Source organism: Engystomops pustulosus, chromosome 1 (genome assembly GCF_040894005.1).
Source record: "Engystomops pustulosus chromosome 1, aEngPut4.maternal, whole genome shotgun sequence".
Classification (NCBI taxonomy): domain Eukaryota; kingdom Metazoa; phylum Chordata; class Amphibia; order Anura; family Leptodactylidae; genus Engystomops; species Engystomops pustulosus.
Window position 1 is genome coordinate 242,949,936 of NC_092411.1, and position 288,358 is coordinate 243,238,293.

Consider the following 288,358-nt stretch of genomic DNA (forward strand, 5'->3'; position numbering starts at 1 on the left):
TCACTAGGCACAGTCTGAGAAGAGCCTTAGCGTCCACATGTACACCACCTTAAAGATACAATGCTGACCCCTAGTGGTCACTGAGCAATCACTACAAATATGAAGATTACATTATAAAGCACGAGTCACATATAACGTCCAGGATCCTGGAAACAAGTGTATTTCACAGAAAGGAGGAAGACAGCGATAAGGTGTTGTGTCATTACATTGTACTGTATGGCTCCCGCATACAGTCTTGAAGCCTATCTGTTATATATAATATATAATAATATAATATAATAAGATAATAAAGGTGCTGAGATGTTACCTCACTCCTTACTAGCAGCACATGTAGTGGCAGTGACGTCACTGGAGTGAGCGCGCAGCGCTCCGCACCCAGCTGATGGGAGTGGGAGGAGCCGTTAGCGGCCAGCCATGGCGGAGCCTCCTGCTGCTGCAGGTATACTGTGTGTGAGTATCGGCTCTAGTACAGGAGCACTGTCTTCTAATAACTTGATGTTGCTGACGTCTCCTGCCAGTATGTTTATGTGCTGAATACTGACTAATATGATCTTCTCAGCCTCACAGTAATAGGATCGATATACACACAGAAAGAGATCTTCCCATTACAGGCACGTGTATCATATAAACACTGCAGCAGCATCAATGTGTGACAGATGCTGATACATTAGTATATAGGCTGTGAGAGAACAGCCACATGGCAAGGAGGGGCCAGAAATAGAAAAAATCTTACATTGAAGGTGTATTATATATCCACATGTTTAGGGGTATAGTAATGATCAGGAGGAAGGAGCTTCCTGAGCCTGTGTGTATGCAGTGGCAAAAAAGGACTGATAAAGCACTGACCTTATTTAGGTTTTTATGTTGTGTTTATTTTGCTTTTATCGGGATTTTGTACTGATTGTTACTTAAAAGGCTTATATAAGGACATTTTATTTTAAAAAAGCAACATTAACACCTTTATGCCACATTGCATTGTTTTTCCATTTTTTACTCCTATCTTTACAAAAGTCAGAATTTTTTTATATTTCTGTGTAAGAGATGAATGGGACGTGTTATCTGTTGTACTTCCTGGTGCACCTTCTAATATTCCATACAATCGAATAGTGGGAAGCAGGAATAAAGGCAATTGTGTAATTTTGTTTCAGGCTTGGGTTTTTATATCTTTTACCGTGCGATTCAAATACCGCACCATGTTCACCATATCAGAATTATTTTTTCATTTTGCAGTGGACAACTTTCATTGGGTGAGCACAGTGCCAGGGATCCTTCTTTAGCGCAAAAAGATAGCGCTGGACTGTAATCATGATTCATAGATGCTTTATAAATGCTGTCCTCTGCACTGCGGTTGGTCCACGAAATCCGGTTGGTGCATAGTCCATTTTTGACTGTTTGAGCACATTTGTGTGCCACCACCATTTTTCTATAATAGGCCCCTTTCACTCTTCCGTTTTTCACGCGTGTGTTCTGCTTGTACTTATGATGCACGGAACTTGCATTGCACTCTGACCCATTGTAATCAATGGGTTTTTTCAGACCTGCTTTATTTTTCATGCACACACGCTCATGAAAAACGCATACATGTCTATGGAGATGCATCAAAAATGCATTGCACTCTGAGACACATGAAGGTCCAATGCAAGTGCAATGCGTTTTTCACTGATCAATTGCCATAGAAAAGATAGACCACAGTCCTGAGTCTTTTTCACACGCGTTATCTGCACATGAAAAACGCGTTGAAAATGCATTGGAAACGCCAAAAAACGTGCCTGAAAAACTGAGACACTGAACAAATTCTGTAAACTGATTGAACTCTGATGAAAAATGTGCGTTTTTCACTGACCAAACCCTGATCGCACCCTGATCAAACTCTGACGTGATCTGCAACGCAAGTGTGAAAGGGACCTAACACTCTACAGTCATTGGCAAAAGTTTTGAGAATGACACAAATATTATATTTTCACATGATCTGTTGCCCTCTGGTTTTTATGTGTGTTTGTCAGATGTTTTTATTACATACAGAAATACAAGTGCAATCATATTATGAGTAAGAAAGCTTTTATTGACAGAATGAGTTAATGCAGCAAGTCAATATTTGCAGTGTTGATCCTTCTTCTTCAGGACCTTTGCAATTCTCCCTGGCAGCTCTCAATCACCTTCTGGACCAAATCCTGACTGATAGCCGTCCATTCTTGCACAATCAATGCTTGTATTTTGTCACAATTTGTTGGTTTTTGTTTGTCCACCCGTCTCTTGAGGATTGACCACAAGTTCTCAATGGGATTACGATCTGGGGAGTTTCCAGGCCATGGACCCAAAATCTCTAGGTTTTGTTCCCTGAGCCATTTAGTTATCACCTTTGCTTTATGGCAAGGTGCTCCATCATGCTTGATAAGGCATTGTTGATCACCAAACTGCTTTTGGACGGTTGGGAGAAGTTGCTCTTGGAGGACATTCTGGTCCATTCTTTATTCATGGATGTGTTTTTGGGCAAGACTATGAGAGAGACGATTCCCTTGGCTGAGAAGCCGCCCCACACATGAATGGATGCAGGATGCTTTACAGTTGGCATGAGACAAGACTGGTGGTAGTATCGCTCACCTTGTCTTCTCCCAACAAGCTGTTTTCCAGATGTTCCGAACAATCGGAAAGGGGATTCATCAGAGAAAATGACTTTACCCCAGTCCTGAGCAGTTCACTCCCTGTACCTTTTGCAGAATATCAGTCTGTCCCTGATGTTATTTCTGGAGAGAAGTGGCTTCTTTGCTGCCCTCCTTGACACCAGGCCTTGCTCCAAGAGTCTCCGCAGTCTCAAAGTGCGGGCAGATGCACTCACACCTGCCTGCTGCCATTCCTGAGCAAGCTCGGCACTGCTGGTAGCCCGATCCCAAAGCTGAAACACTTTGAATGGATGGTCCTGGCGCTGGCTGGTCCTTCTTGGGCGCCCTGGAGCCTTTTTGGAAACAATGGAACCTCTCTCCTTGAATTCCTTGATGATGTGATAGATTAGTGACTGAGGTGCAATCTTTCGAGCTGCGATACTCTTCCCTGTTAGGCCAGTTTTTTGCAGTGCAATGATGACTGCACATGTTTCTTTAGAGATTACCATGGCTAACAGAAGTGAAACAATGATTCCAAGCACCAGCCTCCTTTTAACCCCTTAAGGACGCAGGGTTTTTCAGCTCATTTCTCGCTTTCCAACTTCAAAAATCCATAACTTTTTCATTTTTACGTGTACAGACCTGTGTGAGGGCTTATTTTGTGCTTAACAAATTTTACTTTCCCATGATGTTATTTATTTTAACATGCCGTGTACTGCGAAGCTGAAAAAAAATTCCAAATGTGGAAACATTGAAAATAAACCGCACGTGCGTCATGTTCTTTGTGGGCTCAGTTTTTAAGACTTTCACTCTTCGCTTCAAATAACACACCTACTTTATTCTTTGGTTCGGTGCGATCGCGGTGATGCTAAATTTATATAGGTTTTATTGTGTTTTAATACATTTTCAAAAATTAAACAAATGTGTACAAAAAAGAAAAAAAAAATTTTGCCATCTTCTGACGCTAATAACTTTTTCATACTTTGGTACACGGAGATGTGTGAGGGGTCATTTTTTGCGAAATGAGGCAATGTTTTCATTGCTACCATTTTGAGGTCTGTGCGACATTTTGATCATTTTTTATTTCATTTTTTATGTTATGTAAAAAGGTGTAAAAGTCGCATTTCAGACATTTGGGCGCCATTTCCCGCCTCGGAGGTCACCGCCGCCCGTAACCGTTTTTATATTTTGATAGATCGGGCATTTTGGGACGCGGCGATACCTAATATGTTTGGAATTTTTACTGTTTATTATGTTTTATATCCGTTCTAGGGAAAGGGGGTGATTTGAACTTTTAATATTTTATTCATTTTTTTTATTTTTTAAACTTTTTTTTTTATTTTTTTTTTCACTATTTTTTAGACCATCTAGGGTACATTAACCCTAGATAGTCAGATCGCTCCTACCATATACTGCAATACTTCTGTATTGCAATATATGGCATTTTTGCAGCACATTCATTACAATGAGCCACTGGCTCATTGTAACGAATCTGCAGATGCCAGATAGTCTCGGGTCAAACGAAGACCCGAGGCTACCATGGCCCGCGTGCCGCCGTCTTTTAAACGCCGCCGGCGACTTTGCGACCTGTATTAATGGAGCAATCACTGAAACGATGTTAGCTGCTCCTTTTAAGGCAGGCCTGCAATGAAGTTGAAATGTGTTTAGGGGGAAAAAGTTCATTTTCTAGGCAAATATTGACTTTGCAATTAATTGCTGTAAAGCTGATCACTCTTTATAACATTCTGGAGTATATGCAAATTGCCATTATAAAACCTGATGCAGTAGACTTTGTAATAATTAACATTTATATCATTCTCAAAACTTTTGGCCATGACTGTACCTATTGTATTACACCCTGTATTGGTGGCCCTCTCCCTATAGCAGTGGTGGCGAACCTATGGCACAGGTGCCAGAGGTGGCACTCAGAGCCCTTTTTGTGGGCACCCGGGCCATCGCCCCAGCACACTAGATAGGATTTAAAGAATCTTCCTGGAGTTCCAAGCAACTTAAAAGATGCTGCTTTCAGTCATATTTTGATACTTACTTCTCTACTTGGGACTGCAGGAAGAGGGAGAATTAGACAGGGCCGAATTATTTTTGGAGGACCTTCTGCTGGCCCCAGGATTCTCTGTGTACAGAGGGGAACTGGAAAGAAGCTAAAATTATGAAACTTTTCCATCTTTCTACTGTGTTTCTGTCCTCAGGAGGCCAATATGATTGAAAGTTGTGGAACAGGGAGCAATAAGTTACTGCTTTAATTTTTGGTTGGCACCTCGCGATAAATAAGCAGGGTTTTGGGTTGCAGTTTGGGCACTCGGCCGCTAAAAGGTTCGCCAACACTGCCCTATAGGCTTAAGGTCCAGAGTCTTACATGTATGGCACATGCTGTTTAGTAGTTAAATAACCTGTTCTTCAAGGGAATCATTTATGTACTTTATTCTACCCTTATGAAGGACAAGATAAAATATGTCATCAGGTTTTTTTTCGCATTCACAAAAAAATAGTACAGTTGTCTAAAAAGAAAAATGCATCCCCAGCATAAACTGAGAATAAAAGACTGCAGGGAGGACATCCATGTGCTGTCAGTTTATTTTGTGGATCCACTGACTATGGAAGTCTGTGGTTCACAATCATGAGTGAAATAATGCAGCCTATAAAAACAAATAAACATATTAAAAGCCATGTAAAATACAATGGTTCAGTGTGCTAGCCGTAAAAATCACAGATAGCGTACAGATGAAAAATGCTCATCTGAATGAGCCCTAACACAAAGAATCTTTTATTTTGTTTATGTTTTTTTTTTCTTCTCAGCAATAATAAAGTAATAAAATAAACTTGACTTTTATTTTTCAGGAAAATCTTTTGACATAGATGAAGAGCTTAACAGCAGTGCACAGTCCGTATTAGAGGTACTAAAGTTTATATTGTCTCCATGTGCATTATTCATCAATTGTTTTAACTGTTCAAACCTTAAAGGGGTTGGCCACTAATACAAAACTTTGCTTTGTGTACAGTAAACCATCGACAGGTTTCCCAACCAAAACATTTCTATGACTAACAATAGGATTATCGCTGCAATATAAGCAAGCGGCCAAATTGCAGAAATAAAGCAAGAAAGTTTCATGCCGTGATCTAAGATTTAACAATGTATTAAAGGGGTTGGCCAGTTCAGTAACTAATTGATATTATTTGTGTAATGAAAAGTTATACATTTTTTCAATATACTTTATGTATCAATTCCTCATGGTTTTTCTTCCAGTGGATATAACCTGTCCATGATGTGTGATGGACATGCAGGTGCAAGAGCCGTTATTATCACTGAGAGTAATAAGAGTTGTGTGATAATAATGGCTCCTGCACCTCCATCACATCACATGGACAGATTGGGGGTCATTTACTAAGGGCCCGATTCTCGTTTTCCCGACGTGTTACCCGAATATTTCCGATTTGCGCTGATTTTCCCAGAATTGCCTGGGGTTTTTGGCGCACGCGATCGGATTGTGGCGCATTGGCGCCGGCATGCATGCCATGGAAATCGGGGGCGTAGCCAAACGAAAACCCGACAGATTCGGAGAAACCGCCGCATTTTTTTTAAAAAAAGTGTTGCTGGACACGCGCTTACCTTCACCAGGAATAGGATCGTGAACTCTGGTGGGCCTCGGCGGACTTCAGCGCAGCAGCGACACCTGGTGGACGTCGGAGGAACTGCCTTAGTGAATCGCCGGAAGACCCACCGCAGAGAACAGTGATGGCAAACCTTTTAGTGCCCGAGTGCCCAAACTGAAACCCAAACCCCCCTTATTTATCGCGAGGTGCCAACCAAAAATTAAAGCAGTAAGTTATTGCTACTTGTTCTTCAACAACTTTCAATCAGATTGGCCTCCTGAGGACAGCAACACAGTAGAAAGAGGCAACATTTGCATAAATTTAGCTTTTTTCAAGTGTCCCTCTGTACACAGAGAATCCTCCAAAGATAATTAGTCCCTGTCTACTCATTCTCCCTCTTCCTACAGTTTGAAGTAGAGAAGCAAGTATAAAAATATGTCTGAAAGCAGCATCTTTTAAGTGGCTTGCAACTGCAAGAAGATTTTTTTGAGTTCTGTCTGGTGTGCTGGGGCGATGTCCCGGGTGCCCATAGAAAGGGCTCTGAGTGCCACCTCTGGCACCCGTGCCATAGGTTCGCCACTACTGCCCTATAACAATCATTAGATATGATGAATGTTACAAAAATACTGTCTGCAAAGCCCTGATTGCCAATGATAGATTAGCACTGCATTCGATGTAGGGAGCAGCAACATTTATCTGTCCTTCTTCTGCTCCATTTTTATGGAAGAAACATGGCTCTCACAGATCAAACACCTATCCAGTGATAAACTTAAAGGGGTTGTCCACTTTCAGCAAATAATTGATATTGTTTGTGTAAGGAAAAGTTTTCCAATTTGCCAATACACATTCTTTATATATTCCTCACAGTTTTCTAGATCTCTGCTTGCTGTCCTCCTATAGGAAGCTTCTATGTTTACTCATGTGAAAAGAAAACTGTCCATGGTGATATGATGGACATGCAGGTGCATGAGCCGTTGGTATCACAGAGAGTAATAGGAGCTGTATGATACTAACGATTCATACAACCATCACATCACCATGGACTGATTTCTATTCACATGAGTAAACATAGAAACTTCCTATAGGAGGACAGCGAGCAGAGATCTAGAAAACCGTGAGGAATTGATACACAAATATATTGAAAAATCTTATAACTTTTCATTACACAAACAATATCAAATATTTGCTGAAAGTGGACAACCCCTTTAAATTATACTGCTGTCTCTGAATATTTTGGTGATAACTAAGGTTATTTTTTATGTTACAGGTCTTTTCAGAAATGAAAGATACTCTAAGTGAAAGTATTAAGAAAATGGATAGTACACACAGTACATCTCTGCCATTTCAAATGACCAGTACACCAAAAAGCAAAGATGTGGTAAGTTTTGTATTAAAACATTGATAATACGGGAACACGGGATGTATAAGCAGAACACATTTAAGTGCATTTTGATACATACATCTTCACTATTTAGGCCTGGCTCACACTGTGTTTTTGGGTTGGATTTTGAGGTGGTTGCATGCATTTTCACATGTAAATCATCCTTTTACAATGAGGCTGTACCATGTGCCATCATCAGTGATTCCTCTACCTACACCATTCAATAGAACTGTATGTAGATGGCTGTAAGGGGATTTGAGCAAAAACTGCACCATGCTGGTTTCTGTTCAAACAGTCATTTAGGAAAGCGTTTAGGAAAGTGGTCTTGGTGCAGGTATAGTAAATACATTTCTAATGAATGATTTATTTAAACTAGCAGCAATATTTTTTTGTGTTGGGGGAGGGTTCCCTTACTGAACCGCCTAAACCCCCCCCTTTTTTCAATAAAGCCTAATAACCCCCCCCCTTTTTTCAATAAAGCCTAATAACCCCCTCCCCTTGGTGGCCTCCATGCCAAATAATGCCCCTTTTATTTAGCTGTTTCCTTATAATGCCCCCTTTTTTGTAGTAATTACATTTTCTTTGTAGCCTCTTTCTTATAATGTGATCATTTCTGTAGCCCATTTTCTTTAGCCCCCTTCTTTTAATTCCTACTTTTTTGTGACCTTATTCTTATAATGCCCCCTTTTCTGTAGCCCCTTCTTATAGATACTTCTTTTCAGAAGTTTCCACATTATAATTCCCGTCTCTTCAACCCTTCCTTACAGTCCCCCCTTTTCTGTGTTTATCCTTATAACTAGGGGGCTACCCAAAAGGGGGTGTTGTTAGGAGGGGCTATAGAAAAGCGGGGAGATATAATGTTCTCATGTCTATAACCCTTCCTTGAAGATGCAGTCCTCTTATCTGCAGGGACCGTATGACTCCTCCCACCGTATTCGGGGCAGTGTATGGGCGCTGCACCAAGTTATTTGGCAGCGGCCCTGAGCCAGTTGTTCCATTGAATGACAATTGGACCCCACTGCTATAAACCATTATGTGAAATACGTACATGTGCTTGCATCCAACTATTAATAATATAAAATTGCATCTTTAATTACAGGGTCGTTTCTCTCATCTGCGGCAATTTACAGACAGATCGTTTATACCATTTCCTAACACAGATCAGATAAGTGATTCAGAGAAAAATGACAAAGAGAAATGTGATAAAAGACGCGATAATTCGACCAATAAGTCATCTGAAGTTTCCTCTATGGCACATAAAAAATATCGTAGTTCAGACGATGAATTCTCCTCAGTTAAAAAACCATCTTTGACTATAAAAGATGATGATGAACAACCCAAAAGCAGCAAAAACTCCTCTACCTATCATATATCCCAACCAAAAGACTCCTTTGTTTCATTTGAAATTCATGATGACCAGGTCTTTCAAGATCAAACGTTGTCTCTTAGTGAACTGATGGGAAACAAGTCTGAAACTGAAGCAGTGGAATCTGGACAATTAGAAATTTCCGATATTTCTTGGCGTCTAAGTGAGGGCACCTTGGTAGATCCAGTTACTAATGTCAGTCAGCTCATTGCCTATGATGTCCATTTAACAAAGGAAGTGCCATCTTTACATGAAAGCAGCGTCTTGCTTCATACACGAGAGGCCCGGATCAGTGATAACTCGGTGGATAGGTCGTTTTCATCCTACAGGAACACAAGTCATCTGAAACATGTTATCTCTAGTAACAGTTGTCAGGAACATACTGCAAGTGAAGAAAAAGGACTACATCTTCAGAAGCTGGACCAGAGAGATATATCAGCGATCAAGGGTGATGGCTATGTTTTTAGGATTCAAGAGTTAGAGAGTTACTTAACTGAATCAGATCAACTTTACATGCAGGAGAAGAGGCTGAAGAGTAAAGCTGCTGGTGTCCATTTGGCATTAAAACATCTACGTGTCCACGAACAGTGCCTTAAGGACGAAAATCTCCGCTGCCGAGAACAAATCAGCCGGTTAAAGTCAGAGAAAAACTTTCTTAAGTTAAGCCTATCCAAAGCAGAGCAGGACGGTGAAGACTCTATCCATGAAATATCGACCATCACAGACAAATGTGAAGAGCTTCTTAAGCAAAGGAAGCAATTGCAAGACGAGAGAAGCCGTTTATCCGTCGAGAAACTATTTTTATTAAAAGATATGGAAGACTTAAAAAGAGAACAGAAAAGAAGTGCTGAACAACTGGCCCTTATCACTGCCGAGAAGGAAAAACTTGTCAAATTGTTGAATTCCACCAAGAAATTGCTGTTCACGCATGCCAAGGAGAAAGAAGAGCTACTATCCAGGTATAAGGAGGTGCTGGAAGAAAACGCTGATCTAAGAAGGAAAATAAATGTCAAGAAAATCCAGGAGGTAAAAGAATAAAAGTCTTTAAAAAATCCCAAAGGTTTCCAATTGTCCTTCATCAAACAAATGACAAAGGCAGCTTTGGAGAGTGACATAGTAGGTATTTTGGGTATTCTTCTCTCATCTTGTTCTGGTGACTGGGGGCTATTTCTGGTGTGATGTAAGAGCCGAGCCGGGTAACAATGTCAATAAATGTCCAGCGCCCCACATGGGTTCTCAGCACACACTAAGGGGCATATTTACTAAGGGTCCGCGGATCGCAGTTTTGTCAGATTTTGGAAGTTTACAGGATTTGCGCCTCCGTGACAGGTATTGAGAATGGAATTGTGTGGCACGCATTCAGGTTTTGGCGCAGCAGCGCCGGCTTTCATGCAACAGAAATTAGGGGGCGGGCCATCGGACAATCCAACTGATTCAGACTGAGCGCGGGATTTAACTTTCAAATTGTGTCGCATCTAATAAACTTACATACACCACGAAGAAGATGGTGAACTCCAGTGGACCTGAGCGGGGAAGCGACAGATGCAGGAAATCGGGCGCACAATCTTTGTGAATCGCGGCATTGTGCATTGTCGTCAGACAATGCACTTTGTGTGAATTCTATAGGCCGGTTAAGTAAATGTGCCCCCAAGTGACAAACTGAACCTTCCTCCTTTGTTTTCTGTTTACATGTAGGATTTGTTTGGTCGAAACAATTTTGTTTTAAAAGCCATAATAACCGATTCACCGACGTGAAATTGAATGTTAAAAAGGTATTTCAGTCTGCAGGCAGCATGTTATAGAATGGAAGGAGTCGACGGGTGCCACAAAGTGTCATGCTTGCAGGCAGCATGTTATAGAACAGAAAAGGCTGAGTAGATTGTACATAGTGTCCCATCTACAGGTGCCAGGTTATAGAGCAGGAAAAGTGCAGCAGATTGCACAAAGTGTATTATCTATAGGGAGCATGTTATATAACCAAAGGAGCGGAGAAGTTTGTACATAGTGTCCTTTCTGCAGGCAGCATGTTATAGATTAGGAGAAGCTGAGTTGATTGTACATTGAGTCATATTTCCATAAAATGTGTTATAGAGGAGGAGTAGCTGAGGAGATTGTAGAAAGTGTCCTATCTGAAGGCAGAATTTTTTAGAGCAGGAGGAGCTGAACCGATTCTACACGATTTCCTATCTTCAGACAGTATGTTATAGATTAGGAGAAACTGAGCAGATTATGAATATAGTCCTATCTACAGGAAGGGTGTTACAGAACAGATTACAAATAGTGTCCTAACTGCAGGAAGCATGTTCTAGATTACTGTATACATTTAACACAAAAAACTGGGAAAACCTATTGACTTGAGTATAAGCCTAGGGTGGGAAATGCATTGGTCATCGCCTCCAGCCAGTCCCCTTCCCCTCCCGGTATATAGCCTGCCAGCCCCCTTCACCCTAGTATATAGGCAGCCCATGCCCTCTAGTATATAGCTAGCCAGTCCCCTTCTCCCCCAGTATATAGCTAGCCAGTCCCCCTGCTCTTGTATATAGCTAGCTAGTCCCCTTCCCTCAGCATATAGCTAGCCAGCGCATGCCCCCTAGTATATAGCCAGCCCATTCCTTCTAGTATATAGCTAGCAAGCCCATACCTCCCAGTATGTATCTAGCCAGCCTATGCCCCCTAGTATATAGGCTGCCAGCCAATGCCCCTTAGTATATAGTTAGCCAGACCCTTGGCTCCTAGTATATAGCCTGCCAGCCAGTGCTCCTTAATATATAGCCAGTCAGCTCAAGCCCCCTAGTATATAGCCAGCTCATGCCCACCATTATATAGCCAGCCAGTCCATGCCCACTAATATATAGCGAGCAGCCCATGCCCCCTAGTATATCGCCAGCAGACACTGCACCCTAGTATGTAGCCGGAAGACACTTCATCTTAGTATATAGCCAGTTCCATGCCCCCAGTATATATCCAGCCAGCCAATGCCCACTACTATATAGCCAGCCAATGCCCACTAGTATATAGCCTGCCAGACCAAACCCCCAATGCCCACTAGTATATAGCCTGCCAGACCAAACCCCAGTATATACCCAGCACTTGGCTTATACTCGTGTATATACAGTATGAGAAGTTGAGCAGATTATACATAGTGTCCTATTTGTAGGTAGCATGTGTTCTATCTAAATACAGTAAAATAAAGAAATAAAAATGTAAAGAATCTATAAAGTTACATTAGAAACAGCAGTAAACTTGTGAAGAGCTTATATTTGATTTTATTTAGAAAAAATATAAACTGTACAGGTGCATTATATTACGATATTCTTCATGTAGTCACATGCACATTAGCATTAAACAGAGCTACACTGGGATCAGCCATCAGTATGACATCAGAGCTATTGTCTTGTAGTTTGTGGGGTTCACTGACCTGCAATGAAATAGACATAAATAAAAATTATAGAGTTAAATACTTTTAAAACCCATCATGATAAACCAAGGGGACTTACTTATAGACCCAGGCACCGTGATTTTCTTATATTTGTTATTCATGGCCTTCTTCCATCCAAAATTAACGTATAAAATTATGCTAATGAGCCATAACACCTCTGATGGGCATTCCCAGAGCCCCTCCTTGCTTTAGCTTCACAGGCTGTTACAGTGTGCAGAAGCACTTCCCTCTCCCACTGTGTGCTGAAACTTCTTTTGCAGCAGTGAGATTACATCTGGCAGAGGGGCGAAGGGAGAAAGTGTGACAGTCTGTGAAGCTGCAGCACAGTGGGACTCTTGTAATGTCCCCCAGAGCCCTTCATTGGCTTCATTAGCATAATTTTAAAAGTTGAAGGAAGGAGGCCATGGATAACAAATATAAGAAGATATCAGTCTGGATCTATGAGTAAGTGTCCCTGCTTTATAATTCTTTAATTTGATGGAAGATTTCCTTTAAATGTATACAAAATTCGAAGTTTGCCAAACTATAAAATGTCTAATTTTTAGTGCCTGCACTAAATACATAGGGGCAGGTTTATCAAGCTGTCTGAAAGTCAAAATATTCCTAGTTGCCCATAGCAACCAATCACAGCTCCCCTTTAAAATATTCATGAGCACTGATAAAATGAAAGCTGAGCTTTGATTGGTTGCCATGGGCAACTAGGAATATTCAGACTTTCAGACAGCTTGATAAATCTGCCTCATAGTATTAAATTGATTATTAGATTCACTTACTTTATAACATGTGATTCCAAAATGCTCCTCATTGGAAATGATTTGGGCCCTGCCGGGGGCTGGAATTTCTTCCCTCCTTTGACAACACTTGCACTCTTTGAAGATCGTTTTGCGTAAGGATCATTGGAGTGAGATGGATATGGGTCAAATGTTCCAGCCTTCATCCCACCGGGCTGGTAACAGAAATAGCAAGAAAATAATGTAATATTATTGGACAATGTAGATAAAGTGGTGGTAACCTGTTTGTGTGTCCTGGGCTACAGATACGGCACATGATTGATCATAGCAGATACCTAAGGATATGTTCTGCGCACACACATCACATTTCTAGCGTCTGCATGCTATTCTGATTTTCTACACTTTCACATGTCCTTGGCTGTGGTTGTAGGTAATGTTAGTCATTAGGTGAGGTTTTGCTTTATTTGTCCATATTCAGTTACTTTTTAAGGAAATCTGTCAGCAGTTTTGACCATAGAAAGCTGAAGACTGTGTTAGGAATTGGCTCTGGAGAACTGTGTAATCATACCTTTGTGTATTTAGTTGGTAGCAGCAGGACTGTGAAAAATATATTCATAGTCCAGGATTGTAGCTGGATTCATAGCACTCTAGTAAACTGGTGTGCGAAATCTATTCACTGATAATTGATAATTGTAATTGGCTTCTGTTTGAATTCTACAGCAGTACATAGAAGAGATATCACACACCAGGGCACCAGATTGCTTCAAATCCAGTTATAACGCTGGAGTATGAATTCATTTTTCACAGTCCTGCTGCCTTTCAGCCCACCGGTACGTCCTCTTCATCGTCATCGTTGCGGCCGGCACATCTTCCCTCCCATGCGCCTGCCGGCACGTTCCAACTTCCTCCCACCTGCCGCCCGACACGTCCTCCTTCTGACTGGCACTTTCTCCCACCTGCTGTCCGACACGTCCACCTGCGGGCCGGAAATTCCATCCATCGCCACCTGGCACCATCTCCTCCCCTTTCTCCCACCCGGGCCTCTTGCCGGCCGGCACTTCCTCCCACCTGCTGGCCAACACGTCCTCTTGCCGGCCTGCACTTCCAGCCGCCAACCGGCCGGCCGACGTGTATTCCCATCCCTACACAGCCTGCTGATTTTGAGGCAAGACCAACTCACCAGGACCATGCAAGTAATGTTATCTGTATTTGTTTATGTATAGATGTGTATATGGTGTGTGTGTGTATATATGTGTATATGGTGTGTGTGTGTGTATATATGTGTATATGGTGTGTGTATATGGTGTGTGTGTGTGTATATATGTGTATATGATGTGTGTGTGTGTGTATATATGTGTATATGGTGTGTGTGTATATATGTGTATATGGTGTGTGTGTGTGTATATATGTGTATATGATGTGTGTGTGTGTGTATATATGTGTATATGGTGTGTGTGTGTGTATATATGTGTATATGGTGTGTGTGTATATATGTGTATATGGTGTGTGTGTATATATGTGTATATGGTGTGTGTGTGTGTGTGTATATATGTGTATATATGTGTATATGGTGTGTGTGTGTATATATTTGTATATGGTGTGTGTATGTATATATTTGTATATGGTGTGTGTGTATATATGTGTATATGGTGTGTGTATATATGTGTATATGGTGTGTGTGTGTGTGTGTATATATGTGTATATGGTGTGTGTGTGTATATATATGTGTGTATATGATGTGTGTGTGTGTGTGTATATATGTGTATATGGTGTGTGTGTGTGTGTATATATTTGTATATGGTGTGTGTGTGTGTATATATTTGTATATGGTGTGTGTGTGTGTGTGTGTGTGTATATTGTGTATATGGTGTGTGTGTGTATATGGTGTATGTGTATATATGTGCACCAGCATATGATAAATGGCCCTCTGTGTGTGTATATAGTGTGTTTTATACTGCATGTATGTGTATAAAAGGTGAGTGTATACTATATATACCTAGATCAGGCTCAATAACCATCACAGGCTCCCCAACTTCCATCATCCAGGGACTCCCCTATATACCTCAGGGGTTGCCCCAGGGAAAAATCTATGGTATCAGCTTCTCCCTCCATATTTCTTGCACACACCACCTGCTGGAGACCTACAAGACTGTGGGACAGCCTCCGGTCCCCATACCAAGCACCATGACCATAGTGAGCCCAAGGCCGCATAAGCCAGCCACTCCGGTATCCTGGGCCCCGGCTGTCTACAGCCACCAAAGAAAGGCTAGGCCCCGGTGGGGAATGTTGCTAAAGGCTTTTAAAATTATGCAAATGAGACTGAGGGGCATCTGTTTGTACATGATGTACACCTCTGTGCAGGCTTACTGGTCCCCTTCTCTCACTCTGGCTTGAGAGTGATTGACAGCTCCCCCTGTCTAAATACTCATACAGATATACAGAAGACATATCAATAGACCCCTGAATCCGGCTCTATAAACTGTACGTTATGTTATGTATAACAGATTACAAAGTTTCTAAAGGGCATCCACTATGTGCTTGTCCCATCACAATCTTATACCTACCGATTTTGCCGGTGAGCTCGGCTTAAATGGCTTCACAGTTACTTTTTTCTCTGTCTTGTTCTTCAGTGGAGGTAAAGGTTTGTCAGAGTGGTAAGGATTTATGTCAAAGTAGTCCTTCGGATAAAGGTTTAACCTGAAAGCACCCCCTTTAAGTTTTGATCTGTGACTATCCATTTCTTTCTATGAAGGAAACATAAAATATGTAGTAAGTGCAAATGGCATGAAGATATTTTGTGATAAATCACAGCCAGGGGCAATGAGAGCAGTGGATTAAAGGAGTTTTAAAAAAAATCCTAAATAACACAACAATTGGCTGCCCATACTGTTATATTTTGGCAGAATTCCATGATTATCTTAAAGAGTAACTGTAAATATACATTTTTTTGCAATAGATAACAGTAAACTTTGTAATATACTCCACTAAGTAAAGCCACTTATTCAGTGTTTTTTTGGCTTCTTTCTCCTGTGGCGAGCAGTGTATCTGAAAATCTTTTGAGATACCATCCAACTCAGATACTGATGATGGGGCTAATGATTAACTCATTCCACATCTAAAGGAAATGATTCATCTCTCTAATGAGGGAAATATGCTAAGTGTTTTCCAGGGTGGGAAATGGAAAGCAATGCCTGTTTTAGCTACCTTGAAAGGCAGCCCCCTTAACACCAAGCATGCCTTACAAGAAGCCTTACAGGAAGTCATGGTGTTAAGGGGGTTGCCTTTCAAGATAGCTAAAAGAGGAATTGTTTTCCTTTTTCCACCCAGGAAAACATATCTGCATATTTTCCAGAATCCCTTAGTGGAGCATCAATGGCTATAAGTCAGAACTCTAAGAACTCTTTGACCGCTTTCTAAAAAGATGAGACTATCCAGGGACTGACTGTAGAGTTAAGTCTTTAGACACTTTATCAGGATCCTTATCTTTCAGCTGTCAGGGGAGGACAGGACAGAAAGCTGATTTACAAAACTGATTAAATAAGGAAGAAAGACTGGGGAAAAAGAAAGGCACAGGAACATATTTGTTTAATAAAGTTTATTACATAGTTTACTATCATCAGCTGCATTATTGAGTTATAAATTGTGTTGAAAGTTTAATAACACTTTCAGTTTATCTCCTCCAATAAAAGATGTTGAGTAAAATGAAGGATCAGACAAGTTGGATTTCAATAAGGTGCCAGGAAAGGGCTTATTTCTCTGCAATGTATATTAATCTGACATTTTCTTGTAATGTAAAATATTGATATTAAAGGAAATCTACCATTTGTTTTTATGCATTGTGAACCAAACATACCTTGAGAATGCTGTAGCGACACTGATGAACACTTTTTTAATCATTGATCCAATTGGTTTTGCTCAAAATACAATTTGCTCAAAATACAATTATAAAATTCAGGACCTTGGGAAAACTGGATAAACACATTACTTCCACATACACAGGAGCTGCCTGAACTGTACAGACAAGACTAATCAACCTGAGCTGGATGACTCACACACAGCAGCTGGGGAATGGTGCAGCGATTGATTACTTCTGCCTGTCAGGGACAATACATTGATGAGTATTCTCGGCTTATGTTGGGCAGGACAAGGCTGAGGCCACATGAGCGTCAGAGCCTCAAAATCATAATGTTATAATTGTATTTTCATCAAAACCTCTCAGTTCAGGGATTAAACAAGATATGTTTCTGCATCAGTGTAGCCACAGCATTCTCAAGGTAGGTTTGGTTCATAATGCATAAAAGCAAATGGTAGATTTCCTTTAAAACTCAAGTTTCTTGTGAAAAATACAGGGATGGAATTATCAGTATATTATCAATATTTTTATCAATATACACAACCAGCACTTTTGTATGTGGCATTTTCACACCGTGCCATAATAATCTGTCTGTAGTAGTCCTTAGTAATCTACCACCAGGATCAAGTATTGTAATCCAAGCACTGCATCATATACAGAGAAAACTGTTCTGCTCTTCTGACATCTAGTGGACAATATGACAATTGCAATATTTTAGAAATTATTTTTGTGCCTTCTGTTGGCTTTTACTACAAAGCATAATGCAGATGACTGCTTTAATGGTCTGTCCCTGAATAATGCAGGTGAAGATAAAAAAAAACTTTGTCTTCTTTTATCACTCTCTGCATTCACTGACCTGTCTGTACACATTGGCCCAGATTTATCCATAGTGCAGATCGCATGTGCAAGGTGCAATTATATGGCGCGCCCTGCACTGCTCAGGAAGTGTGCACCATCCTTTTTTAGGGACACCTTTAACATACAGGTTAGCAGATTAGGTATCAGCGCGTCCCAAAATCTCCAATCTCTCAGAATACAATAATGGTTGTTCCCGGCGTTTAACCCTTAACAGAAAATAGCACCCAAAGTCAAAAATGTCATTTTTTCTGCAACAAAAGGCCATACAGTCATCAAAATGGGAGCCTCATCTCACAAAAAATGACGCCACACAGAGCTCTGTGCACTGAAGTATGAAAACATTATAAAAACCTATATAAATGTAGTATTCCCGCGATCGTACCGACCCAAAGAATGAAGTAGACATGTCAATGGGGCTCACAGTTAAGCAAAAAAAAACAAGCCCACAAGAAAACAACGCAAATGTTTTTTTTCACCAACTTCACTGCATTTGGAATTTTTTTCCCGCTTTCCAGTACACGGCATGGAATATTAAATACTATCACTATGAAGCAGGGGCAGATGAAGACTACCATGGGCCCTGGGCTGTATGAATACTACACTTCTTCGAGAATGGAGGGTGTGTCCTTTCTGTCTGCTTTTAATCTGCAATTTCAGGACCTTTGTAGGACCTTCAAAGGTCCCCAAATGACTCCTGTGTACATGTGTATTGAGAGCAGGAACAAATGTATGAGGATTTCATGGCCCTTCTCAGTCTAAAATTTGGGGGGTGGTTTGGGTGGCCACAGGCCCCTTAAAAGGCATGGGCCCCGGGCTACCACCCAGACTGTCTATTTTATAATCCAATTCTGCTATGAAGTGCAATTTGTTACACAGAAAACAAGCCCTCACAAGGCTCTTTACGTGGAAAAATAAAAAAGTTTTTGATAGTGGGGAGTGAAAAATGGAAATGAAAAAACAAAAAAGGGGTTTAACAAATTTATCATCCAGCACCAGACTCTTATATGAGTCTTGGGCAGAATACGACTGTCTAGTGTAACTCTGCTCTGTCTAACCTTAGGACACTTTTTATAAATCTGTCCCACAATAAAATTATTTCGAGTAACTGTATTAAATACATGTCCCAGCTCCAAAGACGTTCTTTTCAGTGCAAAGTATGACAGTAAACTGGCGCAGACATTTTAATAGATCTGGGCCATGTAAGTCCATATACAGACTAATCAGCTAACAATGAAGTCTATGGAGAAAGGAGAAGGATAAGGAAGACCCGAGAACAACTACAACATATAATGAGTGATTTCTCTTAAAGGGAACTTGTCATTAAGTTTTGACCTCTATAATTGTGGTTTAAAAAATTCTCAAGCGTTGTTGAACAGAAGATTGACTTTGAAAGTGTACCTGGCTATCCGCCAATCAAGCAGCCGAGTCATGTGGGCGTTTCACATGTCACATAATTATCATAACACCTACTCGGGATGTAAAACATGAGTGAAGATGACCCCATATAATTTTACCTTCATTAGCTCTTTGGATATGTCATAATTGTCAGAGGAGTAATTGAAGTCTTTGCCAATGGTGAGGTTGGGATATCTGTAGAGAAGAAGCCGATCCAGTAATGAGGCAGCGCACAATAGCCATGACATCTACAGTCTGCAATACATTACCCAAATCCTGTGCCCTTCTTGGGGGGACTCGTGAAGAAGTTTTTCCCTGGTGCAGTATACGCTTTTCTTGGTTTCACTTGTGCACTGAAAGCCTGGACTGGACCACTTAGAGTCCCGTAAAAGTTGCCCACTCCAGATCTAACAGATCCAACAAGAAGGGAAAAACATACATTTAAGTAACATATATACCTTCATTCAGGTTATTTCTACCATTACTCAGAGCTGTTTCCATATATATATGTCATGAGAACCGCTGCAATCTATAGTTTTACATATGAGGGAATCATTCAAGAAGCATCTGGTTCTTACAAGATCTTAAAATTAGGTACAATGTTAAATGTAGTACACACTACACAGTGACCCTTTTCTGTATCACTTCATCACATTATCCTTGGTGAATTTTGCCCACCCTTTATTACCACCTTGCTTTAGTTTATTGGGATACATGAACACTCATTATATACAGGTCTACAGAGGATTTCCTATACAGACATATTTATATAGGAACCTTCAATAAGATAATTCAAAATAGATGATAGATGTGGGTTTCTCTGAGACCTAGCCTTCCCGCAGTCAGGCTGAAAACAGTGTTCCAGTTACTCTCTATTTTAGGGCCCATGCACATGAACGTATGGGAGACGTATATACGGACACAAATTTATGGGCGCATATACGTACCCCATTGTTGTCTATGGCGCCTGGGCTCGGGGGAGTGAGCTCACCGTAACAATCTGTGGCCACATAAAAGCTTATCTTTGGCTGTAACCACGGCCGTGGACCAGTATTCTCTATGGAGAGGGGAGGGGCGAGCAGTGCTTGGTTCCCCTCCTCACCAGCATGCCCAAAGTGTGCCCGCCCGGCTGTAGCCATGTGGGCACATGTTCGTGTCCATGCACCCTAACTCAATAGGAATGACAAAAATAGCCAAGACTGGGCATGCCTGTGTGGCCAACTCTTCAGTCAGCCCTGCTACAGGATAAGATTCGGTGGACCCCTATTCACGAGATAGGTGCAGGACCCAGATATGGGTAAACCCATTAAAGGTCCCACCGTAGCATTTCATCACAATACCTCAAAGGACAATTACCATCGGTTGTACTGGTGGTAGACCAGTCCTACTTACAAAGTCCTGCTGAATTGTTCTTCTTCAAAGGCTATGATTCTACAACTAATGGTACAGTGCACATGACCTTAAGACTGTGCAAGTAGCAAAGTATTTTTACTTACGGCTTTTTTTCCCCATTGGGTGGGAGGAATGCTTTGCCCAAATTCTTCTTGGCCTGCTGCATACGATACTGTCGCCTTTGTTTCAATGGATCAGAGTACGCTTCTCCTTCAAAGGTTCTCTTAAACTGTGTATCAAAATATCCACCTAATGTATTTGCCATGGATTTGGCTCCTCCAGGGAGCATCTGTCTGTTCTTACTTGCAGCTTCATTAAATGGTTCTGAAAGAGTAAAGTCACAATGGAACGATATATATATCATAGTATCATAGTTTATACGGTTGAAAAAGACACATGTCCATTAAGTTCAACCAAGGAAGGGAAGGGATTTTATATATATACACTCACCGGCCACTTTATTAGGTACACCATGCTAGTAACGGGTTGCACCCCCTTTTGCCTTCAGAACTGCCTCAATTCTTCGTGGCATAGATTCAACAAGGTGCTGGAAGCATTCCTCAGAGATTTTGGTCCATATTGACATGATGGCATCACACAGTTGCCACAGATTTGTCGGCTGCACATCCATGATGCGAATCTCCCGTTCCACCACATCCCAAAGATGCTCTATTGGATTGAGATCTGGTGACTGTGGAGGCCATTTGAGTCCAGTGAACTCATTGTCATGTTCAAGAAACCAGTCTGAGATGATTCCAGCTTTATGACATGGCCCATTCTCCTCTGACCTCTGGCATCAACAAGGCATTTCCGCCCACAGAACTGCCGCTCACTGTATGTTTTTTCTTTTTCGGACCATTCTCTGTAAACCCTAGAGATGGTTGTGCGTGAAAACCCCAGTAGATCAGCAGTTTCTGAAATACTCAGACCAGCCCTTCTGGCACCAACAACCATGCCACGTTCAAAGGCACTCAAATCACCTTTCTTCCCCATACTGATGCTCGGTTTGAACTGCAGGAGATTGTCTTGACCATGTCTACATGCCTAAATGCACTGAGTTGCCACCATGTGATGGGCTGATTAGAAATTAAGTGTTAACGAGCAGTTGGACAGGTGTACCTAATAAAGTGGCCGGTGAGTGTATATATATATATATATATATATATATAGAGAGAGAGAGAGAGAGAGAGAGATAGATATAGATATAAGACACATATAACAGAGGACACACCACAACACAGCCTTTACTATGCACAAGACGAGTGCTGAATCTGTGAAACATATTTAGTACATATTTACACAGCTATTAGAAAATCTTTCTTACAAATACCTGAGCTTCGTACATGTTAAAATTCACTGATGCTTACTTACTAGAAAAGGGGGTGACATATTTGTCTCCTATACTAATGTAGCCCATCTCCCTGAACAGGCCGATCCGATCCATATCCGATTTTCCTTCGATAGGCATTGTTATAAAGCTCAGATATAATAGGTCTGGATGTTATCTAAGAGAAAAAAATGACACAATTTAATTTTTTCTGTGTCACTTGATTAGTAAATTTCTTACATTATGCCTTTTTTTTACTCCACTCTGACCACCGAGCTTCATATTAAGCTATCAGTGTGTATTCTCATTACCACAATGTAATGTTCCTCCATTATAACGCTGATAACAGGATCCACCACTGACAATAGGTTATGGATGCAGCCAGTGTTGGATTTGGGTTCCTTGACCCGATAAAAGTGCTCACAATTATCATACATTTGGAAATACAGTAGACCATAGTAAGCTGCATATTAGTTTGCCTTCTGCTCTAACTGAGGGGTCCAGTATTAGTTTTTAGTGCGGGCCCACCGGGGGATCCTCTGATGCTCAGGTGGGCCAGTCCAACACTGGATGTTGCTCGCTCTTCTCATTAAACACGTCTGCATGTGGTGTAGACTATCCACAACAACAGGATGTATAATGAATCTATTTTCTTACCAGGTATTATCTTTACCCCACTGATAAGCAAATCTCTAGAACTGTTTTGTAGCATGTATTGTTAAAAAAAAAATTGTTACCAAATAAAATATATTTATATATTCTAATAAAAAAAAATGTATTACAACCAAAGAATATATTGCGGTAAAATCTTTAATTAATTAGGGACCAAAAATAAGGAAAAACCAACGATAACAGATATCGTGGATAAAGGGACCACACTACTGGGGTAAGGGCAGTGCATCTTAATTGTTACCATGGGTCCATGGGGCAGATTTGGTATTTTGTGGCCTCCTAATACATTGCCCCCTGCTCTGCCATATCTTTCAACAACACATATGAGAGTGTCTAATCTGTCCCACATCCGTCGGACCTCTATAACCCTGGTCAGGATGACTTACCCTAAGTATAATTGTAAAACTGCTACATTTTTTTAATCTATGTAATAAGGATTTTAAAAAAAATCTTATGGGTTTAGGAATTTTAACTACAAAAGGTGCAGAATCTGGGATGTATTCAAAGACTCCAGACATAGAGGTTGAAGTGTCCCTTTCATAGGTGTCATTGAGGCTGACATACATGGAAGAACGTCTACTGTTCTGGATATTATCCTCCTTGTTTTCACAAATGAGTGAAACTAGAAAGTGTCAAAGCAGAGGAATTATTTATCAGCACATGTGCGGGAAGCATCCATTATTAACAGAGGCTAAGTAGCGGAGCTTTCCATCTGAATGATTCATACAACAGACAACAAAATTACATTATTTCTTTACTTTGTGATCAAAAACTCAGAGACCAGCGGGAGATACATTACAAAACATTTGTTTTGCCAGCATAACATCATAAAGCCTAATCTGTAAAATACAACCAAAGTTTGGTCTAGAAAATATTTTGTCCATGTATGTGCTGCTGATATATTGATCCTTGTACTTACCAGCTGTATTACCAGGGATAAGAGTAATATGGCACAAGAAGGCTACATGGGGTGATTTTTTTGGTGTTTTTACTACATTTTGAAGAGGTAATACGTTTTTCTATACTTTGTTTACCCCATAACAACTAAATGTTTGCAATTTTTCCAATGTTTTATTTCCTTGAATCCTTTTACCAATAAATTGTGTCCTGAAGTGCAAGATGGATCCTCTGATTCCTGCCTGGTAGATGCCGAAACTTGTTCTACCCAATCTGTAAAGGCCCAGTCACCAGGTGCTTTGCTGGGCGTAAACACATGACACTGCTGGAGGATTCAGAGGTACATTAGCCTATATACCACAGTCATCACTGGACACTATATCTAACAGGTTAAAGACTAACCACCAGTTGAGTTTTCTATAGGCAACATTTTCTTAGATTTTCTTAGATAAAGATCTTAGCAATCTTTGCTCAGGCCTTCTTTTCTTATAGAGATCAAAGTGAAAGGAAGAGACCGGGAGAGAAACAATTCTTTGAAAGTAATGGCCATAGAAGAATATATCCAGGGAGGGAACAGAAAGGGTTAACACTCTGTACTCAAAGTTGTATAACACAGTTGAGAACAACAATAAATGGTAGTCTGGCTGGACCTTCCTTATCAAAGCTGCTACTAGGGGTGCAGTTTGTAGTATGACTGTATGGGAGACGTATATACGGCCAACGTATATATGCCGTATATACGCCCCCCATAGATGGCAATATGCGCACGGCGCCGTACAGGAGGTGGTGCACACGTGTGGCACCATACAGTTCTGTAGCCAGGAGAAAGATAGGACATGTCCTATTTTTCCCTGTAATACGGCGCCGTGTGTCTTATATTGCTCCTCTCCCAGGCGCCCACATGTGCCCGCTGTTCTACGGTAGGGTGGGCACATCGTTGTGTGAATGTAGCCTAATCAAAATTATTTTATAAAGTAAATTAGCAAAATGTTGCACTATGACAGAACTGTACTTCAAGGTTTCCTAGACTACTGCCTACTTTGACATATTGTTAAAAGGAAGCAGTAACCAGAATTGTCACAGCTAAACAAACAGCATCTTTTTTTTTTTTTGCCCGAGATGAGTCAGACTAAGGCCCCATTCACACTTGCGCGCTTTTGACGTGCAGAACTTGCATTGCACTCTGACCCATTGTATTCAATGGGCTTTTTCAGACTTGCATTCTTTTCCACACACGAGCCTTTTTTTTTTTTACTGCGTGTTTAAATCTCAGCATGCCCTGCCTTTGCAAGTCGTGCATGCGGAAAACACACCATACAAGTCTATGGAGATGCATCAAAAACGCATCGCACTGATCAATTGCCATAAAAAAGATAAACCACAGTCCTGAGTCTTTGTCACGCGTTATCTGCACATGAAAAACGCATTGAAAAAGCATTGGAAACACCAAAAAAACGTGGATGAAAAACTGAGACACTGAACAAACTCTGACTGAAAACTGATCGAACTCTGAGTGTAAAAGAGGGCGCAACATTCATGACTTCTGGCGCACGTTCTTCAAGAATCTGGCGCCCCTTGCACTGCTCCAACAGAGTGCTCCATTATTTTTTGGTTCACCTTTACCAATGGGTGTGCGACACAATTCTGTTGGACATGTCTGCATGTTATACATGGTACACGGTCCAACTGAGCACCGGAACGCCCATTACAAAGCAGAATTTTGTGTCACGTGGGGTATAGGGCTGAAGTAAATCTGGGCGTATGTACTGTTACCCTGTTTCTCTAAGGGGAACCAACAAGTCTCCTGAGAGAACTCATCAAAACTTCTGACACTACAGTAACAAATGTGATGCTCTCATGACACCTATTACAACAACTAATATGATGTTCAAGTAGCATGTTATAAAGCCGTAGGAGCTAAGAAGATGTACGTAGTCCTATTTGCTGGCAATATGTTATAGAGCAGGAGGAGCTGAGCAGATTGTATATAGTGTCTTATCTGCAGGCAGCATGTTATAGAGCAGGAGGAGCTGAGCAGATTGTACATAGAGTCCTGTCTGTAGGTAGCATGTTATAGAGCAGGAGAAGCTGAGCAGATTGTATATAGTGTCCTATCTGCAGGCAGCATGTTATAGAGCAGGAGGAGCTGAGCAGATTGTACATAGTGTTCTATTTGCATGCAGCAACCTAAAAAAACTACATACAACCTAAAAAACATTGGAAATGCTGCATTCACTTTAAATCCAAGCCTTTTATTGGAGCTATGTATTTCCTCCTGTACCCCTAGTGACAGGTATACAGCCCTGGAGCAATTCTACGATGCCATCGGGTTGATGAGATCTATGGATATGATTTGAGTATTGACACCTGATGATAAGACCAGTAATACAGAAAGCTATGCCAGACATTGTATAATGTGATATCACACAGCACAATCCTACTTTCTTGTTACTTCTCCTCCTTTATGAGCTGATGACATCATTGCTGTAAGCAGTGACGTCATATCCCTGATACCAGTATGTGATGAGGGGATCCCCATAATAAGCCGTGCACCCACACAATCGCTCTACCTGCTCCTCTGTCCTCTGGCTCCCTCCTCAGGTCTATTCCTCTCTACTGACAGTTTGTTACCAGTGGTTTCCCTGGAAATGGAATATCTCAACACACGATGGGGGTGTCTAAGTTCTTATTTTATTGATACAATGCAACACATTATATTTTATCGTTATTTGTTTATGTGTTAAGTAAAATGCGGCTTTTATAGAGACATTTTTTAGCTTTCAGTATTTCAATGTCTTCGATGCTCCCCCGTGCAGTAAATGGATCCGCTGGATGTTTCCGTGCAGTAGCAATGCATTGTGGTAGATGTAGTTTGTATGGCTGAGTGGAGGCGCCACGCATGCGCGTGAGTGGCTAATGGGACACGTGGTAATTGATTGACAACTGGCAGACGGAAGAGGTGACGCAGAGCAGCGCGTAGCATCAGTGTACAGTCAGCACAGAGCGGAGGGGACATGGTGAGAGCCGTCATTCATACACATCAGGCATGAAGACAAGTGACCTTAGTGACAGTACTCTGCCCCTGCTCCGTGTGGGATCTGTGCACCCAGGCCTGGCAAATTATCATGGGGACCTGTAAGCTCAGGAGACATGGATGACATCCTCAGATAGATAAGTGTCTCATCACTGGGACCTCCACTAATGGGGGTCCTCCCCGACTGATAGGGAGAACAGGAGACGCCCCCCCCCCCCCACCACCACCACTGTGGGGAGAACAGGGGATACACCTACTAATAGTGACAACCGGAGGATACCCCCACTAATAGGGAGAACAGGGGGATCCCCCCCACTGATAGTGAGAATGGAGCGCTCACAGCACCCCAACTACTTCAAGGCGTAATAACCTGAAACGCCCTCACTGTTTAGATTCATTGTGCAGGGTCCAGGCATATAAATGAGTGTTGGCTTCTGCCTGATGACGTGTACAGTGACCTACCTGTTATATGTGTAGGTTCTCTCCGAGGCTCCAGAAGTTCTATTCAGGATCCGTGGTGGGCTGAGTCTGTCATTTTCACTGGCCTCAGCAGATGGTAGGTATATTATATTTATTATAATTGTAAGAAATAATTGGCTATTAGGCCTCATGCACACAAGCGTATGGGGAAATGTAATTCAATCATAGATGTCAGTGGCACCCAGTAGGGGTGCGATGAGCTCACACTAACCTCACTGCACCGTGACTGAGCATGGGAAAATATTGGACATGTCATATATGTTACCGTGTTACAGCGCCAGTCGCTTTCACTAGAGAGGGGTGAGGAGAACTCCCCCTTCCGCTCCTGCACCCGGCTGGATGCTCACCCAGACAAACATATTTTCTTGTACATGAGGCCTTAGAAGGCATTTGGCAGAATATTCCAAACATTAAAAAAATGATAATTTTTCTAAATTTTTGATACATTTTTTTATATCACATATTGATCAAAATGTACAACTATAATAAAGAACAATATGTAACGAAAATGAACTCTCAAAATCACTTGAAACGTTCAAAAGTTATTACCACATAAAGTGTTAAACATAATTGGAAGCTTTGTCCGTACAGTAAGCTGAAAAAGACCCCTGTCCTTAAGAAGTTAGAGGACATAAACCATTAGTTTAGTGATGGTAGATGAGTCCTAGTAAGAAGTTTCTGTGGGCTTCTTTTTTTTATAACTCTACAGTATATGATGCGATCACATAAATATAAAGTTATGAAAGTGGTGCAAATTAGTCTGCGGTGCTCAGGCTACGTCACCCGAGCGCCACAGGGAGACTAGTATTTTGATGTATGAACACCTCCCTAGCACCAAGTCGCGCTGGTGCCCCAGGGGGGGCATATGATGACACATTTGCTGCTTGAAAACCCATGCGCTGTAGCTCAGCTCCAGGTATTGATCCCAGTGAAGTACATCTGCCTATAGCCAGCAATGATAATAGTACAGAACATACACACTAATACTAACTTGTTGGGCTCTGATTGGTTGCCATGGGCCCTTCTCAGACACTTCTGGTAAATCTCTGCTATATGTATGGTTTTTATGGGGGTGAAATTCATAAAACTGTAATGTATGTTTCTTAATGTAGAATCCTCCTGTAAGAAGACCTTGGTGAAGGAGCTTGGTAATCTATCCTCCAGGCTTCTGTCGGACTCCTTGGTTCTTCATGTCAGCCGCACCCCGTTGTACATATGGCCCAACACCGGTGCCAACACTTCACGCAACATACTGACGGACGATTCCCCCTGCAGTGATGTCTTCAGCTTTATTCCGTGAGCACAATGTCAGTTCTTCAATCACTACAATGTAGCGCTGACAGCTGCCACAATTCACTTATGGTTTTTAATTTTTTTAGAACTGATGATGATGATTCTAGACGCAAATCTTCTAAGAAGAAGGAGAAAAAGTTGCAGGAAACGGTATGAGGCTGTAATATAGACAGATTTATGATTATTACTTTATTGAGTACAATGTTCCTTTGTGTAGCAAACTTTTTCCTTATAAACTTTTTAAGGATAGGTCCGTAAGTGAGATGGGTGCACCATCACTAGTGTGGGGGTTACATGATTTATAATGGGTGTTGGTGGGGAGATAATCAGTGACAGGTATCTAAGAAGGTATTTGAAACCATTCATACATGTGTGTTGCACATAATGTATTGGTGCAAATTATACAAGAATCCAGACATATATTTTACCCCAATATATGAGAGAGTATATTTCATATTTCAATATTTGAGAGCGAGAGGGAACCTGCCATTCAAATCAACCCTCCCAAAATAAGTACTTTGTAAAAAACTATGATTAAAAAGCATTTGCCTTTTCCCTAAATGGTTCCTGTATATGGCCGAATGTTAAAAAATAAAATTAACTTTTCTACTAACTCAGTGAGGCTGAAGAGAATTCCTGATGGAGGGGTGAGGGAGGACGTTGTGTTTGATTCTGCTCTGCTATAGCATTAACCACTCCCTCAGGAAGCAGGGGGTTGAGAGTGATGCTAGTTATGGTCAATAATAATCTCAGACAATAATTCTGATGTCAGTGTCTGTGGTGAGGGCAGGGTAGCTTGGCTGTATAGCTGTATACTGCAGCTCCAAGCTATGGTGGGACAGAGGACAATGAAAAAAAAAAAAGCATTTTTTTTAGAAGAATGGTGGCTCCTATCCCCAGGATTGAGGCATCAGTGGACATGTGGACATCTTAAAGGTTTGTTTTGGGGGGGGGGGGGGGGAGTGGGTGTCGCTAATCTTCTCTTTGAACTTAACATTTTATCAGATGACCCATTGAAATCCATTGTCTCCTTTGCCAGCAGCAGGTGGTGAACCTCAGCCCCATGTTTGAAATGACGACGTCTTCCAAAGCCGTGACCCCGACCATTAAATACAACACACACAGTCATCATCTTGTGAACATCACCCTGCCCATGGATGCGGTTGTGTCTATATCTGCGGAAGAGAAATGGGGCAGGTCGGTACATATTTCTGGAATATTTTATGTTCAGTTCTGTGATTCAAATCCTGTCTTTTATGATAGACATACCCGACTACACATACAATGGGCAGGTTTGGGGACTGTTTGTAAGCTACATCAGCATCCTGGTGACCCATCAGCATCCTGGTGACCCATCAGCTGTGTTCTTCAGAAGTGTAGATTTATATTACTATTTTTCTGAACAGGGTGCAGAAGATCCTTGTGAAGAAGCTCACAGAGCAGCTGGCGGACATGGAGAAGTGCCTCCTAAAATATATGAAGGGGACGGCCATACGTGTGGCAGAACCATATCACTTTATGCTACCAGGGAGGGGAGAACTTGTCACTGTCATTTATCCTGCCGGAGTCCCAGAGTCTCAACTAGAAGATTGTAGGAAGGTTTGTAGCGGGGAAGTTACATTGCTGGACTTGTGCGTCAAATATTACAGTAATAAATGGCAGTTTGGAAAATTCTTTTATGTAATGTTAAATAGATCTGTCTCCAGAATATGCTGCCAGCTATAGCCGCCCATTATACCGCTAGAAATTGTGCACCTGAAAGGAATCAGCTTTGCTCCTCTGTATTCATAGATTGGAAACCGGCATCTAAATGCTAATAAAGAGGGGGGATAAAGGAAGACACAACTTAAAGGGTTTACTCACGAAGAAAAGTTAGGCCCTATCCCGTGCTGATCAGTGGGGGTTTCACGGAAATGAGGGGTCCCTGAGACTAATGGAGAAGACGGCCGCACTCACCAATCTCCATCGGCTTCGTGATCTGTGGGAGTTTCATCACTGAGACCCCCACTGATCAGCAAGTAAGGCCCTATCCCGTGGATAGAGCCTAACTTTTCTTTGTGGGAAAACCCCTTTTATGAGAAATGCATTGTCAGTGTGCCTATGCTTTGTGACTCTTTGCTTCCTTTTTGTTGTTTAGGTATTACATGGTGAATTTAACCTATCGCTTGACAGACCATATTTCAAAAGAGCCAATGCCTATCATTTCCCGGATGAGCCGTACAAAGACGGATATCTTAGAAACCCACATATACATCTAAACCATCCATCTCTAGAGGGAGGGACTGTAAGTACTACTATAAGTTTTTCAAGGATTGCCTGGTCTAAAGATGAACTCTTTCCATACGTAGAGCATATTTGCCTTGATGATTCAGCTGTCTGAGTCTGTAGGGTGATAAGTCATTAGACACTTTATCAGGTTCCTTATCTCTCAGCTGTGAGTGGGTGCAGGACAGAAGGCTGATTTATACAAACTGCTTAATACAGGAAGAAAGGCACAGGAACACATTTCTTTGATAAAATATCTTGCGAAGTTTACTATTATCATCTACACTATTTATTACATTTTGTTGTAAACCATCATCATAAACACTTACAATTACACTTGTTGTAAACCAACATGACACTTACTCATAGATCCAGGCACCATGACTCTGGTAATATTGTTATTTGAGTTATCCATGGTCTCCAAACAAACATTTTAAATAATGAGCCTCGGGGGCTCTAGGAGGTGTTAGCAGAGCCTCTCTGTGCTGTAGCTTCACAGGCTGTAAAATTACAGCAACCTGCTATCCTCTGCTCTATCAGCACTACACCTATCCCTCTGCCGAATGTAATCACACTGCAGCAGAGGATGTTTCGGCACAGTGTAACAGCCTGTGAATCTGCAGCATGGAAGGGCTCTTGTAAGTCTGCAAGGAGCCCTTCAGGATTATTAGCATAATTTTAAAAGTTGATTTTAGAAAGAAGGATGCCCTGAATAACAAATATAAGATAATTATCACCCGCAGTAACTGGATCTATGAGTAGCTAGTTCCTTTAATAGTTTAGTTTTCACTTTAAGCAGCTGCTTGCTGAGGTTGTTTACCATTGCGGGTGGAAATTTGCTGGGTCAGCATTTTTTTTCTGTGTTGAGTAGCACCTGGAAGCAGAGAGCAATGTGGACCCTTCAAGTATCAGAATCAGTGTAGGAAGTCTGTGTGACTTTTTAAAATAATTTTAACTATACCGTTTCACAGAACCCTACCATCAAAATAAAGTATGATGAACCAGGGACACTTACTCGTAGATCCAGGCACTATGACTGTGGTAATTTTCTTATATTTGTCATGGCCTCCTTGGTTCTAAAATCAACTTTTAAAATTATGCTGATGAGCCTTAATTTTATAATGAATAAATAATAAAATTTAACAGATTACCATTCTCTCCCTGTATAGTTTCTCTTATGTGTAAAGTTATTAATACTCTACTGTATGAATAAAGACTTAAATGATGTCTCCTCTCCCTCTAGGTCTCCCTGGTCCAGGGCATCTACAGCTACCATCACTACATGCAGGACCGGATGGACGACAGCGGCTGGGGCTGTGCCTATCGCTCCCTCCAGACCATCTGTTCCTGGTTTAAATATCAAGGTTACAGCGACAGATCTATTCCGACACATCGGGAGATTCAGCAGGTAAATGCTCCATTACTGTCCACAAGAGCGAGGACACTCGCTGCAGCCCATGATGATCTGTGCAGGAAAGAAACCTTGCTGGTAATGGACTACAGTGGATTGTATACACAGTATACACCCATACACATGCACTGGTCAGCCATAATATTCAATTGAAGAGAACAGATTTTTACTCTTCCTACTACATGTTTTAAAGGGTCATAAATAAATGAGTGGAAGGATCTGATTAACTTTGGTAGTGCTCTGCATTTTTAAGTAATTTTAGACGGTTCCCTACTTAAGAAAAATCTGACTTACATATGACCCCTAGTTACAAACGGACCTCGGGTAATTTACTGTACTTTAGCCCTAGGCTACAATAGTCAGCTGTAACAGTTATCAATGGTGTCTGCAATGAAGCTTTATTGTTGATCCTGGTTCTGATGACAGCCCAACATTTTTAAAATCCAATTGTCACAGAGACCAAAAAATTTGTCTGCAGTTACAATTATAAAATATACAGTTTCGACTTGCATACAAATTCAACTTAAGAACAAACCTACAGAACCTATCTTGTACGTAACCCGGGGACTGCCTGTATACCAAAAAAAACAAACTGGATAAACCAGGGGGACTTGGTCATAGATCCAGGCACCATAACTGTGGTAATCCTCCAATATATGTTATCCATTGTCTCCTTCCTTCTAAAAATCAACTTTTAAAATGATTCTAATGTGACAGGAGGGCTCTGGGGGTGTTACCAGAGCCTTTCTCTGCTGCAGATTCATAGGATGTTAAAAACAAGCAGAAGACCTCTCACCCCAACCCCCTTTTCTCTCCTTCCTTCCTTCCTTCCTCTGCTTGTTTAGTAACAGTGGGATGTACAGGGGGAGACCCGCTCTGCTCATTTTAACAGCCTGTAAAGATACAGCACTGAGGGGCTCTGGTAACTACTGGCTCATCATAATAATTATAAAAGTTGATATTAGAAGGAAGGAGGCCATGCATAACAATTATAAGAAGATTACCACAGTCGCGGGCCTGGATCTACGAGTAAGTGCCCCTGGTTTATCAGGATGGATTTTGATGAAAGGTGTCCTTTAATACAAAATGTAGCTTTATAATGTAATGTTTAATGATTCATCACTTGGTATATCTTTAAAAGACAAACTACCCATCCCTGTTATCAACCATTTTCAAAGTCCAATTCCAGGACGTATGTGACCCATATCTCCTTATTATCAGCCTCAGCTATTTGTGTGCTAGGAAATGGAGACATTGTTGTCTGGATTCTGAAGATTAAAAATCTATCCACATCTTTGCTGTTGCTTCTGTTTATGACACAGCAGTAAGACTTCTAAAAGGATCTGTCCAGATTCAAGGATCCTGTCATTTTCAAGTCAGGAACCTTGACTGATCAGATGGTTATTCCCCTTTCGTGTTAATAGTGATAAAAATCAAAGTTCATACAACCCTTTTAATTTGGCCATTAACTAACACACATGAACCACATTGTGCAGACTGCTGTGCTATATTTTATGTATTTGTTTTAATGTATACAGTTTTTATTACCAGGCCCTGGCAGATGTTGGAGACAAACCCGCAAGTTTTGTAGGATCCCGGCAGTGGATTGGCTCTATAGAGGTACAGCTGGTACTGGACCAGCTGCTCGGGGTCACATCGAAAATCATGTTTGTAAAGTAAGTGTCAAAAACTCAGGCTTAGGTTTAGTGAAAAATTTAGCATAGAATTTGCCAATAGTGGGGTAATTAAGGGGGTAGGATAGTGAACAGTGATTTTAAATTGCATAATTTTTCTGGTAAATTGTAAAATCTTTATATCAAACCAGGGCCACAAATTCATAAAGGTTAAGTAATTCTTAGACCTAAAATTTTAGTCACTGCAGTCACCGTTATTCGGCCCTAACAGTGACATCTTGTTGGTATGTGGCTGCTGCAGCCAGTCATTAGTATAAATGAGACATTACCACTTTCACAGATTCAGGTACAGCTGAGGGGACTGTATTTTTAGTATACTTGTACACTGTCACCCCATCCACTCTGCAGTCCCTTCAGATTGCAATAATTTATGATAATTGACACCTAGAACCAATGTTACTTGAGAAATCTTCTATTTAATATTGAAGGTGCCACGGAACTGGAGTCGATTAAAGATACTGTATAGATCTCACCCCTAACTGTAACTTTAAAGACGATTTACAACTCTGTGACATCTAAAAAAAAAAATACAATCCTCTACCTCTCTTTAAAGCTACACCAGAACTCTGTTTATAGGTGCTACCAATTAAAACTTATGGTTCTTAGAAGCCAGGATGTATTTGAATATGTCCTTGCCTACTGAAGAGCCACCCGTCAGGATGACAGGGAAAGGGTTAATAATTTTATTTTGTGTGTGTTATTTGACTGTAACATTTCAGATTACTGCTGTACATTTAAATAAATGGCCATAGAAGAAATGTACCTCTACAGTGTTTATCTGATAATATGGATATGAATGCCCCGTGACCATATTTTCTGCCTCCACAGTCAGGGTACGGAACTGGCATCCAGAGGAAGGGACCTTGTTACTCATTTTCAGACGGAAGGAACCCCAGTGATGATAGGTAAGCTAGAGGGAATTATCCGACCATAATCGGAAGATTTACGGTCAGATCCGGGCACAACCAGTTTGATAACACCAGGACTGATAGAGACAGGTTGGAATTATATCTGTGAAATGCTGCATTTTTGTTAATAACAGTGAATTATAGAATGTGTTATTTTATTATCCTGAGTGTATTTAAGAAACTTGTCTTCATGTGAATTCCCCCTTTAAATACTCATAGAATCTCAAAGTTTCTACCCTGATCACTGAGCCTTTTTATAAGCTGACACTTCCTGTTTTGTAGAGATCACTCACTTTACCTCCAGTCATCTCTGTCATAGAGGAAAACTTTAATAGTAAGCGCTATAATAATAAATTGTCACTTCAATGTGTAGATAACACAGGAGCCACATGGGACCATATGTAATGGCTCCCTCACTGCACAGATAAGGCTCAGTTCACATCTCTCATTTCATCAGATATTTCTAGCAGTTATTGTGTGTTAACACCATGAATGCACTGATCTCTTCAGACTGGAAGGTTGCTTTACTTGGTACAGGAATGAAACATGTAGTCTGAAAAATAGTTAACAGAATGTCCATATGTTTAAAGGGAAACTGTCAGCAGAAATAAACGTGTGTGTGTATATATATATATATATATATATATATGTGTGTATGTGTGTATATATAATATTTCTTTGGCCTGGCGTGGTGTCATCATCCAAAAAATCAACTTTGAAGTTATTGTAAATTTGTTGTATGAGGTCAAGTAGGCGGAGAGAACACTGAAGTCTAGCTTTCCTTGTCTCAGAATTCCCCCTTAACTAGAAAGTGATGGTCCTGCACCCAGAGACCTCACTAACCAGATCTCCTGGCGCATGATGTAAATCATGGGAGGAGGTGTTCAGAGGCAGGGAGAGCTTGACTTCACTGCTAAACTCTCCGCCTCCTTGACTTTATACAACCAATTTACATTTCACTTCAAAGTTGCTTTTGTGGATGATGGAACCATGCAGGGCCATGAAAGAAATATGATCTTTAAGGTGTAAAGCTGCTAGATAACATACTGCTAGTAGTTCATTAGACCACTTTCTGATGACAGGTTCCTTTTAATGTTCTGCATCCTCCTTTTTCCTGTTTTGATTTCTTTCTCCACCTGTGACTGTAGGGGGAGGTGTACTGGCACATACAATTCTTGGAGTAAATTGGAGTGAGACGACAGGAGAAATTAAATTCTTAATCTTAGATCCACATTACAAAGGAGCTGAAGATCTGCAAACCATTGTGGAAAAGGTATCATTGTATATACTAAACATTATGCAAACTATGTTTTTAGGAAATAGATTCCGGAACTCCTGCCTAATGTCGACAATATTTATAGAGTAGCTGTCATTCAGCATATCGGTCCATTCTCTCCTATTCTGTCTTTATCCTGCCTGCTAACCTGCTCAGATCACTCCTTAGTGAGGAGCATAAAACCTGCTACTAGTTTGCTTTAAAACCATGAGATATCTGCTCAATGTCTACTATTCTCTGATGCACTGTGTGTATTTCCTAATGGGCGTCTTAGCCTTTTTTTTCTCTATAAACATATTAAAGGGAACTTGTCACCAGGAGACCCATATTTAGCACTCCCCCAGTCCCCACAGAGCATAGTACATACACTGCCAAAGTGTTTTTGTATAAAAAATTGGTTTTACAGAAAAAAAGAGATGTTATATTGTACCTTTCATTAGCATCTGCTGTGTGACTAGGCAGTTGCCTATTGGGAGGGTCTGGAAAGGAGCAGTTCCCCCCACCCTTGGGAAACATGTGACCTTTTCAAATATATGAATAATTCCCCACACTCGGGATTGGCTGTAGAGGAACAGGTGGCGTCGCTAAGCCCAGTGATGGGTGTTTTCATATATTTGAAAAGGTCACATGGAGGAGCTGTTCCCCAAGGGTGGGGGGGAACTGCTCTTTTCCAGCCCCTCCCATTTGGCAACTGCCTAGTCACACAGCACATGCTAATGAAAGGTACAATATAACATATCTTTTTTTCTGCAGCGTATGTACTATGCTCTGTAGGGACTGGGGGAGTGCTAAAAATGGGTCTCCTGGTGACCGGTTCCCTTTAAGTACTGTCTGCTTTCACCAATGACAGATCTGAGCATTGATGTCAGCAGTTTAGCAGGCCGGATAGGGCTAATATGAGGGTATAGAGAGAATCTCCTTTGATAAAGTATATTTAAATTTTCTTTATATTAAGTTGATTACAGTATATACTCGTGTATAAGCCGAGTTTTTCAGCACAAAAAATGTGCTGAAAAACCTTATACGCGAGTCAAAAAAAAAAATTATATACTCACCCTCCACCGGCCCAGATGTCCGCGCGGCTCCTCTTCTGTATTCCGCCTTCAATAAAAGCCTGGAGGGTGCAGCCACGACATCTCCCGGCCGGCAGGCGCATACTATGACGTCATCAGCGGCCGCGTCATAGTATGCGCCTGCCGTCCGGAAGGAGGCTTGGCCGCGCGGACATCGGGGGAGCCACCTTGTGTAGTAGAGGTGACATATTTGCTAACTTAATCACAAATTATTTCCCTACACAAGAATTTGCGATTCTTTCACTGCTTCTGACTTGGAAATCTCCCCCTATTCGTGTATGTGATTTTATTCTGCAAAACTAGCAAGGCATTAAAAAGCCATACAGTTGGTAGCCACATTACTGTACTGGAGCCGAGAAAAAAAAAGTTTTCTAGTTAAAACATGAATAACAATCTGACAGGTTCCCTTTAATAAAAATTCATGAACTACCTGTATGTACCTTTAATTAGTGGGTGCAAAAAAAACAGGTTGATTTAGCAAAGCCAATAGAGAATAATAGAACGTTTTTGGCCCTTGGAATGTGTAAATGCAAAAACACTAATGTGACATAAAGTCCCAGACTGACTGTGGTGCTAAGGGAGAGGCGATTCCAAATCCAGATATGCAAGGCTACATATTTAGGAAAATCAGATTATGCAGAATAACCCAAAGATGTAAACGCACGTCAACATGAAACACATCTATTTAAATGCGTTAATTCTATATTATTATTTATAGACAACAAAGGTTGGATAGTCATAGTTGACTAATGCTGTCACATTATGTGCTAAAAGTAGTCATCAAGACTGTTCTGTTTTCAGCAATATATGGCACAAATACACTAGTTACTGTGTCTGCAGGGATAACACTGCATGGCATTTCAATTTCAGGTTTTTTTTTATTGTCGATTACACCCCCTTAGGGTTCCCCGCAAAAATATATTAAAGGACATCTACCACCAGGATAAGGGATTGTAAACCAAGCACACTGACATACTGGTGTGTTACCCCTCTGGCAGGATCTGTTCTTATTTAAGCTTTCAATGCCTTTTGTTTTTAAGAAAAAAAGGTTTTAAAAATATATGCAAATGAGGGACTCCGATAGCTCCTTAGGATCATTTGCATAATTTTAAAAGCCTTTAAAAAAAAATGGGACACAAGAACCTAAAAGAAGAGCAGATCCTGCCAGAGGGGATAGACGCCAGTATGTCAGTGTGTTTGGTTTACAATCATTCATCCTGCTGCTGGATGTCCTTTAAAGGGGACCTACCACCACGATTCTACCTATAAAGGTAGAACGGGTGGTAGGTGGATAAATGGGACGTAAGGATAGCCCTTTTGTAAACTTTAATCAGTTGATATGCTAATTTAATTAAGCGGCTACTGGGGCGTGGAGTAGCCGGACATGAGGCTACTAGTCGCGGCTACTCCACGCCCCAGTAGCCTTGTTCCTCCGCCTACCGGGTAATCTTCGGCGCGCAGCACCGAGCTACGGCCGCGCACCCGTAGGCCTGCGTCCTGCGCAGAACGCAGGATATTCGCACGAGGGCGCGCAGCTACGAGGAGCTGCGCGCCGAAGATTACCCGGTAGGCGGAGGAACAAGGCTACTGGGGCGTGGAGTAGCCGCGACTAGTAGCCTCATGTCCGGCTACTCCACGCCCCAGTAGCCGCTTAATTAAATTAGCATATCAACTGATTAAAGTTTACAAAAGGGCTATCCTTACGTCCCATTTATCCACCTACCACCCGTTCTACCTTTTATAGGTAGAATCGTGGTGGTAGGTCCCCTTTAAGGGTTGGTAAAGAGGTATACCTCTGGAGCCTGTGCAGGGGTTAACATAAAAAAAAAAAAAAGAAAAAAAAAATCATACTTGCCCTGCTTTGGTGTTGTAGCTGGCACTCCTTTGGTGTTGGCAGAGAATGTTGGAACAATGCAAAAAGCAGAGAAGGGACAATTATTTTCTTTTATTTTTTTTTTGCAAACCACTTACAAAGGAAATCTACCACTAAAATCCATCATATTAAACCAGGGACACTTACTCATAGATCCATGCACCTAGACTGTGGTAATCTTCTATTTGTTATCCATTGCCTCCTTCCTTCTAAAAATCATCTTTTGAAATTATGCTAATGAGCCTGAGGGGGGCGGCATTACTAGACCACCTCCAAGCTGTAGCTTCACAGGCTGTCACACTCTGCATGAGCCTCCCTCCCTGTTGTAATCTCATGGTAGCAGCACAGGGGGAGGACACAAGTGCACAGATTTCTGCATCAAATCTGCTGTAGCAGCTGATAAGTTTGTTTTTCTCCCCAGGGATGGTGTGGATGGAAAGGAGAGGATTTCTGGACTGCAGATGCTTACTATAATCTCTGCTTACCTCAACGACCTGTAATATTTTAATATGTAACAATTGTTAGAGTAACATCTGAATAAAAACTTTTATTGTCTTGACATTTTTCCTCTTGCATCTCAGATAAAAACTTATAAGGAATGTGTCATGAAAAAAAATACCTATTATTCAAATAACAGTTTTATATTTGTTCAGGATGTTCGTTAAAGGGGTGGTTTCCTAATTTTACTCCACCACAGGAAGGGGATAAATGTAAAATGGTAGTAATCTTGACCATTACCCCATACACACAAACCATTCACATCTCTGCCATTAATCTGTAAGGATTTCCTACGTTGTCCTGTTCAGCACTTCCCTTGTGAAAGCAGGCAGGTGTCTCTAACTTGAGTAGTTACATCACTGCAGACCTCCCATAGTGTACGCTCAGTGGATCCTGGGGAGGGTACCCGCCCGCCGTAGCCTCTAAATTAAATTAACTTTTTAGTGGAAGGAAATTCTACACTTTTTCATGGCTGCTGCTGGATGTCTGCCAGTCTATGAATACTGCATCTGTAGACATATTCCACGTATAAACCAGGAGATTTTCTAGCATGTGCTAGACATGCTCACAACTGGAATGTAACCTCACAGCTGTCCTGTTATCTAACCCAAAGATGAGTACAGGATGGAGCGCTCTTCTATGGGACTTCCAAAAGGCTGAAACCCAGATGTATGTGTTAGAGTAGATCAGTTGGACTTGCTATCCCCAGTTCTTCTTCTTAGGATGGGTGGTCCCACTGACAGTTGTATTAAGATTTTTTGTTTCTTATAATATTTTTAAAAATATAATCTATCCTGCAGTTGTAGTCCAGCAAGTTTAAGATGTCTGTTCCTTCCTACCCCATCAGCTGTGCGGTTCCCATTGATTTTTACAGGTGTTTTCTGTACATGCTCAGTAACCCCTGCAGGATGGGGAGTAGATGAGCTGTGACATCCTTTGTTGCAGCTGGTGGATCCCTGTCTTATCTACCTAAACATAATCACCATCATTGTATTGGATTGCTGATAAATAAGGTAATGTACACACAGGAAGGACGGTCTTACTGTGTGGCTAATGGATAGAATATGGGAAAGAGAAATCTGAAATGTGTTTAACTTAAAAATTTGATTAAAAAATGGTTTTAGTAAATAACACAATATACAATATATATATTTTTTTTTTATTTAAAAAACATGCAGTATTGAAAAATGATATAAACTCCCCCGTCCCCTATAACCAAGTCCTGAACAAATCCTCTTCCTTCCAGCAGAGAGGTGGTGGTGTAATCCAGCTTAGTGTAAGCCAGTAGGTTTGAGCTCCTCACAGAAGCATAAAACATGCCAAGAACATATAGAAATCTTCATGTGTCCATCAGCAAGAAGCCTGTAAAGAAAAGACATGTTATGGGTCTTGTGTAAATATATTCGCTTTATATCAGTAATTAACATTCCAGAAGCAGGGATCACCCCATGTGCCAGAATTGGGTACAGAGACATAACTTTATCAGACGCCCCAGACTAATCGTGACTTCAGGAATACGCACCATCTGAGCGTCTCCTCTTCCCATAAGCAGCCGCCATGTTGCACTGTTCCCTCTTCATACCAGCTGTCGTCTCCTTCAGCTCCTGCATGGAGGACCTCGCTCTGGAGAATGTGTCCTGCGTGCGTTTCACAGTCGCCAGATATTTTGCACATTCCTCAAACCCATTAGACAAGGCCAAAGCTTCCGGTGTGAGCCCTTCCTTATTACAGACACTGTGGAGGCAAACAATTTATAGATTGTTACTATATAAATACGATTAGAAAATTACAAAATACTATTTAGCCTGAGATCTACCAGAAACTGATCAAGCAGCACATAGACTTACTCTAGTCTGGCTTCATGAGCTACAAGCACACTCAGGCACTCCAGACTCCCAGAACGGGCCGCTTTGTGAATCAGGGTCTCTCCAAAAAGGTCCTAGAAGGAAACACAAAAGGTATATATTAACTAAAATATATCTATATTCCCAGTGCACTGTGTATAGCAAGACAAGAACTTTACATTGTAGCCCAAAAAGGTCAAAGACATAAACCTGTGTGTGAGCTCAGCCTGTAATCCTATAGAAGTCTGATCCAGCAATAACAAAGGCTGATCTTGTGGGCTGCATAGGAAACATTGCTCGCACGCACTCCCTGTATGGAGAGGAAATGTATCCCATCCATAGGGAGGGTAAACAAAGTACTCCAGGATTTCTACTGAAGGCGTATTAACAAGATAGGGAATGGAAACCGCACTAATACTACTGGAAACTGAAGCAAGATCAGCTACAGTAGTGAGAGGTGTTCTGTATTGTATGGAACAAAGTAATATTAATTTTCTAAGAGAACATCAACAATTTTCACATGGGAGCTATGATTTTATCATCCCTTAGAGCTTATACACTATGCATTATTAAGAGCGGGGCGATATATATAGAACAGTTTGACTGCCAAAGTTCTTCCATACAGAGGTCCCCATCCCTGATAAATGGGCTCTGCTTCTCTATTCTTCTCCAAGGAATCTCCTCTGCCACTCCTTTTACATGGGGACAGAGGACCCCCATCATCTCATGATTACGGGCAGACCACACACCAGGCCTATCTAGGTTAAAGTTTTTTTTACCAAGTTATGATCAGCAAAGGTTTGACTGGTGAGACTCAATGATCACAAAAATGGCTACCCAAGCAATCCGGAGAATAGTGGGCTCATTGATCTAGTGATGAGGCGAGGCTGCATCATTCCATTCCATAGTATGGCAGTGTTGGGAATTACTGAGCAGAGTGTTCTCTGGTACTCATGTAGTAACATACTCATAGTATTACAGCATCTCTGGTGCTCCTATTTTATTGAGTGGAGAAGCAGGACATATACCGATTCCACTGCACCACCCATTGGCGATAACAGGACCCCCATACTCAAGGTTTGGGAGGATCCCAGCATTTGGACCCACTAGTCAGCTAGTTAGTGCAGATCTGTTGCTGATGATGGAAACCACTAACAAGAATGTGGTGCTTGACCCATCAGCATATCCTGTGACCAAATTCTATGGAGAATGTGGTGGAACAGCTCCCAAATGTAAGGATCTGGGGGCTATGACAGGAGTACAGAGCACCACTGCCCCCAATGTTACAGATCTGGTCAATAATGACTCCCTTGTATACAGCAACATAATAGAGTACCTGAAGCTCTGGGCTCTGTTCACACTATGCCATAACTTCTCTATACTGACATAACAGGTAATAGCGCAATAGACTAGAAGAAAGGTGTGAATAATCCCCTAGAAGAGGAGAGAGATGGTCCAATACCTGCTGGTTAATGTCCACTCCAGTCTGCAGCTGCCAGAGAAGGAAGAACGCGTGCCCGCCGTGTGCTGCCAGGTGTGCGGGCGTCTGCCCCAGGGCATCTCCGGGAGAGTTCACAGCTGCTCCCGGCTGCATCAGCTGGCTCAGGCTGAACAACTACAATGAGAGGGTTCAGTTAGTGACATGTCCCACATAGATGTCATAGACATGACAGTGCAGCGGTATCTCCCGCTCACCTCCTCCTCGTCCTCCCTGTGCTGCAGCATCCTCTCCTCCTGACACCGCTCCGCGATCTGAGGACACAGCCCGCGCCTCCCACTTCTTCTAATTCTGGAGCTCAGCGAGGCCCCGCCCCCCGTCACGTACTCAAACATCCCACACGTGGCCCCTCTGCGGCATGCGGCCCCGCCCACAGCTCAGCGGATTGGATTATGTCATCAAAGGCCCGCCCAAAGCTGCGGCTGATTGGTAGTGTGGTTGTGGGCGGTCTTCCTGCCTTCTGCCTCTGTGTTGTGGTCACGTAACCTGCCTGGCTGACATGTGGGCTGTAGTGAGCCGGCACGTAGGCTGAGGGGGAAGGGAGCGGGAGGCCAAGCAGTGCACGTATGGCGAGGAGGAAGCAGCCGGGGCTCTCTATTATCTCCTCACATATACGTGCTGGGATGAAGCACCGGCCGGCTGTCACTGCAGACAATGGGGGAATGGGCAGCAGGTTCCAAAATGGTGACATCTGATGATTTGCCCCAGATTTGTGACTAGTTGTGAGATGGAACAGAACCCCACATTACACTTTTCACATCTATCCTGTGACTGCGGGTGTAGGAGAGGCATTTATCAGGGGCAACTTCTCCAAAAGTCCCAAATTGTGGCAAAATCCCTCCAGTCCCCTCCTGTTGTAAGAAAAACAAGAACTAAAGTGGGGATTTCTCTCTTTCCAGGGCCGCGTTCACACGATGACCTGCATTTTTGACACATTTGAAAGACTTGAATGGTGATCACATGCTGAGGTCACATTGCGTTTTAGCAAATGCAGAGGAGATACAATGTAAGCTTAGCATGTGATTAAGGCGGCAACACACGTGGAGTTTTGAACTCGTTTCTGAGCCGTTTTTTAAGCAGTCCGTTAAAAAACGCATGTGATTTTGACCGGTTTTACCAATTATCTCAATTTAAAAGTTTCAAAAACTGATGCATTTTCAAAAAATGGATGTTTTTTAACGTTCTGCTTAGTGGTGCCATTGTGAAAGGAAACAGATGAGGGCTATGCCTCCTCTCCTCATGGGTCCCATAGCAGTGACATTACACACCTCTATAGTAGATATACCACTACCCTCGCTTCCACCTACTGGGCCCATTTATCTATAGAGCTTCTCCATAGGAAAGATTATTACACATTGTACATTTATCACATAGATCAGGGGTCTCAAACTCAATTTACCTGGGGGCCGCTGGAGGTAGATTCTGGGTAAGGCTGAGCCGCATCAAGTTTTCCACACAAAATGCGCTTACAAAATATCATTATTCAGATTCAAATGTCATGGCGTCTCCCAGCGCAAGGAAAGCCCCGAGCGGGGAGACGTGTTCTCTCTATGAACGCGTCCTGTGCACCGAGGGGTCCCAAGCTCCTACCGCACTGAGCCCAGTCAGGGACACTCCATCCCCCCCGGTACTTGCCTCCCCGTGTCCCTCCCATCGAAGAAGATGAAGTCGCCGCTCTGACCTTCACCAAGTGGGTTCAGAGCGGCGACTTCATCTTCTTCAAGTACCGGAGGGAAGGGGATTAACCGGTTACGGGCCCTTTCCTGTTTTTTCATGTCCATTTTTCACTCCCCACCTTCAAAAATCTATAACTTTTTTATTTTTACACGTAAAGAGCTGTGTGACGGCTTGTTTTCTGCGTAACAAATTGCACTTCATAGTGATGGTATTAAATATTACATGCCATGTACTCGGAAGCGGGAAAAAAATTTCAAATGCAATGAAAATGCATTTGCGCCATTTTCTTGTGGGCTTGGATATTACGTCTTTCACTGAGCGCCCCAAATGACATGTCTACTTTATTCTTTGGGTCGGTACGATTAAGGGGATACCAAATTTGTATAGGTTTTATAATGTTTTCATACATTTACAAAAATTAAAACCTGTACAAAAATTATTTTTTTGATTTTGCCAACTTCTGGCGCTAATAACTTTTTTATACTTTGGTGTACGGAGCTGTGGGTGGTGTCATTTTTTGCGAAATATGACAATATTTTCAATTATATCATTTTTAGGACTGTACGACCTTTTGATCACTTTTTATAGATTTTTTAATATTTTTCAAAATGGCAAAAAAGTGCCATTTTCGACTTTGGGCGCTATTTTCCGTAACGGGGTTAAACGCATTGTAAAAAACGTTATCATATTTTGATAGATCGGGCATTTTCGGACGCGTCGATACCTGATGTGTTTATGATTTTTACTGTTTATTTATATTTATGTCAGTTCTAGGGAAAGGGGGGTGATTTGAAATTTAATGTTTTTTTATTATAATTTTTTTTTAAAAAACTTTTTTTTATTTTTATTTATACTATTTTTCAGACTCCCTAGGGTACTTTAACCCTAGGTTGTCTGATCGATCCTATCATATATTGCCATACTACAGTATGGCAGTATATGGGGATTTTCCTCCTCATTCATTACAATGTGCTATCAGCACATTGTAATGAAGGGGTTAAAACGAAATAGCCTCGGGTCTACGGAAGACCCGAGGCTACCATGGAGACGGATCGCTGCCCCCGGGGGAGCGGCGATCCCAGGTAAGATGGAGGCGCCCATGCGCCGCTATCTTTTTGAGGCTGCCGGCAGCCATCGCTGTGAAAGCACCCGCGATCGGTGCTAGCACCGATCGTGGGTGTTACCGGTAAGCCTTTGCTGCAATATGCAGCAAAGACTTACCGGCTATGGAGAGGGCTCAGCCCGTGAGCCCTCTCCATGCAGCGCGACCTGACCGACCGTATTCACGGCGGGCGGTGCTTTTCCAGGTGGGGGCCGCAAAATGTTGGCCCGCGGGCCGCGAGTTTGAGACCCCGGACATAGATGGACTTACTGCAAAAATCACTCAAAACCACCAGCGCCAACTAAAGCACGTCTCCCAACTTTTGTACGAGAGAAAGAGGCACAAAATGTCTATCCCCCTTTTTTCTAAACCACACCCATTGCCCCACCTGCAAACATAGTACAATATCGACCTTAATGGCCCCCACATAGTATAATGCCCCTTCCTGTCGCCAATCCCACTTCGGAGCCATAATGCAACTCAGCAACATATATGTATATTTATCTCCCCAAACTTATAATGCCCCCGCTTTCGGAACAACTACCCCCATCCCACCTCACATATTGTGGCCCCTGTCCTCCACCTTCCTCATATTGTGGCCTCCTGTCCTCCATCCTACCTCATATCGTGGCCTCCTGTCCTCCAACCCCCTAATATTGTAGCCTCCTGTCCACTATCCCCTTCATATTGTGGCCCCCACTCCTCCATCCTCCTCAAATTGTGGCCCCCTGTCCTCCATATTCCTCATATTGTGGTCCCTGTCCTTCATCCTCATCATACTGTGGTCCCTGTCCCTCATAATGTGGCCCCTCTCTTCCTTCATCCTCTGCATACTGTGGTTCCTCTCCTCCATGATCCTCATACTGTGGCTACCTGTCTTTCATCCCCCTCCTACTGTTCTTCATTCTCCTCATATTGTGGCCTCATGTCCTCCATCTCCCTCATATTGTGGCCCCTGTCCTCCATCCTCCTCATTTTATGGCCTTTGTCCTCTACCCCCTCATATTGTGGCAGCCTGTCCTCCATTTCCCTCATATTGTGGCCCCGTCCTCCATCCTTCTCTTCCTGTGGCCCGTAGTACTCCATCCTTTTATTCCTGTGGCCCCTAGTACTCCATCCTTTTCTTCCTGTGGCCCCGTCCTCCACCCTGCTCTTCCTGTGGCCCCCTATTCTCCATCCTGCTTTCCTGTGGCCCCTGTCCTCTATTTTGCTCTTACAGTGGCCCTTCTCCCTTGTTTCTGGGTATTAGAAAAAGAAAAACTGTTGCTTACCTTCCTTAGATCCCTCGCAGCAGTCTCTTTTCTCTCGGACTCTGACTATGATTTGTAGGAAGGGAGGCCAGTTGAGGTGGAGGAGCAACCTCCTCACATGACTCCTTCATACACCTGAGGAGGTAGCAGGGAGCTGATCCCACCTCCTCTTGGCCTTGCTGCTTTGGCTGCTCTGCAGATGTAGTGTATGGGACCAGGAGGAGGCGGGGCAGTGAGGGTCAGCCTGGGGCCTTCTACCAACCACCTGGGATGGTGGGAAATCGGTGGTAAACCACGACTGTCCCGCCAAATCTGGGAGGCTTGGGAGCTATGTTATAGACAAGGAAGGATAACCATTCCCTCTATCACTGATTGATGAAACTCCCCACTTCTGTATCTGGAATTGCGTTCCTAGATGTAATTCTAGTGCGAAGTGTGAACACATCCGGAGGCCGCAGTCTCATGGTGCCCTGGCAAATGCTTTGGGTAAAATGCATGAAACACGTGTGTCCTGGAAGTAACAACATGTGTCTTGTCTTTTATTATTAATAGTGATTACTAACAATTTCACACACTATATGCGTGTTCCTGCTGCTAAGAAAATGTATTTACATGTGATGAAGTTTTTTGCCCAATGCATTACAAAACACAAGGCAAATGCATCATGTGAACACAGCCTGAAGCAGCTTAGGAATCTAATGTTTACAGTGGATCATTGGACTCCATGCTGGGGGTTATGGGCAGAGGCGTTAGCTTGGTGGCTCCGATAGGGGTGTAAGTCCTGAGAGTGCCTAGGGCAGGACCAACACTATGAATGGCGATGGATGACGACAGCTGTGCAAGTACCAGCCAATAGTGTGTGCAGCGCTGTACAGAGACAGATGATAGAAAAGTATCCAGGGAGACATTTGTTTTTCTCATTTGTATCCACATGTACTTAGCCCACAATACTGCATGTATGATAGCAGCCTGCAGGGGATAGTGAGATTAATAATGTTTTCTTTTAGCTTCTGCCACTGAACTCTGCACTTAATGGGAAACCTGTCTCCACGTTTTCACATATGCAGCTAGTGACAGGTTCCTATAGAGCCCTTTTAACTGCTTACATCCACATAAATCACCTTTTATCTTCTATTACCTACCATCAGAGAAGGCGTGTCCTTCTCGATCGGCCCCTCCCATCTACTCCTCCTCATGCCTTATGCCTCCTTACTATTCAGCAGTTCATGTCATGTGACCAGGGTGACATCATCTCAGGTCCTTTAGCCTCTTAACAATAGCAAACTGTACCTGTTCTGTACTGAATGGGACTACATGAAATCACAGCAGCCTCCATGGACTTCTACTCCTCCTCATCCTCCATGGAGGCTGCTGTGATCACATACATGGGGGCACATTTACTAAGGGCTTCGTGTTGCACTTTTGTCGGACCATGCATGTTCTTCTAGGCTAAAACCTTGCACAGGTATTTAAGAAGTGTCTGCGCCGCTATTGTGTCGCACGCAACCCTTTTGTGGCGCAGCTGCGCTGGCTTCCATGCGACACAAATTATGGGCGTGCCGACTGATTCGGACCAAGTGGTGTATTTAACTCACAAATTGTGTTGCGCGCCCTATGCTATAGTGCACCACAAAAAAGTTGGTAAACTCTGTCGGGCCATTTCGAGAAAGCGACAGATTCATGATTTCTTCTTAATGAATCGGTCGTACCCAGCATTATACACTTATGTATAGCAAGTAAATGAGCCCCATGGTGTACAGTAGAAGGGGCTTTACTGAACCATTATTTTCAATGAACCTTTTCACACTTTAGTTTTTTCCACTGATCAACTGTTATCAGTGAACAGGTTCTAAACTGACCACCGATCAGTGAAAAAACCACCCTGGGGTGGTCTACAGAATTGTAAAGAAAACTAAAAGTTCAAATCACCCCCCCCCCCCTCTTTTCCCTAGAACTGATATAAATAAACAATAAAAATCCTAAACATACAATCGGGTTAAAAGAGGTGTGGAGTGGGGTGACTGCCTGGACTGCAGCTCCCCATTAATAATCCCTGTAATAGGGAGCGGCTCTTCTTAGTAAGCGGAGGCTAATGATCTCCTAATGACTTCCCATCACTACAGACAGCACAAGCTTCCACATATTTACTGAGGGATCCCAGCAGACATGTTAGCTGGGAGACCCTACGCCTTCCTCACTGCCTAGACTTCAGAGGGAGAGGCACAGCTGAAGCAGGTCTCTCTTCTCTGTCCTGCTACACCCGGCTTGTGCTCAAAGGTGAGCAAAAGACCCCCATCCCCCTTATGTCAGGGGGAATGGTCTGACAGCAGATTGTGGCACTCAGACTTCAATAGAAAAAACATGTGCCCCATACGCTCTTTTCTTCCTGTAGTGGCACAGGGCACATGCTCTTATATTGAATTGTGAGAGCTGTGGGCCCTGCTCTAACTAGGGGCCCGGTCGCGGTCACACACCCTGGGACCATGATTGTTACGCCCCGGGCTAGATGCACTGCTTACATTGTCCCTATTTCTTTCCTCCTAGAGCTTCTATGGAATCTTACTGAGATATATCTGTCATGTTCATATTTAAAGGAAACCTATCACTTAAAAAGTGCGCCGTGCCGTACTCTGGTGCGCCAAAAGGGATTTTAATATAAAGTTTAAATCAACAATCGGGGGTTTCTTGTATTAATGAAAATATGCTCCGGCACCAGCTGGCCCTCAGTATATAGCCTACCAGACCCTGCCCCCCTCCACTATATAGCAAGCCAGCCCCTGCCCCCACCCTCCCTGTCTTGAGCATGCCAAGCCTATTTTTTTTAAAAAAATGATACTCTACTTACCTTTCCGACGCCCCTTCAAGCTTCGCCTCCTCTTCGGGTCGTGGACGGAACACACAATGACGTCCGCCGCCGTCGTGTATGGACCTGAAGAGGAGCCAGAGGACCCACTGCTATATGTTAATATTACATGTACACAGTTAGGGTGAAGACAAACGTGGCGTTTTTAGGCCGTTTTTCCAAATTTGCGCAATTAAAAACGGCCCAAAAACGCCACGTGTGTCTTCACCCTTAGGGCTCATGTGATGCATTTGCAATGTGTTTTAAAACGGAGTGTTTTCACAGTGGGAAAACACATCCAAAATCCTATATAATGATGGTAAAAACCGCAGCTGTGAAACGCATTAGTGGGCCTGTCTGCGCCTACTGACCACTACCATGTAACGTACACACTGATAATGTGAATACTGCGCTACCTATCCCATAGCGATATACATGTTCTGTTTTAGAAATGTAACTTTTAACTCTTTTTGTGTCTTTCACTTGTAGCAGATTTTAATCGGTAATACTATAATGTAGTACTGGTCTTATTTTTTTCAGTGTAGCCCTGTAGCAGGCGGACATAGCGCCCTCCTGTGGTGGCGGGAGGAGTCGCAATGACTAAGCAGCGCACTCTGTGCCTCTAGTCATAATAGAGGGAGCGCGCGATCCCGGGTTATATAGCGTGACGTCTCCCGCCGTCTAGCCGTAGCCCCGCCCCTTCATTCCGCAGCACGGGATGCTTATTATACCCGGCTGCGGTTACTATGCGATAGTTACCAGTGCGACCAAACAAAGTGGTCACGTGATATTCGCTTTACCAGACCCGAGGGTGACAGTGTGACCCGCGCCCGGGGTCCCGAATACGTCACCTGGATGATGAGAACCTGTGGATAGAGGTGTGTATTACTCACCATACGTGTAGCTAGGGCCGTGTACAGACCGTAGCCGCAATTGTCACGTGATAATGTGAGACATTGATGATTAAACTTGTTTCTATTTTTTTTGTTTTTTTTAAAGTATATAAAGAGAATGTCCTGCCCTCCTTATAGTAATAGACTCTAAATAGATCTGAAAAATCTTAATATAAGCAGAATGCATGGAAAAAAATACAGGTGACCCATTCCTCCCGTCATCTACAGGATGAAGAAACTCAACTCAGAGACATTGCCAAAAAGAAGGGAGAATGAGATCTTGCGCAGCGTCAGCCAGATGCCTGGTTTTCCTCAGGATACACAAGGTGAGAATATTCCCAATACCTCCGCTACCTCCTCTACTCAAAGCCGTCACTCTTACACCTGATCCCCCAATATATGGGACATGTTGTACAATGTCTGCGACAGACGGGAACTCAATCATCACACAAATGGAGGTCCCTATGTAGAAGCACACAAATATGGTGCTCCATGTGTAATGTCCCGAAGTTCGGGGTCATTACTAAATTCTATATCTGGTAATCTCCCTACAATAACTGTATCTATGGTAGAGGCTCCTCCCCCTTTATAGGTTTTTATAGGGGGGGGGGGGCTGTATACTTGACGTTATTTTTTGTGCTTATCCCTAAGGAAAAAGTGTTCAATACAGTACGAAATTCTATACCTATAGTGGTATATACATTTTGTACAGTCTACATATGCAACATCTTATATCCCCTAATCCCATTTTCTGGGTTATTCACACGTTTGTGTTTTGTATTTTTTTTTTCTCCATTTTTCATGTTTTTTCTTCTTCATGGATCTCATTATTCTGTAACTGCTTGTGAGAGTTGGTCTGAGATTACAGAAAAAGCGGCGATTCTTTTCCCTCTATGAACAGTGCCCCCCCTGTGCATGGCCGTGTCTGGTATTACACTTCACCCCCATCCCACTGATGCATCATCACTCGTAGAGAATTTAGGCCTTTATTTTTTGTAATCCTGGATAATCCCCTTTTAGCTTGGGGAAAAAAATGTTTAACAGATAAGAAAAAAAAAGGGATAAAATAGGTAAAACAAGAAGAATATTTTGCATCTGACATTTCCAGGCCGCGCTCCTGCTGACTTACTAGACGCTGCTGAACAATATCTGAAAGAGAGAATTGAAAGAGGAGACAAACAGGCGCGCTTCCTTCTGGGACAACTCTGCTTCGAGGAGGTAAATATAGATGGTGGTCCTTCTAGGCGTTTTCTAGTAAGTCCTTGTACCTTAATACTTATAGGGGACATGTATCACTCCTATGGCTTCCTTTTTATTTGTGCAACTTTTTGTGCGACTTTTAGGGCGAGTGCTTACTTGCCGTTTTGAACCTGTTTTTAGTCCGTTTTTAAGCAGTCCATCTAAAAACGCATGTGGTATAAACCGCATGCATTTTTGGCAAACGCATCCATTTTTGGCCAGTTTTAATTAAGATAATTGGTAAAACCTGTCAAAAACGCATGCGTTTTTTGGACGGACAAAGCGGACCAAAAACGGGTTCAAAACGTCATGTGTGGCATCACCCTTAGCTGTTTGCAACTTTTTAGGTGCAGAATCAAGCAGCGTGGCACAGTTAGCTGCCTCAAGGATTTAGTGCAGTATTTATCTTTGTAGCCCAGATGTTTGTTCCACTTTTTGCGACTTTTGGGCTTGGAATTGTCACATTCTGAGCCTAATAAGTAAAAAAAACAGAGCATGATAGACCCAGAGTTACTTTTGGTAAACTGCTATTTGGGACTAAAAAGTTGCACACCACAAAAAGTCTCAAAAGTGAGACTAAACGGGCAACTCATCACATGTTCACAAAGGGGGGAAACATAAGGTACATTGTACAATGTAGTAGGAGAACTTCAGGAAACTTGGAAAAGTGACAGCCGAAAACCTATGATACATGTGCCCCATAGTATAACTATTCTAATCTTCTAGGGGTTCCTCAGTAATTGTTCCTGGAAATGTATTAACAGACTGAAAACCAAATGTCACAACTACTAGTTTTCCAGGGTTGTGTCACATTCCAGGGTTGTGTCACATTGTAACACTTTCTAATCCAGGATCTCGGAGACCCTCCAGCATCCGTGTTTCATGGAAAATACAAATATACACTAAAAGGTAACCGGTCCTGGTGTTCCTTTGGTTATTTTTCCAAGGGGGCAAAGGGTTTTAGTGTTTTGTCCTATTTGTCACTCTTTCCCCCCCTTTAAGGGGGCGAATCCTGACGAACATATGCCAGGTGGGCAGTCACGTCCAGTGCGCTGGAGAGGAGGAGCAGTGCCCCCCCCCCTCCTCTCTCCATAGAGATGCATAGCGCTTTATGACAAGCCTGGTCTTTCTGTTCTTTTTAGGGCTGGTATGAAGATGCTCTATTCCACTTTGAGAAAGTCAAGGATGAGGATTATCAGGCTTTATACCAAGCGGGAGTCATGTATTATGATGGTCTAGGGACTCGTGAAGATCAAGTACGTATTACGGGAATGCTGCCTCCTATGTGTTTTATTGAAACCTATCACACAGAATGATTGTACTTACCTTCCATAGTATTACCCATAAGTACAGAGGTGGGTTGGCATAATTTGATTTGTGAAGAAAGGGGCTGCCCACGCCGTGCACCATCACCACACTACTACTATAAATGTGCAAATGACTTGTTATAAACACCTTCTCACCTATATGTAATTGACTCTTAGGGTGATGTCACATAGTGCGTTTTCAGATCGTAAAAAACTCATGCGTTTTGTCCATTTTTAATTGCGCAAATTTGGAAAACCAGACAAAAATGAATGCGTTTAATTTTCCTAAATGGGAATACCCCTTTAAGTTTTGAGGTTGCAGGGGTAGTGTTACTGCAGACACCCCTATCTTCGAGTCTAGAAATATGTTGTCATATTAAAGATAAAAACCTCATCTTTGAGATAGAACCAGATTCTTGATGCGGTGAGCTAAAGAACCAGGGATACAGGCAGTTAAAAATAACTTACCTGTAATATGACACTAAAAGCATGTTTCTAGATTCTATTGAAGACTAAGGACAGACGTGTCTGAAACAACACTCCCCCTAAAGCTCCTAAACTTGACTCATCTCAAGCAAATTATGACTCTTTTCTGCTCATATTCACATGACTTTGTTGGAGAATTTTTATAGATAAATGGGCAAGATCTAAGACTGCCCTAAAAGGGAGGTTAAACTGTATATCCTAGTTAACCACATTGGTATCCCTGTCATTGAGAGGTATAATTCCATAGCTGTGATCTTAATCAGCACTGTATATACACTAGCTTCTACCTCAACTTTTATTAGTTCAAATAAAATAAAAGTGTTAGTTGATGGTAAATGGGCAAATATTTGCTGAATAGGTCATTGGAATTTGTTTGGATTATATTGCCCAATCATCGTCTGAGGCCATGAATATGATAAGGGACAACATAGTTGGGACCACCCCTTTAACTTGAAAAGCTGACTCATGAAATAGCAACCCTGACTCCAATAAAAGACCACCTACCCAGACAGCCTACATACACTGCTGTCCATGCACCTTGGTATATTATTCAGAATTCATCAGTAATAGAACTGATACTCGGGGCTTCCTAGCTCTTCCTTCTAGATCATAAAGGCGTAAAGTGTAGGTTGTATTTCTGGATGTATCTATGATATACAAGTAATAAAGAATGCATCAGTCAGTATCCTATACACAGCAAGCAGAGGTCTACATCATGTATTGTCTGTAGACTTAGACAATTATACCAGAATGTGGAACAAAGACAATCCCTTAGCAATGGGATATACGACACTTAGTACCTGTCTCCTCCAGTAGTCATATCATAGCCCGGCTCCTATAACATAAGTCTATGACTCGTATGTCTTGGATTATTTTTGTAGCTTGTACACACATGCATTACCAAATAGCAATGTAAACACATTGTTAACGCATGTGTTAACATTGCATTTACAAAGCATTTTGTAAACGCAAATGTTAACAGTAATGTAATTTGGCAAATCACCTGATCTCAGCTGTAGTAATGCAATTCAAAACGCAATGAAAACTCAACCAAAACGCACCGTGTGACCAGGCCCTGACCATTTCTGACTGGCTCAGCCAGAGCCCTGACCTAAACCCAATTGAGCATCTCTGGAGAGACTTGAAAATGGATTCCACCAACGTTCACCATCCAACCTGAGGGAACTGGAGCGGATCTGCAAGGAGTGGCAGGGGATCCCCAAATCCAAGTGTGAAAATGCCATGAAGACTCATTGCTGTACTAGCTCAAAAGCTGCATCTACTCACTACTGAGCAAAGGGGCTGAATACTTATCACCATGTGATATTTCAGTTTTCCTTGTTTAATAAGTAAAGAGTGAACATAAATGAACAGAAAAAGAACTTGTAAAGGGTTCTGAATAGTTTCTGTACCCTCTGTACGGCTGTGACGTGGTGTATAGGGGTAATCCTCATACATCAGATGACTGGTCTCTACCTCCATCCATATCTTCCAGCGGAGAGGGGTGGAGTACATGAAGACCATTATCAGCTCCGGCGACCATCGAGCCAGACACCTGAAATATGCAGCAGCCTACAACGTGGGGCGAGCGTGCTACGAAGGCTGCGGGATGCGTCACTCTGACCAAGAAGCAGAGAGGTCATTATCGTTTTTGAGGCAATCCAGGAGTACACAATCCTGTGTATTTCTCATGTACGTTTCCTTTTCTTGTAGATGGTGGCTGATAGCTGCAGATAATGGAAACCCTAAAGCCAGTGTGAAAGCCCAGAGCGTGCTAGGAATGTTCTACTCCCGACCTCCCAACAAGAATCTGCAGAAGGTACCTCACATTGTCACGTAGTATTGTCCCTACTACATGGTGCAGCAGCTGCCAGCAGGGGGCGCAGGACTCTCACTGTCAACAGATGACAGGCTGTAACATAATTATCACAATGCACAAAACATACATCTTTATCTACTGCTTTCTTTTATATATAAATTCCATAATAACACAATCCAGCAAAAACAGATGCAGTCACCAGTGTCTTAAGAGGGTTGTTATAGGAGTACACATTTTGTAGCATGCAGTACCAGATGCAGACACTAGTGGGTGCAGGGCACATACAGATATATGTACACCTGTATAAGATATACTGTACATTGGGGCTGACTTTTTGTAGAACTAATTCTTACGTGTTTTCTACACCAGGAGTAGACTGGAGTGGATTTGCGCCTAAATTTGCCACTTTTAGACAAATCTGTGCACATCTGGATTCACTTGATAAATCTGGATGATGTACATCAAAGTGGGAAGCAGTATAGGTGGGCAAATGTCACCCAAAAAAGTTGGCAGTCGAGACAATTGTGGGACATTTTTACGCAGGAAAACTCCCGTAACTACAATGGTAAATATTCCCCTAGTGTTGTGTCTAGGGGCTCTATGGAGGTCTTTGGCACATATAGGGGGATTTATCCAGAGGTAGTGCAGTGTGCACCAGCCCTGTAGGTTTCTCCTGCTCCGCACATCACAATGGATATACTAAGAGGCTCCGTCCTCTTACTATATACGGCACATGACAGAGCACCATGTGTGCTATACACTAGTACAAGCCTTGATAAATCCTTCCCCAAGAATTATTATAAAAGCTCAGGCAGCGGAGGATGTATTATTGCAGTTACATCAGTGTTTAAAATCTCATAATTGTCACATCCCCCATTGACAACTTTTCACTTCAGACTTGTGAATCCAGATGTGCCAGACAGCTTTACAAAGGGACTATAAAAAAAATTTAAAATTCAGATGCAAACTCCAGGCTGCTCCGTTCACATTTTAATGGCCACTTTTATCTTTCAAAAGTGGAGTAAGATTTTGCTTTATAATAAATCTCCCCTGGGACACAACTACACATTTTGTTCTACACCACAGAGGGACTCAAGGGACTTCATAATTTTGTCTACCACATATGGCATAAAATGATAAATCTGAAAGCGAGTAGTCTGGGATGACAGTGGAGCAGGCTTTGGGTGTACACCTGCCGGGATATCATATAATAATAATAATAATAATAATGGATTGACATTTTCAGGCTTTCTTGTGGCACTCGGAGGCTTGTGGTAATGGCAGCGTGGAGTCGCAGGGAGCTCTGGGTGTGATGTATCTGTATGGACTGGGTATACGGAGGAATCTGCACTGTGCACTCGAGTGCCTGAAGGAGGCAGCAGAACGTGGAAATGTTTATGCACAGGGGCACCTGGTCAGCTACTACTACAACCACAAGCTGTACACAAAGGCAGCAGAGCTAGCCAAGAGGTGAGAGCACATGTAGTTATTGGACCATGGTCCATCAGCTTATCAAGACTGCATGCTGTAGTCGCACCATTTAAAAGAAATCTATCATCAGAATCCATCTTGATAACCCAGGGGCACTTACTCATAGATCTAGGCGCTGTGATTGTGGTAATCTTATATTTGTTACCGAAGGCCTCTTTTTTAAAATAATGCCAATGAGCATGAAGGGCTCTAGGAGATGTTATCAGAGTACATCCGTGCTGTAACTTCACAGACTGTTACAATGTCTCCCCCTTTGCATCCCCCCTTTTTCTGCCTTCTGTAATCTCACACTGTCAGAGTGGTGGATGTGTAACAACCTATGAATCTGCAGCACAGAGTTCTGGTTATGTACTTCTGCCTTATTAGCATAAAGTTAAAAGATGATTTTAAAAGGAAAGAGGCCATGGATAACACACAGAAGATCACCACAGTAAGTAAAGGAAATCATTCAGCAAAATGAAGCATGATAAACCAGGGCCACTTACTCATAGATAGAATTATGTAGAATTCCTTTAACAGCTTAACATAAAAGAAACGTTTATAAATGGTTTGAAATATTGCAGAGTAAAACTCAATTTCCATAATAAAAAAACAAAACTAATACTGTATTGTGCCACTTCCTGACTTTTTCCCCTTTACCATCTAGTGACGCAGCACAGCTCAAATTAGATGAAGAATCTGGCCTCTTTATTCACCCATCATGCAACTTTTTGACCACCAAAGCAGTCTTTATCTAGCATGATAAACCAGGGACACTTACTCATAGATCCACCATGATAAGTCTGCTTTGGTGATCGAAACGTTAAATGAGTGAATAAAGATACCGGATTGTTCATCTAATCTTGAGCTGTGCTGCAGTCATCACACATTTTTTACAGACCTCCAAAAGGGTTGTTCACTTTCAGCAAATAATTGATATGCAATTTTCCAATATACTTTTATCAATTCCTGAGTGTTTTCTAGATGTCGTTGTATAGAAAGCTTTACTTTCAGTGGAAAGAAACCTGGCCCTGGTCATGTGATGTCACACAGGTGCATGGCTCGTCATATCACATGACTGATTACTCTATATGATAATAACGGCTCCTGCACCTGTGTGTCCATTACATGACCAGGGACAGTTTTCTTTCCACTTGAAGTAAACGTAGAAGCTTTCTATAGCAGGACAGCAAGCAGAGATGTAGAAAACAGTCAAGAATTGATATGGTTTGTGCAATGAAAACTTACACAATTTTACAATACACCCTCTGTATCAATTATTTGCTGAAAGTAGACAACCCCTTTAACTCCTCAAATGTATCAAGATGCAAAATCCACTAAAATACATCTGACCTGTAGAAAGGGCAGGCACACAATTCCAGGATTGTGGCTCATTCACACTATCTACGGCCGCAAATTTGTGGCCGCATATACGTCCCCATAGACGGGAATGGCCGCCCCGGCGGCGGTACGGTGCCGGACGTGTGTGGTACCGTTCCGCGCCGTACACCGGGTAAAGATAGAGCATGCTCTATCTTTTCCCTAGTGTGCAGCCGTGCATCCGCTGTTTCCTATGTAGGGAGGAGGGGCCACCTCCTCCCCAGCGCTTGGCGGGCATACCGCATGTGAATGAACCCTTAAAGGGGTAGTCCCATTTCAGCAAATGTAAACACAGCTTCCGGGTTTACTTTAACTGGACATGTGCACGGCTCGTTATATCATATAGAGCAATCAGAGCAATGTATTATAACGAGACATGCACCTTTGTGACATCGCATGACGAGGGACAATTTCTATCCACTGATAGTAAACACAGAAGCTTCCTATAGAATGACAGCAAGCAGAGATCTAGGAAACCATGAGTAATTGATACAGAAAGTATATTTGAAAATGGTATTACTTTTAATTATACACACAATAATATTTATTTGCTGAAATGGGGACACCCCTTTAAGATACATGTGCCTTAGTCTCCCAAAATTATAGCCAGCACCATATCCATTTTACAGGCTTAGTCTCCCTACTCAGTTCTTTTTAGAAGTTAAGCAGAAGTGAATAGAAAATTCTGGTGGAACAGTGGGTCCCTGTTCTTCATGTAGATTAAAATCCCAGATATGAGATGTTATACGGCTGATTCTTAATGTGCGTTTAATGTACTTTCTCTGTTATAGGGTTGTACAATATGACAACATTGACCTCTTACCAAATGCAGAAGCTTGTCTTCCTATATACACAGCCAAGGGAATTGCTATGGCCAACTTCTTCCTAGCTAGATGTCTCCATCTTGGTTTGGGCACAAAGCCAGATGCAGCAGCCGCAAAACAACATTACAGAAAGGTAAACTGTGATAAGGTTTTGCCCCAGAAATTCTACATTGGTGTAATAGTAGTAACCCCATACTGGTCCCCAACTATCAAGAGTGACCCAATAAATGGAGGCTCTGAATTCTGGGTTCTGTTATTCTGTGCAGTGATCCACAAGTCTCTCCTACCCTACAGTATAGTACAGGCAGTCCCCGGGTTACATACAATATAGGGTCTGTAGGTTTGTTCTTAAGTTGAATTTGTATGCAAGTCGGAACTGTATATTTTATCATTGTAATCCCAGTCAGAACTTTTTTGGTCTCTGTGACAATTGGATTTTAAAAATGTTGGGTTGTCATAAGAATCAGGATTAACACTAAAGCTTCATTACAGACACATTTGATAACTGTTCCAGCGGATCATTGTAGCCTAGGACTAAAGTACAATAAATTACCAATATTCAGAGGTCCGTTTGTAACTAGGGGTTGTATGTAAGTCGAGTGTTCTTAAGTAGGGGACCGCCTGTAGCGCCATGACTAGTGCAGTCTTCCAGAAACTTATTCTACCAAATTCTCTCTTCCAGGCTTTCTGCACTGATGCAGATGTGACCAGCGATCTCCAGTGTGACGTCATATATGGGAAGATATAGCAGTCACTGTCAGTAGTGTCGCACCATTAGTAACACAAACCTGGACATCACATCCTGCAAAGTAAAGAAAAGATGGCATACTACATCCAGACATGGTCATTTTTATCATTTTATATGTTCACATTTTACACACAAAACATCTCTCCATGTTTGCATTCAAAATTGTTAAGGTTTTACCTTGGGGAAGACCAGGGCTATTAAAGGGGTCGTCCAAGACGAAAAAAAAAAAAAATGTATGTGTCCGGGAGGAGCTGCACACAAAAAATTAAACATTAACTTACAATCAGGAGGTCCCTCCCGATGTCCCGTGCTGGCATCTTTGCGTTCCGTGAACCTGTTTGTTTACAGGGGCACAGAAACTCTGCCGATTTCGGCTTCCAGCTGGCCACACCCATTCGCTGAGATATGTGGACGGGTGGCCAATTAGTGGGGAGCAGAACAGAAGTTGCTTGTAACCCTAAATGAATGAAGTGGCTGGTCCTGCACATGGAACTGCTCCATTTACTTCTAGGAGACTAGTGGGAAGATGGCATTTGCCCAAATATAAGAACTACCCCAAAAAATAAGAGCTAGCATGATTTTTTTTCAGCCTTATCTGAGTAGAATGAAATAAAAACCATTGTCCCAGTAGGGACACTTCAGAGGGCTATATCTTCTGTCTGGTGTCATTTTGAAGAGGAGAATTTACCTTTAAATTTTGCACAAAGATTGTGTTTCTAAGTACTGCAGACATGGAGATATCGACTGTTACAGTTGAAAGTGTGATTTTCTTATACCACTCTTACTTTCATTTACTTAAACAGAGGATCGCTCTGTGTCTGTGGCACCTAGAAGCACAACCCTATACAACCCATGTCTCCTGCGACCTCAGTCATGTTGGCCGTTCAGAAATATTTATCAGTCATGCATGAAGAGTGGGGCAACCCTGCACCACTGGGTCGACAGCAGCCAGGACAAGGGGAAAGGTGAGTATTATCTCTTTTTTTTTTTTTTTTTTTAAACCTGTCCTGTCATAAGGGGAGGAAAGAATAGGAGGTGTAAGTGAAGGGAGCACTATAAATGTGGCATTAGGTTTTAGAGAGACAGATCAGACAGGGTAGATTCTCATCTGTAAAACGACAACAGAACTAGGTCCCAATTTACAAAAGTTATATGTTTGAGGGGGCACACTATCAGCTGGCGGCTGCATGGAGAAAGAGGAGGGGGGAACTGCAGGGAAGTGGGAGCTGACGGATGCAGTGTGCTATAAGCATCTATAGACGGACAGGAGGGGCACATTTAAAGAAAATGTCATTGGAATTCAAGGTTTAGACATTCTGATGATGTTCCTGAACACGATGAAATGGTTATTCTTAAATAAAAATTCAGAGTAGCAGAGTACAGCGCTAGACCATCTCTGTAGTCCCATAGAGAATGACTAAAGTGGCTATGCATGCACAAATGGAAGTCCATTCATTTGGAGGGTACAAGGGACCTTTGTTCCGACACCCACTGAATTATCTATAGCCAAATACCCCTTTAATTTCTCAACAATCAGAAATAACCAGAAAGGAGTTCAGTTTTTTATTTATTGCTTACAAATAGTTTAAATAATGGGCAGTCTTTGGTAAAAATAAAAGCAATAGAGAATAAAATATTCACAATAACATTACATAAAGTATTGCACAAAACATTCTTCAATACACCGGAAAAAAAAATAATGTTCTAGATCCTCAATGAGGAAATGATCTGTACAACATTCAGTTTTGTCACACCACTATCTTACATAACAACAACCCTCCTTGAATGTCGTGTACGTCCAGCGCCCATCGCGGCACCGAACAGGTTAAAAGATACCTCCGAAACTTACAGTATAGTAACATCAGGGGTCGTAATCTAGAGAGAATGGTATTAAATAAAACCGATATCAATGCAGCATTATCTTCTACAAGTACTACAGCCTCCCCTGGTCACATAAAATATAGGAACAAAAGAAATCCCCCCACAGGAGAATAAGTAGTCCTCACTCGGCCCTCTATGGAAAAGAGGAAAGTAATAGCATGTCTAGTGTTAGACATTACAAGTAGTGGTTCACTTTGTGCCATCACACACTGGAGCCGCTCGCATTTGCTCTAAATGAGTCCTTAATTCTGGACACAACTCTACTAAAAAGACTTCGAGCAGCACCTAAGAGGAAGGAGACAAGAAGCGCATCAGTCATGAGATCATTGCGGACTCAGTTTATACAGAACAATATGGGTCCTGTGCCCCTCTTATCTGAGTGCAATAAGTTGGACGTCAATGCACGAGAAGCTAAATAGTGTAAAGTCACAACTAGCAATGAGCAGAACCGGACTTCAGTCAGAACTTCAGGTTCAGACGGCTGGCGGTGGCATTTAAAATCAATGTAGTAAACTCCACATAGATCATAATGCTGCCAGCGGTTTTGATGACTGCATTTAAACAGTTAACATCCCGATCGGTTCTGGTGTTATTAGGAAGGGGGAGGGCAGATTAGAGACTTTATCGGGTCCCCTCATGACTAGTTACAACTAGATAACTATATAGGTTATATACGTGTGGCTTTTAGGCGGATTTGTGTTGTGTGTTTATGACGCATGTGTTTTTTTCTCACCTGATCTGAAGTCATTTCAAGCTACACTCTGCAGAAAATTTGCATCATGTTGGGGATAGGATGCAGATTTGATACAGATTTTCACAAGCCCGTTCTTTGACCTCACACACTTGCATGTGAAACCATGTTTGGAAATGTTTCTAGAGTCAAAATTTTTTTTAATTGCACCAGATTTATGGCACATTTTTCTTAGTGACACATCTTAGTTATACCGGAGCAGGTCACATTGGATGGTGGTGGAGGGGATGTGTGTGCTGGCTGTGTCAAATACATATAATGGCTTTGGGTACTGAATGAAAACAATGAAGGTAATGGAAACAGGATGAAACATATCTTACATATAGCAGATGCTTATTGGCCCGGTTTTCTTGGAGTGCATTGAATACTTTTATTATCCCATGACGGGCGTTCTGCTGTCCTACCAGGTTCTGTAGTGCATCTGTAAGAGGAGGAATACGCATTACATAACATGATCATCCTCTCTGTCTGGGTCACAGCTTCGTAGTCTGACTTACAAGGACACTGGTTACTGGAAATAATAGCTGTTCTCATTACCCACAGGAGGTGGAAGTGAAATTAATCTGTTTCTAATTCATGTTAAACCCATCAGCAGGCCCTGAGAAGTATATATAGCGATGCGGATCATCACACTTATTTATACCCTACTAAGTCTGCAGAGAAGGCACTTTTATCTAGAAGATCACACTCCCTAATGTCAATTTATGAATACAATGAACCAGAGTGTGGACAGCTTCCTATAAATTCAGCCCATGTAAAGTACTGGCATTCTTTAAGGATAACAGAGGTGGGTCCACACACTCATAAAGGCCATAAGGGCATTAAGAGTTAATTTGGCCGAGGTACTGCAATTTGGCTCTCATCCACAAATATACAGTTGCAGCACACCAGCATCACTACCAAAAAAAGGATGGAGCCTTAAGCCTCAATACAGAAACTGATTGATATAAGATACTATAGTGGGACCTCCATGATCTAGTAGAGACCTATCATGCAGAGCTCTTCATTATTATAAATGGCCCCAAGCTTGGGAAACCCATTTATTGTTGGCATAAAATTATAATAGCCCCTGCTGACCTCTGTATTTCACGAACCTCTTATTATGATATGCTTGACCCCTTTACACATAGGTCATCTGTAATGACGTTGTCCAAGGTTACAACAACATGTCTCCTTTCCACCACTAAGAGTTTCACAAAGATGTACAACAGTTTTTTGAAGAAAGCAACCACGTTTTTCTAGCCCTAGGTAATATTTTTGAAGAAATATTTTTTAGCAAAATGCTCCCTGACCAGAGCTGTGCCAGAAGAGACAATACGTAAGAGAACCACCACAGACGTGTCCTCACCGGGGATATTTTCAAGTAGTTTTTGCTGTGCTTTATGTTTGGTTTCCTGACACTGCAGTTCCGTTCTTGAGGTTTTTGGAGGAGCCAATTTTCCATTAGGCCAGAATGCATCTCTGAACACATTGATATAGTACACCAGCATCTGCTCACTGAAAATCCAATTCACTGTGTCTCGGATCTGTCTGCATGAAATAAGATGTATAAATCAACCACTTATATTACAGCAGAAGCACCAGGCAATAACAATTTCCAGACTGATTATTCACAACTTCCTGGGGAATAACAGCAGTTAAAGAGAATAATCACAAATCCTCCTCACATCAGGAGAGAAAAAAACAATATACCGTATATACTCGAGTATAAGCCAAGGCAGCTAATTTTACCAAAAAACCTGGGAAATGTATTGACTCGAGTATAAGCCTCGGGTGGGAAATGCAGCCGCTACTCTCTAATCAAATGTCCAGTAGTCTCCCCTCATCAATAAAAATGTCCAGCAACGTGCGCCTCTGATTAATAAAATGTCCTCCATTAGTATAATGCCCAACAGAGTGCCCACATTAAAAAATAAAGTTAGTACTGACCCCCGGGGTCCTCTTCTCCCCGCAGCACCACTTCAGGTTCCCAACCGGGCTGGCAGATACACATCTATACAATCTGCCGGCACAGAAGCTGCTGCGTCATGGTCTCTGTGTCAGCATATCATATAGAAGCGCATCTGCCGACCCAAAGTGGTGCGGCGGGGAAAAGAGGACGCCAGGGGTCAACCTAACTTTATTTTTTTGTATACTAGAGTACAAGCCGCGTGGGGTTTTTTTCCCAGCAGTATCTACTGTAGTATTTACAGTACACTTACCATATATATATTCCGAACGAGGAATGACTTATTAAAAAGGGTCTGTTGCACCAAAGTAACTTATTATTATTATTCATGGGGAAAAAATGCAGACGACTGGGCCATTGTTGGAGAAAAATTGAAAAATGAACATATAGTTATCAGGCTCTGGCTCTGGTTGCTGTTTCGCTTTGGTACTTCCGGTAATTGGACGTTTGGTGGGTCACAGGACCCACATCATCTAATGAATGGCCTTGGATAAGGGGAAAACAGGGAAGTCCCCTGAAAAATGGAAGGGACATCTCTAGTCAGAGGATGCCTGTGGTCCGGTTGGTCGCACGGCCAAAATCAGAAGTACTGGAGTGAAATGGGGGCCTCAGCCTTCGTCCTCTGGGGGTTTTCCACATTCATGAAAAAACCACTTTAATTACTCCTCCTTATTGTATACTTTTAATGGGTCGTCTCATCAAAGAACAAGTTAAAGATTACAGTGGGAACGAAAAGCCTTCATGTGAGTGAAGTGTCAGTGTATATAAAGATACATTGCACGTGACCCAACATGGTGCCTATAGAAATATAATCTGCTCAATACTCCACAGAGCCACATCCTTACAGGGTTAATCAGCCAGTCCATTACGGTATAACTCCACTTACTTGTTTATGGTCCTTCCAAATGTAATTTGTACCAAGGCAATCAGCGTTTTTCTCACCCACTTAAACACTGCAATAAAACAAAAAGGAGCTGCAGAACACCATAGGCGCTTTCACTACATAAACAGCATGAAATTGCCTTGTAATACAGCAAATAACTCAAAATGCGAGAGACTCTGCAAAATGAATCCTCCACGCTTCCACAAGGTCATGAGCAGTGCAGAAATTCAGTAGACGCTCTACTATGTGTATGGGTACACTGCTCCCTTATTACTCCAGTATTCCTGACCTGCTGTGACACAATGTGCATAACGGCCACACAGATGCCATCAACAGTAATAAAACTTCTAAAGTAAGGCTTCTTTAACATAAAACGTAAGATACGCCCAGCCCGGGACCCAAGTGTGGCATACTTTTGGCTGGAGAGGAGGAGGCGTGAATGCTCACCTCTCTCCATAGGGTCGTCTGGTGCCCTGTTGTACATACAAGGAAAGATAGAACATGCTCTACCTTTTTCCCGGTAGCGGTAAATTGACATGCGTTGTGCTCACCATACAGCGGACGAGTGCCGTAGACATCTATGCGAAATAGAAGGCTATTTTATGAAAATACATTTTCACTAAATAAAACAAGAAGAGATTAATTTACGCGTGTGCCATGTTCTTCTAAATGGATACGTTTGGATTGAGGATCCATTATTGAGCACCACTAACCCAGAGTGTGCGGTTTCTATTGCCCTACTTGAATGGCGTCTATGGGGGCAGATATCCAGACGCGATATCTGTCCCCGAACATCCGTGTAAAATGGGCCCAAGTACGTCAGTTACACAGAAATCGTGATACAATGGCATTAGCATAATTTTAAAAGTTGATGTTAGAAGAAAGGAGGCCATAGATAAATATAAGAAGATCACTACAGTCACGGTGCCTGGATCTATGAGTGTCTCTGCTTTATCATGATGGATTTTGATGGTAGATTTCCTGTAATCAACAACTCACTTCCTCGCAACTCAAAAATCTCCACAATCAGCATGAAGCACGGCTCCGCCAAGGCATCTCTTTTCCCATCCACATCGTCCCCATAGTCAGATAGGTCACTGTCTTCTTCAGTTTCATCCTGTGGAGAGGAAAGTTAGGTCAGCATTGATAGAATAAGCACAAAACTGGGCACCAGCCCCAGACACAGCCATGAAAGCTGCTAATCCAACAAATCATGGAAGGAGTATGGAAACCAGGGAGAAGTAGAACATACATTTCCAATTTTATTACCAGAAAACTTTAGTTTTATTGTGTTCAACTAAACGGGAATAACAATGTACAAATCTAACATGCCTCATAAATGTCATGGAGTATTGGGATAATGCAGTACACATTATAATTATCTGCTCCCACCAAATCAGTTTAGCTCATCCTGCCACAGAATAAGCGATAACAATCAGTGAGGGTCTGAGCGCTGGGACCCACACTAACCGGACCCCCAGCAGTCCGGAGAACAAGGGTCCTGTTCTCACCAACAGGTGGAGCAGCAGGCTAAGTATATGTCCTGCCACTTCATTCAATTGTATGAGAGAGTGCCAGAGATGGCCTAGCACAGCGCTCAGGTATCTCCTGTACACTCATAGACAATGAATGGGAGTGCTGGAAATAGCTCATCATTGTGTTCTACGCAATTTCTGGCACTCCAATACAATTCAATGGAGTGTGAGGATCAATGCTCAACCAGAGTGTCCACCCATAAGTGAGAACGAGACCACGACCTCCGGATTGTTGAGGGTCCCTTTCTTGTGGATAAGCATGCAAGATTATAAAACGATGACACTGCCAAATACACAGTAACTGGCCATAGCCTTTCCAGATATTGGTGTGAATATCTGCTGATTCATTATTTACATGATTAAGACCATATGAAATGCAGGTGTTTAAAGGGTTAGTCCAATGAAACAAGTTAAGCCCTGGACACGGGATAGGGCCTAACTAGCTGATTGGTGGGGGTTCAGTGATGAGAACTACACAGATTATAAGAACAGGGGGTCCTATGTACTCCCATCGGACCCCTCGTCACTCCCAGAGATGATTGGAGCAGCTGGTCACACATGGCCGGGCTGCCCCGTTCATCTCTATGGAGCTGATTGAGATTGCTGAGCGCCGCACTCAGCAATCTCCGTTAGCACCATAGAGATTAATAGGGCTATCCGGAAATGCCTGACAGCTGTTCCGGTCATCTTAGAGAGAAATGAGGCATCCAATAGGGATGATCAGCAAGTCAGGGCCCAACTTGTTTTGTGGGAAAACGCCTATAATATCCTAAGGTGACCGGCTCATTCAGCATTGTGTATATTCCAACACAAGGGATCGTACACACAATATTGTGTCGCTCCCCAAATTCCACTTGGGATAAACTCTTATAGACAGAAATGTCTTTTTTTATCTTTTTTCATCATTTGCAATTTCACTTCTCCTTTTCTTTCTACACTGTAGTACATGGAGATCATGGCACTCGAAATGAGGATTATCTATAATGATATCATTATTGTAAAAAACTCTCCTACCCTGTTTCCCCGAAAATAAGACAGTGTCTTATATAAATTTTTGCTCCTACAGAGGCACTAGGTCTTATTTTCAGGGGATTTCTTATATATCCATGAAAAATAATTCACATTTAACGTTGAACAAAAAAATATACTTCTCTAACCTCCTTATGACTCTCCAAACTTTGAATTTCATGGTGTATTTCTTGTGACTCCATTTCTATTAGAATCATTGCCCCCAGTCTCCCATGTTTAGTAAAAGCACTTTCCATAAATGACCCTTCTTATCCTGGTAGCTGCTGGGATCACATTTGCAGCACAACAGCCGGTGATATAATTTCATGAATTCTTCCCCATGTCACAACCTTCTGCAGCATCTAAAAGATTTCCTAATACTCATGTACGGCGTGGAGGGAGCTGCTGCAATGACTGCCACTAGGTCTTATTTTCAGGGGAGGCCTTATATTTCTAAGCCTGAACAAAATTGTACTAGGTCTTATTTTCGGGGGATGTCTTATTTTAGGGGAAACAGGGTATTATAATGACCCTGCTCATCGTATTATTAAGCCACAATAACAGATCTTAGTCACACAATGTTTATCTCGCAGAGCCTGTATAAAAAAAAATTATATTATATATATCTCCATCTATATCTATATCCACACACAAATGCAAATAACTAGAAGCCATGATTCACCAAGACTGAACCCAGATCATCATGAGTCACAATGATGGATCTACACATCAGGGCAATTACAAGCCAGGCATCACTATGACACAGGGCCGTGTGCTGTGACGTGAAGACATTACATACAGCACAGAGGAAGGAATAGGCTTCTGGAATTGAATCTATAAATCACGTCTTGAGAGGAAGCTGCTGCGCTAAAAGGGGAATTGTCAGCGTTAATTTTATCTGCTTCTTATAACGGAGCTTCACACAAAATAGAATAGAAGTTTCATTATCCTCCGAGGGAATCATTTCTCAGCAGAAGTAGCAAAGAACATACAACATTAAGCGGATTTTAACAAATCTGACACATTGATGACCCATCCTAGAGAGTGGTGGTGGTCCAGCACCTAACCCCACACCGTTCCGCTACAAAGTAGAGTTTATAGAGGGGATTCAATGCTTAGGATTACAGGTTCTTGACCACAGTAATGGAGTGCTAGCAAGGAGCCACGCTTGCCCTAGAGAGGGTGGCAAACTCATTTTTGCCAGGGGCCACATCGGCCTTGTGGTTAACCTTAAAAGGGACAAATATCCCCTGGTTTTTAAAAAAGGCTTTGAAAATTATGCAAATGAGCCTGAGGGGCCCTGGGCTTCATGGATGTTAATGGAGTCCCTCAGGCTCATTTGCATAATTTTTATAGCCTTCAGGAAGCAGCTCCTAGTGCTTTTTTTGGGTGACCGGTCATCTTTAAATAAGAGTGGATCCTGCCAGAGGGGGCACACACCAGTATGTCAGTTTGCTGGGTTTACAATCCTTCATCCTGGTGGTAGATGTCCTTTAACCAGTTCATGCTCTGCACTGTCCTGGAGCGGGCTGATGGGGTGGCTGAAATGCTACTTTTACACCATTTTACATCACAAAGGAAATGCAATAAAAAGTGATCAAAAGGTTGCAGAGTTTTTAAAATGGTAGTAATGAAAACATCAGCTCATTTAGCAAAAAATGACACCTCATCTGCACTCTCCATGCACCACAGTATGAAAAAGTTATTAGCGTCAGAAGATGGGGAATTTTTTTTTTCTTTTCGTACACATTCGTTTAATTAAAAGGTTTTAACCAGTTCAGGACCGGGCCTTTTCCTGTTTTTTCATTTCCATTTTTCACCCCCAACCTTCAAAAATCTATAACCTTTCTATTTTTACATGTAAAGAGCTGTGTGAGGGCTTGTTTTCTGCGTAACAAATTGCACTGCATAGTGATGGTATTGAATATTCCATGCTGTGTACTGGGAAGCTGGAAAATTCCAAATGCAGTGAGAATGGTGACAAAACGCATTTGCGTCGTTTTCTTGTGGGCTTGGAATTTACGGCTTTCACTGTGCTCCCCAAATGACATGTCTACTTTATTCTTTGGGTCAATATGATTACAGGGAGAACAAATTTGTATAGGTTTTATAATGTTTTCATAGATTTACAAAAATTAAAACCTCCTGTACAAATTTTTTTTTTTGATTTTGCCGTCTTCTTGAGCTAATAACTTTTTCATACTTTGGTGTATGGAGCTGTGGGTGGTGTCATTTTTTGCGACTTTTGATGATGTTTTCAATGATATTATTTTTAGGACTTTACGAACTTTTGATCACTTTTTATAGAATTTTTTTTATTTTTTAAAATAGCAAAAAAGTGCCATTTTTTACTTTGGGCGCGATTTTCCGTTACAGGGTTAAACGCAGTGAAAAAACGTTAGTTTGATAGATCGGGCATTTTCGATGCTGGCACCGATCGCGGGTGCTACCGGTAAGTCTTTGCTGCAATATGCAGCAAAGACTCACCGGCTATGGAGAGGGCCCAGCCCGTGAACTTTCTCCATGCACCGGTACCCGACCGCTGCCGTGAATACACGGCGGGTGGTCATGAACCTGTTAAAATAGAATAATAAAACCTATATTAGAAATCCTATAAATAACTGTGATTCTTCCGAAGCAAAGAATAAAGTATGGTTGATCCATCATTTGGAACGCACAGTGAAAGTCGTAAAAAATGAGCCCACAAGAAAGTGATGCAAATGCGTTTTTTTTTCCAATTTCACATTTGTAATTTTTTTCCAGCTCCCCAGTAAATGTCATGGAAAATCTGTTACGCATAAAATAAGCCCTCACTCAGCGCTGTACAGTGAAAAATTAAAGTTCTAGATTTTTGAAGGTGAAAAGCGAAAAATTAACAAAAAAACCCTACGTCCTTAAGGGGTTATTAGTCAGGTGAGCGGTTTAGTACTTACATTTATACAGTATTACTATTACAACCCCAGAAAGTTCAATTTGCAGTACAAATGGCACAAGTAGTCTTCTCATCAATTTCTCTTGAAGTGCCCACTCTCCCATTCCCCAGGACTCCCTGTAATAAAAGCCACAAAGGTTCTCGGACCAGGCCCATCATTTACTGACCTCCTGGTGGGAGAAGAAATCTCCAGGAAGTCTTTCCAAAAAAGAAGAGAGTGAAAAGGAAGATTTTTTGCCCTGGACATCAATGACTTTCAGGTGCTCTGGGGATGGACTCAAAAAGGCATAAAGCACCTCGCTCTGATATAGTCTCTCATCGGAAAGCAGCTTCTGCAAAAACACAATATATCATCACGTTAAATGAGGAAGAGCTGGAATACATGTAACTGTAATCACTATAAGACAACGTGAAAGGTTTTACCTGTAGGAAGTTGTTTAACTGGGTTTTTGACTTTTCCAGAAACTTCTGATCTATGGACTTGAAAGGAAGTTTACTGATGGAAGGCAATTGGACCTTCTTCAATGAAGGAAAACACTAAAGGGAAGGAAAATTCCAACTTAAGTTTTGATTTATCAAGCCATCACTATCACATGTGCTGTCATCTTGTAAAGTATAAAGGACCGGATTCTGTCCATTATGTCATTTCCAGGATCTCAATCATTATGCTATTGAGGAAGTTGGTGCTCCCAGGTTTTGTCCTCAACGCCCCAAGCACCGATATTCCTGTCTAAACCACTTTCCTCCTCCCAGTGTCACCCCTCGTTTCTCAAGACAAATCTACTGCTTACATGATGGAGAGGGTAGTGGTCCAGGCAGGAACAGCAGTGCTCCGGGTGCTGAGGACAGGACTTTGGTGCACCAACTGCCTCATTAGCATACGGATTTCAATGGAATTTCTCCTAACTGACACAATGGACAAAGATTAGAAAAGTATGTTGAAAATCACAAAGCAATTCTCTACAACATGCTGCCAGCAGATTATGATGCTTGAGGAGATTGTGGACTCCCTTAGCCTGTGACTGGAACAACTTTATAGATGTGCAACTTCCATACAGAAATACATTTGGATACAATATTTGGGTATCAGATTTATACCTGATAAAAAAAATTCATTTTTAGCAGAATTTATTCAACATTATACTTCATTGTAAAATTATAATCTAAAAATATAAAGCTGAGTGTGTGTATGCGTACGTGTGTGTCCGCTTATGGAATCTGCACCATAGTGCTTAAAATCACCAAATTTTGCACAGGCAGTTAGAAGCTGAGCCGTTATTGGTTGCTATTCTGCTACAGGTCATTAATATAAGCTCTGAGCTGTGATTGGTTACTAAAGGCAATGAGTTTAAGACGCTTATATGTGAGGTAATATGCATAGGGTAAAGAGTGAGTGAGAGAGACAGGCAGGGGGTGAGAGAGTGAGTGAGATAGACAGGCAGGGGGTGAGAGTGACAGAGAGATAGGTAGGGAGAGTGAGAGACAGACAGAGATATAGATACATATATCTATATATACGTATATACTCGAGTATAAGCCGACCCGATAAAGCGGAGGCCCCACCAAAAACTGGGAAAACCTATTGACTCAAGTATAAGCCACGGTGAGGTTTTTCAGCAATTTTTTTTCCCAGTAGCTGTGTATTGTACATTTTTTTTATATTTTTACAGAATGTAAAAGATAGAACATTAGCATAATAACAAAAAACTTAGGCAATATTTGTGAATAAGCTTAATTCAGTAGGAATAACCTTCTTTCTATTCAAGAGCGAACAGTTTTGAGGGGGGGGGGGGTTACAGGGGAGGAAGGAAGAGGGAAATCTTAGGTGGGAGGTGGAGGTGTTAGAGGGGGTAGTAGACAAGTAGCTGAACTGTTTTGGTATTGGAACCATGGGGTCCAGATTTTTAAGAATTTGTGTCTTGTCCCCCCTCCCAGTGGGCGAATTCCTCAAATCTACAGATTTCTGAGACAATGGGGCAGATTTACTTACCCGGTCCAGACGCGATCGAGCGGCGCGTTCTCTGTGGAGGATTCGGGTCTTCCGAAGGTAGTGCGCCCAATGTCCACTAGGTGTCGCTGCTGCGCTGAATTCCGTCGGAGTTCACTGAAGTTCACCAAGCAAGCGTGGGTGCAGGTAAGCACGTGTCAAGCGACACTTTTTTTTTTAAAATGTTTTTTTTAAATGTGGCGGTTTTTCCGAATCCGTCAGGATTTCTTACGGCCACACCCCGATTTCCGTGGCGTGCGCCAAAATCCCGAAGCAATTCAGGGAAAATCGGCGCAAATCAGAAATATTCGGGTAACGCAACGGAAAAAGGCGATTCAGGCCCTTAGTAAATGACCCCGATTGTCTCTCCACTGAGAGAGGCAGCAAATTTTTTGTGCTGAAAATTCGGCTTATACACGAGTATATACAGTATATGGTTTTAAAATATTTTTTCATCAACCAATTCTATTTTGTTATAGCTACGAGCAGTTATTTACTGTCCCGGGCAAGGCAGCGATCTACAGCTAGTATCAGATAAAGTGCAGCTGTGGACATTATGCATAACGGTCAGTGGTATGGGTCACAAAAAATATTACTAACAGAGGAAAAAAAATATATACAATAATAATTGGAGGGGATTAAAAACTCTAGTTTTTCAATAAGTTTTGAGAGTGGTGTTCTGTTCTATTTAAAATACTACGTCATGTCTAAACAGGGCCAGAAGGAACCAAGCGTAACAAATGGGTTCTGTATCATACCATGTGTACAAGCTTAGTACCAGGGCAAAGACACGCACAAAGTATAGTGATCGACTCCCCAAATAAGTTTTTTACTTTTCATTTTATTTTTAGTCCTATTTAAAGCTGAACTTGTTGATACCTCACAGAGTTTTCTGTGCAAATTCTGAAATTCACTTAATCTTCTCAGTACAGTCCAATTCTTGTTGTCCGATTCTCCAGACTCTGGCAAACTTACTAGTACAAAATACATTGGCATCTGTTCTCCATTCTCTTCAGATACCTGCAAGAAAAAAAACTATTACTACTAAGCATCAAAGAACCTACACAGGATCTATAATTACTGCCATCTTCTTTTGCCCCTTTTCAAGGAAATTGAGAAGGAAAAAAAAAACCGAATTGTGAAAAACATGAAGTGAATTATATTAAAGAGGTTGTTTAGCCTCTCACATGAAAAAGCCACAGGGTCCCCAAGTAGCCATTGCCCCTACACAGCCCCCAGTAGCTCTTTCCCCTCCCCTGTAATAAAATGTTGGGGGGTGTACTTGCTCCCATGAGCAGCACCAACAGCCGTTGTCTTGCTTCAATGTTCCCACTGTACACGCCGGCACAAGGAGCGCAGCTTTGTGGGAGCGAGGAAATGTGAGTATCGGACCGACAAACACAGCATAGACAAAGACTAAGAGCCGGGCCGGATAACATAAGGCCGCGGGACGGATTTGGTCTGCGAGCCTTGTGTTTGACACCAGTGCACTACAGCATCCTACAGTGTTGCCAGGTCCTGGACAGGTACTGGGCCCCATATAAACATCAGAAGACCACCTAATTTGGAGGATAGTAGGGTCTATTATCAGAAGGATGATGAAGAGTGGGTCTTCAGAATGATTTCATTTGGTGAGCCCAAGTAACCCGTCTGATACATAATAAAGGAGTAGTATGACCATTTGCATTATAAGGGCATTTAGACAGGGGTTGATTATCTGAGACAGCTTCTTCAGGGGTATTTTATTTGGGCAGCCATTAGAAGTAATCAGAAAAGTACTTGGTTCATCCTGAAGATTATTTCTGCATCTAGCCATTAGTTTAATTAATCCACATTAATAAACATGTTTTCCAGAAAATTTCCTGGATTATAAAAGGTCATATGAATAATTCATTTTAAAAATCATGTGGAAGAAATTCTAAATCACAACCCGAGGCTGCCCATTACTTGGCGAACGTGATAAAATTGTGCCGATGAATCCCTCCGTCTTAAAGTTCTGGATTATAAAACACCCTGTGATAAATTTCCATCTCCCCCCACAAAACTCACCTCACTGATGTTGATAAGCGCCCGCCACATGCCAAGATTTTCACACCATAAATCTGTCCGAGAAATATGGAGGTCGAGATCACTTTGCTCTTTCTCCATTAGAACGATTTCATCCTTTAACTTGGAAATAATCTATTCAGAAAAATAATAAGATGCTTTACTAAACAGCAGCAAGACAGCATGAACAATTCAAGACACTGAAGATCAGAAGTAGCGGAGAACATGAACAAGCAATTTGAAGGCACTGAAGAAGTGACTGTAGGACATTATAGGATGGCATCCCTGAAATGAGGGAATTCAGGCACAGAACACCATGGACACAATGGCAACATGGCTGTCCTCCTAATTTATTGTTATTATTGTATTGTATTTATTGTTATTAAATTTAAATATTTTTAGATCATATAAAAAGGTGAATTTTTGCACTGGCACTTGAGCGCTGGGCCACTAGAGACCAGTTTTTTGTCAGGGAGATAGAGTGAAATTTTTTTCCACCCTACGTGGATGATCTAGTATTGTACTTGGGTAGTCATCAGGTCAATCAATTTTGAAGTTTTCAAAGAATATTAACAAGGATCAGGACTTCGTATTAACTGGAAAAATCTGGACGTATACCACTAGCTTTTATGACAAATAAACCCAAGGATGTAGAAGTTATAGAGGGTAAAAAATGTATTCAATATCATGGGATATATTTTTCTACTTGGACTATATTAAACTCAATATCATGCCCACAATAGAGCAAATCAAGGGGGAAATTTAGAACTTGCAATGGAATTTCACTTAATATGATTGGTAGGATTGCATTATTCTTCCACTAGTCCCATATGTGTTACAAGAAAAAAAAAATTAAATTGTGGTAAAAGTTTATTCCGCAATCTGGTTTGGTGAGGAAAACAACCAGAAATTAAAATAGTTATTTTGAAACTTCCTTCGCAGCAAGAAGAAATGTCTATTCCGGATATGCAGTCTAATTACATAGCAGCTCTAATCCAATACCTCCTCACAGCTATATTTTAAGATCTCTTATAGGTCCAGAATGTGCACATTATAACATCTTGGAAATATGGGAATGTGGGTTTTTTATGGGAAAAAAAAAAAGTGGATAAATGATATGGTTAAAATTATTCACATATTATGGAAAGTTATAAAAAAAAATTATAAAAGTTTAAAGTGACATTAGAATTTACACCAATATGGGGATATGCTCATTTGACAATTCCAGAAGATTTCAATTATCGACAATGGGTTTACTACGGTATTAAACATGTTAAACAAATATTGGGGGAAGAGTGGGTAAAATCTTTTGAAAAGTTAGAGACAGTATGGTATAGGAGGTAACATGGTTTAGTTATTTACAATTAGTACGGATAATTATTGATAAGGGCTTTGAATGGTTGAAAATGGAGATTACTCCTTTGTTGATTTGTTATTCGTTACTGGAGGTTATGAAACGGGATAAATAAGAAATGATTTTAAAAGAAATTCAAGAAATTCTTGTTGTCCCAATACATAAAAAGGCCCAGTTTTTCATTCTATTTAGAGCATAATATTCCCCCTAAAAAAATAGCTAAGTTCTTTAGTCCAATAGGATCTCATTGTAGTAGATGTCAAGTTGAGGGTGCAGATGATGTGTATATATTTTGGACATGCTCCTAAATCAAGGAATTTTGGAGTAAAGGGACCAAGGTGAGAACATTAACTAAAATTAGAAGGTCTATATAATTTGGAAACACACATGTTTGGATTACTGGGGTGAAAGTAATGTCTTTCATTTCTTGACTGCAATGCTGATATTATTCCTCTTTCTGGCCAGATACTGTATTAATTAAAAAAAATGGATATTGAAAGAACCACCTACAGTGGAAATGTGGATTAGAATGACAAACATAACATTGCAAAGTGAATGGTTCGCTATGTTGGGAAGGACTAGAGGGAAGATGCGTAGCTTTAGGATTATTTGGAAGTCTTGGCAAAACAAATACTTTACGGAGGAAGAAACTTTTTATGTTAATAGATTTAGTGAAGCGTGATGGGAAGATGGGAGGGAAGAAGAGTTGTGTGATATTAGGTAAGGAGGGGTGAGAGATTGAGAGGGATGAGTTATAGGGGTTAATACCTATATTTTCTTGGGGGGTGGGGTAGGTTATAAGGGGAAAATTGTCTTTTTTGTAGAATTCTAATAGGGGAAAATAAACTGGTCTCCGATTAGGTTGAGTGCATTTAAGAAAATAACAGACTGGTTAGTTACAAACGTTTGTATAACACATTTAATTGTATAATGACTAAGTAAGGAAGAAGTACATTGCAATATCTACATAATTGTATATCAATAGGGGAATACAGATTTAGTGATATGCATACCGTATATTCATTGTTAATTGTGATACTAAATAAAGGCTTCAAAGAAAAATTAAAAAATAATAATAATTACGGTGCACCACAGTTTACTGATAACTATGGAAACATGGAACCAAAAATCAGCCTAATGAGCTTTTCATTAATAGGACTCGAGCCCTGCCGTTTCCATGACATCGAGTGATACTCACTTAGCATATTATAATTTATCCTTTAAATGAAACACAATGCTCTGATAATAATCTCCAATTTACATTTTCTGGGAACAGCTCATAGCTTAACCCCTTAACGCTGCAACCCTCTTCTGTTTTTCACTCCCCACCATCCAAATGCTAAAATGTTTTCATTTTTCCCCGTTAACAGAGCTGTATGAGGGCTTGGTTTTCTGCAGGACAAATTGTACTTCCTAGTGTCAGTATTTACTATTCCATTCAATGTACTGGGAAGCAGGAAAAAGTCCAAATGTGGACAAAAACACATTTGCAGAGTTTCCTTATAGTTTTGAAGGCTTTCACTGTAAAGGTCCAGATCAATTTTTCCCACAAGACAAGTTTCTTAAATGTACTCAGAAGAACAATTCTTTATTTCACTGTTAACAAATATACCGCATTTCACAGATATAATTCCAACCTATCAGTCCTGATGTACACAATTTCAGTTGCCCTTGGTTTCCGATGTGGAGCGGAGCTCTTCTCTGGTCCCTGCTCCCTACAGCAGCCCCTTCCCTTGCATTCCAGGGCGGAGCTCACACTGATGCATGCCGACTTACTGCCGGCAAACAGCAGCAGCGAGAGAAGAGCTACAAGCTACCGGCAGATAACTTCTTTATTCGAGAATGGGGAGGCTGGCACATCAGGTCTGATAGTGTGTGTAGCTAAGATGAAGCAGGGCTGAAGAGTGTCATTGTGTGTAATATGCATCTCATGGATCTCATCATCTCATCTCTGATCTGTTTAATCTCTCTTTCTATGTATCAGATATTAACACAATGTTCAAAAGGTAAATGAAAGTTTATAAACCTGTACCCTGATAATCTAACCACATTGTCAGCTAACAGAACTAGAGGGATAATGAAGTGTCTGGTTACAGAGTCCCCACCCACAGCCTGGATTTTTGCACTGACCATCACTGAGTTATAGAAGCCAAACTGAGGCAATAAAACTGAGCAAACTTAGTAAAGTAAAGGGTTAAAGTGATCTCTATTGTGTTCTAGGGGATTAAAATAGGGGATCGAAATTTGAGGCAAACCCCTCCCATAGGGAAAAACAAAACAAAAAACTATTACCTGCTTAATTCTGAGAACTTTTTCGTACTTCATTTACAGAACTGTGTAAGATGTCATTTTATTGCAGGACAAGTTGTTGTTTTCATTTATACCATTTTGGGGAGTGTACAAGGTTTGGATCACCTTTTATCAAAATTTTTATGTGTGGTGCAAAAGCAAAAAAGTGCCATTTTGGAAACTTGTTTTTTTCCAATAAAGGTTTCACCAGAAGAGAAAATTGTTTATATTTGGCATACAGGGACACCTAACATATTTATGACAATGTTTCTGTTCTAGTGGATGGAGGAGTATGATCAGTAACACAATGTACTATAATACTATTATACCAGATCCTGCAATGGGAGCATTGATCCCATCCGACATGGCCATTTACGTGTTGTGGTCACATTTGACCGTGGCACTTATGCAGTTAACACCCAGACGGGATTCCTGTGCCAATTACAGCTATTGGAGGTGGGAGTCTCCTGCATAACGAAGCAGACACGTGCTGCCCATGGAGAGGGCTGAGCCAATGAGACTTCTCCATACATCATTCTCTGTGCTGTATTATTACGGGACACAATTATGAGAGCTTAATTCTTTGTTCTTTCTGTGCTGCAAACCATGACGTGCTGTCTATCATAGACCGATCATCCCTCTATGACTGTACGTACAGAGACGTCTGTGCTGTGTAAAGCACAAAAACCGAACTGCTGAAGATTTAAAAATACAAACGCTTTAAGGAATTTTCACTCCCAATCATTCCCTTCCAGGTCAATTTGTTTAATAGGTTCTACCACAATAATATCACTAAAAGCAATAAAATAACATTGGAATCTATTAGTAGTTTTAGTACAGGGGTAGCTATGTACCTTCTTGTCAGGTTTGGGGGCGTTAATGATGGAGCTGAGAGCTTGTCTTTTGTAATCCAGCTTCTCTGTAAGCTGACGAAGCTTGTTGACAGCGTAGCTAGCTTGTTCAGTGATTCCACTACTGCATTCATCCAGGATCCCTTCTCCACCTTCACACCCCTGCATCTGAAACATAGAATACAAGTGAATTCACACTCATATATAGCGCTTTAAGTCTATCCTTAAAGGGGAAATAAAGTTATATTCCAAAATCCCAGGGCAGTTGGAGCAGGTTACTCACCTCGAGGGAGAACAGTAGCGTTTCGGCTGGGTCACTCTTCTCCCAAAAATATTTTTCTATTATAATTCAATGTTATCATTTTCTTATTTTTCTAAGGATTTATAAGTTACCACCTATCCATATGGTGACTGTTAGGTTGGTGTTGCCAGCAGACACATCACAAAAATAGGATCCCGTATCCATTTTATAAAAGGAGCAGTGGTTGTGCCTGCGAACTAACGCTGCATTCTGTTAGTTCATGACTGCATTTTACCATCAGAATAAAGGATGTTAAACCAGGGACACTTACTCAGATTCAGGCCCCTGATTTTGGTAATCTTCTTATATTTGTTATTCCTGGCCTCTTTCCTGCTAAAATAAACTTTTACAATTATGCAAATGAGCCTGAAGGGCTCTACCAGAGACTTTACAGGCTGTTACACAGTGCAGGAGCACTTCCCTTGGCACTGATCCCCCTTTGAATAATATAAAGTCATACAGTGAAAGGGGGAACAAGGGGGGGAAAGGGGCGAGTCAAAAAAGTGTAGCAGCCCGTGAAGCTATAGCATGAAGTGGGTCTGGTGGAGCCCTTGTGACTCATTAGAATGATTGTAAAAGTTGATTTTAGAAGATAGAGGCCATGGATAACAAATAAGATTGCCTGGATCTATGTTACCCCCATTCTTGTGAACGTTTTAAGGAAGGGGATGTCTCAGCAATTAGATGGCTGTCACCTCTTCCCTGGTACGATTACATAGTTCACATGATTGTGGGGTTAATATTTGGATTTTCGTTTTCAATGGTGAGCCAGAAGAAGGCAAAAACCAAAAAACCAGTGGCAGATGAATATTACCACCATAATAGGAGAAAATATATTTGTGGCAATCGGGATCAGATCTTTTTCAGAAACTTACATCCAATAACTCTTAAAATTACATAAGAAAGCCACCCTGGCCCCTATTGAACCTATTTATTGGGCAACCATTGTAACATTGACTTCCAAAGTCTCACTGCTCTTCCAGTAAGAAATCTAAGTTTATGTGTGAAATACTGGGCTGTAAAAAATGTGGCCGTGGACGGTTTGCGGCCTGTGTCTAATCATGGTGTGAGCTCCACCCGTGTGCTAACATTAGAAGACAACTACCCGAGCCTCAAAACGGGCAAAATAATTCCAGAAACACAACAACTAGCGATGCTCCCAGGTCCAGACTACAATTCCGGGCCTCACAGAAGATGACCACAAATCATTCTGTCACCTTCATATTCACACAGGAGGCAGTTTTCTGCAGCAGAAATCTCCCCTATTGCTGCCTGTTATTGAGTTGAAGCATGAACCAAGCACCTGCCTTCAAATGAAACAAGTTTTAGCCTGATAATGAGGCCTCTATGGTGTTCCCGCTTTGCTCCTTGAATAACACGTCAGCACAGGGAAAATGAGGCGGATACTGCAGATACAGAAATACAACCATTATTCTGCTGGGATTCCTATGTGTATAGTCTCACAACTGTGTCTAAATAAAGATACAGTTATCCGTGTGCTAAACAGAAGACATTGGAAGGCGAATCCATTCCATACACGGTATATACATTGCAAGAGATTATCTTGATCCGTTTCCTTACAGTTTTCTCCCAAGCTGGATTTCATGTAATAAAGAATGCTATCATTTATAGGAAAGCCATAGATTTTGTAACAACACAGTATAGTTGGGTATACAGTAGGATATTATCATTGTCTTGAGAGACTGCACGATGTGTTATGTACCTGATGAAGAGCATTTGTGCCTTTAAAGTGGTGTCCAGGATATTTTTTTGGATTAGCCATCAATATGTGACAGGCAGGTATAACAGGCAGAGCATTGACATGGAAGCAGATCGCTCTACATTCTGTGGCGGTCATGTCCGCTCCTATTAAAGTGAGCAGGACTTTCATCTGCAGTTGCGGTGTGTGGCCACTACACAGATCACACCAGGTAGTCCATCTCTGGGATAGGTGTGGAGCACTTACTGCAGAGTGCAGAAAGGACTTTAGTACTAGGATATGCTCAGAGAGAACTAGAAGGAAGCCCTTGCACTGCATTAGAACCTCTCCCGCAAGCTGGTCATACACGTTAGTTGTAGGCAGACTGCTAGTTACCCGTTATCCTGACCTCATCATACACAGAAATGATAAGTTCAGCTATAGATTATGTATAGACATGTATAGATTCTGAACAGAGGGATGGAAAAAATGCTGCTACCAAATTTCTCTTCTCCCCAAAAACAGAAGGATCCAGTGTCTTGGACACAGAAATCCTGATCCTTTTCGTAAGTCACCAAGTCCTTTCCCATAGATCTAATTTGTCCCTTTACTTGCACTGCCAGCAATTTTGCGAGGTCCAAACTACTCAAAGACTCCCTTAAGGCCATGAACACAAGTATCAGACAACAGTAAGGCATTAATAATGCAAAACAACCTATAAGAAGATCTTGAATATTACATGAAATGTAATGTGGGAGTTTTTCCAGAGTTCATGCGTCATTCTCAATCCTAACACTACACTCACCGACTCGTCCTTGTCATCGGAGGCACACGAGCAGGTGGCGGTGTCTTCCCTGCGGATGAGCTGCTCATACAAATCACTGACAATGAATGAGGGGTAGAAGCGGTCCTTTATAGCCTCGTAGACATCCGCCTGAATCTTGATGAAAACCTCGATGCCCTTGTTGCCTACAAGACTCTGTTGGATCTCTTTGTAAAGCGCTTTCTCCACTTGGATTTCTCTGCTCTCCACAAAAAAGTTCTGGTAGATTTCACCAACCAACTGAGGTATTTCAGGCTGGAAAATAAAGTAAAGATCTAAATTGATGCTAAACTTGATATTAAAAAAAAAAGAGTTTAACACCAGAACAGCAACATCACTTATGTCACCCCGAGAATGGAGATGTCTCCCAACTTCAATGTAATTTCCCTTTCCAATCACATAATGCTCATCCAAACATGTATACTAGAAATCCTACATGGTTTAAAGGCTGACAGTGGCAGATCGACCTTCAGTAGCCCAGGTCTTTAAAATAATAATGGATTCTGAAGGGTTCAGCAGAAAGTAACAGCTTTATTGGGGCAACTTTTAGATCAAATCACTTTCTACAATGGTTTGCATTTTTATTAACCCATTACCCGTTCTTAACCCTCAATGGTTCCCTTATCCTTAAATAGAACTAAATTATGAATTTATCTAAATTTACCTTATTTGCATTCTTCAGGTACTCCACAGACTCCCAAAAGCTGATCAATACCCGCTTATCGATTCTTTCCATGTATGTTCTGAAGTGGTCTCGGAATGATGGGTTAGCCAGAATCTCATCAAACTGGATAATCTGAAATATGAAAGAAACCCTGTTTTCAGGATAAGTTTGTGTACAGATGTAGCAGACTTGCAGCAGGTTATCGACTATAGTTTGGTGTTTTATCTCACACTTGTGCTATTCTTTTGCAGTCCCCTTTATGCTATTCTTCTCCCCCTTTAGATAACAGAATAGAGAGATATGGAAGACGGTGACACAAATCTGCAGGATCCGTATAAACACAAGTTTTCCACCACACAAACCCTGAAATAATTGCAATGCCTTGTGAAGCACCAGGCATTGTGATAATTATCCCTTTTATGCCAACTCCACTCCAAAGGGGAATGGAGGGCTGTTAAAAAGGACCTGTCACCACATTTTGGCCACCCTGAGTAACAATGCCTACTGATAAAGGGTTACAAGTCCTCCCCATATCACATAAAATTAGCTGCCAGTGAGGCACTGTACCTTAGCTAAAAGAAGGCTGTCAGTCAGTTAATAGGGCTCTATAGGAACCTGTCACTGGCTGTATATGTGCAAATGTGGTGACAGGTTCCCTTTAAGGGGGTGCAACTGGCAGCAAAGTGGGCTACGCAAAGCATTCTTGCCTCACACACTCGTTACAACCTGCAAACTATTATGAATCAATAAAATCAACAATAGTGTATGATAAATGTTCCTCACAGTTTGCATTATGTAACAACACAGCTAGACAGGCTGATAGGTCTAATGTTCCTCTGGAATCTGTCCAGATAATATTTAATGTCCGATCTCCACTCTAAAAAGTTTCTTTTTTAAATGTAAAGCTAATCAAACATTCAAAGCCTAACTGAAAGATGAACTCTTTGTATTATTATTAATAATCTCTTATTAGACTAGTAGAGGTCTATAACCCTGCATCAAAATCTAGACTATTTACTATACAGCGGATCAAGAAAGCTTTGACCCCATCTGTGATAAAGGTAGGGAAATATAAAAAAAATTATGAGTAGAAGTAGGCACCCCCTCTTATGAAATTCATCTACTCGTCCCTAATCTAAGCCAGGAGGTTGGGGTCATAAACAAGCACATCACAGTAAGCAAACCCCTACCAGAAACCCGGATCCTTGGGGGATTGCACACAAACCCATTACAGAGGTTAGTGACCTATACAGCGGAGGTCAATCCCATTTGCAATACACACAAAATAAATATGTGGTATAATTCATATTTCGACCAAGCGCTCTTCCCTGAAAACTCCACGGAGGGTGTCATGGGGGCATCAGCTGCAATGGACCGAGTCCCTGTTTCATCGTGTCATACTCCCTCCTACTCACTGTACCCCTCCCTTCTCCACGCCTATGTGAGTTGTTCATGTAGGCATTGGGGAGGGGGGTTGAGTGAGGAACAGGGAGGATGACTTGAAGAGACACGGACTCCTTCCATTGTAATGACGTCTCCATGACACACTGGAGCTTAATGATAGGGGCACAGTATAAGTTACTGGAATGTAGAAGCATGTCTATAAAGCTTTATTGGAATCTTTAGGAAATTACATTTACACCTGTTGACCAGTTTCAATCAGCATTTTAATAAATAATAGAAATATAATTTCATTTTCAATGACACTGATCATTAATAAGTTGTATAGTAGATGTTCCTATTCACCACTGTCCCACGTATAATAGAATAGCTACTGCTCTTGGAAGAATTTCCTTGCTATTTTTCCCTTCTCTTATGCAGTTACACACCATGCCCTTTCCTGCTAGACACAACCCATGACTCCAGCATCTAATAGCTATGATCCCCAGGGCACACAGTGCGCAGCCGGTTACTTCCTAACATTTTCCATCTCCTAAACATCTCTACTTGGCTGTAATATTACTACAATTAGATTAAATGCAGATTAATTAAACCGGGCCTTTTATTCCTTCACGGTGTCACCAGTTGTTCAAGGGGGAAGGGGGGCGCTAAGGATTACTTGTCTTATCCTAAGTATTCATAGATTTTCATTGAAATATTAGTGATGCTTTATTTTGCATAAAAATAATAGTATTTTATCCAAGATGGTAGTATTACTAGTCTCCAGGAATAAATTATATCATCTCATGGACCTCTGCGCTGTATTTTTGACACCAGCTCTCACTGATACAGACAGTCAGAGAGAACATCTGAGTAGTATATTAAATAACAATAAGATTTCATTTATTTAGCGCACACAGATTCCGCAGCGCCGGCAGAGCTTGCCAAATCGGTCCCTATCCTCATGTGGCTCACAATCTAAAAGTATGTTTTGGGGTTTGGGAGGAAACCGGAGAACCCGAAGGAAACCCACGCAAATACGGAAAGACAAATTTTGCAGATTTTGACCCTGGGACATGAACCCAGGTCCCCAGCACTGCAAGGCTGCAATGCCAACCACTAAGCCACCGTGCTGCCAGGACCCTGTGTTTGCCTAATCTGCAACTTCCCTTTCCTCAATTTCTGGCCAATGTGAGATTGCGGTCCTCGTTTGCCAGCCCTGGTGTGGTGTAAAAGTGGCTTTGGCTCACAATAGAAGTTAAGGTATGGTCATAAGAACCACTAGTGCCTTGTTTCCACGTGCACTGCGAGCGCAGGTGGCTTTGCCTCTCATTATTGTTTCCTGTGAAATGCATGCCATTGCTTACTAATCACATACATTTAACTGCAAACGCAAATGTGTTCGGGACGAGACATGCCCCACTGTGCTAGGGCTGCGCTTGTAAAGGTTGAGCTAGCGCTGCTTGTGACCGCACCCTTACCCTAGCCCACTGATGGTGAACCTTTTTGAGACCCAATCCACAACCAAAACCCACATCATTTTTACAAAGTGTCAAATAGCAATTTACGCAGTAATTTATTGCTCCCTGCTCTGTCACAGGCAGAGGTCGCACTAACATTTTTCCAGAAGGGTAATAATACTCCTCTCACCATTTTTGAGGAGTATTTTTAGCCGAGGAAGAGTATGGAATTTTCAGTTAATACAAATATATAACTCCAAGTTGTATAAATTGTTAATAGCCAGTCCCAAACCCCCTACCTCCCCACACTGAGCAGGCTGGGGCTGCCGCCTCTGAATTTATTTCATTTATTTTTGGGGGGTTGAGGGCATAACACTTTTTTTTACACGGTTTATTTTTTCCTAGATATTCCTTCCCAAAAACATAAGCCTTCTGACCAATGCACTTGCGTTCACTAACTAGCAAGATGTGTTTGCCGGCGATAAAGTTGTTACTTACTGAGCACAAGTGTTTTGGTTCAGGGAGGATTTTTTTCAATACAATGTGAAAACATTGGGGTCTTTGGGGTATTTATTTATTTTATCTCTTACTTGAAATGCCTGGATCATTGTACAAGCACTGCCATCTCCTGTGTCGTCCTCCTCATAGATTGTAAGCTCTTGTGACCATTGAACAAGCAGTGTCATCTCCTGTGTCCCCCTCCTCATAGATTGTAAGCTCTTGTGACCATTGTACAAGCACTGTCACCTCCTGTGTCTCCTCCTCATAGATTTTAAGCTCTTGTGACCATTGTACAAGCACTGTCACCTCCTGTGTCTCCTCCTCATAGATTGTAAGCTCCTGTGACCATTGTACATGCACTGTCACCTCCTGTGTCTCCTCCTCATAGATTGTAAGCTCCTGTGACCATTGTACATGCACTGTCACCTCCTGTGTCTCCTCCTCATAGATTGTAAGCTCCTGTGAGCATTGTACAAGCACTGTCACCTCCTGTGCCCCCCTCCTCATAGATTGTAAGCTCTTGTGACCATTGTACAAGCACTGTCACCTCCTGTGCCCTCCTCCTCATAGATTGTAAGCTCTTGTGACCATTGTACATGCACTGTCATCTCCTGTGCCCACCCTCCTCATAGATTGTAAGCTCCTGTGACCATTGTACAAGCACTGTCATCTCCTGTGCCCACCCTCCTCATAGATTGTAAGCTCCTGTGACCATTGTACAAGTGCTGCCATCTCCTGTGTCCCCTCCTTCTCATAGATTGTAAGCTCCTGTGACCATTGTACAAGCAGTGTCATCTCCTGTGCCCCCCTCCTCATAGATTGTAAGCTCTTGTGGCCATTGTACAAGCACTGTCATCTCCTGTGCCCACCCTCCTCATAGATTGTAAGCTCCTGTGACCATTGTACAAGCAGTGTCATCTCCTGTGCCCCCCTCCTCATAGATTGTAAGCTCTTGTGGCCATTGTACAAGCACTGTCATCTCCTGTGCCCACCCTCCTCATAGATTGTAAGCTCCTGTGACCATTGTACAAGCACTGTCATCTCCTGTGCCCACCCTCCTCATAGATTGTAAGCTCCTGTGACCATTGTACAAGTGCTGCCATCTCCTGTGTCCCCTCCTTCTCATAGATTGTGAGCTCTTGTGACCATTGTACAAGCACTGTCATCTCCTGTGCCCACCCTCATCATAGATTGTAAGCTCTTGTGACCATTGGACAAGCACTTTCACCTCCTGTGTCCCCTCCTCCTCAGATTGTAAGCTCTTGTGACCATTGTAAAAGCACTGTCATCTCCTGTTCCTCCTCATAGATTGTAAGCTCTTGTGACCATTGTAAAAGCACTGTCATCTCCTGTTCCTCCTCATAGATTGTAAGCTCTTGTGACCATTGGACACGCACTGTCACCTCCTGTGTCCCCTCCTCGTTCTCATAGATTGTAAGCTCTTGTGACCATTGGACAAGCACTTTCACCTCCTGCCCCCCCACACCTCAGATAGGAAGCTCTTGTGACCATTGTAAGATGGCGTCCCATGCAGTCCACCCATGCATAGAATTTTCAATCATAACTATTTTGTACTTTATTGAATACATGTTATGTCAGGCTCAGGTAACCACTATTTATCAATTGAACTCCCTGGGAATAGGTCAGCCACACAAACCTGTGAGAACACCACAGCAGACACAGGACCCCCACCACAGCTTCTCCACTCTCCTTCTTTCGCAGACTTTGCCAAGTCTGCTAGTGCGCATGTGCAGCTGTATATATTGGAACTAGAGAGACGGGTCAGGAGGGGAGGAGGAGCTGAGACTCCTGTAAAGGTCACATGTCCTGTCCTCCTGCTTGTGCTTGCCCCGCCCCTTTTTAGTGTAATGTGATTCCCCTGCTGCTCCCTATATGAGATATGACAGGGACACAGAGCAGCTTGGAGGAGACAGTGACTGCTCCGTGCTAAGGGGGGCGTGGCCTGAGCTCCTCTTCTGCCGGCAGAAGCAGAGACCTCTCTGCAGTGTAGTGGGTCCGTGTGCACGTGACTGCTCTGTGCGCTCCGCTGTCCGCTCTGCTCCTTACAAACTAGCAGGCGGCAGCTGCACATCGTTACTGCGGAGAGCCAGCGCTTTTACAAGAAAATCACCAAGCGTATTTATACGCTTGGTGTTTTTTTTGAAGAGTAAATCAGCCTCTGCATGCGTCATAGACGCTTGTAGAGGCGTTATTGCGATCTCTGGTCACAGGTTTAAATTGTATCAAGCATATTTTTAACTGCTAGAGAATCGAAGACAGGGGCGTCTGATATGACACTCTCCCTGCAACCTCTAAACTCTACTATTCTCCGCTCATTTTCTTTGGGGAGATTTCTCAGAAAAGAGGGAATTCTAGAAAGGACATTTCACACCTGAGGGGGCTGGTAGTTTAGAGGGGTAAAATCTTGCTACATGTTCCTGAGTGCCACCAATAGGCAAAAACATGATTGTGTGCCAGGAAGCAGTACAATACAGAGGACCTCTAAGAAAATTGGGTAAAACAACCAAAATATAAAATTCTGTTGTCTGCTTTACATCTCCATTCATTCATATATATTGAAATGGTGCATTATAGATATAAAAGCTTATATTACAATGATACTTTTTTTTTGTTTTATGGCTGTAACTAAACATCTTCGCACACAAAAAAAAAATAAATGAAAAAAAAACAAAAAAAAACAGAAAGAACTACTTTAGTCCATACTTGGGGGGTGTGGGGGGGGGGGGGGGTCCATAGCTACCTTCTGACTTTGGGGACAATCTGAATCATCTGAGGTTCCATCTTCCTGCTGGTCATATGCCGGACCACCCAGAAGCCTGATCCTTTTCTCGCATTGTTTTTTGGCCACAGTCAGTTGATTTATATACCTTTTCATATTACGTGCCCTTAGTAGATCGGCTTTCATGGCGGCTGTCTCTTTGCCTTTCGAATCTGTCAATGAATATAAAAAAAAAAAAATAAATAAGTTATCTACTTGCAAAAGTAGTAAATTGTAGATGTAAACTGGTTAAATGAATTACCTGAAACTCTGTAGTGGAAGATAGTATATGAAAGTACGCCCCTAGCAACTAGCCATGGCTATGATTGGACAGGCGGTGTCCCTCAGGCCAATCATAGCCATGGCTTCGATTGGACAGGCACTAGGGACATCAATTTGCCAGATTAGAGGGTCAACGCCTAATTGGCAAATATGACAGGGTCAAACAGCCGAACCAGATCGGTTCCACTGATCACTGCTGATGGGTCTTTCCCTTGCAAGAAATGGCAATTAAACAAAATGCAAGCTGAAAAACTTTCCAGACTCAATCCTCTCCAATACAGATGAGCGAATAATTGGTTTGTAGATTTGGCTTGAATATGCCAATTTTCCGGCATCAAAGAGACTCCAGATATTTTCTGCTTAAATTGGCAACTAGTTACTGCTGCTATTCATCCCACCGTTACATGAGCTTTTCAGTTTAGATCTATGTTTTAGAGGCCTAGGAGGTTATATACTAATTTCCCGGATAATTGGAGCAACATTGCTTCTGACCCAAACCAAATCTTTGCAGAATTTCAGCAAAACGAATCTTGTATAACTACATGTTCTTGTACCAAGTGCCGATTTACTGATATTGGCACAATGTTTGAAACCACACTACCCACACCACATACTGCTATTGTATGCAACTGTATGGACGCCTAACGTTGCACTGACCAATGCACAGATCCTATTTAGAAGAGAGTCAGGGATGAATGTACTTAAGTCTTGAGGAAATAGAAAAGCATCTGTATGGATTCTCTTTAGCATACATTAGTGGATGAACCGTTGCATAATACTAAATTATATACGTTGTCGGACTAGTCAACAAATTCTACCTTCAAAATGCAGTATGATAAACTAGGGGCATTTTCTCATAGATCCAGGCACCAAGACTGCAATAATCTTATATTTATTATCCATGTCCTCCTTCCTTCTAAAACTTTGAAAATTATGGTAATGAGTCAGAAGGGCAATGGGCGTGTTATTAGAGCCCTTCCGTGCTGTAGATACACAGGCTGTTACATTCTGAAGAAGCACTTACCACCTCGCACTGTGTGCTCACTCCTCAGCATTAACTGGAAGTGCAGGGGGGAGGGCAAGACTCAGACAAGTTGCTGTTACCCTGCAGCAGAGGCTAGAAAACAGAGGGCTTTTGTAACCTTCTGGCTCATTAGCATCATTTTAGAAGTTGATTTTAGAAGGAAGGAGACCATATATTAACAAATATTAGAAAAAGATTACCACAGTCAGTGGTGACTGTGGTTACCATTTCTTCACCTAAGCTTCATTACTTGTATGTGTAATCAATACTTTTCAATAGGAAAGCCTTGAAGATCCGCAGCACATAGATTAAATAGTTGTATATATGTACATAAAACATGCAGGCAAAACATAAGCAGGTTACATATTTTGGTCTTTCTCACGCTCTAATAGATAAATATAATCCCACTCATACAGAAATTATGTTCTCATTTGGTCACATGGGGCTGGGTCATAGTGTGGGAAAGGGACAATACTGTAAATCCAATCATAAGATTAAAACAAACTATTCTGCACTTAATATCCACAGTAAAGGAGAGAAAAAAAAAATATAAACCATTAAATGTACAATATCCAAAAACTAAAACAGGATAATTCACCAGTAAAAACATATTGTGCAGTTCGCTATGAAACTGTGTTCTACAGAAATACCGCAATAGAAGAATGAACTATTGAGGATTATGGACATAATTTGACCTGCTAGGAGATCCAAATCTTTTTATGTACAAAAAAATAATTATAATGACTATGGAGAAGAGTTTTGACGTATAGATGGGGGTGGGGTGGGGGGGGTTTGTACCATTAGCGAATAAAATTGATACTTTAATCCGAATATTTTCTTTCTGATTTATAATGACAACATGGACCCTGTGTTATCTAGATTATTGCAAAAGATTATACTGAAAGAATATCCGGGCACAGTAGGTTGTTTCACGATTCCAACATGAAACTTTGGTGCATAGAAAGTATAGGCCATTGTTATGCATCAATTTTTTTAACTCATTTGTTACACAACGTAAAGCAAGACTCCACTGGCTACCACGTGTCCCAGTCTCAGGCAGATTGGCGCGGTTGTCCAGTGCCTGTTTTTTTTAACATTGGTTACAAAACACAACTCAGCCGTGTGGGTCAGTAAGGTATATATTATGCATATGGAAGACCCAATCTCCCCGCTCCATGGCACATATGCCAAGTTTCATAAAACCTGGCAACCATGGCTTTAGTAATCTGCCGAATATTGACAAACTCTGGGGTGCCCAGATGAGGCTAATGAATCCATAGGGGGTGAGGGGGGCTTAAATAAAATAACCATGATGGGGGCTTTGTATACAATAACCACAAGGGGACTGTTTGGTCTGATAAACTAGGGAATATTTTAAGACTGGTGACTGTTTTAGTTTCTTAATTTTGAATGCTGTTATGTCAGTTCACTGCAAAGGTGCCCAGTGATGCTCCGTCGCCCAGGGGCCTACTGAAACCTGGAGCCGACCCTGCATATTGCCTTCTGTGATCCACATCCAAGAAAAAAAATAGGACAGGTTTCAATTAAAAAAAAAAAAACAAAAAACAACAGATCAGTGGAAAACAACGGATGTGTAAAAACACCCATTGAAAACATTTGTGAAAATCAGTGAGCTGAGGACATGAAAAACAACAAAAGTGTGAAAGAGCTTTCATATCCAATGTAAATATAATTTTGATTGGTGGCTTTGTGTGAGCCACATGAGGAATAACTCATTTCTGCATTTATCTACTTTTATAATCTCAGCACCCATCCGTCTCAGTGTCAGAGTCACCAACACACACTTATTATCGCTATCCTAATGGCCCTGCCCGAATACTAATCTAAAGCTTGTGGATTCCAGCAACAACATTAATGACCTATATTATCCAAAAAAAAAGTAAGGTAGCACTGCCAAAATCTGGTCAAGAGAGCAAAAGATGTATAAAGATCTGTAGTAAAGGGATCAATATGGATGTGCAACACTCATACAGAACATAAATATTAACAATGATAGAGGACAATATAAGTGTGGCATCCAACAGTAATAAAAATATCCAAATGTATTGCATCTTGATGGAGGAGGCAGAGGAGAGGTACATGGAGCAGCTGTTTTCCACCAAGAAGGTACAAATGTATCGGATGAGGCATTAAACATATGAAAGGTAAACATTTCAAGCGGACAGCTCCAATCTCCGTGTAGTGGTAAAACCAGGTTACTGCAGATCAAACACCATTCTATATTGGATCCTAGGCTGCAGTGACTCAACCTATTATACTATAAAAATTATTACCCCAGTTGGTGAACATCGTAATGGAAAAAGATGTCCAATTCCAAAACAGAGGCCTGAAAATTTGCCACAATAGCATCAAGTATCCCAAGCATGTGGCCACTTTTACAAGGTTTAAAACCACAAATGTCACAATCCAACCATCAGTCCAATGTGGGGGAGGTATCCTGCAATGAACAACATTGACAACTTGTCCAAACTTATGGAAGCAGGACTTCTCCTCTCCATAAAAACATCCTGAAGAAAGTTTCCCCATCAGTTTGTGATCTAAACCTGAAATGCTCTTTAGTACATAAGACAGAACACCTCTGAATTACTCAGAAAAAAAGTAAATGCCATGTACTTCTCCCCTTATTACACTCTAACATACTATGCTGTATTGATTATCTTCTTAGTAAGTAATCAGAAGGTCTGGCTCTAGGCGGCGAGGCACAATGATTTGCTCTTGGTATTTAATGAGTAACTTCTCAATGTCTGTTTCACTTACGCTTTCCTATGGAAATTCATTATGAGGTGACATCTGGTCGCCACTGTTGCAATGTGCCATTTGGAGTCTGATAATGGACAGATGAACACAGTTTATGGAGAGGAATACATTTACATGTGCAGCACAGACCTGGCAGGCACAATGCTGTAGCTCAGTGCAGAACATGGCTAATAGATGAAGAGTATATCCGCTCATTTATATACTGGCCCACACCTCTGTATTTTAGCCATAGGAGGCTCAATATTCTTTAATCATACAGCCTGGAATTTACACCAACATAGATTTCCAGAACGAATGGAAATAAAAGGACATCATCTGGATGAAGCCTACTTGATAGGCGACACGCGTCGGGTCATCCCTCTTCAGACGCAGGTTGGGACCAAAAAAAAACTTGTTTTTTATCTATTGGTTATGTGCTTAGATTGTGCTTGATTCAATTGTTGATTAATTTAACCCTGACCATGTAGACCTTATGGAGACCGGAAACTTAGACTTACCACATACAGGTATCATCTGTTATACCGTCCGGTTATTCATTATACATATATTGCTTTGGTCATACATGTACGGGCATCTCTTATAATATGCATTTCAAGCACACCTTTGTCACTTTTGTCACACCTATTCGTACACACAAGTCCCATACCTTTGTCTGACCCTGTTTTTTCATGTATGTCCGATTCATGACTTTTTAAATGGTTTTTAAACTGTATGTTTTTGTATATGCTGTATAATAAAAATCCATTTTGTTTAACTTTGTATATATGCATCCCCTCTTTCTTTCTTCGAAAATGCTCATTTACTAAGGGTCGCGTTGCTCACTTTTGTCAGACTCTGCCTTTTTTGGAATTTGCACGGCTTGGACAGGTATTTAACAGGTGTCTGCGCTGGGATTTTGGCGCAGTTGCGCTGACTTCCAAGTGACAGATTGGGGGATGTGCCAATGGACAATCTGATTGATTTGGAATGAGCGTGGGATACAACGCTCACACCAGACTATGGTTTGTGCTGGTATTGCGGCTCAGTTGTAAAAAGATGAATAGAGCAGAGTTGTACTACCAGCAGAAACCAGGGTCAGGTGTGGCACTCACTGTTTTTGCAAGAGAGTGGCCATGTTTTTAACCACCTTACAATCCTTTCTGCATTTTCCAACAGTCTGAGCATAACTCGCTGCCCAATCTCTCCAGAGCTTCTCTGTATTGCGACAGCTCAGAGAGCTTCTGTCCATATTGCTAGAAAGTCTGAATTCAGCAGATATTTCAGAGTGAAACTCATTTAATCAGGAATATGCACTTTTTTTTGGTAAAAGTAGCCCCAGAATATCTACCTGTGAACTGTGACCGAGGTTAGTCCATGAAAAAAAAAAAAACAGACTGTGCACCGTCAAGTTTTCACAAACTGATCACAGTCGTAGAATGGGACTCATAATTACAGAATGGAGTCCCATTTCTACTTATTGACGATTTATGGGACTTAAGGAATGAATAAAGGGATGCCACGCATATGCCATACTCTGGTATGAATTCTGTACAATGGTTTTCACATTAAGGTTTAAAGCAACCCCGTTACCAGGAATGTAATTTTTAGCTGGCTCCAATAGCCTGTGATATGCCAATTTTGAAAATGCTTTGTCAGCATACTGAATCATTTCAGTGCTTCATAAAACTTTACTTCACATTACCCGGCTCCCTGTTTTAACCCAAAGTCTATCTTTATTCTACAATTGAGAAGAACAATATAACTATATTTTTTGCCACAGATCACAGTCTATTTTGAGCCTGAACCATTCCAGGCGTCGAAAATAACTAGCTTGTCCGTATGTTTTAGTGTTACGAAACCTATAAAATGACTTCTAATACTGAAGACTTTAAAAATAGTAACACAATTCGACAGCCTGCTGTATCTGTCTATCTGGGCACTGCTTCATGCCATAACAGCCCTTTTATTATTACTTTTTAATGTACAATTATCAGTAAAATGGTGTGACACATAAGTAGAAAGTCAGGCCCCGGAGCTCACATGGTGTGTGACTTCAGCCAGGAACACTGTCAAAATCCACTAACAACGAGGAGAATTAAAAGGTTGTAGTGTCTTAAATCTAGGTCAACGTGAAAAACAAGTCCAGAAAACATGACGAGCAAATCATATAGTGGTGCAACAGATGTACATATAGTACATGGTATTTATGAATGAACCGATTCAGTTTCTATAGAGCCGGCACCGGAGTGCGTGGGAGCGCTTGTTTTCAGCAAGGCCCCATCTGGAACGAGGTTTAAGCTCTACCAATGTTTGTGTGGGTTTTCTCTGCGAGTGTTTGTTGGCTGCAGAATATGCTGAAACGATAAAAATAGCGATAATAAATAAAGCTCCAGCCTTCTGTAGAGGCCGCCGGAAAGTCACCGCTACTGTAATTGTAGGAAAATATGGTATATAGAAAAAAAATTATATATAGCACTGCCAAGCACTTGCAAGGAGATGATCACACTTCTACTTTTGCAGACATATTTCTGTGCATGAATCAACATATAAAAATATTTTTCCTGCCTGTGCCTGACTCCCGAATAGAACAAAATGGAAAAAAGGGGTACTGTATAATGGCACACACCGTCTGTTCCCCCGACACTGAAGAACATACAAAGCCTTTTGATGGGTTTGACAAATTGCAATTTTACAAATTGCATTAGAAGTAGTGCGGCTTCCTGCGTTGCTGTGTGCCAAAAGTGTCCCGAATTTGCAATGTAATTTTCAGGAGAACACAAATAGTTGTTTTTAAGAATTAGGCCAGAGGAACCCGACTGCAGACGCCCCGTGAAAAATGGACGGCGTGCTGACTGGATTTCAGAGGCCAACCATATTGCAGGGGACGACAACACTGTACACTAAACATGTGTAGCAGGGAAGAAGGGACTCCATTGATCCTATCACTACAGCGTTGGGAGTCCCGTTCTCTGCGTGGTGGTCAGTATCTAATGCATTAAAATAAATACAAAAACACAACACTGTATCAAGCCCTGATGCACAGGACTGCTGCTGGTAGGCGTTACCCTGTCACTAGTAACAGTCTGTAAAGACAGATCACGGAGGGGCTAGAGTAGCGCTTCTGGCTCATTACCAAAATTGTAAAAGTTAATATTAGAAGGTGCCCAAGGATAATAAATACAAGAAGATTACCACAGTCAGTCACTGTGCCTGGATCTTTGAGTAAGTGTCCCTGATTTACCATGCTGGGTTTTGATGGTAGATTTACTTTGAAAAAGGAGTCAGTCTTGCTATTCCAATATCTGGTACACTATAACTACACCTGCCTACAATGAAAACACTATGTACATATCCTACAATAATATTGGGTCACATTGTACAATATATTATATAGTCACTGAATGCATGCATGTTCTCTGCACAGTTGTAGACAAAGCTGCTGATGGAAGCAACGTGCAATTTGTTAATCTCGCAAGCAAAAGCATCATCTCCCATAACGTTGCAGGTGTTCTTTATAAGTAATGCTCCAAATATCAGTGTCCTAATTACTTCTCCATTTCGGAGATGTACCATTTCCGGCTCCATGTGCTGCCTCCAGCAGCTGCACCATGAATTCACAGTGTGCCTATTTATTCACAGTCAAAACATGTGCAGAGAAAAATTAATTAAAAGAGGTGGTGGATACATTACTTAAGGCTAGGACATCAATGGACTTTGGGGTGTGCTATGAAGTGCCATATAATACATCAGGCCTGAAACATAAGAGTGAGGCAAGCATGTGCAGATTGTCAACCACTGTAATAATCCCAATTAAGTCAGATTTGGCACCAGGGTGTATGACAGGTCTAACCTCTCGCATAAGCATGGCTATATATATATCCAGGGACACTTACTCATAGATCCAGGTACTGTGAGTGTGGTAATCTTGTCCTCCTTTTAAAATCGACTTTTAACATTATGCTAATGCTTCTAAAAGGATACTGGGGCGGTTCCCAGAACCCCTCCATGCTGCAGCTTCACAGGTTGTTTCACTGTCTCACACACCATCTCTGCTCCTGCTCTGCACTTCACCCTTCCCTCTGCCTGATGTAATCTTACAGCAACACACAGCGAGACGGGGAAGTGCTCCTGCACACTGTAAGAGCCAGTGAATCTGCAGCATGGAGGAGCTCTGGGAACCGCCCCATAAGTAATTCAGGCTCATGGGCATCATTTAAAAGTTGATTTTAGAAGGAAGGGGGCCATAACTAATAAATATAAGAAGATTACCACAGTCATCATGCCTGGATCTATGAGTACGTGTCCCTGGTCATCATCATGCTTGATTTTGCTGGTAGATTTTCTTAGGGATTGTCCAAAATTAATAAAAACTTATACTGGTGGGCTGGGGAAGGGGGGCCGTGAAAAATAATAAACCTATACTTACTTACCTCAGCGCTCCTGGTGTCCCACACCACCGCCATCGCTGGAACGCCCCTGTTGACAGGAGCACTGCAGCTCTGCTCCGATAACTACCGGCGTCCTGGCACACCCACTTGTCTGCTGTTCCAGTGCCTGCTACAGCGCCGGAACATAGGGATAAATGGGCATGCCAGACGAGTGGTGTTGTCAGAGCTGAGCTGCCAAGCCCCTGTGAACAATGGTACGGCAGTGATTGAGAGTGGCGTGGGACAGTGGGAGCACAGAGGGAGGAAAGTATAGGTATATTTTTTCCCCATCCCACCAGTAAAGTTTTTATCAATGTTGCACAATCCCTTTAAAGTAAAACACTATGATCATACAACACAACTATATTTCTAAAGAAGCCACCCGCCATAAGAAGCGGTGGCAAACCTATGGCACTGGTGCCAGAGGTGGCACTCTGAGCCCTCTCTATGGGCACCTGCGCAATCACCCCAGCGCAAGACAGGACTCAAGGCCTCTTGCAGTCCCAGGCAGCCCAGGACCCTAGAAGGAAGCTACAATGACAATCCAAACTTCTTCTCCTTTCTACTGTTTTGGTGTCCTCAGGTGCCTATACAATTTAATCATGCGACAGAGCAGGGAGTAATAAGTTACTGCTTAAATTGTCGAATCGGCACTTTGTGAAAAATATATGGGTTTTGGTTGTAGTTGGGACACTTTGTGCCTAAAAGGTTTGCCATCACTGACCTATAGGTTGCAACCATACTATCCAGGGCTTGTCCATATGGGATTTACTTCATAGATGTGAAAGGCTGCATGAAGGTCTCCATGAAGAGGTTTTCAAGTGCTTCATATTGAAGGTGCATACAGCTCCAAAATGGAAAAACCTAATTATTGTTCAATGACGTAGTCAAAGCCATCAAACACTGCCAGCACGATTATTGCCCAGCAAGCCACCTCACTGCGTGGCCTCCACAGTGCAAAGCGCAAATGAGAAAATAATAATTATCTAAAATATTACAGAGAATTTCAACATGTAATGAGCAGGAAGAGTAATGAGGACATCACAGTAGTCAACTGTTTAACGATAGATCTACTGAGTACAAGGAGTTGCCTTTAGATGCTCGTGGGGCCGTGCCAGCTGTGGACTTTAACATACACATCACTATAGTACATTTGTGTCAATGTTGAGCATATAAAATGATGAATTATAGATTATTATTCTGTTCCTGACACAAGCAGTCTTTATGGGATTCTTGCAGCTGCAAGTGAAGACTTCGTAGAAATCATTTGTGCCTACTAGTTAGATTTGAGGGCCCTTATAAACCTTCTGCCATATAGATGAATTCTGATTTGCCATGGTGGCTATATTGGCTGAATAGTGGGCAAGTGTGTTTAACTCATTATATACCATCCTGCAGTCTGTTCATCAGCTCCATCAATTTGAAAGATGAAAGTCTGCTTGCAGTTCATTACATTATGTAGCAAGGGGATCAGAGATTTCAGGGGATGAGACCATATGGTCACTGAAGTCTTCTTTTAGGTCTTCTGAAGTGACCTCCATTGTATAAAGAGATTGTATGAGACTTCAACATTGGCCATTGCTACTGTCTATTTTGTTTTACAATGTGTATGGGTATCTTAAAAACCAAATACTCTGTGGAGACCTTAAATGGAGAATAAATTCCATTTCAAGAATTATTGTCACTTCACTAAACTCATTTAAAAAGTGAATAAAAAAAAAAAAATCATAAGATACCGTATATACTCAAGTATAAGCCAACCCGAGTATAAGCCGAGACCCCTAATTTTACCACAAAAAAAATGGGAAAACCTATTGACTCGAGTATAAGCCGAGGGTGTAGTATACAGCCAGCCCCTGTAGTATACAACCAGCCAGCCCCTGTAGTATACAGCCTGTCCCAAGTAGTATACAATCAGCCTGCCCCCCAAAAAGTACACAGCCTGCCCCCCAAAAAGTATACAGCCTCCCCCCCAAAAAGTATACAGCCTGCCCTCAGTATGCCTAGCGAATAATAAAAAACTAAACTTAATACTCACCCTCCGACGATACTCACCTTTGATGCTAAGTGGCGGCTCCCGGTCCTCGGCGGCGGCTCTTGATCCTCTGCGGCAGCTTCTCTCATCACGTGCCGGCAGTCGTGTCCATGCGACTTGCCGGCGGGCGCACAATGCGATGCGGCGGTGTCGCCGCTGATGACGTCATCAGCGGCGACAACGCTACATCATATTGTGCGCCCGCCGGCAAGTCGCATAGACGCGACTGCCGGCACGTGAAGATAGAAGAGAGAAGCCGCCGCAGAGGATCGGGAGCTGGAGGGAGAGTATAAATTTTTTTTTTTTATTATTATTTATTATTATTGACTCGTGTATAAGCCGAGATGAGGTTTTTCAGCACATTTTTTGTGCTGAAAAACTTGGCTTATACAGACTATATAGACTATAGGTCTAGGTTTGTAACATACATGACTATTTAGACATACAAGCCTACAAGACTACCTTAGTACATAAAAGTATTGTTCACAGTAGTGCACAAAAAAAATCTTTTTTTTAAAAAAACTCAACCCTTACCTTTTTGTCTTTTCAGCTGTGGGAAACTTCCTATAGTAGTGGCCTGGATTATTTCTACAACAATCTGATACCTTCAAGAACATAAAAAAAAAAAAATGGGTTACATATTTACTTCAGTGCCAGTATTCATAGAGCAGTAACACAATCTCCATTATTAGTTTCCTCATGGAACTAACAAAACCTGTTTAATTGCTATTATACAGCAGTACAACTATCCCAATATTGACCCTCCCTATAAAGTTCCAGTTCGTTCATAATGTTGCTTCTGATCAGTCATTTTTTTGAACCAAGCCCGACATATTCATATACTTCCAGCTCAGCCACACTTCCAGCTCTTTCCCCCTTCCCTCAGCTCGGAGGGAGACGCTGGCTTTATAAGTTGCTTAAGAGAATTCCTGAGGGAAAGCTGAATGAGGGAGCAGATCTCTCTCCAGAAAGTCCCCCCCCCCCCAGTCTGTCTCATTTCTGAGGGAGGTTTGAATGAGGTAACAGAGCAGACTCAGCTGTAGAGAGGTCCCAGGAAGCAGCAGGAGGAGCAGCTGAGCTAGAAGAATATGAATGTGCATAGATTGTAAGAAAACTTTACAAACAGATTGTGGAACTTTACAGGAATGGGGAGGAAAAATATAGGGATAGTTGTACTGCTCTATCATAGTATTTTTCAACCCCATCTACGGGATAGGGCCTAACTTGCTGATCAGAGAGTGTCTCAGTGCTGAGACCCCTGCAGATCGCGAAAAGAGGGGTCCGACCAACCCCTTGTCGCTCCTCTGTCAGATAATGGTGCAGACAGCCACGCATGGCTCCATTAATCTCTAAGGGTGAAGACACACATGGCGTTTTTGGGCCGTTTTTACTAAGTGCGTTTTCAGATCGTTAAAAACGCATGTGTTAAAAAACGCATCCGTTTTTTAAAAACGCATGCGTTTTTTGAAAACACATGCGTTTTTGTCAGTTTTTCAGAAATTGCGCAATGAAAAACGGACAAAAACGCATGCGTTTTTAAAAAACGGATGCGTTTTTTAACGCATGCGTTTTTAACGATCTGAAAACGCACTTAGTAAAAACGGCCCAAAAACGCCATGTGTGTCTTCACCCTAAGGAGCTGACGGAAATTGCAGAGCGCTGCACTCACTGATCTCGGTCAGCTCCATTGAGATTAATGGAGCAGAACAGTCATGCGTGGCCGTCTGCTCCATTAGTCTGAGGAACCTCTCGTTTTTGCGATCTTCGGGGGTCTCAGCACTGAGACCCCCACTGATCAGCAAGTTAGGCCCTATCCCATGGGATAGGGAGGCAGTAAAGGTTATACATTTGTGAACACTGGAAAACTTTGGACTTCTCGGCAGCAATTCTACTTTGTCATTTGCATGGTAAATAGGTCACTATTGCCTATATAGTTTCTCTCCCAAACAAGTAGCTTTCCCATTGTGTGGACATGCATGGCAGATACCAAGGAAGCTACATGCCCCAAGATACTCTTCTCAATGCAGATACACAGGGGGTCGACATGAACCCAGCAGAACTAGAGCTGAGATTATGATGGTGTTGGGTAGAGTGCAGTCAGTCACTTACAAGGGTGTATGTCCTGCTCTATGCTGTTGGGGGGGGGGCAGGAAAAGTGGGATACAATGGAGAAATCATATGTTTGTGTAAAAGGGGCCTAACACTGCACTATATTTGTCATAAATGTAAGTATATTTACAGTATATATAAAATATATTGAGATAATATTAAAGTTTATTTATTTGACGGTCTGCATTGTATGTCGGTTGTAGAATAAACTCAACAAAACGGTGTTCTATCAAAGATAATGGCCATGTCAAGTCATTCTCTAGATGGAGTCTAATAGGAGATAATTTCGGCTGTCAGCAGCACTCTGCAGCATTGGATTTGGCACAGATCGTTATTTTTACATCAAATGAACAATAAGTAGCCAGGCAACAAAATGATGTTCTACCACTGCACATCAACACATTATCAAAGTATGTACCTGCATGTACTGAGTGTGGACCGCGTTATCAGCCGTCCATTAATTCACGTTCATGACTGAAAATCATGAACCTAAATCATGAAAAACTAGGTTTCGTTATCCAAACCATCTGTCTCCTTCCGTTAATAAAATCCAATATAACACATACATTTATACACTACTCACACAAGTTAGGGATATTTGGCTTGCGAGTAAAACATCAGTCTCTAGGGGTCCATAAAAAAAGTTTCCACAATACAGCAAGTATTTAAAAAAATAAAATGCTTTTATTTCTTCATAAAAAGGTACTTTGCATTGAGCTTTCCCCATAACAAGCAACTCGTTTTGAGTGTTGTCGTTCTGCATCACAGCTATTCCTGTTACACAAACCATACACTTGGGGACCAATCAATCACACGCTAGGCCAGTGAAATCACCAACAAGCACCCAATGGTTTGTATGCACCAAGCACCACCCGGTCAATTGCATTGAGTTTCTAATGCAAGCACTGCGTGTGACCTCACCCTGAGGGTGCGGACACACGTTAAGTTTTTCGGTTGCAGTTTTTGATGTCCAAAACAGGAATGGAGTAAAAACAGTAGGAGTAGTAGTGCCTCTTTATTATAGGCAGTCCCCTTCTTAAAAGGACACCCAACTTACAGACGACCCCGAGTTAAAGACGTTGCCCACTGTAACATCTGGTGAGCTGTAAAGTGTCTATAATGAAGCTTTATTGATAATCCCTGGTCCCATTGCAGCAAAAATTTAGAAAATCTAATTGTCACTCGAGCAAAAAAAAAAAAAATTTTGTCTGTAGCTACAATTATAAAATATACAGTTTCGACTTGCATATAAATTAAACTTAAGAACAATGGGTTAACTTTATGGGTGAACTTAATGTGATCTTCTCTAAACTTTTGGAAGTCCAACTGTTCAATGTTTTGTTACAGAACTGAAAGTCATGAATTTTGCAATTAAGCTCCTTGTTACTTTTTGTACAACATGTGTTTGATCCATGAATCACCCAATAAATTGTGAGGCTTTAAAAAGTAACCTGTCATCAGAAATTGGCCTAATAAACCACGGCCAGTATGTTGTCAAGCGGCTGAACGGCTTCTAGATGAGGTTTCTCTCATGGCCCAGAGTGGTGGCATCATCCAGAAAATCAACGGGTACGGTAATGGAGAAAGAGCTCAGCATATGCTCTTTATTAGTTTTAAAAGCACCCCGAGCCATATATTAAAAAGACAGACAATCACTTTAAGCTATGGTTTGAAGATTCCACTAGGTGGAATTGAGGTAGTCCTAAGCAATGGATATATTTTATAAACGCTATTGAGGCCTGTCTAATTTTTGTTTAGGCCCTGACAAATGCCAAATGTGACAAACCTGCCCCATTGCATTTAGTTGCTGTTGACCCCTGAGGGTGCGGTCCCACGTACCTCTTGGATTGGTTTAGAAACTAAATCAAAGCACATGGGAGTGTAATGGGGTATGCATTTCTATAGACACATGCGATTGGTAACCGGTACCCAGTGTCTTGTATTATTTAAATGAAAGACCAACACTGGGTGCTGGTTACCTATTGCATGCGACACTGGGTGCTGGTTACCTATTGCATGGGTTTCTGTAGAAATGCATATACAATCGGGCTGTGACCAGCCCCCATGCGCTTTGATTCCGTTTCTAAACGGAGCCAAAGTGGTACGTGTGACAGCAAAATAACGGACTGAGCGGTCGTTGAGCTGTATTGGTAACAGTTCTGACCCATTGTCAAAGATGTGACAGAGTGTCAGAGCTTACGTTATAGCTGCAGGGGATTAATGCTTCTCCATAGAAGCTCCAGGCACATCAGCCCTGTCTCATCAATGTGGCCCAATGCACAACAGCTGAAAAGAACTGCAAGACTGGAAATTAATCTAATAAATTACCCGTCATTTGTCTTTTTAGGATTTAAGCGAATACCATTACACTAAATAAGATTGCAAGTCACAAATCACGCATATATACGCATATCGATTTGTCTCCTTGGCTTCTCCTTCCTGTGCAGGAGCCCAGCGCTTCCAGCTGTGACTGTATAGAACAAGCAAAACAAAGCTGGACTGACAATGAAGTCATCAGCGGATCCTGATCCCACTACAGATATGTCATAAGAACTGATACAAACAGAATACTGCACTGTGATCCAGTACCCTACGCTTATAAGTCTGTATATCGGAGACAGAGGCATATACGAAATTAAAACAAACGTTGTATAGAAAATATGTAGGTCTGTATACACATTTGACAAAAGGTGTAATATTATAATCAGTTCCCATTTCAAATGAATGGATTATATCAACAATGACATAAAAGATGAGGTTTACAACTTACAAAAGGAATGTACCTTAGCTGTTTGAGGAATTCAATGTCAGAGCTGTTTGTGATCAGCTTGATGAACTCCTCATAAGATGGGGCGTAGGTATAGGCCTTCTTGTGGCGCTCGTTCACCTGTTCCCTGTACTCCAGCTGGCTGAGCAGCATCTGATTAATGTAATCCGGATCACTCAGCAGCTCCACCAAGGGCTTCAACACTGAAGGAACAAAATCAGGACAAGGCAAGATGAAGGACACCAGGGCTGTGAACACAAACTGTCCTGCAATAAGACCTGTGAATAGGTTTTACCCCACTAAACTACTAGTCCCCTCAGGTTGGGTATAAAATGTCATTTCCCTCTTTATGTGAAATCTCATCCGTTTACCTCTAAAAAAAAAATCTCACCCAAAGATGACTCTTTTCACTTCATTTTCATATGATGAATCAAGTTTAGTGGTTACAGGGGTAGTGTCACTTCAGAAGGCCCGATATTATGTTCTAAATTATCTGGAAATATGCTTTGTGCCATATTAAAGAGAAGGATCTGATGTCAGACTTATGGCTTTGTAAGCTACAGAACCAGGAGATAAAGACAGCTACCGTATATACTCGAGTATATTTTCAGCACAAAAATTCCAACAACTCAGCTTATAGTCTTTTCTTCGGACCGGTAGCAGCAGGTCCGTGTACGCCGGTGCTAATTTACAGAAATTGGGCATACTGAGGCTGTCTGCTTAAAGGGGCAGGGGGATGGTTATGTTGGGTGAATGCTGGCTGACTATAGGGGAAGAGGGCTGCTATATACGGAGGGCAGGGGGCTGGCTATATACTGAGGGCAGGGGCTGAAAGGGGACTGACTAACTATATACGGGCTGTGACCACTGCATTTCCCACCCTAGACTTATACTTTAGTCAGTAGGTTTTCACAGTTTTGAGTGGCAAAATTAGGGACGTCTGTTTATATTCAGGTCAGCTTATACTCTAGTATATACTGTAAATACTTAGTTGGAAATACAAGAAGCAGATAAAGATCCAATTCCTGCCTGTATGTCCAGTTATGTAGATCACAGAACCATAGCCATGCTGATAAAGTGTTACAAGTACTCCCTAAATCACCTAAAATTAGCTGCCAGTGAGGCATTGTACCTTAATTACAGCCATTTTTCAGATATGCAAATTAGCTTTTCTGACTTATGTCTCATGGCTGTGACTCTTCTCTCCCAGGCTGGCAGTGAACCACATCCCATTATTTTGACTGACAGCTCTGTGTCTCTTCAAATCACTGCTTTGCCTCCTTGTACTTAGGGACTGTCTGCTAATATTCAACTACAGACTACATGGAGGCTGCTGTGACTTCATGTGATCACATACAGTACAGGTACAGTTTGCTATTGTCAAGAGGCTAAAGGATCTGAGATGATGTCACTTTGGTCACATGACATGAACTGCTGAATAGTAAAGATTCATAAAGGCATGGGGAGCAGTAAATCGGAGGGGCTGTCCAAGCAGGACACGCCCCTCTATTTCCAGGTAATAAAAGATAAAAGTTTATTTATGGGGATGTAAGGGAAAAAGATTTTTAGCTTAAAGAAGGATGTCAGTTAGTTACTAGGGCTCTATAGGGAGCGGTCACTAGCTGTATATGTGAAAATGTGGAGGCCATATATGATTTTGAACACACCTTTACTTTGTAAACTGTATGTTAATGAGGTAGCTGGTGAACCCAGTGTGTGGTCTACGCAGCAAGAATACTGCTATTCAGGTCCAAATCACTTCTCTCTCCTCCCACTGTCGCCCCATGCTCCTCAATCACATTCCCTGCTCATCGGATGGAGAGAGTAGTGGTCCTGGCAGGAGCAGCAGTGCTCCAAGTCCTAAGGGCATGACCCTTGTGCGCCAACTGCCTCTGAATATGGATAAAAGTTCTTGGGGGAGGTGGTAGACTCCCTTTAAGCAAATGTAGAAGGCTAATGGGTAATCTTATGAATGGAGGAAAGTTTTTTTTTCCAGTCTGCTACCAAGGGAATACATAGGTCTCCATAGAAGCTTTACACACAAAACAATTTTAAACAATGATCTCAATTTAGCTGCAGAGAGAAAATAAAGAACAATTGCTTAGAAACGGTGAACATTAGCTTAATGAACTCATTTTATTTTTCATTGATTTAAAATAACTGGTGCTATCTTAGCAGATATCCATAATTATAGACACGAAGAGGAATATCAAATTATAGCATTTCAACTGGAACCTGCAATGAAGGAACTGCAGCTGAAACCTTGCTACCCAAGATGGCCCAATGTCCAGACAATGTTGCAGGTAAAAAGAAAAATAACCAAAATTATGAAGAATCCAATTATTAAAAGGGGTTAAACCAAGTTTCCACAGGAAAAGGAATTAGAAGCTGATCGGTGGTGGTCTAACTGCTGGTACCTTCACCGATCACCAGAAAGAACTTTCTCAGTAACCCAGAGATTGCTGGTCCCGTTCTCATTAAGTTATCAAGTGCCAGGTCTAGCATGTGTCCTGTCGCTTCATTAAATAGCAAGGGGTGCCACAAATTCCCAAGCACATTCCTTGAGAATGAATTTGAGTGCCGGAGATGCACAAGAGCTGTGATCTTCAATTTCAGACACTCTACTGCTACTGAACAGGGCGGCCGGGTGCATGCTCCACCCATTTGAAAACTGGAAGTCCCATTCTTCCTGATTGTAGGGGCCTTTTCTTGTGATCACATGTGTTATTTGAGAACTACACTCACCTTTGGTAGCAAGTATTTCAGAAAGGACAATGCGCAAACTGCGAGACTGGGCATCCCGGGTAGGCATCAAACAGAGAATTAACACCTTGGCACAAGTCTGCAGAAACTGGAGCTCCTCCTCTGTGTTTTTTAAGCAGGGATGAAGAGCAAATGGTCTTGGCTGTTCATCCTGTCTGAAAGAAAAATGAACAAAACAAAAGCAAAGAAAAACAAAAGAAACTGAAGTTAAATGAAAAACACGTCCCTACTACATCACCATAACCCTACCCTAAATTCAGGTAACGTCACTGTGGCAATTTTATATTTGTTACTCATGGCCTCCTCCATTCTAAAAGTATGCTAATGATACTAGGGTGGTTTCCAAAGCCGCTCCATGCTACAGATTCACAAGCTTTCACACTGTGCAGGAAAACTTACCTCTCCAGCTGTGTGAGATTACAGAGGGCAGGGGAAGTGCTGAGGGAGCAGGGGGAGGGGAAGATAGTCTAAAAAGTGAATCTTCAGCATGAAAGAGCCATGGGAACTGCCCCATTAACCTTTCAGGCTCATTAGCATAATCTAATATAAAAGTTGATTTTAGAAGGACGGAGGCCATGTATAACAAATATAAGAAGATTACCACAGTCATGGGTAAGTATCACTGATTTATCATGATGGATTTTAATGGTAGATTTTTTTGTTTTGTTTAGACGTTTTTTAAAATAACGCATTTACATTTTGAAAATAGATTAGAGGGTCTTCTAAATGAAAACAAAACCTAAATTAAATCTCTAAATAAATTCTCTCTTAGTCGGGTGCTAGTCCTGTACATACTGGAAAGTAGGATAAGTTTTCTTATACTTGTGTGGGTCAATATAAAGTGTAGATTGAAGATGTTGATCTGATGATATACAGAATATCATACGAAGATCCAAAACAGAGAATAAACAGAAGGGAGTAAATGGCAGTCATTATCTTGATAGTTGCACCAAGATACTGAAGTAATACTCTATGACTAACGTCATAAATAACAGCTCCAGTTTACGAGAACACAAATCAATATGGAGAGAAAGCAGCAATCCGTCTAGCCTGAAATAGTTTGCGAGATACATCAATAATGACCTTCACAATCATCAGAAGAAACATATTAGTCCTTGGTAACCTCGTTATTTGTCCAAATGGTACAATAAAGCGATATATAAAAACCTGGGCGCTCAGCATTAGAATTAACAAATCCATTAAGGACCCAAAAGGTAACCAACAGGGCACTTGTTCTGTCCTACTGTCAAACAGAATACAGACTGCACAAGGACTGTGAAACAAGTCAACAATGGGAACCCAAGAAAGCTTGTCATGATTATTTTCGGATACTAAACCATCCTTGTGGCTCTATATCACCTTTTGGTCCACTGTTCCAGATGCCTGTACAGACATCCAGTGCCACAGCTGTTAGTTTCCCATTTATGAATGACTCCTTGCTTTCAGACATCTCCACAACCTCAGGTGACACCAGTTTCACCTCCCTCCAAGCCCCAGAACTTTGGACCTATCTGCATCAGTTTTAGAAAAATGCAAGAAAATTTACCAACGATATGGAAAATCCAAACTTTAGAATCACCGGTTGGTGGCTGGAGCTTCAGCCATACATTTCACCTGCAGTGATGGTCCAGAGCTTGGGTTCTCAGTAGGTACCCTGCCAGATCCTTGCTACTATTAGGGAATGTCTTAAAGAACCAAAACCCAAGAGGCTGTTTGCCGATTCTATGACATTACCACAGAAAAATACATTGACAATAACCAGCCTGTGTATCCTACCCCATTATCCAGACTTAAAAGGGTTAAACCCCAGAACGAGGATCTCCTTGCTCTCATTATTTCTTGCAGAGGCCGATAATCACCTCACACAGAGAAGGATTACAGATGCTTGCTCCAGTTTGTTACCTAGTGTTTGCAGCCTTGAGGTCGCAGAAGTGTGTGAGCAGATTCTTCACCACGTCATTGCACACCAGCTTTACAACGTCAAAGTGAGCAAGCCGACAGCGTAGTTGCTTGGAAAGCTCCCAAAAGTCTTCAGAGAGAAGATGGTAGAGTTGGCCATCATCTTTACTGAGTTCTCCATACCATGACAGAATGTAGTCTCTGTAGCTGTAGTCAAACACTGGAAATGATGGAGATGGAAAAAAAAAAAGAGTTAAGATGTAATCACTGATCACAATGTACAAGATAATAAATGCATAGCTGCAAACCCCTGCAAAAACATCTGGCTGTGGGTGGTCACCACTAGAGGGAGCTCCCGAGAATACTGCATACTCATCTAGTCAATGGGATGCCTAAATATTCATATAAAAGGAGAAATGTCAGGCTGACTTGCTGTATACAGCAGAACAATTATCTAAAATAAATGAGCTTCTTTACTGAAATAACCACAGTGTCATGCACATGAATGTATGCTCAGCCGGGCGAGTGCTCACCACATCGTGACTGGGTGCTCTATGGGAACCGTCATCATGGTCCCCCATACATTCATGTGCACGAGTCACCTGGTAACCCCAATATCTGGACTTTGTTATATTGTAGAATCAATACAAGTGTCATATGTAGCCATCCATTCTGAAGCTGTATTTCTTTTCAATCCTATGCACCAGTTTTCTGATTTAATGCTGATGGAAAATTAGTTGCATAGTAACAGGTTTCCCCAAAAATAAGACAGTGTCTTATATCAATTTTTGCTACTAAAGAGTCACTAGTTCTTATTTTTAGGGCATGTCTTATTCATTCCATTAACAAGAATTTACATTTATTGTTGAACAAATAAAATTAAACATTTATAATACACTGTAGCCATGCCATTACATACATTAGCATAAGCATCTGAACTCCATCAAGAAAGTCTAGTGACTATTTCCAAGTACAACAATATATGGTACATTTAACAATCCTGAAATTTATGAACAAAAAGCAACAATTTTTATTTAAAGGAAACCTACCATTTAGAATGGCAGGGATAAGCTGTAAGTACCGAGCACCAGGTCAGGGTGAGCTGGTGCCGGTACTTACTTTCGTTAGTGTTATAAACCGCGGTAGCGCGATCGTGCACGCGCCTACATAGGAAAAAGCGGAGATGTTGCGCGCGCACGGTCGCGCGCAGCGCCGAAGCCCCTTCTGCTCTAAAGTTTAAAAAGTGTTAAAACCGCGATACTGCGGTTTATAACACTAACGAAAGTAAGTACCGGCACCAGCTCACCCTGACCTGGTGCTCGGTACTTACAGCTTACCCCTGCCATTCTAAGTGGTAGGTTTCCTTTAAAGGGGTTATCCGGGTTTCAAAAATAACTGAGGCCCTGGCTGGGGTGGGCTAGTTAAACATAACAAACATCTACTTATCTCCTCCGGCGCCGCCGATGTCCCGCTCCGCGGCCGGTCTTCTCTGTGCGCCGGTTTCATTACACCGGCGCACAGGGAGCTTCCGGCCGGCTGGAAGCTCCTATCAGACACCATCTCTCAGCGCTTACAATGCTGAGAGATAGGGACGGATAGGAGGAGCCGGCCACATCCCGGACCGGAAGCTCCTTGTGCGCGGCTTCCGTGCCCCTGTAAACAAACAGGGGCACGGATCGAAGGGACCGCGGCGCGGGACATCGGCGGCGCCGGAGGAGGTAAGTCCATGTTTATTATGTTTAAATATCCCTCCCCAGCACTGCCATAAGTAATTTTTAAAACCCAGATAACCCCTTTAAAGGGCCATTATATCAACAACGTCTCGAACATCCTTATAACTCTCCAATTCAGAATTTCATGCCGAATTTCTTATGACTTGTTTAGGTAGCTGCCCATAGCGCATTTCCATCGCAACAGTCAATGATGTTATCCCTTGAATTCTTCACCCATTTCACAACCTCTTGCAGTATCTAAATTATTTTCTAATGCTAATGTATGGTGAGGGGTGAGATGTAGCAATGACTGCTGCTAGGTCTTATTTTCAAGGGAGACCTTACATTTCTAAGCTTGAAAAAAAGTTGCACTAGGTCTTATTTTTTTTAGGGGGCGTTTTATTTTTGAGGAAATAGGGTATATTAACAATGATAGAGGAAATCCACATTCTTCAAAAACCTGTGATTAGTCATGTGGGTGGTTCCAATCTAGATGACGGACTCGCAGGCAGCTACAGTAATGGTTCACTGTAATGTGCATGAACTGGACACCCCTGCAGTCATCTTAAACGTCAGGTGTGCTTGACTCCACCCACTTGACAATTCACAGGTGACACGCCCTAATCTAAAGCTGAATTTCACCGTTTAGAGGTGAACATCATTACAAACCTATAGTGCTATTACATTGCCTTATAGAGGTTTCATTTGTATTTCAAAGTCCCCTTTAGAGACCGGATGGTAACTTAAAGTAATGACTACTAGACACTAACAACAAAAAACTTATACATGAACACAAATTAAAAGGGAGAAAGTGGAAAGTATTAATCATTATAGTCGGCTGTACAGAAGAATTAAATGCAGACCCTGTTCTTCTACATATGAATCAACTATTGTAACATACCAGAAAACAACAAAAGAAAAAGAGGGCTTTAAGAAATGAAGCCCTTTCTATTCAGTGAGGACTGTTCCACGTATGAAATATGCCACACAAAAAAACTCATTAACAACACACCAGCATGCCTGCCAACCACGTCACATTACACCTCCGTGGCTGAAAATAGAATGATAACTACGGCACATTGAAAACTTTACTCCGGTCAGATTCTCCAGATTATAACATGAGGTCAGGAGATCAGGAGCAAGAGACATCAATTGCATCACAAGTAACATCTGCTACAAGAAAAATCTCCAATCATGGAGAATGAAGATGTGTGTGTTTTGTAGTAGAATTCTTCCTGAAGAATTCTTAGTTACAGTTAGGGCCAGAAATATTTGGACAGTGACACAATTTTCGCGAGTTGGGCTCTGCATGCCACCACATTGGATTCGAAATGAAACCTTTACAACAGAATTCAAGTGCAGATTGTAACGTTTAATTTGAAGGGTTGAACAAAAATATCTGATAGAAAATGTAGGAATTGTACACATTTCTTTACAAACACTCCACATTTTAGGAGCTCAAAAGTAATTGGACAAATAAACATAACCCAAACAAAAATATTTTTATTTTCAATATTTTGTTGCGAATCCTTTGGAGGCAATCACTGCCCTAAGTCTGGAACCCGTGGACATCGCCAAACGCTGGGTTTCCTCCTTCTTAATGCTTTGCCAGGCCTTTACAGCCGCAGTCTTCAGGTCTTGCTTGTTTGTGGGTCTTTCCGTCTAAAGTCTGGATTTGAGCAAGTGAAATGCAGCGCAATTGGGTTAAGATCTGGTGATTGACTTGGCCATTGCAGAATGTTGCACTTTTTTGCACTCATGAACTCCTGGGTAGCTTTGGCTGTATGCTTGGGGTCAATGTCCATCTGTACTATGAAGCGCCGTCCGATTCAGCACTTGGCTGAATCTGGGCTGAAAGTATATCCCGGTACACTTCAGAATCCATCCGGCTACTCTTGTCTGCTGTTATGTCATCAATAAACACAAGTGACCCAGTGCCATTGAAAGCCATGCATGCCCATGCCATCACGTTGCCTCCACCATGTTTTACAGAGGATGTGGTGTGCCTTGAATCATGTGCCGTTCCCTTTCTTCTCCAAACTTTTTTCTTCCCATCATTCTGGTACAGGTTGATCTTTGTCTCATCTGTCCATAGAATACTTTTCCAGAACTGAGCTGGCTTCTTGAGGTGTTTTTCGGCAAATTTAACTCCGGCCTGTCTATTTTTGGAATTGATGAATGGTTTGCGTCTAGATGTGAACCCTTTGTATTTACTTTCATGGAGTCTTCTCTTTACTGTTGACTTAGAGACAGATACACCTACTTCACTGAGAGGGTTCTGGACTTCAGTTGATGTTGTGACTGGGTTCTATTTCACCAAAGAAAGTATGCGGCGATCATCCACCACTGTTGTCATCCGTGGACGCCCAGGCCTTTTTAAGTTCCCAAGCTCACCAGTCAATTCCTTTTTTCTCAAAATGTACCCGACTGTTGATTTTGCTACTCCAAGCATGTCTGCTATCTCTCTGATGGATTTTTTTTTTTTTTTCAGCCTCAGGATGTTCTGCTTCACCTCAATTGAGAGTTCCTTTGACCGCATGTTGTCTGGTCACAGCAACAGCTTCCAAATGCAAAACCACATACCTGGAATCAACCCCAGACCTTTTAACTACTTCATTGATTACAGGTTAATGAGGGAGACGCCTTCAGAGTTAATTGCAGCCCTTAGAGTCCATTGTCCAATTACTTTTGGTCCCGTGAAAAAGAGGAGGCTATGCATTACAGAGCTATGATTCCTAAACCCTTTCTCCGATTTGGATGTGGAAACTCTCATATTGCAGCTGGGAGTGTGCACTTTCAGCCCATATTATATATAGAATTGTACTTCTGAACATGTTTTTGTAAACCGCTTAAATAACAAAACTTGTGTCACTGTCCAAATATTTCTGGCCTTAACAGTATCTTTCAGTAAAACTTTATATTAATGTATAAGGATCATTCTAATGTCAAATCATCATAATTATTTTCAATAAAATATACCTGAACCTGGAAAATATTTTCTATACATTGAACGTGCCCATCGACTTATCTAACATTGCTCCCCATCCCTTTACTAGTGAAGGTAAATTTGCTTTTGCTAATCTAAGGTTTAACCCTTTGAGGATGCAGCTATTTTTGTTTTTTTGTGTTTCCATCTACTCCACATCTTTCAAAAGCCATAACTTTTAAAATATTTCCATTTATAGGGACATACAAGGAATTGCTGGAAAAAAAATGCAGTGAAATTACCAAAAAAAAACAATTGTGCCACTCACTCATGTTTTTTGCTTTTACAGCTTCATATAACACATCCCTGTTGTTCTCTGGTTCAGGACAAATCGCAGAGAATTTATATTGTTTATTTAATGTCTTTATACCTAAAAAAAAAAAAATAAAACCTGACAGAGATCAGGCTTTGTAGGACATGGAAATACTTCATGGCGGAGATCAGTAGTGTCTGGGGACAGAACAGTTCTAGTTGAACCAATCAGAGTTCAGTTTTCATTTTCCCACAGCGGTTTGTAAAATGAGCTCTGATTGGTTTCTATTGGCAACTAGCAAAGTTTTAGCTCAGACACTTCTGCAATCTTCCTCAATTAGTTTATGATTTGTTTAATCTATAAATGGTTCATTTTCTGTTGAAAAGCCACTATTTAGGTGCTGCTGCCGAATCCAAGTAGTAAGCTGCCATGATTGGTCCTGGCTTTTCAGCAATTGAAAGCGTAGAGGGGGCACGTAGGAGAGATCATTACTTGTTGGGCCGTATACAGGGGGAACTTTACCAAACAGATGTATGCAGCTATATAGTTATACTAGCTGTATACAGCTCAGACATAAGTGTAGGCAGCATGTATGGTCCAGCAGAAAGTAATGTCCAGACCTGGTGTAAATATGATCTTATATACACACACACTTTCTTTTTTGCCGCTTTATATTATGCAGTCAAACAATTTATTTTACATATCTAGCGCAAAGAAATGAAAGAAATGGAAATGAGAGCAGCAATGCCATCGGTTGCTATGAACAACACTATTCTCTTTATTAGCTTAAGTTTTAATAAAATGCCCCCAATGTCTGCCCTTCAATACACACAAAGGAAAGCAAACAAACGCCGGCCCATCTATTATGCTGCATAGTAATGTAATAGACATAAGGCATAAGCGGATCGTAGAATATGGCACTGAGTATAGTCCATTACTCACGGAGCAGAGGAAGAAGCCTGCTCCGGAATTTAATTTGGTCACACATCTCCAGGAGACATTGCCCAAGAATAATGGATCATCCTCTGCATTTCCATTGTCTCTTCTAGATTGGTTTTATGAGCTGTGGAAACTGATTGATTAAGTGTACAGGGCTTGACGCGCGCCATTACCTCCACAACAGTTCAGTGCACAACGTATCACAGCGCTTTTACTTCGAGCCCTCTGCTATTCACTCTCTCCTCCAGACAGGGCAGATGGAGGATACTGTGCGGCTATGCACACATACAGACATATACACATGTACAGATGAAAGCAGAAATTTACATACGGTACACCATTAGAAAAAAAAAAACAAAAAAAAAAAAAAACGCCCCATAATATTGTGACTAGTATTTGGTACCATTGCCCTCCAACTGTATGACTTTGGTTACAGGTTTTGGATACCCTTTCACAAGCTTCTCACAATAGTTGGTCGGAATTTGGACCCTCTCCTACTAATAGAACTGGTGTAACAGCCAAGTTTGTAGCTGTCTTTTTTGTACTTGCGTTTAATGGTTTGTACAGATGAACGAGTCTCCTTCAGGTTTATGGAAATTGTACTCAAGGATGAACTAATCTTGTGGAAGTTCACAATTCTCTTCCCAATACCTTGGCCAATTCCTTTAGGCTTGATGTTACACTAAGAAGCAGTGGGTTCATGTGTTACTTTTAATACATTCACAGACGTTTCTCTAACTCAGATGTCGCCAATAAAACAGAAGCTTCCAAAGACATGACATCATATGATCTTTCCCAAATTGTAAAAGATGTCTACCATTAAAACCAAGCATAGATAAACCAGTGAAAACTTATTAACAGATTCAGGCACCGTGACTGAGGTAATCTTCTTATATTTGTTAGCCATAACCTCCCCCTCTGCTCCCTCAGCATTTCCCCCCTCCCTCTGCCTGATATAATCCCACTCCAGCATAGTATGTATGTAAACTTCTGGTTTCTGTATTGAGGCACACACAAAAGCTTTATTTATAAAATATAAAAGAACCAAGCAAAATGTATATGTACAGCTACAACCAGGAGGAGGTCCTGCCCTTCACATATGTGCAGGAAGCTTTATCAGCCCAGTACCGCTATTCACATCACTATATTACAGAAATCATCGCTGTGCAAATTGGATTCCACTGGAAAATCAGTTCTGAACTAGATAAAAGATGCAATGGTGGATACAGGTGTGCGCCCTTTTTGTGTCAAATATGATACAACCAAGAATTTCTTCTGTAAAAGGCCTTGTTATCAATCAGTAGGAAAAAAAAAATAAGGCCTGGTTATCACCTTTGGTTGGCCGAGGTGATTTACAATCGCAGAATAGTGGATGGGATTTACACAAACTAATATTTCTGTGATAAAAACTTGTACATTTTTACTTGAGTTTTTTTTATATTCCTCCATGTAGGATTGTGTATTCTTGTATAGCTGTCAATCTGTATAGATTAATCTGTCAAGACCCTAATACTATAACATGCTTCCAGCAAATAGGACACCATGTGCAATTTTCTCAGCTCCTCCTGCTCTATAAGATGCTCACTGAAAATAGGACATTACGTAACATGTGCTATATCATGCTGCCACTATATACAATCTGATTAGCCCCTACTAATCTATAACATGCAGCCTGCAAATATCTCAATATGTACAATTTACTCAGCTCCTCCTGACCTACAGGATACTAGATACAAATAGGACATTATGTACAATCTACTCAGCCTCTATTACTCTATAACATGCTGTCTTCAGATAGGACACCATCTACAATCTACTCAGCACTTCCTGCTCTATAACATGTTGCCTGCAGATAGGATACTTTGTACTAGCTGTTCCAGCTTTGACATGCAAGCCTGAATTTGATTGGATTTGACTACCATTTCTTAGTCATTTCTTTGGTTATATACCTATGGTGAAACCATTGGCGTAAATATAAACAATATATATGACATATTATGAAAGTACATTTTATAATAACCCCTCAATAATGCTACAAGCCCAGTATTTAAGCCTCTGCTTCCGTAGTGTTATATACGTAGAAGCTGGATGAAAGGTTACTGAGCCAAGTAGGTGCAATGAGCCCAGGAATGAGTCACAGAGCTGCGAGGGACTGACAAGCACTGGGGACGGAGCGCTGTCAGGGCATATTAATCTAAAAGCTACAAATAAAATGTCATCTCTGCACTGACATCAACAAAAGTGTATCAGTCAGCAAGCAGCAGGCTGTTCATGTAATTCGATTAAGCAGGGGTCTGTCATGCTGCCATGCACAGGGGCGAGATAAGGGAAGCGTCTACACGAGACAAAACTAGTTACCAGGAATGCTACCTATTCCAATATGTCTTATTGTACGGAATAGATTATACACTCCGAGGGCTGAAAGATATTGGAGCACAATTATTGGAAGAGGAAAAGCAGATTATTCCAGCCATGGGCTGTAGTCCACTTTGGTTATGAGACATTTCTGTGCCAACAATTGGCATAAATGATGCATTAAAATAAATGGATGCTGAAAGCCTGGGCCACAACTATGAAACAAAAACTGCGTTGTGTGCATTCAGACAGAATGAAATACAGGCAGTCTCCAGTATCACTGAAAAGTATAAATATCTTCCGCTTCTGCACAATGTAAGCACAGAAGGGAAGGAAACCAGGGAAAACCAAGTAATCGCTGACACAGATAGATGACCATACATTGTTGGCATGTACATTCAAATGAAAAGCTATGAAATGGCTAAAAGTGAACAAAAAAAACTTACATTCCATCCATAAGGCAAATTACGTCATCTAAATATACAATGACTTATACAGCAGTATTAAGAAACCGACAATATGACATTAATACACTCCCTAATGCTGCACATTAACACGTGCAATATCGGGCCGTAAACAACGAGCGAGGTCCGCTCATGTGCCGATGACTGTGGAAAATAATTGATAATATATAATTTACAGATCACAAAAGATTTCTTTTAAAATATTATCACTTATATAAACCTTTACAACAAATATTTAAAAAAAAAAATTTTTTAAACATTAAAAGGTCACAATAGTTTTAAGTAGCTCATCTCATTACTCTATACACTTGTATGAAAAGCCTTCTATGATCTAAGCAATGACCTAATGCCATGTCCGTTTACCCTTTAGCCTATGAAGGTGCTTGCAAAAGTCTACGGAGAAAACCATTAATTTGACCATCCTATCCTATTCCTCACTATAAGACATCTCCCTCTCCAACGGGAAATCCATATAATTTTCACTTTCCTTCAGCTAATCTAACGAGAAGGCACTCAATGGGAAAACAATGTTTGTTTTGTTTTCAATTTGGCACACCTTCACTTTCAGCCAATGTAGTTTGATCTTTCAACATAGCCCGTATTTTGCATCCAATGGTATATTCCTGAAAAGTGCTGTCAATTTTAAAATGTTTGTTAGTATAACAAATATATTTAAATGAGCTACAAATCTGTGTGATCTTCACTATGGGCTTTGCCCTATGTGACTAGGAAGATGATGAAAACGCACGTGTGATCCCACAAAAGTGTGAACAGAGTCCAGGACGTGTGGAGGGAAGAGAAGCAACAAGGATCCAGAGCGCTTTTAAGAAATGTTTTCCTGACACTGAATAGTGTGGGTGGGGTGGGGGTGGGGGGTAACACTGCCCTTTTTTATTCTAATAAACAAAAGGTTGAGGCCTGACAAGACTTTATAGGAAATCTACCATCAGAATCAAGCATGATAAACCAGGGGCAGTTATTCATAGATCCATGGCCTCTACTTTTAAAATTGTGCTAGTGAGCCTGAAGGGCCCCTGCCTAATGTAATATAACTGCAGCATAGGAAGTTCCAGCACACAGTGGGAGGAGGTTCGAGAGTGCTCCTGTACAGTGTAACAGCCTGGTAACACAGGGAGGCTCAGAGGCTCTGGTAACAACCCCAAGAGCCCTTCTGGTAACACCCCCAAGAGCCTTTCAGGCTCATTAGCATAATAGTAAAATGTTGAAGGAGGCAATGGATAAATATAAGAAGATTACCGCTGTCACTGTACCTGGATCTATGGAGTTAGTGACCCACATTTCTCGTGCTCGATTTGGATGGTTGATTTCCTTTAATAGGTTTAATATTTTTTCTTTGTAGCAGTGGGAGCGTCTAAATACAGCACACATCAATCTCCTTACATTTATATCCAAGACAGACAATATTTATTTCTAAGTGCAGAGAAGTGGAATACTCCACTTTACAAGTAATTATCTAAAAGTCATTTAGAAATGGAAATGCATTAATACTTCTATAATTGCTGACATGGAGAACGACGAGAGCTTATAGTCAGGAGACAAAGCTTTTCATTTCTACATTTTGTTAACCTCAACAGGAAAGTTTAGTGAGAAAAAGATTGCTATTAACAACTGCATAGGATGACAAATCCTCAAATACTCCTAAGTAAGTGGCAAGTAGGTCATTTCATGTCATGGAGCTGGTCCTCTCAAGAGTCATGAAAACCTGCAAACTAAACCACTTGTGAGAAGTGGAAACTGTGAACATTACTCAACTGAAAGAGAAAGAGCAGGAGAGTGAAAGGAAAAAAAAAAAACAAGGAACCACAACGCCAGGTTTGTATTATATAGTAAATATATGTTCTCCAAAAACCCTAACTGTACTAAGACAACGATGGTTAACATGGTGGCCACGGGCAGAGATCTAATAGATTTTCATAGGCAACAGGGACATGTTTAAAGACAGTAATACTTGAGTTGTTGAGGTAGATTGCAATGATTTATTATGCCAGGAAATAAATGTTGCTAATTTATTCATGTATTGTATAAACACAATATTGAAGAAGTAGAGGAAATAAAGGTGCTGGATGTGGGATGAATCGCCTGTGCTTCAATGATTTCCTATGGTAAAACTTGCTTTGATAGAAGAGCATTTTGGATTACGAGCATATTCCTGGATGGAATTATGCTCGTAATCCAAGGTTCCATCGTATTAACTTTAAAATCTCAAATCAAGAAACAGATGTGTACCATAGACAGAGTAGCCTCAATGAAATTTCCATGTATGTCACTGAATGCTTCTTGCAAGTGTTTGGTTACGCAATGAAATAAAATGTTCATGACCCAAATTATGTGCAAACTCTTAAGTTTGCAGTGTCCTTGCTGCAGTTCAAGATTGTAACATTACAAAGGTTTTAGGTTGCCAAATATCAGCAAACAGAGGATTGCCATCTTTACTCTTCTGACATGATATGACCCCGAGTTATTAATACATATTAGGAGAGTCTGATATTCTTACATTTTAAACTGTAGGTCTCTTTAGGGTTTTACAGAGGGGTGAACCTAAACAATCTGCTGCCTGAGGGGCTATAGAACAGGACCCCCTATGCCCCATCTAGTAGTAATACTCGTAGGCCAGGTTATTTTTTTTAGCAAGTGGGCTCTCCATACAGTGTCTCACATCCACGTTGACATCGGGTGTGAAGAGACGCAATTTTTAAGAGTAAGGTTCAGCTTAGTAGTAGGTGACTGCACACCCTCATTTTGCTGCAGATGGGAGCTACCTGAGGGAAGAGACTCAACTCGCCTCATGGATGGTGCTCCCCTGGTTTTACATTGCAGTGACCCCTGCACAACATCGCCATGAACAATGATATCCTCATACCCGTAACATATATATAAGCATCACAAACTTTTTTAAGAGTAGATAGAAGAGGAAAAACATAACGATTGGGCTACAAAAAGCCAAAGCCAAGAGCAAAAAAGTATCCATTCTACCATCATATACTGCTCACATATAGCAAGTCATCTTCATGGGCATGCACAAATACTGACCAAAGAGCCACATTCATATATATGTTATTATAAATGTGATTATTAGATGATCCTACCTAATCAACTGTAAACTCCCCCATTAAATATCCCAGAACTGATACATAGCAAATGTAAATTCCCAGTTAAATGGTTAAATTCCAAATTTCCTAGGCACAGATTATTCAGCAGCATTTTGGAGATTGGGGGTAGAGGAGGCAACTAGAAATACTTGAGATAATCCAGCAAATAGAAATGCTGCACTTCAATGAAGAGCTATTGATCAAAGCGTCACAAATATTCCCTGCAGCCGCTCTGACGACACAGCTCAAACACTTCAATCCATTACACATGGCCATTACATTGCTTAATGAACGTTTTCTATTTTTGTGTCAAAATGGAAACACAGAAGCAGCTTTCAGAATGAATTTACCAAAAAGAATAAACAAGAATATAAATGGATTACTAGCACAAAAAGGCAAAGCTCGTATTAAAAATAAAGCAGTACTAAAATGAAACTTCTGCTTGATAGAACTTGTTCCTTTACCAATTAAATACTGGTAAGCTACATTAATTACTCCAAAAACACGCCAAAATGTTTATATAACCATCAACCTACACTTTTGCTTTTTAAAATTTTAATCTGTGATATTTACATATAGTTTGATAACTGCTCATTGATGCTGGTCCCACAGTCATCAGCCGTGGTCCAACAAACTCGCTAAAAGGATTTTCTGGACCAAACCTTAGATCGGTGTTGCCAAGTTCAATGCAGTGATTCGAGGTTTAATCTGGAAAATGCCACAAACGCAAGAAGCAAATTTGGTGTACTTGACCTTTTTGTGGGGAAATGGGTATAGGAAGTCACACTAAATTTTATCTGTTCACTTTTATAGGAATTCAATCCTTTGGGAGAGTATGCGTTTCACACACGCCCACTGCTTTATAGCAGTCCCTTCTTAAAATAGCTATAGTCCCAAAGGATGAGAATATCACCTTTAAAGATCGTAGTTTTATGACCTATACAAGAAGATACACACGCATTACAAAAAACATGAGGTAAAGTGGCCACCCCCTTTAACTGTTTGTGTAAGTGTGGGGGAGGATATTGAATAATTTACCAATATATATTTATTAATAGTTCTGTACTACTTTCTTGATACATAAAGTGAAGCCTCCTATCTTTTACCTCATCAGTCAGAGATTCCTGACTATAAAATGGCCACCGATGGAGGGTCAGGTGATGTCTATCTGTCCATGAACAATCACCAGTAAGAGATCACATGACCCTCCCTCTGTGGCCATTTTACGGACAGGAATCTCTGGCTGATGAGGTAAAAGAAAGGAGGCTTCACTTTACATATCAAGAAAGTGGTACAGAACTATTAATAGATGTAGATAAATTATCCAATATCCTCCTCCCACAGTTACACACACATTACAGAAAACATGAGGTAAAGTGGTCAACCCCTTTAAAGAAATCTACTGTATATATCTCCCAGAACTACAACCCTGATGCAAACCGAAAGATGGGATTCCATTGTCCCCCATGACAGCGAAGTAATAAAGTATATGCATAAATGGTACTATATAGACACTATTCATTGTATGCTTTTAGATATCAACAACTCAGACAACTTTTAGATATCAGACAATGAATGTCGGTGAATGTCTCTGCCTTTCTGTATTAGCTATTGTGCATTACTTTTGCAGCTCTTTTATTACACATGGGGCCTGGCTGTCTGGTTTCTTTATGTTGTTCCCACAAGCTGAAGGGCTCTCAGCTGTTCTAACACAGACGTCTCCCACGTGTAATTGATTATGAGGAAAATATTTCTGATGGATTGTACCCAGAGAACCAGAAACTTCTTCACTCAGATCAATTTTGTCTATTATGAAGTCTGTGCAGTTTGGTTCATCTGTTAGAAGCATTGTCCAGGGTAATTGAAAACTTGTCTGGCATCCAAAATGGTCATAAGAAAATTAAGAGAAAAAAAAAAAAAAATAATAATATTATATATATATATACCTATTTTATTCCCTACTTTCAACAAGGTCACTCCAGTCTTTGTGTACATCTGGCCTCAGTGGTCACTACCCCTGTCTTATGCTTTAACCTACTCAATGGGAAAGATTCAGCTAGCTAGTAGTCTTACCCTCCTCCCTCAGCTTGGTCTAACTAAATCCTGCACAGCTATAAAATTTGAAATTTACAGCCCTGACATTAAAAAAAAAAAATAAAAAAGGATGCAGTCCTATTGATATCCAAAGCATAGGATGACAAATCATAAAGGGTTTGACTCCTGCAAAAACCCAAAATCAAATCACTGTAGGACCATCTTAACACCGAACCGGCAACATGGTTACCAAATGGATGTCCGGTGCCATACACTATGTGGTCCCTGGTTACTACAGCTTTCAGCATCTTTTGGGTGCCATGAATGCTTATCCCTCAGGTTACATGAAACCCAAAATCTAGAGTGGATCCTGCAGAGTGTAGTGGAAATATTAGAATCACATCATCTTTAGGATTCCAGAAACAGATACAAATTATTGCTGTGAATTCTAGAAATGGATGAATATGCAGATTACTATTATAAAATGTAGGCCCCTTTAGTTAATACCATAATAAATAGGTCAAGAGCATGCAATTCATATAATTTTAGGGATAAGATTTGGTATAATTTATGCACTGGCAGCAGAATAATTTACAGCAAGAGCACAAGTGGCCGCAGTGGTCTACAGCGGAGGGAATATTTCAGAATCTCAAAGGTCATCTAATATCTTCTATAAATTTTCAGTCAAATTATAATCAAATGATTGAGTTGAAGGCCAAAGGCTAATGATTAACTATTCCGACCAGTGTTCAATCCTGTAATATCTGTGTGATCGCTTTCCATGGCAGTGTTGTTTAGGAGCTGGAAGGATTTTCTTGTTGTCTCCAGGATTTGCACAGCCCTTCATGCCATCTCACATTATTATCCACTCTCCTTATTGCTACAGTGACAAATGTCTGTTGTGCACGCTTCGCTCTTTCCAACTTGCTATAAAGTGCCTGCGGGATGTTGTAGAGAGGCAATCGCAACGGATTAAATTCTTCAGAGTGAAATAAGCCCAGGAAAGGACTACAGAGAGGAGAAGTTGGGCTTACCTTCCTTCAGAGCTTTATCCATACTGTGACAGATCACCACTCTCCTAGGCTGGACTGGCTCATGCAAATTCAAAGACTGAAACATCTGAAAACACAAATGCATAATTTATGTCAATTTAATATGTTACAGCTTCCTATCATGATGTTCTTTATTATACCAAAAAAAAAAAAAAATTGTGTACTGAACTTATATTATATATACACACACACACACACACACACACAAACATACATACACACACACACACAAACACAGCTCAAAGAAAATAGGAGGGAATATCCAAATGGCACATCCTATATCTGAATGAATAGTATTTTCTCATTGAATACTTTGTTCTGTACAAAGTTGAATGTGCGGACAACAAAAATGACAAAAAAAAAAAACAAACAAACCGTATATACTCGAGTATAAGCCGACCCGAGTATAAGCTGAGACCCCTAATTTTACCACCAAAAACTGGGAAAACCACCCCAGCCTGCCCCCCAGTAGTATACAGCATGCCCCCAGTAGTATACAGCCACCCCAGCCTGCCCCCCAGTAGTATACAGCATGCCCCCAGTAGTATACAGCCACCCCAGCCTGCCCCCCAGTAGTATACAGCATGCCCCCAGTAGTATACAGTCAGCCGAGAATTTTAAAAAAAAAAACAAAAAAAAACAACTATTTACTCACCCTCCGATGGCCCTGATGCGCAGCACTGCTCCCCCAATGTCATTGCGAATCCTCTTCTGGCTTCCCGGCTCCTCTTCTGGCTTCCGCGCCGTCTTCTGTCTTCTTTAACATCACGTTGGGCGCCGCATCTGTTCTCTCCCGTGCGGCGCCTAGTATGACGCGCCGCTGCTGACGTCATACGAGGCGCCGCACGGGAGAAGAACAATGGCGGCGCCCAACGCGATGTTAAAGAAGACAGAAGACGGCGCGGAAGCCAGAAGAGGAGCCGGGAAGCCAGAAGAGGATTCGCAATGACATAGGGGGAGCAGTGCTGCGCATCGGGGCCATCGGAGGGTGAGTAAATAGTTTTGTTTTTTTTTAGTCCATTTTTAATTATTTTTTTTTTACAAGTATTGACTCGTGTATAAGCCGAGGGGACGTTTTTTAGCACATTTTTTGTGCTGAAAAACTCGGCTTATACACGAGTATATACGGTATATGTAAATCAAATTAATTAACCAATGGAGGCTTGAATTTGGAGTCCCCTTCCCCCCCCCAAAATTAAAGTGGAAAAACACACGACTGGCTGATCCAACTTTGTGGAAATGTCCGTAAAACAAGACAAACTGAGGCTCAGTATTGTGTGTGTTCTCCACGTGCCTGTATGACCTCCCTACAATGTCTCGGCAACCCACACAAGTGGCTCAGGTAGTGCAGCTCATCCATGATGGCACATCAATGTGAGCTGTGGCCAGAAGGTTTGTCGTGTCTGTTTGATAGTGTCCAGAGGCTTGAGGCACTACCAGAAAACAGGCCAGTAAAGAGGGCAACCACCCAGCAGCAGGACTGCTACCTCCGCCTTTATGCAGGGAGGACCTGAAGGAGCACTGCCAGAGCCCTGCAAAATGACCTCCAGCAGCCACAAACGTGAATGTGTCTGCACAAACGGTTAGATATTGACTCCATGAAAATGGTATGAGGGCCCGACGTCAACAGATGGGGGTTGTGCTCACAGCCCTACACCGTGCACGACGCTTGGCATTTGTCAAAGAAAACCAGGATTTCGCCACTGGGGCCCTGTGCTCTACACAGGTGAAAGCAGGTGCACACTGAGCACATGTGACAGACGAGACAGAGTCTGGAGACACTGTGTAGAGCGATCTGCTTCTTGCAACATCCTTCAGCATTATCATTCAGAGTGTTAGTAATGGTGTGGGGTGGCATTTATTTGGAGGGTCACACAGCCCTCCATGTGCTCGCAAGAGGTAGTCTGACTGCCTTCAGGTACAGAGAGGAGATCCTCAGACCCCTCATGAGACCATATGCTGATGCGGTTGTCCCTGGGTTCCTCCTAATGCGGGACAATGCTCAACCTCATGTGGCTGGTTTGTCAGCAGCTCCTGCAAGATGATGGCATTGCATCTATGGACTGGCCCACTCGTTCCCCAGACCTGAATCCAATAGAGCATTGGTGGCGAACCTATGGCACTGGTGCCAGAGGCGGCACTTGGAGCTCTCTCTGTGGGCACCCAGGTCATGACCACAGTATAACGTTTACCAGACAGGACTCTTCCTATAGAATCTTCCTACAATGATAGGCGAATTTGCCCTCCTCCTTTCAACTGTGTTGGTGTCTTTAGGAGACTGAACGCTTGAAAGTTGTCAAAGAACAAGGAGAAATAAATTACTTCTTAAATTGCTGTGCTGGCACTTTGCAATAAATAAGTGGCTTTTGGTTGAAGTTTGGGCACTCGGGCTCTTAAAGGTTCACCATCACTGCAATAGAGCACTTCTGGGACATCACGTCTCGCTCCTCCCACCAATGTCACGTTGCACCACAGACTGTCCAGAAGTTAGCAGATGCTTAAGTCCAGGTCTGGGAGGAGATCCCTCAGAAGATCATTTTCAACCTAATCAAGAGCATGCTGAGGCATTGTACGAAGATCATACAGGCACATGAAGGCCAAACACACAATACCTTTTGTTTTGTTTTACGGACAGTAGATCAACATTAGATCAGACTGTAGTGTGTTTTTTTCACTTTAATTTAGGGGGTGACTCCAAATCCAGGCCTCCATTGCTTAAAAAATTTAATTTCCATTGATTTTTTTTTGTGATTTTGTTGTCAGCACATTCAACTTTGTACAGAACAAAGTAGTCAATGAGAACATTTCATTCATTCAGATATAGGATGTGTTATTTGAGCGTTACCTTTATTTTTTGAGCAGTGTATAATTTATGGATTATGTGATAGATTCTAAAGACATAACATAACGTAACATAGCTAGGTGTCCTCTTATAAAATAGTATGTTTCCGCTTTTCCATGAGGTGTGTTCCTATAAACAGACATCAGCTGCCATACCTTAACAACAGGAACAACAACAAGTCAGCATTTTATTCATACATTCCAAGCAGGAATTATACGATAGACCAAATAGTTTTCTAAGAAATATTTCTCCATAATTAAAATATCATAGATTAAGAGTATTTGTTAAAACAGAATTGGCAGAGGTGTTGACCGATGCCCTTAAAAGGTACAAAACTAAATATCCAGTGTTGGACCAATTCCAATTTCATTTGTCTGGGAACCGATCACCAGGTTTTACCCCAGCAGGCAAGGTATGTGACATAAATGTGACATATGTGTAATGTGAAATATGGTATGTAAATGTATCTTAATGTAAAATATCATCCATAAAAATCTCCTCCAAAGTAATAAAGTAAACAGCACATCTTCATCTTAAATGATGCCGAAAAGTAAAAACGACTGATAAAAATAATATTCAATATGCACGTTGTCTCCAGGCTCCAGCATGTAATGAAAAAAAAATTGCTTAGGAAAAGGATTGGGGTCTAAGGTGGCTAAAGATTATAAAATTGGAGATAATTTGTTGGCAGATCAAGCTAAGGCCTCATGCAGAGGAATGTATGTGGCCAGTGATTCTGCCACACAATTTCTGGCTGCATCATGGTCTATGGGTGCCTTAGAGGTCTAGGGCACCCGGTGCTGTGTGCATGTGGTTTCTCACTGTCGCTAAGTACTCACCCCTTCTCCCTTCCGCACCTGGCTGCATGCTGACCAGGGCTATGGCTCGGTGTGCATAGATTAGCGTGCATGAGGCCTAATTTTGTATGAATCTGTGGACCAGAAGTCACATTACACTTTCTCCATCATTAAAACCCATTCCTCCCAGATCAGGATCAGTTTAAAGGAGGACTGAAATCCAGAGCTCCCACTGTTCAACATAAGACACATTGGTTGCTAAATTAACTGCATGTGCATCATACTGAAAGAATGTAACCAAATTAGGTCCTTCACAGTACTAACATCAAATGGCGAACGCAGGCGACGGCACAGGATGCAACCTGGTGGACATAACAAGGGGCGTCTGAAGCTGCCCACTCGCTGCTCCTCTTGTATAGATGAGGCGCCAGAGGTAGTGCCCGAAGGTGAGTACTTTGTTTATGTGCTGGGGATGGCTGCATTATGCTGGGAGCTACCTATATACTGAGTGTACTGGTGGCAGGAGGCAGTGCAACCAGGATTTGGTTACTAAGCTTTAATTAAAAGAGGGGCACTGTATATGTTCAAATTATTTTGGGGAAGCAAAGTCTACGTCAACTTAGTGCGATAGTATGGAATACATTAGAATCCATACATAGATAAATGCAGGTCCGTAATTTAATATTTTTAATTTGTGGAGGCGATTTATGATAAAAACCAGGGCTAACCACAGTTTTATGCTAACCCTAACGTCTGGGGTGGCGGGGGGAGGTGATTTTTTGAGATTTGCCCTGTACTGTGGTCTCAAGCAACATATATAACACCAGGAATGCATAGGATCATGGTTAACATCAAAGGTTTGTCACCAGTTATAAAAAAAAAAAAAAAAAAAAAAAAAAGGCTGAAACCGATTGGTGCATAGTGCAGATAAATAAAACGCTCACCAACTTCAAATGGGGTTGAGCAAAAAAAAATCCAGATGTCTTCCAAGAATACAGTTTCCATAACATAATATGCTTGGTTTCAGGAGGCCATCTTGATCTTGCCCAGTATATCAACAATCAGGAAAACATCTTTCATCTAGGAATGAGTAAGGTCCCTTGTCTTCACTAGTGGCAAAAAGATTATTTGAAAATGTTCTACTTCAGCCATGTCCTAATACTCAGGTGCACGGAGTAGTAATATACAGGCAGGGAAAACTATGTCCTTATTGTGAGCATTCAGGCCCCATATGCCGGCAGCTGCTTGGCAATAGCTGCCAACATGGACTTGTTTTCTTGATTTATAATTTTAGCAGCTTGTAGAACGTCTTCCAGACAGGGAAAGGGATAGCTGTATTTTCCTCTATTTTTTGTCTCATTCATGGCTTTCACAGTAATTGTTACACCGCTAGGCTTGTCTATTTATGTGGCTGATTGCTTGAATGCGCAATTAGAACATTTGTGTCTTCGTTAATGTCTCGCTGTTGTTACTTCTGTTTACGACAAAATACAGGCTCAAAACACTTCTTCATGCGCTTTCTGAAAACGGTTTGATCTGGGGGTTCAATTTCGCAGAACTGAAAAACATATAGCAGCCAAATGATCTGTCTGTGTAACAGAAGGCTCCCCGTGCAGACGCAAGGTTTTCCTTGTGCGTTGAGTCAACGTCATGAGGTCGAGGGTTGAACAGAGGAAGGGGGGGGGGGGAGAGGAGTTTGAATAGTGATGAGCGGGGTCGTGGGAAGGCGATATGATAATTAGGAAGCGTATTTTTGTTTTGAAATTCGGCATCCCCCGGAAATTCAGAAGTAGGTGATGGAATGCAGCAAGGTAAAACTTTACAATCAAATAATAGAAGAACTAAAAAACACTACAAGATATGATAGCCCTTCGGCGACAGGTTCCCTTTAGTCCAAAAAGAATGCTAACATCTCACTTTTTCTGTTGACCTTTACGAAAACTCATATTGATGGCTACCAAAAAGAAATTAATTCAAACTGCCTTCTCATCTGGTGTAACTGGCAGCTAGTTTAGAGTAATTTGATCATGGTCTAGATATAAGAAAGCCAAAACAAAAAAACTTCCAAAAATGATCTATACTTCATGGGATTTTCCATAGTTGGAAAAACATAGCTGCTTTCTTCCAAAAACAGCACCTTACCTAACCATAGTTTGTGCTAGTATTGCAGATCAGCTGTATAGAAATGGAGTCTAGTAACAATGCCACACACTATCCATAGTCAGGAGCGGAGCAGTTTTTGGAAGAATGCAGCCATGCTTTTTCAACTACCAGACAACCCTTTTAATACTGAAGTCTAAGGGACGATGCAAATAGCATAAACAGCCGCGTACCATCAATATTTTTGAAGGGATGGCACACCGATTCACACTGCTGTTGTCGTGAACCACAGACCATGCAAAGTCCCATATCACAGACCGACATTACTGCTCGGGACGGCACTTATTACAGGATAGTGTTCTATGATTTAAGGAGTTCCTGCTGTTTTTTTTACATGTGCAAGTATGTACTCCTTACATCATAGATCGCCATCATTTAAGGAATCCGTCCCCAGCAGTGATGTCCGATCATGCCACAGGACTCTGCACGGTCCGTAGTTCAAAGATCAACAACGGCAGTGCAAATGCGTCCAAATCATTGTCCAATGGCAGTCAACGTGTCAGTGAAAAAATAGAATAAAGGGGTTGTGTCAACAAGTGCTGTCCATGAAAAACAGTGTACAGCCAGTCCCCGGACAAGATAGGTTATTTAAGTTTGTTAAGTTTGTTCTTAAGTTGAATTTGTATGCACGTCGTAACCGTATATTTTATAATTGCAACCCCGGACAAAAAATTTTTGCTCCTGTGTCAATAAGATTTTGAAATCTTTCGCTGTAATGGTAAGAATGATAATCAATAAAATTACAGACACCTTGCAGCTCATCATTCTAGTCTAGGAGTAAAGTAAAGCATCTGGAGAGCTTCACCAGACGTCACAGTGGGCAGAGTGGGCCATCTGTGATTAAGGGTCGTCTGCAAGTCATGTCTCCTAAAGTAGGGAGCTGCCTGTTCTGTAACACAAAAAAAAAAACAAGAAAACACTTTATTGTAACTCAGACATGGGGGTAATTATTTTAGAAACAAAATGACTAAATCAATTACTCTCTGCACACGAGCAAATTATAGAACTGCCTGCTGAGCCTATTTCAGCCATGAACGAAACAAATAACTCCAATGTAGTGAAAAACATAGCTGACTGAGCAGATTCATTAGACACATCATTATTTAAATTCATGCTGTGTGTTTACATCAAGAGAAAAAAAAAAGGATTGGAACAAATATTCACTTGCATCCAAGGCCTTGGATATAGATTAAAAAAAAAAAAAAAAAAAAAAAATCTGCGGTGGCTACACAAAGACCGGCAAGTAGGTAAGGAAAGCACCATTTTCTTTACAGGGAACACAAATCATTAAAGTACAGCTGTACCACTTTATTCACTAATATAATGTTATTACCAGAATCACAGCAGGAACCTTCCAAAAATACTGAGCCACCCACAGAGGAAATGCAAAGTATACAGCAGTTTCCCATCCTGCGACAGACTAATTTATAACAGCCACCATATTGGATTAAATCTACTAGAAGGACAGGTTAGATGATAAAATCGTCATATAATTTAGCGTTTTGCGTATTCCTAAAATTTACTTAAATACCAATGTCTTATGTTTTGCAGAAGGATTTATCGATGATAAAAAAATAAAATAAATAAACTGCACAAAAACTTAGCAATGAAAAACCCAAGCTACCTTGTAAAATCTCTTTCTTCACGTTAGAAAATATGAAAAATATCACCATGTCCGACTGCTACCTATTGGGATTGCCTTCGAACAGAAGGGCCCCGAAGGAAGCAACCGGTAGCTTATAAGGGCCTTGACTGTCCAATTGCAAATGCATTGTCAAATAGACGCCACAGCCCTTATATACACTAGTGGTTACTTCTGCCCAGGCCATCGATTCATCTGTTAGAGACCTCCTTTAGACATGGATTGCGATCTAAGAACTGAAACATCACACTCAAAATTGCATTGGATTGCACATCTAAATTTTCCAAAAATCAAAAAAGCATTTATTTCTACTTCGGACTATATTCAAACCCCACAAATGCCAAGTATGTTTTTCGATTAAAGCCAATGGGTGGTTCCCTACTCGTTCACCAAAAAAGGAGGCTCTACCCATTCAAGGAGTGACGTGTACATCTTGTATATGATTGCTACGTGTTCTAAGACAAACAAAGGACAAAAAGAAAAAAAAAATAATGCATAACTGCTTAAAAGTCAAGTCAAATAATGTACCAGAAATCCAAAGCTTCCACACACTGGGGCCATTACCAGTGCAAAGCCACTTGCTGAGGAAGCGGCGAGTCACAAGCATCGTTCACACAAATCACTGTGTGTCTCCAGCATTTTCCTCTCTCCCCCTTCCCTACAGCAAAGCAGCAGATGTCAGCCGAAGAGAGGCAGGTAAATAGTTAGATGCTGGATACGTAGACTAAGACACACATCGACTCACATAAATAACACGACCCTGGTAACTCGTGCCTCTTTCTGACAGGGTGCCAGGGAGGCTTACAAAGTTTATTCTCTGGGTATAGGAAATATGCTGCAGTCTGTGTCTGTCTCCTCTCCTCCTCACTCATGCAGCTCTCTTACCTCTCCCACTTCCTGTCATGTGGATTGAGCAGACAGGGGAGGGAGGATGAAGTAGAGTAGATGAAGAAAGCATGAGGAGACACCGGTACACACAGGCTGCAGCTGCCCCTCCCTGAGACTCACCACGTGCTGCTGGCAGGGAGCCAGGTAAATGTAAAGAAAAAAAAAACTATTATAAAACTACTGAAATTATTCAGAGTGCTGACCCAGGAATTCATCATAGTCTGGGCAATGGAACCGGTCACCAGCTAAAATTACATTCCTGGTATTTAATCTAAACTCAAGATACCATGACCTTAGCAGCATGTATTAAACTTGACAATGCAGTTGACCAGATATTATAAAAAAAAGCCCCAGGCTTATCAAATCAATGAAAACTAGGAGAGCAGAGACGAGGACGTTGTACTTCATGCTGTGTGATGTTTCCAGTCTGAGCGTTTATCATGCCTTCCATCAATCCTATAATACAGTCATTATTAATAAATTCTGTCCTATTTTTGTTACAATGTGGTCCGGTAATTGTCGCTTTACATAAGAGATACAGGGTGCAGATTTCCAGTGTGGATGACGTCTGTGTATTATTACATCACTTGGCTACTTCAAAACTTCTAACTATTTCGTACTGTTTAAATATTGACCACTTCATCCATTTCCACAAGAGCCCTTACTTTTTAAGGTCAGTTGGACACAACCTGATCAACTTTATATAATTTATACAATGGAAAAAAATATTATAATACATATTCAAATTATGTCAAGATGAAAAAAATAGTATATGTTATCCATGGTATCCACGAGGTTACCATAGTGATCCATTTCAAGAACGCTGAAGACACAGCTCCAGCAATTAATTTTTTATAAATCTTTTTATAGAAGAGGATTAAGGGTCAGAGAAACAAGTAACAGGAAAGGACAATACAACAGGGAGGAATTCTCAGAAACTGGAGATCCTCACACACGACATGGGCTGCTCATCATATAGCTCCACACAATGGAGCCATCTCTTAGCAACTAAATATCAAGATAATTAGGACAATACAACACCAAGCCTTTGTTCTCTACACATGGATGGCTACAAAACTGCAGAATCAACAGGAAAAATCTATCCAATACCATGAAAAGGTCATTTTCTTTAGATTTTATTGCTTCTTTTAGAAATGAAAATAAGCAGCACGAGTCATTTAAAGGGGTTTTTCCACGAAAGAAAATTCTCACATTTCAATCCACTAATGGTGTTAGCACAATAAAGATCATTTTGATCCTTTTACTCAGTTTTATTGTTGTTTTAGCTCCTATCATTCCCTAAGCTGGTCATTGCAAAATCCCAGGGTGTGGGCGGGGCCTCTCTAAGCAGACACATTACTGTATTATCCATCTAGTTCTGTGGGGTGACAATGTGGTTAGATTATCAGGGTACAGGTGCAAATACAGTTTCATCTGGCTTCTGATGTTATACAAACACACTGACTCATAGAGAGAGAGATGAGACAGATCAGAGATGCAAGAAATTACACAGAGGCTGACAGACAGGCTGACTTTTACACGGTGTGCTCTGCTACAACTCATCACAGATAAGTGACCCGGGGGGAGGTGGAGGCGGGCACATATCTCCTTGTCTCTGAGCTCCATGCAGGGGGTGTGGATACAGGCAAACAGCAGAGAGACACATAACTCTCATCTGCACACTGTCACACAGAAATCCAAGATGGCAGCTCGACCCCAAATCAGAAGTTACTGGGTGGTGTCTAGGGGCAATTGAAATTGTTTACACCAGGACAGATAGAGACAGGTTGGAATTCCTGTATATCTGTGAAATGCTCTATTAGGGAATTAGAGAATGTGTTATTTTGTTATCCTGAGTACATATAAGAAACATGTCTTCGTGGGAATACCCCTTTAATAAAATTCAAAGTAATAAGCAAATATTTGTTTTTTCCTACCAATTTTTTTTTCATCCAAAACAAAAATGTTAAATAAAAAAGATATATAATTACCACATTCACATTATTTTTGTAAATACAATCATCCATAATGTTAAAGGAAATCTACCATCAACATCAAGATCCAGCCACTGTTGACTGTGGTAATGTTATATTTTACAATTTAACGTTTTAAAATTATGCTAATGATACAGAAAGGCTCAGGGAGGGGAGGCGGGGCTTGATATATCAAAGTGTCCCTGGTTTATAATGCGTGATTTTTATGGTAGATTTGTTTAAGGGTTCTTTCCAATACTGGGATTAAACCTAAGCCTTTCACTCCTTAAGGCCTGGACCTCAGTGTCCCATTCAAATTAAAGGTTTACATTAAAATATTGTGCATGTGAAAAGATAAACCACTTAACAGCATTTCCTATGAGTCCTACAAAATGTGAGATGGGACCTTCATAAAATGAACTTTTTTTTTAACACATCTGTTTTAAATTTCTCCAGATCTTAGTTGGAGCAATATCTGTTGGATTGTCTACTTCCTAAAGTGCATCCTGGTCCCAGCTAATGAGTAATGCACTTAGCACTTAGAACATTAAAGAAAATGCTTTAGCAGAGCAGGTCATCTTCATCCACTTCTTCATAGTCTAGGACTAATGCCAACTGCTGACGGGTCACATCTGACTTATCTACGAATGTGAAGTACTGTATGTTCTGACATTCGTAGTTCTGCACTACGGGGGACATTTACCTTTCTGGCATAAAAGGCCTGATGTAAATCACAATTCCCTCTTACACCACAGTCACGACAAGAGGGTGTGGAAGGGTGTGAAGGGCGTGTGCCAGGTTGCAAAGTTTTCCCGCCCCAGTCCACTATCGTTAAACCGAAGCCCATTCAGGGCCGTACAAGAAAGCCCCCCCCCACTCCCCCGAGCCAGCTTAAACCAGGACAGGTTGGTCCCTAATCTCCTGAACATGTTGTACATTTTGTTATTTTACCAATGATAACAAGTATTCTAGGCTTGTTCTAAGTCTTAGAAGGGCTGCTAATCAAACGCATTGAACACTCCTAGGAGACCACAGTCCCAGTTCCCTGGGGGGGTGGCTATGCTACTCTGCCCCAGTTGTGCGGTGCATAACTATCCAGCTGGGCATTTTCATACAACGGTAAACTCACATACAAATAGGGTGTATAAAAAAATGTAAAAGATGCATGAGAATACACACTCCAGACCCAGTGCATCTATAAACTCATTTGCATAACATAAGGCATGAATATTGTTTTATCTCCCTATGGGAGCAAAGGCAGTGTCTCCCAACCTCTGCTGAGCAGACGCCTTACTCAGCAGCACGGAGGACGCCAGTGATGTCACTGTCCATATATAAGGACAGTGACATCACTGTGGAAAAACCCCTACATCAGCAGCCGCCAATCACTATCTGCTGCTGTTGTTGTTCACCGCTTCCCCAACATTCAGGGATGTGGAAGAGGCACCGGGTGACGTATCCCACAGTATAAACATACAGTGCGATATGTATGTGTCATATGTTGTAAGGACATGTTGGGAATCCATCCATATAACAACATATAGCAGTGGTGGCGAACCTATGGCACTGGTGCCAGAGGTGGCACTCTGAGCCCTCTCTGTGGGCACCCAGGGCATCACCCCAGCATGAAGTTCACCAGACAGGACTCAAAGAATCTTCCTACAGAATTGTCCTACAATAATAGGCGAATTTGCCCTCCTCCTTTCAACTGCGTTGGTGTCTTTAGGAGGCTGAATGAGTGAAAGTTGTCAAAGAACAAGGAGAAATAAATTACTGCTTAAGTTGCTGTGCTGGCACTTTGCAATAAATAAGTGGCTTTTGGTTGAAGTTTGGGCACTCGGGCTGTAAAAGGTTCGCCATCACTGACATATAGCATATACGTAATATGAACCCACCCTAAGGCGACATTCACACGACTGGAAATCTATCTTTTCCACGGGCATGGAACAGTGGTGAAGCACATTACTACAGAGGCGCAGTGTGGAATCACAGCCTTATAGCTTCATTGCCTTCTAAAAAGCCCAGTAGCTAAACACTAACTCAAGGGTCTCGTGTAAATGGCATTGTAGAAATGTCAATCCAACTAAATCCAAGCACATCTGAAAAACAAGGAAACAATTAAAAACAGCAAATTCTTTCAGATCTAGGAATTCCCGCTCATGTCACAACAAGTAATTATAGGGTGCACACACATCCGTATTAGGGGATAGAAATTAAAAGCTCCTATACATGATTATTCTAAATGTCCTTGCAAATCAATTGCTTCTTTATTAATACACGCTGTTCCTTCAGGTCTTAAGTACTTGATAGACCCTTAATCCTTCCTATGCTAATCACAACATTCAGAGGCCTTTGTCAGGGGAAGGAAAAGGAGATGACGTGTCCCGAATGGAAATTAGCAAATGATGAATGGAATTGAGGTTTTTCTGAAACCTCACAACATCAACCGTACTACAGCAGGAAATCTAGCTTACACGGGCATCTCTACTATATAAAAACAACCAAATATCATGGAAAAGGCAAGTCGAAGGACAACAAATTATAAAATTCTTTGTAACAAACAAAACAAAAAACACAAACATGTAGCCAGAGCCAGACACGTACAGCACTGTATACTTTATAAGGGTAGATAGACATGGATTACAGTCACCACTTACACAACAGTTTAGGAACCCAGTTTCCTCATAAAAAGTGCATTACTCAGGAGTTGCAATGTGGATCTAGACATATGGCTTATATGGATAAACCCAAAAATGTCCACGGAGGACATTTTTGTTTGTAGTCATACAACAACCATTTTAACCTAGACAAGTTTATTGAAGTCCAACTTATAAGATTAACATAAAAAACTAATTATGCCGTGTGGTAAAAGCAGCTAATTTTTATTAGCCGTTTTTAATTATACTCAACAAAAAAGGTTTATAAAAAGTTTGTCAGTAGACAAATAAGAGGTCATCATAAAAAAAAAAAAAAAAAAAAAAAATCAATGGTGGTGCAACAGCTAGAATACCAGTATAAAAACCCATGATAAATAGAGATGGAGTACAAAGCGGATAGTCACAATCACCATGTAGTGGCTAGGTGACTGCAGCTTAGGTCCTACTTAAATAAATACACACTGCTTTGCAGGACCTTGTCTTACCACTATGCTATGGAGCTGTTGTGTATGGGTTATAAAAACGGTTTATGAGTTGCTCTGTGGGGGTGCTCCCAAAAATCCGATATTTAAGGGGTGGATATTTATAAGTAACTTTAACAGGGCAAAGATAAGACCCTAATAGAGTAATCTATATTATACTTACCCTGTTCAAGTTTGTCGCTTGCTGCCAGAACCTGCGGGGTCATGCATCTTCTGGGCAGCTAGCATTGAGACTTTCTTTGACGTCCTGCAGGTGGATAAAGGGGCCGGGCAGTCCGTATACACAACCCCTTCAATTACTGATATACAAGTGATTATGATGGAGGGGGCATACAGACAGTAATGAATGTACGCCCCCCATCCACCAGAGGACATAAGTTGCCACAGGAAGTCCAACTGCTCAAGGGTTACGTGAACTGTGCAAACGCCAAACTTTAAAGGGTTTGTCCACTTTCAGTAAATAATTGATGGTTTGTATAAAGAAAACATATGCAATTTTCCAGTATTCTTTCTGCATTAATTCATTACTGTTTTTGTAGATCTCTGCTTGCTGTAATTCCAAAGAAATGACCACTGAAAGTGGATAGATATCTGTCCATGGTCATGTGATGTCACACAGGTGCACAGCTCATCAGTAACACACGCCTCTGATACCGCTGCAATAATAACAGCTTGTGCGCCTGTGTGACATCACATGACCAGGGCAGATTTTTATCCACTGGAAGTAAAAATGAAAGCTTTACATAGACTGACAGCAAGCAGAGATCTAGAAAAACAGTGAGGAATTATTACAGAAAGTATATTGGAAACAATATCAAATTATTTACGGAAAGTGGACGAAGGTAAGTATAATATGGGCGTCACTATTCGAATGTTATACTTAAAGAGAACCAGTCATGCAAAATAACCCCCCTAAACTAAATATATTTTCATAAACTGCCATTAGAGAGCATTGCCTCTATCCCTTCATTGTCCCTCTACATGCCTGTAAACCTAAGCAATGAGGTCCTAAAGCTGTATGCAAATGACCTGTGAAATGTCCAATGAAGCATTAGCATATTCAAGCTGTCCACCTTATTCATGAGTGGGAGGCACAGCCATACCCCCAGTGCATGACTGACAGCCTGTATAATGATGTGAGGCTGTATAATGATGTGCTTCTGGTGCTGGTGGCCACGCCCCCTGCAGCCTGTGTGTACATGTGTGTGTGTTTAGGAGAGATACAGCAGCTCCAGGCAGCCATGTTACAGCAGAACATGTCAGATTCATGTGTAGCTGATGTCTGTGTCTCTGTGTATTAGGAGGATGCAGCATGTCAGCAGATGCAGCACACACACTAGCAATGCTTTACTATACATTACACACAGACATGAGCAGGGGGAGGAGAGGGGAGGGGGAACAGGGGTGACATCACTGTCTCTGACCATGTGACCAGCCTCATTTACATGATAAAAAATAGATGATTTTACAATGAATAATGTATGAAATAACTAGATAAAGGCTGGGATGGATCCTTGTGAGCTGATCCAACAGGTAGTAGTGACAAGACTAGTGACACAGACCTGATGACGGGTGTCCCTTAACCTGCAAAGTTTTGTATAAGTGTCCAACTCTTTCAAAATCTTTTTCTAATCAATATTTTCGGCTCCTTTTATGTCAACATGTTCTATTATGTTGTGAAAATGTTACATCATCAGGTTATACAATGTTGCAAACTCTTTACCAACAAATACAAGAAAGGGAAAGAAAACAACTACATCTACAGCTGCACGAGGAGTGAAAGATTACATCTAGAACAATAGGTTCACACGTGTACAGGTCATAGTGAACTATCTAAAGAAATTCAATGCTTTCTTTGGGAAGGTGAAAACATTGCTGTTTGAATAATTGGTGGAATAAAAAGATAATTTCTATGGATATTGATGTGGCTTGGTTGGGCATCTGGAAGCTTGCAACCTATATTTTCCATTACAAAATGCAGCTCCAAACTACTGCTTTTCTATTTTTGGGGGGATATTAAATATATTAGTTATATGGGGGACATGTAAACTTAACGCCGACTTATAGTTTAGTTCACGGTCACAGAGAAGGGGCCAGCTTATATATACAGGCGATCCCCTACTTAAGAACAACCAACTTACAGACGACCCCTAGTTATAAATGGACCTCTGGATAGTGGTAATTTATTGTACTTTAGCCGTAGGCTACAATAAAACAGCTGTAACAGTTATCACAGGTGTCTCTAATGAAGCTTTGGTGTTAATCCTGGTTCTTATGACAACCCAACATTTTTAAAATCCAATTGTGACAGCTTAATTGTTTACTTCCAGTGGACAGAAATCTGACCATGGTCACATGGGTGCGGGGCTCATTATAACACACAGCTCTCATTACTCTTTCACTAACAAACAATTAAGCTTCCTATAGAAGAACAGCAAGCAGAGATCTAGAAAACCATGGGGAATTCATACAGAAAGTATATTGGAAAAATGTATAACTTCTTATTACACAAACAATAACATTAATTTGCTGTAATGGTAATACCCCTTTAAGGGTTTCTCAACATTTTATCCTATGGGTTGAAGGTCTAAAGAAAAAAAAAAAGTTTAAGCAATTCTTGTCCCTCTCTAGCGCTCCCATAGCATAAAATTTTATGAAACCGGGCAAACTATATTATTAGCTATAATCTCAAACCAACCAAACAATACTTTTAATATACAAATTTCGCTATTGAAATCTGAAATATTCACACATCATGACACCAACCAGTATGTGTTCTGACTTTTCACAAGGGGTTGCCGCAAGAATTGAAGTTATCCCCTATCCTCTGGCTAATGAGTGGAGCGGAAGGACAAGCTACATTCACAGTCTTTGGGAGTGGTTAGAAACAGCTCAGCACTGTGCTTCGAAATTTCCGTCATTCACATTGAACTGTAAGATGCATGCTGGTCCTTCCACTCCACCCATTAGCGAGAACAGGATCCACGTTCACCAGGTTGCTGGGTGTCCCAGCAGTTGGACCCTCACCATTCTAGAATAGAGGTTAACTTACAGGGAACCTATCATCAAAATCCATCATGATAAACCAGGGGTACATACTGATAGATTCAGGCACAAAGACTGTAGTAATCTTCTTATATTTGTTATCCATGGTCCCCTTCCATCTAAAATCAACTTTTAAAATCATGCTAAAGTACCACAAGGGCTATGGGGGGGGGGGGGGGGTTACCAGAGCCATTATGTAATGCCTCCCAGAGCCCTTCTGGCTGAGGGTGATGATACATGTGGCGTTTTTAGTCAGTTTAGGGGCTGTTTTTTCAGATCGTAAAAAACATGTGTTTTTAATTTTAAAAAATTGGTAAAACCTGTCAAAAACGCATGCGTTTTTTACAATCTGAAAACGGACAACTAAAAAAGGCCCAAAACCAGCCTAGACACGCCACGTGTGCCATCACCCTCAGAAGCACAAATTCGTCAAAGTTGGAAGGAAAGAAGCCTGGCTCTATGATCTATCTCAGCTGTTTAAGTATCACTCGGCCAACATTATTGGTTGTGTGAATAAGCCCTAACATTCCATAAAGAATCCAGAAATGCCCTGGAAGATGTTTTGCTGCAAGTATATGGCATTAGAGAACCTCAGATCAGTCTGGCAGTGACTTTCTCCTTTCTCTGATATAGCAGACTGAGCGTGCACAGGTAAGGGGAAGTCAGCTCGCAGGTTGTCTGCCGCAAATGGCCATTTACTGTCCTATACAAGAGCTCAGAGCTGCATTCACAATTCTGCTAAATGTAACGTTTTAATCTGCGAACATCCATGGCTGGTTCTGCATCTATTCATACCATGTTTAGATCATTTCTCCTCTAGAAGGCACAAGACCAAGTGTACAATCCTCTATAGTAGGAAAAGCAAACTATTCCGCTGCAGTACTGAAGGTCACACTGGTAGTGATGTGTCTGCTGACAAATCTGACTACTATTGTTAACAGCAAAACATAAATGCTGTTACTCAAGGCTGAGAGATTGATAATATTTACATGCCTACAACAAGCGTCCAGCCAACAGTTACCATACATATATTTCCAGTAAGAGAATGGGGGAAGACTACAGACTTTTTAGGGCTTACACTGCCCCTAGCAGGAACCAGTACCATATAATAAAGATGACAGACCAAAGAGATTGCACAAAGCACAGCCCAGGGTTTTACAGCAGTTGAAAAACATGGCTACTTTCTTCCAAAAACAGCACCACACCTGACCATGGTTTGTGGGTCTATTCCAGCTCAGCTTTACAAATTTAGCCTCTTGCTGCCCCATGGCAGCAGGTGTAGGAAGAGGGTTCACGGGCTGTATTAAGCACCAAACCCACCCCGGACGTGGGTGTCAACCATTTAAATAGCAACAAGAAAGCCGCTGCTGGCATGTAAATGCAGTCGCCGCCATCTTGGGCCAGATCACCACTTCCCATGACTTCAACAGTGGGCAACGATCCATTGCCGGGAGACTATAGCCCACATTTATTAAAGTGTTGGTACCAGTTTTCTCTCTGACATTGCACTAGAAAGAACATGCAAAGAGCACAAGTATTTAAACATTTGTGTGTTGCAGCTGCACAGTGTCCAACAAGACAAAAATGTGCACCTGGGGTCCTGGGTTCAAGTCCTATCCAGGTCAACATCTGCAAAGAGTTTGTATGTTCTCTCCGCGTTTGTGTGGGTTTCCTCTGGTTTACTCCCACACTCCAAAAACACACTGGTAGGTTGATTAGATTGTGAGCCCCATGGGGACAGGGACCGATGTGACAAGCTCTGTGCAGCGCTGGGTGATCTGTGTGCGCTACATAAATAAAGGAATTACCATTTTTATTATTATTAGGGACAATAACATCTAATAGGTTAAACACTCCCAATCCACCCTCTTCAATCGCGAGTACTGCAGTCAGATGATGAAAGAGGAACCAGAGCTATGGCCCATTGCTTGATGGGATATGTGTTACTACATCCTCAACTACATCCACATTACTAATTTCCTCTGACACCATCCAATCAGCGGCGGAAGCTGTCAGAGAAGAGATTCCTTTCGAGCTTAGCCCCCGGCACCAGGTCTCTGTCGGCGTTGGGTTGGAACACAACATGATCTCATGTGTTCCATGTGCTGCGCGGAGCAAAGCAGTTGTGGGCTCCCGGCAGTGCAGAGGCCTGATGACGGGAGTGCACAGTAGCTGCAGCTAGGCTCGTGCACACCAAAAAAGGAATATCCACTCTGACACCTACCGCCGATGTTTGGATGGTGTCAGAGGAGCATGATCACAACCCCCCACCTGTGCTGCAGCTCCTCCTCTCTGACGATACAGCACAGTAAATAGTCAAATGCCGGGGCTCATATCACAGGAACGGAGGGGGCTAGGAGGAAAATTCAAAGTGCCCCTGAATTAGGATGCAAGTGCCTACATGGTGTTCACTTTAGGATATTTGGAGTGGTGAAAGGTCTTCTTTAAAGAAAAAAATGCCTCTAGATTTTTAGACTACTCTTTCTCTGTACTGTTCTACAATCTCATGATGCCCTTGCTCTGTATCACAAAGGCAATTACTGACAGCACCATCTACTGGGAGGACAGTGTGGTTATAATTTTTAGTATATCCTCCTTATCCAAGAGACTTTGGGGGAGACTTATCAGGACTTGTACTTTTCTGGCATACAAGCACGGAAATAACTGTTGCGATTATTTGACCCTTTATGCATCCTTCATGCCGAGCAGGTGTCAAGGGGGTACGGCCTGCGCTGCAATGGGTCGTCGCGTGGCGTTACTGCTCAGTAGACTTGATCCCCCTTCCTTCAATGTTAAAAAGAGACTACACTTCTGTAGTAACTATGTTAGGAGTTTATGTCCATCACAGTGAAGATCCCATGAAATTTTATGATTCTGGAAGCCCAAAGCCTGCTGACCCTGGTTGACCTTGGAAAAAAATAACATGCAATTCTCTGGCTGGTCTACATGAGGTCACACAACCAAACTAAAAAGAGAACGTTTTCAAGAATTGTTAGGTAGAAAGGAATAATTAAAAGAGGCAATACCTTTCATGTTATGGGGCAAATGAAGGGTCCACAGGCAAAGTAATAGGCTGCATTCACGTGCAGGGTTTAATTTGTCTTAAGGCTGCAGAGAGGGGATTGTCCAAATCGTAGATGCGTTTCCACTGCAATTCTTGGAATTGCTAAAGAGCACCCCGTGTTTACACGGAAATGCTTGCATTCGGGAATGAAGACCTCACGCTTAGCTTGATTTACATGTACAATTCACAATCCCAATTATTTCTAAACGCAATTTAAAGCCTGCGGGAACAGAGACCATGCGTTTTGCTTTATCTACATGCCGCTGTACAAGCAGCTCGTTCCTGATCTCAACCAGTTCAGCATCACAGGCATTTCTAAACGCAACATGTGAATGCATCCTCAATAAGGAAAGGGATAATAGTGTCTAAAACACAGATAAACGTGACACAGCGCATGTAGGACAGTGTCCGAATTGTGAAGAGGTACATCTCTAGCCATTAGCATAGAGCTTAAAAACTGGCCAAATAGTCTCACAGCAGAACATGGTAACCACAAGCTTATCTTCACGGATTAGCCATGTTGGGCTCTGTAACTCGTTATAGACAGCAGTAATTATGAACACGGCCATGAGGTTATGGTACAGAAATTGCTCCCCTTGCCTCCATGAAATCATCATACACACACCCTGGATACGATCAGGTTAATATCATGCAGCGAGCACATGATGCCACGTACGCGTCTCCATACATTCTGTAACTGTAAAAGGTTTACACAAAATAAATAGTTAGGGCGCTCAAAGCAGAGATCACGCTCAAGGCATGAATTACATGTGAAGACACACAGGTCATACACAGCAAAGTTTGTTTTTCCCTTGCATCCAAGACAAATCGGCTTCAGCATGTGGTGCTCTGTATACTACAAGCTGCTGGTATTTCAGCACCAATACCCTGCAGGCAAATGGAGGCGCTATTAAGGCTCACCCACTGTCATGACCTGAAGAGGCACGGGTCACATGGCGTGAGACCGATGCCCCTTGTTAGACAGCACAGGACATGGTTTTGGTAGTTTTGGAAAAATAGATAAAAAAAACAAAAAAAACGCACAAACTGATCCAGTGTTATTACAACAAAGACCATGTTCATACATCCATCAGCATCTCAGTAATTCCCTATTGGAGATGAATAACTAATACAATAAAAACTGTTCCCAAGGGATCTCATTGACTATGCTGCAATAAAACCACATTGATCAATAATGTTAGAAATATAATAATGTAACATGTTGACATTCAGTACACTTCAACAAACCACTGCCATACGATGCGAAACCTAATACTATAATATTCTCTACTTCCAGAAGCTCCGGTCATCCATCAGCAGGGACATTTGCTGCTGGGATTTAGGGACTCTAAAAGGCCCCACCTCTTGCACAGTTTAAAATTTAAAAGGAGCTCTGTTTCGCCAAAAATCCATCAATCTCTAAGGCCATGTTCACACTTGGCATTCTGTTTGCATTTCCAAGCGTAATGCATGCACTACTCCTGTGATCACTTAATGAAGATTGCATTTGCATCAAGTTATCGCAGGAGAAGTCGAATGTGTTTGGAAGTACAAAGCAAATGCCATGTGTGAACACAGCCTAAGAGCACATTCACACGTTGCATTTTGGACTGCGTTTTCATTGCATTTGAAACGCGTTACAACAGCTGAGGAGAGGTGATTTGCCTAATATTACTGTTTGCTAACGCAATGTTAACGCATGCATGAACAAAACGCATGTGTTGACGCATTGTTAACACATGCATTAACATCGCATTTACAATATGCTTTGTAAACAGAAACGTTAACAGTAATGTAATTATGCAAATCTCAGCTGTTGTAATGCGTTTTGAAATGCAATGAAAACACTACCAAAGCACAATGCGTGACCGCGCCCTCTGGGTGATGCCACACGTCATGTTTTTGGACTGTTTAAAATAATGCATTTTCAGTGGGTTTTAAAAATGCATGCGTTTTTAAAGGTTTACCACGTTTTTGGCTGGTTTTAAACTTTCACAGCTGTCTACACTTCTAGAAATAGAGATAAACAGGTTCAAAGCAGCCAAACGCATGATAAACATTCAAAAACACGACGTGGGGCATCATCCTAAGGATAGTGTCACACGTGGCTTTTTGAACCCGTTGTTTTAAGTCATGCGTTATCAGTCCATAAAAATACGTATCCTTTTTTGTCCATTTTAAATTAAGATGATTGGGAAAACCAGATCAAAACGTACGCATTTTTTAAGGGACTAAAAAAGCCAAGTGTTTTCTAGAACTGTGCTTGTGGTCATTCTATCGGAAGCTACATTGTTTACTTCCTGTGGATATAAAACCAGTCCTTGGTCATGTGATGTCACACAGGTGCACGGCTCATTCGAGTTATCAGGGCTGGGTAATATAACGAGCTGTGCACCTGTGTGACATTAAATGATCATAGACAGATTTCTATCACAATGAATCTTCCTATATTATGTCAGCAAGCAGAGATCTAGTAAATCGTGAGGAATTGATGCAGAAAGCATATTGGAAAAATTGTAGAACTTTTTTTTATACAAACAGTAATATTGATTGGCTTAATCTAGACAAGCCCTTTAAAATACAGTATCTTATCATTTGCACTGCTTTTTTTCCTTTGTCAGCTCTAGGTTAATACACTGTTCTGATCTGAAGTTGAGGGCAGAACATCTAACGGGCCAATGTCAGCCAATATATAGAAGCCGAGAACCAACTTAGCGGAGATGATGGTACATGCGGATAGTGCTGTGACGTGTCCATGCAATGTATATGACATGATGACAGATGCATGACCTGCTGTACATGGACAAGTTTACACAGGATTCCAATCTGAGAACACACCCGAGTGGCCCCCATTGTGCCCCCTGATACCTCTCTATAGGCAACTACACAGAGAAGACTTGCACTTGGCAGGGACTATTGTGGCAAGGTGTGCCCCCAGATAGTGGCATGTGGTCTTAGTGTTTGCCCTGTATGTGAGTAGCCAGTCCCAGAACTAAGACTCTTACAAGACATTATCTATAAGGAATAGTCTCCTCTACAGGTGCAGCCTAGATGCCCAGGAGAAAGTGAATGCTTCATGCCAAGTCCTGGACCTGGCACTCCATGGTCCCTAGTCACTAGACTATGGAGAACATGATACAGTCCCGGGATAACACTCTGCCAGCTCCAGGATTATCGCACAATGGTAGGTCAATCCCTGGCCCCTGTATAGAGGAGGGGGACAGCAGCACCTGTATGGAGGCAGCACTCACCTGAGTGGGGGTCCTGGCCCGTGTGAAGTCCGGCGGAGCAGCCTGGCGGCCAGTACAGAGCAGTGCGCACAGTGTCCCCAGCAGTACTGCGCACAGCGCCCCCCCTACGTAGACGGCGCAGCGGAGCAGCAGCACGGTAGGACACAGCTCCCCTGCAGCGCCCCCTCCTGGCTGCACAGAATCCTGCCCCAGGTGTATCAGTGACAGAAGCAGCAGCCCGAACACGGCGCTCAGCATGACCATAGAGGAGCCGCGGGGGGCAGCGCTCTGCTTCCATGGAGCCGCCTGTGTGCAGCAGTGGGGCCCGGGGGTGAGCGGGGGGCCCGGGGCAGCCCTCTTCCTGCACAGGACATGGTGGTTCCCCGCTGCGGAGTCCGGCCTCCCATGTAGCTTCATAGCGCTCCAGCATCCCCAGCCGCGGCCAGGCTGCACATCTCTCCCTCGGGCCGGCTCCTCCGCTTACACCGTGTGCGAGTCTCCTCCCTAATAGCCGGCTCTGTCACCGCTCTCCCCCCGCCCAGCCCCTCACCGAGGCGGAGACATCAGCGATGCTCCAAACCATGATGAGAGTGGTAGTCGCCGACCACAGGGTCACTGGCCAGGGCTGGAGATTACACATGTAGTCACACAGCCAGGAATCCGCATCCAGTACAGAACCTCGTCCCATTGTATCAGGAGCTGATTCCTTATGTGAAATATTGGGCTCCAGGCATGATGTGCTGGTACAGCCGCTTGTCTCCCGGCTTCCTGGCTGTATAGGAGATGTAGAGCTGTGTTGGCCATTATGGGCATGGGATTATATACGGGATTGTATATGTCTATAGGCTGTTACATGTCACCTATTTAGTTACAGTTCATATGCACTGATTTTACAAGAATACATGGATTAATAATAATTAATAAAAATAGATTAATGCATATATATTCGAGTATAAGCCGAATTTTTCAGCACCAAGCCCAACTCGGGTATATATATTAAAATACATTAGTACTCACTTCTGGCACTCGCACTGCCGGGTTGAGCGCCAGAGGTGAGTACTAAGTTTATTATAACTGCCATTTTTGAGACTAATGCCACCCTCCAAAGTTTCAAACATGCTCTTAAAACCCATCTTTTTTAGGCAAACGTATCACACTCGCTAACTGCATGAAATGTCAACTCTCCCTTTACTAATCCATCCTATGTCCTATCTCCCATCTCTTATCCGCAAACAACAGATATATCCCAAGCTCCAGGCTTCTCTGCAGTCACTTTCACCTTGGCCTTTGTATATAAGCTAACAGAAGAGCATATCCTGCCAGAGGGGGCACACACCAGTATGTCAGTGTGCTTGTTTTACAATTAATCATCCTGGTGGTAGATTTCCTTTACGGAACAGACAGGCTCTTCTTACAGACCAAATGCTACACAGATGCGTCCAGTTTGTGCCAGTCACTGCACTGCCAGAGAATAGATGTGCGTCTCATTCTGAATTGTGTTTAAAAAAATAACCCTCATCCACAAAGCTCTGCATAATGCTGCACCTCCCTATCTCTCTTCTCTCATCTCAGTCTATCACCAACCCCTGCTCTTCGATCTGCCAGTGATATTACATTAATCTCTACCTTAATTTGAGCCTTTCCATGAGCTGCACCAATTCTCTGGAATGACCTTCCCCAGACTTTCAGACTAATACCCAACCTTAAAACCCATCTATTACCCTTGCTAACTGCATGAAATGTCAACTTTCTCTTTAACCCCTTAAGGACGGAGGGTTTTTCGCCTCATTTCTCGCTCTCCAACTTCAAAAATCCCTAACTTTTTCATTTTTCCGTGTACAGACCTGTGTGAGGGCTTATTTTGTGCGTAACGAATTTTACTTTCCCGCAATGTTATTTATTTTAACATGCCGTGTACTGCGAAGCTGAAAAAAAATTCCAAATGTGGAAAAATTGAAAAAAAACCGCACGTGCGTCACGTTCTTGTGGGCTCAGTTTTTACGACTTTCACTCTTCGCTCCAAATAACATGCCTACTTTATTCTTTGGTTCGGTGCGATCGCGGTGATACCAAATTTATACAGGTTTTATTGTGTTTTAATACATTTTCAAAAATTAAACGAATGTGTACAAAAAAGAAAAATTTTTTTTTGCCATCTTCTGACGCTAATAACTTTTTCATACTTTGGCGCACGGAGATGTGTGAGGGGTCATTTTTTGCGAAATGAGGCGACGTTTTCATTGCTACCATTTTGAGGTCTGTGCGACATTTTGATCATTTTTTATTTCATTTTTTATGTTATGTAAAAAGGTGTAAAAGTCGCATTTCGGACATTTGGGCGCCATTTCCCGCCTCGGAGGTCACCGCCGGCCGTAACCGTTTTTATATTTTGATAGATCGGGCATTTTGGGACGCGGCGATACCTAATATGTTTGTGATTTTTACTGTTTGTTATGTTTTATATCCGTTCTAGGGAAAGGGGGGTGATTTGAACTTTTAATATTTTATTGATTTTTTTTATTTTTTAAACTTTTTTTTTTCTTTTTTTTTTCACTATCTTTTAGACCATCTAGGGTACATTAACCCTAGATAGTCAGATCGCTGCTACCATATACTGCAATACTACAGTATTGCAATATATGGCATTTTTGCAGCACATTCATTACAATGAGCCACTGGCTCATTGTAACGAATATGCAGCTGCCAGATAGCCTCGTGTCAAAAGAAGACACGAGGCTACCATGGCAACCGATCGCCGCCCCCCGATGACGTTCGGGGGCGTGGCGATCGAAAAAAAGATGGCGGCGCCCGCGCGCCGCCGTCTTTTAAACGCCGCCGGCGACTTTGCCGGCGGCGTTTAGGGGGTTAATAGCCGCGATCGGTGCAGGCACCGACCGCGGTTATTAGCGGTGGGGGTTTTGTGCAAAATGCAAAAACCCCCACCTCTGTATGAAGAGGACTCAGCCCGTGAGCCCTCTTCATACATCCCTTATACCTCTGCGCCGTAGAGCTACGGCGCAGAGCGTTAAGGGGTTAACAATTCATCCTATGTCCTTATCCATCAAACACCAGATTATATACCAGGCTTCTCCGCAGTCACTTTCACCTTGGACCTTGTATATAAGATGGCAACTGATGGTTGGTTCAAGATGCAGAATTATCTATTAAATTATTTTAAACTGTTCCCTTAAAAAGAATGACTGGACCATTATACAAGCTCTTATATGTCTTGTGTCAACCCCTCATCCTCATAGACTGTAAGCTCTTGTGTCACCCCCTCATCCTCATAGACTGTAAGCTCTTGTGTCACCCCCTCATCCTTATAGACTATAAGCTCTTGTGTCACCCCCTTATCCTCATAGACTGTAAGCTCTTGTGTCACCCCCTTATCCTCATAGACTGTAAGCTCTTGTGAGCAGGGACCTCACTCCTATTATTCCATATGACTGTTTGTACTCTGTAATGTATTATAATATATGTATATGCCCCCCATGAGTTGTAAAATGCTACGGAATTTGATGGCGCTATATAAATAAAGATTATTAAAGGGGGACACTGCTGGACAGTTCTGTAAATGGGGCACTGCTGGACAGTTCTGTAAATGGGGCACTGCTGGACAGTTCTGTAAAGGGGGATTGCTGGACAGTTCTGTAAAGGGGAGACTGCTGGATAGTTCTGTAAATGGGGCACTGCTGGACAGTTCTGTAAATGGGGCACTGCTGGACAGTTCTGTAAAGGGGGATTGCTGGACAGTTCTGTAAAGGGGAGACTGCTGGATAGTTCTGTAAATGGGGCACTGCTGGACAGTTCTGTAAATGGGGCACTGCTGGACAGTTCTGTAAAGGGGGACACTGCTGGACAGTTCTGTAAATGGGGTACTGCTGGACAATTCTGTTAAGGGGGGCCCTGCTGGACAGTTCTGTATAAGGGAGCAGTGCTGGACAGTTCTGTAAAAGGGAGCACTACTGGACAGTTCTTTAAAGGGGGACACTGCTGGACAATTCTGTAAAGGGGGCACTGCTGGACAGTTCTGTAAAGGGGGACACTGCTGGACAGTTCAGTAAAAGGGGGACACTGCTGGACAGTTCAGTAAAAGGGGGACACTGTTGGACATTTTATTGATAAGGGGCTGCTGCTACTGGACAATTTATTAAAGAGTAGTGGCTGCATTTTTCACCCTAGGTTTATACTTGTAATAAGTTTACCCAGTTTTTTGTAGCAAAAATAGTTACCTCGGCTTATACTCGGGTCGGCTTATCCAATTTTATCATAATTGACAATGTCTTCTTCTTGCAAAGAATGGGCTGCTGTTTTTTGCAACATGCATATGGAATTTTGGGAAGAGAAATTGCTAAACAATGTCACTAATCACCAATGTCACTTTGTACGGGAGATACGTTGATGACTGTCTCCTGGTGTGGACTGGGCACCAGGGGACCATCTGCGATTTTATCTCCTACATAAACGACAATGACTTTAATCTATGTTTTACTTTTGAACATCGAAAGGGTTTCCATATCTGTTTTGGATGTTTTATTAACTGGCAATTGTGACACAAATACAGTGTAGACTCAGTTGTATCGCAAACCCACCTGTGGCAAGACCCTACTTAGGGCTGAAAGTGGCCATCCCCGGCACACAATCAGAAATCTCCCTATTGGGGAATTCCTATGAATTAATAATAATCTTTATATAGCTCAATCATATTCTGTAGTGCTTTTCAAATCTTAGGGGAAATATACAAATCTAATATTATACTACAGAGTACAAACAGTCATATGGAGCAATAGGAGTGAGGGCCCTGCTCGCCTATGAGGATGAAGGGAGTGACACAAGAGCTTACAGTCTATGAAGTTGTGTGTCTTGATCCACTACAACATTTGATGCGGAATGCCAGGTTTTATCCCCATGTCTTGCTGACAGAGGATATGGCAGTACTTTATGTGCTAGAGCTAACAGTATAGTGCATTCTAATCCACGTTTACACTATCTTACAGCTAAACCACCCAAATTAGTTATTGTGCATAACAAACCTGTTATGAGCAAGTAGTTACTATCTCATGTATCTCATGTAATTTATGTAAGTTTATGGTCAGAACCTTTGTGTTACATCTAGGTCTAACAGTAAAATGTTTCATATCTGTAGATACATGAATTGTGTAACTGCATTTGTATTATATCTTATAGAATGCACCATATCCAAACCTTATCATGTCACCTCTGCCAGACGGAATTTCCTCCAGCACAGGTTCTGTGCCCTGTAACAAACAGGGGCACGGATCAGACGGATTGCAGCGCAGGAAATCAGGAGCGACTGAGGAGGTGAGTACATGTTTATTTTTTTAAAGAAGCCGCCCCAGCCCACCTCCTAATTTTTTGGACAACCCCTTTAAGATTTGTCTGGCACTGCTTGAAAAAGGGTGCAAAAAAATTGTGCACGTACCACAATGTGCCCAAAAAGTCACTAAAATGCAACCAGAAACACAGATCTGGAATCCTTCTCTAAACCATTGCTGATAAGCAGGGTTAAATGATACAATCTATCCAACCACCACAAGGGGGAGCTCATTTATTAGGATTTATTGCGCAGTGTATGATAAATCACCATACAGCAAGCTCCCCTTTCATTGCTGGGAACTTACTGCTGGGATGTTATTATATTTGTCTATGAGCGTGTGAAGAATCGAGAATTTGTATTCATACAACACAAATAAGTTCCTATGAAATGTCTTAGACGTATTACAATAAAATATATTTAAATGATAGGATTTACTATATCATTCACAATATCTTACAACATCAGGACTGCAGAAATAAGCTTTTTCCCCTGAGACCCCCAGGGCTACACACAATGGGTGGGGGCATGTATCATTTAGCAGGTTTCTTGCTTCACTTTTCTTAGGAGCTTTTTGAATGACAGATTTATCAGAGTGCCTTAGACATCTTGATAAATGTGGTATTTGAGATGTTAATATTTGCACTGGATTGGAAACTTTTTTTTGCTGAAAAGACGCAAAGGTGGCGCATTATTTCCTAAGTGTTTCCTACACCAGGAGGAGACTGGAATGAATCTGGGCCTAAAGTTCAAACTTTTTGAAAAAGCTAAAGAGGGTACCACAACATCTGGTAAAGCACAAGTGCAAACCCTGATTGGTTGGCTAGTAGCGCCTCTCTAGAGCACAGTTACTACATGCCCTCTACTGCCCTTTATCTAGAGATTTCAGCCACCCTCTGTCATTTTTATATGTAAGAAATTATTATTATTATTATTGTTTCACCGTAATTTTTCTCATATGTTGGGATTGTATTATAAATACTTCTCCCCGTCAACTCTACTGGTAGCCTGCTATCAGCTCTCTGCGTTATCTCTGCTGATGTATCTGCTGATTCTGTGCACTGTAGAGGATGGCAGGAGCTTGATATGACGTTATCCTGCCTGCATGCCGGCTTAAGAGAGGCACAGATCTAAGAAGAGGTGAGTACCTGATGTTAATTATTACTTTTATAAAGAATCAACAAGGGGAAGCTGGGGAGCACAATATAATGGGGAGCTGGGTGAATACAATGTGAGGAGCGGGGGGGCACAAGATAAAGGGGAGCTGATGCACAATATGAGTGTAGGCCAGAAAATTAGGGGACCAAAATGTGAAAGGGAGCTGGGGGCACAATATGAGGGGGAACTAGGGGGCCACAATGTGAGGGGGAGCTAGCAGAGGGACAATGTGTAGGGGGCACTAAGGAAGGAATTATACCATGTGGGGGTGGAGTAAGTGGAGGAGCAACAGGTTATGCCCCTATAGTTAGATGGGATACATCTAACTATAAATTGTATATTGTCAGTATCTGTGTAATCATGTCATGTTTTTCTTAATAATTCAGTGTAAGGTGCTTTGCTGTCATTGAATTTTGCAGATGAGTAAAAACTGGTCAACAGGGTTTTCCCCTTTAGTTTTAAACCTGCGTGCAACAAAACACATTTTTATTTGCTAAAAAATAATCATGCCCCTTAACGGTATCTCCAAGGGGAAAGCTGAATTAGAGAATGTATTATTTTGTTAATCTGAGTATATTTAAGAATCTTGTCTTTGTGGGAATACCCCTTTAAAGTCACACTCTATTCACTGCTAGGGGATACACTCTGATGGCCTAATGGAGGGCCTGGAACATATTTGCGCTGGTTCTTCATTCACAACAAACATACAAGCAGACTTTGGGGTCTCCCTTCTCCTTATTACTGGGGTCCCAATAGCCAGACTCTTAGTAATTTGACAACATCCAGCATATGCTAGAGAATTTTAAAGAGAACATTGGTGATTGCTTGCTCATTATATTTATTTAATAGCATTTAGCATACCATGAAGCAAGTTGAACCTATTGCCTCAGGGAAGCACCATTTGTAGGAAGTGAGGGACAGCATCAGGGTCAGTCAGCTGCTTTCCTATAAGCAACTTACAATGAAACCTAAAAGTGACATGTCCGGTGCTGGGAGGAGGCATGTAGAAGACCCGGTCTAGAGGCAGCACAAATGTGCAGTGTCTGCATGGCATTCACTAACACCTATTCACACCTGATGTCAGCAGCTATACACTGCTATATTTCGCCTCACCATGGTGGTAAAGTCATATGACTCCTAGTAGAGTCACACCACTTTTTGGTTATGTAGGACTATGGGGGACATTTACTAACCCGGCGAAAGACACAGGGGAAGAGCCAGCCACCAATTAAAAAAATAAATAAACTAAGTTCTTACCTTCCGGCACTCCCCTCAACTCCTCTTCTACTTTAAGCAGTAGCACGACCCAGCTCTGTGCACTCAGCCGGCACGCACACTATAACGCCATAGTAATATGAATTGGTGGTTTTGATAAATGAATTGCATGGTCTTTTGGGGGTAGAGTCTAAACATATGAGTCTGATGAAATGTGTAAATTTCTTTCTGCGCTTTTTAATGCAAGTAATATTGGCCTAGTTTAGGGAATATTTAGGAAAATGTCTAAAAAAATCCCCCCAAAATTGTCTTTCGTGTCCATAGCAACCAGTCACAGCACAGATATTTAAAGATGTCTAAAAGAAAGTAGCAATCAATCTGAACGGAATATGAAATGATGTGGTTGCTTTTTGAAATACATCTGCCCATCTATGTTTTTCTATTTATATGATTTATCAGAACTGCTTTATACACAGTATATAACAGACAGAGGTTCACCTAAGAGAAATAATTATCTGCTCGCTGAATTAACTTTTTCACTTGTCTGACTTGTTCAGTATACTGACCATGAAGGGAAAAATTGTTCAATTTAACTAACCACCACATTAAAGTCTATATTAATGTCTCATGCACACAAGCGTATTTTTGGCCGTGAACGTGCCTGATGGAAGTGCCACATAATATAGAGCAAGTCCTATTCCTGGCTGGATTGCAGGAAGTGGGGGAGGTCACAATAAAATGGAAGATTTCCCCCTGGAGCACTCCTGATGTATTTGTAGGGATCCCCGGGTAGATGCTAGACCTATAAATTTTTTATAAACTGTCAGACAACCCCTTTAAACATACTGGGGCTCATTTACTAAGGGTCCGAACGCTGCAATTTCGTCGGGTTTCATGAATATTTTCGTTTTGCGACGAATTGCCCCAGGATTTTGCCGCACGCAAGCGGATTTTTGCGCATTGGCGCCGGTTTGCGCAGAAATTGGGGGGCTTAGACCTCGGACAACCCGACGGATTCGGACAAACCGCGGAATTTAAAAAGGAAGAGGCAGGTGAACTCCTGGAAGAACTCCTAGAAGAAGCAGGTGAACTCCAGCGGACCTCGGCGCAGCAGTGACACATACAGGAACACGGACGGACGATGTTAGTGAATCGCGACGGACCCAAATACTCGTCGGACAACGCACTGCGGGATCGCAACGGGACCAGGTAAGTAAATCTGCCCCACTGTCTTTTGAATTGGCACTGCCCTTGTGAACTGAAATGTTTGACTCCCATACTATCAGGCCATGAAAAAGTTGGGGTGCATATGGGTACATGTCTGCAGGGGCGGACTGGGAATTTAAAATGGCCCTGGAAAAAAATATAAAAGTGGCCCCATCTTATGGGCGGAGTCAAAACAAGTGGGTGTGGTCAGATAATGTGGGTGGAGTTATAACAGACAAATTGTTGGTAGATGGCCTTAATGCAAAACAAGAACATCTTTTGCTAGTAAGTGAATAGAATGTGCAAGGATTGTGACCTGTCAATCAGTAAATTATGCCTTAATTACCTTTCCCTTGTGCCATACATGTAGAATTCAGAGAAAGAATATATTGATACTGCCTCCTATGTACAGGAATAATGCTACAATAACACATTTAGAATAACACATTCAATCCTGCCTTCTATATACAAAATAAAACTACTACAATACCTTCTCCCATGTACAAGCCAACTACTATAATACTGCCTCCTATGTACAGGAATATAACTACTATAATACTGCCCCCTATGTACAAGAATATAACTACTATAATACTGCCCCCTATGTACGAGAATAGAACTACTATAATACTGCCCCCTATGTACAAGAATATAACTACTATAATACTGCCCCCTATGTACAGGAATATAACTACTATAATACTGCCCCTATGTACAAGAATATAACTACTATAATACTGTCTCCTATGTACAAGAATATAACTACTATAATACTGCCTCCTATGTACAAGAATATAACTACTATAATACTGCCCCCTATGTACAGGAATATAACTACTATAATACTGCCCCCTATGTACAGGAATATAACTACTATAATATTGTCCCCTATGTACAGGAATATAACTACTATAATACTGCCCCCTATGTACAGGAATATAACTACTATAATACTGCCCCCTATGTACAGGAATATAACTACTATAATACTGCCCCCTATGTACAGGAATATAACTACTATAATACTGCCCCCTATGTACAAGAATATAACTACTATAATACTGCCCCCTATGTACAAGAATATAACTACTATAATACTGCCCCCTATGTACAAGACTATAACTACTATAATACTGCCCCCTATGTACAGGAATATAACTACTATAATACTGCCCCCTATGTACAAGAATATAACTACTATAATACTGCCCCCTATGTACAGGAATATAACTACTATAATACTGCCCCCTATGTACAAGAATATAACTACTATAATACTGCCCCCTATGTACAAGAATATAACTACTATAATACTGCCCCCTATGTACAGGAATATAACTACTATAATACTGCCCCCTATGTACAGGAATATAACTACTATAATACTGCCCCCTATGTACAGGAATATAACTACTATAATACTGCCCCTATGTACAAGAATATAACTACTATAATACTGCCCCTATGTACAAGAATATAACTACTATAATACTGCCCCCTATGTACAGGAATATAACTACTATAATACTGCCCCCTATGTACAGGAATATAACTACTATAATACTGCCCCCTATGTACAAGAATATAACTACTATAATACTGCCCCCTATGTACAGGAATATAACTACTATAATACTGCCCCCTATGTACAAGAATATAACTACTATACTATAATACTGCCCCTATGTACAAGAATATAACTACTATAATACTGCCCCCTATGTACAAGAATATAACTATTATAATACTGCCCCTATGTACAGGAATATAACTACTATAATACTGCCCCCTATGTACAGGAATATAACTACTATAATACTGCCCCCTATGTACAGGAATATAACTACTATAATACTGCCCCCTATGTACAAGAATATAACTACTATAATACTGCCCCCTATGTACAGGAAAATAACTACTTTAATACTTCTCCTATGTACAGGGATATAACTACTATAATACTGCCCCCTATGTACAGGAATATAACTACTATAATACTGCCCCCTATGTACAAGAATATAACTACTATAATACTGCCCCCTATGTACAAGAATATAACTACTATAATACTGCCCCCTATGTACAAGAATATAACTCCTATAATACTGGCTCCTATGTACAAGAATATAACTACTATAATACTGCCCCCTATGTACAGGAATATAACTACTATAATACTGTCCCCTATGTACAGGAATATAACTACTATAATACTGCCCCTATGTACAGGAATATAACTACTATAATACTGCCCCCTATGTACAGGAATATAACTACTATAATACTGCCCCCTATCTACAGGAATATAACTACTATAATACTACATATATACACAAAAGCGAACATGAAAAAAATCAGTATTTATCATATACAGCTACAGAAAACACATGAGATCCTCACCTTTTGCATCCAGTGACATCAGATGACGTCTCCCCGGATTGTACTCGTTCCTCATCTTCTCCATTAGTTCCACCATCACCTTGTCTCTTCCTCCAGGTACACAGCTTTCCTGCAGAGTTTACCACACAGACGTCTTATGTTCTGCACGTTCCTATTGTCCCTTAACTGTCCCTTCTTTTGCTACCACCAATACTGTGCCCCAAATACTGTAATAGAGCCCCCTACAATATTAGTACCACACAAATAGTGCCCCATAATGTAACTGTAATGGGAGGGATAATTTATTTCTTCTTTCTCTCCTTTAACCCCCCCCCCCCCACCACCACCACCACCACCGACCCAACCCAGTATTGATAGAGCTCCTACTATGACCCAGGCATAAAAATAATGGCCCCAGCCCGCCCCAGACATATAACTAATGCCCCCTGCCCGACCCAGACATATAATTAATGCCCCCTGCCAGCCCCAGATATATAATTAATGCCCCCTGCCAGCCCCAGATATATAATTAATGCCCCCTGCCAGCCCCAGACATATAATTAATTCCCCCCCGCCCCAGACATATAATTAATGCCCCCCTGCCAGCCCTAGATATAGAATAATGCCCCCCCGCCCCAGACATATAATTAATACACACTGCCAGCCCATATATACAATAATCCCCCCCAGACATATAATTTATGCCCACTGCCAGCCCCATATATACAATAATACCCCCCACCCCAGACATATAATTAATACACACTGCCAGCCCCATATATACAATAATACCCCCCACCCCAGACATATAATTAATACACACTGCCAGCCCCATATATACAATAATCCCCCCCAGACATTTAATTTATGCCCACTGCCAGCCCCATATATACAATAATACCCCCCACCCCAGACATATAATTTATGCCCACTGCCAGCCCCATATATACAATATTCCCCCCCACCCCAGACATATAATTTATGCCCACTGCCAGCCCCATATATACAATAATCCCCCCAGACATATAATTTATTCCCACTGCCAGCCCCATATATACAATAATCCCCCCCAGACATATAATTTATGCCCACTGCCAGCCCCATATATACAATAATCCCCCCAGACATATAATTTATGCCCACTGCCAGCCCCATATATACAATAATCCCCCCCAGACATATAATTTATGCCCACTGCCAGCCCCATATATACAATAATCCCCCCCAGACATATAATTTATGCCCACTGCCAGCCCCATATATACAATAATACCCCCCAGACATATAATTTATGCCCACTGCCAGCCCCATATATACTATAATCCCCCCACCCCAGACATATAATTTATGCCCCCTGCCAGCCCCATATATATAATAATCCCCCCCCCCCGACATATAATTTATGCCCACTGCCATTCCCAAATATAGAATAATGCAGCTCCCCCTCCCAGACATATAATTAATGCCCCCGGTTCTGTAATTTTAAAAAAAAAAACATCATACTCACCCCTTTGGTGCAGTTTCTTCCCGTCTTCCTCGGTCTTCGGTGGCTTGGTGTAGAGGCGCGGGATAGTGACGTCACTGCTCCGCGCCTCCACACCAAGCCGCGGAGCTACACGGAGGCAGGCGACAGCTGACATGGTAAGTGCCAGCCTCCTCCACGCTACACAGGTCGCGCAATGACGTCGATTGCACGACCTGTGTAGCTGGGTGTAGAGACAGACGCAGAAGCAGCGGTGCTGCGCTGCGTCTGTGTACTAATCAATAGTAACTGCATCGTACGATCGTACGATGCATGTACTATGGATTATGTGAAAAGTTTTAGCGAGTGCGGACCGGCCCCAGATCGGCCCAGGACCGAGCGGCCCACCGGGAAAATTCCCGGTGGGTACAATGGCCAGTCCGCCCCTGCATGTCTGATAGCACTTTCCCGGGAAACCCTTTGTGTTCCTGTGATCAGGGGCAGGAGAAACGACAGCGACAATTAAAAGTATCACTGCAGACTAGGAACCTGCACTGCTGTTGATGGCAAAGAGGTCAAACTTCTGTTTGGCAAATCAGAATATGCATTTATAACAAACTGGGCAAAATGGTGAAGCTTTTAATTAGAGGTGGTGGACATGGACAGTAGGTCCTTTATGTAACTTCCTAAAGGCTTCTAATGGACTTGCAACTTTAGGGACTGACGGTGAGCAGTAGGAGATCCATGTGCTCAAAATATTGCTAAACTAAAGATATTTTACATGAAGTGTTAAGGAAAACCTAGCTGACAGATCAAATCCTGTCATTTCTACTTGTCGGATGTTCCTAAAATGTACTGTAATAGAAAATGAACTTAAGATGGCACGGGCATTCTGGACCGCTCCTAAAACTTTGAGGCTGGGTAATTTCAGGAATTCCATGTACAACCCTATGGTGATGTGAGCGGGAGACAGCAAGAAACTCTCCAATCAATAGACTACACTGATATTTTATGCTTTGTCCACTCCCCCTCTTCTACTTGTTTTCTGCTTTTCTATATAGACTGGTAAAACAAATAAAACCTTTGCAGTGCTGATTTACCCACGGTGTTAGCATGAGCGAGACTTGAATCAGCAGTTGAGTCATTTCTTGCGACGTGCACACATGCTTAACTAATTTGGAACACACAACTGACACACACAAAAGAGGAGATTAGAGATCCGGATCACCTTATCAGCAGCTTTTTGTGCATGTATTTTTACTGTTTTAAATGTTTGTAAATAATAAAAAAAAGAGGATTCAATTTTAATTTATACATTTATTTTTTTTTTTTTACTTGAATCATTAAAAGTTGTTTTCCCACTCGGTAATCTCCTTCAGCTCCGTAGAGATGAATGGAGCACAATAGACATGCACGGGTGTCCGCTCATCTCGGGGAGCGACGAGGGACCCCCTATTCTCGTGATCTTTTGTGGGAAAACATCTTTGAGCATGAACATCCCACATATTGTTACATGTCTATCGCCTGCTTCTACAGTGTGCAATGCCAGTTATTATCAGGGTAACACAAGCGGCACCCCCAAATAACAAATTAAATAAATTTAAGACACTGACATAAGAACATTGGATAAAAGTGGGCACAGTGTTTATTAAGGGGTTAGTTAACAAAAATAGGATGGGGTATAACATTGATACCAAGTTAAACTAATAGAATCAATAAACAATTAAAATATCAAATTAATTTATTTAAAAAATACCAACAGTTATACATAAAAGCATAATACCATGACCATGTCTGCCCAAATAGGGTGACTAACCCCCTATCACTATGCCAACTTGAGAAGTTTTAGAGGACTGCAAGGTAATTGATGAGGTTCCGACAAGTGGGACCCTGTTGTCATCCAGAGAATGGGGATGTTGCTCTCACTAATAGGTAGAGCAGCATGATGAGCATGTATCCTGACACTACATTCAACATTCCCTGCAACTTTCGTGGCAGCAAAAGAAGGACATAAGATGCAAGCGGAATTCCCACAGTAAATTTCCCCCCTTAAGACATGCCTTTTGTCCTGCCCAATGCTCTACCCCTTGTATTTCTGAATAGTATAATGCACCCATTACTGGCTCCTATATCGTAAAATCCCCCTTTCTGTGGCCTTAAAGGACATCTATCACCAGGATGAAAGTTTGTAAAGCCAGCACTGATATACTGGTGTGCATCCCCTCTGGCAGGATCTGCTCATCTTTTAGCTTCTTATGCCCTTGCTTTAAAGAAATAAAGGTTTTAAAATGATGCAAATGAGTCTCAGGGGCTCCAGTTTCCATTGACATCTATGGAGCCTGGAGTCCCTTGTGTTTATTTGCATCATTTTTAACTTTTTTTTTTTTGTAAGAACATGGTTATAGGAAGCTAATAGAAGAGCAGATCCTGGCAGAGGAGACACACACCAGTATGTCAGTGCTGCGTTTACAATCCTTCATCCTGGTGGTAGATGTCCTTTGAACAGCATAACGCCTCCCTCACATTCTGTTCCCCCCTCATTTTGTGGCCCCTTCTTTCCTTTTTGCTGTATAAAAAATACAATTAACATCAGATACTCACCTCTCCTTGTTCCCTGCAGAAGTCCGGCTTCCTCCACTTCTGTTTTTGTGTGTAGTTCCGGCAGGTGCAATGGCGTCATCATAATATATGGGATAAGGAAAACCACGGCCTCTTTTCAACAGTATGTGATCAGTCAAAGATCAGCCCTGCTCCGTGCTCATAAAGGTGTGACTCCCACCAATGAATAGAGCCATGATGGCATCACATTTACTTTAATGATATTGTAATATGTTACAGAATTTTCCATGTAAAATTCCTCACAAAAATACAGTGCACAATACAGGCGTGCAGCTAGCATTATTGCGCATTATTGCGGTTTTGTGATATCATTATTTGTAACAAAGTGAAACATATTTTCAATTCCGACTTTACATACCAATATACTCCTATACAGAACCTTTTTTTTTTTTTAGTAATACCCCAAAAAAAAATATATTTTTCATTTGTGTATTTTCTATAATGTTTGGCTAAGAAGTAGGGCACAATCACATTCCATACACAGCACATTGTACGCATGCGCGTTCCCTTCTGTGCCCGAAAGAAAGATGGCGCTTGCGCAGCTTCCTGATGGCGGAAGTGACGTCTTGGGGGCGTGGCTTCACTGCTAGACTGGAGCTATGTTGTGCGGAAAGCTAGAGTCGTGAGTAGAGCGCGCGGTGGAGGAGCTGTGAGCGGACCGCGTACAGCGCAGAGTCCTGCCGTGCGGCTTTTGTGCGTTTGTGGAGGGAACAGGTAAGTGTGCGGTTTTGTGATCTTCCTCCTGATCTACGTGTAAGTGAATTGTAATATAGTGTGTGCCCGACCGCAGTACTGACCACAGCTCCGCCCTCCCACTGTCTCCATGGAGACCTGATGCGTCCTCACCTACAGCACTGGGTGACAGCTGTCAGTGCGGAGCCGCTTCTGTGTGTACAGCGCCCTACACATATGTGATGGATCTGTACTGATATAAGAACAGGGGACGTGTGTGCACAGTGTAGTGTATAAAAATGGCTGACCTCTAGTATATATCATGCCATGGATACAGTGTGTAAGGCTGAATGATGTCAGGAGGCGATTAGCTCACATTGTAGTCACTAAAACCGCACTATATGTTGTGATACAATGTGTTCATTAATCAGTGACTGAGCATCACCAAGGACATGTCATACACCCTCTAATATGATCTAATAGAAAAACCTACATAAATATTGGGTGTCACAGGTTAATCTGCAAAATCTGGGTGAAATTGTGCAAGTGCATAACGCAATGATCAATCCAGATAATCTGCTTATACGTCCATATATGCTTATAGTATATATGTTACCCCACATGTTACCACTGAATTTCCCAGAAATGAAGACCTTAAGGGCCTTATATTATCCTTATAGATTTGTGAATTTCCTGTGACTCAATTTACTTTAGGCCCAATTTCTCTTGTCTGGCAATGATGCTTTCCTTATAAGATAATCCTTTATTAGACCCACATTGGGGAAATTCCCACTGTTCTACTCGTGGCCATGTAGATGATTGTGGGGCATTGCATTCATGAGCTCCCTCTTCCCTGCAGCTGCCTTCATCGGGCAGGACCGTTTTTTTTCTCCAATTCTTGTAAAAGGAGATATTTCAGCTCGCTGGAATATAAACTGATTGTCTAGAGTTGTTATTTATTTATACTATGACACCCACTTGTAATAAATATAACAGGAGGCGACTTCTATCCTGACTGGCCTGTGTCTGTATACATGGGGTCAGCCGTGACGTCAGGTGGACACCACACACCCGCTACACTTGGCTCTGTAGTTTGTATTAGGCTTTAGCAGGAGTCTACCGTGTCGATGCCGCTTCACCTCTTGGCCTATGTATACCGAGGCCGGCAGGGATTGGAGGCGTCATGTTAAACGGGAAACAGCTCAGTGTAGGATGTTCGTTATTTTTACTGGGGCCCATAGTACTGTCCAAATAGCATGGTGGTCATGCAGATGAACTTCCACTCCATTGGTTTGTGGGGTTGCTGCAGTTAGCTGAGTTGGCAAACTTTCAGAGTTCCAAACAAATGTATGGAGTGTAGGTGAGGTTGGGGTGGGGGGGCTTGTTTGGTACCAGATCAAAGAAGGTTCTAGAAGGTGGAGCCTTTTAAAGACTTTTTGTGCTTGTATATAGAATTGGGGCTCAGACACAATTCTGTGTGTTTCCCTTATCTCCAGATACTGAGTCTATATAGCACTATGGATCGCTATGGAAATCTTTCGGATGATGGGGAAGTGGATCACTCCTTTTTTGACAGTGATGATAACGAGGAACCGAAAGGGCAAAGTGTCGGTACATCCGGACCCGTCACGTATGAGCACAAGCACAATAAACCAGCTTCTGACTCGGAGGATAGTGGAAGCAGTGGTGCACACAGACCAGACAGAAAAGAGACTGAAGAGATCTCAAAGGAATCCAAACCTAAGACCCATCCAGAGCCTGTGTTATCCCTGGAGGCCCCGAGACCCAGCAGTGCTGTAAAATCCGGTAGGGGCTCTGCTCTAAGCTTGAAAATAGAAGCTACGATTCCAACTGGAATCCCCCAGATAAGACGAGACTTTGAAGATAATTACTACCCAGATGAAGATGACAGTAGTGAGGAGGAGAGCCGGAGCTCTAGGCCAAAGCCTGCCAAACAGACAAACCTAGGGAAGAAAAGCGTGGGAAAATACAGCAGAGACTTTCCTTCTTCCATCTCCAGCTCTGATACAGAGTTTTCCGACACCACATCAGATGACCACACCTCAAGATCCTATCCATCATCCAAAGATAGGGCGGCTCCTTCTCTATGTTCTCCTGAGCGGCGATCACATAGACCAACGGGGAGAGACCTCAGAGACTATGTTGATGAATCCGAGGACACGGTCACTGATGTGACCCCGCTCTCCACCCCTGACATCAGCCCAATACAGTCATTTGACATAGCGGCTACTAGCGAAGCGCTGAAATCTAAAGTACAGCGACAGGAGAACGTCAGACAGGAGTCGTATGGTAATCAAACTTCATTATTACTTATCATATATCCACTAATGTTATGTAATCATCACATGTGTAACAGAGGAAATTGTCCTCTATAGAGGTTGTAGCCCTATATTTTTAGCTCACTCCTATGCACAATTTTTTTTGTGTTTTGAAACCCAGATCCTGAACTTGATGGCAAATCCGACCCAAAGGCTTTACAGGATGCAATGGACCTAAACCAACTTCTGAAAGGTAAGTTTTCTCCTTTTATTCTTCATCAATACATTTCTTCATATGGTTTATGGGGAGGAGCTCATGGTCATTTCCCAATTCTATTAAATTGTTGCACATCTTAATACTAAACTTTGGCTATTAATACAGGGATGGGTTTATCTAAAGAGTGTTCCTCCAAAATTGGAAGCGGCCATAGCAAAAAAAAAAAAGGCTTTTAATACTCATTAAAGGTTTTGTTTTTCCAAACATTTGGGGAAAACCCATAAGCGGATAGTGTTGTATTAATAAAGAAAAAACTACTACTCGCCAGAGCTGAGGGCGCCATTTTTACAGTAACGAATCTTCAGTCTGTTGGCACCTGAAGTGATAACACATAACAGCGGGGACCAGAAGGGAATAATAGTACATGGAAACACTTCCATTTCTATCAAAATTTAGCTTGCATTAAAGGAAATCTACCACCGGATGAAGGATTGTAAACCAAGCACACTACTGGTGTGTGCCTACTCTGGCATGATCTGCTCTTCTTGTAGCTTCGTATGCCTTTGTTTTTAAGAAAAATATTTTAAAAATTATGCCAATGACAAGGTGAACCCATGCCTACAACTTTTACGTATTCTTATATCACTCTTATCCCCAAGCCCAGGAAAGATGCAACTGATTGTGCCAATTATAGACTGATTGCACTTTTGAACGCAGATTTAAAAATTTTTACAAAATTGTTGGCCAATCGTCTGATTCAGTGGATCCCTCAAGTAATCCATAACGACCAGGTAGGCTTTGTACCAGGACGGCAAGGTGGTGACAACACGAGGAGAACAATTGATCTCATAGATGTAGTTAATAAACAAAATGACCAGGCTCTGATCCTCAGTTTAGACGCTGAGAAGGCGTTTGATCGCCTCAGCTGGCCCTTTATGTTTCAAGTGCTTGAACACATTGGAATAAGAAGTCCCTTTCTACAGGCCTTGAGGGGGCTATATTCAAATCCCACAGCTGAAATTAAGCTCCCACATACGTCCTCCCCACCTCTGCGGCTAAGGAACGGTACCCGCCAGGGTTGCCCACTTTCTCCTCTCCTGTTCATACTTTGTATTGAGCCTTTGGCCTCCATCATCCGACAAGACCCTAATATCCATGGTATTATGGTCAAAGACAAGGAATTCAAACTGTCTTGCGGATGATATCCTACTTACTATAACCCAACCTCTAATCTCTTTACCCAACTTACAGGCACGGCTGCAGCTGTATGGCCGTCTTTCTGGTTATAAAGTAAACACTTAAAAAACGGAGGCCTTGCCTCTTAACCTTGACCAACCACTTGTAGACCAACTGAAAACCACATTCAGATATAATTGGAAAGCAGATGCTATTAAGTATTTGGGGATACTATTGACCCCCTCTTACAATACGCTCTATGTACAGAACTTCCCCGGCAGTTTCCGGGAAATAAGGACTCTGCTCGACAATTGGAACAGTCTCCCCCTCTCCCTCTTTGGCAGGATAGCAGCGGTTAAAATGACCATCTTGCCCAAGCTGCTTTACCTCTTTGAAACCTTACCAGTCCCAGTCCCGTTGGGTGCTCTGAGGTCTCTGCAAGCATCAATAGTACACTTTATCTGGGCAAAAAAGAGACATAGAATCTCCAAGACTGTCCTATTCGCTCATAAATCGAAGGGCGGCCTATCGGTACCGGATATAACCAGATACTACTGGGCAACACATTTTGCGGCGCATCCCAGCATGGTCCACCTTGCTGGCATTCTCCAAATGGATGGAGATAGAGAAATTGTGGTTGGCTCCTTTTCACCCTAACTCTTACCTCTGGCCTAAAGAGGTGCCTGCGTTACCTGACTCCCAATTAGGCCCCATCTCATTCACAATTAAATTGTGGAGGGCCTGTTTGGCCAGGTTTCCACTGGTCTCTCAGTGCTCTCCCATGCAATCTTTCTTACACACCCCCCTCATGCAACAGGCCGGGGCTGGGCAGGAAATTAAACCCTGGCACGAGAAGGGATTGTTTAGGTTTGCAGATATTGTGGACTACCGAGACAGGAAGATTTTACCTTTCACTGCCTTACAGTATAAATTCCATCTCCCGCATACGGCAAATTTTCACTACATTCGAATTAGGCACTTTTTACAGTCCTTGAACAGTACTAAGACGGTTTCGGCGCCCACCACATTTGAGCACATCTGCAAAACCGCCACCCACACTTCTGGCCTTATATCAGACATCTATATGATCCTATTACACCCAAGCTCAGATAAACTTATTGCACACCCGTACATGGCCAAATGTGAGAGCATAGTGGGGAACCCAATATCTCAAGACACATGGCAACTGATCTGGAATAGAGCGGCTAAAACCTCCTTGTGTGCTACACATAAGGAGAATCCGTACAAACTAATGTTGCAGTGGTATCATACCCCGTCCTTGTTACACAGGCTCTTTCCAGATACACCGGATACTTGCTGGCGATGTGGCTCGACTGGGGGAACTCTTCAACACATCTTCTGGACGTGTCCATTGGTGCAGCTTTTCTGGCAGGAGGTTAGGTCTCTCCTGCGGGAGGTTGTAGCGGTGGACATTCCACTCTCCCCATTTATATTACTTGCTGAATGTCTCTCCTCAGCCCATGGCCAAGACGGCTACAAAATTGAGCCTGCACATACTCACAGCCGCAAGGTGGCTGATAGCACAATTCTGGAAAAGACAAGCCCCCCTCCCGAATGGACCTTCTCTCTAGGGTAAGGGAAACTCGTAGTATGGAGTATCTGACTGCCTCCTTGAATAATCGTATCCCATTGTTCGATAAAACTTGGGAATGTTGGGACCGCTACTGGATAGAGGAGCGAGCAGGGGGAGGAGAGTGATATGGTCATCCCTTTTTGTTTTTACCCAACTGTTAATTGTTGTCATGGTGAGTTTGTATGACTGTCTTTCGTTGATATCCCCCCCCCCCAACCCGCTTCAACCAATTAGGCGTAATGCTGATGCCATCCTTGGCAAATGTTTAAATACCAAAAAAACACTGCACGGTCAGGCTTAGTGTCCTGATACACAAATGGAAGATTTAAGCTGTTAATATCTTTTGGGACAAAACTTGTCTTTCGGTTGTATTGTTGTTGAAAAACTTTATTGTGAAATATGTACATGTTAACTTTTCTGTTACATTTCTTTGAAAAATGATAATAAAAATACAATTATATATAAAAAAAAAATTATGCCAAAGAGTCTTTTGGGCTCCAAGGTCCATTGACATCTATAGAGTCCCTAAGGCTCATTTGCATAATTTGTGAAACGTTTTTATTGTAAAAACAAGGTCCTAAGAAGCTAAAAGAAAAGCTGGACCTATCATAGGGGGCACTCACCGGTGTGTCAGTGTGGTTGGTTTACAATTCTTTATCCTGGTGGTAGATGTCCTTTAAGCTTTTTAAAGGAATATTCCCATAATCCATATTGATCCACAATATGCAGTATCCACAATTTCCACTATATATCTGTGGGGAGTCTTGGCAGCCCAACCCCCAACCCACCCCCACCCCCATGAACAGTTGGCAAAACGGGGAACTGCAAGTCCTCTAGCCTTTTCTCTGTAGACTGATAATTTAAATTGTGCATTTCTATGTACTTTACTCTTAAATTAACTTAAGGAGTAACACTTTGCCTGTCATTGTGTGTTTTGTAATCTTAATTTTCTAATGGATATTCTGTCTGTAAATGTTCTATCCTCTCTGTGCTTTTGGGTGAAAGCCTAACTGCTCTTTACCCCCTCCGCTCTCCATAGAGCGTATCTGTAACCTGTCACATCAGTGAGCTTCTGTCCAACTTGTTAGCAAGTTAGAATTCAGAGGCTTGTGAGGAAAAGAACAAAGGGGGCAGAGGTCACACAAAATTTCCAGGAGAGTGAGAATGCTCCTCCTACAATTTTTGAGGAGTATTTTTAGCCAAGGAGTACAATATTTTCAGTAATAGAAATACTACATAGGAGCTTAAATGGAAGTACAGGCGGTCCCCTACTTAAGGACGCCCGACTTACAGACAACCCATAGTTACAGACAGACCCCTCTGACCTCTGGTGAAGCTTTCTGAATGCTTTACTATACTCCCAGGCTGCAATAATCAGCTGTAAGGAGTCTGTAATGAAGCTTCATGGATAATCATTGGTCCCATTACAGCAAAAAATATTTAAACTCCAATTGTCACTGGGGCCAAAAATTTTTTTGTCTGGGTCTACCATTATAAAATATACAGTTATATAAATATACAGACTTACATACAAATTCAACTTAAGAACAAACCTCCAGACCCTATCTGGTATGTAACCCGGGGACTGCCTGTAAATGGCTACTTATAAAGGCAGCCAGACCAGGCAGTGGTGATCACCGCAGCACCCCTAGCCAAGTAGTGGTGGACACTGCAGGCCTTCATTTAATTTTTTTTTTTTTTTACAATTAACTTTTATTTATTACTTTAAATTTTGACCTGGGTCATGAATTGGCAGTGAGCGCATTGGCCCACATTTATCAAAAATAATGCAAACTGCACTACGTGAAGTTTGCCTGTAGAGGATGCAGTGTATAACAGATTCATACAATCTTCAGTAATCTGGCGCCCCTGCACTGCAGAATGCACCATTTTTTTTGGTGCGCTTGGTTCATGCTGCAGAATTGTGGTGCACAGTCCGACGAAGCACCAACACCCCTCTTGTCGGACACAGTGCAGCCATGACACAAAACCGGCGCAGACACTTTATGAATCCATGTGCAAGTATTTTGCTGGTTATTTTCAGTGCAAAGTCAGACAGATAACTGGTGCATTAATATAGGAGGCCTTTATGTGTTTCCTGCATTTTTTATATGCAGGTCACATGTAGCAGTCATGGTAATGGTATCGGCCCATTAGTGATCATCACAAACAGACATGCAGAGAGGAAGCACGTGGCTTCTTCCCTGCATGTCTATTAACCCCGTTTGCTCCTGGAATCCTGATGATATGACTGGATCCCCTGGCATTAGTGTGCACGGTGCTGTGAAAGAGGGCTGGTTTTTATCGGCCCCCTGTCACAATACAGGATCAGGTTGTCAGTGTGACTGCCTGATGCATCCAATGACACCAGACAGGTCAGTTTCTAGGCTATTTGGTTTTAGAAAAGTGCCCCCCCTCAACACATACTTGTTAAATTAATAATTAATAAATTGCTTTTCAGGCTGCAGAACCACATCATACACACCTTAGCACCTGCAGAACCTCCTAGTACTCATGCACACGAAAGTGTGCTTTGGTGGGGAATTAGGCACACAAACAACTGCTAACCCACAGCCCCATTGACTTCTATTGGACACATTCACAGTCCATTGTGCATCACAGGGAACGTGCCACACCTCTAAACATGTCTTAATCTTGCCAGTCCCTGCATCCCAGGAAGCTGAGCTCTTCTCTGCTCTCTACCTCTAGCCACTCCCCCCTTCATTTCAGGACAAGCTCACACTGACACTCACTGACTTCCTGCCAGCAAACGCAACACATAGCATTGTGAGGAGAGCTACTGGCAGATAAGTTCTTTACCTGAGGTGGGGGAGGGAGGCACATTAGATCTCCTAGTGTGTTGTGGAATTGCAGAGATGTATGAAAGCTGACTGTCATTGTGTGTAATATCCATCTCATGCATCTCATCATCTCATCTTTAATCTCTCATCTCTCTTTCTGTGTGTCAGATACTAGTACAATGTTCAGAAGCTAAATGAAAGTGTACATAGACCCTGTACCCTGATAATCTAACTACATTTTCAGCTCGCAGAACTAGATGGATCATAATGTGTCTGCTTAGAGAGTCCCTGTTTGCACCCTGGAATATTACACTGACCATCAGTGAGCTAAAACAGCGAGAAAAATGAGAAAAAATTGTAAAGTAAGGGGTTAAAAATTATCTTTATTCTGTAAACGTCACTAGTGGATATAAATTTTAGAATTTTTTTAGAAGTTTTGCAGCTCACTGATTTGATATGTGGAATTCTCTGCTGTGCATACGAGGCCAAAGAAATATACAGTGGGTACGGAAAGTTTGTTTCATTGGAGCCAATTGGTAAGATCAAAAAAGTTAAAAAAAAACCTGAAATGTAGATCTTTTTGCTAATTTATTAAACAAGAAAAACTGAAATATCAGTCATAATTATTCAGACCCTTTGGTTTGACATTCCTTTTTTAACTTCTGAGATTGTTCTACTCCTTCATTGGCGTCCAGTTGTGTTTAATTAAATTGATTGGGCTTGAATAGGAAAGGCATACATCTGTCTATATAAAACCTCACAGTGCCTGTCGGAGCACATGAGAATCATGAAGGTCTAAGGAACTTCCCAAGGAGCTCAGAGACAAAATTGTGGCAAGAATTTCTGTAACACAAGGTTCCTAAGAGCACAGTGGCCTCCATAATCTTTAAATGGAAGAAGTTTGGGATAACCAAAACTCTTCCTCGTCCTGGCCATCCAGCCAAACTAAGCAATTGTGGGAGAAGAGCCTTGGTGAGAGAGGTAAAGAAGAACTCTTAGATCACTGCTGCTGAGCTCCAGAGATGTAGTAGGGAGATGGGAGAAAGTTCCACAAAGTCACCTATCACTGCAACCAGAGGTCGCATTAACGCCTCACCACGCGTCATAGACGCGTGATGAGGCGCCATTACCCCCCAAAATAATTGCCATGCGTAAAGTTACGCTTGGCAATTATTCCCTGTAGCGCGCAGGCAGAACGGCCCGGCGCGCGCTGCAAAAGAGGTAAATGTCAGTAGCGCGATCGCAGCGCGCGCCGGGCCGTTCAGCGGGACACGTGACTGGGGGCGGGCCGGAGTGAGAGCACCCGCCCCAGGGGAGACATGTGGGCAGTGGCGTACCGTCCGCGGTCGCCATTGAGACCGGGCCCATCAGAAGGGGGGGCGGGGCTGTCACAAATGCCGCTCTTTCCCCAGCTCTCCGCTATCCCCTGATCCCCTCCCCCCTCGTCCGCTGCTTGGCTCCTCCGCTCCCCTCGGCTTCTCTGCTTCCCGGCTCCTGCGCCCGAATGCGACAGACAGCCGACTGTAAGTCCCTCTATGTATGTGCTGTGTGTATGTGTTGTGCATGTGCTGTGTTGTGTCTGTATGTGTGCTGTGGTGTGTGTGTGTGCTGTGTTGTGTATATGGTGTGTGTGCACCCTGTGAGTGTATGTGCTGTGTGAGAGTATGGGCTGTTTGTGCATGGTATGTGCAGTTGCACTGTGAGTGTACGGTGTGTGTGCACTGTGCGTGTATGAATATGCTGTGTGAGTGTATGGCGGGTGTGTGTGCACTGTGCGTGTATGAATATGCTGTGTGAGTGTATGGTGTGTGTGCACTGTGCGTGTATGAATATGGTGTGTGTGCACTGTGCGTGTATGAATATGCTGTGTGACTGTATGGTGTGTGTGCACTGTGCGTGTATGAATATGCTGTGTGAGTGTATGGTGTGTGTGCACTGTGCGTGTATGAATATGCTGTGTGACTGTATGGCGTGTGCGGGTGTGTGTGCACTGTGAGTGTATGAATATGCTGTGTGAGTGTATGGTGTGTGTATGAATATGCTGTGCGAGTATGGCGTGTGCGGGTGTGCGTGTGCACTGTGAGTGTATGAATATGCTGTGTGAGTGTATGGTGTGTGCGGGTGTGTGTGCACTGTGAGTGTATGGTGTGTGTGCACTGTGAGTGTATGAATATGCTGTGTGAGTGTATGGCGTGTGCGTGTGCACTGTGAGTGTATGAATATGCTGTGTGAGTGTATGGCGTGTGCACTGTGAGTGTATGAATATGCTGTGTGAGTGTATGGCGTGTGCGTGTGCACTGTGAGTGTATGAATATGCTGTGTGTGTTTATGCTGTACGTATGCGTATTTGTTTTGTGTATGCAGCGTGTCTGTATATACTGTATGTGTGTACATGCTGTATGTATGAGGGGGTAAGCATCGCTCACCCCCTCCTCCTGTCCCGTGTGCCCGCTGTCACGGCGCACACATCACAGCACTGCACACACTACACTCACAACACACACTCACACTGCACAGCACACACTACACTCACCCGGCACTGCTCTTAGGCCCCGTCGATCACAAACGCAGGCAGCTGCGGGCAGGTAGAGATGGAGCAGGACGGGGAGCAGCAGCTTCGTGGCCCACATGCAGTGGCGTAACTAGAAGAGGCTGGGCCCCATGACAAACTTCTGCATGGGGCCCAGCCTCTTCTAGTTATGCCACTGCATGTGGGCCACGAAGCTGCTGCTCCCCGTCCTGCTCCATCTCTACCTGCCCGCAGCTGCCTGCGTTTGTGATCGACGGGGCCTAAGAGCAGTGCCGGGTGAGTGTAGTGTGTGTGCTGTGCAGTGTGAGTGTGTGTTGTGAGTGTAGTGTGTGCAGAGTGTGTTGTGTGCGGAGTTGTGGTGTGTGCTGTGAGAGGGGAGTGTGTGCAGTGTGAGTGTGTGCTCTGCGGTGAGTGGGGAGTGTGTGTTGTGTTGTGTGCCGTGAGTGTGTGCTGTGAGTGGGGAGTGTGTGCTGTGAGTGTGTGTGTTGTGTGAGTGTGCTATGTGTATTACCGAAATTTTCATACTCCTCCTCGGGTAAAAATACTCCTCAAAAATGGTGAGAGGAGTATTTTTACCCTTCTGGAAAAATGTTAGTGCGACCTCTGACTGCAACCCTCCAGCAGTTGGGACTTTATGGGGGGTTGTGCTGAGAGAAGCCTCTCCTTAGTGCAAGACATATGAAATCTGCATACTGTGTGCACAAAAAACACATAAAAGTTTCCTAGACCGTGAGAAATAATTCTCTGGTCTGATGAGACAAAGATTAAACTTTTTGGTGTTAATTCTAAGCAGTATGTGTGGTGAAAACCAGGCACAGTTCATCACCTACCAAATACAATCCCAACAGTGACACATGGTGGTGGAAGCTTCATGCTATGGGGGTGTTTTTCAGCTGCAGAGCACAGGTGACTGGTTGCTAGTATAGAGTTATCCTGGATGAAAACCTCTTCCAGAGTGCTCTGGACCTCAGACTGGGCCGAAGCTTCACCTTCCAACAAGACCCTAAGCACAAAGCAAAAATAACAAAACCGTGGTTTCAGAACATCTATGGGACCATTTTTGACTGTCCCAGCCAGAGGCCTAACCTAAACCCAATTGAGCATCTCTGGAAAGACTTGAAAATGGCTTTCATCAACGTTCACCACCCAAACTGAGGGAACTGGAGAGGATCTACAAGGAAGAAAGGCAGAGGATCCCCATAACCTAGGTGTGAAAAACCATTGTTACATCATTCCCAAGAAGACTCATGGATGTTGTAGCTCTAAAGGTTCTTCTACTCAATACTTTGCAAAGGGGCTGAATACTTATGACCATGTCATATTTCAGTTTTTTCTTGTTTAATAAATTAACACAAGATGCAGACGTGGAAAAATACTTTATCTTCTCCCATAAATTGCCAATTTCCCTGTAATGCTCAGGAAAAAAAAACTCTAAGATTTCCAGACTGTATAGATGTCCTTGGCAACTCCATGGGATCTTTCCTATTTGGTGGAGCTGCCTTGTGCTCCGGCTCTTCTGGGTGAGGGTCTTTGATATTTTTCACCAAACAACTGGTGAAAGGGTCTCGGCTTCTCCTCAAATGACCCTTCTCTTGATTATACCAAGCTCCATCTCCTTCTTTAAAAAGGCTTACCCTGCCATTTCTTGACAGTGGCACATACACTGATCTCGAGGCATTGGAAAAGTCCCCAGCCCCCTACGGTGGATCCAGTTCATACAGGAACTTCATTTTATCTGACCGTTACAATTTGGACCCCATGGAAAATTTTTCCAGGATCTTGAGGGTTTTCAAGACCAGTTCCTTTAAACTTTTATAGAGCGTGGCCTGTTCACCTATGACCCAACATCCATGTCTACCTCCCTCCAGTGTTTCATCCCTTTTCCCCATATGTGTCTTGTTCTCTTACCAAATGCATTATTCTTGTCTTCATACTGGTCACCTATTTGTGTCAAATAATCATTGCAAGTTGTATAGAGTGTACCGTATATACTCGATTATAAGCAGAGACCCCTAATTTTAACATAAAAATACTAGGAAAATTTATTGACTCGAGTATAAGCCGAGGGTGGCACACTAGAATGTCATAGTGCAGCTAACGTCACGATGCCTGCGACGGACCGGGACACGGAGCCGATGCCCAAGCGCCATCATGGATGATCTGTGTACCCCAGAGCGACACATTTTCATACTGCTGTTCTGTATACTTGTCATTATTTTGTCTCTAATGTTGATTAGATAGAATAAATTAGCAATAATATCAACATTTTTCTTTTTTTTCTTTCAAGATGGGGGCGGAGTGTCCATTAACGAGCAAATAAAACTTACTCTTTTGATCCTACCAATTGGCTGCAATGAAATAGAGTGAAAAAATCCAAGGAATCTGAATACATTCTGTACCCATTTTATAAGGGTTGTGTACTAGTCATTGAAACAAACCTTATAAAACACATATTGCAAGTGATAAATCTAAAGTGATCTTAAATCTTTAAAACCCATAGTTGTATGAATATGACACATTGATATAGAACTGTGGGACAAGTCTCTTGCTGTATCTGCAGCTCTATAAAGAGAATGGTCATTGGATCAAACACCCTGGGACCAGATTAGTTCTGTAATCTACTTTCCAAAGCCAATTCAGTGAAGGTGAAAGGTGGAAACCTTCTTACAAGGCATTGAGTGACATAGGATACACGTGGAAGCGGATTTATTTTCTTCTGTTAGTGTCATTCTAATTATTCTCCTTTTGCTGAAGGCTCAATTCCACTTTGTGGTCATCTACAAGTTTACTGTGAAAATTCTGTGGCTTGGGCTGTGTTCACATGACCACAAGATTTTAGCCCTATTAACTTGTGTTGCTTGTTCCCAATTACATGTTTTGCTGGTAAACAATGAAAAATGTGTAGCGGGTTTAGGTGTTGCTGCATCTGTGGTCGGGAGTAGCTCTTCCCTGCTTTGCTTGAATTACACTGTTTTTGGTGGATAACTCCTTGTTGATCGTCAGAATACTCATTGAAATAGGATCTAATGTCCATTAATATTATTATTTATTGGAATCTGCAGATCGGCATAGTTAAAGGGAACCTGTCGCTGCAGTTTCAAAAAAATTAATCTAAGACAGGTTCCCATAGAGCACTTAAGTCCTAAGGGCTCCCCTTTTTTCAACCAACCACAGCACTGTATACTTCACCCCTGCTAGATTATTCCGCATGGGAGCAATGCCCAATGACCTTTGCTTTCGCTGTCAGGCTGAAGTCGGATCCTTCCTGCATTGTGTCTGGTCCTGCCCTAGGGTTCTTGTCTTCTGGTCCGAAGTGCTGGAATTCCTAAATCTGCATTTTGATTTCCCACGCTTACTGTCTCCCTCTGTGTGTCTCCTCGGCATCATAAACGAAGTTGTCAATGGCCACTATGACAAAATTTTCTTTAGGTTTGTCTTATACTACGCCCGAAAAGTGGTGGTGATGACCTGGAAGGACCAGGAGCCCCCTCCATTAAAAAGATGGATATTACTCATTAACAGTGTCATTCCCCACTACCGGTCCCTGTATACCAACAGGAAGTGTCCCCAGAAGTTTGATCGCATCTGGTCCAGATGGTGCGCGACTCCCCATACTGCCTTATAATCACATGTGATATATACTCCTCTCCATGATGGAGACTGAGCGTGCTGGTATGTGTATGTGTGTGTGTGTGACTGATTGTCTATGTGTCAACAGTTATTTGTGTTGTATCAAGATGTCTGGCTACAGTATCTGCTGTCATTTACTGTAATATCCCTCAGTTAGTTTTGAAACGCAGCAAGAACCTGACTGTTACCATGGCTGTTGCTTAATAATCCTGTAATGGGAGGGAAAGAAATATGTGACAGACAATCTTGTTCTTCGATTTTGTTTATTTTAATTGTATAAAATTTCAAAATTGCAAAAATAAATACTTTAAAAAAAAAACCAACCACAGCACTGTTCACAAAAGCAAAAATAAATAATATTCTCTATCTCGTAACTAGGCAGAGAACCCAGCTAGTCGAGTTGGACCGGTCACCTCGGCTTGAGTTCACGGCCTTCCTCTCGGCACGTCAGCCAGCACACGCTTCTATCTTTCGTTTCCTACTCCCCTGGCTGAGTTCCCGCGTGTGCACATTGGCCACTGTCATGCCGAGAGAGAAGGTGAAAAGCCACGCATGCGCAGTGAGCCGGTGGTGTTCACGCACCCCTGCGATGCTCACAGCCAAGGGGGCCTTGTGACATATGAAAGATAGAGGCACGTGCTGGCTGATGTGCAGAGAGGAAGAGGGTGGACCCTCGTCGGGTGCTCTGCCTAGTTGCCAGGTAGAGAATAAAACTTGATTTTCTGCTTTTGTGAGCATCGCTGGTATAAATTGAAAAAGGTGTGCCCTTAGGACTTAAAGGCTCTTTGAGAACCTGTCTTAGATTATTTTTTTTGTAACCAGGGGTGACAGGTTCCCTTTTAAGGGGTTGGCTACTTATACTAAACATTAACAGAGTAAGTTTAAAACCCTATTAGGGTCATCCATATTATTATTACCTTGGAAAAGTGAACCAGATTGGCGATTCACGTGACCCCAGGCAGAAGGACACAGAACTTCCAGTGATGTCCCATTTCTGCATGGCGCCTCCATCCATTGGTGGTCCCGAGTACTTCTGCACATGGATCACGTGAACCACGGCTACCAGTGAGATTTGGGTAACTAGACCAAACACAGGTCCTTATGGACAGGGGGTTTAGTGTCCCACATCACCTTTCACCAAGTGACTCGGTGGCCGCAATGAATAAACAACTTTAAACCTCTTTTAGAGAGGAGTCCCATGAGGCACATTGGACTCATCTTTTGTCTTCCCTGCACACTCACAGTTCTTCAATGAAGCCTGAGCACGACAACCCTGCTTTATAGGGCAAGTGCTGTAACTCCGGCGAATGTGCACGGAGCACCGGACCAAGGCAAGTATAAAGTTTTCTTATTTTACTAGCGGTCATGGAGGGAGTTAATTAAGGACGATTTGCCACACTAATAAACTACTGGTCCATAAGGAGGGGTTTGGTTTCCTTAATTGCCGTGACTGGTCCTCTTTAACAGGGTAATCATTACATGCTTGAATCTATTAGTAGAAGTGGCCAACCCCTTTAAATGTATTGACTATAACGGGAAAACCTTATTATGAAATCTCTTATTACATAAATCCCTATTTACTTGCTGTAGATCCATGGAATATCTCCCTAAACCAGACTCTGTCTCCTCTTCTGAGTCTGTTTTGTCGTTTTGATATTTTAGCCATATAATGAAGTGTTATCATTTTATGGGTATACTCTTTACTTGAAGAAAAATACTGCACTGATATCCTCCTGTAAATTGCAGGTTTTCAGCATTTGTAGAGATCTCCCTCCTCCTCGCTGCTGGATATACCTAGTAATCTGCGCTCCGGTGCTTCATCGTGGGCTGGTGACATGACGCCCACGCTGAGAATCTTGTGTATCTGCTCAGGCTTCCAATACTGCTACACCTTGGAGACAGTGACCCAGTGCTTTACCTAAATATGTCATCCTACAAAGTTATAGGCATCATGCAAATACATAGAGATATTGTAATCCATCCATATGCACTGGATATAACCTTGTAGAAATTGCAAGATCTTTTCTAGAAATGAATAGAAAGTTGGAACCTGACTGATCTCTGGGGCATTGGCTGTAAATGGGGGCAGTCTTTTAAAACGAAAGATTATTTGTCCAAATTAGTCCGAGGACCTAAGTAGGAGACTCAATCAGTAGAAAAATATATTTATGGTCAAAAAGCTACAGGTCACAACAAAATGTACAACTATGTGTAGACTGTGAGGTCAAATGGTCTGAAAGTGGCGCTCATTTTCACATGGTGCAGTTTCCCTCTTATTAACCCTATCCTGTCTGCTGAACTTAAGTGAAGAGAGATTCAAGAGAGAGGCTGCATCAGAGCATAATCCGATAGGCCTTTGCAGTTCTGTGTAATATACCTATGAATAAAGCTTTGGAAAGACAAATATGTTACGGATGTCCCATCCAAGAGCTCTGTGTCGTTGTGCTTCCCACCAATATGGTCCTCACTGAAGACAAATCTGAATAGCTTAAGGCCAGCTGCACACAGCCTGCACATCTTGCATCGGATGGGAGTCCTTGCATCATACAGAAAAAGCTTCGTCATTGCGATAGTTAATACAGTTTTGGCAGCAGACAGGGACCCTGTGCATCATATTTCTGAATAAAACAGACAGTCCTGTGCGAGCTGTGCAGGCCGTGGGATCAGACCAACATACAGGTCTGCTTCCACAAACACGAGAAAGGCTGTAAGTGCAACTATAGGCCTTTTCTTCTGATGGGATACACTGTCGCCTCGACTGCCCAAGTCGCAAATTTTGGAGCAGGTTCCATTCCATTTGTTGCTCGAGCTTACACCAATGACACATGGGCTGCAGAATACGGATCACAAAGCCTTTGTTTGTGGCCTGTGTTATGAATGTGTGTGTGTCCTTACTTATGCACAGAAATGATAGAACTGAGATGCACTGACCGCTCACACATATAGCATGTGAGCTTAGTTACTGCTCTTGTATGATCACTCGCTGATGGAACACTCCATAGGTTTCCAAAGAAACGGTATTGCAGTATCCGGAAACGTATTCTCACTGGAGGAGTTTCTCGCTAGCCGTCTTGGAAATCTATTCACATCTCCCCTTATTCTCTGTGATCTATGTAAAGTGAGGTCAGATATTTTTTTTTTTCCTGCTGTGAGGGGGAGTTTTTTCCTAGAATTTTGATGCACAATATTGAAGAATAGCTAACTATTCCAGCTAATCGACACACGACAAAGCCGTCCAGGGCTCTCATCTGTTAAGTAATCACATCATAGAAATTATCTTTTCCTGGCGCCCTAATGAAGTGCTCAGTGAGGAGCTGTTGGCGAGGAAATAAGATTCCTCTCTCTGGGCCGTACATTATGTTTCCAGTCTCATTGTGACACAGGGATGTTCATGGAGCATTATGGTGCCGTTCTGCTCATCATCAATTATTTATATACTGGATATCAAAATTGGAGAATACCACACAATTTCCTCATGGTGCGGTCATGCGGTGGGTTTTTGGTGCGTTTTTGAGCACATTGCAAAATGCATGTGTTTTTAAAATGTTAACACCGCTGCTTAAAGGGAACCTGTCACCAAGGACCTAATTTTCACCGAAGAACAGATAAAGAAGCTCATTACGGCTGCTTTCTCTAAGCATTTGCTTTACAATATAATTATGTGTTATAACTTACATAATTTCCTGGCAAAATCCTCTGTGTAGTCCCATGGGTTGGGATTTGGTTTGGATGTATTTGACTTTGGATGTATTTGGATGTGACTTGTCTGTGCTGCAGACTGCTCAGCTCTTTCCTTTGTGCTCCTGCACAGCTCCTCCCTCTTGCTCCTTCACAGAGGTCGCAGCCTGGTGAGCTGACATCAGTGGGAGAGGGAGAATCTGTACAGGAGCACAAAATTGGGGGCTGAGAGCTGAGGAGTCTGCAGCACAGACAAGTCACATGTTGTTTTTTTGAAATGCATCCCAACCAAAGCCCAACCCCTAGGACTACACAGAGTATTCTGTCAGGATACAAGGTAAGTTATAACACTCAATTATATTGTAATGCAAAAGCTTAGAGAAAGCAGAAAAGCATATTTGTAATGCAGCTGTAATGGGCTTTTGCAACCTGTCCTTAGTGAAAATGAGGTACCTGGTGACAGGTTCCCTTTAAACTTCCAAAAATGAAGAAAATCTGTTTTCAAACCAGGACTGTGGGCAGGAGGGGGCATATCTGAGTGAGGAGAGAGAAGACCTGGGGGGACTAGGTGTCTGTGGAGGGGCGAAGAGCAGTTTTATAGTAGTTATATTTTTGTGCATAGGTGGCAGTAATATAGTAATTATATCCTTGTACATTGGGGGCAATATTATAGTAGTTATAATACTGCTCCCTATGTAAAAGAGTATAACTACTATAATACTGCCCCCTATGTACATGAATATAACTGCTATAATACTGCCCCCTATGCTCAAGAATAGAATTACTATAAAACTGCCCTCTATGTACAAGTATATAACTGCTATAATACTGCCCCTATGTACAAGAATATAATATTGCCCCCTATGTAAAAGAGTATAGCAGTTATATTCTTGTACATAGGGGTAGTATTATAATAGTGATAATCTTGTACATAGGAGGCAGTATTATAGCAGTTATATCCTTGTACATAGGGGGCAGTATTATAGTAGTTCTATTCTTGTACATAGGGGGCAGTGTTATAGTAGTTATATGCTTGTACATAGGGGGTAGTATTATAGTAGTTATATCCTTGTACATGGGGGCAGTATTTTAGTAGTTATATCCTTGAACATAGGGGGCAGTATTATAGTAGTTATATTGTTGTACATAGGGGTCAGTATAATAGTAGTTATATTCTTGTACATAGGGGGCAGTATTATAGCAGTTATATCCTTGTAAATGGGGGCAGTATTATAGTAGTTATATCCTTGTACATAGGGGGCAGTATTATAGTAGATATATTCTTGTACATAGGGGGCAGTATCATAGTAGTTATATTCTTGTACATAGGGGGCAGTATTATAGTCGTTATATTCCTGTACATAGGGGTCAGTATTATAGTAGCTATATTCCTGTACATAGGGGGCAGTATTATAGTAGTTCTATTCTTGTACATAGGGGGCAGTATTATAGTAGTTATATTCTTGTACATAGGGGTCAGTATTATAGTAGCTATATTCCTGTACATAGGGGGCAGTATTATAGTAGTTCTATTCTTGTACATAGGGGGCAGTATTATAGTAGTTATATTCTTGTACATAGGGGGCAGTATTATAGTCGTTATATTCCTGTACATAGGGGGCAGTATTATAGTAGCTATATTCCTGTACATAGGGGGCAGTATTATAGTAGTTCTATTCTTGTACATAGGGGGCAGTATTATAGTAGTTATATTCATGTACATAGGGGGCAGTATTATAGTAGATATATTCTTGTACATAGGGGGCAGTATTATAGTAGATATATTCTTGTACATAGGGGGCAGTATTATAGTAGTTATATTCTTGTACATAGGGGGCAGTATTATAGTAGTTATATTCCTGTACATAGGGGGCAGTATTATAGTAGCTATATTCTTGTACATGGGGGGCAGTATTATAGTAGTTATATTCCTGTACATAGGGGGCAGTATTATAGTAGTTATATTCTTGTACATAGAGGGCAGTACTATAGTAGTTATATTCTTGTACATAGGGGTCAGTACTATAGTAGTTATATTCTTGTACATAGGGGGGCAGTATCATAATAGTTGCATGGGCTCAGACAATTTCCACCGTCATTAATATTGTCTTTTTCTGTGCTGTATTGTAGCCTGCGCTGAGGTCTGTGTTACTATACAAATGCAGTACTTTGCAGTATTGCTTTCTGGTGCGTATTTACCGTATTTTTCGGACGATATGGCGCACCATCAATAAATGCCTGCTAAAACGTCTAGGTTCATATATAAGGCGCATCGGATTATAAGGCACACCTGATTATAAGGATGAATGACCAGCAGGTGGCAGACCTGTGCACAGTTCAAGGCAGCTGCAGTTCCATGCAAACGTGTCTCCAGTTCACAGAGCTTGGATCTGAGGTATGGGCTGTTAGGGGTTAATGTTGCAAGGGTGATGCTGCAGGGTTTTGGGGAGAATGCTGGCCCTTCTCTTTCCCTCCCGAGGTAGGGTGTTAGTCCTGTGGGGTTCCCTGTGGCTCCCTCTCTTCCCCCTGTTACAGGGCTGTCAGATATAGGGGTAAAATTGCTTACTCAGGCGGCTGATGAGCATTGCTACATGGTCGGCACTATGGCGCTGGTGGTACTGCCGGCCCTGCCAGTGTGGGGTGGTGCAGGAAATTGCTGGCGCGGAGCTCTTAAACGTTATACATTACGTGTTGTCAGTAAGTACGGTTCATACAGAAGGCGCACTGGACTATAAGGGGCACCTTGGAATCGAAGGATGTTTTATGCGCCTTATAGTCTGAAAAATACAGTACTCTGTACTATGGTTTTTTTTTTGCACATCTAGGGTTTTGGCTAAGAGTGCGGCCCCCCAGAAGGGTAGCGGTATGACAATGCGACCCTTTGGCTGATAAAGGTTGTGCACGCCTGCTCTAGAACAATAGATGGCGTGCAGTGGTAGAACTAACATACATGGGCGATGGCTTAAGTGGTTAATAAGAGGTTCTCTTCCCTCTTGTATTGTTGTGTAGACATGTTGTTCTCCTAAGGCATATTCTTGATGCTTGTTCATCTGCTCCTAATGTTGTCACTGTTTGTCGGCTGAGTCACACGTATGTGATTATTTCAGTAAAATCGCGTTTGTTGTCATAGATACCGTTGCCTATGCTATTTCTCGGAGGGTATCCAAGTAACTGGTGGCGTTTAGATCCCCAAACTGTTCACAATTTTACTTAAAAGGGGAAGGTATTACTAGAAACTGGTATTTTTTTTTAATACACTTTAAAACAATTCTATTTCCATGTCACACTAGATATTTTATTAAAAAAAAAAAAAAAAACTCCTACAATTTTTACTGTGGCCACGAAGCCTAATAATAAATTGACACAAAATCATCAGTAGAATTATTGACCTTTGCAGCAGGCACCTCATTTACATCACAAGTGATACATTCTTTGCAGCAGTCACTTCATTAACATTGCAAGCGAGACTTGTTTTGCAGCAGTCACCTTATTTACAAGCATAAAAAAACATTTTCTATTGCGGTTTTAACAGTTCTTCCTGAAATCATCCTTAGTTTGTCTGTGCACGTTCTTAACCCTTACGTAACCAATAGTTATGCCGTTCTATGTTTTGGACCTTGGTCTCCTTACGTTTCGATGACACGCACAAAAGACATTTTTACCGCCTGTTTACATTACTGTTGACGTATTTCTGCAGCATTTATGCATCTTGATAAGAAGGACCAGGAAAGGTTTTCTCTCGATCACCCGTCCATCAGACTCCAGAAGAACTACTCCTTCACCAATGACGAAGTGAGACAGATCGACCGCGAGAACCAGAGACTGCTCAAAGAACTGTCCAGACAAGCCACAAAATCTAAAGGCAAGAGTCTGACTCCTAAGAAGCTGAACACCACCCCGGGCCGACTGTACCACAGCGCACTGAACCGCCAGAAGGAACAGCAGCGCATCGAGAGGGAGAACCTGGTAAGGGACGTGCACCGGCTGATATAAGATGTAATCTGCCACAATAGTAAAGGCTTTTGTCTAAATATCACATTTCTTTTTCTGTCACCTGCAACCAATCAAGTGGGCTATGGCCTGTGGACTTTATTCAGGTTGTAACGTCTGAGGGCACCCACTTATTTTAGGTCTATTTTTAAGGTTATGCCCAGAACATGGCTGCCATAACCAATAAAGGGCAAGGTTTGCCAATAGGAATGTGGTCATATACCATGTCAGAAAAAAGACCAGAATTGTCTCGGGGGACATTTGCAATGTCTCTTGCGGTTCAAAAATGATCAACACAGAAAAGTTGAAGCAATAACCATGAATGTTCCCTGTGATGCACAGCTATATGATGTGTGGTCCCTGGTGCTGAACACAGAGCTGAAAGCGCTGAATCCCACATGAGAATCTATAGAGAATAGTGGACCATTGAATCACAAGTGTTATTGTGAATCTCTTTAGACCATTCTTCTTTGATCTGTTACATGACCACATTCCCTTTGGTAAAGTCGTTCCCTTCATCCAATATGATGGCTTTCAAGGTGACAGCCATGTTTAGGACATATAGAGCGAGGGTATCCAAGTGGAGTTTACATAGTGTCTAATCTGCAGGCAGAATGTTATAGAGCAGGTGCTGCACAAATGTATACAGTGTCCAATATGAAAGAAGAATGTTATAGAGCAGGTGCTGCACAAATGTATACAGTGTCCACTATGAAAGCAGAATGTTATAGAGCAGAAGGAGCTGAGCAAGTGTTACATAGATCTTTTCTCCAGGCCATTATCTACTGTTTGAAATGCCTTAGGACACATTTGTCAAGAGTTTTTGGACAATTTTACAACTGGTGAGATAAAAGCAATGTGGCTTTGCATGCGCCAATATTATGGTGCATTATTCTGGCATAAACTAAACCAACTAACAGGAGCTCCATAGGTGGAGAAGACAGTCTTATACCTTGCAAGTTTTATCTTTCAGCATCTGACATGGATGAAGTTTTAAAACTGTCTGAATTTTTTTTTTTTTTATATATATATAAAGTCCTTTCATTGTCCTGCACAATTATGAACTAGGAAAATGAGAAACTGTAATATATAGGATCACCAGTAGGGGGCAGTAGAGGATCAGACAAATCTCCCCCCTAGCTGTACCTCATACAATGCGTGTAATGCTTGTCTGTGTAATGGAAAGACTCATGTTACAGCTATGCAGTCTATAGACTACTAAGGGGGGGGGGCTTACTTTTGCAGCATTTTTGGGGTCCTTTATGTTGGTGCATGATTTAGTCAAGGGATCTGTAAATTAATTTTTTAATTTGAAAGTCCTCTAAAGAAGACGACGCATCTGCCTGAATCCCTTTTTTCTGCTCTGCTCAGAGGATCGATACTTCAATAATGGATGAAATGGTAAAGATTCTGCCACGCGTTTCCTTCTCTCGTTCTGACATATGTTATGTGCCAGGCCGTGTTTTTTCTGTTTTTCCTTTTATTGCCTGCGTTCACACTAGAAAAGTTTCTGGACTTGGTGGACTTGTCTTTATGAAAGGACACGCATGTAAGCGAAGGCCACACCAGCCGTGAAAGTGACATTTAAGAAGGAGGCCTGTCATATAAATAAGTTACAACAGGTGGGACATTCAGCTGTCCCGGAGGCCGCAGTGATGTAACCAATGTGCGTCTGCAGGGTGAGCTGGACGGTTCACAGCTTTATTATAGGATATCACATTGCCGTTCATCAGAAAGTGCAGAACAAAGTACATTGTAGGTCATGGGCTTTCTTTGTCCTCAGAGATGGGAATGAAGGATGAGATTGTGCAGCAGTATTAGTTGTCACTAGGTGCTCCCTATCTGGTGTGGCTGATACAGATCCAGACAATATTTTATTTTGGGATCTTTAGATTCTATTGTTTCTGTTGAAGCGACATATTCTCTGTACTGTATATCGGCTCCACTCAGACTATAAACAAGCACACTAACATTGCTGGTTTGTGCCCACACTGGCAGGATCTTCTCTTCTTTTAGCTTCTTATGCCCTGGTTTTAACTAAAAAAAAAGGCTGTAAAAATTATGCAAATGAGAACACCAATAAGAACAGAAAAGAGATCTATGGAGCCCCTTGGGCTCATTTGCTTAATTTTTAAAGTCCTATTTTTTTATTTTTTTTAAAACAAGGGCATAAGAAGCTTAAAGGGCACCTACCACCACGATTCTACCTATAAAGGTAGATCGGGTGGTAGGTGGATGTAAGGGATGTGAGGATAGCTCTTTTTAGAGCTTATCCTCACGTCCCCGCTAACTTTTGGTACACTTTATGGAACTAATATGTAAATTTCGTTATGTGGCTACTGGGGCGTGGAGTAGCTGAGCAGGAGGCTACACAGTGCGGCTACTCCACGCCCCAGTAGCCACATTACTCCTCCTACCCTGTTGCGAGCGGCGTGCAGATCCTCGTAGCTGCGCGCCCTCGTCCGACAAGCCGGCTACTGTGCATGCGCAGTAGCTCCGGCCTCGGAGCTGGGGCTGCTCAGCCGCCGGCCTGCATTCTGCACATGCGCAGAACGCCATCATGACGGACGAGGGTGCGCAGCTACGAGGAGCTGCGCGCCACACGCAACAGGGTAGGAGGAGTAATGTGGCTACTGGGGCGTGGAGAAGTCGTGCTGTGTAGCCTCGTGCCGGCTACTTCACACCCCAGTAGCCGCATAACGAAATTTACATATCAGCTCAATAAAGTGTACCAAAAGTTAGCGGGGACGTGAGGATTAGCTCTAAAAAGAGCTCTCCTCACGTCCCTTACATCCACCTACCACCCGATCTACCTTTATAGGTAGAATTGTGGTGGTAGGTTCCCTTTAAAGAAGAGCAGATCCTATTCCACAGGGTGAACACACCAGTATGTCAGTGTGCTTGGTTTACAATCCTTGACCCTGGTGGTAGATGTTTTTTCGGTTATCAAAATGTCTCATATTGGATGATGGCTCCTAATTTAGCTTTGCACTTCCCATGTGTTGGCTTAATTTACTCCAGAAATATGTGTACAGGCATATGCCTCCTTTATTACTAGTCCATACAGGGGTCTATGAACTTAAGCGTGACTTAACTTTCAACAAAATTTTATAAATGAACAGAGCAGATGATAATAGTAAACTTTATATTATAGTTTATTAATTTGTTCCTGACTGCAGCCGCGTCTTTGGACGCCACAGCGGTTTCAAACAGGTCTAAAACTGTCTGACATGAGGTAAATGAGCAGAGCAGCTTTCCTACAATTCCCATAATGCCGACTGTTTCTCGTGCCCAGCCAAACAGGACAAAGAATCTCCATTTATCTGTCAGGTTAGAGTCACATCTGAGTTGTACACCCACTAGGGGTTTACCAAATGTCAATTTTACATCCTCACATCCATACTAACATGCATTACAGTTACAGTAACCTACACACATACACCTATGCACTCACACAGATACACCTGTGTATGACTACATACACATTACCTGCCAAGATGGGTGTGCAGCCAGGCTGTTCAGCAGGTGCCAAAACACTTTGATAACCAGGAGGATGTTTTATAGTTTCTAATACAAAAGATGACCAACCAGGCATTTTAGTGTGCGCTGTCCCTTATAACCACAGAAGCCATGTATCCAATGTATTGCTCCCTGCTACATTATTACATCTATGGCACATTCTGTACTGGGACAGAGCTATGCAGAGAGCTTGGAAAGAAGGGATCAGATGCTTGAGAGACAATTTCTATCTAGCTCAACAAACTTTAAATCAAACGTTCAAGTGAATACAAGAAATGTATGTAATCCGCAAATGAAGGTTTCTCCACTTTTTCTTCTTGCTAAACACACATTTAAGGGGTTGAAAAACCGTTCCACACCCACCATGGGTGGTACATGGTAGTGCAACCAAGTTCCATTCATCTCTTTACATTACGTTGTAATGTGGATGTCCGGTGGGGTACCGTGGTTGTCCTGTCCTATGTAATCCTATGTAATAATAATCCAATCATACTGATGCCTGTAAAAAATTTTATTGAGCAGCTTTTGCTTTTCTTTCTGTATAAAGTGTATGGGAGACATCATAGCAGCTAGTCCCCGTCCACCAGCTCAGAGACAACTGAAGATTCTCAGTCCTGTGGTTCATGTTCACAACTATACTCCTGTACACAAAATGGTGAAAGGTTGAATAGCCTCGAGCGAGAGCACCGAGGTGTTTCACAGTGGTGCACACCATCATTCAGAGCTTTATGTTCAGCTTATTACAGTCCTGTTCTTCCATGTTTCAGACTAGCATTTTAGATGAGGAAATGCACATAGAGATGTACTTTATACTCATCATCATACTCATAATCATGTCTGGTTATTACCTTGTAGGCCTTGCTGAAGAGATTAGAATCTGTAAAGCCAACAGTTGGTATGACCCGTTCTGAGCAGCTAATGGACTATCAACGTCAAGCCGGATACCTGAGCTCAACCGCAACGTCCCCAAGACCTGGGAAAGCTTCTGTGAGCCGCCTCAGCCATGCCTCATCATCAGGCAAGTCCTCTGCTAGGAATCTCCCTTTACATTAGATATTACTACATTATTCCTACACAAGAGTTCTCAATATGTGCACCAGGGTCATAACTAGCAGAAGCCATGTCAATAAATGGGACACAGTTGACAATTTGAAAGAATTCCAAAAACCACAGAAGCCATGTAATGTGTAAAATGTATTTGTAAACGTTTTGTGTAATAATTCTACATTACTTTAATAATTAATGTGTGAGTTTACTAGAATAAAGGGAATACTGCATCAGTCGGTGGTCGTCACGGTGGATACATCATGATGCTTGGACTTGGCGACGTTTTCAGTAAAAAAAAAAAAAAAACAGCGATCATTTACTGGTGATTGTTGCTAACTCCATCAGCTGTCCCCCTCTGCCCCCCCTTCAGGGCCACATGGAGGTGGCGTAGTAGTCGGAATAATCACAATTTCCTGCAGTGCACAAGAAATTGCAATTATATCGGTGCTTCTACCCCCAAAAAAGTCGTAGAAGCGCTGCTAATTCTCCCCCTATACGTGTATTGTCTGAGGCCAGGAGCAAAAGTGACTGTGTGACTGCCACATATTATACATCGGGGGCCACATGTATAACACCCCTGGTCTTTAAAATTTGGGGACACTTGGGAAACTTGCCTGACTTGCGGAAGGTCACAAATATGGTTGCAAAGGATCCTTTTTGGAGGTTTGGTTTTGGGATTTGGGTTATAAAGTCCAGATCCCAGGTTTAGGCCCTCAGTACCAACAAATGAAGGATATTCTGCTGGCTTAATAGCATGATCTCACCATAAGAACACTTTTGTAGGGAATGATTTAGTCTCGTATAAGAAAAATACTTACTTGGGAATCGATTTTATGAATCGGGAGAAATATAAAAAAAAATTTAAGGAAAATGATGGGTTCTTGGAAGATCTAAAAGTTCCTCAGAGTAGAAGGTCTTGTATGTTTTTGTTATTTTTACTAAAGCATTTGTATCTTGTACTATAAGGTGGTGTCTCTCGCGTGTCAAGTGCCAGCAGTCGGAGTAGTCGCATGGGAAACGGTGCAGCTCTGCTCAGACCCACGAAATCCAGCAACGTCCGAGCAGCTTGGATGTGACGACCTAACCGGGCGTTTTCTTAAGGCGCTACAATTTATCCATTAAATTATTTTGTAAATCTAGTATCCTGCTGCTATGGTGAAATATCTTGTCTTACCGAGTGAACAGTATAATGATGTGGTGTCAGGTTAATTTATATTGTTTTATACATATATTTTGATAAAATAAGTCTATTATTGCAGAATGCACTTAAACCAGGACAGACGTCACGTTGCCGTCTGTTTTCTTGAAGATTACATTATGAGCCTTTATTGTGTCATATATGTATTTGCTACATTCCAGATGGTTTATATTTTTCTTGATATTGTAAAAGTTCTATGATTTATCTATGATCGTATTGTATTATTTCTATCCATCTGTGTATGTGCAGCTTTCTTCTTTATTCCTTTTCACTAGTGGCTTCTTTATCTACAGCTTTTTTTTTTGAGATACAGTATATATTCAAAAATCCATATTATTGTGCCATGCTCCTATCTTATTTGTATTAAGGCTTATGTCAGGGCTCTGTCAGGTCCCCGACTTAAAGTGGTTTTCCCACGAAGACAAGTTGGGCCCTATCCACAGGATAGGGCCTAATTTGCTGATCAGTGGGGGCCGCAGTGCTGAGACCCCACAGATCGCGAAAACGAGGGGTTCATCGGACTCTCAGGATGCTTTACCATAGTCCCAGACTACAATGATCAGCTGTAAGATGCCTGTAATGAAGCTTTATTGATAATCCATGGTCCCATTACAGCAAAAAATTTTGAAACTCTAGTTGTCACTGGGACAAAAATATTTTTTGTATGCAGCTACAATTATGGAATATACAGTTTTGACTTACATACAAATTCAACTTAAGTACAAACCCAAGGAACCTATCTTGTATGTAACTCGGGGACCGCCTGTATATAACTGGACAACCCCTTTAAAATTGGGTAAAAAAAAAAAATGTTATATTCTGAAGCTTGCAACCTCTATCGTAGTCAATTAATAGATAGGAAATGTTGGGAGACCTGACAGAACCACTCTAAAGGGTTTTTATATCATAAAAGCTTTTATTCTGATGTATATATGTATTGGATATGTAATACATGATCATTTGTGTTGTCTGCATGTATAAGTACTGATCTAGTCACTTCTGTGGGATTGAGGACCTGGTATCTGTGTCCAGTAGAAGTGAATTGATGATAAATGGTTACATATGGACAATACAGCTGCATCCACACAGTGGACTTGGGGACCGCAGCGATGAAAGTAAATGCCATTACATTGGCTGAGAATAAAAGTATAAGGAGTTTACTGCTTCTCCCTGGAAATACTTTGCAGTCTATCATTGTAATAAAAGCTTTTTCAGCTTTACACTGGAGTCCATTTAATTATTTTACTTGAAAAAAATATAACAACTTCCAGTCACCGTTTAATATTTGACGGTTCATGACACCTGTATGGTCTTACACACCTGGGACCCTCAATTTCAGTTAATCAATGCATTAAACACTTAGAAAACTCCAAATTACCTCCAAAACCACCACACTAAAATTGAAGACAGCGGCGCAAGAAGGAAGAAAAGAAGCAAAAGTCCATAAAACGCTTCACAAAGTCCAAAATTTTATACAGGCGGTCCCCCTACTTAAGAACACCTGACTTACAGACGACCCTTTGGATGTTGGTAATTTACTGTACTTTAGCCCTAGGCTACAATAAACATCTATAACAGTTATCAAAGGTGTCTGTAATAAAGTTTTATTGTTAACCCTGGTTCTTATAACCCAAAAATTTTTAAATCCAATAGTCATAGAGACCAAACAATTTTTGGCTGGGATTACAATTATAAAGTATACAGTTCCGAATTGCATACAAATTCAACTTAAGAACAAACTTGCAGTACCTATCCTGTACGTAACCTGGGGACTGCCTGTATTCCTTCCGCTTCAACGTTCTTCTTAAAAGTGGCTAAGACGGCACACAAATGGAGAAGGAAAACCGTAGCTTTAGGGCTCCAATTAAGGTTTTTAGAGTAGAGATGTATATTTCTATTGAGTGCATGAAATCTGACAGTTTTTCATTGACCAAATCTGTTCTTGGGCAACACTGACCTAAGGTTGCCTTTGACTATCTTGTATTGGATCTGACAGAGGACCAGAACAGAGGAGGGTGAGACTAACTGTATGATGTCTCCAACACATTACACAGGAGTACTAGAGGAGTATCTGCTCTTTATCACTCTGAAACATCAAGATCATAAAGACTATGAGCAAGAAATAATCTGACTATTTACATATAAGCATAAATCAGCAATACTAGGGAAGGAGCAGCACTGTGACAATACCAAGGGATCTTTGTGCAGAGGTAGGGTGCACAATGCAACAAAGCAGCTCTCCAATAAAATGTGATTTATTCACCAACCGTGCAAGAGATAACGGTCAAAGGTCTCACTTTCATTTTAGCGAATAAACCAATGACACTTTATTAGAGTGCTGCTTCCATTATATTCATAATAATCTCTATTTACAGAGAGCCATCATATTCCATAGCCCTTTACAAATCATTGGGGACATATGGAGCAATAGGAATATGCTCACAAGAGCTTATAGAATGTGAGGATGAGGGGGTATCACAATCGGTATAAGAACTTGTATAATGGTCCAGCCATTCTTTATAAGGAATAAGAATAAAATAATTTCATATACCTTGAGAATGCTGTAGCTACACTAATGCAAAAACATATTTTGTTTAATTTTTGAGTGGTTGGTTTTGCTGAAAAAACTATTATAAAATTATAATGCGGCTCTGTCGTTGCTCCGGCACATCTCCTCTTACCCTAAATATGCACTACTCCAGAGAACGCTGTATTCACCGTATTGTTCCTGCCAGGCAGATGTAATCAATCGCTGCACCATCACCCAGCTGCTGTGTATGGTCCTGAATTTTTGTTTGATCTCTCTGAAATTTTTTTTTTTTTTTTTTTTAGCAAAACCACTTGGATCAGGGATTAAACAAGATATGTTTCTGCATTAGTGTAGCTACAGCATTCTCAAGTTATGTATGGTTCACAATGCATAAAAACAAATTGTAGATTTCCTTTAATAAATAGAAATGCTGCTGTTTAAACCAGCCATCAGTCACCATCTTATATACAAAGTCCAAGGCAATGTGACTGCAGAGCATGGTATCTGATGTTTGCTAGATAACAGACAGTAGGAGGACACTCAATGGGCTAGTAAAGGGAGAGTTGAATTTTTTATGCAGTTAGTAAGTGTTATGGGCCTGCCTAAAGAGCACATTTGAATCTTTGGAGGTTGGGTATTTGGCTGATAATCTGGGGTAGGGCATTGCAGAGAATTGGTGCAGTTTGGGAGAAGTCTTGGAGACATGCATGAGAAGTTTGAATTAAGGTAGAGAATAATCTCAGATCACTGGCAGATCAAAGACGATAGACTGAGAGAAGAAAGGTGGTTGTGGGGGGGGGGGGCAGCATTATGAATAGCTTTGTGCATGAGGGTGATTATTTTAAACTGTATTTAAAGGAATGACAGCCAGTGAAGTGATCGGTACAGACTACAGGCATCTTTGTAGCACTTGATCAGAAAGATAAGCCTAGCTGCTGCATTAAGAAAACATTGAAGAGCAGAGAGTTAAGTGAGTGGAAGACCAATTAGTAGGGAGTTACAGTAGTCTATACCAGAGTCAATCAGAGCAACAATTAGAATTTTAAAGGTTTTAAATGATTAGAAATGGGCCGATTCAAGAGATGTTTCTGAGCTGCATGTGGCAAGAGCAGATGTTACTAAATTAATTGATTTATTGGCAAGTGTAACATTGTATTTGAGCATAATCGATATAAGGTGTCTCGTCAGCCTTATATTTGATGAGTGGTGGCAGATAAAATTTGCTCAGGCTCAGGAGACCGGAGAGCTGTTGGAGTACGGTCCAGCGTGATAGTCTCACTTCCTGAACCTAAGTCTTTCATCTTGACACCAAAACTTAGTGTATATTCAGCAACTCACACATGGCATCTTTGGTGGAAGAATTCTCTTTCATATTCTTCTTTTGTGGGGAGGATATGTCAGCTTATTCCAACAAGAACTCGTCTCTGAAGATTAAGCACCCCCAAAAAGAGTTTGGTGCCCTGTTTTATCATTAATTCCTTACCTTCCCTTCGGCTCCTTCTTTCGATGTCCAATCTCTGGAGCCGGTCATGCCCAATCAGACATCCACCTGCGTCTTTGATTCTACATAAAGCATTTCAAATTAGATAGAAACGCCACTTCCATTCAGCTCACTCATCCACCCCCTACACTCTACATCTTGCTTAAGCTAGACCTATTGAGCAGAGACATTGGGGAGTTGGTCACACACAAAGATGCACGGAATGCATGTAGTCAAAATCAATACAAAATTTTATTAGTTAAATATAAGTCCTATTGTACAAAAAGAGAGAAGAGCTCAGATGGAATAGAGCAGCAGAACCCAAAAGCACTCTGCCGGAAAGGGGTCCCAACATCATAAATATATTGGTATTATACCAGGTATAGCATACACTCAAATAGGATAATGAACCATATCAGGTAAGTACCGTATATACTCATGTATAAGCCGAGTTTTCCAGCACACAGAATGTCAGCAGGGCATTTCATTACTAAGGAATGCTGCTGGGAATTTCATTACTCAAGTAGGCTGTGACCAATGCGTTTCCCACCCTAGGCTTAAACTCAAGTCAATACGTTTTCTTAGTTATTTGTGTCAAAATTAGGGGGATTCGTCTTATACTCAAGTATACATGGTATGATAACAGATTAAATTATCTCACAAATTACTCCTACCAATTAATTGATAGCAAAATACAGTGCATATATCACAGAGGTACATTAATTCATGTACAGGCAGTCCCCGGGTTATGTAGGTTCTGGAGTTTTGTTCTTAAGTTGAATTTGTATGTAAGTCGGGACTGTATATTTTATAATTGTAAACCCAGACAAAAAATTTTTGGACTCTGTGACAATTGGATTTTAATAATGTTGGATTCTCATAAGAACCAGGATTAACAATAAAGCTTAATTGCAGACACCATTGTTATAGCTGTTTATTGTAGCCTAAGGCTAAAGTACAGTAAATTACTAACATCCAGGGGTCTGTTTGTAACTAAGGGTCGTCTGTAAGTCGGGTGTTCTTAAGTAGGGGACCCCCCGTATCTTATATCCAAAAAGCATATAAAGTATCTAGAAAGATTGATAATATGGTAGACTTAAAGAACAAAGAATATCTTCTAAAATTAATTGTGGTTTGTGGTGTCTGCAGCACCTGGGTATACCACAAGACATGATGGAGAAACCACAGAGCATCGGTGAAAGAGCGGAACACCTTGACGCGCGATTTACCTACGACCTCGGCTTCATCAGGAGGAGCAGTCAGTTTAAGAAGGAGCATAAACGGGGATAGGTCTAGAAAGCCTATGTGAGATATATCAGTGAGTATATTCTGTATACATTTGATTGCACTGTCAATTTCAGCAACGTTGAGCATAAAGATGCAGAAAAGCATGTGGAGCACAAGGTGACCCTTCCTAGGCCATTGGCGATAATGACAACCCAAAACCTCCTGGTCCTCTTCAAGCATAGATGACTGCCTTCCAAGGTGCCTCAAAGTGAGCCAGTCCAGGATGTTTTTATGGTCGTGTGCATGAGGCCTTTAGAGTGGATTTTATCTATTTAGTTCAGTCTGTAATAATCTGTCTTCATGGCTTCTTCATATTACACAGCTGCCTGCACTGAGTGTTCAAGTGGTTTGGGAGGTCACCTCTATCAAAATACATTTGGAAGATCATCAATAAAGATGTATAAACCTGCTTAATGTGAGTCACTTTTTGAAGGAACACTATAGACAAAGCCTAAAGATACATTGTAATGGCACAATGGTTCATGGCCTTGAAGTCAATGTTTGAAGATGGTAGCCACCATAGTTTTCCTCACTTTAGGAAATGTGTGAGTTGACCCGACTCAGGTCCCATCTTAGTGATTCCTTGAGGAAGTTGGGGACTATGGAAAATTGAAGAATATAACAAACATAATAGATGATACTAAACCCTTTTGATCTGATGGACCCCTTTACATTTTTATTTACTATTTTTTATTTCCATTACATTGGCCATACACTTTAGATTTACAAAAACCATTCACTTTTACGAGGGAGTAACTCACTGCCAGGGACCTCTGGTAGAGACCTATCTTCAATGAGACTGAAAGGATTGAAATCCAGGACAGGACATCACCTGATATCGTAGGTAGTAGGCTGCTGCCACCAAAATCGATGGGTTCAACTGACATGGCCATCCTTAATGTATCCATACATTTTCAATAGCTATAAGCCTAAAATGTTTGGCTATTCTTTATGATTTCCCCCTTACATATACACTGGTCAAGAAAGTAAAGGGAACACTCAAGTAACACATCCTAGATCTGAATGAATGAAATGTTCTCATTGAATACTTTGTTCTGTACAAAGTTGAATGTACTGACAACAAAATCACATAAATATCATCAATGGAAATCAAATTTATTAACCAATGGAGGCCTGGATTTGGAGTCACCAACAAAACTACACTCTGATCCAACTTTAATGTGCTGTCCGTAAAACTAAACAAAATGAGGCTGAGTATTGTGTGTGTGGCCACCACTTGCCTGTATGACCTTCCTACAATGTCTCGGCATGCCCAGGATGAGGTTGCAGATGGTCTCCCCGACCTGGACTAAAGCATCTGCCAACTCCTGGACAGTCTGTGGTGCAATGTGACATTGGAGGATGGAGTGAGACATGATGTCCCAGATGCGCTCAATCGGATTCAGGTCTGGGGAACAAATGGGCCAGTCCATAGCTTCAATGCCTTCATCTTGCAGGAACTGCTGACACACTCCAGCCACATAAGGTCTAGCATTGTCCTGCATTAGGAGGAACCCAGCATATGGTCTCACAAGGGATTTGAGCATCTCATCTCATTACCTTATGGTATTAACGCCAATTTGAATGTATCCTCAAATTCCAGAGTGTGGGTGTGGACTCTCTAAACAGACACTTCATGATTCCTCTGTGCTATGAGATGCTGTGTGCTTACAATGGCCCAGATTTCCTAACTATTTTGTCTTGCGGCTGCATTATACCCGATGTAACACAAAATTCTGCACTGAAAGGGGCGTTCTGGTGCACAGTCGGATTGTGCGCCACATTTATCATGCAGAGTCTAACTTCTGCTTATCAGAAGGAAGTGTCTGTGTCTGAGCTGGTTGAATAATGCAGGGGGTTGGGGCAGGAGGCAAATAGCACTGCATTATGCAGAGAAGAGAAGCTATTCATGAGTAGAATCTGCCCGACCACAGTCAGAAGATTTATGGTCGTATCCAGGAGCAACCAAAATTGTATACACCGGGACTGATGGAGACAGGTTGGAATTATATCTGTGAAATGCTGTATTTCTTTTTGCCTATTTTGATGTGTGGCGATTACATCTGTTGATGAAAATGCCTTGAATGGTAAATTGAATCAATGTAATTTTTCCTGGCTAATCCAAAACTGCAACAAAAAATAAGGGCTCCCATTCAAGATTTTATAGTTGAAGGTGGGTGGGGGGAAAAGGGGCAATTTTGGTATCATTGGATAGATTTTCAAAAATAATGTGGCATGTATTTTTAGTTTTTCAATCCGGTGTGTATTTCCCAAGATATTCCACCATCCCACCTCTTTGTTACACCCTGCATATGGGATATAGGTAGTTTTTGTCTCTATTTGTAGAGTACTAAAGTTTGTGTGTAGAGTTATCTTTGGAAAAGGTTGCCATATTAGTGTTTGCGGGATCCAAGTGGACGTCCCTGTACCAACATTGGACTGGTTACCTTAGATTGCATACCTCTATAGCAGTGATGGTGAAACCTTTTAGAGACTGAGTGCCCAAACAACAACCAAAACCAACTTATATATCACAAAGTGACAACATGGCAATTTTAGCAGTAACTAATTGCTCCTTGCTCCATCAAAGCTTTAAATTATATTGACGCCTAAAGGACACCAATACAGTCTAAAGAAGGATTATTAACAGAGATGAGCGAGTATACTCGTCTGAGCTTGATGCTCGTTCAAGTATTAGAGTACTCGGAACGTCTCGTTGCTCGGACGAGTATTTCCCCTGCTCGAGATCGAGCATTTAATTAAGAAAAGACAGTGAAGAACAGTGAAGAATACAATTAAAACAGTGAACACAGTGAACACAGGATCATTTAAGTGAAGAACACAGTGAAAGACACAGTGAAGAACACATTGCAGATGTCCCGAACATCTGCTAACTTATCGGAGGCTGAAGTGGAGCGGAGCCGGCATGGAGGAGCGGAGCGGGCATCACGGAGCAGGCATGGAGGAGCGGTGCGGGCATCACGGAGCGGGTATGGAGGAGCGGAGCGGGGGCTGCAGCGGACATCACGGAGCGGGCTTGGAGGAGCGGAGTGGGACTGGAGCGGTCATGAAGGAGCGGAGCGGGCATCACGGAGCGGGTATGGAGGAGCGGAGCGGGGGCTGGAGCGGGCATGGAGGAGTGGAGCAGGCATCACGGAGAGGGCATGGAGGAGCGGGGCAGGGGCCGGAGCGGCATCACGGAGCAGGCATGGAGGAGCGGAGCGGGGCTGGAGCGGGCATGGAGGAGCGGGCATCATGGAGCGGGCATGGAGGAGCGGAACAGGGGCTGGAGCGGGCATCACGGAGCAGGCATGGAGTAGCGGGGCTGGAGCAGACATGGAGGAGTGGAGCGGGGGCTGGAGCGGGCATGCTGGAGCGGACATGGAGGAGCGGAGCGGGCATGGAAGAGCGGAGTGGGCAACACGGAGCGGGCATGGAGGAGCGGAGCGGGGGCTGGAGCGGGCATCACAGAGCGGTCATGGAGGAGCGGAGCGGGGGCTGGAGCGAAATGGAGCGGGCATGGAGGAGAGGAGCGGGGGCTGAAGTGGAGGCTGGAGCGGAGCGGGCTGGAGCAGGACCAACAGTCCGACCCAGTGAAGAACACACTGCAGATGTCCCGAACATCTGCTAACTTATCGGAAGACACGCGCGCCAAACGGTGTTCTTCACAATAGTATGTGAAGAACATTATGTGTGAAGAACACATTGCAGATGTATGGAAACATCTGCAATGTGCTCTTCACACATAATGTTCTTCACATACTATTGTGAAGAACGCCGTTCGGCGGGGGTGTCTTCCAATAAGTTAGCAGATGTACGGAACATCTGCAATGTGTTCTTCACTATGTTCTTTCAATGTGTTTTTTCAGTGAAAACATCTGAAAACATCTGCAACGTGTTCAGTGTTCTTTCGATGTGTTCTTTCAGTGAAAAATGCTCGAGTCTCCCATTGACCTCAATGGGGTTCGTTATTCGATATGAGCACTCGAGCTTCGGGAAAAGTTCGAGTAACGAGCACTTGAGCACATTTTAGTGCTCGCTTATCTCTAATTATTACTGTAGTAACCATCCAGGGTCCCGAGAACATGAAGAATATGGGTTCTGGAGCTCTTATGAATAAACCAGCACTTTCCACACCTCCAAACTCCTCCTGTATTCTGAGGCAGGGATGCTGGCAGGGATGTCGTTTCAAAATGGTGCCTAGTGTGGCATGTCCTGGGCTGCCTGGGACTGCAGGAGGAGGTCTTAATTCCTGTCTGGTGAACTATGAACTAGGGTGAAGGCTTGGGTGCCCACAGAAAGGGCTCAGAGTGCCATCTCTGCACCCGTGCCATAGGTACACCACCACTGCTCTATATCATTACCTCCAAATAGGTTGGATTGTGAGAAATGGAGACTGAAATTTGCGTGTTTCGTGTAACAGGCTCCATCAGAGCTGTAGCTCAGCTCTAGTGGTTTTCTACTGCCCCCCCCCCCACCTAACTTTATCTGGGCTTTTTCTCTAACACTGTACTTTTGTATGAGTGACATGCAGAAATCTAGATTGATAGATGTTATTTTTCACTGCCCTAATTTGTTTGAAAACCCTCATTTAAAAGTAACCCAACCTATAGGGCATGTGTCGTGATATTTGTGGATGTTCATTGTATTTTTCAGAGACCTGGGACATAGGAACTAAAGTTTAAAAACCATATGTTTTGTCATACTAAAGGAATGTACCTGTCCATGGGTTGTGTCTGGTATGGAAGTAGTATGGAATTATACACCATGATCCTCCAGTTTATTAGCCAGAGATAGGATGTCATTACCATAATAAATAAGAACTATTATAATCTTTGTAAGACATATATTTTATTTATAAATTACATAACTTCATCCCTTTACATGTGGTTCACGGGTTTCCATAGATCCAGTTACATAAATACAAAATGCATCCAGTACATGAGATGGGATTGTACCAAGTCTAGTCATGTTCACATTATGCATCTGCACCAGCTTAGAAACTATTACTATCTGTTCTTGTTGCAAACCTGCCCTTTACGCTCTGTTAATTTCCCTAGGAAATAGGATTTTTTTCCCTGAAATCAGATGCATCATCAAGTCTTTACCAATTAAATATAGAAAGGATAAACATGACAAGTTTATTAGTTTATGCATATTTCTTGATTTCATCATACAATACGAGTACAAATGCGCCACCCATGCCTCTCAGGACATTGGACCAAGCACCCTTGAAGAAGGCTTTAGGTCCTTCATCCTTGGCAATCTTCTTCCAGCAGTCAATTGTTCCCTTGTACATGATATCAGCTGTTTGGGAAGTAAAAACATTCAATATATTAGAAAAAGAGGAGCAAAAGAAATCATAATTTTACTTTTCCCAGAAACAACACCACTTTTATCCATCGGTTGGCAACTTTAATTGCAACTCAACCCATTCAACAAAACATTGGATGGCTTTTTCTACAAAGAAATATCAAAAAGTAGTACAAATAAACAGACAACCAGGTGATAAATCCCCCAATGGAGTTGTAGGTGGCTAACACCCAACCCAGCATATTCCAAAAGGATAGGACTGTGATATTCACTGGGTGCATGGGGCCTATAGATACATTCTGCATGTTGAATGTGTAGTATAAATTATATGTGAACACACCCTTAAAGGAGTAATTTTACAAAATCAAGTTATCACCTACTCACTGGATAGGTGATAACTTGGTATTGGTAGGCACCCAACTTGAACTCCAATGATGGGGGTGTCAGGTTCTCCCATTTGGAAGGCGAGACTGGTTGTGAACACTTTCTATTACTTTATGTATTTCTATGGGATTACCGATGATTGCTAACTATTGTACCAGGCTATTTCGGACAGTCTTGTAGTTGGCGAATGGCAGCTGGAACCATTGCTATAAGTTGGAGTCTGATTGTTGCTACCCTAACTACAAGTAATTATCTATTCGATATCAGATTTGATTTTCCTGAAATACTCTGGAACAACCAATTGATAAGAAAATAACACATGAATTAGGGCTACCTGATGTGTGCTTCCCCTTCTCATATTGAGAACATGTAACATTATCCTACCCATATGGAGGTCTTCGAGAAGAAGGATTGTACATATGGCCTCCTCTCCTAATTCATTATATGAAACCATTTTAACATTAAGTTATGATACTTACCTCCTTTCCTGCCAGACTGCATCATCATACGACGTCTGACAGTGTCAAAGGGATAGGAGACAAGACCAGCTACGGCAGTGACAGACTGAGCGATCATCCAGCTCACCACAATGTGCACGTTCTTGGGATCTGGCATCATGCCTTAAGGGAAAATGACATAGACTAGGTTAGCATGAGATGTGCCAAGTGATATATGTTAAACAATGGTCAACATACAAATCAGTGGAAGGGAAACTCTGTATATAAATCTTAAATATCAATAAATATATTATTTACAGAATTCCGTCCACACAGGAAAATTCTCTTCTGAGCCACATATAATTTTGGCCATGATGTCTATGGTTGGTGTCATTTGTTATAGCCTAGATGTATGTGAGCACTGGGCTACAAGTATTTTTTTAATAATTATTATTATCATAAAGGTTTGGGGAAACATGGATCTATCTGATGGTGTATCTTTCTATATAACTATGATATAATATGAATGCATTTTGTAAATAAAGCTTAGGATATTTCTTACCCTTAGCAGTGTCATAGACACCAAAGTAGGCAGCTCTGTAAATGATGATGCCCTGGACAGACACGTTGAATCCCTGGTAGAGACCTTTAGCACCATCTGACTTCCAGATTTTGGCAAGGCAATCTCCAAGGCCACTAAACTCTCTCTGGTTGGGGCCTTTACCCACATCAGCAGCTAGACGGGTTCTGGCGAAATCCAGAGGGTACACAAAGCACAGGGAAGTAGCTCCAGCAGCTCCTCCAGATGCCAGGTTACCAACGAAAAACCTCCAGAACTGAGTGTGCCTGTCTACACCCCCCAGGAAGATCTGCTTGTACTTGTCCTTGAAGGCAAAGTTGAGAGCTTGGGTTGGGAAGTAACGGATGACATTAGCGAGATTGCCTCTCCAGAAGGAAATGAAGCCTTGTTCTTTGGGAATTCGGATAACGCAGTCCATGATTCCTTTGTATTGCATATCGGCTGAAATTTGCTTACTGGCATGTTGGACCTAAATCAAAAGGTGCAAGAAGCTAATTATTGATGTAGGCAAGAAATGTTTTATTTTCACAGTAGAACTAGTCTAATGTACATAAAGCAATCAGGAATTCTTATACAATACCTGAACCTGAATAAGATTGCTGTAAGATACTGTATCATACATTTTATCAGACATTGTTATTTTAGGTGCTGCTCTCTTTTTTTATAAGCTTTCCACCAATCCTCTAAATCTCTGACTCCACATAAACCAGGGGCATCATTCACACACAACTTACGTTCTAGCCATAACTATAAGTGTCTCTGTTTCTTATTCAGTCCTCAATACCTAAACTTTAAAGGAAACCTATCATGAGGAACCTACTATCAGAAGTAGATCTGATGGTAGATTCCTCCTATGTGCCTCTGCCCTAATCTGTAATGTAATAATCCTGGAACCTAATTTATCTTGTTCGAAACTTTATTTTAGTAATATGTAAATTAACTGCAGAGGCTACTGGGGGGTGGAGCTGCCTTAGCTTCCAGTGCCCGGCCAGGCTAGAACACACCCCAGTAGCCTCTGCAGTTAATTTACATATTACTAAAATAAAGTTTTCACCAAGTTCCAGGATTATTAAATTACAGATTAGGACAGAGGCAGCCAGGAGGAATCTACTATCAGATTTACTTCTGATAGTAGATTCCTCAGGGTAGGTTTCCTTTAATACTTTTTAAATAGTTCATCAAAATTAGTGTGGTGTGTTCCAAACTACTCCTACTCTTACAGATGGTTAAAGGGCCTGCAGTGCTGTGTCTGGTCCTACTTGCAGCTCTGTCCTTTCACTGGAATAGGTTTGAGCCTCAGTGAGCTGTAACACCATGCACAAAATGGGGCACATTTACTAAGGGCTTTGCACCAGTTCTCTGATGGATTTTGCACTTTCTTTTAGGTACAAACTGCTTGCACCGGGAATTAAGAAGTGCCTGTGCTACATTTGTGTTGCACCCAACCCTTTGTGGCACAGCTGCACTAGGCACCATGCGATACAAATTAGGGGGCGTTCCGTTGCTCAGTCAGACTGTGCACCAGATTTATGATGCAAAGTCTGCCAGAATTGTGTCACGAACCCCATGTTAAAGGTGCGCCAAAAAAAGTTGGTGCACTCTGTCAGGGCAGTGCAGGGAGCGCCAGATTCATGAAGAACATGAGCCAGAAATCCTGAATCTGGTGCCCTCTGCACACTACATAGGCAAACTACATTTAGTACAGTTTCCCTGTTTTTAGTAAATGTACACCAATGTAGGCAATGGCCCAGATTTGTCAAAACTAGTGCAATTGCCTGTAGAGGGTGCAGTGTAGGTCAGATTCATGAAATGTGTCACACGTTCTTCATTAATCGGACGCCCCCTGCACTGCTCCAGCAGAACGCAGCATTTTTTTCACCGGAACGCCCCTTTGGTTGCACCTTTTTTCCGTCTTGTCGGATACAATACAGCTGCGACACAAAACTGGTGCAAACACTTCTTAAATACATGTGAAAGCAGCTCGCATGTTCTTTCTAATGCAAAGTCAGACATAAAACTGGCACAAACATTTTAATAAACGTGGGCCAATGTGCCTGGATAACAATCAGCTTAGACTGGGCATAAATTAGTCACATAAAACTTCTTGATGTCTAATTCAAGGCAAAGATTAAATTGGTGAAAAATCTGTGGCAAAATGATTCTTCCAATGAAATAAATAAAAATGACATGCTCTATATTCCAAGTGGAATACGGGTGGATGCAACTCAGAGTATTGGGCATGACGGGGAAAATCAGGTTCCAATAATGCTGTGTGAACATACCCTTAAAACACTGATTATAAGTGCACACAACAAGCCTGTATTAGCATGTGTTCTAATAATTGCCAATAACAACCTCTTGCTGATATTGCTGTGCCAGATTATTAGCAATAGAAATATCAGCATAGTGGTCTATAAAATTTTTTAAATCTCCTAAACATAACATGTACAGGTTAGGGATTGTCAGAATTTTTTTCATTGAAGACGTATTCCTAAGATTAGTACATGGCGGCTGAGTATGTAGTACCTGGTGCATGTCCACTACACAGGGTATTGTAATGCTATATACATTTATAGGGATTTTCTATGATTTTTATGTTGATGATGACCTATCTTTATCACAAAAGTAGGGTCTGATGCTCAGCACAATCACCACTGGAATCTGCACCGTCTAGTGGTGATGCCTGGGTACTCGACATCAGCTCCAGTAAACCAGCTCAGCTGCTACACCAAAATAATCTAGATATTATCCAGTAAAGTCTGTGGTCATTGACCACATGTTCAATAGGAAAAGGAAATAACTTTATGACTGTGGGACTGGATATGAGTTGTGAAATAGAGGGCAAGAATGTTTTGGGTGGTTCTCACTTAACACTACAGTCGCCCTTATTTCATCTGAAGTAGATACTCAAAGATATGAAAAGATTGCATTGCACTATGCAGGGGCTCATGTTATTTTACGCTATCTTGTATAAGTCCAAGCATGTGCAGATCAAGAATTGTTGATTTTTAGACGTGAACTGATATGACTCTCAAGGATGTGTATAATACATAATAATAGAATGTATTAAATACAGTAATAAATGAATTAATGTTATTAATGCAGGTAAAGCAAACAATAATATTTCATTAATGCATTGGTCTATTAAATTTGGTATACAATTATGGTATACAATGCAGTGACATTAAAAAAATCTATAAAAAAGAACTAAATTGTTCCATCTTATTTCACATTATATACGTATTACATAAATGCAAAGATATTTTATGCTGACTATTGCTTAAACAGTGTTACTTGTAAGAAAGCAGCGTCTGACTGACTTGACATGTGTTCTAGGACAACCATGTGATAGGTCAGTTCTAAAAACAGTCAATGGGCCGAGCAGGAGACACTTTCCATATTTAGTCACTCAAAGCTTTGCCTGGAATATGTCATGTAGTGTCCTCCCCAAAGTCATAACCACCCGCCTATCCGGGCTCACGTGTATCTGACACTAGAAGTTTGTTCATCTTGTGACCTTCCAAGTTCTATGTACAGGAAGAAGACTTCTCAGAATATGAGAGTGCAGACTTTTACTAATCCCACAAGTATAATAGTTATAGATAAGAGCAAAAACACATTATATGCATATACTAACTACTAACAGTGTTTGGTGTACCCCAATATTGCAGACCCTGAATAGAACATATTCTATACTTAACATAGACGCCCTGTTATAGGTGGTCCCACTATTATTACTACTTATAATATTAATGTTAATGATCTTACCTGCAGCAAGAGTTTTACTCTTTCGATGGGGGCGACAGCAGTCTTGGAGATAGCTGCAGCAATACCACCAGCTAAAAAGTCCTTGAGAAAGCTGATAGCTTGGTCACTCATCTTGACGGCGGTAGAGATTCCTTATACTATAATATCAATCCTCTACCAGGCAGCTCCCTGTCTGCACTGCCAGCCAAAATAGGACGAGTGACAGACCAGCTCCTCTTTATAAAGACACTGGATCTCCCCCAGGGGTGGGATCTTAGGATTTTACTTCTAATTGGCTCCTGTGTCCAGATCAGAGGGCACAAGGGGCATGGGAGACATGTTGCTTCATGGAGACCCCCATGATTCACATAGGGACATTTAAAGGACATATTAATGTTATCTGCTCCAGAGTGAGCAGCTTTTTGTCACGGCATGTACCATAATATAAATAGCATGCTTGGTAGTCTAAGAAAGGCCAGGGACATTGAGGAATCAGAATAATGGGGATAATAATAGGATGATTCCTTACCCCCATGATTGATAGCTTCGACCTATACTCTAGAAAGTTATGAGCTGCAAAGAATATGGTAATACTGATAAATTTGCCGTCATTGTCATTTCTGTATTTTACTATTGAATACATTGGGGCACATTTACTTACCCAGTCCTGTCGCGATCCCCAATCCAGACGGTCCGACGAAGATGAAGTAAGGCGCGATTCACCAAGATCGTGCCCCTGAGATCCTGCATGTGTCGCCCCCCGCTCCCTGCCGGAGTTCACTTTCTTCTTCCTGTTGCATGTAAGTGCATGGCTTGCGACATAATTTGAGATGTTAAATCCCACGCGTTGTCCGAATCCGTCAGATCGTCCGATGGCCCGCCCCCTTATTTATGTTGTGTGAAAGCCGCCAAAAACCCTAGGTAAATGCGGTGCAAATCGGAAAAATTCCGGAATCCCGATGGAAATGCGTTCCGTGGACCCTTAGTAAATGTGCCCCATTGAGTATAAACATTGTGGATTTTCATTAGACTATCCAAGATAAAAAGCTTTGCTTACATTGCTCCTTCCTATGTGAAGGGGCCCCATATAGTAAAGGAGCCCACATTTCCCGTAGAATGAAATACTACCCTGTTGTTTAATGGAAATTGCTATTTATTAATGCACCATAGAAAAAAAAATTGCTGTACAATTTTATTAAGTTTCAGATGCTTTCCATAAGGCATTGACCGGTTTCGTTGAAATATTTTCTAGTGGAGGCATATACAATCAAGTAACACACAATCAGATACTTGCTTCCTCTTTGGCTGCAGCTTTATAGCCGCTACAGTTTTATTTCCTTACTGCTGTCTTTATCACATGACCTCTGCATCCAATCAATGGCCTCGGCGCAACACCACTGAGCATAGTGATTGGTTCCAGCAGACGGTCACATGCTGTAAACAAAATGTGAGCTGCGCAGCCATATAAACTAACCAAACACCTAGGAGTTATGGAGCTGTAGCATGTAATTGTATTTTATTTGATAGGTTTTTATTTGCAATGGACATTCCTATTAATTAACAACTGTACAACTTTACTGTACAGCTTTACTCATTTTATTATATTAACTACTGCACTATGCTTTTATGGATCAAGTCATGTCAGTTTCAAGTTTTCTTTTGGTACCTTGTGAAAGAATGTTTTTTAAATATTTTTATATACATGGTTGTCAGTACAGTCACCTTCACATCCACTTCCGTATGACATTGCACTTCTTCCGGCACGACATGTCTGCCAATCATAGTAAAGTCACCATGTGACACTAGATGTGACTAGAGAGCACGAGCCGCTCTGTCCCAGAGCTGGATAACTGCTGCTATGGCTTCTCAGGACATTTGTGCTACAAATAAACCTGCACATGATGGCACAGGAAGAGTCAATCAAGGAGCGGTCAGGGTGTTCTCCGCTCTTTGCCACCTGAAGAAAAATGCATTCTTCCTAGGCTGTCAATGGAAGTGTGTTTGCTGTCAGCAAAAAGGAAACAGTTATTCCCTTTGTGTAGAATCAAGAAATTATCAAAAGTAGTTTCATTCTATTCGAAACACTGGCAGAATAAACATATTCTAGTAGTAATCATATAAAATAAACCCCAAAACAATGAAAAATCACAGACATACAATAAACAGTCAAGTATTATTGTTATCCCCTATCCTATGACATCATTTTATTCAATACAAAATTCCCCAGGGGTATACAGAACTCCATAGCTAATATATGGTTTGACAGGTGACTTTATAAACTTACAGAGTGTGTAGATGACATAACATGCTAACTACAGGCAGGTTACCTACAGGATAGGTTCTGTAGGTTTCTTCTTAAGTTGAATTTGTATGTAAGTCGGAACTGTATATTTTATAATTGTAACTCCAGACAGAATTTTTTTGGTCTTTGTGACAATTAGTTTTTAAAAATGTTGGGTTATCATAAGAACCAGGATTAACAATAAAGCTTAATTGCAGATACATTTAAATACCGTTATACCGGTTTATTTTAGCCTAGGGCTAAAGTACAGTAAATTACCAACATACAGTGGTTCGTTTGTAACTAGGGGTCATCTGTAAGTCAGGTGTTCTTAAGTTGGGGACTGCCTGTATTGCCATATACATACAGGGGGTTATTTATCATACGTTGGCGCTAGTGTGCTGGCATATGATAGCGCCGCCGCTGCTCTGGTGCAGAACAGATACTTCAAGAGGCTAAGGCCGGCGCAGGGCCTGCCTGGTGTAGAAATAAATATAGTAGGCAAATTTTTGTATGCAAGTGCATTTGCGATGAAATCTGTGCATTTTTTCATTAACTTATAGGGGGACATGTATTATCATATCTGCGCCTAAAAAATGCTGGGATCTTTCGTTTTTATGGGCGCAGAATTGTTGCGGATCATTTATAATGAGTTTGCGCCAGAAAGAACAGATGTTTCCGACTATCCTGACTCTTCCGTCTTTTTTTGGAGCAAGTGGACGTGGCCTAACTTTTCCACATTATCAGTCAATTTAATGTGTGTTTTGTCGTCATTTTTAGGCGCAACTTTTGGCGCACAATAGATCAGGAAAAAAATTGTCAGAGAGCAAAATTAAGGCGCAGTCCATGTAAGATTTTGGCGCACATCTCATTGATGTCGGCATTTTTATGGCGCACGACTGATTATTACCGTCTACCCATCATCTACTTACAGCCATGCGCCACTTTAATCACATCGAGCTGTACTTTCCGGAGACTGATGTCTGATGCCGACAGTTGTGCTTGCGCCAGAATTAGTAAATCCCCCCTATATTTGCAGAATCAGCACTATATGCAGTTCATGTTGCATATACTGGAGTTTTGAACCGCGCTGGTGATCCTGTGCTCTTGTCTACTAAGAGACTCCAGCCTCTTAGCAAACGCTTCCATTTTGGACCTGTAGACCACATCTGAACTGGCAGAGATTTTTGCTATAGTCTGTACCGGTTCTTGCCGATACCTGCTCTTGACCTGCTCTGCTCTTGCCCACCCTCCAATATGCTCAAAGTGGTCTGCGGGTCGGAGAAGCCCAAAACTGTTGAGACAGGGAGATTCATGTGCTTTCTCTGCTAGAAAACTGGACATATGAATATCACTCACTGCGTCCGAACTAATTAATTTGGAATACATTCATTACTTATTATTTCTTATCTTAAAACTTATTTCTGCTATCTACCTGTTACTAATGATTATCTAATTAGACATTCATACATGAAAAACTAAGAATACTTCCCAGGCGATCCATTGCTGCTTTCTACATGACATCTGACCTAGTGTATAACAGCTGAGATTTCAATGTATCAACTTAGATTAATTAAGTCTTTGTATCAGAGACCAATTGTGCTATAGTAGATTCTATAGTAGAAATCCCTGATGTGTTTTGAAATATGTCAGAGAATAAGGTGAAAAATGAGAGTTAACCTGTATCATCTGTGTCGGGTTGGACTTAAGGTGCTTTCTGTACACCCTGTCCTTACTAGATTGAACACTGGTTTACTCCTTTCCTAGCAGTCTTAATTGATTTCCACCACACCCGTCAGTTTGCTATGCATTTTGCTCTTGGTTACAAACAAATGAGTTAGCTGTGATAGACAAATTCTTCCTCCACTCACATTTCTGCCCTGCCTGAACCAATCATTTTGTGGACTGGGACTCTTTCTTGCCGTATGTTTTATTTTGAGCTATCTGATGTTTATCTTGACTTCTGTATTTTGCATTCAATGACCCCTTGCCTGTTTTCTGGTTACTCCATTCTGTGCTGCATTTGTCCTCTTGGTTCTGGTCCACATTATGTCGACTACTCTTTGGCATACCTCTCAACCATCCAGGATTTAGCATGACAGTCCAGATTTTCAGCCTCACTGTCCCACCTGGCAGGATGTATGTGCCAGGACATCGCTGTAATCAACTCTGAGGATGCGGTTGATTACAGTGATGGGGAAGGGAGCTGCGTGCTCCCTGCACTATCACTGTGACTCTGCTTCTGCTGTATGTAGCAGGGCCAGCAGGTGATTACATGTGACGGTGTCATCCCTGGTGACTGCTGGCTTCACTGCTACATATAGCAGAAGGAGAGGACAGAGGAGCTACTGAATTGGATTGGGAAAAGGTGAGAATCTGTTTATTATTTTTACTGGTGGGGCAGAATAAAGGTTGGAGCAGCTGTTGGACAATAAGAGGGGGAGCAGGTGGGGAGGGGGGCAAAATAAGATGGGGAGCTATTGTGGGAGGCACAATAAGAGGGGAAGCTGCTTCAGGGTGAGTTGTTGGGGGTGCAAAATAAGAGGGGGAGCTGTTAGGTGGCAAAATAAGAGGGAGAGCTGCTGGTGGGCAAAATAAGAGGGGGAACTGCTGGGGGGCTTTAATATTTGATGGAGCTGGGGGTACAATATAAGAAGGGGAGATGAAGGGCACTAAGGGGGAAATACTGTGTAGGGGTGGAGTTAGGGCTGAGCAAAAGGTGTGGCTTAGGGTGAAAAAAAATTCTGCAGCGCTTATATTGTATTTTGTTCCTCTTTCTCTGTTGAGAAAGTTGGGAGGTATGTCTTTGGTGTTTTTGTTGTGCAGTCTTTGTGTTTGCACCTTGGTGAAGGAAAGGTACGGCGACTAGTTGTTCCCTACTGCTTAGGGTAGGCTGGACAATTAGGCAGGTACAGTGGGGAAGGTAGTTTTGCCTTAGGGTTTTCTGTCCTTGTCTGTCCTTCCAGTCTGTCCTTCCAGTGCCTACCACAATAGCTCAAACAAATGGAAGGGTAGGACAGCAATCTGTCTCCAGTGAGAAGCAGTTTAGGGTGGTGCCCGCGGCCGAAGTTTCTGATGCCGGAAACCAGGAGTTAATATACTTGAAGGAGGGAGCCACAGCACCAAAGATGAAGTTCAAGAAGATTTATTTACATGTGCAACCCAACATGTTCAGCGCCATGTTCCCTCCTTCAAGTATACCACAATAGCTCCCCATCTCATTCCAAACTGTTCCCTTAACCTCTATAAAATAACTTTAGGGAACCTTTTTTGCACCTCTATCATATTGCTTTGTACTTGATCCTGTATTAGACCATCCCAGCACTAGAACTTTACAAATACTAAATACTGATTACCAAAACTCCCCTGAAAGCATACCTCACCTTTCAACAAACTTTGTATAAATCAGCAACATAGGGAAAAAAAAACCCTCTGTTTTAAGCCATAATGTGACATGTCATCAATATATTCTAGCAGCTTTCCATACTGAAGATTAATTGCAGTATCTTGTGACTTAAATACTAAGGACATCAAAATCAAGCATGATAAACCAGGGACACTTACTCATAGATCCAGGCACTGTGACTGATTTTAGAAGGAAGGAGGCTATGGATAACAAGTTAACACAACTATTAAAAGCCCTAAAGGGCTCTGGGGTGCGTTACATTGCTGTAGCTTCACAGGCTGCTATCCTGTCTCTCCCTCCCCATCTCCTCCGTCAGCATTTTACTGCAATCTTGTTTCAGCACACAGTGGAAGGGCTTCTCCTGCACAGTGTAACAGCCTGTGCGGCTGCGGCACAGAGGAGCTCTGGTAAACCCCCCAGGAGCCCTTTATTGAAATATAAGGAGATAGTCACTAGATACCATAGTCACTGTTCCTAGATTTATAAGTGTCCCTGGTTTATCATGCTTTATTTTGTTGATAGATTTCCTTTAACTTGGCTTTACTGCTACTATCACAGTAATGGTATGTGACATATTATTCTCATGTTATACCAATGCTGAATTTACCAGTCCTTTCTTTTTATGGATTTTGTATTCATTATGTGACAGAAATATATTCTCTCCATTGCAAAAAATAAAATAGATTAAATGATTAATACAATCTGTGATGGGGAACTATGGAAGAGCAGTCTTTCTCAGGGTTTAATACAGTGTGATACAATAGTAGGCATTTCATTACATGGTAATTTCCGTCACCTACATTGACTGAATTCCACTGAAAGTGAGCTGCCTTTAATTGTTACCTCCACAGGGAAACCATAGCAGCAGTAATACACCTGCTGGTGACATATAAACCAAGACCAGACAGGTTATTCACTGGGACATACAGGCGTAAACAATGCACAAGGCAAATAACAAAGGAAAGACAAGTAGTAAACACTGGTGCTCATTTATGGGAATATATGAAGTATTTGAAATGTCACTCAAATAGCTATAGACAGTGACAAGCACCTTCAGTGCCAACATCATCAAGATCAAATTTGAACAAAAAGTGATCAAAATCGTGTACAGTCTGCAAAAACAGTGGCAACGAAATGTCAGATCGTCCTGCAAAAAATTACACAGGAGGTGTCACGGGAGGCGTTATCTGAGATAAATAAGGGGGTATAGCACTTTATCCTGCACTTTCTAAAAGCCTCACTTGAGATGTCATTCTCTGAATACTACCTGTACAGGTCAGACCCCACTAAGCAATGATGACATATTCTTGTGACACCATCGCTTCGCACCAAGTACGCGCATGAAACATTGATTTTATGAAACAACTGTCTAACTACACCAAGCCAGTAGAAATGGGTATAAAAAGGAAAGAAACGTACCCCGAAAATCAGGACTATTGGGTCCTACTCTTTCACATTGCAGGTCATTTACTAGGTGTAACATATTGGGACACATTTACTTAACCGTCCTGACGTGTTCCCCAAAAGTGCATTGTCCGACTGGAATGCACTCTCCCGTGATTCACTAAGATTGTGCGCCAGATATCATACATGTGTCGCTTCCCCTGTCAGGTCCGTTGGAGTTCACCTTCTTCTTCACGGTGTATGTAAGTGCTTGATCTTGCGGCACAATTTGAAAGTTAAATCCCGTGCTTAGTCCGAATCAGTCGGATTGTCTGACGGCCCGCCCCCCAATTTTTGTGGCATGAAAACCGACGCAGCTGCGCCACAATCCCATCGCGTGCGACACAATCCCCAGTTAAATACCTGTCATAGCAGAGCAATTTGTGTTGCACACTTAGACCCACAAAAAGCAAGTCAACCAACTTCTATTTCTCCTTTATGAATGTAGAATCATTCACTTTCAGCCAATGCGCCAATTTATTAAGCCTATGCGACACAAAAAAAGTCTATTACATCACACATTTTGTGCGCCCAAAAGAACCGTGCAACATAAATAATAAATGACCCCCTCTTTTCTTTTATTTGTCTTTGTATAGGTAAAAGACCTTTTTGGTCTTAGGTGTTAAATTATCATATGAACCCACCACAATTCATTGGGACCAGTTGATCATCTTCAGACTTCAGGGAAGTATATAATCGGTCACCTTTCTGCCCTTTTCCTATGTGTAACATTTACATGCAATGTATGCAGTTAAGTAGTTATTGCACTTTCTGAAAAGTTTACATAGTAATAGCAGACGAACGTAAACACATGCAGAATGTTATCTCCAGGTAACAATGAATCCTGGGACAGAGAAATACAAAGACAGTAGCACTGAAAAGTCAATAGGCTCTTGTGCACATGTTCAGTCTCTCTGTTTTATGATTTGGTTGTGGTCAGAAAAGTAAACATTGAAAGACAATTTATGTCACGTGCAATTCAATAGAAAGTCAATGATCACTGCGACTGCACTTAGTAATATCCTTCATACATTACAACTACATAGACGTCTTTGCCATTTTATGACTCGCAGCGTAGCATTAATAATGTGACAAATATGTGATTACTTCACTAATTATAGGTTAACATTTATCATCCATGGCCTTTTCCTTCTAAAATCAACTTTCAACATTTTGCTAATGAGCTTAAAAGGCTCCTGGGGTCCTCTGTGCTTCAGCTGCACAGGCTGTTACACTGTTACAGGAGCACTTCCGACTGTGTGCTGAAACTTCCTGTGCCACAGCGAGATTTCTGAAGGCAGAAGTAGGAGGGAAATGTTGAGGGAGAGTAAGTATAAAAGCCTGTGAAGCTGCAGCATGTAGAGGCTAATTAGCATATTTTTAAAAGTTGTTTTGGCAGGAGGCCATGGATTACAAATATAATAAAACTACCACTGTTATGGTCCCTGGATTTATGAGTAAGTGTCCCTGGTTTATCTTGCTTCATTTTCATTGGAGGTTTTCCATAAGGATGTATGGAGAGGGCTCATGGGCTGAGGACTCTTCTTACATATCACATATTAAACAGCTCTAATTACGCGCTGTGCCCCTGGGGCATAATAATAAGGCTTCCTATAGAATGACAGTAAGCAGAGATCTATGAAACAGTGAGGAATTGATACATAAAGTATGTTGGAAAATTGTATAACTTTTCATTCTACAAATAATAACATTAATTTGCTTAAACTGGACAACCCCTCTAAATTAAAAGCAAGGTTTCGGGATGACTTTGGACAGTTACAGTTTCAGTTTAAGTCACATTACAGTGATTTAGTGGCCATATGCATAAAAGAGAACAGGCTTTACATGGCAGTGTATTGTACTCTTTAGTTACAGGGTAAAGGTGTGGCTGTCACTACTTTTCACAATGCGAGTACACGCAGGGGCTTGGTTATTCCATTGATTGACAGTACGGCCTCCCAGCGCTGGCTGCTGCCTCCTATTATAATGCATTGGCAGGAGATTTTAGGTTTCTCCATGTTGCCTCTAGCAACCTGTCTCCGTTCAATAAAGGAGAACAACACTACACCAAACACAACGAGGACTACAAAGCGGGCGAGCACGGATAAGAAGGAATTAAAGAGCAAAACTGCACAACTGAGTTCACAGTAAGTAGTGGAAAGAATCCGTGTTACTTAAACTGTGAAGATTTCAGAAAAGTTGACTTTTCATTTCTACGCAGGAAAGTAAAATCAAGTCTAAAGTTACAAGTGTTGTCATTGAATAGATGGCATTTAAATGCACAGTACAGCACAGCTCCCGCAGGCGTGAAAGCCAGGGACGTTTTGGTAGATTAATAGTCTATTAACTCTTTGAATACAAAAAGTTTAACAAGAGATAGATTGGACCAGCTCATTGTACAATGTGCTGTGAACACTAAACAGGATTGAATTCAGCATATCAGCCATGTTTTCTACTCGCTGGGCCACATTTCTATATTCTTTAGTGTTATTTCATTTGTAACTTATCTCATATATTATAAGATTCTTATTTATAAATATAGTTCTTTACTTTTCTACTTTAATATTAGATGTATGTTACACACATACATGATTAGTCTTCTAGTTACTTTGTCTTCTTGCTACCATATACATTGTATCTATACACAACAAATATAATGAAGTGTTTGACATGATAGTTTACTAGTTCCTTATCAGCAGACACACATGCACCCAGCCAGTAGGGGGCATCAGATGGTTGTGGGATATCTGCTAGTATTTTAGTTGTTCTTTGTTTGTAGCAAAATGTATAAATATAAAACCAACAGAATGTGCTCACATAATAGTAAAAGTGTACACACATCTGTGCTCTAGAATACAAGAGGTATGAACCATGGAGCATTTAATGGCTCTTTTTCAAAGCAGTCGATAAAATTGATCTTATTTGGCTCCTTGGGACCCGTACTGGTCCAATTCAATGGGGTCTTGAGATGTGTGGAGCAGAGTTAAAGCCCCACACTGCCCTTCTTTCCTTTTGTGTCTCCCACCATCTGTGTCCTGTATCTTCTGTGTTTATGTTCTGTTTATATTTATTGCTTCCAACCCCTCTGGGTTTTTGCTACTGTACTGAGTCCATGTGGTTCTCTTTTGTTCTTTGATATCTAAACCTGTTTTTGGACTCTCGTGTGAGTCATGTGACATTTATAGTTTCTTATTTGATTCCTAATGTAACAATGAAAAAACAATTAGAATACAGTTGAAGAAATAGTGACAGCTAGAAAGTTTAAAAGGCTTTCCAGCTTCTGTACACATTGAGTAAAAAATCCCAGAACAACCTTTTATTTTAGAAACAAAGGGAAACAACATATCTGAATACCCCAGAGAGTAATTTGTTAGGAGGACTATCCTCTAGGCCAGTGATGGTGAACCTTTTAGAGACCGAGTGGCCAAACTGCAACCCAAAACCTAATTACTTATCGCAAAGTGCCAGTACGGTAATTTAACCTGAAAACTGACGGTTTAGTTTAGAATCAATTTACACAGGACTGCCTGAGCTCGGATTCCAGCAGTCCTATACACACTGAAACGCCACTTTTACACCATTTTACATCACATAAAAGAGCAGTAAAAATTTATCAAAAGGTCACGCAGTCCTCAAAATGGTAGCAATGAAAACAACGGCTCATTAAGCAAAAAAATCACCCCTCCCCAGCTCCGTGCACTAAAGTTATTAGCCTCACAAGATGGCAAAACTATTTTCTTTTTCGTACACTGTTTTAATTATTGAAAAAGCATTAAAACACAAAACCTACAAATCTGGTATTTTCTGTGATTTTACCGAACCAAAGAATAAAGGAGACAAATGATTTGGAGCGCACAGCGAAAGTATTAAAATCCAGCTTCCCAGTACACGACATGGAATAATAAATGAGAAGTAAAATAAGTAAGTAAAACGCAAAAAATAAGCCCTCACACAGGTATATACCAATGCACATATAAATTTATAATATAATAGGCATATACATAAATACATACATAAAAATACATATGTTACTTGCTCTTGCTCAGGTGTCTGTTGTTCCGGGGGGGGGGGGGGGTAATGCAGCATCTGGAGTTCGGGGCAGTGTGGTTATGAGGCATGAGTTCCAGGGGAGGGGGTGATGGGGGGCAGTGACCGGAGTTGAGTGGGGGGGGAGTGAGAGCGGCCAGAGTTCTTGCGCGCGGGGGGGGGGGGGGGGGACTTGTGGTAGTGGGCGCAGTTTGTGCAGTGACTTTCGGGCCGGTTGCAGGCGGAGTTTTATGGGAGGTGCGGGAGCGGGCAGGAAATCAGCCTCCTGCTGATCTATTATGCCCCGTGGATGCGCTGAATTAAAAAAATAAATAAATACACTCACCTCAGACTCGTTCCTCCGGCTGATCACTGCACCGCACACGGAGTAAGGTGCCCAGCGCTGGCAGCGTAATGACACCATTTCGCTGCCAGCGCTGGGACACTTTATTGTCCTGTGCGCTGCTGTGATAAGAGTGACAGAGCAGGCAGAGGTCCATTTGTAACTAGGGGACGTCTGTAAGTTGGGTTTTCTTAAGTAGGGGACCGCCTGTATTGCTAATAACAGGTGACACCCTATTGCTGAGTTATCTATTAGATTGGTCATCACTATCAATCAGTGGGGGAAAACATGCAGGACCCCGACTCTTTAGCTGTTTCCATCTCCTTATAGCGCTGTTAGCACTTAAGTATACACAAGTGTAAGAACACATTTGTTGTATGTTTAGTGCTTGGGCCAGGTAACCACAGCTCCGCTTCCAGTCAAATGATTTTCATCTAAGCAGCAGTAACACAACTCAAAACATGCAGAAATGTTCTTTTTTTCTGGTTCAACCACCAAAGGTGAAAGTGTCTGACCCTCATTGATATAATATTTATGACCTTGTGGATAGGTCATCAGTGTATAGAAGCTGGAAAAACCCTTATCGGTAATGCCTATGTATAGCTTTAATTAAAAATGTATCTTTGGTGGACTGATAATTTTAGGGTCTGTCCTGTATATCATAATGTAACTGCCAGTTATTGGCTGTAGAGCTCATGTGATGCCATTACTTCCTGTCTAACAAGAAGTACAACCAATGGGGACCTGGCTACAGGTGCCGGAATGGGGAAAAGCCTTATGTCCTTTTCAAGTGAATCAGACAACCTCTTCAAAGGCTTATATAAATTCCCCTACTGTCTTAGCCATATTATACCACCATTTCACCATTTTTATATCTCTGTGTATTATTGAAGTTGCTGTGAGTGGATGATTGCTGACACTTTCTGTTTTAAAAAAATACCTTACAGAGATATTTGTAGCACAAATTGCTGAAAAAGTTATTGTTGGCCAATGGCCATGATGACAAAGTGCCAAAAAAAGAAGTGTATTGGCAGCTGTAATCTCAAGGATCAGTCAGGATATTTATGCTGACCCATGGTCATAGGATTAGACAATTATCTGATTAGTGGGGGTCCAACTTCTGGGACCTTCAACAGTCATGAGAATGGGTCTCCTATTCTTAAATATTGAATGAAGTGGCATTCTGCTGCTTTATTTTATACCTTATCCGTGCCGGAAATTGCCAAGTACAATGCTTGGTTATTTCTGGAAATCCAATTAATTGTCTATGGGAGGACCAGAGAGTGCTGTGCTCTGCAATTTTGGACCATTCTCCCATGATCTATCTGTCACTTTATTAATTTAGTGAGAACAGGGCTCAGGTTCTCAATTATGGGGTCCGTTCTTCTTAATGGTTGGGATCCCAGCAATTTGACCTGCATTATCCCCTTAAACCATTATACAGGTAGAGCCCATTTCATTATCTGCTCCTTGCTTCCAGTAACTAAAGGACATCGTTTATCCACAGTTATTTTTAATGTTGACTTGTTGGTTTATACAACCTTTTAGAAAAGACAGTCTGCTGCTCCAGATTTATCTAAGTGTCTGTCTTGTCAAATTTAGCACTTCCTATTAGTTGACTTTTTGCTCTTTTTTTGTACAAGTTGTAAAGGTATTTAGTGGTATGAACCCGAACTTTGTGGGTCTGGGTCCCCTGCACCCAACCCAAAACTTCACTAGAAGTTTGGGGTCGTGCCCAAGTTTTAATCTTCTCATCACTATATAAACCCCTTGATAGATGTGATGCAATGTTTTATTTTGTACAAATTATAACATAATTCTGACATAAATACGTCTTCCCCATAGTCTTACAATGGTGAGAAAAACAATAATCTCCCAGGCTGGGTAACAAGGTTACATTGGGCCCTATTTACTATGGGTCCCATGGATTGCACTTTCGACGGATTTTAGACATTTTTAGGATTTACGCCGCTGTGTCAGCTATTTAGAAGGGGATTGTGTTGCACGCGACTGGATTTTGGCGCAATCGCACCGGCTTTCATGCCACAGAAATCGAAGGGCAGGCAGTTGGACAATCCAACGGATTCGGACTGAGCGGGGGATTTAAGTTTTGTGTCGCAAGACATGCACTTACATGCAAAAATAGGTGAACTCCGGCGGACCTGATTGGGGAAGCGACACATGCAGGAAATCGGGCGCACAATCTAAGTGAATCGCGCCGGAGTGCATGATTGTCGGACACTCTGTATTTCGGTAACTCCATTGGTCGGGTAAGTAAATGTGCCCCATTGTGTTGTATTACATTGCATTGTATACAGAAATGATTTATAAAGATCCCTCCTCCTCCCTGCTCGTATACAACACACACAAGCACATTCTTTGTGGCTTGGAAACGTTACAGGTGACACAAACCATTGCTTTCTTTTCTTTGCCTTTCATACGACCTCTTGACTGAGTTATTATATGTTAGATATTCCAGATATATGTTTTTCTGTTCTGATTGAAGTGATCATAAAAATTGTTATAAAAGTTTAGAAAAATGAAATTCCAGGCTATGGCACCAAATGCAACTCATGATGCAAATGCATCATGATAAACCAGGGACACTGCCTCAAAGACCCAGGCACTGTGACTGTGGCAATCTTCTTATAATTGTTAACCATGTCCTACTGCCTTTTATAATTATGCTAATGAGCCAGAAGGGCTCCTGGGTGTGTTACTAGAGCCCCTTCTTGCTGTAGCTTCACAGGCTGTTACACTGTGCAGGAGCACTTCGCTCCTCTGACTGTGTGCTAAAACTTCCTCGGCTGTAGTGAGATTACATCAAGCAGATGGAGGAGAGTGAGACAGTCTAACGTTTTCTGAAGCTACAATATGGAGCGGCTCTGGTAACTCCCCCAATGCCTTCCATGCTCATTAGCATAATTGTAAAAGTTTATTTGAGAAAGAAGGAGGCCATGAATAACACATTTAAGAAGATTACCACAGTCATGGTGTCTGGATCTATGAGTAAGTGTAATTTACATGGAGGGTTATTGCGTAAAAAGGGAAAAAGTGTTTTTTACTACCGTATTTTTCGGACTATAAGGCGCACTGGATTATAACGGGCACCCCCGATAAATGCCTGCTAAAACGTCTAGGTTTATACATAAGGCACACCGGATTATAAGGATGATAACCAGCAGGTGGCAGACCTGTGCACAGTTCAAGGCAGCTGTTGTCTGTAAGTATGGTTCATATATAAGGCGCACTGGACTATAAGGTGCACCTTTGATTTCTGAGAAAATAAAAGGATTTTTTGTGTGCCTTATATTCCGTAAAATACGGTATTAGAAAAGTGAAGCTGTAATCGCCGAATTCAGGTCAGGACCTTTATTATTGGTTTACATATGTTAGTTATTAATACATGCATGTTTAAATCACTTATCTGACTATTAAACATCATGTTCATTGTATGTAATTGCTGTTAAAAAAATAATCCAGTGAAGAGTTGTGTTATTCACTTACAAGTATGACTTGATGTCCACAGTACATAACAGTTTCTGTGTCCACCTTCTGAGTGTCGTTCTGGAGGACACACATGCTCAGTCACTTTCCCCAGATGACCTAACATAACAATACACAGCCCTGGTTGGACATGAGTAGTTGGACATGGACATCCTATAATATGCACACATTTTTCTCTATCGTTTTTAGCACATTATTAAATTGCAAAAATTGCTCATTCGTATGATTTATTTACTGATCATGACATTAAATAAATAACTAGTATTCTATAAATATTGCTGGCTCATGTCAAAGCTTATATTTACAGGAGTTTTCCGTTGTGTTTTGTAGATTGTAGCATCACATCTGCACACGATGTCGAGCCATCTTCTATCACCACCTCGATCCTCAATGCCAAGGTTGCCCATCATTGAGCATCCATTGTCCCGTCTTGGTGATCCAGAAACCTTGTCTTTAAGAGGAGTCTCTAGGGCTGATGTAGGGCTGAGGGAAGAAGAAGGATCACACACTAGAAGAAACCTTCAAACAGCAATGTCCTCCTTTAGAGACAGAAGTCTGCCACCTACACCATTAACGCATCATATTCCAGAAGGTGTGCAGGTGACCACTGCAACTGACCAAAACAAGACGAGACTCCCTATATTTGGTAAGTTGACACTATGGGTGGTATTTATCACCGCCGAGTGTATGATAATTATGGCACTCCCCCAATGTCTACGAAAGAAGATATGCATTATTATTTACTTGTAATATTTAATATTGATGTAGTTGGTCATCATTAACGCTTACTAATTATATCTATTATTTCTTAAAGGGGTTGGCCAATGTACCCCATGTGTTTTGTAATTTGTTTGCGGGGCAGGATATAAGGTTATTTGTTGATCTACATCTATTTAACGTTCTGTACTACTTTCTTGAAATTTAAACTAAACCCTCTGGTTCAGAAATATGTTTTACCTTGAGCAGCAATTCCTCTCCATAAAATGGCCTCAGAGGGAGTCATGTGACATAGATTGGTCATGGACAGTTAGCAAACGAATATATTTGGTAATTTACCTATAGATGTATAATGGTAAATTACCTATAATACTGCCTCTCACATTTACACACACATTACAAATAGCATGTAGTAAAGTGATCAACCGTTACATACCCTGAAGTTATCAAGATGTTACATCATGAGATTTTCACTTTGTTTTGTTTATCAGATGATGCTATATCACTTAAAGGACATCTAACACCAGGATGAAGGACTGTAAACCAAGCACACGGACATACTGGAGTGTGCCCCCTCTGGCAGGATCTGCTCTTGTTTAAGCTTCTCATACCCTTGTTTTCAAGGAAAAAAAATTCTTAAAAGTTATCTCCATTAACATCTATGGAAACCGGAGGCCCTCAGACTCATTAGCATAATTGTAAAAGCCTTTTAAAAAAAAAAAAAAAACAGGACATAAAAAACTAAAAGAAGAGCATATCCTGCAAGAGGGGGCACACACCAGTATGTCAGTGTGCTTGGTTTACAATCCTTCATCCCGGTGGTAGACGTCCTTTAAAACACAACAGAAGTACTTTACAAAAAATATTCTTGTTTTGAATGGTATATATAAAGCTCCAACTCTCTCATAATACATGGGATATCTTTTTAAAATCACTTTCTTGAGTCTATTGAAAATATGCAAACACATTTTTGAGGATGGCATAAGGAAAACATTGCCTCTTAACTACCTTATAAGGCATTGCCCTATACATTAAGCAAGACGTTTTCAGAAAACCTAATTGTATGATGCTAGATAAAAGCCAAACCCGTATACTTATTCCATAAGGAACATACTCCCAATTATAGACAGCACTGTTTCAATGTCTTAGCATCTCATCAGTACAGTGTAGGGCAGGGGTCAGGAACCTAGTAGATAGGTAGCCCCAGTTATGGCCCCCAGTAAATTGATAGGTAGCCACAGCATATGGCCCCCAGTACATATGAAGCCACAACACTTGCCCTCAAGCAGATAGGTAGTCACAGCACATGCCCCCCAGTATATTGGTAACCACAGCACATATCACAGCAGCATCACATTCCTGCTAGTAAATAGGTAGCTACAGCACATGCCCCCCATTAGATAGATAGTCATAACACATTCCCGCAGTAGATAGTTAGCCCTAGCACATTCCCGCAGTAGATAGTTACATGCCCTCCCCCAGCACATGCCCTCCCATTAGATAGGTAGCCACAGCACATGACCTCCCATTAGATAGGTAGCCACAGAACATGACCTCCCATTAGATAGGTAGCCACAGAACATGACCTCCCATTAGATAGGTAGCCACAGCACATGACCTCCCATTAGATAGGTAGCCACAGCACATGACCCCCAGTAGATAGGTAGCCCTAGTACATTGGGCGAGGATAGAGCATTTAATAGGGTCAGATTGGGACTGCCCTTGTAAGAGCAAAAATAACCAGCTTTCCCTCATCTATCTTACCAATCCAGATGTTTTGTTGCGCCTAATGATATTCATCACTTGCAACGTTTTCATTTAGGCGCAAAAACGGGCGCAAAAACACTCCAGCCTGAAGGTGGCGTTAACTGAGAAGAAAGCACTGAGCCCCTTTGCAGAACAGCTCATTTCTAGCAGCAGAGCTCAGCCAGACACTGGAACAGATAATAGATACATTAGATACACTGCAGACAGGAGCTGCAGACTCTATTTACAGTTCATCACCTTCTATTTACAAAATATTCTGCAGAATCCTGAGCTCAAAGCAAAAGAGCTCAGAAGTTTGCAGAAGTTTGCAGAATGTTGCAGAAACTACAGACTAAGTGTCCCCCATGTAATTCTGCACAGTATCTGAGGGGGATACTGTGCAGAATTACAGGGGTGCAGCAGGAGACCAGTACTGGGGGATCCCCTCCAGGAGAAGCCCCTGCTGAGAAGGTCACTGGGTGCATGGTGTCATACACCTGGGTGCTGCTGTGAGTGTTATCTTCATTCTGGGCTGTGGGAGAAGCAGAGAGGAGCTTGTAGCAGGATCACGTGTAACTGCCTGAATCTAACATTGCGCCTAAACTGCGCCAAAATTGCGCCTGAACTGTTTTAAAGTAAAGTGATTAATAAGAGGCAGATGGTTGTAGCTTGTGATAATTCTGGCAAAACAGTGCGTCAGAATTTAGGCGCAACTACTACACTTAGGCGCACAAAAGTGATAAATGTGGCCCTATGTCTTCATTCCTCTGACTAGATTCATAATGTATAGGAAGTAGATGTTGAGACAAATTCTGGTTGTATTTGGTACATTCCTGCATGCGGACAACCATGTTCTTTCAGAGGTATCTGTTTCATGTCTAGAGAGATTGATGTCAGGGCTGTATAAACCCAGTATGATTTGACAGAGTCTGTTATCTGGCTGAACTTGAGGTTTACAATAACTCCTCCTGTCACTAGACACGAGGGTTATTTTTGAGCTGTCATTGGTCCAACCAATGGTGTTTGTGAATAATTGGGGCACAAATTCTTTTTAATATTTATTATAACATTAAAAGTTAAGTTTTATTTATTTTTTTATGTGTTATCTGTGCTGTAATAAGATTTTGAATCCTGATGATTTCTTCTGTGTCCAGACCTAGGACATTGAATTTTTCCATGCTTTGTGGTTTGAGCCCCAGTACATTGCCCCCAGTAGATAGGTAGCCCCAGCACATGCACCCAAATACATATGTATCCCCAGCACATGCACCCAAATAGACAGGTAGCTACAGCACATGCCCTCAAACAGATAGGTAGCCACAGCACATGCTCCCCAGTATACTGGTAACCAAAGCACATACCCCCCCCCCCCCAGTAGATAGGTAGCACCATCACATCTCTGCTAGTAAATAGGTAGCCACAGCACATGCTCTCAAGCAGATAGGTAGCCACAGCACATGCCCCCCAGTATATTGGTAACCAAAGCACATACCCCCTCCCAGTAGGTAGGTAGCACCAGCACATGCCCCCAGTAGAAAGGTAGCCCAGGCACATGCCCTAAGTAGATAGGTAGACACAGCACATGCCCCCAGTAGATGGGTAGTTACAGCAAATGTCCCCAGCAGATAGGTAACAACAGCACATGCCCCCAGTGGATAGGTAGTTACAGCAACTGTCCCCAGCAGATAGGTAGCCATAGCACATTCCCCCAGGCCAAGATAGGAATGGCGAGGTGATGGCACCCGTGTCACACAAAGGACGCAGGCAGTGGTAACATCCCTGCCTGCATCCAGTGATCAGCGCTGTATGTGTCTTAGATGTACACACTGCATCGCTGTTTAACAATGATTTGTCTGAGAGCCAGATGCAGCCATCAAAAGAGCCACATATGGCTCCCGAGCCATAGGTTCCCTACCCCTGGTGTAGGGTATTGATTTAGCTGAGTAAGAGGCTGGAGACTTGGTTTGGGAGCAAAAGCTCTGATTGAGGATTCTTTACCATTAAAGGCTGCCTTTGCAGTCATCTGTAGACTTACAACCATTGACACTCCACTGTTTTTTTTTTAGTTTAGTTAGTTTCTTGAGGGACCTTTACTTTATCCCAGGACCTGCCCACCGAATATCAAAATTCTTAGTAAAGTTTTGTCACTTGACCAGATTCTGTTGGTAAAATAAAAAAAATAATACAGGGGGTCCATTTTTGATATATACAACAGCCCAACTTCTCTTCAATTGCTTCTAATAGGTGACGATAAGTGAACTGTAAGAAAATAAGCTCTTTTAGCAATACCCCCCCCCCCTCCATGGTGATACATAGCATTGCATTTTAGAAGCTTTCTAGACGTGGCTTTACTGTTTTTCACTGACTTGTCTTTGTTTTAGGTTTTATGTCAGCAGCTGAACTACGGTAGTCCTTTCTTTTCCTAGTTACTTTAATATGCTAGAAAACACACGGGTCAGAATCAATGAAGTCCGGCTACTACGGAATTTTGCAGGGATACAGATGAATAACAATGAATTTCAGGTTCATGTAGCCTTATAGATGAGAATCAGGCCGGGCTGTATAAGTCTGTGAAATATTAAATATTCCATAGAGAAATAAATACAACCTACATTCCATTTATTCTGCGTCTTTATAGCGGAAGCAAAGGGAAACCAAAGAAATCCAGTTTATGACCTTTCTGACATCTGTTGTCTGGGAATGCACCAGTTTCTGAATGCTGATTTTTATTGTCGAATTCTCCTTTCTTGTCAGTAATATGGGATGGGTGTTCCCATAGAGAGTGTGTGTTCCCATTGTGTCTTACATGTTGTTTTCATGGTTTCCTCAAGATTTGACAAAAAAATGAGCTGTGGTTAAAAGCTGAGCATATACTTATTTTATTACTTTTGCATCATCTAGTAGAGTATTTTGTAGTAGTTCTATAAAATGACATCCAATAGAACATAGCAGGGTTAGGATCTCAAAAGAAATCTAACATCAAAAATCAAGTACAGTATATATGAAGCAAGGACACATATAGGAATAGATCCAGGCTCCGTGACTCTGGTTTTCTTCTTATATTTTTTTATCCATGGCCTCCTACCTTCTAAAATCAACTGTTACCAGAGCTCCTCTGTGATTTAGATTCACAGGATGTTATACTATTCCCCCCTCTTCCCCAGCAACTCCCCCCTCCCTGGTATAATCTCACTGCAGCACAGGGAATTCCAGCACACAGTGGGAGGGGGAAGTGCTCCTGCACAGTGTAACAGCCTGCAGCATGGAGGGGCTCTAGAAACTTCCCCTGTAGCCTCTCAGACTCATTTGCATAATTGAAAAGTTTATTTTGGAAGGAAGCAGGCCATGGATAACAAATATATGATCACCACAGTCACAGTGCCTAGATCTATGAGTAAGTGCCCCTGGTTTGTCATGTTGCATTTTAATGGTTGATTTAAGGCTCAAATATTAGAAACATTGCTATTGTTAGGGATTTTTATGCAGGGCCCCAACAGCCCTCTTGACTTTTGTAAGGTGAGTCCTAATTAACCCTTTGAGGGAGGATAAGATAGCTGCCGGCAGCGAGCTGACAGAGTAAAATGAAAAACACAGTCGGTCTTCCAATGCACTCAAATCCAACTGTTTATTTCAAACAAATACCGCTATATTTTAACACATAGAGATCAGCATTTGGGGTGTTGATAAGACACTTAGATTCTATTGGCCATTATGTTCTTGTACCAGCACATTCTGGGAAAAATGACTAGGCCTTGTTTACAGCCATGCTTATCTACACAATGGCTCCTAGAAGCTTCTTCATAACCAAAATAAATAACAAGAATACAGAGGCCCGAAGGGCGGTAAGAAATGCCAAGGATATTGTGAAAAGGAAAACAACAGTTTAAATGAGAAAAATAGCTGAATTAAAACATTTAACTCTATAGCTTCTAAAAGGGAAGCATAACCCCCCCCCCCCAAGGTGGCCGCTGTATCTAAGATGGCAGACAGTAGTCAAGATGGCGTCCGAAACCAGTGCGACCTCCTTAACAATTCCCCCCTTTTGAGCTTTGCTGGCCTGTAACTCCATCCTGAGCGACCTCCTCAAGCTCCAGGTACCTACAGGTAGGCTAAGGACTTACCAGCTGGACTTGTTACCTCTTCACCAGATCCCCTGGAGGCTGGTCACTCAGGGGTTACAGGCCCGCACACTCAAATCACATCACTGAGTTCCCATAGTCCATAGGTTTGTAAACAGGCAGCATCATCCTCCGCTCCGGGCACTTCTCCTGTCGTGGTTCTTACCACTTGGACGGCCATCTGGGACATGGTGGACTTGATGAGGGGGGGCCACACAACGCGCAATAAGTGACAAGAGCAAAATCACAATCCCCAATATCACCCCCACTTAAAGGAAACCCTTCCAATCCCCCAACCACAAAGTGAAGGACAAAGTGTCCACCCCAGAGTTTCTCTTGAGTTCCCTGGACAGTCCTTCAATCTTTTCACGAGCATGGGTAATGGATCCATAGGGGGCGATGTCATCTGGGATGTATATGCGACAAGCCACTCCCACCATCTTACAGACTCCTCCCTTCTCAGCAAGGGTCATGTCCAAAGCCATGCGGTTCTGGGAAGCATCTCCGATATAATTCCCAAATCTCTGTTGATTACAATAAAAAAAACAGTTAACCCAACCAACATTTTTGCTCATAGCTCTCTGGGGAATAATGGACTCTAGACCTGCCCATAGCTGATTGTGGGCCTTGTACTCATCTGGGACCCCCCTTGGTGCTCCCACTGTATCAATATAAACGTTGTCATCTAGGTGCTTCTCTCTCAGACCTCCAAAATCCTTTGGGATTCTCTACCTTTTTCTTATGTGTCTGATCAACCTTATTCCTGGGAATCACGAGGAAGGAATGCACAAGTGTTATCACAGTACACTCACCTTCCCAGCCTCTAGGCCTGACCTGACTCTTCTATCCCCACAAATCCAGTACACATCAGACACTGCTAATACAGGGTTACCTGTGCTGTCAATGTTAAAGAAGGTCATTGTCTTGTTGCACCAACCGTAGGTAAAGTCTCCTACCCTGGGGGCATTCTGGTCACCCCTATAGATACAGTGATAGTCATGGTTGGGGTGTCCCTGAGCATACAGTCAGTCAGAAGAGACCAGCTAGCAAGAAGAATAAGTAAGTTTGAAATAGAAAGCGTGGAAGCGTGCTGACTTCCCTCTAGCTTCAGACGTAGCACTGGTCAGCAGGACTTGGAAAGGACCATCGTAGCGAGGCTCCAGACTGTCTCTCTGGTGTCTCTTTACCACCCGTAGTCTCCCGGCTTCAGGTTATGCGTCCTGAGGTCTCTGTCTGGGTCTGAAAAAAGGAATCAGAAACATTTTTGCGGACCTTTTCCAAGGCCTGGCTCAACTGTGTGGCATGTACCACCTGGTTTCCTGCCATCAGCTATAGGGTCTATGGGAAGTAGGGGCCTAGTCTGGGTGCATAGCCAAAAAGTACTTCAAAGGGGGACAATCCCATCTTTCTGGTGGGTGTGGTCCTAACTGAATGATGGTCAGCAGGAAAGCACTCGCGCCATGGTTTCCCTGTTTCTTCCATGGCCTTCTGGATCTCTAACTTAAGAGTGCCGTTTAGTCTTTCAATCCCACCACTAACTTGGGGATGCTAAGGGGTGTTCAGGGCTTGTTCTACACCCAGGAGGGACAAGGTTTCAGGTCTTTACCTGTCCAGTGAAGTGGGTTCTGCGACCGGACTCTATGGTCTCTGGAAGTCCAAACCTGCAGAAAAATCTCACTCACCAACTTCTTTGGCTGCAGCTCTGGCAGTAGCCTTGGTCATGGGAGAAGCTTCTGGCCACCCTGGAAAGAGATCAATGCACACAGGAACGTATTCCTACGTACCACTTTTTGGTAGCTGGATAAAATCCATCTGCAGTCTCTGGAAGGGATACAGCAGCTTGGGTGTCACCTTCTATGGGGACTTTACCACCTTACCCGGGTTGTGGCGGGCACAGACTATACATTCTTTCACTAGTCTAGTGACAGGGGTAGTAATGCCCGGGGCAAACCACTGGTGGTTTATGTGCACTAGCATGGCCATTTTGGATATGTGTGTGTCCGTGGGCTACTTGACTTACTGTCGGGTGCAGGGCTCCTGGCAGGCACACCCTCTCTCCCAGCATCCAGGTCCCATCGGCATTTGGGCTCCAGCTCTCCTCCACACTCCCTTCACTTCTGATGACTCTCGGGCCACCAGGGACTGGAACACCTGTGGATCAAACTTTTAGCTCAGAACTCACCGCTGAGACTTCAGGACAGTCTCTGGGCTCCATCTGTGCAGCTGCCTTTGCCATCCCGTCAGCCACATACTTGCCCTTGGCTTGTAGAGTTACCAAATTGTGTGTGGTTTAACTTTTACTATCTTCACCTCTTGTGGAAGTAGGAGAGCATCCATGAGCTCTTTAACCAGCGTGCCATGCTTAATGGGGGTCCCTGCAGAGGTGAGGAAATCTCTAGCCTTCCATAAGGGTTCATAGTCGTGTTAAGACCCCAGAACTATACCTTGAGTATAGATGTTTGCCCTTTTACCTTCCACCAGCTGTAGCACTTCCCTGATTGCCATCACTTCACCTCCTGCGCTGACCTGTGTGGAGGGAATGGTTCTGCTTGTACTACCTCATGTGCGCCACTGACCACTGTATATCCAGTGTAGAACCGTCTGTCTTCTCCTGGAGACCTGGAGCCATCTATGAGAAAAAACTCAACATCTGCGTTACTCACCCTTCTCTCCCCCCTCTCTGAATCCTGGAAAACTGGTGACAGAATGAAGGATTCAGAGCTGTGCACCCTATCAGTGTATCCTGGGGCATCAGGAGTGCACACTGGAGTCTGAGCTGTCTGGCCTTTGCTCAGATGCTTGGGCTGTACTTGGGTGAGGACACTGTGCAAGGTATGTGGGGTTTGCACAGTAACTGAGTGATCTAGGGTCTAGGATCAACTCCCTGGCCTTGCTGAGCAGATTGCTGGCTGCAGCTACTGACACATGCGGGGCTCCCCTCACGACTGAGTCTAACCAGGCCTAATAGTGGGCCACTGGGGAGGCCACCACGTTCCTGGGCTAGGACACCTGTCTCCTAGATACTCCGTGCAAAATAAAATAAAAGGTCTGGTTCAGTGGCATGTGCCTAGGGCCGGGGCAGACAGGATTTGCCAGCTTAGGGCTATGGAATGCATCAATTGCCTCCTGACTAAGGGCAAATGGGGAAGAGGCAATTCAGTCAGAAAGGGGCAGCAGACCTTATCCCAGGCCTGCAGGAGCTGGCCAGTGCTAGAAACATGTGAAGAGGCTTAGGGCCTCAGGGCAGGGGCACATTCTGGACTGCCAGCTTTCTTTCCTCTGTCAGATATCTGCCTGTGGCTGAGAAGCAGTGGCCTAGGAAGACCACCTTCTCCTGGCAGTACCGGAGTTTGTCTCTGGGAACTTTGCAACCCTTCTGGAACAGAAAACACATAAGGTCAATAAATGCATCCTGGCAAACAAAAAACAGTAGGTCATCCGCATACTGAAAGGAGAACATCCAGTAAGGGGCAGTCTGTCAGTCTACTCCCTGTAGGGCCTTGGGGTATTGGCTGGGTGAGTTTTACCCCCCTTGTGGGAATCTGCATCAGGTATACTTGAATACTGAACTGGTAAAGGCAAATAGGTACTGGCAATCTTCATGTAGGGGCACAGAGAGGAAAACATTTGCCAAATCAATAACAGTGAATAATATGTCACTCTCAGGGACTGCTGCCAGTTTGGGCTAGGGACCACTGGGCTTCAGTGCACTCATTGGCAGCTTGGAGGTCATGGACCATCCTACATGTATCCGGCTGTTCTTTCTGAGTCTTTTCTTGACCGGGAATGGGCTAAAATCATCATCGGACTAGCAGAGGAGAGTTCTACAATGCAAGGCGATAACTCTGTTTGGGGGGGCTGTTCTCGCTGACATCCTTGTCCGTAACCAACCCCCCTTGTCTTGCCCTGTCGGGGTCGTCTCCGCCACTCACTACAGTAATGTCTCCTCCCCGCAACGCCCACTTGGGTTGGCCGGTTGAGACTTCCGGAGATGTTGTCAATCTCACTTCGGCGTGGTCTGTGAAACATCCTCTATTCCCTCTGAACGTCAATGTGTCAGAGTCCCTCCAGCCCAGTGTTCTGTGCTACCTATAAAGTTCTGGCCAGACTCCAACGTCTCAATAAAATGCAGGTACACTTGTGTTGATTGTTAATCAAAAAGGAACAAAAGTCAGTAATAGGCTCTGTAATACAGTTGGGGGCTTGTTCCTGCTTAGTCTGTTCGTGGGTTACACAGGAGGACATCACATCATACTGTATCCCTGTTCCACAACCAAATAAATTCCTTCAAGTCTTTTTTAGATTGTCAGGGAGAAGTCTAAACGCAGCGATCTGCCCCCTTCTGTAAACAACTTCAGCTTACTGTAGCGTCAAGGTCAGAACAGAACACAAAGTGATAACACAGCTCAGACAGAGCCCAAGATTTTTGGAGAACTTCAGCGTCAAGGCCATGTACATGTCTTCACAAAACAAAACGCAGCTCCAACAGCCCCCACCCTTTTGTTAACCCCTTAAATGCCAGAAAGCAGGTGCCGGAGACATTGTAACACTTTTTCATAGTAAATTTTCTCTAATTGTCGGGATCAATAAATTTTAATAATACTCAAACAACCTCCCACACTCCAAGACCCCTAGCAGACGCCCCAAGCATGGTCAGCTGTTATCCTACAAAGCCCCACAACAGCTTTTATGGTTGCCAACAGCAATCAACTTTCAGGGACTTGAAGGGAATATAACTTAAAATGGCCGCCACTGAAAAATAAACTGACTTAAGATGGCCGCCACTGAAGAATGGTAGGGCGTGTCATCTTCTCTAACCACCAGATACAGGGGTGGAGTCTGGATTACAGGGGCCATTTTTCACTCCAAGGAAAATATAATTAAATCTCTTTTTCCTCAAATTCTTTCCACATCAAAAACTTTGAAATGTCCCTTATCGCCCGTCTCTTTCTTCATTGGGCACTCTGAAGGATTCCTGTCACTCTGTCCTGGTCCGTCCGTCAGTCAGAGGCTATAAGTGTCTGTTTGCAAATCAAGTTTTCCCACTTGTACAATCATCAGATCATCTGACACATCCCAAAACCTTCAAACCTTCAATACTTTTTACTTCAAACCCAAAACTACCAGCCCTTATGTCCGATCATGTCAACTTGCACTTTTCCATCAGTTCTACTTATCTCAACAACCTTCTGTCTACTTACATCATGCCAATCTTCTGTCTACCTACATCTTTTTGTCTGCAATGCACTTGGCTCAATTCCAATTCAGCACTCATCATAAATGCCTACTACTGCAACACAACCAAACTTGTCCCCACAGACACAGCGAATGCCAACACCTCGATTTACTGACCCCAAAGAAACTAGATACCAGACATCCACAGAGGACTCTACACCAAGTCAACTCTGACCTGTCACTACTCTTTCACCGACTACACCAAGTCCACTCTCTTACCGACTCTTTACTAAGTCACTACTAGTTCTTACAGTCATCCACAAAGTCGTTCAGACTCCAAAATGAAGCTAAACGCACACTTGATCAGAGCGGGTCTCCGCTGCACGTGCACAAATTGAGCTCTATACCTCTATGGGCAACCCTATTGACACTAGTCAAACAGTACTATAGACACTATGATAATCTGACAATCACAACAAAGTATCTCCTACTTTAGCAGTGCGGACCTCTAAGGGTTACTCTTCCCTGTCCCACAGCTTCAGCTAACATCACAGACTGTCTGACCATCCGTCTCTGTCCAGTCTCTGTCCAGTCTCTGTCCATCACCTTACAAAGTGGTTCTTTGCCAAAAACTATGAGCTTAGGTTACAGTGAACAACAGTGGCAAATACATAACACAGAGACAGTCTTACCCGGTCCGTCCAACCAGTGAACCAGAAGTGACATATCAAGGTAGACAATAAAAATTTATATCTTACCCTGAGAGCGCTCTGGTCAGTTCTGTTCACCGAGCCGGCGGGGACACTTCACGGAGGCTGTCTCGGTGTTGTTGTTGTTTACTTCTAAGCCCACCCAGGAAAGGACGCCAAATATTGTTAGGGATTTTTATGCAGGGCCCCAACAGCCCTCTTGACTTTTGTAAGGTGAGTCCTAATTAACCCTTTGAGGGAGGATGAGATAGCTGCCGGCAGCGAGCTGACAGAGTAAAATGAAAAACACAGTCGGTCTTCCAATGCACTCACATCACACTGTTTATTTCAAACAAATACCGCTATATTTTAACACATGAAGATCAGCATTTGGGGTGTTGATAAGACACTTAGATTCTATTGGCCATTATGTTCTTGTACCAGCACATTCTGGGAAAAATGACTAGGCCTTGTTTACAGCCATGCTTATCTACACAATGGCTCCTAGAAGCTTCTTCATAACCAAAATAAATAACAAGAATACAGAGGCCCGAAGGACGGTAAGAAATGCCAAGGATATTGTGAAAAGGCAAACAACAGTTTAAATGAGAAAAATAGCTGAATTAAAACATTTAACTCTATAGCTTCTAAAAGGGAAGCATAACCCCCCCCCCCAAGGTGGCCGCTGTATCTAAGATGGCGGACAGTAGTCAAGATGGCGTCCGAAACCAGTGCGACCTCCTTAACACTATACACAGATCTATAACATAGCAATAATAGTACACAACTATTAGAAACTAGAATGGCTGAATACAGTCTCTCATATATAACCACAGAAAAGAAATTTAGAGGAAGGAGAACAACAGCAACATTTTAATCATTAACATAGTACATGTGAGTTAAAAATACAGATCTCTGACAAAGATTTGTAGCAGTTGAAATGCACATGGGACGCATTGAAATGCGGTGGGACGTCAGGACGTCCTTTTTGATCTGCATTTTATGTTTACATGTAAATTTGAAGCTTTGCTTGAGCTGTTTATGCTTGCGCAGATTGGGGCTTCTTATTGATTTAATATATACGATTTGTTAATGATATTATTATTATTGGCACCTACCACTCTTGGACACACTCTTTGTTCCCAGTGTCTCACCTTGTATATACTTTTTATTTATGTATTTTTAACTCACATGTAAAATAAAGATTACTGTTTTATTGATTAAAATGTTGCTGTTGTTCTCCTTCCTCTCAATTTATTTTCTGTGGTTGGTCATTGTGGTAAAGTAGAGCCCCACTTACGTCTCTGGGCACCATTGTAGAGCCCTGTGCAACATCCCCCATCAGGGCCTAGCCTTTTCTTGGGGCCTGGAGGCAGCCGGGGCCCAGAATACCGGAGTGGCTATTGTGGCCTAGGACGCACTGATGCCACGGTGCTTGGTATGGGGACCGGAGGGCTGTCCTACAGCCTGGCAGGTCTCTAGCAGGTGGTGTGTTCAAGAAATATGGTGGGAGAGACTGATGTACTGGTTCTCCCTGGGTAAATCCCTGAGGTGTCTGTAGGATGAATACCTGGGTAATTCATGGGGAGCCTGTGCTGGTGACAGCCGTATCCAGGGATCAGACAGAGGCAACGTTGTGCAAATCAACTCACGGTTCTTAATTAAACAACAGGTAGCAGGCAATGGGCCTAAACGGTCAACAGCAGATTCTGGTACTGGAGTGGTCGTGGAGAGGGTTGCTCAGGAATCGAGCACCATCTTGGTAGTAGATATAGGCTGGGGATAAATGAAATGGAGCTGTGTCCAAACTGTGGAAGCTGCAGCTCTGGGTTAGAATCTCCTGACTCTGGTCCTGGGATTGGGTTCTGTGTCAGCACTGAAGGTGTTCTGTGCACTGTCTTTCTCTGCACTCAGACCATGTGCCAAGAGAAGACCTTGTGGTAAAGAGCATGTACTCTCTGGAGGCCTATGCTCCTGCTGCACAGGGGTTTTATACTCCCCCCGGTCAGGTGGTAGCACCTCTCCAATCACACTCCAGTTTACAATATAACCACATAATTGGATAACATCTTACACCCATTTGACTATTGCCTGTTCAGGCAGAGGCTACATCTGCTATTACATAATGACCCAGTGCTAGAGGGTTCTAGAGGGTTCATGACTCCCTCTGACAGCTCCGAACCTGGAGAGGGCGCTATTCACAACTACCATCGTGCCTATATGTTGGTAGGGCTGTTGCACCTGCAACAGTGGAGCTGGGAGAGATCTTCCAGATCTGGCTGCCAGGATCTTGGTTTTCATAGTGAATATGATTATTGTACATATTTATTTTCTACTTACAATGAGACTGAGCTATAATACCAGATGAGAGTGGGTGTACTTACAGAACCCATACAAAATTCAGATTTCCAAAATTAAGTAGGCACAACTGTTAACACAGAATTGAATTGCAAATGCATAGTCTGGAAGCGGCATGACATTTTCCCAGGTCAGGGGTCATAGAGTTAGTATTGAATTTCAGCATATACAATATGCAAGCACAAACACTATCCTCCTTCTGTAGAGAGGAAGAGGCTGTTGAAGGCTTATTTTAGAATTTTCGTTGGATGAATGAGTCAGTCACAAGCATTTGACTTGAGTAATTACAAGACAGTTATATAAGTTGTCCGGCAGCATGTATTAATATATTCACCAGAAACCTTTAACTCTTAACATAATGAAGCACATTTACTTACCCGTCTGCAGCAGTTCACCGAAAGTGCATTGTCCGACGATAATGCGTTGCACCCGATATCATCAATGTGCCGCTTCCCCGCCCTGGTCTGACAGAGTTCACCATCTTTTAAGTAGTGCATGTAAGTGCATTGTCTTGCGACACAATTTGAAAGTTAAATCCCGCGCACAGTCCGAATCAGTCGGATCGTCCGATGGCACACCCCCTGAATTGTGTCGCATGGAAGCCAGAGCAGCTGAGCCACAAAAGGATCGCGTGCGACACAATCTCAGCGCAGACACCTGTTAAGTACCTGTCCAAGCGGTGCAATCTCCGAAAAAGACGCACAGTCCGACAGAAGCACGATCTGCAACCTTTAGCAAATGAGCCCCATTGTGGTTGCATGGACCAAAAAATGCTATTTCGCCATTTCCTAGTGGCCTTTGTCACTGTGCGCTATAAAGATTTGTTATCTCTGAATAACTAAAAAAAAATATTGAAAACATGGCGAAACAAAATCATTTTACATTTTGGCACATACAGTTATGTTTTGGCTTTATTTCCCCCTAGTGGTAAAATAGGGGAAGTTCAAAAAGTACAAAAGCGCTGTCATCTCAAATATTGCATCATGATTTGTGTGAACCATTTGATTCAGATGAACGGTGATGACATGGGCCTTTTAAGTCATTTTATTCTTCATAAATAATAATTCTGGAAACTCTTAATTGACACCACAAAAAAGAGGAAAAAAAAAACAAAATGTAGAATGCATAAAATTACACTTTATTAGATGAATAAAAACAAAATCAATTTAAAAAGACAACATACACAGAAAAAGTCCATCAATGGTCAAAATAGCTAAATAAACATGATAAATAGAGGTATAGAAGAAAATCCTTAGAACAAGTCAAGGTATTTGCTTACAAACCAGTATTGCACATTACCCAGAGGAATAACAGAGGACAAGGGACAAATACACAGTTATATACAGACCAGGGGTGAACCCCACCTGACATGTGTTTTGCCTCACTTCGTCATGGGTACGTGTGTATGAAGACCTGTGTATGTGTCCTTTATCCAAGTCAAATACCTTGACTTGTTCTGAGGAGTAGACCTTCTATACCTCTACACAGGTCACTGTGATCTATTTATCATGTATATTTAACTTTTTTGCCCATTGGTGGACTTTTTCTGTGTATTGTCTTTTTTAATGGATTTGTTTTAATTGCTATTTGGTATTTTATGCTTTGTACATTTTGGGTTTTGTTTCCTCTTTTTTTGTGGTTTTATTTGATTTTGGAAACAATGGGGTTTATTTACCAAGGTTCCCACGGCCCCATTTCTGTCGGGTTTTTCGACTTTTCGGGGATCGTGCCGCCGGACAGGGATTTAAATAAATAACGTGCCAGCTGTGCATTCTCATTGGGGAACACCTCGGGGATCACGCAGGGACTGGTAAGTAAATCTGCCCCAATCTGTTTGATCTGGTGGGGGTACATTGTATCCGTGTCCCCTATTACTTGTATCTGTGTTCAAACTCTTAATGTTGTTGTTCCTCTGTTATACCTACTGGAGAATTAATAAAAAAATTGACAAGTGTGTTTTACCATCCCAATATGTCTCTATACCGTCTGATACTCTCAGCACTGACTGGCCACTATTAGCAACCACGCTGCCCTCAGCAGCCAATTGTTACACGCCCCAAGTAGCCAATTTCCACAGAGCCCCCAGGAGCCGGTAGTTACGACGCATTAGTAGTGAAACAGACAGGGCTCATACAGTAAATGGACATAAATATTGGCAACCCATTGTCCTAGCACAAATTTTACATATCACTGACATAGCATCCTCCATTGACTCGGTAAAAAATGTAAGAAATTTTACACCTAACAGTCTTTGATGGATGTCTGCCACATCCTCTCAAAGCGGTATTGTATGGTGACCGGTGGGCTGTGGTGTATAACGGGGTCTACCCCAGACATGCTTTATTCCAGCATTGCTATCATGATGGCTGATTTGCCTGCTGCCACCCTCCCACCTGATGAGATAGATGAGGGCATATCTTACCCAGGTTCCCATGTGGTATCGGCAACAACATCATCAATCACTATCATCCACAAATGTCTGTATTCACCCTGACCACCTGTCCCCACAGGACTGTCAATAGCTTCTTCCATAAAGAAGGACATTTTCCTCCAAATCCGGGGTGACCTTCTGACTGTCCTAAATCCCCTAGTCTTCACTGTGAAGCAGAAGAGAGTTGTTGGAAGCCATTACTTGCTTGGCGAAAGGAACAGCATAACTAAAAAATACAGTTTGAGGATAGTTTAGGGTCCAGAGCCTTTTCCTGGGCCATGCTGAGTAACTGTGGTGTCTGGAGAAACCGCTGATCCCTGCCTGATTAAGATTTCACTTGAGATCATGTGTAGAGAGCTCAATGAGCTGCAAACATTGGCTACCCATTGGTAATACCTAGCTAAAGAAAAGAGGGCAGAAGTCTAATAACTCAGTGGAAAGGGACTGTTTCCGATAGATTCTAAAGGACGTTTTACACGCAGATGAGTGGTCGAAGTACAAAGAATGGAGGAATGTGTTTACATCCTTATATTTAAAGTTAGGGCTTTCCAAATCAGTCCCTGTCCCCAATGGGGCTCACAATCTAATCAACCTACCAGTATATTTTGGAGGAAACCCACGCAAACACGGAGAGAACATACAAACTCGTTAAAGTGCTGCCCAAAATAAGATAGTGTTATTATAAGCAGAATATTAATTTATATAAAGAATATAATTATAAAGAATATAATTCTTTGACATAGTTATGGTTCATGAATTGCGAGAACCAGATCATATTCGGAAACATACCCAAAAAAACAACCCAAATACCAAATTTTGCAATTGCTTTTAGTGACTTAGCCTTCATAATGTTACTTCTAGTTGAAAGGTTACCTCATTGCTCCATTATTGTGACTGCTAATCATATGTTGCTATATTATAGGGTGTTGGTTACAATCTGTGTTGCTCACTTGGTGCCTGGCGTTTGTTGGTGATGGGCTGATTATTTACCTAGTACTATATTACTTTGATTACAGAGTAAGTGGCAAATAAGTGTCTTGGAACCGGGGAACCACTTTTATCTCTTCTCAGGTTACAGAAGTGCTCACGCTTAAAGATTACAGACAATACCAGGTTACCCATTATAATAATACCTCCCAGATCATGGGGAAGATTTATCAGAAGTGTCGGAGGTAAAACTGTTCTAGTTTTCCATGGAAACCAATCAGAGCCCAGCTTTCATTTTATTAACAGCTGTGGGAAAATGAAAGCTAGAGCTCTGATTGGTTGTCAAGGGCAACTAGAACAGTTCTGCTCTTAGACACTTAAATCTTAGGTAAATCTCCCCCCATGTGTCTCTTCCTGTGGTAATAACTTTTCAACACTTTAACTTATCTAAGTGATTTTGAGACTGTTTTCTCATGACACATTGGAGTTTATGTTAGTAGTATAATTTTTCTGATTGGTTAGGTTTTTCGTGGGTAAAAATTCATCAATATAGGAAAAATTAGAAAACAATTACAATATTCAAAGTTTCAAATTGTGTACTTTTTAGACAAAAATTTTGTAGAAAACTTTTGCAATTTTTCTTGTTTCTATTTCCATAATTTTTTTTATGTTTGGTTATATTTTACGGATGTTGGAAGATTTATAGTTTTAGTAGCAATGACTAATTTAGTTTGGAAGTGCCCTACAGAACCCTTATGTTCTTTAAACCCCCCACAAGTGATTCCATTTTATGAACTTAACATCTCAAACTATTCCAATCAATATTTGGGAAGCATGTTAACCCTTTAATTCTTTCTCAGGAATCAAACAGAAAGGGATTGGAAATGTTTACATTTCAGTTTTTTATAAGAACATTTAGCCCTAAATGTACACATTCAGAGGGTATTAGAGCTAAAAACACATCCTTTCTGGGCAGTTTCTTCCGAGTAAGTAAATACCCTACATGTGGGTGACAATTGAAATTTGTAGAAGGGAATAAATGCTATTTGTTTTTTGGCAGGCTGATTAGTCAACAAATGTTTTCAGGTGCCACAACATACTTGCAGACCCCCTTAACCCCTTAAGGACGGAGGGTTTTTCGGCTAATTTCTCGCTCTCCAACTTCAAAAATCCATAACTTTTTCATTTTTACGTGTACAGACCTGTGTGAGGGCTTATTTTGTGCGTAACAAATTTTACTTTCCCGTAATGTTATTTATTTTAACATGCCGTGTACTGCGAAGCTGAAAAAAAATTCCAAATGTGGAAAAATTGAAAAAAAACCGCACATGCGTCACGTTCTTGTGGGCTCAGTTTTTACGACTTTCACTCTTCGCTCCAAATAACACGCCTACTTTATTCTTTGGTTCGGTGCGATCGCGGTGATACCAAATTTATATAGGTTTTATTGTGTTTTAATACATTTTCAAAAATTAAACGAATGTGTACAAAAAAGAAAAAAAATTTTTGCCATCTTCTGACGCTAATAACTTTTTCATAGTTTGGCGCACGGAGATGTGTGAGGGGTCATTTTTTGCGAAATGAGGCGACGTTTTCATTGCTACCATTTTGAGGTCTGTGCGACATTTTGATCATTTTTTATTTCATTTTTTATGTTATGTAAAATGGTGTAAAAGTCGCATTTCGGAGATTTGGGCGCCATTTCCCGCCTCGGAGGTCACCGCCGGCCGTAACCGTTTTTATATTTTGATAGATCGGGCATTTTGGGACGCGGCGATACCTAATATGTCTGTGATTTTTACATCCGTTCTAGGGAAAGGGGGGTGATTTGAACTTTTAATATTTTATTAATTTTTTTTATTTTTTTTTATTTTTTTTTTCTTTTTTTTTTCACTATTTTTTAGACCATCTAGGGTACATTAACCCTAGATGGTCAGATCGCTCCTACCATATACTGCAATACTACAGTATTGCAATATATGGTGTTTTTGCAGGTCATACATTACAATGAGCCACTGGCTCATTGTAACGAACCTGCATAAACCATGTAGCCTCGTGTCAAAAGAAGACCCGAGGCTACCATGGTAACCGATCGCCGCCCCCCGATGACGTTCGGGGGCGTGGCGATCGAAAAAAAGATGGCGGCGCCCGCGCGCCGCCGTCTTTTAAACGCCGCCCGCGACTTTGCGGGCGGCGTTTAGAGGGTTAATAGCCGCGATCGGTGCAAGCACCGACCGCGGTTATTAGCGGTGGGGGTTTTGTGCAAAATGCAAAAACCCCCACCTCTGTATGAAGGTTTGGCTGTAACGTTAAGTAGTTTATTCAAGCCCCCCCCGCCGGTCCAGATGGCACTAATAAAACTGCCGATGGGATGGGGAGGTGAGGTTAGTAGATAGCCTCAACCATCAGGTAATCCTTTAAGGTGATATGTAAATTGATTGTATAAAGTCATGGAGATGGAGAGTTCAACACTGAAGTCAAGCTCTCTCCATCTTAGAACACCATCTCTGCTACATTGCACATCGTGGACCAGATGTCAGGAGAGCCAATTACTGATGCTCATGGATGCAGGGGCATCAGATAGAGTGAATAAGGTTTTTCTGAAGTGGGGAGAGCTTGACTTCAGTGCTAAATTTTCCAACTCCATAATTTTATACAACCAATGTCCATCTCATTTCAAAGTTTATTTTCTGGATGATGTCACCAACAGGTTCTTAAAAGAAACATGATCTGGAAGTTGTTTAGCTCCTACACCATGAATTGGTAGAGATTTACTTGGTCAACTTAAACAAGTATAGAACATGTCCATAAAATAAAAGAGTTTAAACTTAGTTCATCAATCATAGTAGTCTTTAGTGTCATAAGTGGGGCTGAATGTCAAATCAACACCATAGATGGCTGTTGCGAGGAGGGGGGTAAGATATTGGGGGTCATTTACTAAGGGCCCGATTCGCGTTTTCCCGACGTGTTACCCGAATATTTCCGATTTGCGCCGATTGTACCTGAATTGCCCCAGGATTTTGGCGCACGCGACGGATTGTGGCGCATCGGCGCTGGCATGCACGCGACGGAAATCGGGGGGCGTGGCCGAAGGAAAACCCGACGGATTCGGAAAAACCGCCGCATTTAAGAAAAAAAATGTGTTGCGAAAATTACACTTACCTTCACCAGGTATAGGCCAGTGAATTTCAGGGCATTTCAGCGCGCCTCTGGGGAACTTCAGCGCAGCAGCGCCACCTGGTGGACGGCGGAGGAACTACCTTAGTGAATCCCAGCCGGACCCGAATCCACCTCAGAGAACGCACCGCTGGATCGCGAACGGACCGGGTAAGTAAATCTGCCCCATTGGGTACACTAAGGCCCTGGTGTTTTAAGCCTGTCATAAGGTCCCCTGAAATGTAATAGAGCCATATTTTATATATAGCATAGGGGTGTATGGCATTTATATATAGCATAGGGGTGAATGGCATTTATATATAGCATGGGGGTATATGACATTTATATATAGCATGGGGGTGTATGGCATTTATATATAGCATAGGGGTGAATGGCATTTATATATAGCATAGGGGTGAATGGCATTTATATATAGCATAGGGGTGAATGGCATTTATATATAGCATGGGGGTATATGACATTTATATATAGCATGGGGGTGTATGGCATTTATATATAGCATAGGGGTGAATGGCATTTATATATAGCATGGGGGTATATGACATTTATATATAGCATAGGGGTGTATGGCATTTATATATAGCATAGGGGTGAATGGCATTTATATATAGCATGGGGGTGTATGGCATTTATATATAGCATAGGGGTGTATGACATTTATATATAGCATAGGGGTGTATGGCATTTATATATAGCATGGGGGTATATGACATTTATATATAGCATAGGGGTGTATGGCATTTATATATAGCATAGGGGTGAATGGCATTTATATATAGCATGGGAGTGTATGGCATTTATATATAGCATAGGGGTGTATGACATTTATATATAGCATGGGGGTGTATGGCATTTATATATAGCATAGGGGTGTATGACATTTATATATAGCATGGGGGTGTATGACATTTATATATAGCATAGGGGTGTATGGCATTTATATATAGCATGGGGGTGTATGACATTTATATATAGCATGGGGGTGTATGGCATTTATATATAGCATGGGGGTGTATGGCATTTATATATAGCATGGGGGTATATGACATTTATATATAGCATGGGGGTGTATGACATTTATATATAGCATAGGGGTGTATGACATTTATATATAGCATGGGGGTGTATGACATTTATATATAGCATGGGGGTGTATGGCATTTATATATAGCATGGGGGTGTATGACATTTATATATAGCATGGGGGTGTATGACATTTATATATAGCATAGGGGTGTATGACATTTATATATAGCATGGGGGTGTATGACATTTATATATAGCATGGGGGTGTATGGCATTTATATATAGCATGGGGGTGTATGACATTTATATATAGCATGGGGGTGTATGACATTTATATATAGCATAGGGGTGAATGGCATTTATATATAGCATGGGGGTATATGACATTTATATATAGCATAGGGGTGTATGGCATTTATATATAGCATGGGGGTGTATGACATTTATATATAGCATGGGGGTGTATGGCATTTATATATAGCATGGGGGTGTATGACATTTATATATAGCATAGGGGTGTATGACATTTATATATAGCATGGGGGTGTATGGCATTTATATATAGCATGGGGGTATATGACATTTATATATAGCATAGGGGTGTATGACATTTATATATAGCATAGGGGTGTATGACATTTATATATAGCATGGGGGTGTATGACATTTATATATAGCATAGGGGTGTATGACATTTATATATAGCATGGGGGTATATGACATTTATATATAGCATGGGGGTGGCTGACCTTCTGAATCTGTTGCATAATCCTACACATCATGATTTTATATTTTTACGTGAAACTTTGTAATCATGTCTCCACACAGGTCAGAGGGCTGACATCGGGAGTCGGGTGGAGAGTAGGGTGAGCACTGCAACCAGTAGGTCCAGTTTTGTGTCTCGTCCTGGAACTCAGCTCAGACTTGAAGTGGATGAGGTAAAATGCTAATATTCTTGTCACTGCTGTGCATTTCTATTTTTTATGTAATAATATAGCTTTAATATCCAGAATGAAGATTTGTTTAATTTATTAAATGACATTATTGTTTTCTTCAGCTGGAACATACATTGCGTGAAAAGTTACGGTCAGGTGGATATTTTAGCCTCAGACAACTATTTAAGAATAATGATCCTGAGGGAAAAGGGCAAGTGAACAGGTTGGTGAATATAAGTCTTTGTATAGTAAATGTTATGTTTTATTGCGCTAGAACAGACTTACAGATCTGTTTTTAATTAAGCATATACAGGGGCGTTGCTAGGGTGGGAAAAGATCCGGGGCACGGGCCCCAATGCATTTGTATCAGACTTTCAGTAACCCCCTCACACGTGGTTGTGCCAATAACAACTTTACTGAGGGTGTATACAGCTACAGAAACACCAGAGAAATCCTGACTTACATCCAGTGACTGCAGGTGACATGTCCACTTCATTATTAGGGTGGTGGCACACGTGACGTTTTGAACCAGTTTTTTCTCAAGCATTTTCAGTCTGTTAAAAACACATTCGTTTTTGTCTGGTTTTCCCAATTATCTTATTTAAAAATGGACAAAAACGGATGCGTTTTCAAAAAACGGACTAAAACCTGGATCAAAACGTCACATGTGCCACCACCCTTAGGCCCGGCATCACCACGTCTCCTTTCTGTGGAGTTCACCGCACAGACATCTTATGTCCTTCATTGTCCCGAAATCTTGGTTCTCTGAAGTTGCGTTCACATGTTGCAGTTACAACTGCATCACAATCAGTTTTGAGAAGGTTTTAGGTGCAGTTTTATTATTTTATCAAGTGAAAGACATTTGTGGAGCAGGTTTCCCCTTTAATCTCAAATTCACTCGTTCAGTTCATGTCTTTCACTTGTTAAAGTAACAAAACTGCACCTAAAACCACCTCAAAACTGATTGTGATGCAGTTGTAACTGCAACGTGTGACAGCACCCTGACAGTGTTGTCCTGCTGCTGCCCCTAACACTCTCCCAAAATACTGTAACCATCACTGGAAACTCATGTGAGATCAAACCTAGACCCTTCCTACTGCCACGTGTGAACACGCCTCAAGAAATGTCCCCACAGCCCTCCAGTAATGTCCCCCACACAGCCCCCCAGTAATGTCCCCCACACAGCCCCCCACACAGTCCTCCCAGTAATGCCCCCCCCCCCCAGTAATGTCACCCACTCATCCCCCAGTAATGTCACCCAAACAGCTCCCAGTAATGTCTTCCACACAGCCCCCAGTAATGTCACCCACTCATTCCCCAGTAATGTCACCCAAACAGCTCCCAGTAATGTCACCCACACATCCCATCAGTAATGTCCCCCACACAGTCCCCCGTAATGTCCCCACACATCCATCCAGTTATGTCACCCAAACAGCTCCCAGTAATGTCTTCCACACAGACTTCCAGTAATGTCTTCCAAACACCCCCCCCCAAGTAATTTCACCTACACATCCCCTCAGTAACGTCCCCACACATCCATCCAGTAATGAGCCCCACACAGCTCGCCTGTAATGTCCCCACACACAGCCCCCCTGTAATATCCCCAGTGATGTCCCCCCCCACACAGCCTCCCTGTTATCTGCCCCACACAGATCCCCTTGTAATGTGCCACACACACATCCCCCTGTAATGTGCCCCACACAGATCCCCCTGCAATGTGCCCCACATACAGATCCCCCTGTAATGTGCCCCATACACACCCCCCTGTAATGTGCCCCACACACATCCCCCTGTAATGTGCCCCACACAGATCCCCCTGTAATGTGCCCCATACACACACCCCTGTAATGTGCCCCACACAGATCCCCCTGTAATTTGCCCCATACACACACCCCTGTAATGTGCCCCACACAGATCCCCCTGCAATGTGCCCCACACACATCCCCCTGTAATGTGCCCCATACACACCCCCCTGTAATGTGCCCCACACACATCCCCCTGTAATGTGCCCCACACAGATCCCCCTGTAATGTGCGCCATACACACACCCCTGTAATGTGCCCCACACAGATCCCCCTGTAATGTGCCCACACACATCCCCCTGTAATGTGCCCCACACACATCCCCCTGTAATGTGCCCCACACACATCCCCCTGTAATGTGCCCCACACAGATCCCCCTGTAATGTGCCTCACACACAGATCCCCCTGTAATGCGCCCCATACACAGATCCCCCTGTAATGTGCCCCATACACACACCCCTGTAATGTGCCCCACACAGATCCCCCTGCTATGTGCCCCACACAGATCCCCCTGTAATGAGCCCCATACACAGATCCCCCTGTAATGTGCCCCATATAGATCTTTCTGTAATGTGCCCCATATAAATCCCCCTGTTATGTGCCCATATAGATCTCCCTGTAATGTGCCCCATATAGATCTCCCTGTAATGTGCCCCATATAGATCTCCCTGTAATGTGCCCCATATAGATCCTCCTGTAATGTGCCCATATAGATCTCCCTGTAATGTGCCCCACACACAGATCCCCCTGTAATGTGCCCATACACAAATCCCCCTGTAATGTGCCCATATAGATCCCCCTGTTATGTGCCCATATAGATCTCCCTCTGTTCTCCCTCTCACCTGACTCGTGCAGCTCTGTGCACTGCTTCCCCCTTCAGGTCATGTGATCATGACATCATCACAGGTCCTGCAGGGAAAGCATGTAGGCTGCGTACTGTGCCTGTCTCATCACGATCTATGTCCAGAGGACATAGAATCGTGGTGAGAGAGGAGGATGTCCCGCTGACCCAGGGAGATCCGGGGCACCAGACAAAAGATCCGGGGCACGAGCCCCGGATCTTTTGATCTAGTGACGCCCCTGAGCATATATAAAGGAAAACTAGTAAAATATCCACAAAGAAAACGTAGAAAAAGTTTCCTTACACAAGATTTTAGTCCCCGCAGTGTGTGACCGTGTTTTAGATGTAGATGTCATAGTGCTAGCATATGCCTCTGGGAAAGAGTGGGATCACGCTCCATTCCCTACATAGACCCCCCCCCCCATGCCAGAACTAAAGCCATCTTTGACTGACTTTAAAATATCTGGATCCTCCTTCAGCAATAACAAGCTCAATGGCTTCAGAGCCAAAAGTAATAACAGTGGAACCTCCGTAATTACAGCTTTGGCCACTTAGACTTCTTAAATAGGACCTTTCACAACCTGACACATGTGGAAATTAGCATACCCTTCTGTAGGGGCTGCTACACAGATTAGGCCCCTACGGTTGCAGAGATATCAGTCCCAGTATCTGACTATTGTAATCTGTATTTGGTCAGAGAGGAGGAGCTGGGGCTGGAACTGCAGCTGGAGGCGTGTGTTATGCTAATCTTCTCTTAAAGTGTCCAATCAGTGGCAGATGATTGCAGCTCTCCTGTCATGCTGTATATGCAGACCATAGTGTCTATACATGACGGAGGTGCATGCCTCAAATATGAATACACCCTCTCACTATTTTTCAAAATAAAACGTAAAAAGCTACATGTTAAAGAAAGAGTGAAAACAATCTCAATGCCCAACAAAGATGCTTGTAGTCCTCCCTGCCACTATAGACTAATGATGGTAACCTTGATATCTTCTGTATTTCAGAGACGTTCTTCTCATAATGTTATCAAAATTTCTTGGAAAACCAATAAGTTCCAGATCATTCCAGCAATTACTTTTGAGGTATGTGAAGTTAAAAGAGTAATTCACATGTAAGGCTCCATGCACACGACTGAATTGGGGGCCCTGATCAGGCCGAACAAATTATGGCCAGCTCACGGCTCCTACCGGTATTACAGTCACTGTGCGGTTAGCACAAAGCGCCTGAGGCAGGTGGCCGAGCCAGGAAAGATAGAACAGGTCCTATTCCTGCCCTCTATAAAGAGGGGAAGGGTGAGGAGCGCTTGCCCCTCCGTTGTCTTGAAGGCTTGGATGCTTTAGCGCGAATTACAGCCCGGTGAAGCACACTGTTGTGTGCATGGAGCCTAATTCCTCTATTATTTGTTACTGCTTTAAATGAAATTTGAACCAAGAGGCCATTGTATGTGTAATTTAGTAAAGGCTGCAATGCACAGATTAGATTTGTATCTTTGGAACATGCTATCACGTTGTATTCTCTAGGTGACCTTGTTTTTGCTTATGTTAAACATAATTACCCGACATTATTATATTGTTGTAGAAGAGCATTTTAGATAATAAAATACAATTGTTTTTCGTGCATTTGGTTTCCTTTCTTAAATAAATCCTTATTAGGACAGAGGGACAACCCCTAATCATGTGTATTATTAAAATGCATGGATGTTCTAAAAAGTGATTGTTTCTTCCTTATCTTATGCCACTTTTTTCTAATTGAAAATTACTGAAGAACAGGACACACAAAAATCAACGAATCTGCTAAAAAAATTTGGGCACAGGAGTTCCTATATAAGCACATCTTAAAATGTAACTAAACTTAACACTACATAAATGAATAGAGCAGATGATAACATTAAACTTAACAAAATCTGTTTTTCCTGTGCATTTCTATTTTATTTTTACAGTGTTTAAATCATCTTTCTGTCCTGTGCTCCACTAACAGTGTAGACAGGGACGTAACTTGAGGGGGTGCAGTGGTTGCGGTCGCACCCTGGCCCAAGAGGTTTAGGGGGCCCTTATGGTGTCACTTTCCCATATGAGAAGACTATTACTATAAACCATACATTATAGTCGGGGGCCTGGCACAGACTCTGCACTGGGGCCCATCAGATTCTAGTTACACCACTGAGCTTAGAGATAAAGGAATCTGATAATGTTTCCATATACTTAAAGGGGTTATCCGGGTTTAAAAATCTTTTTATGGCCAGGCTGGGGAGGGATAGTTAAACATAATAAACATGGACTTACCTCCTCCGGCGCCGCCGATGTCCCGCGCCGCGGTCACTTCAATCCGTGCCCCTGTAAACAAACAGGGGCACGGAAGCCGCGCACAGGGAGCTTCCGGTCCGCGTTGTGGACGGCTCCTCCCATCCGTCGCTATCTCTCAGCGTTGTAAGCGCTGGGAGATGGTGCGCATGGGAGCATCCGGCCGGCCGGAAGCTCCCTGTGCGCCTGTGTAATGAAACCGGCGCACCGAGAAGACGGGCTGTGGCGCGGGACATTGGCGGCGCCGGAGGAGGTAAGTACATGTTTATTATGTTTAAATAGCCCTCCCCAGCCTGGCCATAAAAAAATGTTTAAACCCGGATAACCCCTTTAACTCTTTACAGACAGTCCCTGGCTTGTCTAGACCTGAGTATGCTTTCGGATACATTGCTCCCTACAGTAGATAGAAGAGCCGAAAAAACGAAGAAGCTGTTTTACTTAATTTATTATATTATAGATATTACTTTTATCACCTGTTCTATTAATTTCTCAAATATTAAAAAAATAGCATCAAAAGTTTTGTTTTCCTTTAAACTTCAATATCAATTGCTTTTCTTTCAACTCTAGGCTTCTACTTAATGAAAAGACCATAATAAAGTTTGAAGAGCTTTATGCAGCAGTAAGAGATCCTGTACCATCAGATCGTCCGACTTGGTTGGATCCAGTTAACAGAAAAACAGAAGAAGTTTTGATGACCGCATCCCAAGTCCATGCACAGCTGAAGACAAAACAAAAGTCGGTTGAATATTTTTCTATTAAAATGTCTAATGACACAGGATTGAGGGCTAGGTCCACAATTGTTCATTAAGGGTGCGGTCACACATTCAGTTTTTCAGGTGCAGTTTTTGAAGCCAAAAGCAGGTGTGGAGCATAATGGGTTCAGAAAAATAATTAAAAGGTCCTGCTCCTCCTCCTACTTTTACTTAATTTCAGGTTTGGGCATCACAAACTGCATCTGTAAAACTGAATGTGTGACTGCACCCTTAGGAGCAGATTCCATCAAAAATACCAGGCAACATGATGCAAACGAGATGACCCCGATTATTGTCATTATATTTTGAATTGCATAGGATATCGATGTAAGGTAGGGATTAATGGAACCCCATAAACTGGGAAATATCTACCTAGGTTTCCTTTAAGTAACACTATTAGGCAACCTTAATTCTGTGGTGCAAAAGTACTTTATTCACATCAATACTGTTAAGCATTACTGTATAATGTCCACCATGCTGCTTTTGAGTGAGAAGGAGTTATGGATCCTTTAAAGCTGCAGGAAGAGATGATTGTGTTTCATCAGTAAAATAGCAATTTCCAATTTTGTGTCAATGTTGAGCAAGTTCTTTCTAGACAAAGCAGTAATAAGCTTTTAATCATTCAACAGACAAAGAAAAGTTAAGGCATTTATGGGTTTTTATATTGAACTTTTATCAGCCTCCAGTTTTTGTTATTAAATCTAGGTATTCAGAACTAACAGAAGTAATAGCAAAGATAAAACCTGATGGTTCTACAAGGATCCTCCCTCCCGAGTTCAGAGATATCCTGGGACAGCTTGGAATCTCAATGGAAGAAGAAGAGTTTATTAAACTTTGTAAAAGGTTGTGATTTTTTTGTTTTATTCCTTCCCTTTGCACTTAATAAACACTTAAGAAATCTAAAGCTTCTAGGAATCCTATAGAAACAAGTATCTTATGAGGAATATGAGATTCCCAACTTTGCTCTATATGTAATTTAGTTAAGACTAAACACAAATATCACTCACAAAAGTCTCCTGCTGGTGAAACTACTAAAAATAAATGCACCTAAAGAGATAACCAATATCGATCCTATCTTAACCCCTTACCGACATGGCGTGTGCGGGTGCATGAAGAGGGCTCACGGGCCGAGCCCTCTCCATAGCCGGTAGGCCTTTGCTGCATATTGCAGCAAAGGCTTACCAGTAACACCCGCGATCGGTTCCTGCTAATTGCCGGTGGTGGCTTCATAAAGATGGCGGCGCATGGGCGGCGCCATCTTTCCGAGGGTCGTCGCTCCCCGTGCCCCCAAGACTGCTTTGCGTTAACCGATTCATTACAATGTGCTATCAGCTATCAGTACACGGCATGGAATATTAAATACCACCATTTTGAAGTGTAATTTGTTACACAGAAAATAAGCTGTCACGCAGCTCTGTACATGGAAAAATAAAAAAGTTATAGATTTTTGACGGTGGGGAGTGAAAAATGGAAAAGCAAAAACGAAAAAGGGCTGCGGCAGGAAGGGGTTAATCAATCATGGTGTGGGTGGGCAAAACATTCATCAATTCATGGTCAGTCCTTTATTTGGACAAGTTGTGTGGACTACTTGTTTCCAACATCCTAAGAATCTTATAGCCAACTGTAATCCATTCACCATTTCTTCTGTTCCTATGACTTCCGATGGATCTTTGAGCAGGATCCATAGCACTTAAGTTTAATGAATCTTTTAACCTATATAGTCATGAAACTATTTACTAGTTTATGAGAATTAGCTATTGCATGGACATTTTCTCATTGTTATTAAGTGTTGAAATTGTATTGAAATTGTAATTTTAATTGGTCAAGTTGTTTTTGTACCCATACATCAGATATGACGTGGATGGAACCGGTGTTATTAAGGCGGATTACCTGCTGAAAAGACTTGAAAAGGAGATTCGGAATCAGACTTCAAGCAAGGCAAAAAGTAAAGGTAAGAAGACAAAAAGTAAGGGATCTTCTGGAAACAGTCATAAGAACTATCATGGCAATGGATTTCTTTACGATTTAAAGGAGTTGTCCACTTTCATCAAATAATCGATATGGTTTGTGTAATGAAAAGTTGTACAGTTTTCCAATATACTTTATGTATCAATTCCTCAGAGATTTCTAGATCTCTGCTTGCTGTCTTTCTATAGAAAGTTTTTGTGCACCTGCATGACCATCACCATGGACACATTTCTATTCACTGAAAGTAAACATAGAAGTTTTCTATAGAATAACAGCAAGCAGAGATGTGGAAAATCACAAAGAATTCATATATACACTCACCGGCCACTTTATTAGGTACACCATGCTAGTAACAGGTTGGACCCCCTTTTGCCTTCAGAACTGCCTCAATTCTTCGTGGCATAGATACAACAAGGTGCTGGAAGCATTCCTCAGAGATTTTGGTCCATATTGACATGATGGCATCACACAGTTGCCGCAGATTTGTCGGCTGCACATCCATGATGCGAATCTCCTGTTCCACCACATCCCAAAGATGCTCTATTGGATTGAGATCTGGTGACTGTGGAGGCCATTTGAGTACAGTGAACTCATTGTCATGTTCAAGAAACCAGTCTGCCCATTCTCTGACCTCTGGCATCAACAAGGCATTTCCACCCACAGAACTGCCGCTCACTGGATGTTTTTTCTTTTTCGGACCATTCTCTGTAAACCCTAGAGATGGTTGTGCGTGAAAATCCCAGTAGATCAGCAGTTTCTGAAATACTCAGACCAGCCCTTCTGGCACCAACAACCATGCCACGTTCAAAGGCACTAAAATCACCTTTCTTCCCCATACTGATGCTCGGTTTGAACTGCAGGAGATTGTCTTGACCATGTCTACATGCCTAAATGCACTGAGTTGCCGCCATGTGATTGGCTGATTAGAAATTAAGTGTTAACGAGCAGTTGGACAGGTGTACCTAATAAAGTGGCCGGTGAGTGTATATATATATATATATATTGGAAAATTGTATAACTTTTAATTACACAAACAACATCAATTATTTGCTGAAAGTGGACGACTCCTTTAACGAACCTTTGGCAAATGTATTGGACATGAAGGAGAGCCTGTCGTGCTATATATAATAAAATGACTAATAATGTATAAAACATTTTGTGGGCTTTGATATATTCTCATTCACTTTCATTAAGCTTGTTGTTGTGACAGATAAAACAGTTATAAATAATAATCCTTATTTATATAGCGCCATCATATTCTGTAGCACTTTGCAAGTCATAGGGGACATATACAAAAAATATACATTATAGAGTACAAACAGTCATATGGACCAATAGGAGAGAGGGCCCTGCTCACAAGAGCTTACAGTCTATGATGTGTGTATGGATCCTGTGTGAGGGCAAAAAACATCAAGACTGAATTCACTGTGTGTTCGTCGATAGTAACTGTGCATAGCACCTTGTTCTCTCATAGTAGCACTATGGCAATACAATATGACATGTGTTGGAACATGCTACCATTTTCTTTATGAATTCCATGACATCAGAAAAAAAAACCTCTTTGTAAAAACAAGAATGAATCAAAGTTTATTATAGTAACATAAAAGACAATAGATATATTATATAGATATATTGGAAAATAATTGAGTATTCTTAGGATTGACTGCATTTATTGTCAATCATTATTGTCTCTTGACCTGTCTATGTTTCATTATAAACCACTACAGCTCCAGTTGTACAATCCAGAGAGATGTCTCGAGCTGAACTAGAACGGAAAGCCTCGCTCAACATTGAGAAGTGGCTGAAAGACAAATTCAGAGAAGGATTCCGGAGCATGAAGGAAGAATTTGAAAGGCATGATCCGCAAAGAATTGGTAAGGTGGGTAGAACGATTTCATATAAAAATACTGACCTACTTCTATGGTAACTGTATTAGAGATAGAGCAGAAACTAGTGTATATCCAGAACTACCTACATATGCAGAGGCAGGAGATGTGAAATGACACCACAATTCCGGTACATTTTGCTCAGTAAGTTTCTCCAGTGCCTGGAATTGATGGTACAGATGGTAGCCAGATTCCATTGTGATCTTTGTAATGCTTAAATGGGTTTTCTGTCCCCCAGTGCTCCATTCACTTTAATAGGTCCTTCAAATTATTGTGGAAGTGGGAAAGCCTGTTTTAAGACATTGTTGGTTTTTGTAAAATCAAGGCAATGCATTAACCTTTTAATGATCACTAAGGGGTTAAAGCATTCCCTAATGTTAGAGATCTTTTACAAATCCTGGACAATTACTTTAAAGGGGCTTTCCCACTTCTCTGATGATTTGGAAGTCCTATTAAAGTGGATGGAGAACTGGAAATATGTACAAATTAAATAGACTCTTTTCTATGTGTGAAGGTTGAAAAAGATGATTTTCTGGCAGTCCTGGAAATGTTTGACCTGAAACTTAAAGATGAACACTTGAATCTGTTCCTGGCAAGATGTGGACTTGAGAACTCTGTGACAGGAATAAGTTACATAGACCTTCTAAGAAATTTCCAAGACCGCAGTGAGAAAGGCATCACTCACAAGATACTCTCAGACCCAAACCACAGGTAAGCAGGTCACAACCATCCAAATGGCATATAGATGTTATCCATTTGCCATCCGCTTTTTTTACAGAAGCATTGACTTTTATAGAGGTCCATGGTCCACATGTGAGAAAACAATAGTGCATGCTGCACCACCTGCGGGGCAGTCACTTGCTACAAAGCAGGACCTCACACTTCCAAATAATGGGGCACATTTACTTAGCCATCCGCTGGAGTTCATCGAAAGTGCATCGAAATGCCGCGATTCACTTGGATCGTGCACCCAATATCGTGCATGTGTCGCTTCCCTGCTCAGGTCCAACAAAGTTAACCTTCTATTTTAGGGTGCATTTAAGTGCTTAGGCTTTTGACACAATTTGAAAGTTAAATCCCGCGCTCAGTCCAAATCAGTTGGATTGTCCGACGGCACTCCCCCCCCGATCGCATGCGCCGAAATCCCAGCGCAGACACTAGTTAATTACCTGTCCAAGCCGGGTAATCCCCAGAAAAGACGAACAGTCCGACAAAAATGAGCAGCACGACCCTTAGTAAAGTGACCCCAGTGTCTCTTAACATCGAATGTCAGTATGGGTGTTATACATGGCATGGAGAACCCACTTAACCTCATATGTTAATACTGGAATAACCTAATATATTACTAGTGGATGGGACTATGGCTATAGCTCGTGCATCTAGAGGGTGCAGCATTACTCTAAAGGGTTTGGCTTTGCAGAATTGACATGGGAATTGGTCCAGTATCCAAAAAAAATATATGCCAAAATGTTGTCTCATATTTGTGGTGTAACTTAAGCCAACAAATAGGAGGTGTAATATTACACAAGACAGTGATTGATACTTGTACTTTTACATTGTTTATCTTATGTTCTCCACGTAGATTCTTGATATTCAGTTTTTCACATTTTTGTGAATTACAGTGTTACTTGAAGTATTTACAAATTTGTCCACTGGGTGGCGCTGAAGACTGCAGTGTATTACACAAATCTGTGGACCTTGATAGTTAATTTTTGCAAACAGCATAGAAATAAATTTAGTTTCTATATTGAATTATGTGTAGCAATGTAGAATAATGTAACATAAGAAACATATGATCTTTTTTGTACACTATTGTGGGCACTGGAAGTGTAACTGGGTTTCACCAAGGTTTATGTTCACTGATTGCATCCTTAACATATAAGGGATTGCGATGACAATTTTAGACATTTTTTGGCTGCAGGTTAGTAAGGGGGTGATTCTACTGATAACTGCACATGAACAATTTTATTTCTAGTTGATCTTTGCAGGCCCTCGTGTCTGTTCTTGGGGGTATAATGAATATATCTTTGTGTTTTCATCTGTCGGTGGTGCTTCTAACACCATTTAAATTGTTCCTAAATTACAGATTCCATCGTGAAGGAGCCATAAGTCCATCTTCTACCCTAACCGCAGTGGAAGCAAGACTCGCAAACCTCTTCCAGTCAGACTTCTTGGCCCTGCTGGCAACCTTTGAGTACGTCTGTTGATAAGAATTACATACACAAGCAGGGAAAATACTAGACCTAGCTAAAATATGAAATTCAATGTTCTTTTAATTTTTGCTCATTAATGTACACTCTCTCCCCCCCCCCCCCATCTTTACAGAAAAAGAAAAAAAAATTAAATATCACATGGTGATAAGTATTCAGACCTGGTCAGTATTGAGTAGAAGCAGCTTTTGAGATACTACAGCCATGAGTCTTCTAGGGAATGACGCAACAAGTTTTTCACACCTATTTGGGGATCGATCCTCTGCCATTCATCCTTGTAGATTCTTTCCAGTTGGTAGAAGCCATTCTCAAGTCTCTCCAGAGATGCTCAAGTGGGTTTAGGTCAGGGTTCTGGCCGGGCCAGTCACCGAGTTGTTCTGAAGCCTCTTCTTTGTTATTTTTGGTGTGTGCTTAGGGTCATTGTCTTGTTGGAAGGTGAACCTTCGGCCCAGTGTGAGGTCCAGAGCACTCTGGAAGAGGTTTATAGGATATCTCTGTACTTGGCCGCATTCATCTTTCTTTCAATTACAACCAGTCATCCTGTTCCTGCAGCTAGAAAACACCCTCATAGCACGATGCTGTCAACACCATGTTTCATTGTTGGGATTGTATTTGGCAGATTATGAGCAGTGCCTGGTTTTCTCCACATATACTGCTTAGAATTAACACCAAAAAGTTCAATCTTAGTCTCATCAGACCAGAGAATCTTATTTCTCATAGTTTGTGAGCCCTTCATGTGTTTTTTTGCAAACTGTATGCGGCTTTCATATGTCTTGCACTGAGGAGAGGCTTCTGTCGGCACACTCTGCCATAAAGTCCCAACTGCTGGAGGGCTGCAGTGATAGGTGACTTTGTGGAAATTTCTCCCATCTCCCTACTGCATCTCTGGAGCACAGACACAGTGATCTTGGGGTTCTTCTTTATACCTATCACCAAAGCTCTCAGGATTGCTTTGTTTGGCTGGACGGCCAGGTCAAGGAAGAGTTATGGTCATCCCAAAATTCTTCTATTTAAGGATTATGAACGCCACTGTGTTCTTAGGAACCTTCAGTACTGCAGAAATTATTTTGTAACCTTGGTCAGATCTGTGCCTCGTCTCAATTCTGTCTTGGGCAGTTCCTTAAACCTCATGATTCTCATGTGCTCTGACATGCCATGTGAGCTGTAAGGTCTTATATAGACAGGTATGTGCCTTTCCTAATCAAGTTCAATCCATTTAATTAAACACAACTGGACTCCATTGAAGCAGTAGAACCATCTCAAAGAGAATCTGAAGGAGATGGACAGCATGTAAGTTAAATATGAGTGCCACAGCAAAGGATCTGAATACTTATGACCATGTGATATTTCAGTTTTTCTTATAAAATAAATTGACAAAAATTTCTACATTTCATTATTTTTCTGTCAACATGAGAAGCAGAGGTACACCAATGAGCAAAAAATTGACTTTTTTGATCTTACCAATTGGCTGCAATGAAACAAAGAGCTAAACATGTAAAGGGGTCTTAATACTTTCTGTATCTGTATATATATATATATATATATATATATATATATATATATATATATACCTTTATCTTTCTATATGTTATAGTGTGCCCTCTTGTGGACATTATGTTGATAGCAGTAGACACTTATACATTCTCCATCCACTGCAAATGCAGAGATGAAGCAGCCGACCTAGGTTCAGAGATCCACGTATCATAAGTCATTTATTATACTGATTTCTTGTGATAGGGAAACCTTTAGGCACCCTTAGCAAAGGGGAGCCAGCTGCCCATGAACTTATTTATAGTTACGCTTCTAGGTTTCTAATTAAATTATTGTAAAATTATGACAACTTGCTTTTGAAAATAGAAAGGTTCACCTGCATCCAGTAGAAACAGTAACTCTTCATATTACATTGTGGATCTAGTTTTGGAAGTTCACTAATGTCAGGACACATCAGAACCTGTTCATATTCTAGTTTCTACCTACAGTTTGATGTCTATTACTTTTGTAGATGAGTGTATGAGGGCTGAATGTTACAGTTATATATTGCATTTATGCTCTTTCTGTTCTAAAAGTAATATAATATAGCAATTCTTGTCTAATATCTTATTATTGTTATTATATTTTTTAGGAAAATTGATAAATTCAAAAGAAATGTTATAAGCCAACAGGAATTTCGAGCAGCCATAGAGAGCAGGTATATATCCGCTTATGCTATGTGCCTTAAACATGAATCCAATGACATATAAGCCATTCATCTCTCCTCACTGCATCGTGCGTCCTAATGTCTTTCCAAACTTGTAAAATACAGCTGATTTTCTTTACAGGAACAGGGACACTGTCACCAGATTCTACCCCATTAAACTACCGTATATACTCGAGTATAAGCCGACCCAAGTATAAGCCGAGGCCCCTAATTTTACCACAAAAACCTGGTAAAATTAGTATTCTTTTTACTCAGGTATAAGCCGAGTTTGGGTTTTCAGCACATTTTGTTGTGCTGAAAAACTAGGCTTAAACTCGAGTATATATGGTACCAGCCAAGAGTTCCCTTTTTCATGTGAAATCTTGCCCATAAAAAATAGAATTTCCAAAGTAGTGAAAATGAGCAGAGAAGAGTCATATTCCGCCTTACATGAGTCACTTTTAGCAGTGAGATCATAATTGAAGCAGCATCAGTAGAGCAAATTTAAGTTTAATAAAATTAGGGTTAGAAAAACAGACTTATAAAATCGTATAAAAACTTGTGAAGTTGTCCTTTGTTAACACGTTTCAGGGATATACCCCTTTCTCAAAACCATAGGACTAAAAATATATAGAAAGACCTATAACCCCTTTAACCCCTACGATGCATTGGTCATATGAATGGTTACTTTCACTTTTTAGTGAATTTCCCAGCTCCCAAATATATACTATTACAAAATAATTTCATTCCCTAGTGTAAGAATTTTAGACAGTGGTACATTTAATCTTAAATTACTTATTCAAGCTTCCTAGGCAACGGTACCCGGTTTCCCCAGAGCCCACCGCAAAGCAGGCCCAGCTTTGTTCGCGGTGGCGGCCAAGGCGAGGTACAGAGACGTTGAGCAGAATCGTAGTCAGGGACAGGCAGGAGGTCAGGACTGGTAGCAAAGGATCAGAGTCGGGGGGGAAAAAGCAAAAGATGAGGGCAGGCCGCAAAGGAGCGTAGTCAGGAATTCAACGGGAATTCAGAACACAAGCTCAGGGCATCAGGAACAAAGTTTTCTCCAAGGCACAAGGCACAAAGATCCGGCAGGAGACTCAGGAAGGGGCTGGGAATATAACAGAATTGGCAGCGGGCCAGCGGCAATTATCGGCGTGCTGGCCCTTTAAATCTCCAGAAGCCAGCACGTGCACCAGACTGCCGGAGTCATCGCTGGATCGAGGTAAGGTGAGCACAGCTGCAGGGGGCCGGGGGCACGGAGAGGAGCATAGGTGCGCCTGCGACCTGGGACGTCAGTCACAGGAACACCCCTGACAAAAAGTAATAAACAAAAACACATAAACATAAAACACATTGGGGGTCATTTTTAATCTCTTTTCAAACGTAAAGCTGGCAGTGTTTTTTTCCCCTTGCCGTGCCTCTTGTATCTTATTCATGAAGTGTCAGCTCCACAATTTTGGTTGTTTTCTAACATTCCCAACTTGTTCTGTTTTTGAGCTTGAAATTGTGTCGCTGCTCACCATCACTTTTCCGGTGCTTCTATTTTGGCAACTGGTGTTGTGGCACAATTTTTGGCGCACAAATAGAGCAGCTAAATGCTGGTCTAGGGAGTTCTATTTTACCTTCGTGAAAGTGGAGGCAGTTCTTAATCTTTGGATTTGTGTGCTAAATCATTAATCCCTTGCGCCACAAATGTAAATCACACTTAAAATTATAGCACACTTTCACCTGCACCCAGATTAATAAATCCCCCCCCCCCCATTAAGTTTCCCAACATCCGACAATGACCATTCTATATAAAAATAAGTATTTTAATATGACAGTGCAGTGAAAGCTAAAATAAAATGATGCAACTGCATCTGGGTGGTTTTTTCAATTCTGTGGCATGTGGAATTTTTTTCCAGCTTCCAGCACATTACATGAAATACTGGGAAAGTTGGTATCCCCACTGATCACAAGAATGGGACCCCCAGCAATCCAGAGAACCAATAAATCCAAAAGTCCCATTCTCGCTAAAGGGTGGAGCAGCAGGATGAGCATGCACCCTGACACTTAATTCAACTGTATGGTAGGGTTGTGGAGCACAGCTCTCGGGTATTTCCAGTCACTGTCTATGTGAGTATGAGAAGTTAACTGAGTGCTCTGCTTTGCAATTTTCGGCACTCCCATACTATGTAATAGAGCGGCCAGACAAGCATGAGGCCACCTATTAGTGAGAACGGGACCCCTATTTTTCAGACTGCTGGGGGGTAAAGTAAAATAAAAGTCTAAGATATAAAGCATAATACAGCCTATCTGCTTTGCCTAGTGCTTTGTTGATGGTACACAGAGCACATATAACATTGTTCTTTTGCACCCATCTTACATGCTTTCACAGCCCATATCCTATCATAAATCTTATAAATATGTGATTACTCTAGCAATCATGATATCGGCTATACTGTAAAGCGATCCCATAATAGTCCCATACAAGTGAATGGGAAGCTAGTTGAACACTTGGGTCACATGTGGGCTCCTGTTCCCGTGATCACCGGTGGTCAGACCCTCAGTTATCAGACGCCGATCCTCTGTCATGTTAAAGGACACATGCCGATACTGGAAATAACTTTCTTCAAGGACTTTCTAATACATTCTAATCCATTATCCAGGTGTTTGGAGTTTGCTTTTATGGCAAAAATTACTCATCAGATTTTGAGACTCTCAAATACAATACTATACATTGTCTTCAAGCGATTAGATTATTCGTCTTTAAAGCGTCATACCTGTATACCTGTATACACACAGTGAGTATGTTACACAGGTTGATGGTGCTTGTTGAGTTTGTATAGGTTGATATAATATCAGTGTGTTTAACTTAATATTACTGGGTATCTGAACCCCCTCCCTCATCATCTTCCCACTGCTCCTGTGCCTTCCTTTACACTGTCTCACAACCTCTGTCGCCTTGATTCCCACTATTGTCTCCTAATCCCATCATTGTCTCAATGTTCCATCACTGTCTCCCATTCAGCCCTCATGCAGAACAGCCATTGTTGGAGTGTGGACGACTGACATAAAAATGAAAGTTTTATAGGGATGCTGTGGTCATTCATAGTAAAGCCTGTTGTATGTTAAGCACATGTCTGACTAGTTTCCTAGTTCAGCTGCCCCAATGCCACCAATACACTGGGACACCTTGAATATGCATAGTTTAAAGGGACAAATAGCTGTGGGAGAATGGTGTGGTTCCCAAGTGGCTGAGCCATTCAATTACTGATGGATGGGAATATATGTATATTCTAATATTCTAGTATATATCATTTATACCAAATTGTCTTATCTTTTATTAACTATTTCATTTATATACAGAGAAAAAAATGTGTTATTTTGTATATTTTTCGCATTGGTTTCCTTATACTTTAGTATCTCCATCAGTGTCCATCGGAATCTGCGATGACATTCCATTTCTTTTTAATTTTTCCACTAATATATATACAATGTCATTCCTTTTTAGTGATTCTGGGGGATTTGTTTTGTTGTTATCAATTTTCCATTCACTCGCACATAGTTTAGTAGGGTCCTTGGTAGATCCAATAGTGTAACATGCTGTATAGGACAGAACAATTTTTCCTAGTAATTGTGGCTTCTATGAGTTAAAGTGCAAATGTATACAACAGTGAGAGGTAAGCCAAATATTACTATCATTTTGTAGGCATTGGTATAAGTCACGCCTTTTATTCTCTTTTAGGTGAATTTTTCGAACTTACTCGAATTCTATTAAGGCATTGCACAGTGTATATTTCTTCCTAAATGTGTGAGGAGAATAACATAAAGCCATCATTTATGATGTAGTTCTCATTTCTATGATCATTTAAAAATGTAAACAATTTGATAAATGTGAATATTCTAAATTCTGGTAAATTTTCTTTCTTATATTGTTATATTATACTTTATGTTAATATGGCCGCATCATGGCTCCACGTCTGAGCAGCTGTCTTGTCTGAGTTCTCTATATCCTCACGTTCTAGAAATGGGAGTTTTCCAATGCAGAATATGACTTGTCCTCATTTCATACGTCTCTAAAGGTTAATGCATCTAACCTTTAAAGAGCTGTGTGCACCGATATAATTGCATTAAGTATATTACCATATTTTATTGTGAAGGGCTATATACCCTGTATGTACAATATAAGGACAGAAAGAATTGCCTTTTATATGCTAATCAGCTGTGATATACATAACTTTACAGGACATTTAAGTAAGTGGCCTATTTAGTCCTGAGAAAGACATTTATGTCTAAAGCCATGACAGGGAATCTTTCTGTATTTCTTACAAAGGTCTATTTTATTTACATAAATCTGTCAGAGTGATGAACAGTCTGCACGCTGAGCTGAATGCTTACTTTTGGCATAGTGTTCTTTACCCTTACAACAAGTAAAGGAACTTACCGCTATTCCCATCCCCTCTGCAACCTTCTTCCATCAGAAGTCAGCTGTCCATTATCAGCCTCTCCACGTAATGAATGAAGCCTTGTTCATCATTATTTTCTTAAATCATCCTGATTTATTCCTGTGTTTTAGGGATTATGCTTAAATTGTGCTCCGGGGATGAAAACACTTATTTGCTATTGAATGCATACAACCACTTTTGGAATATATGTATGCCAGGTTTCTTTTTTTACAATATGCTTTCCAAATTCACTTCTTTTTCTCATGAAAAGCAATGTTTTTGTACATGTCCTTTCATGCCAACCAGGGCGAGTGAAAAGCCTTTTGAAGTGCGAGCTTGTTTAAGCAATACCACTGTTTTAGCCTAATGAATACGGGCTTACAGAGAGGACAATCCGACATGGCTCTGTATGCTGGTATTTCATCTGGCCAAGCTCTCCGTCAGGATTTTGGGTTTGAAATTCTTTCACTGATGAAAAACCTGATTAACCTCTGATATTCACGTGTGCGCTCTCTGACTGTTTGAGGGGCAACGAGGTGACAAAGAGTTAATGGCAACCATATGCTTGGATTATTAAGGGAGCCTTCCAGCCAAACAAGCTCTGTGATTGACTGGCACTGACTTCTGTTTCAGGTTCGACGTGGAGATTACTGATGAAGACTTTGAACAGCTACTTGACAGAATCCCCCTTGACGGAGATGGGAACATCAGATACCCTCACTTCATGGCGATGTTTGATTCTGGGTAATTAATGTCTGTAGTCGGTCTATTCTTTACAGCTAGTTTGAGCTTAGAATACACTAGTCACAATCATTTACACCCAATTCAGAGGCATATAGTAGTGTCATAGGCCACAAAAAAGAATTTATTATACCGGTATTCTGATTTGTGGCCTACATGGCTACACATCTCTCACATCTCTTTTTATAATGTTGAATTTTACATGGTTGAATATTAAATCATTTAAATTTCTGCACACTAAATTCAACCAAAGTAAAGATAATTTAATATTTTCAAACAAAATACATATTTATCCTATCCTATGATGCAGGGGTATCTGCAAATATTTTAGTTATTATTTTTCCTGTAATTCAATTCAAACCCATATATACAATAGAGTCATTACAAACAGATTGAAATTTTTCCAATCAGAATAATTAACCCAAAACATCTGTAAAGGCTTCCTAATGATTTGAAAAGTCTGGTTCAGTGGGTAAAACAATCATGGGGAAGACTGCAGACTTGAGAAATGTCCAGTCAGTGACACACTCCATAAGGAGAGTAAGCAACAAAAGGTCATTGCTAAAGAAAAAGGTACACAAGCAATCAGGATAACCGCAGCCTTGATAGGATTGTTGAGAAAAGACCATTCAAAAATGTATCAGTGCTTCAAGAGCCACCGCACATAGAAATATCCAGGACATGAGCTACAAGTGTCACATGAGTTGCTCCTGACCAATAGAAAGCCCCAGAAGCTTCTTACTTAGGCCAAGGAGAAAAAGAACTGGACTGTTGCTCAGTGTCCAAGGTGTTAATTTTACATAAAAGTACATTTTCATTCCATTTTGAAATCAAGGTCCCAGGGTCTGTAGGGAGATTGGAGAGGTACAATCCAAGCTTCTTGTGGTCTGGGGTGAAGTTTTCACAATCAGTGATGGTTTGGGGGACCATGTCATCTGCTGGAGTAGGTCCACTGTGTTTTATGAAGACCAAAGTCAGCGCAACTGTCTTCCAATAGAGCACTTCATGCTTCCCTTCACCAACAAGCTTTTTGGAGATGGGATTTTTATTTTCCAGCAGGACTTGGCTACTGACCACACTGGCAAACGTTGATTGGCCAACAAACTCCCCTGCTCTTAATTATTCAAATTTTTGGAGATAATGGGGCACATTTATTAAGGACCTTGAGTGAGTCTTCTGTTGGACTTTGCAAGCAAGCAGTTTGCAAATGAAAGAATGTGTAAAGTCCAACAGAAAACAAAAGTCCGACAGAAGTGTGTCACACTCCCCATGTTAAAGGTACACCAAAAAAAAGTTGGTGCGCTCTGCCGAGGCAGTACAGGGAGCGGCAGATTCATGCAGAACAGGTGCTACAGAGCCTGAATCCGGTACTCTCTGCACACTACACAGGCAACTGCACATAGTACAGACTGCATTGTTTCTAGTACATGTGCCCCAATGACTTTTTGGTTTTTCTGTAAGCAATAATCATCAACATTAACATAAATAAACACTTAGATAAGTTCAATTTAATATATAAGTTTCACTTTTTGAATTGGATTACTGAGAAAAAAACCTTTTTGCTGATATTCTTATTTATTTAGAAGCCCTTCTATGTGTTTACAAAGTAACTTGACATTTTTAGGACACCCTTTTAGTTGATAAACCTAAAGGAAAATGACATCTCTCAATATACCAGCAAGTAATGGCTAAGGGAATCTATATTTTAGCCTATGTTTAGAACATGGCAGCCATCTTGTAAACCCCTATATTGTATGAGGTGGTCCAGAATTTCTACAGAAATTGATTGAACACAGAAATCTGCAACAATAACTCGGAACATTCCCTGTAATACACACAGCCATTTGATGTGTTGTCCATGGTGCTGAACACAGAGCTGAAGGGGCTGGATGCAAACCATGAACTTGCATGAGAATCGTTGGAGTTGGTGACGTTTAATCCACAAGCAGAGTCACAATTTTGCAGTAATCACTTTCTGAGAAAATTCAAGTCATCTTTGATATGCTACATGGCCACATTCTCTTTGGAAAAACTCTCCATTGATCCAATATGGCGACTTTCCAGTTGGTAGACATATTCTGGACAAAGCCTTAAAGATTACCCATTACTTGTTTGGGTGTTCAGATATGAAATATTCCCTTCTGTTTCTGCAATGAAAGGGTGTCCTGGGACTTTTGACTCACCCTTTATGTATATCAGCTTTAAAAACACATAATGGAATATCACAGTGTATGAAGGATGTATGAAGAGGTTGGGTCCACAAAAGTGTCTAATGCTGCAGGGTAAATCAGTCCTAGTATAAGACTATTTGGCCATACTCTGCACCTCTTATTAGTTGGCTTACTTTACGCCAGAAAGTTAGGACACAATTCTGTCGGGATCTTTTTTTGGCACAAGGCCACGCCCCTTTGTTAGGCCCCTTTTGTCAAGCTAGTCATAGGAGAGACAAAAAACTGTCTAAAATCCTTTATAAATGTGGTGCAGACAGTTTTATAGTGCAAACTACGGCAGAATTCTGCCATGGACAGATTAATAAATCTCCCTCTATGTTTTTGCTGCTTTCTGGCTTGGATCGTCACCCACGGGGTGTCATAGGGGATGGGGGAGCTGGGAGTCTCTCAGGGCTCTACTGACATGTGACGTAATACTATGTCACATGCCGGGTGCAGGTGCAAATGAGAGGGCTTAAGTGCTGTGCCCTCTCCATAGCCGGTAAGTCTTTGCTGCATATTGCAGAAAAGGCTTACTGGTAACACCTGTGGTCAGTGCTAGCATCGATCGCAAGTGTTAGCCCGCTGATCGCCGCCAACTTAAAAAAAAGGCGGCGCCATCTTGGCGAGGATCGCCATCTTGACGGCCGCCATCTTGGCAAGGATCGTTGCTCCCCGTGATGTCATTGGGGAGCAGTGATCCATATGCATGACAACCTCAGGACTTCCAAAGACCCAAGGCTGTCTCGTTTTAACCCTTTCATTACATTCATTGTAATGAATGAGGTGGAAAATCCTCATATACTGCCATACTGTAGTATGTCAATATATGATAGGATTGATCAAACAACCTAGGGTTAAAGTACCCTAGGGAGTCTAAAATAGTAAAAATAAAAATAAAAAAAAGTTTAAAAAAAATTATAATTTAAAAAAATCTAAAAATTCAAATCGCCCCCTTTCCCTAGAACTGAAACAGTATAAATAATAAACACATTAGGTATCGCCACCTGCGAAAATGCCAGATCTATCAAAATATAATGGTATTTCACTGCATTTAACCCCGTAATGGAAAATAGTAATTTGAAAATGGCACTTTTTTTCAATTTTAAAAAATATGAAAATTTCTATAAAAAGTGATCAAAAGGTCGTACAGTCCTGAAAATAGTAGCATTGAAAATGTCATCAAAATTCCCAAAAAAGGACACCACCCACATCTCTGTACAGTATAAAAAAGTTATTAGCAGCACAATATGTCAAAATAATTTTTTTTTGTACAGGATTTAATTTTTGTAAATGAAAACATTATAAAACCTATACAGATTTGGTATCCCCGTAATCATACCAACCCAAAGAATAAAGTAAAAATGTCATTTGGAGCGCACAGTGAAATCCGTAAAAAATCCAAGCCCACAAGAAAACAAATACGGTTTTTAACTAATTTCACTGCATTTGGAGATTTTTCCGCTTCCCAGTACACACCATGGAATATTAAATTGCACAATTTTGAAGTGCAATTTGTTACGCAGAAAACAAGCCTTTGGCCAATCATAGCAATGGCTAGTTGCTTGGGGCGTCAATTTGCCAGATTGGCTGTTCGGCCACATAACCGGCGAAATTTCCGGGTCAGGCAGTTGAACCCGTATGCGGAACCTGAACCCGACCATTGGTTCCACTCATCGATAATTTAGAACTATTATATCTCTGTATGCACACTAATATAGGAGAGGGTGTCAACGACTTGTATGACTTCCCACTGGACTTCTGATGACTGAATATATTACTAGTTCTACCGCCAGAAGTACATATCATTCTGCTCAGTTTCTCCTGCTCTGTAACATTGTATGATAAGTTCCTTTTGAACACAACTTCATCATTTTACCATTTTCTGCATGGAAAGTTCTCTTTGTGGAAGATACTATATATTTGTGGGATAGCTTCATTAGTAAGCTTATATATTTTATACGTGTATATCAGCAGAATAGTATCCTTTTACCATAGCTCTAGATTGCTTGTGGTGGCTGTATACACAGACTGAATGGAGTTGAAGTTATGGAAACAGAAATTCAACAGCATATGGAAGAATTATTCTATGTGGTATAATTATTCATTTTCAGTAAATGTAGAGATCTCTATATACTGCAGCAAGATCCATTGTGAAACCAAGGAGGTTTCCAATTGTTGTATTTCCTAACATCTCCATCAGACATGGCAATATATCCAATTAGGGACAACAGGCTAATGGAAGAGCTATGGTATGATCTACTGGAAATCAGTCGACTTTATAGTATCGGTTGACTATAAATGGTCATTGTAAAGATTCTTTCCTCCCCTACCGGAATATTTATCTTATCTTATTAATATCTGGTCTATTTACCTTCTTGTTCTAGAATAGAGATTATCATATGGATTTGTTGATTTGTAGATTTGGTACAAATCGGCCTATTTTACAGCACCAAATCTGAATATTGTAAGCTTCTCATTGGACAGATCATTTAAAATGGCAGCTACTACAATCATCCATAAGCTTAGCGTAAAGATTAAAATTTAAGGTTAATGCTAACCCTTACACTCTAACAAATTGTGTGTTTGAGAGGGCTACAGGGGGTTAGATAACAATTTCCAGGACGAGCAGAATAACATTGGTTCGACCTGATTCTATTTGGAATCAAAACATTTGAAAAATTTGGTAAAGCTTCAACTAATTCAACTAACCTTGAATGATCGATTCATCTTTATTCTAGAACAATTTTGGCTTCATATGTTTGCGCCTATTGATTTCCAATAGTTTCTTTTCCAAATTCTTTTCCTCACCTGTTAGAAACAGAACTTTAACTTGTGGTTAGTTTGTCAATAAGTTGAGTTGTATAACATAACATACTGTAAAAAATTATTATCTGAAATGTGTACCTATTTTGTAAAAGATTGTGTGTTTCAGTTTTTTTAAACACTTTTCATTTATATTTTATAACTATTTGACCATAAAGGAGTGACAGCCAATGCTAGGTCTCCAATTTTCTAGTGACAACTGAACTAATACACTTTAGCATTTTTAACAAGTAGCGATCCTCTCTTTCTTTAACCAAAAATAGAGCGAAACCCAATCTTCAATGTGAACATAGCCTTATTTATATTACTTGTGTTAACATTGTCAACTTTGTCATCATTGTGTATTCTGCAAATCCTGCCAATATGCCTGTACACTTGTTCTAACGCCCCTTTCTGTGTAGTATATTTGCTCTTTTTGTGATGGAGAACAGAAGTAAAATGTTGACTCAGGGGTTTTCAGGAATGATGGACGGCTGGTATTTGAATAGCCACTGCATGTGCTACTAAAAGTTAAAGGAGAGAAAATGCACAACGCCATCCAAAGCACACATATTTACGTAAAATATAGTACATGCATCCCATATTCTAAATGTTTCATTACGCTTCACCGTTCATAAGTTAGAAGTCAGATATTGAGACACGCTTTGTTGAGCAATTAAATCATCTTCTGCCAGACCTCCATAAGTAACCTTTGTGTGGTCCTGCTCTCAGATAGGCATCACTCCCTAAAGTTGACAGGGGTACTTTTTTTTTTTTAAACAGCACAAAATGTGTGTGGGAACTTGCAGGAAGCAAATCCAGTCTTAGGTCCAGATTTTTGTTCCTTCTATACATAGAGGAGAAAAGTGACGTTATAGATGCTACTGAAGTTAGTCCTACTCAAGCTTGGAAAGGACAAAAGAACAGTGTTGTTTGTGGGATGCATCCCCGACTTATATATTCTTCCCATGTCAGTATAATCACTACTGGGAGGTAGCTCGATTAAGGATTACCATATCATTAATAGTATCCATGACTTTTGTTCAAAGGCTACTTGTGTAATGTTGCCTTGTGGATGAAGCACTTTAATCCTCTCAGCCGCAGCTGTAGAAAGGGGTCTTCCTTAGCTCCCCACACTGACTTTCCCTGTCCCCTTGGATCTGTTCTAAAAAACAGACAGAAACAACCGTCAGCTGAAAGACAGAAAAAAAAAAGAAACAATCGTTCTACATTTCCACATTCATCTCCCAGCCTCAATCCCTGCCAATGTTTTCCATTCTTCTCCTTTTTCTCTAATAACCAGATCACCACTCGGATGGTGGTCAGATTAGACCAAGAACAATGCCATTTTAAATGTTAACTTTGCATCTCATTTTATTCACCTTGCATGAAAAGAAAGCCACCGTTTTGTTACTGGGTCAATGCAATACCCATAGCCTGACTTTGCTTCTCTGTAAGTAATCTATAAGTTTTCTTATTGCCTCTGAAACATGATGTAGACAGTTTTGTCACTCACAAGATATCGATGCAACTGCCAGTGATGAAAGTCATTCTCCAGCACGAACGTCTGTTTATGACAAAGTCTACATTTTTCTCTGAAATGTGCATTTGCTTACATATAGGCAAATTACAATAAGACTATTAAGAGTTAAAGGAAATCTAGCATCTAGGAATCTACTTTTTATAGTAAATCCAGAGATAGATTCACAATTGCTGCCTCATTTCTGTATGTTTTGCTATTTCTTGTAAAACACAGTAGTTCCCAGCTGGCTGCAGGGGATTTCTGCGCATGTGCAGAAGTTCCTGGTCCTTTGCTGGATTCCCTACCAGTACCAATGTGCCGGGAGCCATTGCGCCTGCACTGGCGTGGCCACTTTCACAAGGGGCATGGAAGCAATCGGGAGTCAACCTCTGGATCTACTTAACAAAAAGTAGATAGTAGATTGCAGATAGAGTCCCAACATGACTTAGGCCAAAGACATACAACCATGACTTAATTTCATGGACTGAACACAGTGCCTAGGACAGGACTCCAAGCATCAAAATGATATATGATGCAAAGAATCCCTGCTTCCCTGTGGAACAGAAGAACAGAACTGTTATTTGTTTATACATAACTACGCTAATTATGCTATACATGACAATGCTCAGAGTCCCATCCCTTCCACTATGCTCGGTCTATAAACTCACCATGATCATGTGTCTCTGGCCTTAGGCTTCTCTCATGAGATTATTCTCATCCTAGAGTGGTTTAGTGTGCTGGACTTTCTACACATATATCTACACTTAGGTTCCAGGTAAATAAGTCATTTAGGGCATGTATCATGGAAATACCACAAATCAACAAAATGGGAAAACTGCTTAGATGCATTATGAATGTGAAGAGCTTTCACTTGTACAGTGTGTATCAGGCACACTTTATGAACAGCTTTTATTATTTCCATGTTCTTGTTACCTCTGTGGATACAGTTAAAATCCCCTCATTCCCTCTTTTAAATGATACAGTGTGCGTATACAGCACAACACATCTTATTAAATATTTTATAACACCTGTTCACAGCTCCCTAAATTGTTTTTAGAGTTTTAAAGAGTTTGTGTAAAAAGGAGCAAACATGAAACTCACAGACCCATCTCTTACAGTACACACCGTACAGCCTGTGTATAATACAATCTATAAATCAAAGCTGAGAAGTAGCACATAGGATGGTAACATAGAGCATCAGCTATACTATACAGTATATATCAATATTAACTTGGCTTCTAGGGGTATTCCAGGATTTATTTATTAATTACTCATCCTTTGCATACATGATCAATATAAAATGTACAGGATGGCAACACCCATATTCCTGCCACTCAGATCTTTAAAAAGATCAAAACACCCAGACGATGGCTGTGGTCTCTTCACGCCTTACCAGACACTGCTCTACAATGCACAGTGACTATAGTTGGTATTAAAGCTTAGGAGCTAGAAAAAAGCCATGTGAAGGGTTGTGACGTGTGTCTGGAGAGTGGAATCAGTGCCCAGTGGAGAGCAGAGACTACTTCAATTACGTGATTGTGGGGACCCCTGTGGATCTGATATTAATTGCCTGTCCTGGACAATAGCCCTTTATATAGCAGTGCTATAGTCTGCATATGTAAATATGTGAATCTTTAACTTGACATATATTAGTATGTATTGTACCAGTTGAAAAATATTATCAGTGTTTTATTAAATATGAAAGTGCAAAAGGATACACCCTCTGGCTGCAGGTTTTTGCAGACAATGAAAAAGGTTAAAAGGTTCAAACGATCCAGCACTTTTTTTAATGAAAAATTCTTTATTAAATCATCATATAAAATCGATCAGCACATAGTGGTATCCACAAACAGCTACGCGTTTCGCGTAAAAAAAAGCCACGATGAAGAGGTTTTTTACTCGAAACGTGTAGCTGTTTGTGTATACCACAATGTGCTGATCTATTTTATATGATGATTTAATAAAGAAGAGTTTTTCATTAAAAAAAGTGCTTGATCGTTTAAATCTCTTACACATCTATCTGTGCTCCTGGTCCACCAGTCTATGGGGCAGGTGCCATTACCTACCCATCTTATGTTTCATAATTGTACATCATTGAAACACCACACTACACAAAAATAGAATAAATATAGACAACGTACAGCATTGCTGATTTGTGAACCCCAGAATAGAAGTCTTTGGGAAAAAAATTCTTCGTATCAGTTTCAGGCTCATCCTGTGTCCTGTTGAGTTCTTGTGTCACTTGTCCCGTGGGGTCACATTGTACATGGAAACCCCACTGAGACGCTGCCTTAGGTCATCCGCAGAAGTCTCATTCTCTGTATTCCCTCTGCCAGAGACATTGTCTATGGACAAAGCTCTGTTGTGACAGCATAGCCACACAGTACAGTTGTTTATATTATACTATGCACTGCATGAACAATTGATGATTTCAGTTTTGCCACATCTTTATTATTCCCCAGTGGCTGATAGATCTTAAAATGACTCTCTGGTTTTCAGTAAGGATTTTTTTTCATCCTTCTGGTGCAGTGCATCCAAATACTAGTCCCTGATTAATTTCTGTAAAATAGCCTTACAGCTTTTCAGACTCATCTGTGTACAAGTGCTATGGCAATTCTATGAAACTCCATGTGTCAGCAAAGATAGTCTATCCAAGGGCAGGACTCTTGGGCAGGGCCGGTTTCAGGCAAAGTGGGGACCTTGGGCAAAACTAGAAATTGGGCCCCAAAATAAAACTATTTTATGAACAGTCACATTCAGTAATATGCCCCTTTAGCCCCTTTAGTTTACAAACAATAGTATGGTAAGTATTTGTAATATAGGACTGTAGGAGAATTCTCTAGGACAGTGATGGCGAACCTTTTAGAGACCGAGTGGCCAAACTACAACCAAGTCCCACTTATTTATCGCAAAGTGCCAACATAGAAATTTAATTTGTGATTTATACTCCTTGCTCTGTCACAGCTTTTATTGATACCAGCACCCTGAGGACACCGATAAAGCAGAAAATAGAAGAAATTTGGATGATCATTGTCGCTTCGCTCCAAGGTCCCATAAACAGGAAGAATTGTCAGGGCCGGAGCTACAATGATCATCCAGATTTGTCCACACCTTCCCACTCCCTCGAGTAGTCCCAGATAGCGCTGTCACTTTAAAATAGCTCTGTGCACACAGCAAGTCCTGGGCTGTCTGGGACTGCAGGAAGATACCTGGAGTCATCTCTGGTGATAGCCTGGGTGCCCACAGAAAGGTCTCTGAGTGCCACCTCTGGCACCAGTGCCATAGGTTAGCCACCACTGCTATAGGAGATAGACAGATGATAGGTAGATTGAAGATAAATATGAAAGATGTATCTCTGTGATCAGGAGAGCTGTAATCTTGACCGCACATTTAAAAGCTGTAAAAGTAAAGCCCATCAGAATATGGAGCAACTGTGTTTTTTTGCAAATTCCAACACATTTGGAATTTTTTCCAGCTTCCCAGTACATTGCACAGAATAATAAATGGTGCCACTATAAAATACAATTTTTTTCTTGCGGATAAAAAGCTCTGTAAATGAAAAAATCTAAGAGGTACGCTTGTGGAAGGAGCAGAATGAATTACAGAAACATGAAAATTTTTTTAAAAACTTTGTCTTAAAGGTAATTAAAGCGCTGAATGTATAAATGACTACAATACCAGTCAGTTCAATCTTAGAACGTGATATGAACCTCAAAAGAGACTTCTTAGCTAAATAATTCCCTGTCTGAACCTTATGAATGTTTCCCTGCATGTATTTTCTTATAATAATTTTTTTCATTTATGGTTAAAAACATTTCTTATGTCCTAACCTTCAGATTATTTTCTGCCACCTTCCATGAGATATTGACATTAGCTCAGTCTTCTTGCTATGGATCTTTCCTGGTATTTTTGCACAAATCTAATGGCTCTGGTGGAATTGACCTTTGGCTAACATGACAAATGCATTTGTATTGGATGTTCTTGCTTGACATCTCTATCTGGACATCTGTAGCTCACCAGCAGTTATTCATGATTCCCTGATTTATATGTATCAGTCTGGATTGTTCTCTACCTCCAAGAGGAGGTTAAAGAGGTGTTCCAGGATTAAGATATTTATGAATAGTTACAATACGCCATCAATATCCCAAGTGAATGAGAACTGAGCAGCAGTAACCCCATAACACTACTATACAATGGACAGTCAATGGACAGACAATCACAGATTTGATATTGGTGATTTATCCTAAGGACGGATCATTAATATCTGAACTGTGCAGCACACATTTAAAGGTGATTAAAAGGAAATTTCTCTGTGGATGGGACACTAGGGGTTCCACCTTTAATCAAAATCATAATATTTCCCACCTGGCCCAATCACTTTGAATCTTTTCTCCAGATAATTTTTTGTGGGACTATTGCTGAATTTTGCCACTTAGGAGCACAGTGTGGCCCAAATGAAGCTTTTAAACATTGTAACACATGTTACATATGAACAAATTTTGACCATTCTGATTGGTTGGATATCTATCAATTCTATCTCACATTTATCTAAAAAAAATAATAATTATATATATATATATATATATATATATATTAGTTCAGTATAGATTTTGCAGCCAGATCTTGTGCAGTGAGCTCTGCAGATTTTTGTGGCAGATAACTTATAAAAAAGCATTAGCAAAGCGAGTGTATGAGCTTGGCGGCGAGTGTGCATTGATCTGAAGTGTGTGCAGTGTCTTAAGTGTGACTTACGTTTAAGGGACTTAAGTTTGAGGGGCTTTAGCAGGTAACTTCTGTGTTCTGTGTTACTTTGACTGTAAATTCTTCTTTCTGTGCATATTTTTATTGTAATCCCCATTAGAATAATGGACTCCATAAGTGGAATTGCTACACGGTGTACATCCTGTGCCATGTATGCTTTCCTTGAACAGCCGTTCGAGGGGGAATACTGCTGTGTGGGGTGTGTGAAAATTGCTCATCTGGAAGCCCAGATTCTGGATCTAAATGAGCAGGTTTCAAGGCTACGGGCAATTGATAATATGGAACGAAGTTTGCTGCTCCTGGAGCACAAACTCTCTGGGGAAGATGGTTGTGGGGAGGGAAGTATGGAGGTGCAGAGTGAGGGGGCAGCTAGTTGGGTAACATGTAGAAGGCGGGGTAGAGGGAAGAGTTGTAGAGAGTCTAGTCCTGATCTGGTGCACCCCAATAAGTTTGCCAGGCTGGCGGATGAGGGGGATATCAGCTCTGGGGTAGCAATGCTGCAGAAAGATGTGGCCGCTAGCAACCAGGGGAATGTCTGCTCCAGTAAGAAGGGTAATGGGAGCACAGGCAATGTCAGACAGGTGCTGGTAGTGGGAGATTCGATTATTAGGGGAACACACAGGGCAATCTGTCACAAAGACCGTGCATACCGAACAGTGTGTTGTTTGCCGGGTGCTCGGGTTCGGCATGTTGCGGATCGGGTTGATGGATTACTGGGAGGGGTTGGTGAGGAACCAGCGGTCATGGTCCACATTGGCACTAATGACAAAGTAACAGGTAGGTGGAAGGTCCTTAAAAATGATTTCAGAGATTTAGGCCATAAGCTCAGGGCAAGGACCTCAAAGGTAATTTTCTCCGAAATACTGCCTGTACCACGTGCCACACCAGAAAGGCAGCGGGAGATCAAGGAGGTAAATAAGTGGCTCAAAAGTTGGTGTAGGAAGGAGGGGTTTGGGTTCATGGAGAACTGGGCTAACTTTTCTGTGGGCTACAGGCTCTACAGTAGGGATGGGCTTCACCTCAATGGGGAGGGGGCTGCTGTTTTAGGGGAAAAAATGGCCAGAAGGTTGGAGGAGTGTTTAAACTAGAGACCTGGGGGGAGGGCAACTACACTTGTGCAGGGCAAATAGACGGTGTACATAGAGAGCTGGGAAGAGCCATAGTCCATGGGGGAGGAAGGGGGGCTGGAATGAGATTGGGGAATAAGGACAAAAGGAATACGGACAGGGAAAACCATATAAAGTGTATGTACACAAATGCCAGAAGCCTCACAAACAAAATGGAGGAACTGGAACTCTTGATGTTGGAACGGAAATATGATATAGTGGGTATCAGCGAGACATGGCTGGACAGTAGCTACGACTGGGCTGTTACTATAGATGGTTATAGTCTTTTTAGAAAGGATCGTATAAATAAAAAAGGGGGAGGGGTTTGTTTATATGTGAACTCTTGCCTCAAGCCCGTCTTGCGAGATGACATCAGTAACGCAAATGTGGAGTCCCTATGGGTGGAGATAAGAGGAGGGAAAAATAAAAATAAAATATTACTAGGGGTTTGTTATAAGGCTCCAAATATAATGGAGGCAGCAGAGGAAATGCTGATAAGTGAAATGGATGCGGCTTCAAAGCATGGTGAAGTACTTATCATGGGGGACTTCAATTACCCAGATATTGACTGGGGGGCAGAAACCTGCAGGTCCTTCAAAGGTAGCAGGTTCTTGTCAACAACAAAAGACAATTACCTGTCGCAACTAGTCCTGGAGCCAACAAGAGGGGGGGCACTGCTGGACCTTATCCTTACCAACAGACCTGATAGGGTATCAAAACTACAGGTTGGGGGGAACCTGGGGAATAGTGATCATAATATCACTGATTTTGTATTACGCTTTACTAAGCACGTTAGTGAAGGGGCAACCAACACTCTAAACTTCAGGAGGGCAAATTTTCATCAACTAAGGGAAGACCTTAAAGGCATAGACTGGGATAATGCTCTCAAAGACAAAAGCCCCCCCCCAAAAAATGGGACTTTTTCTCATATATTCTGAAAAAGTCCTGTGAGAAACACATACCTTATGGGAAAAAGCATAAAAGGAACAAGAAAAAGCCTATGTGGCTAACTAGTCTTGTAAGGAAAGCAATAAGGGAGAAAGATAAGGCGTTTAAGGTGCTAAAACGTGAAGGTAGCGATGAGGCATTACAGGATTATAGAGAGAAAAATAAATCCTGTAAAAAACAGATAAAGGCCGCAAAAATAGAGACTGAAAGAAATATTGCCAGGGAGAGCAAAAATAATCCCAAATTATTTTTCAAGTATATAAATGATAAGAAACTAAAAACAGAGAGCGTGGGTCCCCTTAGAAATAACATGGGGATCATGGTGGAAGGAGATGAGGAAAGGGCCAATCTACTGAATGTCGTCTTCTCAACTGTCTTTACCCAGGAAAATCCCCTGGTGGAAGACACAATGAGGAATAATGTAAATTCTTTTTATAATGTCAACAGTTTAACCCAGGAAGAGGTACGGCGCCGCCTCGCAACCACTAAGATAGATAAATCACCTGGGCCAGATGGCATACACCCCCGGGTTCTGCATGAATTATGTACGGTGATAGACAGACCGTTATTTTTAATATTTGAAGATTCACTGAGGACTGGTTATGTTCCACAGGAATGGCGCATAGCAAATGTGGTACCAATATACAAAAAAGGATCAAATAGCGATCCTGGAAACTACAGACCCGTAAGTCTAACTGCTGTGGTGGGGAAAATATTTGAGGGGTTTATTAGAGATGCTATCCTGGAGCATCTCACTGTGCACAACCTTATAACCCAGCGTCAGCATGGGTTTATGAGAGATCGGTCCTGTCAGACTAATCTGATTGGTTTCTACGAGGAGGTAAGTTCAAGACTGGATCTGGGGGATGCTGTGGATGTTGTATATCTGGACTTTTCAAAGGCATTTGACACCGTGCCACATGAAAGGTTGGTATATAAAATGAGACTGCTGGGAATAGGAGAAAATCTGTGTATCTGGGTAAGTAATTGGCTTAGTGATAGAAAACAGAGGGTCGTCATTAATGGCACATTCTCAGATTGGGTTGATGTTACCAGTGGAGTGCCACAGGGGTCAGTATTGGGGCCACTTCTTTTTAATATTTTTATTAATGACCTTGTAGTGGGTTTACACAGTCAAGTTTCAATATTTGCAGATGATACTAAGCTGTGTAAAGTAATAAATACTGAGGTCGATAGTTTAGCATTACAGAGGGATTTGTGGAAGCTTGAGGGATGGGCAGAGAAATGGTTGATGAGGTTTAATGTAGATAAATGTAAAGTTATGCACTTGGGCCATGGAAACAAAAAGTATAATTATGTTCTAAACGGTCAATTACTTAGTAAAACTGAAGCTGAAAAGGACTTGGGGGTATTGGTGGATGGTAAACTTAATTTTAGTGACCAGAGCCAGGCGGCTGCTGCTAAAGCAAATAAAATTATGGGATGTATCAAGAGAGGAATAGATTCTCATGATAAAGACATAGTTCTGCCCTTATACAAATCCCTGGTCAGACCACACATGGAATATTGTGTACAGTTTTGGGCACCAGTATATAAAAAGGATATAGTAGAGCTGGAACGGGTGCAGAGGAGAGCAACCAGGATTATTAGGGGAATGGGGGGACTAGAATACACTGACAGATTACAAAATTTGGGATTATTCAGTTTAGAAAAAAGACGACTTAGGGGAGACCTCATTACAATGTACAAATACCTGAACGGACAGTACAAGGATCTCTCCAAAGATCTTTTTATACCTAGGCCTGTGACCAGGACAAGGGGGCATCCTCTACGCCTAGAGGAGAGGCGATTCTACCATCACCATAGACAAAGGTTCTTTACTGTAAGAGCAGTGAGACTATGGAACTCTCTGCCGCAGGAGGTTGTTATGGCCGACTCTATGTACATGTTCAAGAGAGGCCTGGATGACTTTCTGGAGAGAAAAAATATCACGGGTTATGGGGATAAAACATTTATTTAATTCTTGAAGGTTGGACTTGATGGACTTGCGTCTCCTTCCAGCCTTATATACTATGATACTATGATACTATAATCTCTGTATCTCTCTAAAATCTGATGTAATAACTGATAGAAAAAGCTGACACTGTTTCTAACCATGTGTCTCCCATTGGCTTCAATTTAAAAATTACTACATCTGCTATGTATGTGGGGTTTTTTTTTCAAAAAATGGAAAAAAAATTCTGCATCCACTATCATTTTTTCTGAAAAAAAAACACTGCACGTATAACAGATGACTGCCTAACTAAACATAAAGGATTACATCAAATTTACATTGATGTCAATGGGATTTTGAACTGATATGTTAACCCTCCGTTCTTTACAGAGGTAAGAGAAGGAGGTTTGAACAGTAGTGTGAACTGAGCCTAATACAGTATATTGAAGGTGATTGCTTGTGTTCCTAGTAACAAATCATTACCTGTAATGCAAGTAATAGATGGTGTATTTCAGTACCATGGATAGTTCTCACCAGTTACATGGATAAATACTGCGAACCTCTTGTAAAAAGGCTGTTAGTGACCCTTATCCAGATGAGTATTTTCCCAAAGCCGATATGTTAGGAAAGATTCTATGATTGCTGCTCCCATGACACAAAACTTTTTTTTTCTGTTGAAAACCTTTGTTTCTGGCTAGAAGAAATATTAAGAAATATTGGAAACATAAACTTCCTCCAACTACTGACAGCTGCATTAAATACAGTATACCGTATGTCTCTGGAATATTTATTTATTTTATTAAGAAATGTAATGCTGTTAGAAGTGAATCCTCCTTTGAAAAAATTGGTGGATACATTTCACCTGCAGTCCTTATATTTCTCTAAATGGGTGGGATGGGGTTATGTGTTTGGCTAATTGACTGTGGCTTTCTTCCTGTATTTGTTTTATTATTAAATTAACTGAAAAAAAATTAAGTAAGGAAAGACGACAGGTCCTATAGTCTCACTAAATTTAATAATAATAATTATTTTATTTATATAGTGCAGACATATTACGCAGCGCTGCACAGAGCTTTCCAAATTGGTCCTTGTCCCCAATGGGGATCACAATCTAATCAACCTACCAGCATGTTCTTGGAGCGTGGGAGGACCCGGAAGAAACTCACGCAAATACGGAAAGAACATACAAACTCTTTGCAGATGTTGACCCTGGGACTTGAAGCCAGATCCCCAGCGCTGCAAGACTGAAATGCTAACCACTAAGCCACCATTCAGGCCACAGATATTTTAGAAATGGATGCATCTATGAGATTTCAAAGTTGGGGGGGGGGCATTTAGAAATAATAATAATAATTAATCCTGTATTTATATAGCACACACAGATTACACAGTGCTGCACAGAGCTTGCCAAATGATGTGTCTTACATCCTGTATTCAAAGGTAGAAACATCCATCTTGTAATGTGCATGAAAAATAAAAGAATAATAGATATTAGCCAAAAAACTAAAACGCAATAGGTATATATGTGGACTAAAGTTGATTCTTTCATCCATTGGAAAGGACACTGTGAGAATAGTCAGCTCGTGTATGCCATTAGTGATATAGCCATTATAATGACTCTACTGGATATAAAAAAAATAATTGCAACAAGGTTATAGACATGGCTACCATTTCTATAATCACCTACAGGTTTTGATTTGCCTGTAAACTAAACAAGTTAAACTTAATAGAAGCGGCCTTTGTTGTTAAGCCATTTTTCTCTATCTTATATATAGGATAATATATCCTACTATATATTTTGACCTCAGCATCGGCTCCTTTATTATGAGTTAATTTGTAGATGAATAAAATCAGTGAATATTGATCATGTACTGTAAGACGCTGGATTGTTCCTACGAGGCATGAAGACTGTGGGGCACATTTACTAAGAATGTGGGAAACTGCACTAAAAGTGCTCTGCCTGTGTACACATTCATTAAGATTGTGCACCAAAACTCATGAATCTGTGCACTGGCCCGACAGAGTTAACCAACTTTTTTGTGTTGCACCTTTAACATAGGGAGTGCAACAGACTTTGCATGATAAATCTGGCGCACGGTACGAATGAGCACCGGAACGCCCCCTAATTTGTGTGACTAGTGCAGCTGCACCACAAAACAGTCATGTGCAACACAATAGTGGCGCAGACACTTCTTAAATACCTGTGCAAGCAGTTTACACCTAAAAGAGGTGCAAGGTCCGTCAAACTGGCCCTTAGTAAATGTGTCCTTGTATCTCCGCAACTGCATACCTTTTACAGCTATTATAATGAGGGAGGAGATACAAAAGATCATCAAGGCGACAAAGTCATTGACAGACCACAGGAAATTGTCATGAGTCATGGATGTGATCCAAAGGACAAGAACCTAAGAATTACTTGTTAATTGTATCAGTAATTTGACATATGTCATTCACACTGGAGATTTGGTGATATGGTCCAAAAAGGCTCAGTGTACCCCAAGAAATAGATGCTTCCAGTGTACAGGAAAGGATAGAACTTGGAGCAAGCAGCATAATTAATCAAAAGCTTCCTTTAAGTTGCCACCGTGTACTTGGTAACTTGGTAACTGACATATTGTGTAAAAAAAGATTTTCCAAAAATATCATTCCAAAAATTATTAAGATAACAGTCTTGGCAGTAAATGACCAAGACTTTTCTATACATTAAGTCACATAGGGATTATTCTTGTATTGACATAAGCATTCATTTGCTAATTTGCCGGACACTGAACAGCTAATACCCTAATGGCCTCTCCGCCCAACAGTCTTGACTAAGTCCCCAATCCTTTACAATTATTTACAATCCTTTTTTTTTTACTTCTCTATGCTTCATAAATGCCAATGTTTTGATCGCCTTAAGGAAAAGAATGAGTTAAATGGACCAACATTTTAGCCCTGGCTCTAAAACCGCCTCTTTTCAGCATCCCCTCAGCACCTGCAGGATATTTGCACATACATAAATAAATAAATTAACAATGAATAAATAATTTTAATCCCGCCACCTTTAAGATTTGATCCTTTGGCACTGGCTGTGTGTTTGTCAATTCCTAAGTCTTTTTGATACAGTCCTCAGATACTTGGTGTCTGTCAGGCAAATTTTGGGTATTGTTTTCGCTTGATTAGTTCTGTATGACCCAGGGTCGCCCTCAAAATCCACATCACTCACCAGAACTTGGAAAGACCTTCTTGCTTTTTAAAGGGATGCAAAGTGCCTGCCATTCCTCCGGACAAAAGCTGGGGAGGTTTGCAGCATTTGGCCTTGTCAAGGCGTCTGCATTGCTCAGTGAAGCAGAGATAAAGCTCATTAGGGTACACCTCTATTTCTGGCTTGTGGCTCTACAGTACTTGCTATTGACTCATGAAAGAATGAGTCTACTGTAAATGTTTCTGCCTGGCCAAGGACAAAGAGTCCCATAGTATATGGCATTAGGGCCCCGTAGTTTATAAACAGAAATATATGTTATCTGTATGAATAAAAGTTCCTAGAATTAGTTGTTTTAAGCTCAGGTGCCTGGGGTTTAATTTTGGCGTCAGGTCATAGAAGCCAGAGAGCTCCTGTGGGAGAAGGTATTCCAAATTAGCTCTTTTCAAAAAAGAAAAGTTATACCCTAACTTCATCTGTTGGAAAGTAACTGTCCTATACGCTGGTGTGCAAGCCTTTATTACGGCTTGGTTATAATCAAATCAAAAACACTTTTGCATAAATCTGTTTAGGTGCTTTTTCCTCATAAGTTTGGGTGCTCCTTCCTCATCAGTGTAAAGAGCTGGTTATCTAAGTGTGAGAAAGTTTGGTTTGACTTACATTCTGGTCATTACTAGTTACTAATTTCAATAACCTGGAAAGTTGCATTTTTTAATAAAAGTTAGACTAAATTTAAACCTCCGCCACCTTTCCATTTTTTTTATGATGGCAAAAATAGAGCAAACCTATTTTGACCCTTATAGAAAATGGGTGCTAAATGGATGGTAGACTTGCATACAGGGAAGTCAATGGGAATGGATGCATGGATGTTGAACGATATACAAAACATTCGGTTGTGGACCCACTGTGCTAGTCAACTAGTTTGACTTTGGGCCACCACTAAGGGCAGGGGGGGGGGCAGTTCATTTTCCCATGGGGCCACATACGAAACTGAAATGGTTTTAGCGGGCCGGACTAATATACATAACTCAGCGCTACTCAATACCTAATGCCCCTTCTTACTACCCCCCTTCATAATGTTCACTTTTATTATGCCCCCAGTTATAGTGCCCCTCTCCTCGTGCCACCTTTTATATTGCTCCCTCCATTATACTCCCATTTTTAGGGATACTTATGTATCATAAGTCTGTCTTTTACCATCTGTTTTTTGAGACTTTTCATGGAATTCCTGCTGGTCAGATTTATCTTAGCGGTTTTTCCTTATTGATACATATGGTGTTTTGTCTGTAGTGAATTTGCAACTTTTTAAAACAAAAGTCGCAAAAAGTCGGAAGCAGTTCCCCAGCTAAGTTCTATGGGGTTCTATGGTTCTATAGGGGCAGCCGTAGATTTCCGCAAAAATTTGCAACTTTTCTAAAAGTTTCAACTTTCACATATGGCTGCGGGTGATAACTCAGGGAACACTGCAGAAAACTAGATAACGGCAAATTTTGAAAAGAAAACCGTTTTAGGCCCCCATCTATAGTGAACACATCTCCTAATGTCCCTTTTTATAATGCTCCCTCCATTATGCCCCCATTTATCATGCCCCATCTCCTTGTGCCCCCTTTTCAGTGGCCGCTCTCATTATGCCCGCATTTATAGTGCTCCATCTCTTTATGCCCTAATTTATAGTGCCCCCTTTCATAGTGTCTCCTTTATAGTACGCCATCTTATTATGCCCCCTTTATAGTGCCACCTCTAGTATGCCCCCATTTAGAGTGCACCCTTTCTTAGTACCTCTTTTATAGTACCCAATCTTATTATGCCCCCTTTATAGTGCCACCTCTGGTATGTCCCCATTTAGAGTGCCCGCTTTCATAGTGTCTACTTTATAATTCTCCATCTCATTATGCCCCCATTTATAGTGTCCCCTTTCGTAGTATCTCCTTTATAGTGCCCAATCTCAATATGGCCCCTTACAGTGCCCCCTCTCATAGTGTCTCCTTTTTACTGCTTGGAGCCTGTCATTCTGTTACATAATTGAATAGACTTATGGACACCACTAGCGTTGGTGTGAGCTTATCCTTACAGTACTGTTAATGATATTTTATATTACAGACATGATTTTTTAAAATAATAATATATTTTTGTTCATAGACGGGGAGTGCCAAGTCTATTCGACCAACGATCAGTGGGAAGTTCAGCCTTTGAAGAGGATAAGGATCAAGGGAGGACACCAGAACAGGTATTAATCATGTTAATATTTGGGAAATAATCTGATACATTGTGATCATGGTGCAAAGTGACACAGTAATGTATATGTTGTGAATACAATGAGGGAAAATCATCTAACTAGTATGAGGACAGTTATTTTATACATTTAGAAAATATATATTAAAACCATGTACTTGCAGACATGGGGGAATAAAATAATCTTACATTGTTAAAATAAACTATGCTGCAGATTTGGAAAATTATTATGTATAACATTTTAGACCTACTTCTAGACTAGGGGATATGAAATTTATAAGAGAACTTACTTTATCTAAAATTAGGTATTAGGTAAAACCAACTCAAGTCATGACAGTTAGTTGCAGTGTCACCATAAATTGCGCTAATTAGAGTTCCCATGAACAGTGCAAAGCGCTACCATATATAGTGTGTCAGTGCTTATGTGTATACTGTCAATGACAGCAGCAGTCAGAGTGTCAGTATTAATTGAGCCAGGCAATATTTTTACATAATATAAAAATATCCCATACCTTTTTTCTTACTGCAGCACAAGCACAAACAAGTGACATGTATTTTGCCATCAATTTTAGATAATTTTTTTGTTTTATTTTTATTTTTTTTGGTTTCAAGCTCTTCAAGATCATTAAAAGCCTCATCCATAAGAACTACACAGCAGTGGAAAAGGAGTTTGAAGATCTAGACGAAATAAATTCAAGACGACTAACACAGGAGACAATGTACTACCTTTTGAAACGGTATGTGTGATTCATTTATAGAGCTAATTAGTTGTTTATAACTATCATATTCCACAGCACTTCACAGATAATGGCGTACAGATATAGACAAAAAAATAAATAAATAAATATATATATATATACGTAATATATTTGGTTTTATACACACATATATATATATATATATATATATATATACATATATATATATATATATATATATGTGTGTGTGTATATATACATATGACATTATAATTATTAATAAGAGTAATATCATTGTCATGTTAAACAACAGGAATGAGGGAACTGCGTGCAAGAGCTTACAATCTATAAGGAGGAAGGGGTGAAACAGGAGGAAAAAAGGGGTTGTATAGTGGTTCATCAAAAGGATGTGGCGGAACAGCGTCCATGAGCCAACTATGGCCAACTATGTCACTTTTGGAAAATAATACAAGCCTCCCATTGCTTTGAAAGGGAAAGGGACTGATCCTAACTTTAGTTATTGACTCAATGTTTTTATAGTTGGATGTTTACTCCATATGTATATATAGCGGCAGTTGATTACTACTGTATACAGAAATTATTATCTGAGATATCTGTCTCAGAATGGGTCTCATTATTTTAATTGCCCTCACACATACCCAGAGGACATGCCATCATTGGAAGTCAATTAAGGCTTGGGAATTCTTTAGTTTGGACAGCACTAAACCTGCTCCTATGTCCCAGGGTTAAACCTGCTCCCATATCTATGGTCCCCTCAGTATGGACCTAGTGAAGGCTATAATTGAAGTCCGGTATATACACAATATACTGCAGACACTACCATTTCCCATAGTGGGCATCCTCATGGCGGAAAATGCTGGTCTACTAAACTATAGAAATATTGATTCCATATTGCCATGTGTCATGTGGCATGTGCCATGGTGGGGGAAATTTTTTTTAACGTTTTGAAGTTATTAAACACAGTAAAAGTATTGAGATGTTTTATTTAAATTGAACATTTCATCTTTAAAGTAAGGAGAACATAATAAAAAATGTAACTTGTAAGAAAATGACACATATAACGTATAATATTCACAATGTTGTCTTACTAGTACCAGTACATGTATTGCTTTTAGAAGGCAGGGAGTAAAAAATAGAAATGATGTGCCAAATCTATCAAACATTCAGACTCAACTTGTTAATAATGCTGAACATTCCCTCCAGAATTTCCCATGATGCTTTCTATTTGAACTTTTTTCTATACATTTTCTTTTTTTATTTTTTGAAGATTGGACATCCAGCCTGCAGTCACTCGAGGAGAGATCCGCAGACTTTGGAGCACATTTATTACTAACCAGGACAAAACTCTGGACTACCTGGAATTTGTCAGGCATTTTGGATATTCGCTTAAATCAGCATGCTATCCAAATGCAAAAATCAGCCCTCCAAAGAAAGGGGATGGTGATTTTAAGATCCGGTCTAAAAAGTTGAACTGCGACTCTGACATCCTGATAGATAACGTCCGTGCAAAGGTAAGTGTGAGAAAGTGTGAACTATCAATACTAAAACAAGAATACAGAATGTGCAAAGCACGGGCAGGTAGTATACATACTAGTACCAGAGGGACCCCAAACACCAGGGTTAAATGAGAACAGTGTACATGAAAAGTTAGTGATCCCTGTGGGTGGCCCTCATAGCAATGGATTTTGTAATAACTAGTTTTGCCCATGGTTATTACCATCAAAATCCATCATAATAAAGCAGGAACCATGTTATCCATGGTCTCCTTCCTTCTAAATCAATTTTACAAATAATGCTAATGAGTCTAAGGTGCTTTCCAGAGCCCCTCAGAAATGTCTTTTCACTCAATAAGCAGAACAGGTCCCTCCTCCCCCTGCATTTCCTGCTGCTGCTAGATTACACAGATATAGGGAGGAGGAAGAGAGAAGGGGGGGCGCATGTTCTGCTTATTCTAACAGGCAGTGATACTGCAGCACAGGGAGGCTCTAGAAACACCCACCAGAGCCCCTCAGACTAATTAGCATAATGTTTAAAGTTTATTTTAGAAGGGAGAAGGTTATGGATAACAAATATTACAATATGATTAAAGAAAAATACCACAGTAACATGGACTGGATCTATGAATAAGTGTCACTGGTTTATCATTCTTAATTTTGATTAGATTTTCTTTAAAGGAAACCTAACGTCAGGAATCTACTTACTTAGTAGATCCTGACGTTAGACTTCCCAAATATGCCTATTATATAAATAGTTTTTATTACTCTCAAAAATGTACCATAGTAGTAGTAGCCTCTTCAAATTCCCGGAGCAAAGTAGCCATTGTAGAGCTGACCCATGCCATCTGTAAAGGTGCTGCCATGTTCACAGGCGGTATGGACGCTACTACGTACGTATATTCCTGATGGTAGATTTCCTTTAACAAAACTATATAAAGTATCTAAAATAAACTATATCAAATGTAAAAAACTATAATTTCACAATAAGTTTCATATTTATTTACATCTATATTTTGTAGGTAGAGTATTTGTGGGATGACCTCCGCCGAGAATTTGAAGACCTTGATCCTTATCAGACAGGTTTTGTAAGCAAAGAGGAATTTAAAGATTTGTTATCTGAACTTTGCATTCATTTGAATGACTACGAACGAGAAATGTTATCGAAGAAGTTTGAATCATATGGTGATGGGCGGTGAGTTTCATACTTTTATTAAATACGGTATGCTATATGTAACAGTTTATGATCACTTTGTACTTTACAATTTATACATAGGAAACTACATAGGAAATGTGTTACTTGGCAAACACATCATCGCACATTCATTGAAGGGTTCATGTAACGTTCTTGACATCTTGATAGATAAGAAAGATAATAAAATTTGTAATGACTCTCAGCAAGTAGTCACTGTACAGATGTATCTCCTTACAGAGTAGAATTCTCAAGTAAAATATGGAAAGAGATCAGCTACAGCCTCCTGTCCTTATCTATCACCTTACTCAAGTATATTGCACAGTTTACTATTATCATCTGCACTATTCATTTCTGAAATAAGTTTTATAAAAAAAAAGCTTTAATAGTTAACTCAGTTTATATTCATCCTTAATGCATTTTGAGGATTGCAGTTTTTGTGCTTTTTTATTTTCATCTGCACTACTTCATTCACATAATAGTGGAATGGAGGACCATGGGTGGGCCGGCTTCTTGCACCATAAGTTATAAGATCATATTCCTGCCCATGCTAATCTGTCCCTATTACAGCATGCCAGACATGCAGAGAAGGGCACGGGGGTTAAAAGGGGTTGGCCAGGAATAACTATGGATGGCCTATCCTCATGATGGGTGATCAAAAGTGGATTGTGGTTGGTAGGGATGACATCTGGTCCCTACATTTACCAGCTATTTGGTACCATATAAACATGGAGATGTGGAGCCAGTAAATGTGATGAAAAAGCTTATAGTAGCTTATGTATAAACAAGGTGTTTTCTTAATTCATATTGATATTACATGAATGATAATTGAGAACA

General features: G+C 41.6%; 9 protein-coding genes across 15 annotated transcripts in view; 5 read left to right on the forward strand and 4 right to left on the reverse strand.

The window, feature by feature from the left end:
* Positions 1-363: 363 nt before the first annotated feature.
* On the forward strand, positions 364-10,015 carry CCDC110 (coiled-coil domain containing 110). 3 transcript variants are annotated; one of them, XM_072131517.1, is made up of 4 exons: positions 364-439; positions 5,457-5,512; positions 7,477-7,587; positions 8,690-10,015. In XM_072131517.1, the coding sequence occupies exons 1-4, from the start codon at positions 415-417 to the stop codon at positions 9,992-9,994; spliced, it is 1,497 nt and encodes a 498-aa protein (XP_071987618.1). In that variant the 5' UTR covers positions 364-414; the 3' UTR covers positions 9,995-10,015. The 3 variants fall into 3 exon arrangements, with proteins under 3 accessions (XP_071987618.1, XP_071987668.1, XP_071987702.1); XM_072131567.1 differs by having other exon boundaries at positions 367-450; XM_072131601.1 differs by lacking the exons at positions 364-439; positions 5,457-5,512 and adding an exon at positions 7,236-7,323.
* Positions 10,016-12,194: 2,179 nt separating this feature from the next.
* On the reverse strand, positions 12,195-26,173 carry CFAP96 (cilia and flagella associated protein 96). Of its 2 annotated transcripts, none has more exons than XM_072131688.1 (8): positions 26,091-26,173; positions 21,996-22,129; positions 20,729-20,948; positions 19,502-19,639; positions 19,352-19,427; positions 15,691-15,870; positions 13,169-13,341; positions 12,195-12,374 (listed from the first exon to the last, which is right to left on the reverse strand). In XM_072131688.1, exons 2-8 carry the CDS (start codon positions 22,090-22,092, stop codon positions 12,326-12,328), a joined length of 933 nt encoding a protein of 310 aa, XP_071987789.1. In that variant the 5' UTR covers positions 22,093-22,129; positions 26,091-26,173; the 3' UTR covers positions 12,195-12,325. The 2 variants fall into 2 exon arrangements, with proteins under 2 accessions (XP_071987789.1, XP_071987790.1); XM_072131689.1 differs by having other exon boundaries at positions 26,078-26,099.
* Positions 26,174-26,439: 266 nt separating this feature from the next.
* Positions 26,440-39,386, forward strand: UFSP2 (UFM1 specific peptidase 2). Of its 2 annotated transcripts, none has more exons than XM_072122894.1 (12): positions 26,440-26,537; positions 27,032-27,110; positions 28,147-28,330; positions 28,414-28,477; positions 29,367-29,524; positions 29,734-29,926; positions 30,465-30,611; positions 31,836-32,000; positions 33,555-33,679; positions 34,526-34,602; positions 35,754-35,878; positions 39,249-39,386. In XM_072122894.1, exons 1-12 carry the CDS (start codon positions 26,535-26,537, stop codon positions 39,333-39,335), a joined length of 1,407 nt encoding a protein of 468 aa, XP_071978995.1. In that variant the 5' UTR covers positions 26,440-26,534; the 3' UTR covers positions 39,336-39,386. The 2 variants fall into 2 exon arrangements, with proteins under 2 accessions (XP_071978995.1, XP_071978996.1); XM_072122895.1 differs by having other exon boundaries at positions 29,370-29,524.
* A 1,099-nt stretch (positions 39,387-40,485) lies between these two features.
* ANKRD37 (ankyrin repeat domain 37) lies at positions 40,486-43,005 on the reverse strand. The gene is made up of 5 exons (XM_072131690.1): positions 42,865-43,005; positions 42,632-42,784; positions 41,173-41,264; positions 40,848-41,059; positions 40,486-40,687 (listed from the first exon to the last, which is right to left on the reverse strand). The coding sequence occupies exons 1-5, from the start codon at positions 43,000-43,002 to the stop codon at positions 40,665-40,667; spliced, it is 618 nt and encodes a 205-aa protein (XP_071987791.1). The 5' UTR covers positions 43,003-43,005; the 3' UTR covers positions 40,486-40,664.
* A 7,208-nt stretch (positions 43,006-50,213) lies between these two features.
* Positions 50,214-59,793, forward strand: LRP2BP (LRP2 binding protein). 3 transcript variants are annotated; one of them, XM_072122896.1, is made up of 9 exons: positions 50,214-50,486; positions 50,660-50,757; positions 51,540-51,649; positions 52,813-52,926; positions 54,959-55,101; positions 55,177-55,282; positions 56,529-56,752; positions 58,924-59,089; positions 59,639-59,793. In XM_072122896.1, coding segments are annotated over exons 1-9 (1,029 nt in total). In that variant the 5' UTR covers positions 50,214-50,484; the 3' UTR covers positions 59,705-59,793. The 3 variants fall into 3 exon arrangements, with proteins under 3 accessions (XP_071978997.1, XP_071978999.1, XP_071978998.1); XM_072122897.1 differs by having other exon boundaries at positions 50,215-50,416; XM_072122898.1 differs by lacking the exon at positions 50,660-50,757 and having other exon boundaries at positions 50,214-50,416.
* Positions 59,794-61,255: 1,462 nt separating this feature from the next.
* Positions 61,256-147,057, reverse strand: SNX25 (sorting nexin 25). Its single transcript, XM_072122900.1, has 19 exons — positions 146,546-147,057; positions 123,727-123,811; positions 108,843-109,059; positions 106,923-107,095; positions 104,194-104,380; positions 99,836-99,906; positions 88,759-88,949; positions 82,657-82,788; positions 81,975-82,247; positions 79,173-79,337; positions 74,679-74,810; positions 73,509-73,649; positions 71,066-71,179; positions 70,810-70,974; positions 66,167-66,284; positions 65,171-65,237; positions 63,685-63,866; positions 62,657-62,757; positions 61,256-61,870 (listed from the first exon to the last, which is right to left on the reverse strand). Exons 1-19 carry the CDS (start codon positions 146,939-146,941, stop codon positions 61,775-61,777), a joined length of 3,006 nt encoding a protein of 1,001 aa, XP_071979001.1. The 5' UTR covers positions 146,942-147,057; the 3' UTR covers positions 61,256-61,774.
* A 15,395-nt stretch (positions 147,058-162,452) lies between these two features.
* Positions 162,453-191,449, forward strand: CFAP97 (cilia and flagella associated protein 97). Its single transcript, XM_072122911.1, has 6 exons — positions 162,453-162,612; positions 164,067-164,880; positions 165,031-165,102; positions 184,173-184,441; positions 188,840-189,002; positions 189,998-191,449. Exons 2-6 carry the CDS (start codon positions 164,088-164,090, stop codon positions 190,105-190,107), a joined length of 1,407 nt encoding a protein of 468 aa, XP_071979012.1. The 5' UTR covers positions 162,453-162,612; positions 164,067-164,087; the 3' UTR covers positions 190,108-191,449.
* An 8,909-nt stretch (positions 191,450-200,358) lies between these two features.
* SLC25A4 (solute carrier family 25 member 4) lies at positions 200,359-206,207 on the reverse strand. The gene is made up of 4 exons (XM_072122922.1): positions 206,009-206,207; positions 202,223-202,709; positions 201,703-201,843; positions 200,359-200,833 (listed from the first exon to the last, which is right to left on the reverse strand). The coding sequence occupies exons 1-4, from the start codon at positions 206,117-206,119 to the stop codon at positions 200,676-200,678; spliced, it is 897 nt and encodes a 298-aa protein (XP_071979023.1). The 5' UTR covers positions 206,120-206,207; the 3' UTR covers positions 200,359-200,675.
* An 8,899-nt stretch (positions 206,208-215,106) lies between these two features.
* LOC140076401 (EF-hand calcium-binding domain-containing protein 6-like) overlaps positions 215,107-288,358 on the forward strand; it is an 80,457-nt gene continuing 7,205 nt past the window's right edge. Inside the window, exons 1-17 of the mRNA XM_072122933.1 lie at positions 215,107-215,264; positions 221,324-221,639; positions 244,186-244,295; positions 244,415-244,515; positions 247,943-248,020; positions 249,806-249,973; positions 250,696-250,833; positions 251,841-251,941; positions 253,686-253,837; positions 254,359-254,555; positions 255,931-256,038; positions 258,177-258,242; positions 263,291-263,401; positions 284,025-284,112; positions 284,730-284,854; positions 286,104-286,347; positions 287,352-287,524. Coding sequence (XP_071979034.1) covers positions 221,348-221,639; positions 244,186-244,295; positions 244,415-244,515; positions 247,943-248,020; positions 249,806-249,973; positions 250,696-250,833; positions 251,841-251,941; positions 253,686-253,837; positions 254,359-254,555; positions 255,931-256,038; positions 258,177-258,242; positions 263,291-263,401; positions 284,025-284,112; positions 284,730-284,854; positions 286,104-286,347; positions 287,352-287,524 — 2,252 coding nt within the window. The 5' untranslated portion in view covers positions 215,107-215,264; positions 221,324-221,347. The remainder of the gene's footprint in view (positions 215,265-221,323; positions 221,640-244,185; positions 244,296-244,414; positions 244,516-247,942; positions 248,021-249,805; positions 249,974-250,695; positions 250,834-251,840; positions 251,942-253,685; positions 253,838-254,358; positions 254,556-255,930; positions 256,039-258,176; positions 258,243-263,290; positions 263,402-284,024; positions 284,113-284,729; positions 284,855-286,103; positions 286,348-287,351; positions 287,525-288,358) is intronic.

Bases quoted from the DNA above. Each gene is read 5' to 3' on its own strand.
- CFAP96 (XM_072131688.1), bottom strand. From the start codon at position 22,092: ATGCCTATCGAAGGAAAATCGGATATGGATCGGATCGGCCTGTTCAGG. The intron at 20,949-21,995 runs GTAAGTAAGCAT...TTACTCTTTCAG, and splicing joins ATATGTCACCCCCTTTTCTA to AACCATTTAATGAAGCTGCA. The intron at 13,342-15,690 runs GTAGGTATAAGA...TTCTGTTACCAG, and splicing joins CGAGCTCACCGGCAAAATCG to CCCGGTGGGATGAAGGCTGG.
- UFSP2 (XM_072122894.1), top strand. The intron at 34,603-35,753 runs GTAAGCTAGAGG...CTGTGACTGTAG, and splicing joins AGGAACCCCAGTGATGATAG to GGGGAGGTGTACTGGCACAT. The intron at 35,879-39,248 runs GTATCATTGTAT...TTTTCTCCCCAG, and splicing joins TGCAAACCATTGTGGAAAAG to GGATGGTGTGGATGGAAAGG.
- SNX25 (XM_072122900.1), bottom strand. From the start codon at position 146,941: ATGAAGCTACATGGGAGGCCGGACTCCGCAGCGGGGAACCACCATGTC. The intron at 79,338-81,974 runs GTGAGTGTAGTG...TCTATGTTTCAG, and splicing joins CCGATGACAAGGACGAGTCG to ATGCAGGGGTGTGAAGGTGG. The intron at 61,871-62,656 runs GTAAGATATGTT...CCTTCCTCTTAG, and splicing joins CCAATAAGCATCTGCTATAT to GTGCTGCTCGAAGTCTTTTT.
- CCDC110 (XM_072131517.1), top strand. From the start codon at position 415: ATGGCGGAGCCTCCTGCTGCTGCAG. The intron at 5,513-7,476 runs GTACTAAAGTTT...TTTATGTTACAG, and splicing joins GTGCACAGTCCGTATTAGAG to GTCTTTTCAGAAATGAAAGA. The intron at 7,588-8,689 runs GTAAGTTTTGTA...CTTTAATTACAG, and splicing joins CACCAAAAAGCAAAGATGTG to GGTCGTTTCTCTCATCTGCG.
- LRP2BP (XM_072122896.1), top strand. The intron at 51,650-52,812 runs GTAAATATAGAT...TGTTCTTTTTAG, and splicing joins GACAACTCTGCTTCGAGGAG to GGCTGGTATGAAGATGCTCT. The intron at 55,283-56,528 runs GTACCTCACATT...TGACATTTTCAG, and splicing joins CCAACAAGAATCTGCAGAAG to GCTTTCTTGTGGCACTCGGA.
- ANKRD37 (XM_072131690.1), bottom strand. From the start codon at position 43,002: ATGTTTGAGTACGTGACGGGGGGCGGGGCCTCGCTGAGCTCCAGAATT. The intron at 42,785-42,864 runs GTGAGCGGGAGA...CTCTCATTGTAG, and splicing joins ACAGGGAGGACGAGGAGGAG to TTGTTCAGCCTGAGCCAGCT. The intron at 40,688-40,847 runs GTGCGTATTCCT...TTTTCTTTACAG, and splicing joins GAAGAGGAGACGCTCAGATG to GCTTCTTGCTGATGGACACA.
- SLC25A4 (XM_072122922.1), bottom strand. From the start codon at position 206,119: ATGAGTGACCAAGCTATCAGCTTTCTCAAGGACTTTTTAGCTGGTGGT. The intron at 202,710-206,008 runs GTAAGATCATTA...CTTTTGATTTAG, and splicing joins GAGTAAAACTCTTGCTGCAG to GTCCAACATGCCAGTAAGCA. The intron at 200,834-201,702 runs GTAAGTATCATA...CTTCCCAAACAG, and splicing joins GCAGTCTGGCAGGAAAGGAG to CTGATATCATGTACAAGGGA.
- CFAP97 (XM_072122911.1), top strand. From the start codon at position 164,088: ATGGATCGCTATGGAAATCTTTCGGATGATGGGGAAGTGGATCACTCC. The intron at 164,881-165,030 runs GTAATCAAACTT...TTTGAAACCCAG, and splicing joins CGTCAGACAGGAGTCGTATG to ATCCTGAACTTGATGGCAAA. The intron at 165,103-184,172 runs GTAAGTTTTCTC...GTATTTCTGCAG, and splicing joins CCTAAACCAACTTCTGAAAG to CATTTATGCATCTTGATAAG.